Source organism: Leucopleurus acutus (assembly GCF_964270905.1).
Source record: "Leucopleurus acutus genome assembly, chromosome: 5".
In the NCBI taxonomy this organism is placed as follows: domain Eukaryota; kingdom Metazoa; phylum Chordata; class Mammalia; order Artiodactyla; family Delphinidae; genus Leucopleurus; species Leucopleurus acutus.
Genome location: NC_139147.1, coordinates 115,352,898 through 115,567,672, shown reverse-complemented (window position 1 = coordinate 115,567,672; position 214,775 = coordinate 115,352,898). Strand labels below are relative to the sequence as shown.

At 39.9% G+C, this 214,775-nt stretch overlaps 3 protein-coding genes and 1 long non-coding RNA gene across 6 annotated transcripts; 2 read left to right on the top strand and 2 right to left on the bottom strand.

The window, feature by feature from the left end:
- The first annotated feature begins 12,862 nt into the window (after positions 1-12,862).
- HPS3 (HPS3 biogenesis of lysosomal organelles complex 2 subunit 1) lies at positions 12,863-58,670 on the top strand. 2 transcript variants are annotated; one of them, XM_082839202.1, is made up of 17 exons: positions 12,863-13,170; positions 26,822-27,313; positions 27,863-28,034; positions 28,138-28,223; positions 31,567-31,759; positions 36,525-36,606; positions 39,150-39,304; positions 40,742-40,850; positions 43,445-43,626; positions 44,657-44,837; positions 45,772-46,005; positions 46,923-47,108; positions 47,450-47,638; positions 48,919-49,026; positions 52,957-53,163; positions 53,871-53,961; positions 57,188-58,670. In XM_082839202.1, exons 1-17 carry the CDS (start codon positions 12,954-12,956, stop codon positions 57,313-57,315), a joined length of 3,012 nt encoding a protein of 1,003 aa, XP_082695328.1. In that variant the 5' UTR covers positions 12,863-12,953; the 3' UTR covers positions 57,316-58,670. The 2 variants fall into 2 exon arrangements, with proteins under 2 accessions (XP_082695328.1, XP_082695329.1); XM_082839203.1 differs by having other exon boundaries at positions 57,157-58,670.
- A 244-nt stretch (positions 58,671-58,914) lies between these two features.
- Positions 58,915-114,842, bottom strand: CP (ceruloplasmin). Of its 2 annotated transcripts, none has more exons than XM_082839195.1 (19): positions 114,651-114,842; positions 106,347-106,594; positions 104,106-104,318; positions 103,568-103,741; positions 101,786-102,040; positions 100,331-100,502; positions 95,739-95,878; positions 94,458-94,595; positions 93,208-93,422; positions 77,107-77,257; positions 74,771-74,983; positions 73,733-73,940; positions 72,085-72,224; positions 70,866-70,994; positions 67,780-67,886; positions 66,095-66,311; positions 65,537-65,676; positions 63,848-64,010; positions 58,915-59,066 (listed from the first exon to the last, which is right to left on the bottom strand). In XM_082839195.1, the coding sequence occupies exons 1-19, from the start codon at positions 114,794-114,796 to the stop codon at positions 59,041-59,043; spliced, it is 3,195 nt and encodes a 1,064-aa protein (XP_082695321.1). In that variant the 5' UTR covers positions 114,797-114,842; the 3' UTR covers positions 58,915-59,040. The 2 variants fall into 2 exon arrangements, with proteins under 2 accessions (XP_082695321.1, XP_082695322.1); XM_082839196.1 differs by having other exon boundaries at positions 59,001-61,296.
- An 8,777-nt stretch (positions 114,843-123,619) lies between these two features.
- LOC309961716 lies at positions 123,620-146,542 on the top strand. Its single transcript, XR_014326203.1, has 4 exons — positions 123,620-123,761; positions 141,330-141,449; positions 142,047-142,096; positions 146,488-146,542. It is a non-coding gene; the product is annotated as an uncharacterized lncRNA (long non-coding RNA).
- Positions 146,543-163,324: 16,782 nt separating this feature from the next.
- On the bottom strand, positions 163,325-180,065 carry TM4SF18 (transmembrane 4 L six family member 18; the record flags this gene model as incomplete). The annotated part of the gene is made up of 5 exons (XM_082839282.1): positions 163,325-163,452; positions 167,536-167,786; positions 171,492-171,634; positions 177,105-177,194; positions 179,889-180,065. The coding sequence occupies 5 exons, from the start codon at positions 180,063-180,065 to the stop codon at positions 163,325-163,327; spliced, it is 789 nt and encodes a 262-aa protein (XP_082695408.1).
- Between the last annotated feature and the right edge of the window lie 34,710 nt (positions 180,066-214,775).

Genomic DNA, 214,775 nt, shown 5'->3' with positions numbered 1-214,775 from the left:
CATAGGTACCTCCAAGCTTGTTCAGGCCTCCAAGATTGTTCCGGCCTCCAGGCTTCTGAAATTCCTATTCCCTTTGTGTGGACCCCTAGACCTTTCCATGCTGGGCTCTTCCTCACGTTTCAGGTCTCAGCTCAAAAGCCACCTCCTGAGAAAGGCCTTCCTTGACTAAATGAATACTTGACTAAAATACTCATTGCTCACTTACCCTCTCTCTCAGGGGTTAGCAAACTTGTTCCGTAAAAGGCTAGTGAATAAATATGTTCAGCTTTGTCTACACAACTCTGCTGCAGTAACAGAAAAGCAACCATGGACAGTACTTAAATGAATGGGAGTGGCTGTGTCCCAATAAAACTTTATTTACAAAACAGACAGCAGGCCATAGTTTGCTTGCCCTTACTCTATCACATTATCCTGCTATATCATCTTCATAGAACTTACAACTAACTGGAATTACCCTGTTCGTTTTCTTGATTACTTCCTGTCTCTTTTCCCTAGATAAGCTCCACCAAAAAAAGGACCTTATGTTGTTCACAGTTTATATCCTGCAGTACCTAGAAGATAGTCTAGGTGCTCAGTAATTTTGTTGATTGAATCCATGAAGTAAATTAACTTTCCCTGCACTTGATATAATTAATGAAATCACTTAAAAACCAGATTCGATTCTACATAAAAGATGCTTCCTCTTATAGATGCTTACATTAATACAATTGAAAGAAGATAATTGGTAACCCCTGAAAACTTCTCAGAAACTTATCGAAAACTTTTTCTTAGATATCTCAGACAATTTATCCAAATCACTCCTGCTTCCAATCAGATCTTTTTCTCTACATTTATACAAAATACACCTATATTTTTACTTTTAAAGAAAATAGTCATACAAATCTGACAACCTTGACAAAAGTTGTATGTCTAGAGGACAGCAAGGGAGGTCTCCTTCACCAGAGAACCTGAGATAACTCATCCCATAACCAATTAGTCTCTCAATTCATATTCTTCTTTCCTTGTCCTCCTTCGCCATTCCTTAGGCTTTGGCACTTAGAATTTGTACATTTCTTGCCTAGGCCAACCACAGTCAGCTTTCTGCTCATTCTGTAGTTTTTATGGAGGTGCTACTGATGCTTTTAAATTTCTTGGGGGCATTTTTAGTCCTCCTCAAAGTGTTCCTCAAAGCGGTCCATGTAACATGGAAATTTTGAATAGAAGATCCCTGCGTAATTAGCGGTTAGTGTTCAGACTTAAAAGTTTCACATTATCTTTTGGGTAGAAGAAGTTGTGAGGTAGTTTTTGGAATTTAGATCTAAAATTCACTCCACTTGTCTTCCAAATGAAAATCTATACAACTCTTAAAATAGGCATTGAATGTTACTGTATTTTTATCTCCTGAAGCTGGAGGTAGTAAAACCTGAGAATACATGCTATAAGAAATAAGGGTTACACTTAGCCTATTCAGAAAATATTAAGTCAGAGGCATAATGGATGGTTAAAGTATGATTCTTCTAGGATTTGTCAAAATTAGAGAGGTCTCTTCTCTCCAGGCGAGAACATATCTTAATTTCCCCCTCAGGCCTCTCTATTTTATTGCATTAGCTAAGACAGCACTAAATACTGTTTGTATTCAATTTTTCATTTAGTAATTTGAAAAATATTTCTTGGTCACCTCCTATGTGACAGAGCCTTCTACCAGACACTGGAGGTGTTAAGTAGCTGACAATCTAGTTTATGTGTGGAGGTCATTATACTGTCACACTGATTCAATTCCCATCTGCTTGTCACAGGAAAATAGACTGGGCTGCCCTATTGATCAGTCATTGGGAAGAACAGTTTAGAAGAATAAACGTCCTGGGGCCATAAGGGCCTCCCAAGTGTTAGCTATATGAGAGGTTCTGCTGAATGACAACCCCCTCTCCCTCCATTGCCCAATGCAGCCTCTATCTGTCCTTTCCCTGACACCGCCGATACTTGTAAGGAAGCAGCTTGGACCCCAGGGTAGGTCTGAGAAACAAACAGTAACAAAGGCCGCCTCTATTTGGGAAGATTTCTCCAGGTGTGGAAATCTCTCAGGAACTTAAAAACCTCATACAATCCCCAGAGAAAAACCATCCCTCTACCACCATCTCCTCCAAGCCAAAAGGCTAAGATTTGCCCTGCTATAGGCCCCCTTCAGTTACCTCACATCTGGGAACCAGTCCAGAGGGAGATGGAGACGTAGGGCTTCTTCTGAAATGGAAGTCCCCCGCTCTCTGCTCAACTTGAGGTGTCCTCTGTACTCTTCTCTACTTCTCATGGGAATAAAACCATTAGCCTAGTTTTCACTTCTCTGTCCCTGTGGGTAAACTAGGTCCCTTCTATCTTCCTCCTGCCAAGGACCTGTGTTACAAGCCCTGTGGAGCCTCTGCTCAGCTTGGCCAACAAGAATCTGCCTAACAGGGAAGGCCCTTACCTGCCCTGGCTCAGCCTGGCACTGTCTGTGGCCCCAGCCTGCCTCTGGGAGAGCATGAGAAGAAAACAACTTTTTGGTTTCCCTGTCATTTCCCAGTTTGTCCCCCACCTCCACCCCAAATATGTATGCTGACAGTTCTGTGGTTAGAAGGAAGCTGTTTGTTAACTTCTTCACCATAACCTCCATCTGGTTAAATCAACACAAATAAATATTGATCTCCCGCATCCCCACCTCACCACCATACTTGCATTTCCAAATCTTGTAAGATGTGTTATCTCAACCCTTCTTTCCACTTCTCCTTAAGCTGTCATACTGGGTTGCTCTCTTCTAAGGAGGCATCTCTTATCTCCAGGTGCCATCATCCATGGACAGACACACTAGAAATCCTTTAGTATTTAAGACTCATGTTTAAAGTGTCACATCCTCCTTACAAAGTCACTCCCTAAGCAGTTGCCTTTTGGAAGCTAAACCAAGAGAGGTTAAATGACTTGTTCAAGACACACGGTGAGGGACCTCCCTGGTGGTCCAGTGGTTAAGAATCCACCTCCCAATTCAGGGAACGTGGGTTCAATCCATTTGGGGAACTAAGATCCCACATGCCTCAGGGCAACTAAGCCTGTGAGCTGCAGCTACTGAGTCTGTGTTCTCTGGAGCCTGTGTGCCGCAACTACTGAGCCTGCGTGCCACAACTACTGAGCCTACGTGCTCTGGAGCCTGCACCACAACTAGAGAGAAGCCCGTGTGCTGCAGCAAAAGATCCCACGGGCCGCAACAAAGATCCTGAGTGCCGCAACTGAGACCCGATGCAGCCAAATAAATTTTTAAAAAAAAAGAGAGAGAGAGAAGCACATGAGGCTGAAGCCAAGTTTCTAAAAAAAAACAGAAAAAACAAAAAACAGCACATGGTGAAAAGGAACAGACCCTGCTGTGTGTGAGGGGAGGGGTGAGGAGCTTAGATCCCAGAAAGGGACATAAGTTTGATTTTTTGTGTCCTCCCTGTTTAACACAACATGTGCATTTGTGTAAATGTTATGTCTGTTTATCAGGAAGATTGTGAGTCCACAGGCACATGTTGTACACATGGCTAGGAATCTCCTTTAAGTTTACGTTTACAATGAGATTACTTATAAATAAGGACATCTTTGTATAAGAATGTTCGGGTACACGTGTGTGAATTTCCCTATCATGAAACTGGCACCTTGAAACCCCACGACGGCCCAAAGGAATCCATCATCCCCCATACATCAATAACCATTCTTTTTCTAGCCCATCTCCTACATATATCTCATTGCCATCATATCATCTATCTATCTCCACTGCTCCTACTCTAGCCCAGACCATTATCATCTCTTCCCACGAATTCCTGACTCCAACTTCAACCCCTCCAATTGGCTTCACAGTGGTGCCCAGTTTTTCTAATATCCGATTCAGAGCAGGTAAGGTCTCTGCCTACAGCTCTAATGTCTCCACACTGCCCTGGGGATAATAGTCACGTTGCTCAATTCCGCTTTAGGTGGTCCTTCTCCCCCGCCCCCCTCCCCTTACCTTCATCTCTCTCCCTACAAAATGGTGACGTTGTGTTGATCACTTCCGCTCTGTTCTTTGGCCCTGTGGGCGATTCCTCCACCAGGGACCTTGGCCCTGGCTGTAACGGAGCAGGACCCTATGGGGCCTTCCCGGGACAGGCCTTCCCCCGTATCCTCTGCTGTGGCTCCTCTCTGAAAGGCCTAGATAATAGCATTTGATGCACATTTCCAGAGTGGTTTTGCAGATGTGAAACCCCACCACCGCCACCGAATGGAACAACTACCGGATGACCAACAGCACAGATCCCCAGGCCTCCCGGAGCCTAAGGACTGATAATGTTAACCCCTGTGACACCACCCTGCTGCCTCACCATCAGCCAATCAGAGAACTGTGCACAAGCTGATCACGTGCCCTGCGACCACCCACCCCTCTCCTGGCCTTTAAAACGCTTTGCCGAAATCCTTTGGGGAGGCTTTTCGGGGCCTGGGCCACCTCTCCTCCTTGCCTGGCCTTGCAATAAACCTTTCTCTGCTCCACACTACGACGTTTCAATTTGTTTGGCCTCACTGTGCGTGGGGCACACGAACTTGTGTTAACATGGCCACATGCCTTGCCGAGTTCTTGCCTATCGGGCCTTCAGGTTTCAGGTAGAACCTCAAACGCTCAAGGAAACCTTCCCCACCCACATGCTTCTGCCCAACGCAGCAATTAAAACGCGTGCTCTTTGACTTACATGGTTTGGTCAGTTTGCCTGTTAGCTCTTTCCAGATTGCGAGCTTTGGAAGGGCTAAATCCTATCCTGTAGGAAAGTCAGATACAGCCACCGTTAAGAGGCAGAGGGAGGAGCAAAAGCTGCGCATGCCCACCGGCTTGCCTTCAGGCTGCACCAGTCCAAGCCTCAGGGGATGACCTCACTGCCTACCGCCCGCGAGATCAAGCACCGGGCTCCAAAGTGCAGTGACTCGCAGGAGTTGGGCAGGCTATCCAGAGCCCGAAAACTACTATTCCCAGAATCCTCTGGGAGTGCAACTGCTTCATCCGGAGCTGTATTTTCCAGACTTCCCCGCAGGGTTTCGCTCAGAGTTGAAAGTTCGTTAGGTCATGGTGTATTAGAAGGTCCGGGAAGTGGAGATGGGAGAGGGAGTACAAGAGGTGGGGATTGCCACAGCTGCTCCTGAAGCTGCCTAGTGCCTGGCGGAGGCATGGGTAGAAGACCTGGGGGTTTTCTCCAACTCACGCTGGCCTGAAAGGTTTTATTGGTTCCCAAGGGTCCCAGTGCCCTGGGTATCATGCCTTGGTGGCCACTGGGCATCTGTTGCAGAAGGAGAGGTAGAAGCAGTGGCGCGGCTGGCTGTTCTCAGTCTCCAAGGAAGCTACCTGAATGGGGCCCCAGATTCCCCTTCTCCCTTGCTCCTGCTCCTCAGTCACAAATTCCACTCCATTTCTGCTTCAGGGACTCAACTCTGCCAATGTGGGTACAAGGATCCACCCTACCCCCACCCTCCAGTCCCTAAATCTTCAACCTCTACTGATATACTAGCTTCTTCCTTCAGACGCTACGACCCCATACTTTGCCCTTGTACTCACCTCAGCATCACTCCATATTACCTCATAGTGAGAATGTCATACCTCTAGGGTCTCATTAGAGCTGGGGCTCTAATGAGAGATTAGATTAGCCAGGCGTTTTCAGAAGCCTACCTGGAGAGGACAGTTCTGTACTTGGGCCTCAGTTTCCCCACCTGATATGAAGCCTCTTGGATTCAAGACAGAGAGAATGGGGTGTGTTGAGATGGATGGTCTAGGCAATATCTTATGTTGAGCCTTATTCTCTCCATTTGTAAAATGGTTAACCTTAACCAGAAGGCTTGCCAACAGTGCAACCTTTGTCTTCTACCCCACAGGAGAAATCAAAACTGTAGGGCATAGAGGAGAGAGATCATCACTCCTCTCCAGGCACTTCTGGCTCAGATCAGTTATGTGACTGTGTTTGGCATTTGCAGGAATCAAGGTCATGCTTAGGAACTAGAAATAGAACTTGGAAACTATTGATGCACACTGGTGGTGCTCATACTGGGAAGTTGTGAAGATGAGACCACTCTGAGGGAGAATGCCGTTGAGAGGAAGGGGAAGTTGGCGGACCAGTCAAGTTTCAGTTCCACAGCTATCAATGATTCTTGTGTGATCTTGGTCAACTTACTCTCTATTTCCCTTTCTGGATAATATGTGTATGTGGCAGAGGGGCATGGAGTAGTGGAGAGTGGTCATTGACACCTTTTCCCTGTGTTAACAGCATTCCCACAGGGACAAAATGAGATTTTTATTTTAGGTTCTCATCACACCACCAGAGGTCACTATTGACCATTTGTCTGAAAAGCAGTTAACGCAGTTCACAACTTGAAGACAGCCCTGGTACTTTCAATAGTTTAATACACATTACTTAGAAAAATGAAACAATGTCCCAGGTAAAGGCTTTGATTTATACAGCACCCTAAACACAAAAGGAAAAGGAGTCTGTTAAGACAGTGGTTCCCAAACTTTGTTGCAAACGGAATCTTTAAAAGATACTGATGCCTGTGCAAAGATGCTCAACATCACTAATTGGAGAAAGGCAAATCAAAACTACAGTGAGGTACCACTTAATACCGGTCAGAATGGCCATCAACAAAAAGTCCACAAATCATAAATGCTGGAGAAGGTGTGGAAAAACGGAAACCCTCCTACACTGTTGGTAGGAACGTAAACTGGTGCAGCCACTATGGAGAACAATATGGAGGTTCCTTAAAAATCTAAAAATAGATGTACCATATGATCCAGCAATCCCACTACTGGGCATATGTCTGGAAAAGACGAAAACTCTAGTTCAAAAGATACATGCACCCCAATCTTCATAGCAGCACTATTTACAATAGCCAAGACATGGAAGCAACCTAAATGTCCATCAACAGATGCATGGATAAAGAAGATGTGGTATATACACACACACACACACACACACACACACACTATAATGAAATATTACCCAGCCATAAAAAGGAATGAAATAATGCCATTTGCAGCAACATGGATGGACCTGGAGATTATCACACTAAGTGAAGTAAATCAGACAGAGAGAGACAAATATCATATGATATCACTTATATGTGGAATCTAAAATATGATACAAATGAACTTATTTACAAAACAGAAATAGACTCACAGATATAGAAAACAAATTTATGGTTACCAAAGAAGAAAAGGGGGAGGGATAAATTTGGAATTTGGGGTTAACAGAGACACACTACTATAAATAAAATAAACAACAAGGACGTATTGTAGCACAGGGTTAATCAATGAATTGGGCATGGTGTGCTTTTGAGAGAAACTCTCCATTTCTGTAGAAGTCATCAAACTGACCTAAGCACTAAAAGTAGTAAGATTTACTTGAGCAAGAGTATAAGATCTTTGTGTCACCTTATTGTCCAAGTGCCGGTCTCTGAATGCCCTACCTTTGCACATTCCGGGGTCTAAGTGCCAGACCATCAGTGGAGATGAGGGATACCCAGTGAGTCCCTGGCAATCTTCCAAGATCTCCACAGGTGGAACCCGCTTCTGCTTGAGGCCTCTAAAATTCCTATTGATAACAAGGTTTCTATTAAGATATTATGTCTCTAGTTTCAGTTGTGATTATTGCTCTTGCTTTCAGCAAACCCATAAAGAAGAAAAGCGGGTGTATATGGCCTCCAGGCTGGCATCTGCTGAGATGTTTGTCTTCTCTGTTGATTTTCCATAGTCAGTCTTCTGCCTGTGACTGCAAGGCTTTTTTCACGTTGTTCCCTTCCTTACTTCCTTCCCCTCCAGTCTAGGACTGTGGGAAACCAAAGGGGCTGAGTATGGCCCTCCCACCTCCCCACTATCCTTGGCTGCCCTGGGGTACACAGGGAGGCATGAGGCTGCTCAGACCCCATTGTCTGTCTATCCTCAGCTCAGTACTGCTTCTGCAGGGCATTTGGCATCTCTGCCTGCCAGCTCTTTATTTTGCTTTTGTTGTTTGTTTTCTGGTCCTCACCTCTTGGATTCTTTAGAGTTTTTTTATTTCATCCTCCCCTGGGCCCCTCTTGTGTGATGGTGGGGAGGCTGGGTTTGGGCAGAGCCAGGACCCCTTTCAGGGACACATACCTGCTTTTAACTCCTTTGCTTCCCTCAAACTCTCCCTCTCTCACCTCAATTTAGCACACTTTGAACAGTCAATGGTTTGGGAGGCAACTGGTCCCACCTGATGGCATAATTTCCCAAATCTTTTTGTCCTATAAACCCATCTAAACTTTTAAAACTTAAAAGACATGAATTAGATTCTCTGGTTCTGATCTGTCATCCTTTCCCTGAGGGTGGTGAGTATATAATTTCCTGGTTCCCACTGCCTAAATTGGGGGAAAGAGTCTTGGTCACAGAAATATCGTAGAAATAGCAGTTAAGATACCAACATATAAAAGAATAAAGGAATGTGTGAGCCACCTGCCACGTGCTGAGCACAGTGCTAAATGCTTTAAATGAATTATCTCATTTAATCCTCTCAACAACTCTTTATGGTAGAAAATGAGGAAACTGAGGCAGTGAGAAATTAAATATCTATGAGACCATAGGGTCCCATTCAACTGGGTCCAAGCTCATTCATTCACCAAATACTTATCAAGGACCTACTGTATGTCAGGCAATATTCTAGGTGTTGGGAATATAGCTGTGAAGAAGATAAAGTCTCTACTCCCAATTTGCTTCTTTTCTAGTGGAGGAGAAAGACAAAAAGCAAACATGTATGTATAATACATATTATATATATATGTATAATATGATGCTAGATAGTGATAAAAGGTAAATAAGAATGAGAAAAGTAAGATAGGGTGAGGTGATAATACCAGAAATTTGGGGTGGAGGGTAATGTTACATGGACTGTCAGGGAAGTGATGTTAGGAAGGACCTAAAAAGAAGCAAAGCAGTAAGTCATGGGAAGACTTGGGAATAAGTTCTAGGCACAGTGAACAGTAAGTGCTAAGATCCTGAGGTGAGAATGAGCGGGGGATGTTCAGGGAACAGAGAGAGGGCGTCTGTGTGCAGGGTGCAGTGAAAGAAAGTGGTAGGAAATGGGGTTGAAGAGAGATAATGAGGTTGGACCGATAATGTAGGGTCTTTCAGGCCGAGCTAAGAAATTTTAGTTTTAATCTGAATATCATGGGAAACCATTAAAATGCTTTGAGTATGAAGGTGATACTCTCTCTTTTTTAAAAAAATTGAAGTATAGTTGATGTACTATAAGTTACAGGTTTACAGTATAGTGATTCACAATTTTTAAAAGTTATACTCCATTTATAGTTATTATAAAATATTGGCTATATTCCCCCTGCTGTGCAGTATATCCTTGTAGCTTATTTTATACCTAATAGTTTGTACCTCTTAATACCCTACCCCTATATTGCCCCATCATTCTTATTTTAAATGTTTGAAGCAATATTTATGAAGTACCTACTATGTAATTGAGGTTCATACAATGATCTTTACTTTGCCTCTAAGGAGCAGTATGATTTCAGGTAAGTCTCTTAGCCATTATATGTCTTGTGGTCTTTAAAAGAATTCCACATATTCAAAATATACAATCTGATAAGTTATGACATATGTACACACCCATAAACCCATTACCAAAATCGAGATAATGAGCATATCCATCATTTCCAAAAGTTTACTTGTGCTTCTTTGTAATCTCTCCCTCACATCCCTGCACCCCACACAGACCCAGGCAACCACTGCTGTCTGTTACTATAGATTAGCTTGTATCTTCTGGAATTTCATATAAATAATTATTTATATAAATAATAGTAAGTGCTATTTTTGTCTGGCTTCTTTCACTCAGCATAATTATTCTGAGATCTATCCATGTTGCTGTATTTATCAAGAGTTCATTCCTTTTCATTGCTGAGTAGTATTTTCATTGTATGGATAAAACAAAATTTGTTTATCCATTTACCTGTTCATGGATATTTGGTTTTTTTCCCAGTTTTTGACTGTTACACATAAGGTTGCTATAAAAATGTGTATGCAAGTCTTTTAAAGGGTACACACCTTCAGTTCTCTTGGGTAATCATCTAGGAGTAGAATGGTTGGATCATATGGTAGGTTTATGTGTAACTTTTTAAGAGACTGTCAAACTGTTTCAAAAGTTGTTGTGCCATTTGACATTCACATTGTTGCTCTGTATCTTCACCAAAACTTGTTATGATGGGTCTTTTAAATTTTAATCATTATAATAAATGGTCTCCAATGGTGGTTTTGACTTGCATTTTTCTAATGACTAATGACATTGAACACATACTGGAATTCTAATACCCAGTGTGATGGTGTCAAAAGGTGGAGCCTTGGGAGGTGATTAGGTCATGAGGGTGGAGCCCTCATGAATGAGATTAGTGTGTTTTTGTTTGTTTGTTTTGTTTTTTGCCACAGGCTTGTGGGATTTTAGTTCCCCAACCAGGGATTGAACACAGGCCCTTGGCAATGAGAGTGCAGAGTCCTAACCACTGGACCACCAGAGAATTCCTGAGATTAGTGCTTTTATAAAAGAGATCCCACAGAGTCCCTAGCCCTTTCCAGCAAGTGAGTACAGAGCAAGAAGTAAGCAGTGTGCAAACCTGAAGAGGACCCGCACCCAGCTATTCTATGCACCTTGATCTCAGACTTTCCAGCCTCCAGACTGTGAGAAATTTCTGTTGTTGTAAGCTGCCCAATTGGTGGTATTTTCTTATTGCAGCCCAAGTGGATTAAGACAGTGGCCATCTGCAAGCTAAGGAGAGAGACCTTAGGAGAAACCAGAACTGTAGACACCTTGATCTTGGACTTCAAGCCTCCAGAACTGTGAAAAAAATTTTTGTTTTTTAAGCCATCTATTCTGTGGTATTCTGTTATGACTGCCCTAGCAGACTAACATAGCCTCCGGTAAGGAAATGATGACATGCCCACTGCTGCCCCTGCATTTGTAACAGGAATAGACAGCTCCTGTTTACAGCTATGGACAAACACGGAAACCAGGCACATTCCCCACCTTCCCTTGGCTGGCATGTCTAGTCCGTAAGAATCTTAGATGAGCCAGGTGCAGGTGTAAGGGAGAAGTGGCCATCTCTAGAAGGGATTGGAGTTCCAGGCTTTGAGCAAATCTCACTTCTTCCTCCAAAACAGACATTTTTAATGTAGGTGAAATTAAAATAAAATTGTAATTTTAGTCTTGGAATTTTAATTTAGTACTGAAATTGTCATTTTCAGGCTTGAAGCAGAAAATTAATCAAAAGAGGGTCATAAGGCAGGTATTTGTGGAGACGGGGGTATTCATGAGTGTTGTATCTAAAAGAATGAGTTGTGGGCTGTGTTAGGCTAGCTGTTTTCTATAGGAGCCTTCTATGAGTTTTCGGCCCCAGCTGGGGCTGACCAGAGCAACTTCCTTGTCCACTTCTTGGCCTCACTGAGTTTGGTGAACTGTAGTCTCCCAGAGAGTCCCTATTGGTTGGCTGAAGGAGAGGATATTACTTAGGGCAACTTTATTCATCTAGAGCAGCGGTCCCCAACCTTTTTGGCACCAAGGACTGGTTTCGTGGAAGACAATTTTTCTACGGACCGGGTTAGGGGGGAATGGTTCAGGCAGTAATGGGAGCACTGCGGGGCGGCAGATGAAGCTTCGCTGGCTTGCCCGCCACTCACCTCCCGCTGTGCGGCCCGGTTCCTAACAGGTTGGGGACCAGTACCGGTCTGCAGCCTGGGGGGTGGGGACCCCTGATCTAGAGGGTTTAGGAAATGGAGGTAGAGTTTAATTGACTTCAATCCAATCGCATCTAATCTGTAAATTCTTAGAAGAGCTCATGAGGGCGACGAAAGGAAATTTTGCTTTTTCTTTTCAGTTCTCTTCCTGTGTGCCAAAAGACAGCATCCCTCAATCCATACTGTACTTACATTTTTTTCTGGATGAATTGGAAAGAGTAGCTCCAATACCCGCTTCATCTAAATCTGCTTTTTTTTTTAAAATTGGAATTTGCAACCAGGAGCTCCACACTGAGATGTCAGGAATAGGTACAGAATACAGATTAGAGGATAGTTTTAGGAGCACTGGAGTGAGAACCAGTGGATTTCACCCCTAGCGCATCTATCCTCTGGGGCTCGGACTAATCTTCTCAAATATTTGGAGTTCATTAGATGACATTCACAATTCTTCAGCAAATTTTTTTTTGCCAAGCATGTTCTAGGCGTTGCTCTTTCCAACTAAACAATTCTGAAATTTTCAGTACTTTTGAGCAACTCTTCAGTGTGTTTAGCCTGGAGTTGAGCTGTGTGCACTCCACTTCAGTTTTTTTTTTTTTAATTTTTAATATTTATTGGTGTATTGGGTCTTAGTTGTGGCATGCATGCGGGAGCTAGTTCCCGACCAGGGATGGAACCCGGGCCCCCTGCATTGGGAGTATGGAGTCTTACCCACTGGACCACCAGGGAAGTCCCTCCACTTCGGTTTTTGCAGTCCTGTTCTCCAGAAGCTCACAGGCTGAAGCAAGTATAAAACGGTACAAGAAACTGATGATCAAGTGTTTAAATATACTCAAGGGTCTAAGCATCTCGCCTGGTCCAAATCAGTAACGTGAAAAGACGAAGGGAAGGACACAGTGACCCCTGTGCCCACCAACTCCTGGGCGCGGAGGCGTGGTCAGCCCTGAGTGGCCTGGTCCAAGGCCAAAGAACTAAGGGCCTGCGGGGCGCGGCGACGGCCGGGGCGGGCGCGACCTTTCCTCCGGCTCCACCCTCGCCCGGTAGCGGCCTCTTTAAGAATCCGAGCCGCTAGCGGGCCTGCTGGCACTCACGTGACTCCGCTCAGCTCACTTGCTCGCGGAAGTGGTCCAGCCTCCGCGTCCCGCGAGGCGGTCTCCGGGTGCCCCGCGGGGCGGGCTGGCCGGAGCGGGCACCGCCGGGCGACCCGCAGCAGGTTGCTGAGATGGTGCAGTTGTACAACCTGCACCCGTTCGGGTCGCAGGAGGTGGTGCCCTGCAAGTTGGAGCCTGAACGCTTCTGCGGCGGGGGACGCGATGCGCTGTTCGTGGCGGCCGGTTGCAAGGTGGAGGCGTTCGCAGTCGCCGGCCAGGGGCTGTGCCAGCCAAGGTGTGCCTTTTCCACGCTGGGCAGGGTGCTGCGCCTGGCCTACAGTGAGGCCGGTGAGTAGCGGTGGGGTCAGGGGGCTCCTGGGCCCCGGATTGGGGCCTCCTTCCTAGAGGACCGAGCGACGCCTATAGCTCTGGATGGGGAAGTACTTTGTGCTTGCCGGACGGTCTTGCCAGGTCTGGCGGCTGATGGAAGTTGTGCGCTGTGCGGCTGTCCTGGCAACCACAGATTAGAGCCCGCCTTTGGTGGGCGGGGGACGCTGATTGTTCCTGCTTTTCTGGCGTCCTCGCCGGGAAGTACCTTGGTTGGGTGGCTGGATTCCACTCAACCCAGACACTTCAAACCAAATAAACTTCTTTTCGTATAGAAAACAAGTACACACAAAAGTAGGGAGAATAGTATCCTGAACCCCCAGTTACTCCCATCTTCAACAGTTATTCCAACTTATGGCCAGTCCTTTGTCTACTTCTTGTCGATTTTTGAAAGCTCACATTACATGCTGATTTTTAAATCTGTATACATAGAGCTCAGGTCTTAGACCCCTTTTTCCCCAAACAGGGTAACAGCATCCACTACTCTTTTTCCACCAGAAACGTGAAGCAGTGCCAAGGGGGTACTGTGTGGGTGTATCCCTATTTTAGAAAAATCCAACATTTAAAACTAGGTACTTAAGATGACAGAAAAATTCACCATAGGATTCTTTTAACTGTCTGATAATACACTTAAAATTTGAATCCTGCTTTTCAAGAGGGGTGTAAAGGTGTAAATTGCAGTATTTAGGGTGGAAAAGGCTTTGGCTGAGGTACTTTACTAATAAAGTGGAGAGCACGAACCCGGAGGATTGGAGATCTCTGCCTAATCGCTACTCTGTCTGCAACTGATTAGATGTGAGTTTATGGAAACTTTTGGGTCTCAGTGTCTGTTTAAAAAAAAAAAGAAGTAATTTGAATGCTAGGTCAGTGATTTCCAGACATTGGAATTTTGTGGATCAGCAAAGAATTGTGGGGCTACCATACACAGTATCTGTCAAGTAAAGATATATATTTAATATATATTTATATATTTAAAAAACTGAAAAGCCCTACTGTTTACCGTCATCGTTATTTATACTGATAATAGGAGAAACACTTAGCTCCAAACATGGGATGTCTTTCTTTATGGGCAACTTACTATACTGTTATTATTTTTTCTTTTTGATTAGTGAAGATGTAATAGGGGCCTGCAGGCCCACAGACCAGTTTGAAAACCACTTATTAGATCTGTAAGTTCTCTTTCAGCAGAAGATTCTGATTTTGGTATGTTTTATGATATTACTCTCCTAATCATTTCACAATATTAGTAGTTTTCCCCATCCCACCTCCTTTTTAGACCCAGGAGTTCTCACCTTCAAGAGCTCTGCTGAGTGGCAAACTCACCAGTTTCAACATTAGTATGTGTGTGTCTGCTGGTGAGGGAGAGACAGACATGCAGACACTGTTTACATGACTTGTACCATTTGTCTTCCAAATGGACATTTAATCTAGAATTGGAAGTGGCAGGCGTTATGTAAACCTCTAGCTTTCTTGCCTGTCAGTAGTGGTGATTCTGGGGAATCCTCTGATGCCACTACTTGTGTATAAAACACCCAATTCCTGAACCATGACCTTAGAGAAACTGTGTTTCCTGGGGTGTGTGGCCCAGCATCGGGTGAGTCTGGTGTTTAGTCAGGGTTGAGAATCACTGACCTACAGCCTTACTGGCTGCTGTAGGCGGTGAGTAGTATGGTACTGAAGCCTTGAAAAACAAAGATATTTTTGTAATTCAGTTGGCTGTCTTAAGAAACTTCAGGAGTCCTGTGGTATGGCATTAGCATGAGTCAGATAGCTCAAGGGTAACTTTCAGCTGGAAGGCAATGCCTGGGTACAGCTTCTATCAATCCACAGGTAGTGGACTCCTAGCTATGCTGATATCCAGATAACTCGTCTTACACTTTCCAGCTTTTTCTTTTTTGTCTCTGTCCTTCCACTCACAGTGACATGGACATGGGGATTCCTGCTCTGAGCCCAGGGTCTCCTCCACCCCCCCACCCTGTCAAAGTGAATCTTAGATCAGGGATTTATATTTACTGTAAATGCTTTGCAGGTCTCTTATCCAAACAGAAAACATTTTCAAGTTTTTGTGTTGTTTTTCCATTTCTAATGAGCAGGATGCCAGTCTCCTTTCATAAAGTTTGGGGGTATTAGAATGTAGGTCAAAATTTTGAAGGATGGGCCCTAAATATCATCATCAGTAATGGAAATTTAATATAGGTTTTGTGTGTGAAGGGAGGAAGAGGAGATGTGAGAACTCGCTCTCGAGGGAGAAAGACCTGGTGGCCAGGGTTGAGTGCTGTGTGGGGAGCTCTGGTGCTGGACACTTGCTTATGGGGTGTCTGGAGGTGGTGAGGCAGAGAGGACAAGACCTTGTGACCCTCATTGCCTGTCCTTTAGCACAAGTACATTAAAGAGCCCTAGAATGTCTATTATCTCCCCCCAAGCCCTACCCTCCCTCAACTTTTTTAAAATCATAAAACATATTTTCATACACTGTATGTTATTTCTACCTTCTGATATCCATTTTGTCATAGGAGTGCAGCCTTTTCCTTAATCTGGTATTAGTGTTAACCAGGTTTATGATCTTGTGCATAAAAGGAAAAGTTTACTTATTTTTTAAAAAAATCAATGACTCTCAGCTTAAGGATCAATATAAGGATGATTTTTTAATTTACTTGATGAAGACAGGCTGTTGTAAAATAAGTAAAATAAGACCCTGGGCACATAATACCTTAAAAAGTTTAATTCCTTTCTCTTATAAAGGGCTATAACCTCCACAGAATCCTCTAGACTTATATCTCCTTTGGAACATTTTGAGAGGCAGCGTGGAATGAACATTGGCTTTTGAGCTAACCAGATCAAGGTTTAAACCCCAATGCCATCCATTTGTTGTCTGTGTTGCCTTAGGCAGGTTACTCAGCTTATCTGAGTCTCAGATTCCTGATCTATAAAATGGAGAAGGATATAATGTCTTGAAGAGTTGTGAGGATTAACTGAGAGAACTCTAAAGCTCTGTTCAAAAGGCTTACCAGGTAGACACAGCAAGTTCTAGTTCATCATTTGTAAGACAAGTTATTAATTTGAAAACATATTAATACAAGACAGCATAGGCACTATCTATAGTTTGCAAATTATATATAAAACAGTTGATATATAGACTTTACCAATGAAATAAGCATATATTTATAGACACACGATAAAAAGCTTTTATTATAACTAAACAAATATTCTTAGTTTTAAAATTCATTTAGTAACTTGACTATGACACCAAAGCACTGACAAAAGAAAAAAATAGAAAAATTGGATGTCATCAAAATTAAAAAGTTTTGTGCATCAAAGGACACTGTCAACAGATTGAAAAGGCAATCCACAGAATGGGAGAAAATATTTGCAAAGCATATACCCGATAAGGGATTAATATTCGGAATATATAAAGAACTCCTATGACTCAACAACAGAACAACCCAATTCAAAAGTGGGCCAAGGATTTGAATAGACATTTTTCCAAGTGGCCAGCCAGCACATGAAAAGATGCTCAGCATCACTAATCATCATGGAAATGCAAATCAAAACCACAGTGAGATACCACTTCATACCCATTAGGTTGGCCATTATCAAAACAAATAGAAAATAACAAGTGTTGATGAGAATGTGGAGAAATTGGAACCCTTGTACATTGGTGGTAGGAGTGGAAAGTGATAGAGCTGCTGTAGAAAACAGTATGATGTTTCCTCAAAAAATTTATAGAATTACCATATGATCCAGCAATTTCACTTCTGGGTATGTACACAGAATAACTGAAAGCAGGGACTTGTGCAGATATTTGTACACCAGTGTTCATAGCATTTTTCACTAGAGCCAAGAGGTGGAAGCAGCCCAAATGTTCATTGACAGGTAAGTAAAATGTACGATATCCATACAGCCTTAAAAATGGATGAAACTCAGACACAAGCTACACCACAAATGAACCCTGAAGACATTTTGCTAAGTGAAACAAGCCTGACACAAGAAGACATATTGTGTTATTCAATTTATGAATTCACAGAGACAGAGTAGAATGCTGTTGTCAGTGTCTGTGTACTCGAGGCACTACTTCTGATTTATTGCAGTGTTCAGTCCTAGTTTTCCGCTTTATTCTTTTTTTTTTAACATCTTTATTGGATTATAATTGCTTTACAATGCTGTGTTAGTTTCTGCTGTATAACAAAGTGGATCAGCTATATGCATACATATAACCCTCTTGCATCTCCCTCCCACCCTCCCTATCCCACCCCGCTAGGTGGTCACAAAGCACCGAGCTGATCTCCCTGTGCTATGCAGCTGCTTCCCACTAGCTATCTATTTTACATTTGGTAGTGTATATATGTCCATGCCACTCTCTCACTTCGTCCCAGCTTACCCTTCCCCCTCCCCATGTCCTCAAGTCCATTCTCTACCTCTGCGCCTTTATTCCTGTCCTGCCCCTAGGTTCATCAGAACCATTTTTTAAATATTCCATATATATGTGTTAGCAAATGGCATTTGTTTTTCTCTTTCTGACTTACTTCACTCTATATGACAGACTCTAGATCCATCCACCTCACTACAAATAACTCAATTTTGTTTCTTTTTATGGCTGAATAATATTCCATTGTATATATGTGCCACATCTTCTTTATCCATTCATCTGTTGATGGACACTTAGGTTGCTTCCATGTCCTGGCTATTGTATATAGTGCTGCAGTGAACACTGTGGTACGTGACTTTTTTTCTTTTTTGCGGTACGTGGGCCTCTCACTGTGTGGCCTCTCCCGTTGCGGAGCACGGGCTCCGGACGCGCAGGCTCCGCGGCCATGGCTCACGGCCCCAGCCGCCCCGCGGCATGTGGGATCTTCCCGGACCGGGGCACGAACCCGTGTCCCCTGCATCGGCAGGTGGACTCTCAACCACTGCGCCACCAGGGAAGCCCCTGTGACTCTTTTTGAGTTATGGTTTTCTCAGGGTATATGCCCAGTAGTGGGATTGCTGGTTGTATGGTAGTTCTATTTTTAGTTTTTTAAGGACCCTCCATACTGTTTTCCATAGTGGCTGAATCAATTTACTTTCCCACCAACAGTGCAAGAGGGTTCCCTTTACTCCACACCCTCTCCAGCATTTATTGTTTGTAGATTTCTTGGTGATGGCCATTCTAACTGGTGTGCGGTGATACCTCATTGTAGTTTTGTTTTTTATATAAATTTATTTATTTATGTTTGGCAGCAGTGGGTCTTCCTTGCTGTGCGTGGACTTTTTCTAGTTGCTGCGAGCAGGGGCTACTCTACTTTACGGTGGCTTCTCTTGTTGTGGCGCACAGGCTCTAGGCATGCGGGCTCAGTAGTTGTGGCTCACCGGCTCCAGAGCGTAGGTTCAGTAGTTGTGGCTCACGGGCTTAGCTGCTCTGCGGCATGTAGGATCTTCCTGGGCCAGGGATTGAACCCATGTACCCTGCATTGGCAGGCAGATTCTTAACCACTGCACCACCAGGGAAGTCCCCCCTCATTGTAGTTTTGATTTGCATTTCTCTAATGATTAGTGATGTTAAGCATCCTTTCATGTGTTTGTTGGCAATCTGTATATCTTCTTTGGAGAAATGTCTATTTAGGTCTTCTGCCCATTTTTGGATTGGGTTGTTTGTTTTTTTGATATTGAGCTGCATGAGCTGCTTGTATATTTTGGAGATTAATCCTTTGTCAGTTGCTTCCTTTGCAAAGATTTTCTCCCATTCTGAGGGTTGTCTTTTCATCTTATTTATGGTTTCCTTTGTTGTGCAAAAGCTTTTAAGTTTCATTAGGTCCCATTTGTTTATTTTTGTTTTTATTTCCATTTCTCTAGGAGGTGGGTCAAAAAAGGATGTTGCTGTGATTTATGTCATAGAGTGTTCTGCCTATGTTTTCCTCTAAGAGTTTGATAGTGTCTGGCCTTACATTTAGGTCTCTAATCCATTTTGAGTTTATTTTTATATATGGTGTTAGGGAGTGTTCTAATTTCATGCTTTTCCATGTAGGTGTCCAGTTTTCCCAGCACCACTTATTGAAGAGGCTGTCTTTTCTCCATCGTATACTCTTGCCTCCTTTATCAAAGATAAGGTGACCTTATGTGCATGGGTTTATCTCTGAGCTTTCTACCCTGTTTCATTGATCTATATTTCTGTTTTTGTGCCAGTACCATATTGTCTTGATTACTGTAGCTTTGTAGTATAGTCTGAAGTCAGGGAGCCTGATTGCTCCAGCTCCACTTTTCTTTCTTTAGATTGCTTTGGCTATTGGGGGTTTTTTGTGTTTCCATACAAATTGTGAAATTTTTTGCCTAGTTCTGTGAAAAATTCCATTGGTAGTTTGATAGGGATTGCACTGAATCTGTAGATTGATTGGGTAGTATAGTCATTTTCACAATGTTGATTCTTCCAGTCCAAGAACACAGTATATCTCTCCATCTGTTTGTATCATCTTTAATTTCCTTCATCAGTGTCTTATAGTTTTCTCCATACAGGTGTTTTGTCTCCTTAGGTAGGTTTATTCCTAGGTATTTTATTCTTTTTGTTGCAGTGGTACATGGGAGTGTTTCCTTAATTTGTCTTTCAAATTTTTCATCATTAGTGTATCAGAATGCAAGAGATTTCTGTGCATTAATTTTTTATCCTGCTACTCTACCAAATTCATTGATTAGCTCTAGCAGTTTTCTGGTAGCATCTTTAGGATTCTCTGTGTATAGTATCACGTCACCTGCAAATAGTGACACTTTTACTTCTTCTTTTCTGATTTGTATTCCTTTTTCTTCTTGGATTGCTGTGGCTAAAACTTCCAACACTATGTTGAATCATAGTGGTAAGAGTGGGCAACCTTGTCTTCTTCCTGATCTTAGAAGAAATGGTTTCAGTTTTTCACCGTTGAGAATTATGTTGGATCATCATTTGTCATAAATGTCCTTTAGTATTTTGAGGTAGGTTCCCTCTGTGCCCCCTTTCTGAAGAGTTTTTGTCATAAATGGGTGCTGAATTTTGTCTAAAGCTTTTTCTGCATCTATTGAGATTATCATGTGGTTTTTATCTTTCAATTTGTTATTATGGTATATCACATTGATTGATTTGTGTATATTGAAGAATCTCTTGCATTCCTGGGATAAACCCCACTTGATCATGGTGTATGATCCTTTTAATGTGCTGTTGGATTCTGTTTCCTAGTATTTTGTTGAGGATTTTTGCATCTATGTTCATCAGTGATATTGGGTAGTTTTATTTTTTTGTGACATCTCTGTCTGGTTTTCGTATCAGGATGATGGTGGCCTCATAAAATGAGTTTGGGAGTGTTCTTCCCTCTGCTATATTTTGGAGGAGTTTGAGAAGGATAGGTGTTAGCTCTTCTCTAAATGTTTGATAGAATTCACCTGTGAAGCCATCTGGTCATGGGCTTTTGTGTGTTGGAAGATTTTTAATCACAGTTTCAATTTCAGTGCTTGTGATTGGTCCATTTATATTTTCTATTTCTTCCTGGTTCAGTCTCAGAAGGTTGTACTTTTCCAAGAATTTGTCCATTTCTTCCAGGTTGCCCATTTTATTGGTATATAGTTGCTTGTTGTCAACTGTCATGATCCTTTGTATTTCTGCAGTGTCAGTTGTTACTTCTCCATTTTCATTTGTAATTTTGTTGATTTGAGTCTTCTCCCTTTTTTTTTTGATGAGTCTGGCTAATGGTTTATCAATTTTGTTTATCTTCTCAAAGAACCAACTTTTAGTTTTATTGATCTTTGCTATTGTTGTCTTCATTTCTTTTTCATTTATTTCTGATCTGATCTTTATGATTTCTTTCCTTCTGCTACCTTTGGGGTTTTTTTGTTCTTCTTTCTCTAATTGCTTTAGGTGTAAGGTTAGGTTGTTGATTTGAGATTTTTCTTGTTTCTTGAGGTAGGATTGTATTGCTATAAACTTCCCTCTTAGAACCGCTTTTGCTGCCTCCCATTGGTTTTGGGTCATCGTGTTTTCATTGTTATTTGTTTCTCAGTATTTTTTGATTTCCTCTTTGATTTATTCAGTGATCTCTTGGTTATTTAGTAGCGTATTGTTCAGCCTCCATGTATTTGTATTTTTTACAGATTTTTTCCTGTAATTGATATCTAGTCTCTTAGCGTTGTGGTCGGAAAAGATACTTGTATGATTTCAATTTTCTTAAATTTACCAAGGCTTCATTTGTGACCCACGATATGGTCTATACTGGAGAATTTTCCATGAATCCTTGAGAAGAAAGTGTATTCTGTTGCTTTTGGATGGATGTTCTATAAATATCAGTTAAGTCCATCTTTTTTAATGTATCACTTAAAGCTTCTGTTTCCTTATTTATTTTCATTTTGGATGATCTGTCCATTGGTGAAAGTGGGGTGTTAAAGTCCCGTACAATTATTGTGTTACTGTTGATTTCCCCTCTTATGGCTGTTAACATTTGCCTTATGTATTGAGGTGCTCCTATTGTGGGTGCATAAATATTTACCATTGTTATATCTTCTTCTTGGATTGATCCCTTGATCATTATGTAGTGTCCTTCTTTGTCTCTTGTAATTTATTACAAGACTTTATTTTAAAGTCTGTTTTGTCTGATATGAGAATTGCTACTTCAGCCTTCTTCTGATTTCCATTTGCATGGAATATCTTTTTCCATCCCCTCACTTTCAGTCTGTATGTGTCCCTAGGTCTGAAGTGGGTCTCTTGCAGACAGCATATATATGGGTCTTGTTTTTGTATCCATTCAGCCGTCTATGTCTTTTGGTTGGAGCATTTAATCCATTTGCATTTAAGGTAATTATCGATATGTTTGTTCCTATTACCACTTTCTTAATTATTTTGGGTTTGTTTTTGTAGGTCTTTTCCTTCTCTTGTGTTTCCTGCCTAGAGAAGTTCCTTTAGCATTTGTTGTGAAGCTGGTTTGGTGGCACTGAATTCTCTTAGCTTTTGCTTGTCTGTAGAGGTTTTAATTTCCCCATGGAATCTGAATGAGATCCTTGCTGGGTAGAGTAATCTTGGTTGTAGGTTTTTTCCTTTCATCACTTTAAGTATATCCTGCCATTCCCTCTGGCTTGCAGAGTTTCTGCTGAAAGATCAGCTGTTAACCTTATGGGGATTCCCTTGTATGTTATTTGTTGTTTTTCCCTTGCTACTTTTAATATTTTTTCTTTGTATTTAATTTTTGATACTTTGATTAATATGTGTCTCGGCATGTTTCTCTTTGGGTTTATCCTGTATGGGGCTCTCTGTGCTTCCTGGACTTGATTGACTATTTCCTTTCCCATGTTAGGGAAGTTTTCAACTATAAGCTCTTCAAATATTTTCTCAGTCCCTTACTTTTTCTCTTCCTCTTCTGGGACCCCTGTAATTGAATGTTGCTGTGTTTAATGTTGTCCTAGAGGTCTCTGAGACTGTCCTCAATTCTTTTCATTATTTTTTCTTTATTCTGCTCCCTGTCAGTTATTTCCACTATTTTATCTTCCAGCTCACTTATCCATTCTTCTGCCTCAGTTATTCTGCTATTGATTCCTTTTAGAGCATTTTTAATTTTAGTTATTGTGTTGTTCATCACTGTTTATTTGCTCATTAGTTCTTCTAGATCCTTGTTAAATGTTTCTTCTGTTTTCTCCATTCTGCTTTTGAGATTTTGGATATCTTTACTATCACTACTGTGAATTCTTTTTCAGGTAGGTTGCCTATTTCATCTTCATTTATTTGGTCTTACAGGTTTTTGCCTTGCTCTTTCGCCTGTAACATATTTTTTTGTCATTTCATTTTTTTTTTTTTGGATGGGTGGGGCTGTATTCCTGTCTTACTGGTAGTTTGGCCTGAGGCGTCCAGCACTGGAGTTTGCAGGGAGTTGGACAGAGCCAGGTCTTAGTGCTGAGATTAGGACCTCTGGGAGGCCTCACTCTGGTTGATATTCCCTGGGGTCTGAGGTTTTCTTTTAGCCCAGCTTTTCAGACTCAGAGCTCCCACCACAGGAGCTTGGGCCCAACCTCAGGTCTGGGAACCAAATCCCACAAGCTTTGTGTTGTGGCAAAAAAAAAAAAAAAGGAAAAGAAAAGAAAAAAAAAGATCAGTACAATATCAAAGAATAAAAAAGAAAATTAGAAAGATAAAAAATAGATTAGGAAAAATAAAAATATAATTGATACAACTGCAACAAGGTAAAATAAAACTGCAACAGAGAAAAGGAAAAAAAGGGGGGGAACAAGCCAAAAGGAGAGATCAATAACAAAGTATAAAGAATAAAATAAAGTTAGAAAAATAAAAGATTTATTAGGAAAAATAAAAATATAAATGAATCAACAATAATGAATCAGCAAGGTAAAACAGAACCCCAATGTAAAAGAGTAAAGAAGAAAAAAAAAGTCTTGGCTGTGGGGGCAGAGTTTAGGCAGGGGTGGAATTTAGGCAAGGGTGGGGTTTAGGGTGGGGTGGGACCTAGGCCAGTGGGGGGGTGACATTTTAGCATGGGGCGGTGCCTAGGCTCAGGACCCGTCGCTGGTGGTTCCTCCTGTACGCTTAGGTGTCCGTGATCCCCCACCGGTACCTGGTAGGTGCCTTGGTCATGCAGAGATGCAAATTCCTCGTCCTCCTAGTCCGCCATCTTGACTCCACCCCCTCACTTTTATTTATTTTTTATTTATTTATTTTTGCGGTACGCTGGCCTGTCACTGTTGTGGCCTCTCCTGTTGTGGAGCACAGGCTCCGGACGCACAGGCTCAGCGGCCATGGCTCATAGGCCCAGTCGCTCCGCGGCCTGTGGGATCTTCCCAGGCCGGGGCACGAACCCGTGTCCCCTGCATCGGCAGGCGGACTCTCAACCACTGCGCCACCAGGGAAGCCCCTCGCTTTTATTATTAATGCACTTAGTTTTGCTTTCAATTTTATGTACCTTAGTTCTGAGTTAGATCTGCAGATGTGTACAAATAGTTCATATTTATGTATTGCACATAATCATGCTGTTCAGCATTGGTGCTATACTGTATTATGTAAGTAATAAAAACCGTGTACAGAGGGTAGGAATGGGGAGTTATTGTTTAATGGATTCAGAGTTTTGGGGAAGATGAAAAAGTTTTGGAGATGGTGGTAATGGCTGTATAACAGCGTGAATGTACTTAATGTCATCGAGTTGTACACTTAAAAATGGTGAAAATGGTAAGTTTTACTTATATTTTACCACAATAAAAATTTTTGTTTAATGTATTTACTGAGGGAATTCAAGGAAGATGGAGGCCACAAGGCATCTTTTGCCCCCAACTCCATAAGACTGCTTCTCTGGAACAGAGTGAGCAAATGTATGGGGCCTGCAGGGTATATTTAGACATTCCACCAAGATCTCTGGGGAGAGAACAGGTACAGGCTCCACCTCTGTGGCATCAAAGGAACCAGCACAGGAGGTTTGCTTCTGTTGAAGACTGGTTCATTCTGGAGGAGGAGGGGCTTGGCCAGCCCACTTGGTGTCTGCAGAAAGGGGCTGCCCCCGCTTGCTTGCTGCATCTGTATATGGGAAGTTCGTGTGCTAACAGCAGCATTTCAGTTTCAATTCATTGGAAAAGGGCTTGTTTACCTAATAATGTTTAGCATATAGTAAGTTCTCTTTTCAGAATAACACTGACTTATACCCTCTGACCCACAAAGTTCTAAAGATTAAAAATTTAAATGAGGACTTCCCTGGTGGCGCAGGGTTAAGAATCTGCCCTCCAAAGCAGGGGACACGGGTTCGATCCCTGGTCCAGGAAGATCCCACATGATGTGGAGCAACCAAGCCCATGCGCCACAGCTACTGAGCCTGCGCTCTAGAGCCTGTGAGCCACAACTACTGAGCCTGCGTGCCACAACTACTGAAGCTTTCACGCCTAGAGCCTGTGCTCCGCAACAAGAGAAGCTACCGCAGTGAGAAGCCCGTGCACCGCCACGAAGAGTAGCCCCCGCTCGCTGCACCTAGAGAAAGCACTCACGCAGCAACGAAGACCCAATGCAGCCAAAAAAAAAAAAAAAAATTAAATTAAAAAAACCACTAAAATAGAATATGTAAGTGTGTGTTTATGTAATTGGAGAACATAAGAGACTGTTTAAGCAAGTTAGCAAACACAGAAGCCAAGAAGGAAAAGATACATAGCTGGTTACATATTGTAAAAGATGCCATACAAAGTCAAACCATAGCACAGTCAAAAGTCAAACTATAGACTACCAAAAATGATTTGCTCTTCATGGCCAATGAAGGATTAATTACCACTTTTACCCAGAGAGCTGCTCTTCCTCGATAAGAAAAATCAACCTAATAAAATAGTAGATAACTTGCAGAAGGGAAATTATACATGGCTGAATAAACATAGGATAAGATGGCCAGCTTTATAAGTGGTCTGGAAAATATAAATTATAATAACCATTAGAGTCCATGTTTCCCCCATCACATGGAGTCAGTTCTAGTGAAGATGTGGGAAAATAGTGCTGTTTAAACAGCGCTCGTGACAACATGAATCTCTATTACATAATTGTGATTATAATCTGGCAATATGTGTTAAAAATGCACCTGCCCTTTGACCTGATAGTCTTACTTTTGAGAATCTATGCCGTTGAAACTTACCCCTGCCCCTAAATAAATATAGAGGTATAGGCCTATTTCTTACAGTATAAAGTATAGTAGCAAAAAAACCCTGGAAATACTTGAATGTAGTATCTCAGTAGGGGAATTGTTGAATAAATTATGGCACATATACATACAGGATATTTTGCAGATGTTGAAAAGGATGTTAGATATCCATGTTTCTAACCTGGAGGGAAAGATATTTGGTAATCTTTTGGTAATACATTGGTAATTTTTTAAAGTTGCAGATTGTTAAATATATTTAGTGTGATTCCATTTTGGTAAAAACACAGAAATGACAAACTACCACTCTATGATCTAGGTTTATATGAAAGAAAGGTTTAGAAGGACACGGGTTTAGGCTGTGTGTGTTAACATTGTCTCCTCGTGGATCGGACTGCCGGGGAGAGATCATACTACTTTTCATTTTGCACCTCTTTATCACTTTGACTTCTCACAACAAAGTGTGATTCCAAAATTACTTTGTAATTTAAAATAATCCAAGAAAATCAACAATTAAGGGAAAATTAACTTGGATTGAAATTTTATTTAATATGTATGGCTTTATCCTGTTTCTCAGAGTTGACATAAAGATATGACTTTTGTGGGAAGGGGAAGGGTTGTAGTATAAGTTCTGCTAACCTCTTCAGAGTTCCTGAATTTACACCTGATTTTAACATCACACTAATACCAAACTCTTTATGTCAGGAGAACTTCGTTAGAGCTGTAGATTCAGAGCTGCAGTAACACTTAGAGCTCTCATAGGAATAAATCGTAGAATTTCTCTGTAAGCTTCATGAATAATTAATGGGTTATCTTAAGACATTAAAATGGGGGGAAATTGTATTTCAGAATCTAAATGTCTATTAGTTAAAAATACACCTAAGATCCTGTTACTTAGAGTTTCGTTCTAGTCAATCTTTAATTCAAACATTCACATTAGATTCAGTTATAGTTCCTTCTCATGGTGCAAGGTAAGTGGTGGTTTCTAATTACAAATTCTAAGTATAATCTTATTTCTTTCTCAGGAGACTATTTGGTAGCAATTGAAGCGAAAAACAAAGCTACATTTCTGCGCGCTTATGTGAACTGGAGAAGTAAAAGGACTGAAAACTCCCGAGTGTGTATCCGAATGGTCGGACACGACGTGGAGGCACCCTTCAGTGAAACCTTCAGAGACCAGATGTCTATTGTGGAAATGCCGCTTTCTGAGGCCCCCCTGTGCATTTCCTGTTGCCCTGTGAAAGGAGACCTTCTTGTTGGCTGCACAAATAAGTTAGTTTTATTTAGTTTGAAGTATCAGATCATTAATGAAGAATTCTCAATATTGGACTTTGAGCGCTCTTTAATTATCCATATAGATAATATCACCCCTGTTGAAATTTCTTTTTGTATTGGATATGTCGCTGTCATGTCAGACTTAGAGGTTTTAATCCTAAAACTGGAGTCAGACCCCAAAAATGGAGAGCGTGTTAACCGCCATCCACATAAGACCAACAATCCAGTGAAACTGTCAGAAGGTAAATAATGAATTTAGCTTACTTTCTTGTGTTGGGTGCAGAGAAAACCCTTATTTCTGGCAATCTCTGAAAGGCTCTAGTATGTATATTGCAAGCCACATTATTTATGATGTAGTTGTTCCTAATACATGGGATCTGGATTTATCATCTGGCTGCCCATATCTTATTCTGTAGCATGTAAATGTATTTCAACATATATTTGTTATGAGAAATAATGAAACAGCTGCTGCTGGATGAGGAGTTCTGGACCCAGTCCTCATGTTTACTAGCTGAATGACCTCGGGTTAGGAATACCATCTCTGAGTTTCAGTTTCCTCGTGTGTAAAATGGGGGTGATGATAATAGCCCATTGTACTTCATCAGTTGTGAGGGATAAATGAGCAAGTGCTGAGACTTTTCAAAATCATAGTGCTTTATAAATACGTGAGATGTGTGTGCATAAGTTATTCCTATGTCTGTTTAATTGGTGGGGGGATATTGTGCAATCTAATTTGCGTTGGAGGGGTACTTGGAGTTATTAAATAATTTTCTTCAATTTTATTTTTGAAGACATCAGTAATGAGACTTTGCAGCTTGAGTCAGATGATTTTGTTATCTGCCAAAAGCCCATGGAACTTCTTGGTGAAAAAAGCAAACAGTGTGGAATAGCTGTTACACTGGAGTCAACAGGATTAGCTGATGAAAAAATAAAATATTTACACGTTCAGCACCTGCTCTATAGGTACTAGAAAGCTTTTTATTCACCAGCGTTTAATATATATTTACCTACTTAAAGTACATGGAAATTAGATCTCTCCCCCCTCTCTCTCTCTTTAAACTCACAGACGTTTTGCTCCTGATATTTCATCCTGTGTCTTGTCGGATGACATCAAGTTGCATTCACTTCAGCTGCTGCCCATTTACCAAACTGGTAAGTATGACAGTGCTGCAGTGCAATGAGGTGAAAAAGCCCTCGGACGGGAGGGGAGACCGGTGTGGGAAATAGATTAGGTTCCTCTACTGAGGCTCCCTGTGGCCTTGGGCAGATTCCTTAGCAAATAACAGTAAGTGCTAGAAAGGGAAGTCGTGACTGCTAGGAGAAGCCATGGAGAGGATGTGACTGACAGAACCCATTTCCCTGTTTGAAAGGGTCTCTAGGTCCCAAAAGGGAAATGGAAGCCCTGTTATAGCTAAGGTTCATCTGGGTCCAGCTGGGTCATTTGCCAGAGCTGCTTATGATGGCCTTGTGAGCCAGGTGGGAGAATGTGGACTGAATGAATGGAAATCCATTTAGAGAGGTGGTTTTCAACCTTACTGCACATTGGCCTTACTTGGACGCTTTTCAAGATACTGTTGCCCACTCTTTACGTGTTGGAGATTCTGACTTAATTGATCAGCTATGCAGCCTGGGCATCAGTATTTTTTAAAACCTCCCCAGCAATATGATGGGCAACCGAGATTAAGAATCACTGTTAAGTTTTGTACTTAGTCCTGGCCCGCTTAATATCTTTAGGAGTTGCCTAGGGAAAGATAGGAATATTTTGCTGATTAAATGGGTTTATAACCTTCCTTATTTTTTTCTTTCTTTTAGCAAACATTTACTGAGTACCTACTATGTCGGGTATTGTGCTGAATACTAGGGAACCAATAATGAGCAAAAGTAGGCGGAGTACTTGTACTCAGGGAGCCTGTTGTCTCGTGGGGGGGAGGCAGACATGAATGGAATGATCACAAGAAAGAGTACACAATTACACTCTGACCTGAGCACTCTGTGAGAGAGGAACCCTGTCTCGAGAGTGTATAACAAAAGATCCTGACCTCCTCCTGGGGTCAGGGAAGGCTTCCTGAGAAAGAGGATCTGCAGAGTGAATAGGGGCCGATTTGGGGATAGGGTTGGTACAGAGGAAGCAGTGAAAGCCTTGTGGCCGAGGGAGAATCTTTGCTTGCGGAACTGAGAGAAGCAAGGGAGAGGGAGGTGTAACACGAGGCAGGAGACCAGAGGGCACACAGCCACCTTAGAGGGTTAGCTCTTTATCCAGGGTTTTCCCCCAGCACCTGGAACAAAAGCCCAAATCCTTTTCATGGCCTCCGTGACCCTGACTCGGAGCTCTTCTTGTCCCTCACCCTCTTACAATTCTCCATCCATGTGACTTTTCTTTCTTCCTCAGATACACCGAGCACACTCTTATCTAAGACCTGTTATTTACTCTTCCAGTGCTCAGAAGGAACCTCCCTCAGAGCTTGCGTTACTTGGTGTCTTCCAGTTCTTCAATTCACAGCTCACGTATCACCTTGCCACAGAGAACTTCTCTGACTTCTCTATTTAAACTGTTCCCTCTCCACATACTGCAGAGTTTGTTTATTCTCCACCCCACTCCCCCTCACTAGAATGAATGCAGTTACTTTGTCTTGTGCACTGTGGTATACCCAGAACCTGGAACAGTGGCACGTAGTAGGTGTCTGAGGTGTCTGATGGATGTTTACTTAGTGGACAAATGAGGGGATGGGTAGTACATGTATGAGCTGGGCCCTGCTGGATGAGTAAAATTTTTAGAAGTTGGACATTTTGGTAAGGTATTACATAAAGGGAACCAACACAGGCAAGGTGTAAAACCATCATGTGTGTTTGGAGACCAGCAAGCAGCTCTGTCTAACTAGAGCACAGATGTGTGTAGGAAAGAAGAGGAAGTAGAAACTGGATCAGTTGCTTTGGGCCAGTTGTGGAAGTGCCATAATTGAACTTTCTTCTGTTATTGATGGTGTCCTTGAAGGGTATCAATCAGAGCTATATGTTTTTTTAAAAACATTTTGATTATAAAAAATTTCAAGCACACAGATGTAGAGAAAATAGTACAGTGACCCCTGTGTACCCATCACACAACTTCAACAGTGTTGCCTCATAACCACCCCCCACCCCATGCCAGATTATTTTTATGCAAATCCAAGAGTGTATACCTTTTCATCTCTAAATATTTCAGCATGTGTTTCTAAAAGAAAAGGATTCTTTTATTTAAACAAACCCCAAATGTAATTTCACATTTTTTAAAGATGGCTTGATATCATCAAATACCCGTCAGTTGTTCAAATTTCCCTGATTGTCTAAAACAATTTTTTCTGCAATTGTTTGAATCAGATTTCAAGTAAGGTTCATATGTTGCAATTGGTTCTGATGTCTTCTATGTCTCTTTTAATATGTAGGCTCTACCTTCCCCTCGCTTTCTTTTTTCTTTGCAATTTAGTTAGCAAGAAACTGCACTATTACTGCAGAATTTCCCACAATCTGGATTTTGCTGATTGACTCCCCACGGTGTCATTTAACATGTTCCTGTATCCCCTGTATTTCCCTCTGATCTAAAACTGCATTGTTCAGTACGGTAGCCATTAGTCACATGTTGCAACTGAGCACTTTGAAATGTGACTAGTCTAAATTAAGACATGCTGTAAATGTAAAATTAACACTAGGTCTTAAAGACTTAGTACAACAAAAAATGTAAAATATTTCAATTTTTTATTGATTGCTTATTAGAATGATAATATTTTGGATGTGTTGGATTAATGCAATATATTTTTAAAATTTGGCCTGCTTTTTATTTTTTAAAAAGTGATTACTAGAAAACTTCAAATTACATATGTAACTCACATTATAGTTCTATTGACGGCGCTGTTCTAGACAGGCTTGATCAGGTGATGGTGATGATCATGATTTTTTTTTTGGTAACACAAGTAGTGTTGAGTTCTCTTGGAAGGTACATAGTATTAGGTTGGCTCTTTTTGTTAACAACCATTGGTTAATCAATGGTTGACAACCATTGATGGTGATCACCTAGATCTGTTAATTTATTAGGGGTTTCAAATGGTGATATTATATCACTCCTTTTTCTTTCTTTTTTTTTTTTTTTTTTTTTTTTTGCAGTACGCGGGCCTCTCACTGTTGTGGCCTCTCCCGTTGCGGAGCAGGAGCACAGGCTCCGGACGCGCAGGCCCAGCGGCCGTGGCTCACGGGCCCAGCCGCTCCGCGGCATGTGGGATCCTCCCGGACCGGGGCACGAACCCGTGTCCCCTGCATCGGCAGACGGACTCTCAACCACTGCGCCACCATGGAAGCCCTCCTTTTTCTTTTTTTACTGGCATTCTTATATAAAGAGCAACTTCCCCTAAGCAACTCTTTGGTTCTCCATTTATAGACTTTTTTGCATAGAAAAGTCAAAATATTGGTTCCCTTTATTTACTGGTTTCATGGTTGGTTTGTTTTTTTGTTTGTTTTCTTCATGCAGGGTCTCTTACTTCTGAGAGAAAACATTCATCTCAGGAGAAAGAGTTGCTGAGCCTCTTTTGTTTTTTCTCATTACCTCATGTGGGCTATCTGTACATGGTTGTCAAATCTGTTGAATTAATGTCAGTCTACCAGTATCCTGAGAAGTCTCAGCAGGCGGTGCTCACACCACAGTTTTTGCATGTCATCACGAGGTATGTTCCAGTCACTTGCTGGCTTCTGAGTCACTTATTTCTCTGTAAATTCTTGAGGTGCTTTCTAAATCCTTAAATGAGAATTATGTGCACCGTTGTATGGCACTGTACATCAATGATATACATCTGTGGGGTTTTTGTTCTTTTTTTTTTAATGGCCCATACCTGCCTTTTCAATGTCAGAGATGTAGATTCCGGTTTTGCCTTTGTTTTATTTTCTTAGCCTGGATGGGGATCTTTCTAAGGAAGTATAAAGTTCTTCATGAGGGAAGATTTTCATAGGGAATTCTAATGAAAGGTCAGTGGGGCCAGTCAGGGCATCTCTTTAGACTTCGTTTTAGATTTCCTAATTTTTTTTCACTGCTGTCCTATCTTTTCCGTATGAGTTGAGTTAATTGATAATGGTGTAGGACTGTCAAGAGGCCAGAAAGACTGCCTGATTCTACCCTCTGAATAGTGTAGATGGGGAAAGGATCCAGAGGTTGGGGGTGGTCACGGTCATGTGGCTAACTGGTGGTGGATGTCTTCTGAGTTGCCTTACCCTAGTAATCTGGCATGTAAACTGGGCTCCTGAGCAGGGCTTTAATGTCATTTCCTTTTATCTCAGCAGTAAGTGATGCTTATGGTTTTATTTCCTGTTTTTTCAGTTTAGATTATAGTCAAGGCACTGCATTAAGCCCTCTGGCCAACCACCTGTGAATAAGGCACACCATCTGCTTTCTGAAGCAACAACATAAGAGAGGGCCAGAGACCAGGGACGCAAACACTAGGAGATTAGTGAAAAATGTCTTAAGACTTCGTGAAAGGGGCGTAGGCTGTGGGAGGAGGGAAATTACTTCTGGCTGAGTCACACGGGTAAGGTTTTTGCGTTTGAAGTGAAGCCCGGAAGCTAGTTAGAATTTGACACATAGAGATTGGAAGAGAAAGACATTCTAAGATAGAGGGAAAGCTATAAACAAAGCTATGTCCAGGTTTGCAGGAGTGTCCAATAATTAATTGCATAGGACAGTCATTTTTGTTTTGTTTTGTTTTCAACTGAGTGGTAATATCAGAATCTCCAGCAGGTGCTGGAGTGTATTTCACACAGCACAGGATGCACCTGGAGATTCTGACACCCACTCCTAGCGGGGGTACTCCCCTGTCTTCTCACTCCCTGGTGTAGGGAGAAATGCTATTGTGTGTTCCTTAAACGAACAGTGTGGAGGTAGCTAGTCTTTTTAATTTCCAAAGTGTTGTGTAGTTATGTCCTTTAAATGTAAAGGAGCTGAAACATAGAGAAATGGGGAAAACAGTGCTTGAGAGAGAGCTCAGGGCTTTGGAAATTAAGGAATATTTTGAGATTTTGACCAAAGAAAGGGATGTGAATAGAGCATTGCTTTAGGAAAATGAGTGGTGGCCACTGTGGAGGATGGTTTGAACATAGATAATGAGCTATTGGGATGGTTCAGTAAAGATAATGAGGGGTTGCATTTGGGCAGGGCAGTAGCAGTGAGAAGAGAAGCAAGCATGGATGGGAGAGAATTACAAGACTTGATGTCTAGTGGGATACTGGGAATGGAGAAGACATGAGAAAACCCATCAGTTTTGAGCCTGCTTTTATGAAAGAATGGAGGCTGCTGTGGCATGGGGTGAAAGAAAAGTTTGGTTTAGACATTGGAGTTTGAGGTGCTTAGGGAATACCAAGAGGAAATGTTGATAGGTTTTTGGACACATAGGACTGAAGATTAGGGAAAAGAGGAAAGGTTAGATATTTTTATTACCAACAAAAAAGAGCTCATTATCAAAGTAGTGATCATGACCCCAAGAATGTGTAGACAGAGAAAAGTAGTTGGAGAACTAAACTGGTGAAAGTCATGTTTAGAAAGCGAGGGGAAAAAGAGAAGGGTCTGTAAAAATGCCAAAGAATCCAGAAAACTATAGCTTCTCAGAAACCAAGGACAAATTAGAGGGAGAAAGAAGGAAGAAAATATTTATTTCTGCCCCCAAATATTTATACAACAGACTATCTTTTATCCATCTGATTGTATAAATGTACAGGACACTGAGAATTTAGTGAGTGGACCCTCTAAATGCCCCTCCACCCAAAGTATGTCATGAACTAGTTTGGAATGTAGAGTCCCAAAAACATAGTATAGTGAGGGCTTGAAGAGACTTAAAATCTGTGGGTTTTGCCTGCCTCCAGGTGGGAAATTATTGAAGCTTTTCTTAATATTAGCACCAAAAGATACTCTTGACATCATTAACCTGACTATGGAAGCATTAGACATTAGGATAGCAGTTGTTATATGTAAATTCAGATTCTTAATAAAGATTCCCCACCCCTATATTTAAAATCCTATATTGTTGAACTAATTTTTACATATTTTGTATTTTCCCCAATAGATAGTATTTTAGAAATATCTTGATCCATAAGTTTGTCTTGAAAAGTTTCTTGAATAGTGATATGTTTATATACCCTCAAAAAAAAGCAATAAAATATTTTTTAAAAGACTCTAAGAACAGGGCTTCCCTGGTGGCGCAGTGGTTGAGCGTCTGCCTGCCAATGCAGGGGACACGGGTTCGTGCCCCGGTCCGGGAAGATCCCACATGCTGTGGAGCGGCTGGGCCCGTGAGCCACAACTACCGAGCCTGCGCGTCTGGAGCTTGTGCTCCGCAACAAGAGAGGCCGCGGCAGTGAGAGGCCCGCGCACCGCGATGAAGAGTGGCCCCCGCTCGCCGCAACTAGAGAAAGCCCACGCACAGAAAAGAAGACCCAGCACAGCCAAAAATAAATAAATAAATGAAATTTAAAAAAAAAAAAAAAAAAGACTCTAAGAACAATGTAAAATCATGTAATAAAATGTTATCCTTGTAGACATACATGAATCGGAAGGCCTCCCATAATCTGCCTTCTCAGAGTCAACCTTATCAACACTTGGTCTATATTCATCCAACTTTTTTTTTTAAAAGAATACATAAACAACTATGGTTTGATTTTTACAGAAGTGGATCGTATGATGTCCACTTTTGAGCAACTTGCTGCTATGCTTAGCAGCGTATCCTGGACGTCTTTCCAGGCCAGCACACTTCAGTTCACTTTGTTCTTCTCTTATACTGCTGCTTAGTATTCCAGCGACCGCTAATAGCTGGATTAACGTTGCTGGAGGTGAGTTGGAGGATGCAGCCTTTTTCTCTCTAGAACCTAAAGGTCATCTTTGTGGTCATAGCAACTCTGACCTGTCATCCTGGCCCCACTGCAGGTACTTCTTTTGGTTCCCAGTATCTCAAAGTCCCTTCTGTTTAGTTTCCTTCGTGAGGGCACCCTCTACCCCAGATTTCTAAGCGGCGGTGCTACCGTCCCAGCTATTGTCATGACTCCAGAGGTCACATCCTAGAGCTCTCTGGACATGGACACAGTTGACAGTGGGCTGAGACCAAAGTGGAAGCCCCAGCAAACAGATGGAGAGTCCTGACTGATGCCTCTACATCGTGCCAAGTCTCGCAGCTGTGAAAATGTCAGAATGATTCTCCTGTTAAAGAAGTATTTCTTCTATTTTAAGGTTATTGTTAGATTTGCTTTAGTCCTTCATTTCTTTATTTCAATAGAGTTCATTTTTACTTCTCTCACTTTCTTATTTTTTTAAAAATTTTATTTATTTATTTATTTTGGCTATGCTGGGTCTTTGTTGCTGCGCACGGGCTTTCTCTAGTTGTGGCGAGCAGGGGCTACTCTTCGTTGCAGTGCACTGGCTTCTGATTGCCGTGGCTTCTCTTGCTGCGGAGCACAGGCTCTAGGCGCACGGGCTTCAGTAGTTGTGGCTCGTAGGCTCAGTAGTTGTGGTGCACGGGCTTAGTTGCATGTGGGATCTTCCCGGACCAGGGCTTGAACCCGTGTCCCCTGCATTGGCAGGCTGATTCTTAACCACTGCGCCACCCGGGAAGCCCTCTGATTTGTTTTTAAAAATCATTCCTGGGAACCCACGACAAGATGGGTTTTGTATCAATTTCTAAGTTAAACATTGATGGTTTTCAATGTCAGTGTTGGAGGGTTGCCTTGTAAGTCTCCAAGCACTTACTGTGGGGTCTCCAGGTTGCTTTGCTGTGCAGACATAGCCTGGGGTTGTGGAAAGAGCTAGAGGAGTGTGAAGAGTGAGGAGACCTGGGGTCTAATTTAACTCCATTCTCCAGAGAGGACTTGGACCAATCATGTACCTTGCAGGCCCTAATCTTTAAAAACAAGCTGCTGGACTAGGTAATTCTGAAGGTTCCTTCAGACAGTCTCTGATTTTCTCTACCGTTGGATTGGGTTTGCATCATCTAAGTGTGTTGCGCAGCATAATCCAGGCTCCATTTCATCCCGAGATAATAACCAGTAAACTTGGGTTCTAACCTTGGCTTTAATAGTCACCTCTCTGTACTTTGGGCAGATCCCAGGGGCATCATTTTGTCTATAAGATGAGGGTATTGACCCAGATCCATGGTTCTTAACTAGGAGTGTATGTCACACAAGGAGCTTTGTAGAAATATACGTGTCTTGATTCAGCCCCTAGAGATTATGATTTGGGTAGGAGTGAGGTGGGGACCAGTCATGTATTTTAAAAAACACTCCATAGGGTTTCTGAGGTACTCTCCTTGTTAAGAAGTAGCCTAACTTGTCAGCATTGACAAATACTTGGGTCTTCCCCGACCCCTGCCATTGCTCTGTGCTCCTGTGAAATCCTCCCAACGGTGGGCACGTTGGTTCCTGGCCTCCAGTTTGTTCAGTGGCATCTCTCCTCTTCCTCAGTAACAACCTGCAGTGTTACACAGTGCGGTGCAGTGCGGCGGCCGCTCGGGAGGAGGACCCGTATGTGGACACCACCCTGAAGGTTAGAGCTGGCTTATGACGGTGCAACCTAACGATCACCGTATGAGTGCTTGCAAACTTGCTCTTCGTGTCTAAGCCTGGCAAACATTAAAGTCTTGTCTTTTTCAATTAGGATGTTGGAATGTAAAACGATAAGCATTTTGTGATTCGTGGTGTAGACGGTAATTTTTAAGATTACTTTGAAAGCATTTTACTCAGAATTTAGATAGAATGCATAGTTTTAAAAATTTGGTAAAGAATATATATATAGTGTAACTTCAGAGAGAGCACTTCACAGCTATGGTGTACTACAATTTTATTCATTTAATAGAAGTATTGGTGGCAATTGTATAGAGCTGTGAACAAAACAGTACAGAAATCAGTATATTCAAGAGCACAAAAGTGAATACAGCGCATTCAGATGATTTATTTATACTGTTATCAGATATGCCTTCAATTCTTTAATCGTTTTACAAAGTCTTCAACAACTTTCCTGTAGTTCTGTAGTTTTGATCTAGTGTAAATGGATATTCTAGATCAATAACCTCATTTTTAGTGAGTAGTAATACGCTTAGTCTCTGAAAAGCTCTTGACCGCCAAATAAACAGAGGCAGTGTTATGATGAAATTCTCTGTTTTCTGACCTTGAATTTTCTGTTCTCAGAAATACGCTGATCATTTGCATCATACTCCTCATGTGCAGTTTTACCCCCGGAGCATAAGCTATTTGAATGGGTGTTTGTTGTGCATATCCGTGCTGTAGGGAACCCCCAAGTTATGATGGCCTCTATTTCACATGTTAATGTCCATCTGGCACCTGGAACGCCTTTTTCTGGAAAAATGAATGTTCAGTGATGATGGTTGTGTAGTACCATTATCACTGTCACCCAAATTGTGAAATGCACTGGCGTTTTCTGGAAATCGTGTCTGAGTTCTTTTTTGCTATGGGCTGCCTATCACTTTCTGCTGCTGACCAGGCTTACTGCCTACCCTCAGCCTCTTGAGAAATAAGAATCATAGCTTTCCCATGCCTTTCTGTCTGTGTTTAAGATATACACATAGCCTTTTCAGGAGTTTTTTTTTTTTTTTTTTTTTTTTGCGGTATGCGGGCCTCTCACTGTTGTGGCCTCTCCCGTTGCGGAGCACAGGCTCCGGACGCGCAGGCTCAGCGGCCATGGCTCACGGGCCCAGCCGCTCCGCGGCATGTGGGATCTTCCCAGACCGGGGCACGAACCCGTGTCCCCTGCATCGGCAGGCGGACTCTCAGCCACTGCGCCACCAGGGAAGCCCCTTGTTTTTTGTTTTAAGCCTCAGAGAGACATAGGCTTGTGTAAGTAGTGATGGTGGAGTGAGGGGTACATAACAGATTGAGGTAGGATCAATCTGCATTTGGAAATAAATCTCAGTTCTAGGCCTTCTCAGAGTCTCATAAAACCAGAGGGAAGGAACACAGAAGAAAGGAAGGTAGAAAAGAGGAGAGATGGGCAGCTGGTGGGGAATGCTGCCCCTGAGGCCAGTCCTCCTGAAGGTGGCAGAGGGAAGGACGGTGATCCCGGCTCCCCCTTCCCTGCGATTCCACCATTCTGAAATCCTAGATGCCCCTGAATGAGCACACCATCATTTTGCTCCCTTGCTGACTCAGGCTTTGGGAGCTGCGGTGTCTGAGAAAGGTTTCACAACCTCAGAGTCGGGACCAAAGTACACGCGATCTTCATTTCCCTTTCCTCTCAGATTCTGGCTCAGCATCGCCAAGGCCAACTTAACTATTCTTAGGAATGTCAAAATAGATGGAGGTTTTCCCCCATGTGCTTTGTACAAAAGGGACAATGAAGATGACCTCAGAATCAAAACAGCATTAATGGAGGAGAGGGGGAGGCCTGGCAGCATCATTTTGTGAGTCGCAGAAAGAGCTCTTCCATTATATTCCGTATCCATTCTACTTGAGTGAATGGTCCCTTATAAGGACAGGAGGCTGGCTCCTGGTCCAGGATTTCCTCCAGTTTGCCTGACACACCCCAGCCTGTTGGCTGTTCCGGGCAGTGTTCACATCTACAGAGCTAACAGAAGCCATCGGAACATGAGAGTGTTTCTTTCGTACACATGCAACCACTAAGAAACCATTTTATGTACTCTACCTGAAGTACAATGTCCTTTTATAGTGTCTTGTTTTGTCTAAAGAGGCCACTTGAACGTACCCTGAGCCAGCCCACTGTTAGTGGGGAATTTCCTGGGTGCCAGGTAATCAGCCCAGGGCTGGGCTCCTGGAGGGTCTCTGTAAGGCAGAGAGTTCCTGCAGCTTTGAGGGGCCTCAGGTGTAACCCACTCTCTGCATTCCTTAAATCAAAGTCAACAGATACTAAGTAGCCCTTTGGCAGACACATGGATGAGATAGTTGGTTAAATAGTTTAGATAGGATAACCTCTTACTCTGATAAGAATAGGAATTTGAATTATATGGGGGGAGAGTGAGGGGGAAGGAGACATTGTATCAAATACATTGATTTTTGAAGATTAAAATTCATGCACTTTATTCCTTAGCTAAATTTCCGATTTTTTTTCCTTATTAGGCTTGCCCACCTGTCAGTATGGATGTCTGTGCTTTAAGAATACAGCTTTTCATAGGCTTGAAAGCCATCTGTCACTTTGAAAACCACATTATACTTCTGACCAAGGCAGACCCTGAAACAATTCCAGAGAGAAGAGAGTCACCCAAGAGGCTTCTGTAAGCATCCCCTCACCCCCAGACATTCCTGCGAAAGTTTCTGCAATGAATTGTTACTGCTATATTTTGCATACATCTTTGTTGATATTTTTTTAAATGAAAGCTTTGAATGATCAGATAGCTTTTCTAGGTGTTCTTTTTCCAGAGTAAGAAAAGAAGTTTCTGATGATCTCTATGATATCCTTTATAATTGACCTTGAACTTTTAGAAGAAGATGAAGTATAAAATTAGTTCAGTAAATATCTGTGGTGTTTTAGATAAGAAGTTAAAGGGCATGCCTTTTTTGTGTAATTAACAAGTAAGACAGAGCCTCTTATGCTGATCCAAGTGACAAGGCTCTTTATTATTTTTCTTCTTCGGCCTTTAAGTGGCTACATTTTTATCCAAAGATTATTTTCTGGTATTTCAATGAAAAAGAAAGTAACAATGCATTTCTTACCTTAAAGCACATTCATGATGTATAGATTATGTGTTAATCTACCTTAGAGTAAAAGTGCATTATTATTCTAATCTCAGGTTGACACTTCGGTTTTTTGCTTTCACATTGTTTGGAATAGAATGCTTAATTCCAGAGAGGTTAATGCTTCTATTCGATGTTTTCTATACTGTGAACTTAGTGATAGGGAATGCAATCTAATTTGAACAGTCCTCTATGGAAAATTAAGTAGGAAAGAAATCTGTTTGCAGGGGAGGAACACAGATTGTATTTCAAGTCTAACATTGTTTTCCATTTTCAACATAAGTTTAAGCTTTTCTGAATTATTTGTGCCTGGCTTTGTTCCACCGGCAGGAATAACCAGGTTCCCTTGGGTAACTGCACACTTAGAGTGTGCACAAAGTGGTCTGAGACTGACTGATCCTAAAAGCTTTCTGGCGAGAGGAAAAATAGCTTGTAATCTCACACATTTGACATCTTAAAAGTATTATATATTTTTACATGATTTTTTAAAGAATTCTGATTTATTTGAAAATTCATTTGGTCTAGGGTCTGCATTTTTAAAAGATTGCATACTACAGAAAATGCATCATGTAGTGAAAGCAAGAGATAAGGTAGTGCCTCCAGCAGATGTTCAGTTCTGTCTTTTGCATTTTCCCAGCAGCCCTTGGCCTCATGAAGGCCATACCCAAGCCTTTCTTCCTTTTGAGGACTCTTGCCTGTTCTGTGAACTTAGTGCCTATTTAACAATACCTGTGGAATGAATTGCAAGTGCTTGGTTTATGAGTCCGCGAGAGTGCAGTATGTTAAGTGCTGTTTGGCCTACGCAGCATTGTGCACTAATGTTCTCTAAAAATCGACTGTGTAGTTAATCGACAAAGAAAATACTAAATGAAAATGATATCATAATTACAATATTTTAGGTATCTAATATTTACCATTTAAAATTCCCGTTTATTAATAATATGTCTTATAATTCTTGTCCTTTGTTTTGCTTTTAGTTCTAGAAAAGGTACCAGTGTTAATCTCAAAACACCTCCTGTAGCTGAGGCTGGGTGGAATTTGTATATTGTGAATACGATCTCACCAGTGCAACTGTACAAAGAAATGGTATTCCTTTCAGACTTCTAATTCTTACTGGTAGAACTTTTTAGAGTCTAATTGATGACTAGAAATTGATTCTAATTATCGTACATGCAGAATGCCACAGCCAGCCAGCTTCCAGGCTCCGTCTGACAGTGCAGTGTATTATCTTCACCTTCTTGTTTTCACAGCTCCTGGTATTTGAGGAGCCAGGAGAAATTCCCTTCACTAAAATAAGATTCCCTTGTTCATACCCACTCTCCTATGAGAATTGATTAGCCAGTCTAAACATAAGTAGCCTTTGACCTTTATTTTGAACCCTAGCAAAGAGAACCATGAAATGGAGCCGAAAGAAATCTTAGATCATATGTCCCTGTCTCACACTTCTTTGAAATATTAGCAGATAGTCCCAGGGCACTGCAGCACTTGTAGCATTGTCCCATAGGCATCCTTCTTCCTCTTCTAAGAGTGACAACTGCCTACTCATCCCTGACAATTTTTATCAACTCTTTATTTTGAAATAATTTCAAACCTACAGAAAAGTTGCAAGAATAAGAATAGTACAAGTAAAACCTGTGTATTCCCCACACAGATTTGCCCATAGCCAACATTATACTCCCTTTGTTTCTCCCTCTCTTTTCTTCTTTTTTGCACTCTTGTACAAATGCGCAAGCACGCATGTCTATTTTCTCCTGATCCATTGGAAGGTATATTGCATACGTCATAGCCTAAGGCTCCTAAATATTTCAGTGCATGTTTCCTAAGAATTGAGATATTTGCTTATATAACCACAGGACACACACACACATGCTTCAGAAAATTTAACAATGACACAATACTTTAGTCTATGGTTCATATTCCAGTTTTGTCAATTGACTCAATAATGGCCTAGTAGAAGCCCCCAGCACCTCCTGCCCCAGGTCCAGGATCCATCAAGTAATGTATTTAACTGTCACGTCTCTTTAGCTCCTTTAATCCAGAATATGTTCACAGCCTTTCTTTGTTTTATTTAAAAAAATTTTTTTTGTTTTTTTTTGCTGAAGTATAGTTGACGTACAATATTATAAGTTACAGGTATAAACATAGTGATTCACAGTTTTGAAAGGTTATAATCCATTTGTAGTTATTATAAAATATTGGCTATATTCCCTGTGTTGTACAATATATCCTCGTAGCTTATTTATTTTATACGTAGTAGTTTGTACCTCTTAATCTCCCTCTCTTATCTTCACTGGTAACCACTAGTTTGTTCTCTGTATCTGTGAGTCTGTGTCTTTTTTGTTTTATTCACTAGCTTGTTGTATTTTTAGATTCCACTCTTCGTTTTATAACAGTTTTGAAAAATATTTCTCCCCCTGCCACCTTTTAAAAATTTATTTTTTCATTCCATTTCATTTCTCATTTCATATCATTTCTCATGATTAGATTCAGGTTGTATATTCGTCTTCTTGGCCAGAACATTGTGTAGGTGACGTATCTTTCTCAGAGTATCACACTGGGAGGTGCAGAATATTCATTTGCCCTTCACTAGTAATGGTAATTTTGGTCATCGGGTGAAGGTTTTGCCTGATTTGGCCCTGGCATTTTAATGCTGATAATTTTATCAGCTTTGTTCTGTGTTTTCAGTCTTGCTTAATTGAAAGTCTTAGACGTCATCTAGGTGATTTGCCTACTGGAGTCTAAAAATACTGATTGACTCAGATTAGCTAGTGATAATCTTTTTTTAAATTTTATTTATTTTTAGCCACGTTGGGTCTTCATTGCTGTGCGCGGGCCTTCTCTAGTTGTGGTGAGCAGGGGCTATTCTTCGTTGTGGTGCACAGACTTCTCATTGCAGTGGCTTCTCTTGTCATGGAGCACGAGCTCTAGGCGCTTGGGCTTCTGTAATTGCGGTACGCGGGCTCAGTAGTTGCAGCACACGGGCCCTAGAGTGCGCAGGCTTCAGTAGTTGCGGCACATGGGCTCAGTAGTTGTTGCTCGCAGGCTGTAGAGCACAGGCTCAGTAGCTGTGGCCCACGGTCTTAGTTGCTCCAAGGCACTTGGGATCTTCCCAGACCAGGGATCGAACCCACGTCCTCTGCCTTGGCAGGCAGATTCTTAACCACTGCACCACCAGGGAAGTCCTAGCTAGTGATAATTTTTATAAGCCCACTGTAAGTTACAGAAATAGATCTAGCAGAACCTAAATTCACAGATTGAAACTAAGATAAAGGAAGCATACTCAATCTGAATTTGAGAAAGATTTAAATCATAGAACTTAAAAATAAAGTTAAGGTTTTCAGATATGTTCATTAGCCTTATCAAATTGTGATCAAATTATTGCTAAGTTAACAGCATTATTAGCATTACAGTATTAATTGTACCTTCTCTAATGATTAGCACGGTTTAACAAGAGAATAGTTACAATCATGTGTGTGTTAAACTGGCTCATAGATCGTGGGGGAAAAGAAAACCACTTTAGCTAGGCCTTATCAGAATGACAAATAACCACTTTTTATTTTTTAGGATTTAATGTGTTCAGATATTGACTTTAGTAACCAACTGGGTAGATATTCTTAAGAACTGGGAAACTTTGGGGAGATGTCTAAATCAACATTAGCTGCTTGCCTTTTTTGTGTTAGGTAGACTACAGTAACACCTACAAGACTGCAAAAACGCAGAGCTGCATCCACCTTCTCAGCGAGGCTCACCTGTTAGTGAGAGCTGCCCTGATGGATGCCAGTCAGCTGGAACCTGGAGAAAAAGCCGAGCTTTTAGAAGCATTTAAAGAAAGCTGTGGGCACCTTGGAGACTGCTACAGCAGGTTGGTGATGCTACTTGGAAACTTGTCAGAGAAGCCATCCTGAGCTTCAGGTGTGCTTACTAACTTTTCCACCTCTGGCAGTTACCTGACAAATGGGAGGACGCATGAGGGGAGGTGGTTTAGTTATTCATTTATGCCACAGCATTTGTTTAGCACATCCTGTGGGTCAGGTACTGGGCTAAGCTTAGAGAGATGAGCACGACCTGTTGCCTGCCTTCAAGGCCTTACAGTTTATTGGATGAGCAGTTCATGAGTCTCCCATCAGTTAACTTAGGAATTTGAAGTTTCTTTTCAGACCTTTGGGCGGGGGTGGGGCATGACCAGTGAACATCCCTGAGACAACCATATTACTATGAGCTTTATTTAAGGGAGAGATACAAGTTGGACACTCTGTGATTTTAATCTTAGTAGTCAGTGCTTTTATGATGTCAGAAAAGGACACTAGGATCAATAGTGATTTCTCTTTTTGAGAATGATCTTTTTTTTTATGTTAATAGATTTAATGGTAACCATTACTCAATATTTAAGCTTTTTGAGGAAACTTAAAAAAAAATTTTAATGGAGTTATACACGTAGAAGAGTACACAAGTAATAAGTGTACAAGTCACAATAATTTTCACAAAATGAACAAATCCTGTAGCCATTGTCCAGATGAGAATGATCTTTATAATATTTTTCATATATAATTGTTTCCAAGGCTTACTTGACCCATGGGAGTCATTATAAATTGATAAAAGACTTTTCCTACTTATAAACACCATTATTTTAGAGCCACATTATGAATATTAAAATTCACTTAATGAATTGTTTTTGTTTTTCTTATGAGCAAGCGAAAAGAAGCTACATTAATTAGAATGACTTTGCAGAACAAAACTCAGGAGTTTGTTCCAACTCCTAATGGCCGTAGAAAAGTATTTTGAGATTTATGTCTTCCGGAAATCATGTCTGTTTTATTATTAAATGTGTTAGACATCCAAACTTAAACATGACAAATCTGAAGTTTTTTTTTTTTTTACTTCCTTCCCTTTAGGCTTGACACCCAGTATTCCCACCTCGCCTTGCCATACTATAAGATGTCTGGTTTGTCTATGGCTGAAGTTTTGGCCCGAGTGGACTGGGCATTAGAGGATGGAACGCAGAAATACGAGAGGGGATTAATCTTTTACATTAATCATTCACTTTATGAAAACCTGGATGAAGAATTAAGTGAAGTGAATACAGTTTTCTATTTAGTTATATCTAATATTTTTAATTTTTCATTTTAGCAATTTATTTTATGTAATTCTGTTGAGAAATCAAGTTCCAAGTATTTTTCATTGGTATTATAGTCTTTTTTTCCTAAAAAAGGTAACTAGTGTGCCCTTTTCTTCATTAATAATACTCAGAATTACAGCTTGGAAGAGAACTTATAATCATCTTCTCATACTTTCTCATTACATAGACAGGGGGGTGTGGTCCACTGTGGTTGAGTGACCTGCCCAATTTGACAGTGGCATGTCTTTAGAAGAATGACATAGAACCTGGGCTTTGCCTGCCTTCTTCTCATCTGCAGCCCTTTTCACAACCCTAGTTGCCCCACTCTCCAGGTGTCCAAAGTTTCCCTTGTGAAATCCTGGCCCAGCAACCTTCAGACATTATCAAGGATCATTTTTAGCTCCTCATGTATTTTTAAAGAGTTGAATGCCAGTATGCAAAGTTGGGTATTGTGATACCAAGTGTTTTAAGGTTTTAAGAGAAATGAAATTTTCTCTTGTAAATATTAAGTATATTTTGTACATTAAATATAAGTAAATTTTGTATTAAACAGTAATTTTCTATAATGGACTTCTGAGTATAATTTAATCCAATATTTGTTTTCTTCTTCTGAACTCTTGTTAAAATTAGAAATGCTGGCCACAACTTGGTATACACTTTCCCTGCTTTTTCTTCATTATAACTCAGCAAAGAGATCACTTTAGGTCATCTCAGCTCTCCCACGCTATCACCATCAAACTCTCTTTTTAAATCGAAGCATAGTACTGTAATTTTATCTTAATTGGAATGTTTGTATCTTGGCTTTTTATCTTTTTTTTTTTTTTTTTTGGCTGATTTTGTTGCTTTCTATCAGCTGACTGACCTTTTATTTCTTGTTTACGCTCACCAAAGGAATTGGCAGCAAAAGTGGTTCAGATGTTTTATGTCGCTGAGCCGAAGCAACTGCCCCATATTCTCTGTAGTCCTTCTATGAAGAATATTGATCCTTTAACTGCCATAAGCTATTTAAGGAAGCTGGATACTTCTGGATTTTCATCAGTCTTAGTGACATTGACCAAGGCAGCAATGGCTTTGAAAATGAGAGATCTTGACATGCACAGAAATGAAATGAAAAGCCATTCAGAGGTACGGTGCCCTGCCTGGAATTAACAGCAAGCTAAAATAGGACTCAGTGGTCCTGAGGTGTTTAGTTTTTTTCTGGCTTCTGTGTAGCTCATTTTTTTCTTAGTTGTAAAGGAAGACAGATTTAGTATTAAAAAGGAAGTGGCCCAAAGTGGGAGTGCTTGGGCTTTGGATTTGTCCAATGAAAAAGAAAAATGAAAGATAAATGGCAGCAATGGGTATCCAAAGACTTTTCAACTTAGTGTCAGGTATGTTCAGAACACAGTGCTTGGCAGTGAAGAGTATACAGGCTCTGCCCTGAGCTGACAGTCTGACCTGGCACGAGGGGGTGGTGTGGTTTGTCCCTGAAAACAGAACAGTGATGTATATTCAAGTACAGCAAGTAGGTTATTAACCTTGAGTCTTAGGAGTGCAGTAGTTGCAGAAATAGCCTGCATTTGGGAAGATCACAAATGACTGTGTGGGAGATTAGGCATTTGAATGGTGTATCAAAGAAAAGGTAGCTTCCCGTTGGAAAAGAGGCCATTTAGGGACATAAGCCAAAAAAGTTAATCAGTAGAGAAAGAAATTAAGAAGTGACATTAATTGAGCACTTATTATGTCTCAGGTTAGCACTAAGATGTCCTCTACTTTGAAGAGTAGAATTCTAGAAAGATGAATTTTCTTTTCATAATTTTGAAAAATCCTATATAGACCTCAATTTAAAGCTGTCTACAAAATAGGACATCTTGATGCTTAATTAAGTAATAACTTCTACAAAGACAGTTACCAATGATGTCCTTAGAACTTGTCTTTGTAAAGAAAAAATGAAGATTACAATAAATTATTAATGGCTTATCATTGATTCTTGAATTCACTAGCGTGTATTTCCAAGATGAATGCAATGTTTATTCTGTTCCTAAATTTTTTTTTATCTGAAGATGAAGTTGGTATGTGGCTTCATTCTGGAACCTCGGCTATTGATTCAACAGAGGAAAGGACAGATTGTTCCAACTGAATTTGCAGTTCACTTGAAGGAGACTCAGCCTGGATTGCTTGTGGCTTCAGTCCTTGGCTTACAGAAGAACAACAAAATTGGAATTGAAGAAGCAGATTCCTTCTTTAAGGTTTGTCACTTTGAAAATGCAATTGTTCTGGATGGCCTGATGAAGTTGGTGGGGGGGACGGGGAGCAGAATAAGAGAAGTGATTTTTCATTTGTTTATTGAAAAATGAGACTTACACATAACCACTTATAAAAGTACAGATTAAAAAATGTATCTAGAAAAATTCTGTTCATGCAACCTGGAGTCTGTTAAAATGTCTAAATTCGCTTTTGCCACGGCACTAATGCTAGAGATAAATTATTGAATACATGGCCCACATGATGGAGTGCTATTCAGACCAGCTGTAACTTGATCAGTACTATATTTATCTGAGCTATGGGGGCTTGTTTCACTGTTCTCAAGGTGCTCTGTGGTAAAGATGAAGATACGATTCCTCAGCTCTTAGTAGACTTTTGGGAAGCTCAGCTGGTAGCGTGTCTCCCAGATGTGGTACTTCAGGAACTCTTTTTCAAGCTCACATCACAGTACATCTGGAGATTATCTAAGAGGCAGCCACCTGACACCACACCATTGAGAACATCAGAGGATCTGGTAAGATAATGGAATAGTACAGTGAATTAAACTTTATGTACATTACACATTATGATAATGACCCTTATTTTTTGGTTTGTTTGTTTTTGGGGTTTTTTGTGTGTGTTTTATGTTTTTGTTAAATTTTTATTTCTTTTTATATTAATTTTTGTTGACCCTTCTTATTTTTAACAGCATAAAATCAGTCGTAATTCATATTACTGGATATCTTTTTTTTTTTTTTTTTTTTTTTTGCGATACGTGGGCCTCTCACTGTTGTGGCCTCTCCCGTTGTGGAGCACAGGCTCCGGACGCGCAGGCTCAGCGGCCGTGGCTCACGGGCCCAGCCGCTCCGCGGCATGTGGGATCTTCCCGGACCAGGGCACGAACCCGTGTCCCCTGCATCGGCAGGCAGACTCTCAACCACTGCGCCACCAGGGAAGCCCTACTGGATATCTTTTTAAAGCAAGAGTTAAAAATACATTTAAAATTTGTCTGTGAGTGAAGTTGCCCACATTTTAAACACTTTTGTATCCTAAAGAGTGCCTTCTACTGTTCCTATATTACTCACCTACAGTGGTACTTCAGTAGCCAAAGTGTGGGAGAAAGGGCTTTTCCCCAAATCCATCTGTGCTCCCTTAGGCGACAGTCATGAAGTGGAACATGAGAGAAGAGACATCTGCAGACCTCCCTGCTGGGAGAGGAACTGCAGAAGGCTTGTGGGAGAGAGACTTCCTTACCAGACTTCCATTTCCTGTCAGCTGCACAGACAAGAGCTGTTCCGCAGTCTGCAGCAGCCCTAACAACTCTACTCTTATCTTTCCTGTTCCTCCCGACCCCTGGCAGCCCCTTTGTCCCTCACAGTGACAGAGTGGCTAATGTGGGTTTGCTTGAATAAGGGAGTCTTTATGGGAATTGTCTTGAGAACTTATGGAAGAGATTTTGCCTCCCAAGGAAAGTAGTAGAAATAAAAATTATTTTCAGTATTACTGTTAACTTTTTTTGAGTGTAATTAGCTTAAAGGAAGTATTGCCCTTTTTGTGAGAAAGTGCCTCTTTGCAGTTTTTTGAAAGTTAAAATATTAGGAAATATTTAGTGAGGATTTATTCAGTGAGAAGCAGCAAAACTAAAACCTTTTCCAGGGGAATGCATTCTAAGACTTTCTTCCCATTACCAGGAAAATGTATACCAAATTTTGGGACACGGCAGAATGTTAGGGATTGCTTGTTGTTTGTGGGATGGATGAAGAAAGTCTTGTTTTGTTGTATTTTTGTTTATGATAAATTTCTTTTACATTTTAGATAAACACCCGTAGTCATTATGGCTTAATCAGTCCGTGGGTTAATGTCTTAATATCCTCTGAATCCTTGGCTGATAAAAATTATATGGAAGACCTTTCAAAATTACAGGTAAATAAAAATGCCTCCTTTTCTCATGAATATGCATATTACCATATAGTATAGGACTTAAATTTGGTAAGACCCTGGGTGTCCAGTTAATTTAGAGTGTATCATTCTGGGGACAGAATCTATAGTTAGGCATACTCAAGAGCTGTGGAGGGAATTCCTGCCTCTGCCTGAAACTGCTGACGGGAAGTCTGGTCTTGTTGCCAGTCGGTGAGTGAGCTTCCGAGTCCTGTGACTCTTGCCTCATTCTCAGGACGTGCCTGAAAACACGTTGTGAAATGAAAGTATGGCAAGTGTCTCGCGGTGTTTTCATTGACGAGATTCACTTTTATTTTAGTGTTCACTCACGCAGTTTAGGCCTCTAGCCCAAACCGAGCACTACTATCTGTCTTATAGGAGATAGGTCAAAGTAGCTAGCTTCTCTGGCTCCTGAAAGGATTTTTTTAAAAGTAAGAAACATGATCAAGAGAATGTAGACCATCCTGCAAGAATTCTGAATGTGAATGTTTTTGACTGAGAATGAGAAATAAAGTCCACATTTGACTTGGTGGATTGGGCTGGGCTCAATGTGGATGTGATTTTGTTTAATGTAATCAGTGGCCCAAGGACTGAGTATAATCCTCACATCTGTTGTGTTTGGTCTTCCCAGTGTAGCTGCCAACATATGAAAATTGAGATTTCAAATTCAGAATTTTGAGTTTCAAGTTTCTCTTTGAGAAACTCAGCAGAACTTGCATTCAGCAGTAACCCTGGGCCCTCACTGCCTGAGACCTGAAGGTCGGAGCCACCTACTGGCTCCCCTCCTTGGGCAGTGCTCGTGCTGTCCTGTCTGCCACAGTTCCACCTCCATGTCTCCCTGGTCCAGATTCAGTGTCTGGCATCCATTTTCCTTATACTCAGCCGCCTTCGTGTGTTTTCATCATCTGGTTTTCATCGTCTGGTTTGACCTTGTTAAGCTTTTGAGTGTGCAACCCCTGATTTACTCTGGGAACTTAGTGGAAGTGTGGTTATTGCTTATAGAAACCAAAATGTCAAATTGGGGATGGGGTGTCAGGATGCGAAGCTCAAGAGACCATATTGCTTAGTCTTAGCCTCTAGACAGCCTGTGATGTCACCAGGAATAGAGTTACTTACATTTTTTTTTAAATTGCCAAAGGCGGTTCTTGTTGGTTCTTATCTCTAGTACCCTTATGCTACAGAGGCTGCCGAGCACTTAGTCTCAGATTTGTTCATTCCACAAATATTCCTCAATCATGTACTGTAAATGTGATTGATGTACAGCATTGGACGAGGCAGGCAAGACCTTGCCCTCCTATAATTTATGTACTAATTACATATTTAAAATGCTAATTGTAATAAGTGCTTTAAAATATCCCCTGATAAATCTTCAAAGCATATTTATAATCTCTGCTTGAAAAAGTGTAATTCAGTGATCTTTAGAATCCATTTTAAGGTATTTAAAAAGGGTATCTTGGGACTTCCCTGGTGTCACAGTGGTTAAGAATCTGCCTGCCAATGCAGGGGACACAGGTTCGATCCCGGGTCCGGGAACACCCCACATGCCACAGAGCAACTAAGCCCATGCGCCACAACTACTGAAGCCCACGTGCCTAGAGCCCGTGCTCCACAACAAGAGAAGCCACCGCAATGAGAAGCCCACGCACTGCAACAAAGAGTAGCCCCCTCTCGCCGCAACTAGAGAAAGCCCGTGTGCAGCAACGAAGACCCAAGGCAGCCAAAAATAAATAATAATAAAATAAATAAATTTATAAAAAATAAATAATAAGGGTATCTTCTTTCTGGGAATCCTTGCCATTAAAGGATAGAAAGTTGAGTCAGTCTAAACTTTTCTAAATCCTTTTCCTAATTATAACTCTTTCTAAATTATCTGGGGTCAATTAGTCTTAGTCATTAAGAAAAAACTAACCATCAAGAAACAAAAAGATCTCACCTGCTCTTACCTAGAGGAATGGGGGGTCGGTTCAGAATCACTTGGAGAGCTTTTTCAAAATTGTATGTCTTCCCTCTACCCACCAGCTCACCACCACCACACAGATTTGAGATAAATCTTTGTCCCTTGTTCTTAATCACTGTAATAGTATATTTGTGCAAGAATTAAAAACAATCTATAAATCATCTGTGTGTCAAAAAGCCACTATTCAGAATGACACAGTAACTAGTAAGTGCCCTGCCTTTTACCAGAATTGTCCTGGTCCCCTCCCCCCGCCTCCTTGCCATCCACCCCTTTTAGAGCCACAGGTGTGACTGTGTAGAGAATTCTGTGGGTTCCAGCCCCGCAGAGCCAGCTGAGCATGAGGGGTGTAGATCAGAAAAGGGAATAAATAGTGCCTGTGTTGGGGGTGGAGAGTCCATTTCCAATATTGAAAAAAAAAAAAGAAAGAAAGGAACACACTGCTAAGAAGCACACAACACTAAGAGTATTTTAAGGAGTAGTAGTAACCTGTGGGCTGTTTTTTATCCAGTGATATATGTGTTGTCTGGTGCTTCTTATTTTGAGGGTTTTTGTTTGTTTTGGTCGCCCTGTGTGGCTCTGGTATCTTAGTCCCCCGACCACAGATTGAACCCGCGCCCTCAGCAGTGAAAGTGCGGAGTCCTAACCACTGGACCGCCAAGAAATTCCCTGGTGTTTCTTATTTTTAAACTTCTTGATGATATGGATATAACTACTTAAAAGTTCATGGGTAACCCATTTTGTACCAAGCTTTGACTCATTTCACTTTCACCACCTTATTTCATATTTGCTATCTTATTGTCAGGAAATTTTTCAGATGAAGGTGAATATTAAACTTGCAGGAAGGAAAGGGACCAACCTTACTCTCCTAGCCATTGCTTGGTAGATATTTGGAATAAAATCACGATGCAGACTGTAAATGGATAGTTCATGTTCCATGTCCTCCTGTGAGTCTGAGAAGACGCTGCAGTAAAAAGGATACAAGAAGAAGAAAATCAGGATATGAGCATTTCATTTTTTATCCAGAAGAAAGGGAAAGCAGAGATTATTTTGGTGGCGGAATCAAAAGTAGTATTTATAGTTTAAATGTTTAAAAGTAAAATATTGTCAAGTTCTGACTACTGAAATAATAGCTGCTCTGTGTCATTCAGGTTGTAGCAAACGGTATTGATACAAATTATTAGGTTCTTAACGATTGCTGTAGTTTCCTTAAATGTGAAATTTTATTTTTGGTTCTTCGTGTAGTGCATGCCTATTATTAGAAACCTTGGAAAATACAGGGAAGTGTGAAAAAGAAAGTTGGCTTTGTCCTCCCATTCCAGTGAACTGGTCTCTGTTTCAAATTTCGATGCTCTTCCAAAGGCATTTCTAGATGTGCATGTACCTATGTAGATTTTATACAACTGACCATGCTCTGAATATAATTTTGTACTGAGATTTTTTACTAATTTTATCATGAGCATTTTGTCCTTTGAAAACAATTTTGATAGCTATAAAATATACCATCATTTGAATATATCATAATTTATTGACTCATCCCTTCTTATTTAATGCTTAGATTTCTTCTGGTTTTTCAGTATTATAAATATTCTTGAGGTGAACATCATTGGACATAAATCTTGACCACCCTGTTGATTCTATCCTAAGGATAGAATCTTAAAGCATTCGCATTAGTTTAAACTTACAGTCTATTCAGAGCAAACACAACCATGTTATTTTAAAAAATCATAGCTTTGTATTAAACAGATCTTTTTTTCTTTAAACTAGAGGTGGTTTCAAGATTATTTAATACTTTGGTCTAATTAGACTTACTAAGTAAATATATGCGTGTGCTCTAAAATTACATTCTGTTTTTTTTTTTTGGTGAGTGAGATTTATTCTTTTTAAAAACTGTATTCTGTATGTTGTGCTTTAGTGTTTTGGGTGCCTCATTCCATAACATTTCACTTTTCTGTTCATAGTCTCTCATATGTGGTCCTTCATTTGACATAGCTTCCATTATTCCATTCTTGGAGCCACTCTCAGAAGACACTGTTGCTGGCCTCAGCATCCATGTTCTGTGTCGTACGCGTTTGGAAGAGTATGAACGGTGCATAGACAGGCTGTTAGAGAGATGCCCGGAGGCAGTCATCCCATATGCTAATCATGAACTGAAAGAAGAGAATCGGGTATGCTTTTCAGATTACGGTTTTAGGCTTTACCAGTGATAATCAAATGTTAATCTTGTTGCCTTATCTGCAACGTGGGGACAGATTATGCCAGTCCAACCTCACAGGGCTGTGTGGCTTAAAAGAGCATATATGTTACATGTTTTTGTTTTTTTTTTTTGCGGTACGCGGGCCTCTCACTGCTGTGGCCTCTCCCGTCACGGAGCACAGGCTCTGGACGCGCAGGCTCAGCAGCCATATGTTACATGTTTTGAGTACCATTAGAGGCTGTTAAAATTTATGGTGCTTGTATGTTATCTTCACTAAAGGTCTCTTGTTTGGCGATGAAGTAGGCTATTACCTGAAGATTTGGAAAACACAAAAAATGATGGGAAAATTCTTTGTGGACTCTCTGGTCTTTAGAAATTAGAAGAGTTTTTGACTTTAGAACTTTCTTGCTACCTAAGAGATGAAAACAAGACACGTCTATGTTTCTTCTTGAAAATAGCGATGTACATATGTACAGTGTATATATTATTAGATTTTCAAGTTACAGATCTGACTTTTATGCTCTAGCTTAAGCAGAAGACTGTTCTAACAAAGTCTGTTCCTTAACCAAGATGATGTATTTTTGCCCTGGGCTTCCCTGCACAATCTTTTTCTTCTTGTTGGAAATCTGAGTGTAAAATGCATCAAACTTAAAAAGTATTCATTTTTCCCTAAGATAGACTTTGTGGTGGAAAAAACTGCTGCCTGAACTTTGTCAGAGAATAAAATGTGGTGGAGAGAAATATCAACTTTACTTATCATCACTAAAAGGTAAAATAATCTTTTTTGCTTGATTATAAATTGAGTTGAGGGTACTCATTTCCATAACTGGCTGAAGCCTTGCTGTCTCTCGTTTTTCATGTGATTCTCAAGTGTGGGGAAGAGGGTCTTCGCAGAATCAACTGGAGAGCTTATTTTTAACATTCATGTGCTCCCGCCACCACATTTGATATTCATTTATCTCTTTTAGCTCTAGAGCTGATGCTTTTAAGTTAATCTTTCCAGACACTTAACAAAGTATCACAGTCAGAGAAACTCACAGCCTCAGTATTTTAAAAATTGGAATAGCCGTTAAAGTCCGTTTTATATTAATGGTCTGGGTGCTTAATTTACTTCATGTAGGAAATTAAAATTATTTTCGTTATTAATCATAATTGTAAGCAAGTACTGAGGAATGATAAATTTCTCAAAGATTTAGAAGTGTAGTGTGTCTAAATTATGCAGTATTTTACAGCGTAGGTAGTTATTGTTTGAATTTTTATATAATTCATAGTCATTTATAAATCTTGATAGCTATATGGTTATCAGTTTCACTACTCTTGTGTGTTAATATCACCAGTTAATGGTTGGCCTGATGACAAAGGTATGGTTATATTGATACCAGTGTGCATAAAATATTAGAAGTTGACAGTGTTGGAATTGTATTTTCCAGCTGAGGGAATTGACTTTCAAAGTGTTAGGCAAAGCCAAGTGGCCATTGGATGGTGTTTTTCTGGAAATTCCCATTAAGTTGTATGTTTTTGATTGGGAAGACAGGGAGGGGCCTTTGTACTATTTGTCCTACCCACCTTTCTGAGTGATTTTTTGGTTGTCAGAAGGTGGAAGCTTCAGGTGTTTGATTGCCCAGCCCCATCTGCACCAAATTTATCACATAAATTTGAACTGATTATTCTTGTTGGTCGATCACTTTCCAGTACAGATAGCCCACATCTTCACACCCCGGTAACATCATTATCTTAGTCAAACGACTCTTTCTTCATCCTTTTCTGATCCACACCCACAAACTCATAACTACCCCATAATCTTTCCTCCAAATGTTCCATTTTTCTGTGTCTTTAATATGTGTGTATTCACACACATGTGCCATGTATGTATGTGTGTGGCTTATGGGAACTAAATGCTGTGTGGGATTTACCTTTATTGTAATACCTCCAGAGCTGGTATAGTGTTTTATTCATTTTTCATGATGCACTTTCCTTGCCAGCAACGTGCTTCTCCATATGGAGTATTCTATAACTATTGATTGATTTGAAGGGAAGACACCTGAATAACCTCAGGTCTGTTTTCATGGGGAGTCTCTCTGTTGGCAGCTGTGGTATACCAAGAAGGGACCAGGATTGGAATTAGGAGAATTGGAAATGAGTTCCAAGTCTGCTGCTTACTGAGTATCCTGAAGCAAGCCAGTTTTTTTAATTGCCTGGGACCAATGGGAGGTTCAGGACTGACTCTAGAGTAAAATGTTAGGCAAAAATTGCAAGATGGTGAGGTTGGAGATGGAGGTCAGGGACTTACATAATATGCTTAGGAGCTTGGATTTCTTACTCTCTAATGCAGCATTCCTCAGCCTTGTCACTGCTGACATCTTGGACCAGATAATTTGTGTGTAGGTGTCCCCTGTGCATTTTAGGGTGTTACCAGCATCCCTGGCCTCTACTCACTAAATACCAGCAGCACTTGCCCAGTTAAAACAGAAGTGTCTCCAGCCATCACCAAATGTCCCCTGGGGGACAGAACTGTACTCGTTGAGAACTGTTGCACTAATGCAGAGCCATTGAAACTGGGCTTAGTGGTTGACTTCTTGGTTTCAAGGCAGTACTTATGACTGTTTTTGTGACAGTGAGCTGTGCTTATTAATAAAAATTCTAGTACTATAGTAAATTACAAAGTTTAAAAAGTCATTTTAAACTTCACCAGCCAGAAATAACTATTTTTAACATTTGACACGTATTTTCTAGACACACTGCAGGATTTAAAGTACTCTATGCATTTAAGATATTGACCTTGTTCTTGGAGTTGTAACCTGTATTAGCCTTTCACTAGTTGGAGGAAGAGGAGAATAGAGCAGTGGCAAGATTTTTGTTGGCTCTATACCTGCTTTACACTGGCCCCCACCTCAGTTTTTTTGTATCTAGGATACTACTTACAGGTTCCACGTTTAGGCAAAATAAACTCGTTTGATAGGAAAACATTGGTAATTCATGGGTTTTACAAATTAGTTAGCAGTTATTGTTTATTAAAGTTCTATTTTGTGTCAGATGTGCATCATTGTATTTTAAATTGATTCACAAAGGACTCTGGAAGCTAGCAGATGGTATCACTACATTATAAATGAGGAAACCAAGACCCAGGAGGTTGACTTTCTTAAAGTCACCCAGAGCATAAGTAGAAGCGTGTGATCCCTGCCCGAGTCTGTACGATTCCAGAGCTAGGGAGCTTTCTCATACGTCACCCTATTCATTAACTTGTTAGCAACAAAAGCATGTCATTCCATGGTGTAAGGGATGGTTTAGGTTGCTGGATATTGGACAGATGACTTTGGATGGATGCACGCACACCTGAGCCAGAGATTTTATATTCCGGTTACTCTGCAAATAGAATAAGTGGTGGGCATGCAAGAATCACACACGGAATGGACTGAAGAAGGTTTGGGAACATTGTTCTTAAATGTCACCCCCTTCACTTCCCAGCAGAGGGCAGCATGCATGCATCGAGAAACAACAGAATCATAAAATTACATAGTTACCTTTACAAAAATGTTTACTAAATTCCTTAATATTTAAAATATTCATTAGAACACATTATTTTGCAGTTTGAGAAAAAAAGTGAATGGTCTCGAAAACATATTTGTGCTTATTAATAACATAAAATCTTATAATAGAGAGGAACTGATTTAGGAAAATGTCATCCAACAATTATTTCCTGTCCTAGCAAACAGTCTTTATAAATCAGCTGCAATATAGTCCTAACATTAAAAACAGTGTTCAGTTGATTGTATTTTCCTACAAACGATTCTAGAAAGAATAAATAAGAAGTTGTTAGAACCATAAAGCAGTCTGTGGATTTAAAAGACTGGTTTTCTGGGGTTTTTTTCCTCTCTCTCTCTCTCGTAGTTATAACATTTTGTCACCTGAATTAGCTTCTAATTGGTTGAGTGATAAGAGAATAGGATGAAAGACAGAATTTCAGTTCTAACTCAGATATTCTTTCCTACAAACAGAAACACTGTCAGTTGTTGCTGTGGAACTACAACTAAGGGATTTCTTAAATATCCTCCCAGAAGATGGCACTGCAGCATTTTTCTTGCCATATCTTCTTTACTGCAGTCGAAAGAAATCATTGACTTAAAGGTATCATTTGAAATATACCACATATGAGACTGAATTTTTCAAAACTGAATGCCAGATAAAAAATATATATATATAAAGGATTTTTATATTGAACATGTACATATATTGCAAATGCTTTCAGGCTGCTTACCCCAGTGATAGTACTAGTTTCATAATTTATGAGCTGAGTCCATTTAATTGTCCAGAATGTAAAAAAGCTACAAGATATAGGAGTTTCCTCAAAGAAGGCATATATTTTTAAAGGTAGAGACTGACTTCTATTCCAAGGAACATCAATTTACTGTTGTTGGAGACATGACAATCTTTTTCATCCCGGGAACACAAACAATTTGTAAGTATGCTCGAAAGAATGTCATTCCAAGTGGTCCACAATTTAACCTTCTTGATTTTTCCAGATTTTTCTACTGGGTCCCTTTTAAAAACAGTTATTTTCTTTGAGAAAGATGTTAATGTTTTCCCACAGTAAAAGATTTCAAACTTTATTTTCTTGTTACTTTTAAAATACATGCTAAGTTTCTCTCTGAATCAAATGAAATAGAAGTTTACAAAGCTGACTTTCTTCTTGTCTGGCTATTAACGTGATTTGTTGAGTGCATGTTTTTCAGCCAAAGCCTTGTTTCCATTTTTTGTTGATGTGGACTCTTGCTCTTTTAGCCAGAGTGTATGTGAAAATAAAGAAATATAAAGAACTGTGTCTTTTTTTTTTTAGCCTCTTATTAAATAATTTTGAGTCCCAGTTCAGTTCCTTGACAGTGTGCTTTGACTTTAGTTAAGGCTGGGCAAGAATGTTACTCACCTGATGTTTCCACAACGATATTTTGAAAACTTTTCTCCTGATGGCAACGTTCGTCTTTGCCAGGATTTAATTTATAGATTGTTTCTCAACTCTGCCTTTCTCCAGTTCCATATTAACTTCCTTTTGATCATCATTTCGAGGGTTCACAAAACTCAGACTGGCAACATTTTATTTTATTTTAAAAATTTGTTTTATTTTATTTAAACATTTTTTTAATTTAAAATTAACGAAAAAATTTTACCAGTTTTATTTAGGTATAATTGACATCTTCAAAGGGTACCCTATTGGTTTTCTATTGCTGCTGTAACAAATTATCACAGGCTTAATGGCTTAAAATAACACAAAATTAATTATCTTACAGTTCTGTAGATTAGAAGTTCAATATTGGCCTCACCGTTTTGAGATTTTATTACTCATATTTTATTTTATCTGTTTAGTTTTTTATTTTACTTCCTCTACACCTGTGCCCCTATTCCACTGGTCCATTAGGACTGATGTCAGCAGTATGTTAGAGGGATTGATGGGAAGCCGAAGTTTGGAAACATTTCATTGGATCTTATTTGTTTGTTTGTTTGTTTATTTTTTTTATTTATTATTGAAATCATTGAATCTTAATAGTGATCCTTTGAGGACTGTCCAGGACAACATCTGCTCATAGACTTTTTTCTTTTAATACAGTTTTGTAAAGCCCTAATGGTGGTGATAATGTGTATTAGAGTCAGTCATGTGTCATAATACAGTCTATTGATCTTTTCATATGAAACAGTGTAACACAGTTATCCCCATAAATGCACAAAAGTATATGTTTTCAGTCTTTTTTTTAACGATTATAGCCATTCCAAGTAAGCCTTCTATTCAACACTTTCACATAACATTGTTATGAATCATTGTTTTTTCTTTTTTTTTTTTTTTTCATTTATCACCAATTTATTTCTTATATCCAGACTTGGTCTCTATAGAAAAAGAAATTTTAAGACCATTATTAAAAATAGTATATATCATATGGTTAAAAAAAATGGCACATGGTGCTTTAAATATATTCTAGTTTTTTAAAAGTTATTTTCTTTATTCTTGATTCATTTATATTTTTCTGCTCTTTATATATTTAAAACACATCTCTCACTCTAGTACTGCTTTATTTAAAGACAAATTAACTTTCCTCCCTGCAAGATATTTATTTATTATCAAGGGAAAATTAGTCATTTTATAGTGGAGAAACCTGGCAGACACCACCATAAGCCCAAATGCTCAAAATGAACACAACCAGTAAGGGAACAAATCAACATCTTGTGTCTCTTGACGTGTATGCTGAGAAAACCACAATATCCCTTCTGTGAGAATCTTGCCAAAAAATGCATAATCCGAATCTGATCATAAGGAAACGTTAGACAAACCCAAATTGAATTCACATTCTACAAAGTGACTGCCCTGTATTCTTTAAAAATGTCAAAGTTGGGAAAGACAAAGACCAAGGAACTGCTCCAGACTAAGGAGACAAGAAGACATGTCAGCTGAACTCAGTGCATGAGTTGGATTTTCTTTTTCTCTGAAGAACATGATTAGAATAATTGGTGAAATATGGAAGGAGTCTGTAGTATTGGATTGTTTTTAATTTCCTGATTTTGATAGGTGTACTTTGTTTATGTATAAGAATATTCTTGTTCTTAGGAAATAGGAGTATATGTATTTACAATTTCTGTAGTCTGTGTGTGTATAAAGAGATACGGAGATAGGAGAAAGGACGAGAAAGTACATGATGCTGTGCAAAATGTTAACATTTGGGGAACCTGGGTAAAGGGTATACAGGAATTTTTTTGGTACTGCTCTAGCAACTTTTCTATAAGTCTGACGTTGTGTCCAAAAAAGTTTTTAAAATTCCTTTTTATTGAGTTAATATGTGGTTAGATATTTACCAAGCAGGGTATTGGATTGGATTTGTGCACCTACTAGAAGTACAGAATATACACTCCCTGCCTATAAGGACCTTAGCGCTAAGTAAGCTTTTCCCCTCAGACAGCTCCAAGAGGTTATCTAAGTGTCATGGAAGTGTCAGTCTAAAAAAAGTACCTTTTATATTTGTCAGAGGAGGTCTTTATTATGCTTCCTCTGGTAGAAATAAGGCATTACATTAAGCATGACAGGATATCCACAATTCTTTTCTAGTGATTTTTTTCTTTGTGGAGAAAATTGTCTCCCTGTGCAAAATATTGAAAGATTTCACTATAACTTGATTTCTCCCTTGTCTCTGTCACGGTAGGCTGAAATTCTTCTAAGATTTAGAGTTAAGGTAAACTTGGCCAAAGCTTTATCAAACTTTGATTTAAAGATAATTCAGACTGATAAATGTGGCTCCCCATTTTTCTGTGAATAGTTCAAACTATCTTTTTTGTTCATTACTGCTTCTTTCAGTTCCACGCAATACCTTTTCTCTTAGTAAAAGTCAAATTTCCCTTTAATCTTTTTTTCCAACATGTGTTTTGCCTTCGCATTGCTAATCGTTCTACAGTTTTTAGTAGGGCTTTTAAAACAGTCTCCCCTTTCTTAACCAAGGAAACAGTCATCTCCCTTATCCCCTCCCAGGCTTATCCTACAGGAGGAATTCTTTCATGGTCTTTGTGTGTAGGCTTAGCCTGTAGCAGCATCCTCTACATGTCAGGCATTTGCACACATGAATTTCCAGAACGCCTGCCTTGGTATTCCTTCACTTTTGATTATCAGTCTGAGCAGGACCATCCTTTTGTGTGGTTTACATGTGTGCTAATGTTCTTTAAGCTCTACTTAAGGTTTTCTTTCTCACGTTTGACTCTTTACCTTGTTCAGCAGTTACTGGCATTAGACCCAGTGGTTTATATATTTGTCTGAGCCTTTGGTGTTCTGGTGCTCTCAGTACCACACTTTGTAATAAAGAGTTTTAGTGGAAATAGTTTTTCATGTTATGAGGTCTTTGCGTAAGACCCAGGAACAGAAATTAAAACTTTTCGTTTGCACTGACAAGTAATCTTTCAGTGATTTTTAGGTTTTGAAATATATTTACTTCTGTATTTTCTTCCATTTATATGTTCTCTTTTATGCCAGTGTGAGGAGGAAACACGAGTTGTTTTCTCTACATCATTTCCCCTCATTGGATTTGCCATTGCCAATTCCAACAGTTCTGAACTCAGAAGACTCAGGAAACACCAAAGCCTGCAACCAAAAAGCAGGAATTTTACTTTTTTTTTTAACCTCAGTTTTTAAAATTGAAGTATAGTTAATTTACAATGTTGTGTTAGTTTCAGGTGTACAGCAAAGTGATTCAAATATGTATATATTCTTTTTCAGATTCTTTTCCATTATAGGTTATTACAGGATACAGAGTATAGTGCCCTCTGCTATACAGTAGGTCCCTGTTGTTTACCTATTTTATATATAGTAGTGTGTATATGTTAATCCCAAACTACTAATTTATCTCCTGCCCCTGTCCCCCCACACAGTATTTCCTTTGGTAACCATAAGTTTGTTTTCTATGTCTGTGAGTCTATTTCTGTTTTGTAAGTAAGTTCATTTGTATCATTTTTTTATATTCCACATATAAGTGATATCATAAGGTATTTGTCTTTGTCTGACTTGCTTCACTTAATATGATAATCTGTAGGTCCATCCATGTTGCTGCAAATTGCATTATTTTGTTTTTTTATGGCTGAGTAATATTCCATTGTGTGTATGTGTATGTATATATATGTATATATATGTATGTATATATATGTATGTATATATACATACACATATATGTATATATACATGTATATATGTATATATACATACATATATATGTATGTATATGTATGTATATATACATATATGTATGTATATATGTATGTATATGTATGTATATATATGTATATATATATATACACACACACACACACACACACACACACACACACACACACACCATATCTTCTTTATCCATTCATTTGTCGATGGACATTTAGGTTGCTTCTGTTTCTTGGCTATTGTATTGATAAATAGTGCTACTTTGAACATTGGGGTGCATGTATCTTTTCAAGTTAGAGTTTTCTCCAGATATATACCCAGGGGTGGGATTGTAGGATTATATGGTAACTGTATTTTCAATTTTTTTAAGGAACCTCTGTACTGCACCAATTTACATTCCCATCAACAATGTAGGATGGTACCTTTTTATCCACACCATCTCCAGCATTTTTTATTTGTAGACTTTTTTTCTTTTTTTTTTGCGGTACGCGGGCCTCTCAACTGCTGTGGCCTCTCCTGCTGCGGAGCACAGGTTCCAGACACGCAGGCCCAGCAGCCATGGCCCACGGGCCCAGCCACTACGCGGCATGTGGGATCCTCCCAGACTGGGGCACGAACCCGTGTCCCCTGCATCGGCAGGCGGACTCCCAACCACTGCGCCACCAGGGAAGCCCTATTTGTAGACTTTTTAACAATGGCCATTCTGACTGATGTGAGGAGTTACCTCATTATAGTTTTGATTTGCATGACTCTAATTATTAGTGATACTGAGCATCTTTTCATGTGTCCATTGGCCATCCGTATGTCTTTGGAGAAATGTCTATTTAGGTCTTTTGCCCATTTTTTGATTGGGTTTTTTTTTTTTGATATTAAGCTGTATGAGCTGTTTGTATATTTTGGAAATTAATCCTTGTTGGTAGCAGGAATTTTACTCTTTATATAATGCATTTCTTTAGTTTTTAGTGTTTATCCATAAAAGGGCTGCTTGTTTTCCTGTGTTTTTATTGTGTGTGTGTATATGCATGTGCCTGCATAGGAGGGAGTGTTCTTGCTGGGGTGGGCGAAGCAGCAAGATTTTAGAATCTAAAAATAGATTCTGTTTTTTTTTTCCTGGATCTTTGCTATGGTCTAAATGTTTGTGTGCCCCCAAAATTCATATTGAAAGCCTAATGCCCAAGGTGATAGTGTTAGGTGGTGGGGCCTTTGGGAAGTGATTGGGTCATGAGGGTGGAGCCCTGGTGAATGGGATTAGTGCCCTTATAAAAGAGGCCCCTGGAGAAGTAGCTTGTCCCTTCTGCCATGTGAAGGTATAATAAGTCTGCAACCTGGAAAAGGACCCTAACCCAACCATGTTGGCACCCTGACCTCAGGCTAACAACCTCCAGAACTAGGAAAATAAATTTCTGTTACTTATAAGCTACCCAGTATGGTATTTTGTTACAGCAGCCCAAATGGCCTAAGACAATCACTGACAAAACAATAATCAGTAATTCCTCCCCTCCCCCAGAAGCACAGAAAGACACTGTTCTACCTGATTGACTCTTTGAAATTATATTAGTTATATGGGTTTTTTTTTTGTGGGGGGGGGATGCTTTTTCCTGTACCAGGTACTTCCTAGAATAAAAGTTAATGTTTTCTATTAAGAAAGAAATTATATTTTAAATGTCTTTTGTTAAGTCACAACTACTCTCTTACACATGTCAGTTTTAGGAATATTAATTACACTGCATCAAATTGGTGTCAATTTGTATTAGTGTAGAGACTACTGGTGCTGTTATCAGTACCAGCTGTCAGAAGATAAGCAGTATCCCACACCACTTAGCAGTAAAAAAAATTCCTATTTGGAGGTAGAGAAGGAAGAATCAGGGCAGCAAATTCAAAAAAGCTTCAGTTGGGGGGAAGTATTGATATATAGGCAAAGTAGTACATCTTAATTATATTTGTGATATATACCTTCTAGAATTACTAAGTGGCTATTCACCTTCATTTGGTAGAACGGTGTAAGTAGTTTCCATTCCAGCATGAATGTGGTCAGTCACATGGCAGTGGAGTAACCAGATTCCAGGTGTTTTTGGAGACATTTCTAAGGTTTGGTATGTCCCAGGGAAAATGTCAAAGACATCAGAACTATAAATGCCCCTGTGCTTAATTAGAAAAATATAATGTTTGTTATATGTGAGAGTTCATTTCATTGGCCAGCTCAGGGATATTAGAAAATGGATAAATCCGTTAAAAAAGAAAGAGAGAGACCCTGCACATTGCTATGTCTAATACAAACAATGAGGTAGTGGTCTTTGCTAAACCCTTTGCACTGTGGGCTTTTAAATGGGTGTGAAGGAAAGATACGATGAAAGTGAATTCATCAGTCAGGAACATCTGACTCTGGTTTGCCTTTTTTTTTTTTTTTTTTTTTTTTTTTTTGCGGTATGGGGGCCTCTCATTGTTGTGGCCTCTCCTGCTGCGGAGCACAGGCTCCGGACGCGCAGGCTCAGCAGCCATGGCTCACGGGCCCAGCCGCTCCGCGGCCTGTGGGATCCTCCCGGACCGGGGCACGAGCCCGTGTCCCCTGCATCGGCAGGCCGACTCTCAACCACTGCGCCACCAGGGAAGGCCTGGTTTGCCTTTTTATCAGAGCACTTGAGTTACACAAAGGAATTTAGCTGTGGCCTCATTTCAGTCTTAAATCTCACTCTTGCCGAACCTACCCTAGATGAGCTTGTCTGTTAAACTTTAAGGTTGGTAGGTAATGAAGGGAGCAGGAAAGGAGGCCAATGGAGAAGCCCAAACCAGGGGCAGTTCAGGTAGAGTCTTGACAGAGTATTTGGGTGGTATTTCGGCAGGGATGGAATTGAAAGTCTGCTAATAAGTCAAACAAAAAGCGAGAATAAAATGGTTCTGCAGTGTGCTTTGTGGTAGCTTCTGAATTTTCTGTGTTAACGTGAAGGTAAGACAAAAGCATTTCCAAAAGGGTTATTGATTCCTGCTGAAATCAGCACTGGGTGAGAAGTCAAAGTAGGATTGAGATCTAGGGACCAGTCAGTTGCTTGACACCAATCTTGTGCCGATCTTGTTCACTTCAGGCTATTTGAGATCCAGAACTTAGAAGAGGCAAAGGTTATAATAAAGTCTTGTCTCTACTCTCTAATCCATCATTACGTGAACATTCCTACCCTCTCTGCTGACAATTCTGTTCAAAGGCCTTGCCCAGGAAAATGTGAGCAGAACTCCAAGAAAATCCAGTAAAAACGAAATCTAAGGGAGAGCCCAAGGTGTAAAAAGGTTCGTAATGGTGACTGAAATTGCTGTGTGTCACACTCTGAAAATAATTTAGTTGTCTCTCTCTTTTTTTTTTATTGGAGTATAATTACTTTACAATGTTGTGTTAGTTTCTGCTGTACAACGAAGTCAATCAGCTATATGTATACCTGTATCCCCTCCCTCTTGGACCTCCTTCCCATCCCCCACCCCCATCCCACCCATCTAGGTCATCACAGAGCACCGAGCTGAGCTCCCTGTGCTATATATATTTGACATAAATGCAGTACCATGTGTAAAATATTGTCTCTTAAAACCTTAAACTTTTCATAAGTCTCTCTGAGGAAATATTTTCTTCATTTGCTTTAAAACATTTTCAAATAGAGCAGGAATAATGACCATGGTTGGCCCTTACCTGGTATTGGAAGCTGTGGCCATGGAAATGTACCGAGTGCAAGTCTATTTCATTGCCCATTCCCATCAGATACCAGTTGACTTCATCTCCCACATGCATTGTGAGGCCTTGTAAGTTCCCAAACATTCTTCCATTAATAGCTGGGGAAGACACATGAGTTTTTATTACCTTCCAGGATATTTTAAACCAACAGCTATTTCACAGAAAATAGGTTTATTAGGTTAATATATGGGATCTTTTTGAGGTAATAGAACTTATTTCACTACAGATAGGGGAAATGGGTACTTTAAGGTCAATAATATCACACTGCTTTTATAGTCACTTAGCACCAAAAGACTTATTCCTAATTTTGCATTTAAAAGGGATTGAGACTTTGGAACTGGGAGAAAAGTTAATGGATGATTCCAAATATAGTCCCCTTTTTGCTTTGAACAGAATTCTACCTCACATGTGAAGTGTGGCAGAAGTGGTTTATTATAAAATGAAACAAATGAATAGTTTCCAGAGTATTTGAAAGAAGAAAAGGGAAAAAATAGGTTTTAGAATAATGTATCATACCATGCATTTTATTGCTTTCTATGAATTCATCATTGGCTTTGTCTACTTTCTCAGGGTGATCAGAGTATGTTTTGATGTTGTCATCTAAGTACCAAGATTCATTCTCATCAAAAACAAGAAACAGAAGGGAAAATTCCAGTTTCTTTATGGGATTGAATACTTGCAAGTAATGTTTCCGACAAACAATCAGTGGACCAATTAATCCACTAAAGAGATCCTGAAAACAAGCAAAAACTTAGTCATCCTTTTGATATAGGTCGGGCTTTCAGAGAACTGGGACCTTATCCCCCATGACCTCAGGAACTTTGGAGGGACTGATTTAGGTAGTAGACTTTGCCCAATGTGGTTCTGTCAAGTCAGTAACTTTCCACTTGGAGGAGTTAAATTGGAACAATGTCGAATTTGTGTGGGTGATGCTCAAGTAACAGAAATGTGTTGCAGAGGCCAAATATTGGCTCAGCTAATGAGCAGCAGTTGAAAAGAGCCCCAAGTGAACAGTGCTGGTTTGCTTATGGAATCATAAGCCAGGGACTATGCCAGTCACTAAAAATCCAGAGATGAATCAAACAAAGACCCTACCTCCTACTAGGGACAATAGATGAATGGAAGAAATGAACCACTTGCTGCAATGGAGGTACAAAAAGTGCCAGTGAACACAGGGAACACCACAGTGGACTTAAATCTACAAGAACTTTGGTTTGACTGGGCATCAGTAATGGCAGATTAGATCTTGAATGACCTTTGAGCTGTATTATGTTCTGGAATTTTAGATTTTGTCTTGTGGGTCATAAGTAGTCCTTGAAATATTGAACATGGAATGGCAGTATATGCATTTTAGACCAGTGATCCTGGTGGTAGAGTGAAGGAAGGTTTGGATGGGGAAGAGACTGGAGACTAGGAGGCCACTGCAGTAGTTGAGGCAAATTACTAGCACCTGATCTGTGGAGATAGAAGGAATGGACTGAGCTCTGTATAGGTGGGTGAATTGCCTGGGTGAGCCAGGGGTAAGAATTAGATACTCTATATCCAGGGTTCTAGCTTGAACAAATGACTAGGTTTGGTACTTGTGCTATTTATCACAACTGGGAATACAGGAGGAGGTGGAGGGAGATCTCAGTTTCCATTGTAGACTTGCTGAGTTTCTGTGCCTGTGGGACATGCTGGTAGAAGTGTTCAATAGGCAGGTATATAGACAGGTCTGGAACTCAGGAGAGAGATTTGGACTAGAGGTTTAATTCTACAAAAGAGTCTTGGTACATGTTCTGATTTATAGTTGTTGAGTGCTTTTTTGGCTTTGAAGTATTTAATCAAACAGCAGCTGTAGCTGTGCTGTGATTTACTGCTGAGATCAGCATTTTTATTATGTGATAATAGAGCTCTGAAATCATGTACCTCAGTTCTTTAGTATGTATTTTCATATCAAAAGGGAAATAGAATACCATTATTAATACTTAATCCTGTGGTACCCATAATCAGCAGTTACAGAGTTGATACATTTATAACTATATTCTTAAACAAACCCAAAAAAACCAAAAAACAAAAAACCCAAAGTGAATTTCAGAGCAGCTTACTTTCCTATAATTTTAACATAAAATTGGACCACAGGAAAACTCTTAACCTCATCTTCCTTCAACTGTGTGTCTATTTTGGGAATTTGCACAAAACACAAATGATTTAGAGTTTACCTTAACCCGATCCACAGTTGAATAGTAAGCCCATGGAATACAAGGAGAATCTTCTATTCCAGCTCCAGATCTTTCTGGGATTTTCCATATGTAAGTGCGAGTTTCACCTAAATTAATCAAGTGTTAATGTATCTGGTTATATTTGGTATGTATTTGATGTATGTATGTCAAATTGTTATCAAAGCCTTGATAACCAAAGACCCAGAAACTGGAAATGTCAAAGTAATTAGTTTTAAAAAGCAGCAGTACTCAAAGTTGTTTTCAAGAATTTAGTTTTACTAAAAGGAAACATAATAACCTCCATTATTTCAGAGATGATGAGAGTCAGGAGCACACAAGATATTTGCTCTAAGTTATAAAGCTAATAAATAGCAAAAGTACAACTTAGGTCACAGGGATCCCAGTGCTCAGGCCTGTGACCATCCATTACTATTTGTTGCTTCTCAGAAAACAGGCAGAAGTTTCATTATCTTCAATGATGAAAGGAATATTAAAAAGGAAAATTGTTACACCTCTGACCTAAAGGATAATGAAGCCAACAATTAAAAAATAATTTTCTCTAAGTAAATTTTGTCTGAATTTGGAAAAAAAAAGAATTTAGTTTTAAGACCAACTGTAAGACACACTTTTATATATTCTTTTTCAGTTATAAATTAACTAGCCATGAAACACAGGCCACGCTACAAAGCCAGGAGGTGGCAATTCAGTATCACAATTTGAAGAAACTTCACAATAGATCTTTCCTTAGACTTAGTTTGAAGTCTGCTTCTCTAATACACTTTTTTCTTTTCAACTCTTAAGCGATTTTCCCCCAGTGCTAGCTGCTTCCCTGCTGCCTTCTTTGTGTCTGTGTTTCTGGACTATCCTGTGTAATTCCTACAGCTTCACCACTGCCTGCCTGTTTTCCTTTTTCACCATTATCCTCAGTGATTTCACAGTTCCTGGCAAGGAACCATTAGACCGCTTGATCTCATGGGTCACTGACCTGTCAGTGACCTCTCTTGTCTGCTCCATTCTGTCATACCATACACTGTTCTGTCACAACTCTGTCACAAACAGGACACGGCCACACCCTGGACCTTCACACTTGCAAGTAGCTCCACCCTCCTATCTTTCTAAGGTCTTTACCTTCTTCCACTTGCCCTGGGCTTCTCTCCAGCCTGATCTTTGCTGCCAGTCACCTCACGGCATCCTGTACAACTACTCACAAGACCTTGACTTTCAGCCGTGGCCACTCACTGTCTATTTATGCAGACCTCACCATTATATATTCCTGCTGTCGGAGTTTAATTAGCTAGAATTTGACAAATTCCTTTACGAGGGAATCAAGCAGGACTTGAGGGACGGTCTCGGGATATGGTAGACTTTTTCCTTTTTCCTCAAGTCCTCCATCTTACCCGCCCCTGTGTCCTCACCCTTTTTCTAAACAGAATGTTTCACTGAAAATTTGAAGAGTAGATTCATCACCTGAACATTTTGTCTCTTCATCTAAACTCCTATTGTCTCTTCTCCATTCCCCGCCCCAACCTGCTCTGCCATCAGTGTTTGATGCCCAAGCCCTGGGCTTGTCCTTGCCTCTTGCCCTAACAACCAACCTTTCAGCAGGTCCTTTTAGTACCACCTTTAAAATGGAACCAGAATGCAGTTCACCACTTCAGCTGCTTCTACCCTGGTACAAGTCTTACTAATTCTTCACCCAGATTATTGCGATAGTCCCGTAACTGAGCCTTGATTTCTGCCCTTGTCTCCTACAGTCACTTTTTCACACACCAACCCCCGGGCTGCGGGCCGGTACCTGTCCACGGCCTGTTAGGAACTGGGCCGCACAGCAGGAGGTGGGCAGCGGGCAAGCAAGTGAAGCTTCATCTGCCGCCCCCCATCGCTCCCCACTGCTCACATTACCCCCTGAACAGTCCCCCTCCACCGCCCCACTGTCTTCCACGAAACCGGTCCCCGGTGCCAAAAAGGCTGGGGACTGCCGCTTTCAAAAGTGTTCATCGGATCATCACTGTCCAGCTCAAACTCTCACATGGGATTTCAGAATGAAATGTAAGGTCGTAACCATGGCCTCTGATGTCCCCCTCCCTCCTACCGCATCCGGCTCCCTGACCTGCCTAGATCTCATCTCCTCACATTCTGCCCCTGTTTGCTCTGCTCTGGCCTTTGGCCATTCCTCAGACACACCAAGTCCACTTCCATCTCAGGACCTAGAATGCTCTCCCTCTACAACTCCCTGAGGCTCATTACTACTCATCATTTAGGTGTCTTCACCAGTGGCACCTCCTCAAAGAAGCCCTCCTGACCAACCCCCTACCTAAAATAACACCCTTTTACTTACTTTCTCTCATCTGCCTTAATCTTCTTCATAGCACTTTCTACAATTTGCTATTATATCTATATTTATTTACCGTTTATCTTGGAAGAATGTGAGGGTAATGAAGCCAGGGCCTTTTATTTCTATTCCCTTATACTGACAAGACCAACTCTCTAGAGTAATTTATTTTTTCTCACTTGATATACTTTGAGAACTGCTAAATTACTGAGAAATGGTCCTTTCCTAGAAGCCAACTTTCCAACAAATAGAAGAAAAATATAGCTTTTATTAAAGAAAATACACATTTATGTATTTAATCTATTGCACTTATTACTCTGTATTAATTAAAGAGACATTTACTGAGTTCCTAGTCCATGCCAGATATTGGGCTAGATTCGAGGGATTTGAAATTCTAAGTGGCAGCATCTGCCCTTAGGACCCTGTCTTTGGATACAGGCATGGAAACTTTCAGCCACATGATAGATGCTGTCTGGGATGTGTTCTAGCTGAGCCTGGGGAGATCATCTCTGCTGACTCAACCTTGAGTATGTGAGGGTGTTCAGTACCATCAGATTTTGTTCTTTACAGTTCTGTGGATTTTTTTGTTGTTGTTGTTATGTGCATGTAGGCATATATCACACAGCCACATCTCTGTGCGCCCCCTCAACCACCTGCTTCTTCACTCTCTCTAGACGCACTCATGTGGATAACAGGTGTTTGTGGAAAGGCTGTAACGTCTATTAAAATGTACCCCTCCCCACACTGTGAATACCTGGTGCGGTTGGAGTCACTGTAGAACTCTCCGTTTTCACCCCATGGGCGTGTATTGAGTAGGACCTTGTGGCCATGTTTTTAAAGATAATATTAACTTTGTCTCCAACATCTGCATGAAGTTGTGGACCTGGCAAGAGTGAAAAGGAAGACTGGCTTATATAGCTATCAGATTGGAAGCTCTAACTCAGTAATAAAAGCAAAGATCAGGTAACTTTTTTTATCGTTAAGGATGTTGTCTTTGTCGTGTCCCCCCTGCCGCCTCGCTTCATGCTGTAGTACTCTTGGATCGATACCCGGTCCCAGAGGATTCAGGATAAAAACACTAGTTATGGCTGTCTCTAAAGATGGAGACTATGGGTGCATCTCTCATCAAGAGTCCTAGGGGAGGTTTTGGCCTGAAAGTTCTAGACCTTCCTGTGAATTAAGGACAGTACTGCCTTTGAAAGGATGGGTGGGGCTACCCCACCCGTTCCTACCCTCTAGCCAATTTTAGCTTGTCTCCTGCCTGAGAGAATTTCTGTGACCCAAAAACAATGCCACTCTCCCTTGGGTGTCTTACTCACTCCAGGAACGGAGGATAAGAAAGCCCCAGGGAATTCTGTTAGTGTAGGAACACAGTGGGCTTGGGAATGGCTTCCCCTTCACTTGATGATTTTAAAGAAAATTCCCAAGACCAGTGTTGGTGGAGTTCTTAGACATTCTGTCTTAAAGTGATTCCTGAAAAATTGAAGTCAACTTTTCCCCAGCCTTGTGCACCATAAAACTTTTCCCTTTTCCTTATTTCCTTGTTTATATGTATACTTCTTAAAGTTGATCATTTACATCTTAATTTTAAAAGTAAATAGCTATGATTTCTTTTGGGGGGGGAGTAGTAGAATAACAGGGAGAACTTGGTTAAGAATTTCAGTAGAAAGTAATTTCTAGCAATTTCATCAAAAATAAAGGCATCAATTTGATAAACACCAAATATATATAATTGCATTAGTACATGGGATATTATACATTGTTTCTGATAGAAGTAAGTAAGATTTTCTTATGCCATATTTTTAGAAAATATAGGCTTCTCATTTTATTAAATAGATTTTGTTTTTCATTTTTATTTGAATAATGTTAATAAGTGAACCAAGAAAATGAAGCCCATAGACACGGACTGACTCTCACCGCATGGATTACCACATCACCAACCCACACCCGATGAACTGGAGCTAGGGCAGTACCTAGAATTCCCAGGTGTTCTTCTTCAGGTTTTCTCTCCCCGGGAACTTGGAATGTGCTGTCAGTGAATCGCCGATACACAACTTTCTTGTACTTTGAGCCTATGTAAAATTCTTCCTTATCTAAAAATGCATTTGAAAGACTTAAAACACACACACACACACACACACACACACACACACACACGACTAAGGTTAGTATTTGTCTTAAGGAAAGTGGAAGTTGAGTTTTAAATTTTGAATAAAAATATATTTTAATTTAATTATGCTAGTTTTTAATATCACTGTCCCATTTGAGCAAGAAAGAATAAGACTTTATCAATAGACAGGTGTTGTAGAAATTGTACCTAGCTAGGAGTGGAGTCATCGGAGTCCTGGCCCTGACTCTGTCACTAGCTAAAATGGTGTCTAGCTAGTCATTGCCTGTCAGAGCCTTAGTTTCTTCATCACTAAAATGAGGTATTCAAGGGGATTCCCTGGCAGTCCAGTGGTTAGGACGCTGCACTTTCACTGTGAGGGCCCAGGTTCAATCCCTGGTCGGGGAACTAAGATCCTGCAAACCACGCAGCGTGGCCAAAAAAAAAAAAAAAAAAAATGAGGTATTCGATGAGGTCGTCTCTAAGTTTTCTATATGGCTCTAAAATGTTATGAGTCCAGATTTCATCAATGAAGTGTTCTCTGCTTACTGCAGTATTTCTGGTCTATAGGAACAGAAATGGCCTTTTTATCCAGCCATTCCCTGATGTAAAGCTTTCATTGACTCCTAACGGCTCTGCATACTTTTAACAGTTCTATCCCAATCATTGAAATAAACTTTTACTCCCTTACAGCACAAATCACACTCACCATGGCCGTCAAACTGACCAGCTAACCACCTGCCTTGCTGTAGGTTACCAGTCATGTTGTGCACTCCAGATCTGAACACAAGCCCACCCTGATCTCTCAAATCATATCCCCAAAGGGTTAGTGCATAATGGGAGATGGGAGAGGGGAGAGTGCTTGGCAAAGTATAAAAGAGCTACACCTGGAAGTGTCAGGTGATGCTGCACTAAATGTATTGTTTCTGAAGCTCCAATAACCATCCTTTACTTATATTTGTTCACTGACCTCACTTTTACATTTCCACAGCGTACATGTTATTGGTGGTTTTTGAAGCATATTATCCTGTAAGTTCTTAGAGAGCAGAGACCATATCTGCTCTAGTGCCCTCAAGAATTTAAAATATTCTTCCATATATAATAAATAGTTTTAAGAATGTGAAATAACTGATTACTAGACCCATAATGAAATATCTGGACTAAAGATAAGCAACAAATAGTTGGTAAAGAAAATTATTTTAGCTCTGAATGTAGGCATTAATTTTGGTTTTAGTTTGAAAATCTGACAAGGGCACATGAGTATGAGAAGAGAGTCTAATAGAAAAGAAAGTAAGATGAGTAACTGCAAAGAATCAAATGAGATCAATGAAAATTTTCCTGTGAGAAAATTGAGAGAAGCAGAAATGAATGAGGAGGGTCCCTAGGAAGCATTTTGTTGTTGTTTTTGTTGTTATTGTTTAATGCAACTGTTCGTTGGTTTTTAATTTAGCATAATTCTTACTACTCTGAAAGAGAAAGCTAAAAAAATTGGGAATCGGAATCTGGAGAATTACTTTAGTTCTTGTAAATGATGCAGCTCCTTTTCCCATTTCCTACTTGGGGAATAATCCCATTCCACCTCTACCGCTGCGATGTAGTAGGTCCTTTCTCCCAGGTAGTGGTATGAATTCTCAGATGGCTGCCTGCACTGGTTCACAGTGTATTTTTGTTTCATGCCACCTGTGTAGTGGTCAGTTGTGAGGCACTCAACATCAAAAGTCCCTGGAATGGTAAATAAAAAGGCATTTCACCTCCTCCGAGTATTTTTACCCACCTTTCCCTATCAGTCATCAGCCCCTTTCCCTTCCCTATTTTTCTTCATAGTACTTATAACCACTTGATATACGCATTAATATACTTGCTTGTTGTCTGTCTCCCTGCATTAGAATTTCATCTCCATGAAAGCAGATACTTGATATATCTCTTTTGCTCACTGTTGTATTTACATTTGCCTAATAAAGGAAAGGTGACACTGAACATGTCCTGCGTTTTAGTGGCATCTTATGAACCAAATAAAGCCTGAGGCAAGTTAGCATATTTTCATGTTTTGGTTAAAATTCTTTTTTGTTTTAGTGTGTTTTACTCATTCAGAGACAGTTCTGTCAGTGTCTCTGAATTTGCATGGTTAGAGTTCTAATATAGCCTATTCAATTGTAGACAACTAATAAGCCAACACTACATCTAGGGGACAGAGACATGACAAAAAGTTTAGATGCAAAGCCTTTGTGGGAGTCATTCCCTTTCTAGTCTGATTTGCCAGCTATCTTTAAAGGCCCATAATTGAAAAGGAGACCATCTTGAGGATTTGACTAGATTGAAATGGGAGAAACCTCAGTACACTTTTGTTACTCCCCTCCCTCCCCCCAACAAACAGGAAATGGACCTCTCTGGGATATACTTAGCTGACAATAGCCCAGACATATCTTCCAAGGGAAGGAAGAGTAGTTGGGAGGCTTGGGGAAGGGATGAGCTTATCCTCCAACACTGAATTTTAAACTGAAACCACACAAATCGATCCAACAGAAACTTGTCTTGACTTTAAAGGAATATACCTTCCGTGTCAGGCTGCATGAAGAGCCTCAGACTTGTTTGAGGGAAGAGGTTTGCTGTGTCTCTCCTTTCTCCTCTTGACAGATAAGTGTTTCCTGAAAAGTATATCCCGTGTACATCAACCTCATTTCCAGCACTGAATAAATACCACACAACTGAATCTCCTTGGCACATGTTGAGACCAGGCTGATTCCCGTACATGAATCCATTCATGGCTGTAAAGGTTGGGAAATGATATTTTGAAAGTGGTTTAATCTTACGTCCTACTTCATGACAACCTCCCAGACTTTCCAGAGCCAACTGGGTTTATTTAATTTTTAAAAGACCCATTCAGGCCTGCCCACCCCTTTATGTCTCAGGAGTGTCTCTGCAACTCCTTGCTGTACCCAGCACTTCCAGGCAGGCCTGGGCTGAAAGGCGTAGAGCTGAATGCAGGGTTCTTGAAGTTCTGGGCCCTGGGAATCTCACTGTTCCTCCCAGCGAGTCACTTCTCAGTTCTCTCAAGGGCCGTATTTGTGAGCACCAAAATGGGTGGATAATAACAGCTCTTCCAGGGCACTGTAGGCTGGGAATGTGTTTGTTGCTCTAGATGGAAAATTCTCTGATTCATCTTGAATAACAGGGAAGAGTATATGCAGGAAGTTTCCTCTCACCGCTCTTTTTTTATTTTATAACTCTACCATCCAGTTTGATAGATCCTTTTATTTATTTATTTATTTTTGGTTGCGTTGGGTCTTCGTTGCTGCGCATGGGCTTTAGTTGCAACGAGCGGGGGCTACTCTTTGTTGCAGTGCGCGGACTTCTCATTGCAGTGGCTTCTCTTGTTGTGGACCATGGGCTGTAGGCGTGCAGGCTTCAGCAGTTGTGGCACGCGGGCTCAGTAGTTGTGGCTCACGGGCTCTAGAGCACAGGCTCAGTAGTTGTGGCACACGGGCTTAGCTGCTCTGTGGCATGTGGGATTCTCCCGGACCAGGCCTCGAACCCATGTCCCCTGCATTGGCAGTCAGATTCTTAACCACTGCACCACCAGGGAAGTCCCTCACTGCTATTTTTAATAGATAATATTCTTGACTCCTCCAAAATCAAAAGAAGTATTTTAAAGATTGTGGGTGGTGTAACTATTATCAATCCAATTTAAAAAACAACATCAGTTTGTAATACAAATTTACTTTTTTTCCTTCTAGTTATAGTGATTTTCATATGTTGTCCATTAGTGGCATGGACATTATGATCAATCAGCTTGCTATCTCTAAACTCTAACTGTATTTTATTTTATTTTTTTTAAATTTTATTTCTTAACAGCTTTATTGAAATACAATTCACATACCATATAAGTCAACCATTTGTTTATTTATTTTTGGCAACGCCCTCGGCATGTGAGATCTTAGTTCCCCTGCCAGGGATTGAACCTGTGCCCTCTGCAGTGGAAGCATGGAGTCTTAACCACTGGACCGCCAGGGAAGTCCCTCTAACTGTATTTTAGAATTACACTAGAAGTTAATCTGATGCTGTTTCAATTAAATAAAAGTCTCTGGAAGTTGTCCTGAGGATTTAAAAAATAGTTTTAATAGTTTGTTAAAATTCCTAGGGGATTCTTACATGTAGTCAAGGATGAGAATCATTGAAGTTCTTGACAGCAGAGATCATAAAAGGAGCCTGTCATTATTAAGCCATAGATGAGAAAAGCATCTAATCCAATTGCTCTCAAATTTAAGCATATATCTGAACAACCTGGAGGATATGTTAAACAGATTTCTAGCCCCACACCCAAAGTTTCTGATTCAGTAGGTCAGGGATGGAGCCCAAGAACTTGTATTCCTAACAAGTACCTGGGTGATGCTGAGGTGGCTGACCCAGGGACCACATTTTAAGGACCATGCATCTAATTGGCATATATTATATGTTTTATTATTTTGAATTAAGTGAAACGAAGATTCAATTGACTTACATGTTAAATAATCAACAGTATTACCCTTAGAGCACTATGGTATTTAATCATTTATTGAAAATTAATCAATGGACAAAGCTACTAGTATTTTGGTTTAATTAAAAGCATTACAGGGCTTCCCTGGTGGCGCAGTGGTTGAGAGTCCGCCTGCCGATGCAGGGGACACGGGTTCGTGCCCCAGTCTGGGAAGATCCCACATGCCGCGGAGCAGCAGGGCCTGTGAGCCATGGCTGCTGAGCCTGCGTGTCCAGAGCCTGTGCTCCACAACAGGAGGGGCCACAACAGTAAGAGGCCCGCATACAGCAAAAAAAAAAAAAAAAAAAAAAAAAAAAAAGCATTACATGTGCAGCACTGAAATAACTTGATATTGGTGGATGATACAGTACTTACAGTGCATCTTATTAGATTCCTGAAAGTCTTCATTTTCCTTATCCACCTGATCAGGTGCTGTTGTAAACATTCTAATATTATCATCCAGGAGTAAACTCTCATTCTCATCAAACACGGTAGGAAACAAATAGAACTCCTTGTCTACATCCTTCTGTAAATCAAAACAAGAACAGTGAGGTGAAGACAGAATAAGTAAAGCAGAAAGACTTCCATATATACAATACTATTTATGCACAAACATGCTAAAGGAAGGACAAGAACTGAAGTTTCCATTCCTGTTTGAAAATGGAGCTCACAATATACTCCTGTTGACCACCAGAATTTTGATTGGTATCTGCGTAGTAGATTTTTGGCTCAACACAATAATCTAAGCCTCTCTCTGCACTTAAAAGTTCTGACTCTCCTCTCCCTACCTTTCTGCCAGCTATGCCAGTTTCACTTGAACCCACCCCCAAATTGTTAAAATGGGGCATTTAATTGTTAAAATGGGGCAGGGGTTTTGTGCTTGTGCTAGAAATTAGGGAAGGTGCTATTCACAGTCATGAAAGCTCGAAGAATTCCTGTAAAGCAGAGCACGTGGAAGCAGAAACATCTTAAGTGCAGAAATAGCCTGCAAGTGAATTGGAACAAGAATTCACACACAGATTGGTTCAAGATGGCGGAGTAGAAGGACGTGCTCTCACTCCCTCTTGCGAGAGCACCAGAATCACAACTAACTGCTGAACAATCATCAACAGGAAGACACTGGAACTCACCAAAAAAGATACCCCACAACCAAAGGTAAAGGAGAAGCCACAGTGAGACGGTAGGAGAGGCGTGATCACAATAAAATCAAATCCCGTAACTGGTGGGTGGGTGACTCACAAACTGGAGAACACTTATGCCACAGAAGTCCACACACTGCAGTGAAGGTTCTGAGCCCCACGTCAGGCTTCCGAACCTGGGGGTCTGGCAAAGGGAGGAGGAATGCCTAAAATCAGACTTTGAATGCTAGTGGGATTTGATTACAGGACTTCGACAGGACTGGGGGAAACAAAGACTCCACTCTTGAAGGGCACACACAAAGTAGTGTGCGCATCGGGACCCAGGGGAAGGAGCAGTGTCCCCATAGGAGACAGAACCAGACATACCTGCTAGTGCTGGAGGGTCTCCTGCAGAGGCGTGTGGTGGCTGTGTCTCACCGTGAGGACAAGGACACTGGCAGCAAAAGTTCTGGGAAGTACTCCTTGGCGTGAGCCCTCCCAGAGTCTGCCATTAACCCTACCAAAGAGCCCAGGTAGACTCCAGTGTTGGGTTGCCTCAGGCCTAACAATTAACAGGGAGGGAACCCAGCCCACCCATCAGCAGTCAAGTGGATTAAAGTTTTACAGAACTCTGCCCACCAGAGCAACACCCAGCTCTATCCACCACCAGTCCCTCCCATCAGGAAACTTGCTCAAGCCTCTTAGATAGCCTCATCCACCAGAGGGCAGACAGCAGAAGCAAGAAGAACTATAATCCTACAGCCTGTGGAACAAAAACCACACTCACAGAAAGATAGACAAGATGAAAAGGCAGAGGGCTATGTATCAGATGAAGAAACAAGAAAAAACAACTAAATGAAGTGGAGATAGGCAACCTTCCAGAAAAAGAATTCAGAATAATGATAGTGAAGATGATCCAGGACCTCAGAAAAATAATGGAGGCAAAGATTGAGAAGGTGCAAGAAATGTTTAACTAAGACCTAGAAGAATTAAAGAACAAACAAACAGATATGAACAATACAATAACTGAAATGAAACTACACTGGAAGTAATCAATAGAAGAATAACTGAGGCGGAAGAACGGATAAATGACCTAGAAGACAGAATGGTGGAATTCACTGCTGCTGAACAGAATAAAGAAAAAAGAATTAAAAGAAATGAAGACACCTAAGAGACCTCTGGGACAACATTAAACGCAACAATATTCGCATTATAGGGGTCCCAGAAGGAGAAGAGAGAGAGAAAGGACCAGAGAAAATATTTGAAGAGAGTATAGTCAAAAACTTCCCTAACATGGGAAAGGAAATAGTCACCCAAGTCCAGGAAGCGCAGAGAGTCCTATACAGGATAAACCTGTATTTATATTATTATAAATATATATGCAACCAACATAGGATCACCTCAATACATAGGCAACTGCTAACAGCTATAAAAAAGGAAATTGACAGTAGCACACTAATAGTGGGAGACTTTAACACCTCACTTACACCAATGACAGATCATCCAGACAGAAAATTAATAAGGAAACACAAGCTTTAAATGACACAATAGACCAGATAGATTTAATTGATATTTATAGGACATCCATCCGAAAACAGCAGATTACACTTTCTTCTCAAGTGCGCGTGGAACATTCTCCAGGATAGATCACATCTTGGGTCACAAACCAAGACTCAGTAAATTTAAGAAAACTGAAATCATATCAAGCATCTTTTCTGACCACAACGCTATGAGATTAGAAACCAATTACAGGGAAAAAAACATAAGAAACACAAACACATGGAGGCTAAACAATACGTTACCAAATAACCAAGAGATCACTGAAGAAATCAAAGAGGAAATCAAAAAAATACCTAGAGACAAAGGACAATGAAAACACAAAGACCCAAAACCTATGGGATGCAGCAAAAGAAGTTCTAAGAGGGAAGTTTATAGCAATCCAAGCCTACCTCAAGAAACAAGAAAAATCTCAAATAAACGATCTAATCTACACCTAAAGGAACTAGAGAAGGAAGAACAAACAAAACCCAAAGTTAGCAGAAGGAAAGAAATTACAAAGATCAGAGCAGAAATAAATGAAATAGAAACAAAGAAAACAAAAGCAAAGATCAATAAAACTAAAAGCTAGTTCTTTGAGAAGATAAACACAATTGATAAACCATTAGCCAGACTCATCAAGGCAAAAAGGGAGAAGACTCAAATCAATAGAATTACAAATGAAAAAGGAGAAGTAACAGCTGACACTGCAGAAATACAAAGGATCATGAGAGATTACTACAAGTAACTCTATGCCAATAAAATGGACAACCTGGAAGAAATGGACAAATTCTTAGAAAAGCACAACCTTCCTAGACTGAACCAGGAAGAAATGCAAAATATAAACAGACCAATCACAAGTGCTGAAATTGAGACTGCAATTAAAAATCTTCCATCAAACAAAAGCCCAGGACCACATGGCTTCACAGGAGAATTCTATCAAACATTTAGGGAAGAGCTAACACCTATCCTTCTCAAACTCTTCCAAAATATAGCAGAGGGAGGAACACTCCCAAACTCATTCTATGAGGCCACCATCACCCTGATACCAAAACCAGACAAAGATGTCACAAAGAAAAAAACTACAGGCCAAAATCACTGAGGAACATAGATGCAAAACTCCTCAACAAAATACTAGCAAACGGAATCCAACAACACATTAAAAGGATCATACACCATGATCAAGTGACATTTATCTCAGGGATGCAAGGATTCTTCAAAATACGAAAATCAATCAGTGTGATACACCATATTAACAAATTGAAGAATAAAAACCATATGATCATCTCAATAGATGCAGAAAAAGCTTTTGACAAAATTCAACACCCATTTATGATAAAAACTCTCCAGAAAGTGGGCATAGAGGGAACCTGTCTCAACATAATAAAGGCCATATATGACAAACCCACAGCAAACATTGTTCTCAATGGCAAAAAACTGAAAGCATTTCCTCTAAGGTTAGGAACAAGACAAGGATGTCCACTCTAACCACTATTATTCAACTCAGTTTTGGAAGTCCTAGCCACAGCAATCAGAGAAGAAAAAGAAATAAAAGGAATACAAATTGGAAAAGAAGAAGTAAAACTGTCACTGTTTGCAGATGATACGATACTATACATAGAGAATCCTAAAGATGCCACCAGAAAACTACTAGAGCTAATCAATGAATTTGGTAAAGTTGCAGGATGCAAAATTAATGCACAGATATCTCTTGCATTCCTATACACTAATGATGAAAAATCTGAAAGAGAAATTAAGGAAACACTCACATTTACCACTGCAACAAAAAGAATAAAATATCTATGAATAAACCTACCTAGGGAGACAAAAGACCTGTATGCAGAAAACTATAAGACACTGCTGAGTGAAATTAAAGATGATACAAACAGACGGAGAGATATACCATGTTCTTGGATTGGAAGAATCAATATTGTGAAAATGACTATACTACCTAAAGCAATCTACAGATTCAGTGCAATCCCTATCAAATTACCAATGGCATTTTTTACAGAACTAGAACAAAAAATCTTAAAATTTGTATGGAGACACAAAAGACCCCAAATAGCCAAAGCACTCTTGAAGGATAAAAACGGAGCTGGAGGAATCAGACTCCCTGACTTCAGACTATACTACAGTAATCTACAGTAGTATAGCAGATATACAATAGCCAGTAAAGCTACAGTAATCAAGACAATATGGTACTGGCACAAAAACAGAAATATAGGTCAATGGAACAGGATAGAAAGCCCAGAGATAAACCCACGCACCTATGGTCAACTAATCTGTGGCAAAGGAGGATATACAATGGAGAAAAGGATATACAGTGGAGAAAAGACAGTCTCTTCAATAAGTCGTGCTGGGAAAACTGGACAGCTACATGTAAAAGAATGAAATTAGAACACTACCTAACACCATACACAGAAATAAACTCAAAATGGATTAGAGACCTAAATGTAAGACCGGACACTATAAAACTCTTAGAGGAAAAACACACTTTGACATAAATCACAGCAAGATCTTTTTTGATCCACCTCCTAGAGTAATGGAAATAAAAACAAAAATAAATAAATGGGTCCTAAGGAAGCTTAAAAGCTTTTGCAAAGCAAACTACAAACAAGATGAAAAGACAACCCTCAAAATGGGAGAAAATATTTGCAAACAAATCAATGGACAAAGGATTAACCTCCCAAATATATAAACATCTCCTGCAGTTCAATATTAAAAAAATAAACAATCCAATCAAAAAATGGGCAGACCTAAATAGACATTTCTCCAAAGAAGACATACAGATGACCAAGAAGCACATGAAAAGCTGCTCAACATCACTAATTATTAGAGAAATGCAAATCAAAACTACAATGAGGTATCACCTCACACCAGTTAGAATAGGCATCATCAGAAAATCTGCAAACAACAGATGCTGCAGAGGGTGTGGAGAAAAGGGAACCCTCTTGCACTGTTGGTGGGAATGTAAATTGATACAGCCACTATGGAGAACTGTATGGATGTTACATAAAAAACTAAAAATAGAATTACCATATGACCCAGCAATCCTACTACTGGGCATATACCCAGAGAAAACCATAATTCTAAAAGACACATGCACCCCAATGTTCATTGCAGCACTATTTACAATAGACGGGTCATGGAAGCAACCTAAATGGCCATCAACAGACGAGTGGATAAAGAAGATGTGGTACATATATACAATGGAATATTACTCAGCCATAAAAAGGAACGAATTTGGGTCATTTGTAGAGACCTGGATGAATCTAGAGACTGTCATACAGAGTGAAGTAAGTCAGAAAAAGAAAAACAAATATCGTATATTATTGCATATATGTGGAACCTAGAAAAATGGTACACATGAACTGGTTTGCAGGGCAGAAATTGAGACACAGATGTAGAGCACAAACGTATGCACACCAAGGGAGGAAAGCCACAGAGGGGTCGGGGTGGTGATGAGATGAATTGGGAGATTGGGATTGACATATATACACTAATATGTTTAAACTGGATAAGTAATAAGAACACTTTGTATAAAAAGATAAAATTCAAAAATTACAAAAAAAGAAAAAGAATTCACTCTATCTCCAGCCATCTGGACATTCTCACTTCCCCTTCCCCTATCCTTGGTGAAAAATAAGGAAGCAGAAACACTATCTGGTCTATGGAATGATTCAGTAGTTGACACGAAGGCAATTGGTCTAAAGAATCAAAGCATATGAATCCCTGAGGAAAACTTATTCTCTTAAAGAAGAGAAAACTTGAGAGATTATTGCATATCTTTTTCCTGAGATCATTTTTTTGGATGAAAAACATGCTTATCAAATTTTAAAAATCCAACTAACCTGAAGGTTATATCCTGCAGACAACTGAATCATTGATGCAGATGGTCTTAAGAAAGCTCCCATAAGTCAGAAGAAAAGATTCAAAGATGAAAAATATATACCTAGTAATGATTTTACAGAGAAGTTATAAAAGGGTAAGACATAATAATAATAAATAATGGTGGAAATATTCACCACTATAAAGGGAAAAGACTAGAGTATTCAGATTCAAAAACCTCACTGAAAACAAGACAAAATTAGTAATATAGAACTATACCTAAAAATGTACTGGTAAAAATTTTGGATTTCAGAGAGACAAATTTCTACAATAATCCATTTTAAAAGTTACCATGAACATTGGACTCCTCTAGTACAATAAATGTCAGAGGAAGTTAGAGTAGCAATTACATTTTTTGGGGAAAAGATTATGATTGAAAAATTCTATACAGGCAAAGCACAACAAAGTGACATTTTCAGATGTGTCAGGATTCCAGCAGGGAACTTCTATAATCACTTACATACTGACCTGCAGAGAAAACTTCAGTGAAAATTTTACAGGTCACATTTCCTAATTATAATGCAACAAAACTGAAAATTACTCATAAAAGGACTAAAAGTAAAAAAAAAAAATCATATTTTGTCCAAATAACTCAGATCAAAGAAGAAACAAAATTGAATTTCTAAGAATTTAGTAAGTAATGTCCATGAGAACACTACAAGTCATAATGTATGGAATATAATTAAACATATAAACTGAGAGTCTGAAATGTTTATTTTAAGCAAAGCCAAATAAATATTGTAAATATCTGAAAAGTTTAGAAAAATAAAAAGAAATGAGTTAATAAAAGCAAAAGAAATTTACAAAAATGTAAAGGTATTAAAATTCTTCCCGATTTATTTAATGCAGATAGTACAACTATGATATATCACTAAAAAAGCACACAGAATCTAAACTAATATTACTTATAGCTTAGATGAGAAATTCTAAATAAAACACCATCAAATTCAACACAGAAATATATTTTAAAAAAACACATGCTCAAAGTAATATTTTTTTCCCCAGAACTGCAAGGATGGTTCAATAGGAAATTCTTAATGTACTTGGTCACACTTATTGGTCAAAGGAGAAAAGATAGGTAATAATTCAAGGAAATCTAAAAATAAATTTTTATAAAATTTGACATTCTGGCAGTAGCTGTTCCTTTTGTGTTTCCCTCAGAGTTTTGCAAGGCTGCCTCTTTAAAATTTAGATCTCACCTCAAATAATACTTCCACATTATCTAAACTTTAATTTCTATTCACTATCACATTACCTGTTTTGTTTTTTTAAAACACATATCACTTTCTGAGGTTATTTTTATTTTTTCTGTTTGCTTATCTCCTCACCTTTCCATGCCATCACTCCCTTTGCCCCTTCCTTTCTGCTACACCACACATTAGAATATAAACTCTATTAGAGCAGGTCTTATTTACCAATGAATTCTGTGCCTAGCACAGTACTTTTTTTTATTTTTGGTTTTTCTTTTTTTTTGAGCAGCTCAAGTGATTTTAAACAGAAAACACAGTGCCAGTAAACCAGAATTATAATAAAAAGTAACAACTAATAGCCAATGTCATATTTAGTGGTGAAATAATAGAGATATTTTCATTAATCTCAGACACTAAACAAGGTACTCTTTAACTTACTCTGAATATTTTATCCAATCTGAAGCCACATGGCTAATACATGAAAAAACCAGGATGAGGACTTTTTTTTTTTTTTTCCTGGCTGCACCTTGCAGCATGTGGGATCTTAGCTCTCCGACCAGGGATCAAACCTGCACTCCCTGTATTGGAAGGGCAGAGTCTTAACCACTGGACTGCCAGGAAGGTCCTCAGGATGAGGACTTTTAATAGTTCCTGTAGACCTTCCTGTGTTGTGACTCTCATTTGACAAATGAAGAAAACAAAATATGTAGAGAAAAAACCTCACATTTTATATCTCAACTCACTGAGTCTCAGCTCCTCTTCTGTAAAAATGGGGATAACAATACTTAGCCTCTTGGGTTGCTGTGAAGGTTAAATGAAGTAAAATGTGCAAAAGTGCCTAAACGGAGTTCAATAAACATTAGTCTCCTTTTATTCCTTTCCAAGGTAAGCACAAGATAAAATAATGGAATTTAAAGGTAGAAAACCAGGGACTTCCCTGGTGGTCCAGTGGTTAAGAATACGCCTTCCAATGCAGGGGACACGGGTTTGATCCCTGGTCGGAGAACTAAGATCCCACATGCGGTGGGGCAACTAAGCCCGTGCCACAACTACTGAGCCTGTGCTCTCTGGAGCCCGTGCACCACAACCAGAGAAGCTCACGCACCACAATGAAGAGCCCATGCACCACGACAAAAGATCCCACATGCCGCAACAAAGATCCCACGTGCCACAACTAAGACCCAATGCAGCCAAATAAATAATAGATAAAATTTTTAAAAATGGTTGTAAAAATCTTTTAAAAAAAGGTAGAAAACCATTTTTTTTCAGTAACATATTTAAAAATTTTAAATGATGGCATTACCATTTATAATAGACAAATACAAATAAAATATCTAGGCATACACTTAAAAAAATCCAAAACCTATATAAAGGGAACTATAAAATACTCCTGAAAAACACAAAAGTAGACTTGAACAAGTGGAAAGACATATGTTCTTGTGCAGGGTTACTCAACTTCATAATAATGGCTGTTTTTCCTAATTTAATTTGTATATTTGAGACAATCCCAATAAAACACTCTCAGGATTTTTTTTTTTCTGGAGCCAAGTAAGTTTTTACAAGGTTCATTAGAAAGAATAAGTAAGCAAAAATGGCCATTAAAATGATGAAAAAAGTGCCTTGAGGTATGGCTACAAGTCATTTAAACACATTATAGAGGCTCTGTAATTATAATAGTATGGTATTGGTGCATGAATAGATAGAGAACAATGGAATAGAATAGAAAATCAAGAAATGGACTCAATTGTGTATGAAAATTTAGTATCTGATAAAGGGGAGCATTTAAATCAATGGGCTAAAGTGTGACTTTTTTAAAAAAAATTTATCTATTTATTTAGGCTGCGTCAAGGCTTAGTTGTGGCAAGCAGGACCTTCATTGCCACGTGTAGGACCTTTGTTGTGACCAGCGGGCTCTTAGTTGCAGTGTGTGGGATCTTTAGTTGTGGCATATATGTGGGATCTAGTTCCCTGACCAGGGATCAAGCCCAGGCCCCTGCATTGGGAGTGTGGGGTCTTAGCCAATAGACCACCAGAGAAGTCCCCTAAAGTGTGACTTTTTAATAAATGGTGTTGAGATAACTGGATAGCCATTTAGAAAAAGATAAATTTGATCTATTCCTTAACTGTACACCAGCATAAATTCTAAGTGGAACAGAGACTTAAAAGTGAAAAATGAAACCTTACAAGTACTTGAAGGCAGAATGGGTGAATTCCTTTATAACCTGAGAGTTGTGAAAACTTTCTTAACTATGACTTGGAATCCATTAACAATAAAGGAAAAGATGATAGAAATAAAAATTTCACATGGTAAACAACAACATCCATAAGCAAAGTATAAAGGCAAATGATAAACTAAGATAAAAAATATTTACAGCTAATATCTCAAACAAAGACTTTCTATAACTAATATATAGAAAGCTTCTAAATCAGTGAAGAAAAATAACCTTATAGAAAAATGGGATAAGGTTATGAACAATTCATGGAAAAGAAGTGAATATAGTTCTTAATGATTTGAAAAAATGTTCAACAACTAATAATAAGAGAAACACAAATTAAAATTACAGAGGTACTGTTTATGTCTTTTCAGACTGGTAAAAATCCCCAAATTTGGCAATACACTTATGAACTGTGGAAAACAGATAATCTAATCTCATACTTGGTGGGAGTATAAAATGGTACAATTCCTATGGAAGGGAATTTGGCAATATCTAGCAAAAGAGTACATGTGTTTATCCTTTGCCCCACCAGAACCAGATTTATCTCAAAGACATGTTGTCAAAATACAAAGAGACATATGAACAAGGCTACCTGTTACAAATGTATTTGTAAGAGCAAAGACTGGAAAGAGCTGAAACACCTGCCAAATAGTGGACCGATTGTATAAACTGAGGCATGTCTACACCAGGGAGTAATATCCACTGTAAAAAAGAATGAGGAATATTTCCATATATTACAGTATAAAGACTTACAGATTATATTGTTAAGTGAAAAAAGAAAGTTAGAATATGAACACATACACACACACGTTTGTTTTTTAAATAAAATAAAATAAAAGAATTCTTTTATTCTTTAAATAAAAGTATAAGAGTTAGAGAAGAAATCAATGACACTGAAAACAGTAAATCAATAGAAAAAAATCAGTGAAACTAAACGCTGATTATTTGAAAAGATCAATAAAATCAATCAGTCTTTAGTCAGGCTAACTAAGAAAAAATGAAAGAGAACACGAATTACTAATATCAGAAATGAAATATGGGATATCACTACAGATCCTATGGACATTAAAAGAATAATAAAGGAATACTATGAACAAATCTATGCCCATAAATTTGACAACCTACATGAAATGGATCAATTCCTTGAAAGACACAATTTGCTAAAACACACAAGAAGAAATAGACACTCTGAATAGGCCTGTATCTACTAAAGAAATTGAACCAATAGCTAGTAACCTTCCAGAACAGCCCAGAAGTGTTCATTGGTGAATTCTACCAAACATTTAAGGAAGAAATTATACTAACTCTCTTTAAATCCATCAGAGGACAAAAACAGAGAGAATACTTCTTATCTCATTCTAGCAGGCCAACATTACTCTAATACCAAGACCAGACAAAGACATTACAAAAAAACTAGAGATGAATAACTCTAATAAATATAGATGTAAAATACCTTAAAAAATTAGCAAATAGAACTGAAAATGTATAAAAAGAACTATACCATGACCAAGTGGGATTTATCACAGGTACTCAAGCTTGGCTTAACATTCAAAAATCAGTTAATGTGATCCATCACATCAATAGGCTAAAGAAGGAAAGTCATGTGGTCATATCAATAGATACAGAAAAAGCATTTGACAAAATCCAACACCCATTCATGATCAAAACAAACAAACAAACCTCTTAGTAAAATAAGAATGGGGGAACTCCTCAACTTGATAAAGAATATCTACCAAAAAGCTACTGCTAAGATAATATTTAATGGTGAGAAACTAGAAGCTTTCCCACTAAAATCAGGTACAAAACAAGGATGTCCCCTCTCATCACTCCTTTTCTATATCATACTGGAAGTTTTAGCTAGTGCAATATGACAAGAAAAGGAAATAAAACGTATGCAGATTGGGAAGAAAGAAAGTAACTGTCTTTGTTCACAGATCACATGATCATCTATGTAGAAAATCCAAAAGGACTGACAAGGTAACTCCTGTAACTAATAAGCAATTATAGTAAGGTTACAGGATGCAAGGTTAATATACAAAAGTCAATCAGTCTCATATATACTAGCAATGAAAAGTGGAATTTGAAATTAAAAACAATACCATTTACATTAGCATCCTCCTAATGAAATACTTAGTTATAAATCTAAAAGAATATGTACAAGATCTTATATGAGGAAAACTAAAAACTCTGCTGAATGAAATTAAAGAACTAAATAAATGTTCATGGATAGGAAGACTCAATACTGCCAAGTTTCAGTTCTTTCCAACTTGATCTATAGATTCAATGCAATCTGAATCAAAATCCTAGCAAATTATTTGTGGATGTCTACAGACTGATTCTAAAGTTTACCTGGAGAAGCAAAAGGCCCCAAATAGCCAACATAATATTGAAGAAAAATGAAGTTGGAGGACTGACACTCCCCAACTTCAAACCTTACTATAACACTCCAGTAATCAAGACAGTGTGGTATTTGTGAAAGAATAGATCAAAAGAATAGAGAACTAAGAAACAGCCACATAAATTTAGTTAACTGATCTCTGACAAAGGAGCTAAGATAGTCTTTTCAATAAATGGTACTATAACAGATGGATATCCACATGCAAAAAAATGAATCTAGACACAGACCTTACACTCTTCACAAAAATTAACTCAAAACGGCTCATAAACCTAACTGTAAAGTGCAAAACTGTAAAACTCCTAGAAGATAACATAGGAGAAAGTCTAGATGACTTTGGATATGGCAATAGCTTTTTAGACACAACACCAAGGGCACAATCTATGAAAGAAAGAATTGATAAACTGGATTTTATTAAATTTTATGCTCTGAAGAAAATATTGTCAAGAGAATGAGAAGACAAGCCACAGACTGGGAGAAAAATATTCACAAAGGATACACCTGATAAAAGACTGTTTATCAAAACATAAAAAGAACCCTTAAAACTCAACATTAAGAAAACAACCCAATTAACAAATGGGCAAAAGACCTTAACAGACAAATGTACAGATGACAAACAAGCATTTGAAAAGATGCTCTATGTCACATGTCATTGAAACACCAATGAGATACCACTACACACTTATTAGAATGGCCAAAATCTGGAACATGACAACACCAAATTCTGGCAAAAATGTGGAGCAATGGGAACTCTAACATTCATTTCTGGTGGGAATGCAAAATGGTACAGCCACTTTGGAAGAGTTTGGCAGGGTTTTTTTTTTTTTTTAAACTAAACATACTCTTACCATATAATCCAGCAATTGGGTTCTTTGGTATTTCCCCAAAGGAAATGAAAACTTATGTCTACACAAAAACTCTCCTATGGATGTTTATTCATAAAGCAGCTTTATTCATAATTGCCGAAACTTGGCAGTAATCAAGATGTTCTTCAGTAGGTGAATGGATAAACTGTAGTACGTCCAGACAATGGAGTATTATTCATCGTTAAAAAGAAATAAGCTGGGCTTCCCTGGTGGCACAGTGGTTGAGAGTCCGCCTGCCGATGCAGGGGACGCGGGTTCGTGCCCCGGTCTGGGAAGATCCCACATGCCGCGGAGCGGCTAGGCCCGTGAGCCATGCCGCTGAGCTTGCGCGTCTGGAGCCTGTGCTCCACAACGGGAGAGGCCACAACAGTGAGAGGCCCGCATACCGCAAAAAAAAAAAAGAAAAGAAAAGAAAAGAAATAAGGTACTGAGCCATGAAAAGACTTGGAGGAAACATAAATGCATATTATTAAGTGAAAGAAGCCAATCTGAAAAGGCTATACATTGTATGATTCCAACTATATGACAATCTGGAAAAGGCAAAACTCTGGAGAGAGTGAAAAGACCGGGCTTGCTAGGAGTTGGGGGTTGGAAGGATGGGATAAATAGATGGAGCACAGAGGACTTTTAGGGCAGTGAAAATACTCTGTGTGATACTGTAATGATGGATACATGGATCTACTCTGTTGGGGATGTTGATATTGGGGGAGGGCGTGTGTGGAGGAATAAGAGGTATACGGGAAATCTCTGAACTTTACCCTCCATTTTGCTGTAAACATTAAAGTGCTCTAAAAAATAAAGTTAATAAAAATAATAGTGAAAAATAAATAAAAGAATAAAGTTTTAAAAAGTTATCTATAGTGAGGGGATAGGTGAAAGGGAAGAAAGGATAGACGCTAGATTTCTTTGAATCTGCTTCTTTCTGTAGATACGATGTTGGAGTCAGGCAAATGTTTTACGTAATTATAAAATAATGTTACAGTTTAAAAAGAAATCCCTAAAAAATAAATACATTAAAATAAATAAATAAACCTGTGTATTTTGTGGGTGGCAAAACTCCACAGGGAGGAACTATTCCAAGTGACTTTAAATCTGTAATTTGACTGAACATCCTTAGTGGGATCCACTCTAAAGACAAAAAGGGCTGCAAAACTGTTTTCAGTAATTATATTGTTGGCTGTAGTGTTGTAATTCTAATCCTGAGACTGTTGTGTCTATATTGTGGGATGAAATGAGTGCATATTTATGCTGGTATTATTGAGAACTCAGCTTTTTCAGTGCAGTTGAAGGGAGATACAGATATAAGATCAATGAGGTTAAGTAAACAAACAAACAAACAAAATCCATAGACCTGAATTTGAATAGAAAGTATCAGTATGAACCCATGATGAATTTTATTAAAAAACGTTTCTTTCAATTCTGCTCACTGAAAAGGCTTAGGAACAATGATTAATACAATAGCACTGAGCACCCCTAATGCCCTGACTGTAGTTTTAAAAATAATTTCTTACTGAAAAGAACCAGGACTTTTTGGGAGAAATGACTGATTTTAGGTCTGACTCAGAAAATGTACAATATGAACCTGAAATAGCTTTTTATACTAGAAGTCAAAGAAGCTTCAAAGACTACTAAGTTCATGTAAAAATGAAGTCAACCTGAGCAAGTCCCCCAGTGGCAAAAAATAGGACATTTTGAGCATCAATAAGTATAATAGTAATGAATTGAAGCATAGTAAATATGCTTAAATCCATGAGTTTACAATAGTACTTAAAAATAAACTATTAAGGGCTTCCCTGGTGGCGCAGTGGTTGAGAGTCCGCCTGCCGATGCAGGGGACACGGGTTCGTGCCCCGGTCCGGGAAGATCCCACATGCCGTGGAGCGGCTGGGCCCGTGAGCCATGGCCGCTGAGCCTGCGCGTCCGGAGCCTGTGCTCCGCAACGGGAGAGGCCACAACAGTGAGAGGCCCGCGTACCGCAAAATAAATAAAATAAAATAAACTATTAAAAACCTTTGATGTATGCTAGGAGAGAACTAGTAATTCTAAAACTTGTAAATAAAGGGAAAGAATCAAGCATTTGTCATTCCTTTCTTGTATAACATGTACCTCAGGGCAACCAAATAGTCCATTAAGAGACATTTCTGTTTATACAAGTATAGTAGCTAATAAACACAGAAGGAATGATGGAATCCAAATATTACTATTGTTCAACACCTGATTAGTTTATGAATCTAGGAAATGTTTATCAGTAGCTGACAACATCCCCGACTGAGAGACAAGTATACATTATATACTCCTTGATCGAGGTACCCAGTACCACACATGAAGTAGTACTGCAAAAAATAAAAAAAATCTAACCTGAATCTGATCAAGCTTGTAGATCTAGCCACTGATTTACAGGAAATAGAGTAAAAGAGAAAGAAACATGTTAAATGACACCACAGGAATGCAATCAGTAAAATCTAGACATGAGAACTTCTACAGGGTAAAAGACTTTTGCAACAGAAAAACACAAGAAAATATCTTGAGAAAAATATCAACTGATTGTAATGTGTGTAATTATTTGAGTGCCTATCCACACAACAAACTTGAAACAATTAAAGGACAAATGTTCAGTTAAAATGTGAACATTGATTGGAAATTTGATGATATTAAGGAATTATGATGATGCTTTAAGATGTGATAACTGTATTGAATGCATTTTAAAAAGAATCTTTCTCTTTTAAAGATTTATATTAAAATATTTATTTTAGAGCTAAAAACAATGGTGGGATTAGGGATTTCTATTTATAGATCAAAGGGTCATTTTCCCATTTCATTTTTTTTAACTTTATTTTATATTGGAGTATAGCCAATTAACAATGTTGTGATAGTTTCAGGTACACAGCAAAGGTACTCAGCCATACATATACATGTATTCATTCTCCCCTGAACTCCCCTCCCATCCAGGCTGCCACATAAAAAATATTTTAAGCAATATTTCCTTAGTGAATGTTGAGTGACTTATTATCATTAATAGGTGATTTTTTTAAATGTGTGTGTTGAAGTCTAATGGTATCATAATAGACTTTGGATTCCAAGGAAAATCTTGTTTCCAACTCACGTTAGTCAGAGAATCTCTGCACAATATAGATATAAGCCTAAGTAAAAATTATAATAAACATTAGGCGTGGAACCCTCACTGCCTCAAACCCCAGAATTTTCCTTATAATAATGATAATTCAAAGGGATTGGAAAATCATTTTCATTTTCCCTCATTGGACTTACCAGTCTCCCATTTGCAAGTAAACTTCCATTCCTACATATTTTCATTGGCCCAATAAGCCCAGTAAATATATCTTTGGTGGGATCCACAGCAGAATAATACATCTTAGCTAGACAGACAGGATCTTTGTAAGTGGGTCCTACTTCTTTGGGGACAGTCCATTCATAGGTGAATGTTCCTCCGGGTACCACATGGGAGGCTGAAGAAGGAGGCGCACCTGTAAGAAAGGTCACACTGGAGAGGTAAAGTATGCTTTTTAATGTCATCATTTGAGCCATGGAGTAGACTGCGTTTAGTCTAGGATAACCCACTTCTGTGCTCCTTTTATGAATTAGAGTGGAATCCTACCAGTGTCAGGTCACAAATGGGAATAATTTTCTCCAGGAAGTCTCCGCTAAACCTCTGTCTGAGATTGGTGCCTGCTATAGTCTGAATGTTTATGTTTCCCCAAAATTCACATATTGGAATCTTAAGGTGCAATATGATGGTGTTCGAAGTGGTGTTTAGGAGGTAATCTGGTCATGAGAGTGGAGCCCTTCTGAGTGGGATTAGTGCCCAGACAAAAGAGATCCCACAGAGTTCCCTAGCCCCTTCCTCCACATGAGGATACAAGAAGTCTGAGACCCAGAATAGGGTCTTCATTTGTCAGCCTTGACATAAAAAAATACCTAAATACTTTCATGTAATGGAATATTTTGTATCACTGAAATGATATTTATAAAATGTTTATAGTGCTAAGAAAGCGAACTCTGGGTATAAAATTATAGTGATAAGTATATTTATAGTCTATGATCTCAAACACATGTAATTATTATTTACACAGATCAAAGAGTGGAGGACATACAAAAATATAATAGCGGTTGTCTATAGAACTATGGATAATATTTTTGGCTACACCTTTTCATATTTTTTAAATATTCTAAAATGTACATCTAATCTTATAATTGCAAGAATATTTTTCAAATTTAGCAATCACCCAAATAGAACTCTGGAAATGTATAACTGATGCAATCCAAATCAGTTCCTAGCAGCATTGTCAATAATCATCCAATTAAGGTAGGACAGAATTCCACAAACATACTGGAAATGGTAGGAAGAGATTTACTCGCCTCCTGGCATGATACTGAGAACGGTATATGAGAAGTTTCCTCAGAAGTTCCTGCCTTTGGTTTTTGCAGGACAATTTCCCTGGGGATGACCAGCACAGTAGGTTATTAAACATTATTGTTTGGTTACAGAGTGTTGTACTCACTTCTGCTTGAATTGTAGTACGTGCCCTCGTTGCTTTTATCGACTCTCACCCCAATCGGTTCAATACTGAGGGGATATGTTCCTTTGTTATGGAAGGTGACTCTGATGGTGTCTCCCACCTCTGCCGAAATGACAGGACCTAGGGACAAAGAGAGAATTATTATCCTCCCTGATATATAGCATACAGAATGCATAAGACAGTTGTTTTCTTTGCCTTGTCCTCTGGCAAGAACCACTGGAAGCAACATGCTTATTGTTGCAAATGGAAAGCTTGGTTTTTAAAAAGTCCATTATCAATTTGACATGAGGAGGCCAGAAAAAGATGAGAGGGGCTTTCTAAGTTAACTTCAGGTAATGAAATTTGTTACCATTTTTATCCAAGTTAGTTCGCAAGCTTCATACGTCTATAAAATACTGTTCAGAGTATCTACACTCTCCTCACCCTGTTTTTCTGTGGACCAGATGTGTGTTATTTGTCCAAAGAGTCAGGAGAATGCCATAAACCTTGACCAACCAAAGGGGGTAAGTTAAATTGTCTTGGCTGTGAAAAGTAACACCACTGTTGTGGATTTCCCATCACCAAAATCAATATTATTACTAAATATAGAACAAAAACAGAAATACAGTACAAAAATATTTTATGTAATATATAAAATGATACTTACTGAGAACTTCTTATGTGCTCTTCTGAGTCTTTATGTGAATTAACTCATTTAATCCTTACAACAGCTTTATGAAGTAGGGACTATTGTTATTATTGTTCCCATTTTCCAGAAAGGGAACAGGCACAGAAAGTTCAGTACTTTCAAAGGTAACACAGCTAATAGGTGAAGAGTGAGGACAGTCTGAATCCACTCACTTGCTATTCTGCCCAAGTGCCTGAGCAAAACAGGTCTCTGGGCTCTGCCCAGAGAGGCTCTAAAAACAAACCCAACCTGTCTCATTAGTAGCTGAATTTTATTTCTAAGGGAATGTACATTTGGCTAAAAGCGGAAACTAATAGCTTTACCGGCTATTTAAACAAAGTCACACAAACCCCTTACCTCTATTGAAGAAACAAAAAAAGTAATCATTTGAAGTCAGCCTGGCTTTTGATGATGAAGACTTACTATGGGTAATTTACATTTGGAAAAGCTGCTGCATTTTATTGATGATTCCTCTTCCATATCCATAGTTTATACGTAGAAATCATGCCGCAGGTTCTGAAGCTTCTGTTCTTCCTGAGGTTGATTGTAGCTCAGGGGAAGAGTACATTAGTCATGTGTATTCTGCACAGACTCACCCAGGATGCCAAGATGTTCCTCTTCAGGGCCTCTCTCCTTTCGGTCTGTAAAGGAGGCATCTGTGTACTCACGATAAACCAGCTTTTTATATGAGCCTCCGATTCTTGTAGAACCATGTTCAAAAAATACCTCTGAATCACTGTCAAAAGAAAAAAGGTTTAATTCTGGAGTTGAAAGCAGAACAGAGCCAGGTTGTCACATAGGATACTAACTGAAGAGAAAAATTCTGACCTGTGCTTAGAAATTATCCATTATTTACCAAATACTCCTCAGAGGAGCAGATAGTACTAGGCACCTTATAGAAGGATGTTCAGTTAAGGGGTGGAGACTCATGGCATAGAGATTTTATTTTTTCAAGCAAAGTGAAAAAAATTTCAAGAGGGTCCATGTCAACCCCTGAGAGTTAATAAATTGTCCTGCAATAGAATCTTTTTAATAAAGTATGAAATGTCTAAAAATACAGTAACTATTGTTTGTTGCATATTAGCCTTCAGAAGGTTTCATTTATTGTCTGAAACTCACATGACAATGTAACAAAGTTGGTATTATCCTCCCCAGTTTACAGTAATCTGCATTTCTGTCAATAGTCTTCCTTAATTGCTTCAGGATTGTCATTACCTCCTTTTTGAACTCGGTGTCTATTAGACTGAAGAGGTCTGTTTCATTGTTTGTTCCTTCAGGGGAATTCTCTTGGTCTTTTAACTGGGAGTGGTTCCTCTGCTGCTTCATTTGCTTATATTGCTCTTACTCTGTGAGTTTAGGAGAAACAGTTATCTACCGTAGTCTTGGAAGGTTATTTATATGCGGGAGCATCCCTGCGTAGCTTGTGTGGTTTTACTATTTTCTGGCGTGAGGGCCACTTTTAGTTGGGATGCCTTCTACCTCTTTCCTCAGCACGTGCTGGCCCTTATCCCCTGCATAGAGGGCGTGCAGACGTGGTGACCAGCGTGCCCTCCCGGGCCCTGTGATGACGGAGGCAGCGATTGGCTCCCGATTCTCTCAGCGGCGGAGGTCCAGCCCGCCCCCACCCCTGGTGCTCGTGTAGGCAGCGTCCTGTTGCCTGAGAGCGCATGCTGGGGGCCGGGGGGGCCGGGGGGGGGGGGGAGACGCTCCTTTGGCAGTCCTGCCCCTCCCCTCGCGCAACCCCCAACAATGGCACCCTGCCTTCAGGCTGTCTTCGCGCAGCCAACCCCAGTCCTCTCCCCAGGTCTAACCTCCAAAGCCTGAGCTAAAGCCACCAGTCCCCACCCACACCGGTGGACGAGTGTCCCAGGCTGGGGAGCTCAGGGTGGAGGTACCAACCATCCCTGCAGGTTTCTCTCCATTTTACCTTCCGCAAACTGGTTGCTGCGCTCTCCTCCGAGGCTTCGAAGCTCCCCCTCTGTCCTGGCTGATCTCCCCGCCAGTCAGGGGACTTGCCAGGTTGTAGGAACCTTTCTTCTTCCACAGCTCCCTCCCAGGGGCACAGGTCCTGTCCCAAGTCCTTTCTCTCTCTCTCTTTTTTTCTTTTTTCTTTTGTCCTACCCAGGTACGTGGAGATTTTCTTGCCCTTAAAGAAGGCTGAGGTCTTCTGCCGGCGTTCAGTAGATGTTCTATGAGAATCGTTCCACATGTAGATGTATTTTTTATGTATTTCTGGGAGGAGGTGAGCTCCACGTACTACTCCTCTGCCATCGGCTCCCCATTCTCCCCATTTTATAAATGAAAAAATGAAATCTCAGAAAGGCATTTGACTTGCCAAAGCCACCCCATTCATCTCTTCTCCCATTTGACAAATGTATGGAACATCTGCTCTTTACCAGGAACCCTGTTATATGCTGATGATATGCCCATAAGCAAGCTGGACCCGTCCCTGTCCACATGGACTTTACATCTGTCCCAGAAGACAGACTACAAATCAATCAATATAATAACATGTAAGGCTTCCCTGGTGGCGCAGTGGTTGAGAGTCCGCCTGCCGATGCAGGGGACACGGGTTCGTGCCCCGGTCCAGGAAGATCCCACATGCCGCGGAGCGGCTGGACCCGTGAGCCATGGCCGCTGGGCCTGCGCATCCGGAGCCTGTGCTCCGCAACGGGAGAGGCCACAACAGTGAGGGGCCCGTGTACAGCAAAAAAAAAAAAAAAAAAAAAAAAAAAAAAAAAAATATATATATATATATATATATATATATAAAATAACATGTAATAAGCACAGAGTGTTATGAAACATTTTTCCTGGGGTTGGGGAAAGTGATGGGAGAGGCCCCAAAGGCTTTCCAGAGGAAGAGTTTCTTTAAAATTATCTAGAGGTGAAGTAGAGTTATAATGATGGAATATGTGTGTGGAGAGAATGGGGCGGGTATTTGCAAAGAGGAAACAGCCTGTGGGAAGGCTCAGAGAAGACAGCAAGCATGACATCTCTTATAAACTAGGGCAGGAGCATAGCAGGCAGGGTAGGGAGACGGGTCAGCAACCTGCTTTTAAAATCTCAGTGAGAGGTAGTGATGACTTCAGAGGTATTAGCAAAGAGGTTGGAGAGAAGCAAACAACTTTCCGAGATATTTAGGATATAATGAGGCAGCATTTGATGAGGAGAGAAGGAGGGATTAGTGAAGGAGGGAGGCAATCAAGGGTGGTGCTCAGGCTTTGGGCTTGAGCGATGGATGGATGGCGACACCATTCATGCAGAGAGGGAAACTTAGATTTGTGGGGAAGACAATGGATTCAGACTTGGACATATAGATTTGGAGGAGCCTCATCCAAGTGGAGTGTCCACTAAGCAGTTCATAATGCAAATCTGCAATTTATAAGAGCCTTCCGGGCTGGAGATACAGTTTTGGGAGTCATTGCAACTGAATGTCAGTGTGGCGGGGACTTAAATCTCTGCTTCAGTAGTCACAGGCTTGGGTAGAGTCAGGCCCAGCAATTGACCTGTTGTTTGCCGTTGAGTGAATCACTTAACCTTTCCAAGTAGATGCGTGGCAAACAAGGCTTCTCTAAAGAGGTGATGTTTGGGCAGAGACTTGGAGCAGGGGTGTGGCATAATCTCACTGACATTTCTGAAAGATTGCTTTGGCTGTTTTATGAGGAATGTACAGTAGGAAAGGAAGACTGAGGCAGGAAAAACAGCTGGGGGGCCGTGGAAGTCATCAGACATGTACCAAAGGTAGCTTGTATGCATCAAAGGACACTGTCAAGAGAATGAAAAGAAAACCTACAGAATAAGGGGAAATACTTGCAAAGCAGATCTATCTGATAAGGGATTAATATCCAGCATATAAAAAGAACTCATAACTTAACAACAACAAAAAATCCCAAATAACCCAATTAAGAAATGGGCAAAGAACTTAAACAGATATTTCTCCAAGATTGCCAACAAGAACATGAAAAGATGCTCAGAATCACTAAGTATCAGGAAAATGCAAATCAGAACCACAATTAGATACCTCTTTGCACCTGTTAAGATGGCTATTTTTTTAAAAAATGGAAAATAAAAGTTGGCAATTAGAAGAGAAATTAGAACCCTTGTACATTGCTGGTGGGAATGTAAAATGGTGAAGCTGCTGTGGAAAACCATATGGTGGTTCCTCAAAAAATTAAAAATAGAATTATCATATGATCAAGCAATTCTACTCCTAGATGTATACCCAAAAGAACTGAAAGCAGAGACCTAAACATATACTTGTACTCCAGTGTTCATAGTGGCATTATCCACAACAGCTGAAAGGTAGAAGCAACCCAGATGTCCATCAACAGATAGATGGACAAATAAAACATGGTATATGAATACAGTGGAATATTATTCAGCCTTAAAGAGGAATGAAATTCTGATACATGCTACAACATGGATGAACCTTGAAAACATTATACTAAATAAAATAAGCCAAACATAAAAGGACAAATATTACATGATTCTACTTGCATAAGGTGCCTAGAATAGGCAAATTCATAGAGACAGAAAGTAGAATAGAAGTTACCAGGGGATGGGGAGTTTTTGTTTAGTGGACACAGCATTTCTGCTTGGAACGATGAAAAAGTTCTGGGAATGGACAGTGCTGGTGATTATACAACCTTGTGAATGTACTTAATGCTGCGGATTTTACAATGCTATGTTTTCAGAAATGGAAAGCAAATGAAGTGATCTAATTGTATTCAATGTTTTCTGAGAGTTTTGTTGAGCATTTGAAAACTTTTTTTTTTTTTTTTTTTTTTCCGGTACGCGGGCCTCTCACTGTTGTGGCCTCTCCCGTTGCGGAGCACAGGCTCCGGACGCGCAGGCTCAGCGGCCATGGCTCACGGGCTCAGCCGCTCCGCGGCATGTGGGATCTTCCCGGACCGGGACACGAACCCGCGTCCCCTGCATTGGCAGGCGGACTCTCAACCACTGCGCCACCAGGGAAGCCCTGAAAACTTTTAAATCTATTCTTTTTCATGGACTCAGAAGTCCTATTTCTCAAACTTGGACTCACTACCAAACCTTAATAAATATTTAGCAGTCTAGTTACTCAATTTCAGGTACCAATTAAAATTTTAATCACTGAATCAGCCTTTTATGATTTTTGGGGGGGGGAAAGGCATATTTTGAAATAATATCTTTTTTTCTGAATTACCTTCCAGGTGCTGTTAAGTTTTCTTTGGTGAAGGTGTCTATGCCGGAGGGTGCATAGTTCCAGATGATTTCCTCAGCAGCGATGTAGTAGTGTCTAACATGTTTTCCATGGATATCGTTCTCAGATGAAGGCTTCTTACAGTCTTGTACCCAGAAAAAGGCCTGCAAACCAGCTAAAAACCGCACAGGAGGAGACACTGGTTAATGAAGCCAATGTTTGTCTCTCTTATTGCCTTGTAAATGCTGCTGGTGAAATGACAGATGGAAACTGAAGAAATAGATAGCTAGAAACAATACTATAAACTAGAGTAATCAGTTGTATATAAATCACTCATGGAAAATTCAAGCAGTGAAAAACAATTCTCTAGGTGGCACAGAGAAGTGATACTACTAGTGTTTTCAAAAATGTGGAACCAGTTTCTGTGGGGTTTCACTTGGGAAGTCTTTCGATGAGAAAGAAAAAAAAAGACACATTAATAGATAAGTGATGTGGGGAGAAATGAACTTTCACCATTTAACTTCACTTTTTTGGGGGGGCCACGCCACGTGGCTTGTGGAATCTTAGTTCCTGGAGCAGGAATTGAATCTGCGCCCTTGGCCATGAAAATGCAGAGTCCTAACCACCAGACCGCCAGGGAATATCCTCGCTGTTTTATTTTATCAGTGAGTCAGCATTGAAATAAATAATGCTGTAATGAGAAAACATAGATAAGTGATGAAGAGATGCTCTGCCCTATTTCAGGGGATATGGTGGGGTGGAGGGGGAGGAATAGAATGAGCACGTTATTAGTATTGTGCTCTTAGATAAAATGGCTATGCACCTGCTGTGCTGAGCCTTCTGCCGCCATGATCACATTTGATGAATAAGATCGTGTTTGAAAGTCAAAGTAACATACCCAGAGACCCAGGTTAAACCTAATTTCTTCAGAAGACCAATATTGCAAACTAATATTTTTCAAGAACTGGGGGTATTTTATTACCTTATATTAAAGAGATGGAGGAGAGATTTAGCATGTTAAGCTAAGGAATAGCTGGACTCAAAGGACAAAGTTGGTTATATTTAATAGAACAAGTCAAGAAAAACACAACAAGCTACTTTTCAGCACAATATACAAATCTTCTGGTGTTTAAAATATTGTGTATTTTACAAATCTGGGAAGCTGTATGCAGTATTATACTTTTAGGTAGGACTATACATCAGGGCCAATTTTTTCTTTTCCAAAAATTAACATATTTTCAATTTTGATTACTTTATAAATGCTCCAGTCTTTTTAAAAAATTACATTATGATGCATACTGTCAGAGGAATAAAATTAAGTTACCAGTTCAAAGCTCAGATCATTCCAAAGTTATTTAGCTTTTACATTCTGATTTCCAATCATCACCCCATTAATAGTGTAACTGAGACATGACTCTTCTCTCAATTGACAGCTAATTTCAGGTAAAGATGCCTTACCTTTCAGATGGTTTAGATTCTGACAGCTAAGCATCCATTCTCCAGGGTTCTGGGCCACCATAAAAGCATCAAAGAGGGTAGCAGGAAAGAGATTGATTGTATCAACACGGTAGTTCTTATTAGTCAACGTTTGCCCATGGAAGAAAGCTGCATGCACATCAACTTCATTACCCATACCAAAAAGATACCATTTTACTCTGTCCTCAGCACACATGGAGAGTCCTGGGAGACTTCCAAAAGCATATCCATTCACAGCTGTAAGTCAAGAGCAGAGACTGTGACTAACAGACATTGGTGACTGGGATATTGATAGTTACCTCTAAATAAAATCAGTTTGGGATTGAAAATACCTGGCACACATGCTGCTGTTCTTCCCTCCTGTACCCACATCAGACATTGTTAATCAATCACAGTACTCTTTCATTTTGGACCTGAATTCAGCCTCAAGATTTTTGTCAACACAATATTAGCACATGAACACAACACTGAAGATGAAATCTATTTGCTCTCTTTGTTATAAACTCTACACCTTGGTATGTTCATGTGTATATTTGTAAATACAAATGTGTACATATATACATACGTATATATAAATGTGCACACATACAGTAAATAGAAAAAACACTGAAGTTTATTTAGGAATCAATCATGTATCATGTTGGTGGTGGTGGTACGGATGATGTCAGTGTTTTTTGTTATTGTTTATCAGAACTTTTCCAATTTTCTACAGTGAATGTGGATTGCTTTTGTAATAAGAACACAGGGGAAGCTTTTTGTTTTAAAGAGTAAAAGACAAAATTGGAAGAAATGTGAAAGAGGAAAGAAGAAATGCAGGGAAAGGACAGTAGGAACAAGTGACCAGAGCCACAAAGACCTAAGAGGTCAAAAGCAGGATAGCCTGGTTCTTCAAAGAAACTAAGGGCCACTGCTCAAACTGAGAGGTCCTAGAGTTAAGATAGAAATCAGTTCTGGGAAGTATTGCGAGGTAACCAGATGCAACAGGGATACCAAACCAGACTTAGCCAGACTAGAAGTTTGAGTCTCTAACGCCTATTTGGGTTAGCACATAACAGAGGCTGGATTAAACTATGGAAAGAGGATCTTTCAGCCAGAAATAAGCAAAAGTTGGAAATAAAAATCCATACTTCGTTAATTAATTTTTCTTCTTTGATAGTACAGTTACTTTTGTTTCCTCAGTTTCTGAGTAAGGGTTATTTTTAAGAAGCTAAACATTCTAAGTGATGGACTATCTTACTAACCCCATTATTTTGTGTCTGAGAATCAAGGAGAAGCCCAGGCAGTAAAGAAAACATTTTTAGAAGAAATAAAGTGAACTAAAATATAGGAAAAAATGATGCAAGGTTCGGGGGGGCAGGGGTGGTGAAGAACAATATGTATGTAAAAGAAATACCTTTTAGAACTAGTGGTTTGAACTATTTTCTTAATTATAGTGCAATACTTTACAATATAATTTAACAATTTTAGACTGCCTCAAATAATTTTTAAAATGAGTTGGGAGAATAAAAAGTATACAAATATAACATGCATATACATTTAACCATAATTGATAATGGTTTGGAAACAATTTGATGTATCCAGCTTTACCTGCTCAGAGTTTTGATTGGACCTGTTTAGCTGAATAGCAGGTTGCACATCCAATATGCTTTGTTACCAAGGGCATAGATTAGAAACATGCTACTTATTCATGTGAGGGAATAAGAGTAGCAGAATTATTGGACCGAGAAAAATAAGATAAAGTTAACAGATCTTATGTAATCTTACAATACATTCTGTTACTCTCCTGGAAGTCTTCATTGTCTTTGTCAACCTCCTCTGGTTCAGAGCAGTAGGTCTTAATGTTGTCTTCTAGGTACCAGCTGAGATTTTCATCCACAACAGAAAACATCACCACAAATTCTTTGTCAATATTTTTTTCTTCTTCTTTATCCAGAGAATCTGAAGTGAAAATTACTATTTCAGTAGAACTTAATTTTTAGCATGAATTTTAGCATGTGATTTATAGTTTAAAAATTTTTTTTGTATTTATTTTCCCAATAAACCAGAAATCTAAACCAGTCACTTCGGTTTTATAGACTTGGAAACATTTAGGGAATTTACGTTCAGTAACCTGAATGTTGTTCCACGTATCCATTTTTCTCCGTACCCTTCCCTGCTCTTCCGTTCCTTTTTTTCTAGACTCACTGCCTCTCTACCTTACCTACTCAATCATAACACATAAGACTTAAAGTATATTTAAAAAACAAACCTCCCTCTCTACTGTCTTTGGTCATTTATTGTGAATAATAATGAGAAAATGTACCTTTTTTACAGTGTATTAAAGGCCCAATGAGTCCTGCGGCGATATCTCTTGGAGCATCAATGTGGGAATGGTAAATCCTGGTCACGCAATTGCTGTCTTCCTCACCAGGACCTTGTTCCGGGTTGGCATGCAATATGTACATACACTGTTCACCTGGCCGCACTTTGTCGTCTGCTTTTTGAAAATCTGTGGTGTTGTCAGGGTAGATGGCCCCTAGGAAATGACATGCAATGAAATTACAAATTGAATGTGTTTGAGCTTGAATGAGAAAATAGATGGTCTATTAATTCATTCAGCAAACACTTATTCAACAGCTAGTGTGTATCCCCTTGGGAACACAGTGGTGTTCTATTTGAGCACAGAAGAATAAAAGGCAAATGGCTACAGGGTGTGGAAGTTTCACAGAAAATGTTATCATTTTTTATACTTGACTGAGCCTTCAAGGAGCAGTAATAGATATGTCAGCAGCATAATGACTGTGGTTTGCAATTTAAAGAACCACGTTTGCCCTGAGGTTATGGTATGGAAGTAAGAGCAAAATGGCTGCTTTCTCCTATCACTTGAAGCTTCTTGTATGATATCAGATTTTTGCCTGTGAAGTAACCATGGGATTGTTTAATTTTGTAAATTTCCAAACATACGCAAAAGCTGAGAGAATAATATAATCAACTTCCATGTGCCCAACAACCCAGCTTTAACAATGATCAACTCAAGGCCAATCTTGTTTCATCTATACCCTCACCCACTCTTAACAGTGAATTAGTCATCATCAGTGAATTATTCTAAAGCAAATCCCTGACATCATATCATTTCATTCATAAATAATTATGTATCTCTAAAAGAACTCTTTTTTTTTTTTTTTTTTTTTTTTTTTTTGCGGTACACGGGCCTCTCACTGCTGTGGCCCCTCCCGTTGCGGAGCACAGGCTCCGGACCCGCAGGCTCAGCGGCCATGGCTCACGGGCCCAGCCACTCCTCAGCCTGTGGGATCTTCCCGGACCGGGGCACGAACCCGTGTCCCCTGCATCGGCAGGCTGACTCCCAACCACTGCGCCACCAGGGAAGCCCTAAAAGAACTCTTTTTTCTTCTAACATATCCACAATGCAATGATCATACCTTAAAAATGATTAAAACCATAATATATCATGAAATTGTAAAAAATAAATAAGATGGCAGTCAGCTTTTATGCTATGAATGTAATTGTTTGGTTTAGAAAAACAAATTTAAAAATATAGAAGATCAAAACATTCACCCTGTAAAGCAATACCTCTTTTAAATAGAAAACCAATAATTAATTAAAACTAATTTTATCCTAATTTCCAAACTTGATCCTTATAATTTCAATGAACACGGTCTCGGCATTTTTGCCTATGATAATAGCTGACATTTATTGAGCTATTATTGTGTACTCTCATTGTCCCTATTTTATAGATGAGAAAACTGTAGCACAGAGAATTTAAGTTAACTTGTCCAAGGTCATTCAGTCAATAAAAGGCAATGCTGCACTCAAACATCAGTCTATTAAGTTTGAAGCTCTTGTTCTTAATCACAACAAAACACCTTCTCCCTTCATCATCATCATGTACTAAGAATGAGGTCACAAGCACCAAATCTAATATTCGTTCTTCCTGTACCATCTTTAAGGATTCCAAGTCCTACATTCAAATGACCTTTTGGTTAACTGTGTCTCAGATGTGACTCTGGGACCATCCAGCCACCTGCACTACTTGGCTACTGTATGAGACTACTCATGCTGCCTTAGCTGGGACAGAGTTTATCCAAAGTTAGGATGGAAGGTGACAATGGCTACAGTACGTTCACATGTAGGAACTTCAGAGATAAGATCATCCTCATCTTGGGGATTTCTTGTTTCTTTCCTGTTTCCTCCTTCTGGATTTTCGTCTTTTCCAGGCTTTAATGCACACTGCCCATTTCTCTTATTTTGACCATGTGTCTGGAAAGGGGTTGGGCACTGGGAAGGAAGTCCCAGCTCTCACTGACTCTCACTACATGAGTCCACACAGAAATTCTATCACATTCACACTTCACACAAAACAAGTATAACCCAGAGAAACACAGCATTATTAGGATGAACCAAAATACTTATTCATAAAATAGTTTAGAGCTAAACAACATAGTACAGGTCTTATCCAGGAGGAAAGTCCATAATCTCAGAAATTAAAAAGTGTTCCTACTGAAAAGGAAGAAGAAATTCCAGCTAGCATATGAGCTGAACTTACCCTCATGTTCCTTATAGTAAGTCATTCCATGTGCGTGAAAAGTATAAGGCCTAGAGGCAAAGTTTTTTAAATGTACATAAACTCTATCTCCAGTTTCAGCTTTGATAATAGGGCCTAAAAACCCCAGCCAGACAGGTTTCTCTATAATTGTCCCAAAGGTTTCATCTGTGTACTGAAGATACACGGCCTTCTTGTAGACTTTTCCAATTCTATTGGAGCCATTTTGAAGATAGATATTGGAATGTTCCCTGCAAAGGAAAAGAAGACAACTCTATTAGAAGCCATCACTGCTGGGGATAACATTATGATGAAAGAGAAATGAATGACCATATCATATTAAATGTTTGCCAGTTGTTGTAGGGATGCCTCCAAAAAATGAAGAGGAGCGCTGGCATTTAGCCCTGTTATTTTAATTATGTGAGGTGTCACACATAAGCTATATGGCAGACCACCACGTGTGGATGCGTCATAAAAATGTAATGCATCTTACCAGAGTATTTCCTGTAAGGTTTTCATGGTAAAACACAGAGGCATTGTGGGATAGAACACAAAATTAAAGTGAAATATTAAAATAAAGCAGTTAACGAAGGCATTTCTCACTTATGGCATACCTCTTTCAGCCACTGGAAAAATCTGAGTTTATAAGCATTCATTCTGGATATGTGAGATGTGAAAGTGAGTGCATATTTTTTTCTAAAGTAAAACTAATAATGCTAAAGTAATTCCAACTTTCTAATTTCTTTTAGCAAAACTAAATCAAAGTTGGAATTGATTCATCAATGTGTGTGGGTCTTAAAATTATCTTTGCATTTGAATTACCCCTGTGATTTTTTAATCCCTTGCTAGCAAAAGTGCTTGAACGTTGAATGTTTATATTCAGGTTAGTGGCTGATTAATAGTTGCTTAAAACTTTCCTAAAAATATCAGCAAATTGAATAGTAGCCAGGAAAAAAAAGAAAAGAAGAAAAGAAAAGACAGCAAGTTTGATATTCAAACTTTTGAACTGATTCTTAAGTTATTGTCCTTAATGCAAGCCCAGAGAGTTCAGTGGGATCTATTTGTGGGCAATGCCATCTAGCCATTCAGGGGAACCCACTTAAAACCTGGGCTTTGGCAAGCCCTTCCACAACCGAGGTCTCCTCCACTAGAATAAAAACTGCTAACCCCAGCTGATGGTCTGGGGGTCTGTGTTTGTTCATGTGTGTGTGCGCGCGCCTGCGTTTTGCCTACTTTGATCTCGGTGACCTTTGACACCTTACCATTTTCCATTCAACCCATATGAGGCCAGATAACGTGACTGAGGAGAAATAAACTTTGTCTTGTTTCCTCAGCGAGAAGCTCATCAGAAAGAGTGAGGGGTACTTTTCCATTCTCTCTTCAAGATGAGGGCAGGGCTTGTCTGGGAGCTCTGGACTTTCTCTGTTGCAAGGTCCAAATTTAAAGATCTGTTTTTTAAAAAATCTAGGGCTCAGGCCTAATGTTTCTTAAGTTTTCATGTGCACAGGGATCTACTGAGGACCTTGATAAAATAGAAGTTCCTAGGCCCCAGCCCCACTGATTCTGCTTCTGTGCTGTTGGTGTGAGGGTCAGGCATCTGCATTTGCTAACAAATACCCCTGTGTGTTCTGATGCCGCTCTGCGTTCATGGGCAACCTGAGTAGGGGAGGCTGCAAGGGGAAGGGGAAGAAAGCGGCCCAGTCCCACAGGCAGTGGGATTCCTGGAGGACATGAGACAGAAAGGTGGCAGGTTCTGTTTCCAGGCCATACCCTGGTCGTGGTCAAACGTCAGCTGGCATGGCCGCATGGGGGCACCTGATTGAGCCTGAGTGCTGGGACCAGTGAGCAGGGCCGCTTGGCAGTGGTCCTGGTGGCTGCATTTGGGCATTGGGAACAGGCTTTGGAGATAGTAGAGCCCCCGTGTTCTGAACTGGCCAGGGGGTTTCAACAATGAGCATCTCATAGTTGTCACACTAGGGAGCCCAATTTTTTAAAACCTGGATTGTTTAAACCCCAGGATTCTCAACTTGTTCACTGAAAGATGAATGAGATGGGGTTCCCTTCCCCTATCATGGTGGGAGAAGGGCCAAGCTGGAAGTTAGAAAAATAAAGAAGTGACTTTTTTTGTACCCAGGATGGCAAATCCATGCTTAAGCCTTTATTTCTGATATTTGTTTTCATTTTCTAATTGTTTGTTGCAGTTTCCATTTTGTTAGAACAAAACAGAAAAAAAAAATTAAGAAAGGCTCTGAGAGACTTCGAGGACATCAAAATACATGGGAAAACATTCTTCCCTGGAAACAGCAGCATTAGTACGGACAGGAGTATTCTTAATAAATAGATGTTTTACCAACAGCAAAATTCTGAGGCACTGAAGGCCGCTGAGATTAAAGGCAGATTCATCCAGTCCACACTGCTGAGAGGAGGTCAGGAAGAGGGCAGTTCAGTCAGGCACGCAGAGGCAGCTGCAAAGCTTACGGTGCAAGGATGGAATTACTCTTGGGTCACACCAGAGGAACCTGGACAACTCAGTCTCACACAGGTCCGTCTAAGCCTCGAGGTAAATTTTCTCCAGTGTCTGTACACACTTTTATTGCTAGGGGATTGGTCCCAATGATATTTAAATAGAGATTCTAGTCTGTGTTCTACCATGCTCTGTTGATCCATATCTTAAATAAAGCCAGAGTTTTAAAATAGCCCTCAAATTCTTAAGACTTCATTTATAGTGTGTATTTATATTTCCTAAATGTGCCTCTAAAGCATTAAGAAATATGTCACATCCCTTTTCAATAAACTGTAGCAGACTTTGTCAAAATGCTTTCATTATATTGAAATTCTCCTGTATTAATCACTTCCTGAAATAGGAGGAGCATTGTCTAAGTTTTGGGATTCCGTTTTTTTGTATACAAAGATTTTGGGGGGAGGGGTGTAAAAATTACTTAAAAAAATAATTGATCTGAAATTATAATCTATCCAGTATTTTTAACATTTGGAATTCCTTTTATACACATAGCAATATGCAAAATGTGTTTCCCATCTTGTCTTTTTTTCTGAAACAAAATTAAATCTTAACCAAATTGGGAAATACTTCACATCATGTGATAGCTTGGGGGAGGCCTGTTTGCTTATGCTCTGTCTCCAAAGAAACATCAAACTGTCATTAGGGAATGTCTATTTAACTTTAAGAGCACGGCTTTGGGATCAAAGCCTCAGTTACTGGAAGCTTGCAGGAAGTTTGCCAATCAGATATCCAGTCAATAAAAAACCTATTATGGTTGTTCTTTGACCCAAACAAGTAATTCACATTAATCATAGTTCTTTCTGCTGGCAACTGTAACATGTTCTCTTCTATTCATTACAATAGATATGTCTCCCTCTCAGTAAACACATCCTTCCTTTTTAGCGCCCCCAATTCCTATAATCCTATAGCAATTCCTCTAATTTCTGGTAGATTCAGACCCAGAAGTGAGTTTTTAATGGTAGAGGAATTAAAACATTTTTTACACTGCCTTAGTAAGATAATAATAATGCTACTCCCATCCATAAATTCAGAGTGCACTCAAGGGGGCCTTGGTTTATGTTTAGCCATGGTTACTAACATGTGGGTAATACACGTGAAAAGTTTCTGGAGTCTTAGCTTCATTCATTGAGACACAGTATATTAGTTTTCTCTTGCTGTGTAACAAATGATCATAAAGCAGCTTAAAACAGCACCTATTTATTATTTCACAGTTCCTTGGATCAGAAGTCTGGCATGGCATGACTGGGTTCTCTGCTCAGGTTATCACAGCTGGCATCAAGCTGTTGGCTGGGCTGAGTACTTGTCTGGAGGATCTGTGGAGAAGTCTACTGCCAATCTCACTCAGGTTATTGGCAGAATTCAGTTCATTATGGTTGTAGGACTGAAATTCCTGCTTCCTTGCTAACTACCAGATGAGGACCTCTCCCAGTTCTTTAAGACCACCCATATTCCTTCCCAGTGGCTTCTTCCATCTTCAAGTCAGCAACAGTTTGTTGAATCCCCCTCAAACCTCTTTGAATCTCTCTGACTTCCTTTTCTTCTACTAGAGAATTCTCTGCTTTGGACTAGACCCACCTAGATCGTGTCCTTAGTTTAAAGTCAACTGTATCACTGAATATAACATAAATCGTGGGAGTGATATCTCATCATATTCACGGGTTCTGGAGTTTTAGGGTAAGATATCTTTGCGGGTCATTAAAAAAATTCTGCCTACTACACACAGGAATCACAAGGAAAACAGTCAAAAATTAACTGGCAGGCAAAGACTTAACCTGGGTATGCATAGCACAAACTCAAGTGAATTATAGGTTCTCACTGGCCTGGCTTCATTAACACAGCATGAAAATGGTACCTAGGTGTCAGCCCTCTTTTGGATATGTTCTTGGGGAAAATAGCAGCTGTGATAATAAATTGTAGAGCCTGAAATGTATAAAATGGTGTAGTTACTTCATTAGTTCCTGCACACAGGCTGTCCTATATGAAGTGTTTATACCACACTAGATTTTGCTTACTATTTTTTATTTGGCAACCTTGGAATATGAGTCATTGTAAGCGACTTTTCCAGATAACTTTAGCTCATAATTATACCTCTTTAAGAATTATTTTAAATTTTAAGACCATTTTTGAAGGGGTAAAATGAATGCCTTCGGTGCAAGTTTTTTCTTTAAAAATGTTTTGTTTGCTTCCTTGTTTTCTTAAACAGGGTGTACTGGGAAAAAAAATCAACTTCTTTTCTGATAATGATAGTAAACATTAACATTTATTGAATATTTATGGTATCCTGATCACTCAATATTATAATTATAATCCTTATGATTATACCATAGTGTGGAATGTTCTTGGTTTGTTCTCTATTTCTTTGGGTAAAATTTGAGCTATCATTTCTTCTGGTCATTGGGTCTGCTTATGATGACATCTTCACTATAATATTTCTGATTTATTTCTCAAACCTACAGTGGGCTGGAAAACTAGGTAACAATGTTTGTAAGAACTGTATGTTAATTAAGTCACCAAGCCTGAGTGAGAGCCTATGAAGTTAGTGTAAAAGGGTTTTGTGAAGGCTCTTCTTGTGTTTAAGGATTTTTTTCACTTATTTCTAGCATCCTATATGTCACCAGGAAAAAAAGTAACCTGAAGATAAGAGGAGTATTGCTACTTATTGCTACTATGTAGCCAACAGTCAATACATATTTAATTAGTGTCTACCATGGGCCCTGAACAAAGTATTGCATTTGCTAATTGTTTTCATATGTATGTCTTTTATTCTCATTTAAGTACAAATAACTTAGGAGCAGGAACTATATTTTCTAGATCTTTACTTATTGATTTGTTGAAATGACAGATAAGGCACAGACCTAAGTAAGCGGCAGTGCTGAGCATAAGGAAATTGCTTTCTACCTCACCCCATTAGAAATAAATATTACTGATATGACAAAAAAAAGTAAACTCTATTTTCCTAGTTAAAAGACATCCATACATTTTCTCTTTTATATCTGCCAGTGTTTTCAGTTCCACTATCCCACATATAACTCCATAAACTGACTTTTCTTATTTTGTTGTATCTTCTGATTTATTTCATTTATTTATCTGTGGTGTGAATCTGTCCATACTAGGAGCAAGGGAAAATTTTTACAACACAGCCTATAATTTTGTCTAGCTTCCTATATACTTTTATTCATTCACTTTCATTTACTCAAAATTATATTTATTTAGTGTGTCCTATGTTCTAGGTACTAGTGATCACTGGTGCATGAAACAGATGGAGTTTCTGCCATCTCAATACATACTTTCGTCTTCATTGTTCCAGACCTTCAAGGTCAACATCAGCTTAAACCTAATTCTCTGCCTAACAACTATCTTGCACTCTTTCAACCTGTTTCTCAGCCTATTTATCTCTACTCCTTTTTAGCCTTCACACAACGAGTGTCAGTAATCATGCCTGGTGATATCACATCAGTCTTTGCCATATTTATGTCCTACCCCCCACCAATTCATATGTTGAAATCCTAATCCCTAATGTGATTGTATTAGGAGGTGAGGTCTTTGGATGTGCTTAGGTCATGAGGGAGGAGCGCTCATGAACAGGGTAGATGCCTTATAAAAGAGGCTCCAAAGAGATCCTTAGTCCCTTCCACCAAGTGAGGACACAGTAAAAAGGCTATGAACTCGGAAGAGAGATGACCATGTTGGCACCTTGGACTTCTCAATCTCTTGAACTGTGAGAAATTAATTTCTGTTGTTGATTAGCTACCCAGTCTGGTGTATTTTGTTATAGAAGGCTGAATGGATTAAGTAGCTGGACATTCTGCAAATCTGAGACAAAGAGGAAGCAAAAAGTTGCTACCTAAACTCATCTATACAAAAAGGTTAGCATAGTACTGGCAAAATTGCTAAAGGCCTATTCAATATTTGCTGTTCAGATGTATTAAAAATTTCACAGACAGAGTGAGCATTGTCATCTAGAGTTTGCACAACTCTAGGCTGTTGCTGAAGCAAAAGAAGGTGATCAAGCCAATGCTGTATAACCTCTCCAGCACACACAGGACATTAGAGTATTTAATCTTTTTTTTTTGATTGTGCTGTGCAGCATGTGGGATCTTAGTTCCCCAACCAGGGATTGAACCCACGCCCCCTGCATTGGAAGAGGGAGGGCTTCCAATCTTAACCACTGGACTGCCAGGAAAATCCTTAGAGTATTTAAAAATAAAGGAATTCTCTCCCCTCCCTGCAAAAAAATTCTTAACAAAGCCTTTTTCTCTTCTAAATTTCTAGAATTAGAGAAGACTTTACTAAAGTGTGCCTGGGGCAATGTCTTGCACTTAGTTGATGCCCAGTAAAACTGATTTTATTTGATTTTTGACCATGAATAATGGCAGAAGGATGGTGGGTGAGGGCGTGGAGTAGGACAGTACTTTTTTTCCCCTAATATGTCTGACCTTTTAAAAAATGTGTCTAGTTTCCCTATTAAAAAATGCATAATTTATATTATGTTCAGCTAGGGAAAATGCTGAATGCATACAAAATAATGGTCCTTATGAAGCCATAAAAATATGTCATGTCCCTAAGAAGAGAACAGTAGCTCAAAACCAGGCTTAAAAAAATAATTGTAAGATATACTAGTTTTATTTACAATTAGTTATCTTTAGGTCAGAAACTTTCCTCACTGCATATTACTGAATTAATAACTTAACAATTAGGTATTATTATCAGCTTTGAAAAATTTCAAACGTACATAAAATTAATGAGAATAGTGTATACCCATCAACAGAGTCAATGTCATGAAATTTGGCATACTTTATAGCCAATTTTTAAAGATACAATCTCAGCAGTTAATGGTCATTGGTTTCATTTGTCACCATTAACATACATTTTTAAGTATCACTATTAAGATACATTTATCATCTTTAAAATATATTTTCACCACCAAAATACATCTTTAAATGTTGTGAATATGGTTTTGAATAACAAATTTCAATTTGGTGTTAAATGTTTAACTAACATTATTAAAAGTGATGACCTCTGTATAGATAAACTTCTATCACAAAAAACTTCAAGGAAAACTATACCCCTGGTTTTTCATGTGGTGGATGTTTCTGGAAATAAGGGACCTTTCAACTGAAACAAGAAAACCTTTCATTTACATAGAGCTTTTTGAGGAGGCATTATAATAACTATCTCACATTTTTTTGCACATGTATTATGTGCCAAGGACTGTACGAAGAGCTCTACGTGCACCCACTCTTTAAACAACCCCCTGAAGTATTCTCATTGTCTCCATTTTACAGGTTAGGATGCTGAGTCTGAGAAAGATGAATGTAATTAACAGTCCAGAGTCACCCAACGAGTATTAGGCAAAGTCATATTAAAATTGTATTTGATTTCTATAAATGATTCTTTGAAGGATTAAAAAACCTTTTATTTTTACCACTACTAATCAGTAAACGGTATAGGAAATATAAAATTTTATACAGTCATTCTTTAGATGAAAGAACTTCTGCATAAACAGACAGAAAGACTGAACCCTGATGGGAGATGTGATAAGAACCAGAGGGGGTAATAAGAAGCCCACACAGTTCCTCATACCAAGTGGAAAGGAGTAAGGCAGCCTCTCAAAAAACAAACAAAATCCCAGGAATTAGAGATTTATTAAAGTGTCTAATGTTTCAAGTCCATATTTTGCAGTTTTTGTATATACAAATTAAAGAAATATTTCATCTTATTGGCTTTATTTTTTAAATCAATAATTTATAAATTTGGTCTATAATCAAGAAAAAATAGTGACTTACGTGTCAACTGAAATAAGTTTCTTTTCCCCATGGTCAGAGGCATAGTCCCAAGTTGTTTCAATAATTCCAATGTAATAATGTTTATCTTTCGCCCAGGCTGAGGTACTACATAAAATTAGAAAAATACAGAGCAAGGAAGTCTTCATTTTCTTTTCCTCTTGGAGCCTGAGAAGCAACGGAATGAAATCAGAAGCCGGCAACTTTATAAATAAGCCTTTCTCCCTTTATTTGCTTGATTGACAGAATTTTTTGTTGCACAAGACGAAATTATTTCGTTAAAGCAAATAACATTTTCCACTTCAGTTCAGTTCTCGTAAACCCAGGGAAAACTTAGTTGTCCATTGCCAGGATTCTCTGATTGCAAATAAAAAGTCAACAGTTATTGTTGGAGGCGCTGGAGTGTTTATAACTGTGCTTCTACCATTCATTGTGTAAATTCCAGGAGGGCAAAGTTCATGTCTAAATGCTCCTTTTGTTCTTCCAAAAATATGCTACAATACAATGCCCTCTTTCCTTTCGAAAAGCCTAACAATACCTAGTTACAACTTTAAGCTACAAAACATGATATTTAGCATGCCAGATTTAAGTACCCTCAAATAAGAATTTATTTTGAAGGCTTTATTTATTTTGTAAGCTCTGAACACATCATCATAGAAAGTTTATCAGATTATTGTGTATTGCTATATGCAAATAACTAGCAGAGAATAACAGGGGTTGATGATTCTGTTTTAATTATCAAAAAAATCAGACAAATAAACCTGTCTTCAAAGGCAAAAGTTGATTTTAGTAAAGAGAAAGAGCTCTAGTTCATTAACCTGGGGTTTCTCTCTTTGATGTGGACATGAATTTGGGAGTAAAAGACTTTTTATTTTTTAGTTGAAGAAAATCCTGATGATAACAGTGCACATTTTGTGCTGATGTAATCTTTTTCTCTAGAATACCTCAATGCATTCTGTAAATATTTGCCAAAAGGTGTTTATAGAAATGGATTGGTATAGGCGAAGGCACCACAATGTTTGAATAATTCATTCATTTAATAAGTATTACTGAATGAGCCCTCTGTGTGCCAAACACTGTTTTAAGCACTGTGGGGATACAGCAGTGAATAAAACGGACATGAATCCCTACCCTCGTCAACTTACGTTCTACTGGGGAGAGAACAACTACATACAAATGAAGAGTGAAATATTTATTATTAGCAACTAGTGCTACAGAGAAACATAAATCAGAGAAGGAGACTGAATGCTAAGGAAAACAGCAGGATGAAGATCAAAATCTGATGACACCATGTGACCCCAGGCAAGATACATACTTGACCGCAGCCTCAGTTTCCTCATCTTTAAAATCTCAGCCTCTGAGGGCTATTGTTCAAATTAATTGAAATGACCAGCTAACAATAATCTTAACTAATTATCTTGATGCAGAAAATTGAGTCACAATGCCCAGGATGTCCCAAGACCTCCTTCTTGAGGCACCTTAAACAATTGTGCCCTCATGCCCACTGAGTGGACCTGAGTGGGACTAAAATCTTGCCCAGACTCCACTGGCCAAACCCTGTGTCTTGCAAGATGCTGTTCCTTTTAAAAATTGGTGCCCAGAAAGGTTCCTTTTTTCCAAATAGTCCCCACAGAGAGAACATCTTTTAGTAGTTTATTCTTGTAGAGGGGGCACTTTTTTTTTTGAGGGGGCACTTTTTAATTGGCATGAAGCCCCTGTATGAGCCAGTGTATGGCTGATGGTGTAAATGATGCCATCTTGGGACTGCACAGTTCCTGTTCTTCCACTGACCTTACCCAGGGCTGTACTATGCGGGAAATCACTTATCTATCATCGAGGGCTTTGTAGCTAATAGATATTTTTTAATGATCTTTAGATCCAGGTGGCCCCTATGCCCTGAAGACCTTCACTGATATGTTGCCAGTGCCCGTGAGACTAGTTACCCATTCATAAATCTTGACATAGAAATGTGCCTCCTGTTTCCAAGCAACTACCCTCATACCCTAGGTTAACTATAAAATTGTCCCAATGGTCCCTGGGTGGTGTGGAGAGCAGCTGCAAATGCTTCTGGATCCTTGTCTGCCAATCCTACCCTGTGAGGAATTTACTCTATAATAAATGAATCCATTGATTATATGGAGCTGCCTGTCTCGATTTCTGGTGTCAAGATACCTTCTCAGTTCGTGGGCACTTTCCATCCCCTCCATCCTCCAACAATTGGTGAGCCAGCCAGGAGACAGAAAATGACACAGGAATGGGTAAAGGGGTCATGCTGGGGGAAAGCCTGCTGTGGTGGGGGAAATCCCAGGCTGGCCAGCCTCTTCCATGTGGGGTGACCTGGCTAGGTTTGTGGGATACTTTGGGCCACTGTGTGAGTACAGGATGCCCAGAAAATGCCAAAGCGCTTCCTAGATATATTGACTGAAGCAGCAGGAAAGTGAAAGTGGAAAAAAAAGAGTGAGCAAGCTATCTCAGCTGTTGCATGGCCTTCATTATATGCTCTAAGGATTAGCACAGAAAAGGAATTACAGCTCAGCGGGAAACTAGAGAAGACTAAAGAGATTTTGTTGTTAGACAGGGCTGTCCAGAGGGCATGTTCTGCCACTTCTGACCTCATGTCAAAGAAAATATAACAGGAAGAGCATATTGTAGTGACGGCATGTAAGATAGCTAAAATACAGGGTGATAGGCTGCCCCACTCAAAGGTGAGGACTGTTATTTCACAGCAGAACTGGGACTCCAAGAGGTGTGATCCTTGGGATAATGACTTGTCAGAAGATGAAGACATAATTATAGAGGAGGAAAAGGAAGCACAACCTCTGATCCAAACTAAAATTCAGGCCACTAGGGAACCAGGAGATAATTGAGAGGAGATCCCTACAGGCCCCAAAACCACAGTGCCAGAATATTCCTCCGCTGAGTTAATAGAATTAACCAGCAGGTTTAACCAGAAGAGTAGGGAAGGAATAGCAGCCTGGATGCCCCATTTATGGAATACTGGGGGAGATGGCATCATGTTAAATGGGTCAGAAATTGTCTAAAATGGCCTTAGTTATACTGCAGCCTGGCCTCTGGCAACGTTTCTATGTGGCCGAGGGCGCCTAGCCAACTTGAGTGAGATGTGCCGTCCCCACCACTAGGATGACATCTATAGAAGAGTTACAAGAAATAGCAGGAGAATTAGGAATGAAGCATGCGATCAATGTCCCTAATTTCTGAGGACCTGATAAAGAGTTATTTACAGCAGGTATGAAGGATCATATCCAGAAGACTACTCCAGGAGCTTGGTTAGTGACCTTGGTTAGGGACCTTAGTTTCAGTTTTGGCCCCAATTGTTAATCAACCCATTTAGATGACTGTGGCCATGAGAGCTGATTTAAGTGAGACTGAAAAGATCTGACACAGGGGAAATAGATGGGTAGATAACACCAAAGAGAAAAAACAAAAAACACAAATAGTGAGGAAATTAAAGGGACCCAACTAGAATTTCCCACAGCAATTATGGCAAGAACTTATATTAGCCAGGACCCCTAAAGAGAATAAATATAAACAACCTAATTCGGTCCTTTTAACCTTATAGAAAGCATTACCCAAAGAAAACCAGTTTACTCCCCTGACAGCAAGAGGAAGGGGCACAAGCCCACACTCTACCACTGTGGATAGATGAAGATCAGGGGTAGATACCCCCAGTTCTAGGGATCAGGGTTGCTCCTTGGTATAGTCATAAGGGGTGACCAGAGACCCAATGTTGAACTATTTATTGGTCCTGCACCAATAAAATGACTTCTCTGGATTTAGTAGATACTGGTGCCCAGTGCACCCTGATCTGTGGGAATCCATCCAAGTTCCAAGGGGAAATATGACCCATTGATGGATATGGAGGCCAAATGGTGCAGGTGAAACATGTGAGCTTGAATGTACAAATTGAAAGATTAACTCTCTGTGTTTATCTGGTTTATATTTCACCCATACCTGGATATATTTTGGATGTGGATGTCCTACAGGACCTGGACCTCACAACCACCACCAGTAAGTACTGCTTAAGAATCTGCGATCAAGGGCTTCCCTGGTGGTGCAGTGCTTGAGAGTCTGCCTGCTGATGCAGGGGACATGGGTTCGTGCCCCGGTCCGGGAAGATCCCACATGCCACGGAGCGGCTGGGCCCGTGAGCCATGGCCGCTGAGACTGTGCATCCGGAGCCTGTGCTCTGCAACGGGAGAGGCCACAACAGTGAGAGGTCCGTGTACCCAAAAAAAAAAAAAAAAAAAAAAAAAAAATAGAATCTGCGATCAAGCCTGTAATTGTGGGTCATGCTAAATGAGACCCTGTAAAGTTTCCCATCCTTGGGAGAATGGTGGCAATAAAACAATATCGTCTACCAGGGGGACAGGAAGGAATAAAGGCTACCATCATGGGATTAGAGAAAGTAGGGGTTATAAGACCAGCACAAAGCCTGTTCTATAGCCCTATGTTGCTGGTGAAAAAAACCAAACAGCACCTGGCTTATGACAGTAGACTATAGAGAATTATACAAGGTAACACCCTGTATCTATGCAGCAGTTCCAAACATAGCCCAACTCTTGGATACAATCTCCTTTTCTCTCAAGACAAACCACAGAGTCTTATATTTATCTAATGCATTTTTCAGCATACCCTTAGTTAAGGGGTACCAGGACCAGTTAGCCTTCACGTGGGAAGGGAGGCAATGGATTTTTACTGTCTTACCCCAAGGTATATGTCCTGCTATATATATATATATGTCATAGAGTGTTCTGCCTATGTTTTCCTCTAAGAGTTTTAGAGTGTCTGACCTTACACTTAGGTCTTTAATCCACTTTGAGTTTATTTTTGTGTATGGTGTTAGGGAGGGTTCTAATTTCATTCTTTTACATGTAGCTGTCCAGTTTTCCCAGCATCACTTATTGAAGAGACTGTCTTTTCTCCATTGTATATCTTTGCCTCATAGATTAGATGACCATAGGTGCATGGATTTATCTCTGGGCTTTCTATCCTGTTCCATTGATCTATATTTCTAGTTTTGTGCCAGTACCATATTGTCTTGATTACTGTAGCTTTGTAGTATAGTCTGAAGTCAGGGAGTCTGATTCCTCCAGCTCCGTTTTTTTCCATCAAGACTGCTTTGGCTATTTGGGGTCTTTTTTGTCTCCATACAAATTTTAAGTTTTTTTGTGCCAGTTCTATAAAAAATGCCATTGGTAATTTGATAGGGATTGCATTGATTCTGTAGATTGCTTTGAGTAGTATAGTCATTTTCACACTGTTGATTCTTCCAATCCAAGAACATGGTATATCTCTACATCTGTTGGTGTCATCTTTGATTTCTTTCATCAGTGTCATAGTTTTCTGAGCACAATTCTTTTACCTCCTTAGCTAGGTTTATGCCTAGGTATTTTATTCTTTTTGTTGCAATGGTGAATGGGATTGTTTCCTTAATTAACTTTCTGATCTTTCATTGTTAGTGTATGGGAATGCAACAGATTTCTGTGCATTAATTTTGTATCCTGCAACTTTACCAAATTCATTGATTAGCTCTAGTAGTTTACTGGTGGCATCTTTAGGATTCTCTATGTATAGTAACATGTCATCTGCAAACAGTGACAGTTTTACTTCTTTTCCAATTTGTATTACTTTTATTTCTTTTTCTTCTCTGATTGCTGTGGCTAGGACTTCCAAAACTATGTTGAATAATAGTGGCAAGAGTGGACATCCTTGTCTTGTTCCTAACCTTAGAGGAAATGCTTTTAGTTTTCACCATTGAGAATGATGTTTGCTGTGGGTTTGTCATATATGGGCTTTATTATGTTGAGGTATGCCCACTTTCTGGAGAGTTTCTATCATAAATGGGTGTCATAAATGGGTGTTGAATATTGTCAAAAGATTTTTCTGCATCTATTAAGATGATCATATGGTTTTTCTTCTTCAGTTTGTTAATATGGTGTATCACATTGATTGGTTTGCATGTATTGAAGAATCCTTGCATCCCTGGGAAAAATCCCACTTGATCATGGTGTGTGATCCTTTTAATGTGTTGTTGGATTCTGTGTGCTAGTATTTTGTTGAGGACTTTTGCATCTATGTTCATCAGTGATATTGACCTGTAGTTTTCTTTCTTTGTGACATCTTTGTCTGGTTTTGGGGTCACGGTGATGGTGGCCTCATAGTATGAGTTTGGGAGCATTCCTTCCTCTGCAATTTTTTGGAAGAGTTTGAGAAGGATGGGTGTTAGCTCTTCTCTAAATGTTTGATAGAATTAATCTGTGAAGGCATCTGGTCCTGAACTTTTGTTTGTTGAAAAATTTTTAATCACAGTTTCAATTTCATTACTTGTGATTGGCCTGTTCATATTTTCTATTTCTTCTTGGTTCAGTCTTGGAAGGTTATACCTTCCTAAGAATTTGTCCATTTCTTCCAGGTTGTCCATTTTATTCACCCAAAGTTGCTTGTAGTAGTCTCTATGATGCTTTGTATTTCTGCGGTGTCTGTTGTAACTTGCCCTTTCTCATTTCTAATTTTATTGATTTGAGTCCTCTCCCTCTTTTTCTTGATGAGTCTGGCTAAAGGTTTATCAATTTTGTTTATCTTCTCAAAGAACAAGCTTTTAGTTTTATTGATCTGTGCTATTGCTTTCTCTGTTTCTATTTCATTTATTTCTGCTCTGATCTTTATGATTTCTTTCCTTCTACTAACTTTGGGTTTTGTTTTTTTTCTTTCTATAGTTCCTTTAGGTGTAGGTTAGATTGTTTATTTGAGATTTTTCTTGTTTCTTGAGGTAGGCTTGTATAGCTATTAACTTCCCTCTTAGAACGTGTTTGCTGCATCCAATAGGTTTTGGATCTTGTGTTTTCATTGTCATTTGTCTCTATGTATTTTTTTATTTCCTCTTTGATTTCTTCAGTGATCTCTTGGTTATTTAGTAAGATATTGTTTAGCTTCCATGTGTTTGTGTTTTTTACATATTTTCCCCTGTAATTGATTTCTAATCTCATAGCACTGTGGTCAGAAAAGATGCTTGATATGATTTCAATTTTCTTAAATTTACCAAGGCTTGATTTGTGGCCCAAGATGTGATCTATCCTGGAGAATGTTCCGTGCACACTTGAGAAGGAATTGTAATCTGCTGTTTTGGGATGGATGCCCTATAAATATTGATTAAATCTATCTGGTCTATTGTGTCATTTAAGGTTTGTGTTTCCATATTAATTTCCTGACTGGATGATTTGTCCATTGGTGTAAGAGAGGTGTTAAAGTCCCCCACTATTATTATGTTACTGTCAATTTCCTCTTTTATAGCCATTAGCATTTGCCTTATGTGCTGAGGTGCTCCTATGTTGGGTGCATATAAATTTATAATTGTTATATTTTCTTCTTGGATTAATCTCTTGATCATTATGTTGTGTCCTTCCTCGTCTCTTGTAACATTCTTTATTTCAAAGTCTATTTTATCTCATATGAGAATTGTTACTCCAGCTTTCTTTTGATTTCCATTTGCATGGAATATCTTTTTCCATCCCCTCACTTTCAGTCTGTATGTATCCCCAGTTCTGAAGTGGGTCTCTTGTAGACAGCATATATATGGGTCTTGTTTTTGTATCCATTCAGCAAGCCTGTGTCTTTTGGTTGGAGCATTTAATCCATTCACATTTAAGGTGATTATCTCTATGTATGTTCTGATTACAATTTTCTTAATTGTTTTGGGTTTGTTTTTGTAGGTCCTCTTCTTGTCTTGTGTTTCCCACTTAGAGAAGTTCCTTTAGCATTTGTTGTAGAGCTGGTTTGGTGGTGCTGAATATTCTTGGTTTTTGCTTGTCTGTAAAGCTTTTGATTTCTCTATTGAATCTGAATGAGATCCTTGCCGGGCAGAGTAGTCTTTGTTGTAGGTTCTTGCCTTTCAACACTTTAAATATATCATGTCACTCCCTTCTGGTTTGTAGAATTTCTGCTGAGAAATCAGTTGTTAACCTTATGGGAGTTCCCTTGTATGTTTTTTTTGTCATTTTTCCCTTGTTGCTTTTAATAATTTTCTTTGTCTTTAATTTTTTTCCAATTTGATTACTATGTTTCTCAGCATTTTTCTCCTTGGGTTTATCCTGCCTGGGATTCTCTGAATTTCCTGGACTTGAGTGGCTATTTCCTTTCCCATGATAGCAATGTTTTTAACTAAAATCTCTTCAAATATTTTCTTGGGTCCTTTCTCTCTCTCTCTTCTCCTTCTTGGACCCCTATAATGTGAATGTTGGTGTATTTAATGTTGTCCCAGAGGTCTCTTAGGCTGTCTTCATTTCTTTTCTTTCTTTTTTCTTTATTCTGGTCCACAGCAGTGAATTCCACCATTCTGTCTTCCAGGTCACTTATCCGTTCTTCTGCCTCAGTTATTTTGCTATTGATTCCTTCTAGTGTATTTTTCATTTTAGTTATTTTTCATCTCTGTTTGTTTGTTCTTTAATTATTCTAGGTGTTTGTTGTTTAATTCTTCTAGGTCTTTGTTAAACATTTCTTGTATCTTCTCAGTCTTTGCTTCCATTCTTTTTTCGAGGTCCTGGATCATCTTCGCTACCATTATTCTGAGTTCTTTTTCATAGGTTTCTGGAAGGTGGCCTATCCCCTCTTCATTTAATTTTTTTTCTGGGGTTTTATCTTGTTCCTTCATCTGGCACATAGTCCTCTGCCTTTTCATCTTGTCTATCTTTCTGTGAATGTGGTTTTTGTTCCACAGGCTGCAGGATTGTAGCTCTTGGTTCTGCTGTCTGCCCTCTGGTGGATGAGGCTATCTAAGAGGCTTGTGCAAGCTTCCTGATGGAAGGGACTTGTGGTGTGTAGAGCTGGGTGTTGATGTGGTCTTGTGGGTTACTGAGCCCAGTAAAACTTTAATCTGCTTGTCTGCTAATGGGTGGGGCTTAGTTCCTTCCCTGTTGGTTGTTTGGCTTGAGGCAACCCAGCACTGAAGCCTACAGGCTCTTTCCTGGGGCTAATGGCAGACTCTGGGAGGGCTCACGCCAAGGAGTACTTCCCAAAACTTCTGCTACCAGTGTCCTGGTCCCCTTAGTGAGACACAGCCAACCCCCACCTCTGCAGGAGACTCTCCAACACTTGCAGGTAGGTCTGGTTCAGTCTTCTATGGGGTAAATGCTCCTTCCCCCTGGGTCCTGATTGCGCACTGCTTTGTGTGTGCCCTCCAAGAGTGGAGTCTCTGTTTCCCCCTGTCCTGTCAACGTCCTGCAATCAAATCCCACTAGCTTTCAAAGTCTGATTCTCTGGGAATTCCTCCTCCCATTATTGGACCCCCAGGTTGGAAAGCCTGATGGCGGGGCTCAGATTCTTCACTCCAATGGGTGGACTTCTGTGATATAATTGTTCTCCAGTTTGTGAGTCTCCCACCTGAAGACAGCAGTTATGGGATTTGATTTTATTGTGATTACACCCTCCTGACATCTCATTGTGGCTTCTCCTTTGTCTTTGATGTGGGGTATCTTTTTTGGTGAGTTCCAGTGTCTTCCTGACAATGATTGTTCAGTAGTTAATTGTGATTCTGGTGCTCTTGCAAGAGGGAGTGAGCGCACAGCCTTCTACTCTGCCATCTTAAGCCAGTCCTATCCTATACTGAAAAGAGAATGCAGTCATTTTGGCAAGTGTATTTTCTTTAATCGGAGTGAAGCTAAAGCAATGACTTTCAAACTTTGGTGTCTGTCAGAGTTTATCAGGCAGGGGTCTAGACATCTGCATTTTTCTCAAAGCTGTCGGGAGGGACAACTGGCCCCAAGGCTATGCAATGGAAAGTTGTGAGGGCTGCTGTGGCTTTGGACCTCAGCAGACCTCAGACTGGGGCCCCATGTTCTGTGCCAGAAACCTGCACAGCTTAACCTGGGGCTTCTGGAAGGCTACCAAAACTTGTACCTTCATTGGACAGGAATGCTGTACATATATGTCTGCATAGGAATCCAACGTAACTAATTTACTGTCCTGTGTGAAAACAGTCAGTAATCAAATGGTTTCCTTTGCTGATGCTTCTACCTCTGACTTACTTCTCTCCTAGGTAAATGGGGAAGCGTAGTTCTTAGTATTCTTTTATGTTTAGTGGGAATCCTTTGTTCTTGCTGCTGCTCATCTTGTTGCTATGGGTTTGGAGTGCAAGCCACCCTGGATGTCTGGCCCTAGGGTCTACAGGGAAGAATGATGGATAAGATTGTGGAGCCATCAAGTTGTTGGGGGTGGAGTGTACGGCTGTTGTCATAACTGATGCCATCTTGGGCTCATCCAGTTCCTCCTGTCCTTCCACTGACCCTATGCAGGACTGTAGTACATGGGAAATCGCTTCTCTTTCAACAAGGGCTTGGTAGTAAATAGATATTGGTTAATGACCGTTAGGTCCAGGTGGCCCCTGTGCTCTGTTAGCCTCCAGTAATGAAGACCTTCACTGACATATTCCTGGCAAACCATGAAACTAGTTACTAATTCATAAATCTTGACTTAGGAATGTGCTTCCTGTTTCCAAGCATCTACCCCCATACCATAGGTTAACTATAAAATTGTCCCAACGGCCCCTCGGCGTTGCAGAGAGCAGCTGCTGCGAATGCCTCTGGATTCTTGTCCACCTAATCCTATTCAGCAAGTAAATTATCCTGTAATAAATGGACCCATTGATTATATGGAGCTGTCTGCCTCCTTTTTTGGTCTCAAGGTAACTTCTGAGTCACGTGGACACTTTTCATTCCCTCTGTCATCCAACAGCCAGCAAGTTTCCAGGCATTTTCTTTTATGTTTTTTTAAATTTATTTATTTTATTTATTTTTATTTTTGGCTGTGTTGGGTCTTCGTTGCTGCGCACGGGCTTTCTCTAGCTGCAGCGAGCAGGGGCTACTCTTCGTTGTGGTGCACAGGCTTCTCATCTCAGTGGCTTCTCTTGTTGCGGAGCATGGGTTCTAGGTGTGCGGGCTTTAGTAGTTGTGGCACACAGGCTCTAGAGCGCAGGCTCAGTAGTTGTGGCGCACGGGCTTAGTTGCTCCCCAGCATGTGGCATCTTCCCAGACCAAGGCTCAAACCCCTGTCCCCTGCATTGGCAGGCAGATTCTTAACCCCTGCACCACCAGGGATCCCTCCAGGCATTTTCTTCTTACTCATTTTCTACTCCATGTTCAAACTCAGCCCTGTGGGATGGAAGGACAGTGACCAGAGCACAGCAACAATCCCCGAAGTCACATTTTCCGGAAAATTCTAACCCCCACACACAAATGCTCAGATAGTTACTGAGCTGATGGCTCCAGAATATATACTTATAACACTCATATTTGTGGTGAAATGAAATGGATAAACAGTAACATCCCTGACCAGTGCAAGTAAACATTTTATGGTGTAATACAGGAAGAGTCATGAAGTCATATTTCTGTCCTGTTTTGAGACAGTTGACCTTCCCATGAAAAGGCACGTAGCTGCTCTGTGGCAGGAAGTGGGGAGAGGGCTGTGAGCCTCAGGACTCTGTCAATAAGAGGGACACGTCACTGAAGGTTAATAAGCAGCTAGTCGCGGACAGAGTGAACACTAAGAACCTCCTTACAGTGATTCCAGAGTTGATACTTAAAAGTGAACTTAGAATAATGCTGCATTTGAGAATTTCTGCCCTCAGCATAGACTGGGGTGAGACAAGAGGGTGGAGCCAGCCACCGGGAGAGGCTCAGCTTACTTAAAGTATTTTGGGAAAGAGAAGAGAGGAATCTAGACCAGACCAAACACCTTCCTCTTAGCTGTGTCTGTCAGAAGGTTTTCACCTCAGAACCCCAGGGTATAACTTTGTAGCTTGTTATACATAATTACTATATGCCCGAGTTAACTGTTTAGTAACCCAAGTAAAGTTACATGTCACAAGTTTTTTTGGTTACTTTTTTTTTTTTTTCGGCTGCACCACACAGCTTTTGGGATCTCAGTTCCCTGACCAGGGATTGAACCCGGGCTCTCGGCAGTGACAGCGTGGAGTTCTAACCACTGGACGGCCAGGGAAGTCCCACATATCACAAGTTTTAACCATTTTCCACAGTTTCTTTTCTTGTCGGCTTAAAGATTTCTGGACTGGGTGGGTCGTCTCTGCATTTAGCAATCGAGATTCTAAATGACTGGTAATGAATAAAAACAAGGAAGCAGTCTTCTTTACAGAATATGCTCCAGCTTTATTTCTCTCTGGCAATATGCAGTCTCTCATTACCTCCAATATTCCTGCTTATACTCTCTAATTTGTTTCTTGTTGACCCATGAGAACTGGCTCTAAACCTCTACTCCATGACATCAGAAAGGAACCACCCAGAACAGTGCTTCACTTTCTGACAGCAGGAGACATTGACTATAAAGGAGCAGGTCATTCTGGCCGTGACCAGTCAGACCACCACGGAGCTATCTTTTTCACAGGAAGTTGTGTAACTCTGGAATTTCATCAGTGATTGTGGTCACGTACAGAACTTTGATAATGAGTCCCTGACCTGACCCAGTGCAGTGCGAGTTGGCTGAGCCTTTTCTCCACTATTGATCAGTTCAGGACTGTGCTGGGAATGATCGCGCAGGTAGGTCTTTGATCGCTCCATGCCCTTTGGCTGCCCATTAGTGGGTCAAGGTCCTGCTCATCACCTTCTGTCAGGTAAAGGAGTCAAAGGCAGAGGAAGAGAGAAAGCCAAAACTCTAATCTAGCAAAAGCCTTGATGGTATTGATGTCTACAGTGGTATTGAAAGGGGATTTTTTTTTAATGGCATAAGGATTTCAATTACTCCTTCATTCCTGTTCTTTCGCTTCCCTTGAATGATGTAGAAATCAAAGCATATGAGTTATTAACAATGAAAAAGAACCACAATACTAAAATTAGTTTTGCAAAAGATTAAAGAATAGCATTCACAAGGTTTCATTACAAGAACATCACTTGGTGACTTTCTCGAAATGTCTTCCTCCCTTGTCTTTCCAGACTGATTCCCTCTTGCTTCTATTCCATGCCGGACTAATATACTCAGTGCAGAACTCAGCACTTTGATTTGTGCCCTGGTCTTAATTTATAAAAGGTGACTGAGTGATGACACGAAGAGGCCAACACCACTGAAAGAAAAGTTCATTGTGACTCACAGTTAGTTCCCCTAGAAATGAGAGGCAGACGTGTCGCACGGCCACACGAAGAGGCACCAAAATTGTTCAGAAGCAGGAACCAGGGGAAAGCATAGGAGGCCACAGCATTCATTGCGGTTTCTATGAAAAAGGCAAGGCAGGGCACAAGGGACGGTTTAGGATTGGCTACTTTGAACAACTCCAGCAGGCTCTAGAGGCATAGGGACTGTATTTGTCTGGTACTTGTCTCAGGTGGATTTAGGGCAAGGGAAGCATTGGCTTGGTGTATGAAATCTAGATAAAGGAGGCTGTTGGCAATATGGACTTGGGATTGGCAGGTTTGTGTATAAAAGTCTGGTTCACCAACAAGTCGTTTATAATCTCTAGGAATTAACTAGCTCTGGGAGTGGCAGTCCCTCCCCAGCTAGTACGGTCCCCCAAAGATGTCAAAGCACCATCAAATATTGAAAATTAAAAACATAATGAATACATGTTTCATTTCAGAATTAACTATTTATGTGACTCTCTCCACAGACTGGGCCTCCTTGGGACAAATAACTATGCCTTGTTTTCTATTGAATCCTAAGCACTTAGCATAGTGCTTGACACATAGCTTAAGAAATATAGAAAGAACAAATGAATGTTAACTATAATAATAGTCATTCATAATTATTAGATGGTTACTGTATGCCAGCACTGTGTAAAAGCCTTATAAATTTTATCTCCTTTAATTCTCACAGCAACCAATTAGATAGATGCATTAGGTTTTTATTGCTGCTGTCACAAATGGCCACAGACTTAGTGGCTTAAAACAACATAAGTTTATTATCTTACAGTCCTGTATGCCAGAAATCTGACATGTGTGTCACTGGGCTAAAATCAAGGTGTCAGTGGGACTGTTTCTTTTAGGAAGTTCTAGGGGAGAAGCTATTTGCTGCCTTTTCCAGTTTCTAGAGGCTGCCCACAATCCTTGGTTAATGGCCCCCTCCCATCTTCAAAGCCAACAATGGCAGGTTGAGTCTTTCTTACATTGCATCACTCTGACCTCTTTTGCCTCCTCTTCTACTATTAAGGACCCACCATGATAATCTTGGAAAATCTCCTCATCTCAAGGTTAGTTGATTAGCTAGCTTTAATTCCATCTGCAACCTTAATTCACCATTGCCATCTAAGATAATATACTCACAGGTTCCAGGGATTAGGCTGTGGACATCTTTCTGGGGGCTATTATTTTACCTACAAGATATCACTATTAAAAAAACCACAAGGGCTTCCCTGGTGGCACAGTGGTTGAGAGTCCGCCTGCCAATGCAGGGGACACGGGTTCGTGCCCCGGTCCGGGAAGATCCCACATGCCGCGGAGTGGCTGGGCCCGTGAGCCATGGCCGCTGAGCCTGCGCGTCCGGAGCCTGTGCTCTGCAATGGGAGAGGCCACAGCAGTGAGAGGCCCGCGTACAGGAAAAAAAAAAAAAAAAAAATTACTGAGTCAAAATATTAGAATCATTCTGTCAAAAAAGGATAAAAATGACTTCATGAACGGTCTAAGTAACTAAGGAACTGATGAAAATCTCAGTAACAAAGACACTATTTTCATACTGAAGTTGCTAATAAAATTTATTGGAGAAAGGGGAGATGGGAATGAGAGGAAATAAAATGTCACTTGAATGTGAAAATAAAATTATTAGAATCGTGATTTAGTTTCTTTCCAGAGCTGTGGAAACAGTATATAGTTCCACCAAAGTATGTGCATGGCACTCTCTCACCTCACTGTTACTGATACTATCACTGGAAAAAACACAAAACTTTGCCAAATTGATGGCTTCCTCATTCAAGAAGTATCTTACTGTTGTTTAAATGCAATTTTAAGTGATTTGATTATGAGTAAGTTTAGATATCTTTATAGGTTCAATAGTCATTTGTACTTCATCTTCTATGAATTATCTGTTCAAATCCTCGTGCATATATTGTAGGAATCTAGAAATTACATTTAATTCTAAAGTATCTTTTATCAGATCAGATATAGTTACCTAAATTTGGTAAAGAAAATAAAGCTAGATTATCTTGGTCCTGTCAAAACAGTAGTCTGAATGAATGAGTGGTGTGTCACATCATGTAAATGTCCAGTGGATCAGATATCCTTATATAAACACTGAGTTTATTTAAATATCATCACTTCTAATTAATTTGGCGTACCTTTTCACTCGATTACAGTGTAAGTGCTTCCCATTCCAGCCCCAACGTGAACACTGATAAGACAAAGAAATGACCAGATTCCAACATCTCTTGGATACATTTTTACAGTTTGATAGATCCCAGGAGGAAGGTCGTAAACATCAGTGGTACTCTCCCGAATCCTCAACAAAAAGACGAAACACAAATAGCTTATAAGAGGTATCAGTCATTTACACACCTTACTGTTTGCGGTAACTCCTCATTTCTATGTACTTCATCAGATGACGATTAGAATGCATTAGGTATCACTGCACCTCTCCTCTGAATACAACTGAGAGTTTGGAGAAGGAAGTCCCAGAACTTTTTAGTGACAGGCCACAGGGAAAACATCTCGCTCTAACAGGATGCCTGTGTCCGTATCGGTGTTAGGTACCTTGTCAGCGTCTCACACAGAATGCTCTAGATTTCAGAGAACATCGGTTTCACAAATCCCAAAGGTTTTAACTGAAATATTTCTAACTAGGGATGTTGGTGATATGAAGATGATCATTTCTCTAGACGTAGCTATCAGGAAAACTCATGGTTACAGGAAGAAGTGGAGCTACCTCTGCATTCTGGGGTTGGGCCTGAGGGCTGAGGGCTTTAGTGGCCAATTTCTATCTCATCTGTGGGCTACTCTGATTTTGATAAATGAAGCCCAGGGCCTGGCTAGGTTAGATTAGAAAGAGAGTAAGAGGGAGATGAATTTCTCTGTATAATAATATGGGAGGTATTTGGAGGATGGGGGATGTGTTGGAGAGTGCAGCTCAAGATGGGGTTCAGAATAATGTGAGGAGAGGAGAGAAGCCAAGAGAATGTGGAGAGGAAGAATACAGAGAAAGAAGTCTTGAGGGTGAGAATAAAAAGCAGGAGAGCCAGAGGTTCTCAGCCAGGCATAGCGGAGGGATAATTAAAGACAAGGGCATTTAATGTCAAATGGTAACAACAAATGGTGATGCTTTCACTGTGTAATAATAATAATAAAAACCCTCTTATTTACCCCCCAAATTTCACTTGAAGTCTATGACCCACAATGGCCTTGATTTTGCACTTGGTTAGGTGAGTCCTAAGAAATGGGGGTGTGTTCCAATTTGGAGCTGCACAGAGACATGAGGAGATACCAGCCACAGGAGGTGAGAAGCCAGAAAACTGAGCAGAAACAGGAAATGAGAGTTGGAGATGGCTAGAAGAAACTTAGGCTCTCAAGACTCCCTGGAGATATTAGAAGGAAGGGGGAAGGCTGAGCCTTCTCCCACTTGAGTCATTGCTATTTAGGGAAATTAATTTTGCATCTAAAGTGACAATGATATGCATGACAAATATTTCTAAGATGTCAGAAAATTTGGAGAACAATATGAAACAATTTTAACTAAGAACTGACAATGTCCAAGGTGTTAGTAAATGTACCATATGTACCTGGAGCCCTGGCACCGAAGGAAACCACAGCCTTAGGGAATAGGAAGTGACTGGCTGGCTTGTCCCAAGACCCAGTTAGTAACCCCAGGGGGCTGCTCTGCTGTCCCTAGATGTTCCAGGGAATACAGACCAGCAGCTGCATCATTGCTGGAGTACTTAAGTTTAACCTCAAGGGGAGGGGAAGACTATTTGAGTCCATCTGTGATGGGTTTGGAATGAGTGGCTAGAGTTGACAGCTGATGGTACCAGGTTCCATGGTACAAGTAAGATAAATCTTTTTTTTTTAAATAAATTTAATTATTTATTTATTTGTCTGTGTTGGGTCTTCGTTGCAGTGTGCAGGCTTCTCGTTGCGGTGGCTTCTCTTGTTGCGGAGAGCAGGTTCTAGGCATTCGGGTTTCAGTAGTTGTGGCACGTGGGCTCAGTAGCTGTGCCTCGTGGGCTCTAGAGCACAGGCTCAGTAGTTGTGGTACACAGGCTTAGTTGCTCCGCGGCATGTGGGATCTTCCCGGACCAGGGTTTGAACCTGTGTCCCCTGCATTAGCAGGCAGATTCTTAACCACTGCGCCACCAGGGAAGTCCCAAATAGGATCATTCTTAAGGGAAGCAACTTTCTGAAGAGGCTAAGAGTGAGGGGCTCTGGAGTCAGAGCCAGAGGTTCAAATCCTACGTTTAACACTTCCTGCTTGTTGGAAAGTTCTTTACCTTGTTAATCCTCCATTTCTCTATAAAATGGTGATAAAATAGTACCTCTTTCATAGGAAAGTTGTGTGGGTTCAATGAGAAAGCCATGCAAAATACTAAGCATAGCATCTGGCACATAAGGACTTAATAAAGGTTAGCTATAATCATCATTATAGAAATGTTACCATAAAGTCCACTTAATTTGACGCCTTATAATATTATCATTTATGTAGATGTAGCCCCTGAAAGATAACTCTGGTTTCTTTTCATCTCCACACAACACTTGGCGTGGTTCTAGGAATATCGTAGGCTTTTTTTTTTTTTTTTTTTTTTGCGGTACGTGGGCCTCTCACTGTTGTGGCCTCTCCCGTTGCGGAGCACAAGCTCTGGATGCGCAGGCCCAGTGGCCATGGCCCACGGGCCCAGCCACTCCGCGGCATGTGGGACCCTCCCGGACCAGGGCACGAACCCGTGTCCCCTGCATCGGCAGGTGGACTCTCAACCACCGTGCCACCAGGGAAGCCATAACTTTAGGTTTTGTTTGTAAATTGGAACAACCATTATGGAAAACAGTATGGAGGTTCCTCAAAAAGCTAAAAATAGAACTACCATATGATCCAGCAATTCCACTCATGGATATATATCCAAAGAAAGTGAAAATACTAATTTGAAAATATACATGGACCCTAAAGTTCATAGCAACATTATTTATAATAGCCAAGATAAGGAAGCAACCTAAATGTCCTTCAACAGATGAATAGATAAAGAAGATGTTATACACACACACACACACACACACACACACACACACACACACACACAATGGAATACTACTCGCTATAACAAAGAATGAAATTTTGCCATTTGCAACCACATGGATGGACCTGGAGGGTATTATGTTTAGTAAAATAGACAGAGAAAGACAAATACTATAATATCACTTATATGTGAAATCTAAAAAATAAAACAAACTAGTAAATATAACAAAAAAGAAACAAACTCATGGATATAGAGAACAAAATAGTGGTTACCAGTGAGGAGAGAGAAGTGGGGAGGGGCAAAATAAGAGCAGGGGATTAAGAGGTACAAACTACTATGTATAAAATAGATAAGCTATAATGATATATTGTATTGCACAGTACAGGGAATAAAGCCAGTATTTTATAACAACTATAAATGGAGTATAATCTATAAAAATTTTGAGTCACCATGTTGTGACTGAAACTAATATAATATTGTAAAATTAACTCAAAAATTTTGAGTCACTATGTTGTGACCTGAAACTAATATAATATTGTAAATCAACTGTACTTCAATTAAAAAAAAATATGGCATGGCATATAGTAGGTATTCCACAAAACCAACAAACAAAAAAAAACAGGAAAAAAAAGAGCAAACATTAGCCTCACAGTCCTGCATGAAATCTTTGGGACTTTTCTTTCTCCCAAAGCAGTTACCTGGCTGTGTTGGAGCAACAGTGGAATAGTTTGTTTTCACCCCATGAGCATGAATAGAATACGGCCTTGAGGCATTGTTTTTCAAGACAGCATAGAGTTTCTCGCCAGGGCTAAGAAATATTATGGGACCTAGGAAATAGAAAAAGGAAAATGTGTGGATAGTTGTTATTTATTTTAAATGATGAGTCATCTGTCCCCTTAAGTATATACACAGTGACTTATTCTTTTCCTTAACATGCAGCCAAATGAAACGAAAACACATTTAACAAATGGACCATTGCTGGTTTATGACACATGGTTTTTGCCTTTAAGTCATCTAGAATTTTATAAGCTCCAGCTCTAGAGAACTTACTTCGATGAGCATCAGTTAATGCCTATGAAAACACTCAATTTAGAAGTGGAACACTTTATTTTCTTTCTTGACCAACCTCATCAGTTAAGCCTTTTATTCTTTTCCCCTTTAAGCCTAGTGGAGGATTGGGAGAAGCTGCAAGGCATCTTTATTGACCCAGAGCAATTATCTCTCTCACAAAGTAAAGACCGTTCATTTTACTCTCTCTCCCTTTCAACCCAAGCCAAGAACTGGAGGTATATAATTTGTTATAAAACTTCTTTCTATCTGGAGGCAGGTTGAATCTGTGGCTCTAAAAATTCTGAAACAGAGATGAACTAAGCAGAAAGAACTCTCCTCAAACTTGTGCTATAATTACTAAAATCAGAGCCTTGAAGAGACTTTGTGGACATTAGATGCTAGTGAAGTAAAGCGACTCTTTGCCTCCCATGGCAATTCTACCTTCTCAAACACTATGCTTGTTTTTCCTTTGCTAAAAAGGGTGGTTTTTTTGTATAAATAATAAAGGAATCTAGAGGGTCCTATTTGGTTATTTATCTTAGTACATTTGGCCAGAATCCTAGAGAAAACAAATATGATGCTGTGACTAAAGATAAGAGCCCACTCAAAAGCACTGGGAACTGGATAGAATAGATCTCCCTCCAGGGGTTGCAAAGCCCAAAAGGTTGATGAGGAGCCAAGAAAAGTAAAAGTTTCTCCCCGTCAGCACGAACATCCATCTTCTCAGGGCTACAGTCAGTGATGAGAGATAAAATCTCTAAAACTGTAAACTGGCGAATATTCTTTTGATGGTACAGAATATGTATAAATGGCGTTTATAACCCCACAAGCTATGAAATAATTTTACCAAGGAGTCCGAGGTGATTTGCTTTTGCCTTCTGTGTTTGGAAGGAAGCATCTGTGTATTCAAAGTAAATTAGTTTTTTGTAAATTCCTCCAGTTCTGTTTGGGCCTTGTTCAAAATAGAGCCGGGATTCACTGTACAGAGAAAGTAGATACACAAAGAACATTTAAATTTACAGTGATCATGGGAAAAGAAAGCAAGAACCTACATGCATCTGTTTTAAAGTACTTGTAATTTATTTATAAAAACAATGCATATTCATTGTAGAAAATTTGGAAAATAAAGAAAAATATGACAAAGAAAGTTAAAATCTTCATAATCCCACCATCTCTATATAATCACTGTCAACATTTTCCATGGATATTTTTTCAGTCTTTTGTCTATACATGTGTATACAAGTGTCTGTCTGTATACTACCTACTAGTTTATCTACACATCTTCTTTTGGAATAAAATTTTAAAACCACTTGTCTGATTTTTTTTTAAGGCAGGTAGTAACCAACATTGCTTTTAAAACAACTATGCTGAGATGCTATAGTATTGAGATGAGAGATGTCATTCTTGACTTTTTTTTTTTTGCTGTAGGCGGGCCTCTCACTTTTGGGGCCTCTCCTGTTGAGGAGCACAGGCTCCGGACGCGCAGGCCCAGCAGCCATGGCTCACGGGCCCAGCCGCTCCGCGGCATGTGGGATCTTCCTGGACCGGGGCACGAACCCGTGTCCCCTGCATCGGCAGGCGGACTCTCAACCACTGCGCCACCAGGGAAGCCCTCATTCTTGACTTTTTAATTCTATTATAATAACACAAAATGGAGTCCCCTGAGAAAAAGTGTTCCCTAGTAAGAAGTGATGGCTTGCAATGCTGAGACATCACCAAATTTTATAGTCAAGAGAATCATGCAAGCCAAAAGAATCTATTAATTCATACTTATTTTAGTCAATATAAAATGAGAGTTGAATCTAATTTTTGCTCAACGCCCAGATAGCCTTTTCACAATTAATACAAAATTTCCACTACATAGATTGAATTTACTGATGAGCTTAAAATGTAAGAAGAGAAAATATTCGCCTGATATAACATTCTTAGTTTTCTTAAATTTTCTGCGAGTAAATTAGAAAAAAAGTACTATGGGAAACATTATTTTTTGGTGGTTATAGAACTTGATATTTTCTGACATAAAACTTTCATTCAATAGACCAAAAGAATGAAAACTCCTGTAATCTTCAAACTGGTAAATATATTTAGCAGATGGGCCATCAGAAAAACTTTTTGTGCGCTTTTAAATGCCAATGTCACAGTAATGTATTTTAGTCTTAGTTTTTGGTTATTAAAGTTGGTAATATATCCTTAGGTGTTATTGAGTAAAAAATAATTATATAAAATTATTTAAGGATGTCCTAAGAAATTATTAATTATATCCTCAGGTCTTAGCAGGAAAGTACCAATTACACATGAGGAATATTTTTGAATTTTTGTAAAATTGCTCTTGCTATTGTACAAAAATTATTTTATAATTATGAGATATTTAACAACACAGCTGATAACACCATCCACTGTGCTGTTAAATATCTCATAATTATAAAATAAATCCCTTTTAAAATTTAGCTCTAAGAAAAAGATAAGCCGTATGTTTTTCTTGGCAGTAGCTTCCAAGGCTTTTAGAGAAAAACTTTGTGTAGCAATGATCCTTAGGCTGAATATTTTCCAATAATTGTTATAATTATTTTCCTACCTTTATGTTATTGGTATCTTTTTATTATAGATACCTAAATCTTTTCAGGAGTAGTTAGGTTATGAAAAAGTCCAATTATCTTTATTTAACTATAAATATTTTAATTGCTGAATCATTACCTTCCAGCTGCTGCTAAATTATTTCCAGTGAAGAGATCTGTACCAGATGGAGCAGAGTTCCAAAAAATTTCTTCAGCAGCAATATAATAACGTAAACCTTGTGTCCCAATAACATCTGTCGAAGGATTTTGGCAACTCCTTACATTGAAGAAGGTCTGCATACCCTCTGAAAAACGGTAAACCCAAGTAGAGAATGTTATGAAAATATTAAAACATTTTTCTTAGTCCATATGTATTTTAAAAATTGTAGCCAACCACATTGCAACTTCCCCTTCCTTTGAGAAATTTGAGGTATTTTCTTTATGGAATCTGTGTAAAAACCTGAAATGTATGAAGCAAGTATAAAACTCAGGAGGCCAAGATGAATGTTAGAGGGACACATATTAGTGGAGAACAATAACAAGCATTGGAACAGCTCCTACATGACTACGGCACCTGCCTACCAAGAGGAATTCGAGAGTCTGTTTAGCCAAAAGTATTTTCCCTTATGGGTCTGAAATTGTTACTATTAATTACTAATGAGTTAGTTGGTTTATTAGATTAACTAGTTGGCAGGCAGGAAGAAAATCAAGGCAGGTACATTTCCATGAGGGCATCAGTCCTGTGTTTTGATTTTAGAGTGACATTGGTGGGAGAGTAAATTAACACAGACTTTTTGGAAGGCAATTAGGTAGCATTTGTTAAAATTAAAAACGCTTCCATTAAAAAATTTCACTTCTTCATAGTTAAGCAAGACACATATTTGCACATACATAAAAAGATAGACATAAAAAGGGGTTAGCTAGTGAACCAAGAAGGTGAAAGCTGTTTAAATATCTATCAGTAGGCAAATGGTTAAATAAATTAGGCTATGCCTCAAATATGGAAAACTATACAACTGTTTAAAAGAGTAAGTTAGAGGTATAGGGAATATCATGGAAAAGATTTCAAGACATATGGATGAGTGAAGAAAGCAAGCAGCAGAATAAAGAAAAACCTATTATATAAAAATAATTGCCTATTTTTTTAAGTTATATAATTAAATAAAACTTATATGCAGGGTGATCTACTTATGTAGAACAAAAGACAAACCAATAGCTGTGCATTTTTTATTTCTACATGTTCATATATATTGTATGAAAATGCATGGTAAACAGGTTTACAGGTATTCACGCAAACTTGCTTACAGGTATTATTCTCTGGAGAGGGAACTGGGATGGTAGTGGGGTAGGGTTAGACTAACGGTCTATTCTTAAACCATTTCTCTAAAGGTGAACACAAAATCTGATTCTTCTTTTTCTTTTTTTGATAATTTTGGTAGTGTAAACCCTCCCCCTTGGCCAATTTGAAGCTACCACAAGTTTATCAGCTGGCTTTTTTAATTCTCAACTCTCTGGAGGTCCTATGAGGTGGCTCCCAGATACCATATTAGACTTTCACTCTTTCTGTCTGCTGCCGCCACCAAATTCTCCCTCCCTCCTTCGCTGCCCCCTGCCCCGGCTCCTTCCTCTTTCTTTTCTTCCTTTCTTTCCAACAAGTCTATTCATGTATTCTTGTAATTCCTAAAAACAAAACAAAACAAAAAACCAAAACCAAACAAACAAACAAAAACACCCAAAACTGTAGGTCACAGGAAGAGAAGAAACACAGGGGAAGGCTATGGGGTCCATCAGCCAAACAACTTTCAGAAGCTTTCGCAACTGAGCCTAGGCTGACCCTATATTTTTCTGCAGAGTTGAGGAGGAAAGACCTGATTTAAAGGCAAGATCTGTAAACGAGGTAAATAGGAGGAGTGGGGCTGAGTGTACCTTTTAACCTTTAAAATGTATGTTAAAACAATATTCCTTTCTAAGTGAGAACCTTTTTATCATTAAACTCTGTCGAGTTATTATAGCTGTGTGTGGGTCTCCTTTTTCTCACAACTCTGGGAAGGACACAGCACATAGGAAATCCCAATAAATACTTGTTGTTTAGTTGTTTAAGTAATTAATTGAAGTATGATGCTAACCAACGTATGGGACTTAGAAAAAAGAAAGGTTTTTCTCAGAGAAGTAAACCCCATTTTTTTTTTTTTTTTTTTTTTTTTGCGGTACGCGGGCCTCTCACTGCCGTGGTCTCTCCCGTTGCGGAGCACCGGCTCCGGACGTGCAGGCTCAGTGGCCGTGGCTCACGGGCCCAGCCGCTCCGCGGCATGTGGGATCCTCCCGGCCGGGGCACGAACCCGTGTCCCCTGCATCGGCAGGCAGACTCTCAACCACTGCGCCACCAGGGAAGCCCAGTAAACCCCATTTTTGTACAAAAAAAAAAAAAAGAAAAAAATTCTTCAGTTCTAGTAACAATCATGTTTACTGATTGAGAAATAAAACAAAACATTTACATGATTATATGTAGACTTTAGTCATATTTAAGAATAGAGAAGATCAGTAACTTCATAACAGGCCTTCCTATCATTAAATGTGAAGTGTGATTGAACAGGGAAATAAACTAAAATAAGTAGGTTTACTGGGTACTGGATTAGAATTACTTGGTCCTACATAATTCCTGGCTCTCATAGGGTTTTGGGTAAGTGTTTTAACCTCTTGGAACTTGTTTTCTCAATTTAAAAAAAAGGTGTGGGCTTCCCTGGTGGTTGTTTAAAGATACAGATCTCTGGGCTTCCCTGGTGGCGCAGTGGTTGAGAGTCCGCCTGCCGATGCAGGGGACACGGGTTCGTGCCCCAGTCCAGGAAGATCCCACATGCCACAGAGCGGCTGGGCCCCTGAGCCACGGCCACTGAGCCTGCACGTCCGGAGCCTGTGCTCCGCAGCGGGAGAGGCCACGGCAGTGAGAGGCCCGCGTACCGCAAAAAAAATAAAATAAATAAAAAAAAAATAATTTTAGAAAGGTGTAATAATACATGCTCTGTCTGACACTCAGGGTTTTCTTGTAAGGTTTACCAGCTAATGAATATAAACTTCTTTTTTATAAAAACAACAACAAAAATAATCCCTATATACCTAAAAGTGTTTATTACCATAAAGTTAAAGGTGTCAGAGACGTGGGTTCTAGTCCTAACTGTGTCACTGACTTTCCAAAAGGCCATCTTATAACCTCCCCGATGGCAGTTTCCCCCATTTGAAAGATGATGCATTTGTAATGGGTCGTAACCCTGGGAGTCCCCTGACCCTGTATTATGTAAAAGGAATAAATCCCTACCATGTATCTGACAGCCCAGCATCCACTCTCCAGCACCCTTGGCCACCAAGAAGGCATCTTGCATTGAGGCAGGGAAGACAGTAACGGTGTCTTTTCTGTGATTCCGAGAGATCAGAGTTTGTCCATGGGTAAAGATGGAGTGTGTGTCCAACACACCTCCCATGCCAATAAAATACTACTTGACCCTGTCCTCTGCACACATGGTGAAATTGGGCAGATTCCCATACATGTATCCATTTATTGCTGAAAACAGATGTAAATTAACCTATCAAGCATGTTAGATCAAGGCCACATGGTATACATTCTATGCATTTTCTCATCACATAAGCCTGGCAGTATCATCACTGTTCTCATGCATAATCTACGACAGGACTTGATTTGTTTTCCCAAAAAAGAGGCCATAAGCATTGTTTCTGATTAAAGCTGAGGCGCACACAAATTTAGAGGCAAGAGGAGGAAAAGTAAGCTAAAAAGTGGGAAACAGTGAAAAGGGGAAAAGAATAGAAAGAAGCTAAGTCCATGGAAGAAGAAAACAAGGATAAAGGTGACTGAGATAACAGGAGCATCTTTTCTGAAAGGTTCTACATAGAAACATATTTCCATAAGATATCTGGTCAGTTATGTCTTTGTTCTTCTATAATATTTTATTACCTTAAAATTACATCTTTGCTCTGCTGTCACCACCTAATTTTGATCAATATCAGATGTTAGAAACAAATGTATCTGTTTAACTTTACTTGCTATGAGACTTTGGAAACCGAGAGAATTTACTAGATGACTTGCCTATCAACCAGCATACCCGGCGTAAAAAACGGGGAAATAAAAACTCATTTAAACCAACTCAAACATAGGGAAATAGAATCATAGAAGTTAGAATTATAGGATATAATGAATGAGAAAGTTCTTTATAATCTTACAGCACATGAGATTGCTCTCCCAGAAGCTAGAAACTCTAGTATTAACTTGGCCAGATTCAGTATATATATTAATATTGTCATTCATATACCAGCTACGGTTTTCCAGTTATAGAAAACATCAGAACGTAAGACTCGTGGATATTTTTTTCCATGTCTCTATCCAGGGTTCCTGAAACAAAACAGCAAAACAGCAAAACTTCCTCTTTGCAGAAATTCTTTTTGCTATGAAATAAACTGGTGATTCTAACTGATTCCACTCAAAATGTAAAAGGAAAATCTTGCACCTCCACAGACAGAAACCTAAGGAACTGAGCATGCAAGGAACAGGCAGACAGCCTCTCATCTCCCTGTTTCCTCCCATGCTGTGGGTTCAACACTCCTCTGTAGAAGGGTGACAGAGTTTTGTGTGAAGGTGGCTAAGGTGACGATTACTGGGTTTGACTACCATCTAGTGTCCATCCTGCACTCCTGGACTTGAATGGAGGCATCGGACTCAAGATTGCCATCTAGAGCTCAGAGTTCCAGTGGCAACGTTACTTTCTTGACTGGAGAATCAAGGTCAAGCCAGGCAAAGAGAGGTCATTTGATAGCAAAATTCCACTGGAAGAGTGAGGGAGACCCCACGTATCCCGGTTGGCTCTATTGCTACAATGAGATTTTTACCATGTAACCTCTTTTACAAGCCAGAATTGGTCCAAGAAGTCCTGAAGCCACATCTTTTAGAGTTTCTACATGGGAGTGGTACATCCGTGTCATGCAGTTACTGTCATTGGGACAAGGTCCCTGAGTTTCTTCTGCAAACCACCAGTAAGTATACCCTGCCCCTGGTTCTAGCCGGTCATCTTCCTTTTGTGGGCCTGTAGTGTTATCAGGTTAGAGAGCGCCTAGAAAACAACCTGCAGTGTTGTCACAGTAACCACCGGATGACACTGTTTTGCATGTGACCCACGCTTTCTCCATTAAGTCACGAATGGATGTTAATTTGTATTTTTAGAATAAAGTGTGCATCTCCGCCTTCCTTTCTCCCGCCTCCTGTCTCCCTAGATCCCCCTTACTTGGTTTCTACCTGAATGCCCAGCTTGGCCAGTTTCCAGACTGAATTGGAATGAGTCAGGCAGCATATTAACAGACTAGCATCACCTTTATTGATAGATTCCACAAATATTTACTGTGCACCTACTATGTGTTAGATCTTGGATACAGAGGGCTAGGATCCTGAGTTGCCCTCCGTATGTTCTATGCTGCAAATCAGACTTCGGGACCCAGGGCCTCAAGAGCCTCCATGTCATCCACAAGCTGCCCACAGGCATCGGGAAGGGGCCTTCTGCATAGCTGATATTATACTGAGCTACTACCTCAGTCTGAAGCTGGCGTCTTGCTCTCTTTTTTTCCTTCCTCTCCTAGAATCTGGCTTCAGATCTCCACCTCCGGAAGCTGGAATCTGATAATCATAGGTAACATTCCTTCGTTCAACAGAAGACTTTGAAGCGTGACCAACCTATCATTTATCATCTTTTGAGACGACCTTGCTCCAGGTTGAACACAAAACCCTATTTGGTAGCTTTCTCTTCCCTTCCTTTTTCCAACACCATCAGGCAGCTGTGAGTGTGAATGTTTAGGGGAGAAGATACTTACTGTCTGGAAAATAGTGACTTCACCTGACAGTGGTGTTTTCCAAGAAGCTAATCCTCATTCGCTAGGAAATGGAAATGAGATGAAGGCAGAACAATATTTCTGCCAACCTAACATTTAGCTCATGAGTGTCTCCCATCCATCCCTCCAATTATTTATTTATTTACATACGAGAAAAGTGTGTTTTCTTTTCCAGAAATTGCACTGGGTGCAGGGGGGAGGGTCCACTCATTTCAAAGGAGAAATTACAGAACAATCTGGGATATAAAAATTAAAGACATCTGAAGTAAAAGTCTACATTCACCCCAAACTACTCCTAGTTCACGATTACCTTGCTTTTCCTGAGGTTTTGGTCTCATGCTCTTCACAAGCAAAAGCTCAGGAATCTAAGGAAAAGGGACCCACTTACCTTCGTTTCCTTTAGTGCAGTTGATTCCGTGAGGATGGAAACTATAGTTTCTTGAAGCAAAATTTTTCACATGTACACAAATGACGTCCCCAGTCTCTGCTTTCATGATTGGACCTAAAAATCCCAACCAGGATGGTTTTTCAATGATCGTTTGAAATGTATCATCCGCATACTCAAAATACAAAGCCTTTTTATAAACAGGCCCTAGCCTATCTTGGCTTTGTTTTAGATGTGTTTGGGACTGAAACCCTCTGTAAACAAACAAACAAACAAGAACTTGAACAATGTTTGACTTGAAAGAAAACAGTGTTAAATCTACTGAAACTAGAAGTAAGAAGCGTTACAGCCTAATTTTATAGAGCAAACCCAGACACTGGTGAAAATCTAGAAGGAGTCAAAAACAGGGTAGTAGGCAAGGAGAAGTTTGGAAGTTCTGGCGAAGAGATCAAATGCAAATGTAGCAAGTAATATACATGGTATTTCGGTTTAAATGACTTACCAAATTCTTTGTACTGAACCACGAAAGGTTTCTAACCCTACCCTGAGGTTATTTTAGCTCTCAAGCATCAGATCAATTCCTACAAGTTAAGATTGTTTACACATTTCAATGATTCGTGGATTTGTTGGTAGAACTGGGGGCAATTCGGCACACAAGCAGAGTAAATCAGAACCCGACTCATAACCTCTAGATTCCCTCGTCCCAATGATCTGAACAGAGAAATCAAGAAGAGAGCTGCAATTTTACAGTCTCTGCCATAGACTCCATATGGGAAGGAAAAGCGTTGTTTTACATCTTAAGCACCACTCAAACAAAATCGATGATAAATACAGAATTAGAGATAATCCCTGAAGTATGCATCATGAGGGCAAGAGTGGCAATAATCCCAGGAAGGAGCAATTTCTGGTTTATATTAATAGCTGTCTTCCATGTCATGCTTATACTAAAAATTCAAAGGAAGCGGTTCTAGTAGCAAATGTGCCCTGAAACGGTCAATCATGGAAAATTCTTTAGCAGCATTTTATCAGTGAATGATAATTATCAACGTTTGCTTCTGATAGCAGCTTTTTCACTGTGAAGGTATTACTTACTGATCTTCTGAAATAGGCATTACATTGAGCATACATTTACCAGTAGGAGCATCATTCCAAGTAGTTTCTCTAATGCCTATGTAGTAGTGCCTCTCTATTGTCCAACCTGGAGAACTAATAAAAACCAGAAAGGTCAGAGGTAAAAGGATCTTCATTTTCAAACCTTGCTCCTGGATAGGCTAACTGAGTGATGTTTGTCTTCCTTTATTTGTGTTTGTTTACATAGATCAGGGTTGCAAAAGAGCTCATCAAACACTTCATCTACATATATGTCATTTCCATTCCAAATGCACTTAGTTTTCATTAGTCAGGCCAGGTGAAATGTTGCACAACACATAGAGAATACTGGTTCTTGACACGGTGTACGATGCCAATTAAGACCTTGTTGAATTACCGGGTAGACGGGCTACCCAGATCATTCATCAACCCCTAACAATTCTTATCTATTTCTGGATTATAGGAATCACCTCTAGTCTAGTCTAGTCTACAGACAGCCCCCGCTTTCTCAATTCATTATGTTACCGAATCAGGTTTATTTGCCCAATGGGCACCAAGTCAAACGCTGAGACACCAAGGTTTGCGTCAAAGAAAAGGTTTTTTCGTGAAGCAGTCAAGCAAGAAGAGAGAAGAACAAGTTTTAAATCTGCCTCCTCAAAGGCGAGGGGCTTGGGATATTTAAGGGATAAAGAAACAGGGTGGTCTGAGACTTGGGGGAAGGTGATTGGAGGTAGGAAAAAGGTGAAGTAACTGTCGTTCTGCGCAGGTAAAAATGAGCTTCGTGTTTCTTCATGGGACACATGTTCAGAAAATTGTGGCATTAGTATGTTCTGAGGGTGGAGTTTTTGGCCCTCTGATGTCAAAAGGTCACCTATCAGACACTTGAGCAGGCCCAGGTGAGGGTGGTCTCAACAGGTTTGAACTGGATGAGAGGTGACTCCTTGTTCCTGAAAAACAACTTGGGCACACACCTTAAGACTCATATGCCAGAGGTACTATTTATGGGGGATGGTGAAGTGAGTCTTGTGGTACCTTGTCTAAGCTACGTAAAGCTTGGTGGGTATGCAATTTTGCAAGAACAAAGTGAAGACAGATTACAATTTTCTAATACCTAGACAAGCTACTTATTGTCTAATGGATCTAACTAATAGCTCTCCTCAGTTTCAAGCAGCTGTATCAAAGCTGGCAATGAACCACACACTAGTTTGCATTGTTTAAATTTTTATGTGGTATTTTCTCTACCCCGAATAGATTATAACTCCAATAGATTAGGGACCACTTCTTTTTGTTCTGTATATCTCCCAGAGATGTCGAGAAATAAATGTTAAATTTTAGGGAGACAAATAAATAGAGTGCCTTGGCCAGGATTACAAAAGTGAGGAAAAGAGTAGGAGTCTTCATTTGCCATCGATCTGTGGATCGTCATCTATTGGGATATCTATTACTATGAGGTGTTGTTTGAGACTTGACAATTTGAAAGCCACAGTGGTTTCAACAGTCAGAGTGCTGCTCTGATTTAGGTCTAGAAACCCACACTTAGAAATACTAAGGCAGCAAATACGGCATGTATTGTTCTGCAGCTTGGTTTTTATTCCTGAACTACAAGTCTTAGAGACCTTTATATATCACTACCTAGATGTCTACATCTTTCATTTTAATTGCGGCATATTTTTTTCTATCATGAGTGTACTTCATTTATTTTTTAAAACACAAAATGTCAAAGTATATTTTTTTCTGGGCGTTCATACAGATAAATATGCATACTTAAGGACATAAACTAAATACAGTTCTGAGAGGAAGAGAGAGGATTATTATATTTAAAATGTTTTTTATAAGGAGAGCACATTTCCATTTACTTGATTTAAAAAATCAACAAAATATTTACAATTTTTCTTTTTTGCATTAAAAAAAATGAGGCTATAAATATTTTCCTTATAAGCAACAGTTGCTAAATTCTACACAGGTCAAAACATGCAGGCTGGGGCTTCCCTGGTGGCGCAGTGGTTGAGAGTCCGCCTGCCGATGCAGGGGACACGGGTTCGTGCCCCAGTCCGGGAAGATGCCACATGCCGCGGAGCGGCTAGGCCCGTGAGCCATGGCTGCTGAGCCTGCGTGTCTGGAGCCTGTGCTCCGCAATGGGAGAGGCCACACAGTGAGAGGCCCGCGTATTGCAAAAACAAACAAACAAACAAAAAAAAACATGCAGGCTGTCATATCACAACGTTTTTCACATTTGTGGATCCTTCGGAGGGTTGTAAGAGGAAGCTGGGGAAGCCGCCCACTGCTTTGGCAGATTTTTATGTCACCAGCAGATGTTGGAAGAAATTCAGAAAAGCTAGGCCTAGAGGGACGATGGTGGGTGGAGCAATCACCCACAAGAGAGCCATGAGGAAGGGATTCACATCTCACCCTTTGGGAAGCAGTTGAAAGGAGTGGGGAGAAGATGCATGTCAGGCATGATGCGTTTCACGAGAGAGGGGTTAGGGATGGGCTCTCTGACCTAAGTGAGGAGATCCAATCGGGCTGGAATTGTTGGACGCTACAGTCTCCCACATTTTGCTCTGTGTATGTAAAAACCTTATAACCTTCCCTGTCACTGTGACTTAGACCAGCTGCTGTAGAAGGATTCACCCATCAGGCAGGGGGACAGGATGCCTTAAATGGGTTTTCAGATGTCCCTTTATCGAAATTCTATAACTTCCTTCCTCTTTCTTTTAGGAACATTAATTTTACTTTGGAATGTAGACAATAGAAGAGCCATTCAGCTAGGATATTTTTCCCTCAGTAAGTACCCCAATAAGTTCAAAGAAGTCTAATGTATTCACTTCAAACAGATCTACCTCCAATTCTCACTCTGCCATTTACTAGGTGTGTGATTTGACACGAGTTGCATAATCATTCTAAACTCCAGTCCCTTCCTACCTGTAACATGAAGGTAATAATAATGAAACCTCAGGGCTCCTGTGAGGACCTCTTCCAGCCTGATACAATGTAGGCATTCAAAGTTAGCATCCTCCCCTGAGACAATGAAAATGGTGTTAGTAAATGCTCATTGTTCTTTTCTTTTCTTCTGAACAAATGACTAGGACTGGCTTCTGTTTGGGGGGAAGTGAGGGGGGCACTTTATCTTAGGTAATGTTGTATTTTATGGCTCATCCATAGGTAAATTATGTTTGCAGTCCTGTCCTTCCCTTCCTGCATCGCCCTCAGTAGATCAGTCTTTTGGTACAGCAGCATTTGAAGTTGGTCACCATTATTTGACTATATTCTTGGTTGGTAGCCCAAGAACATAAGGCAACTGATTTAGATACGCTTCGCTGAATTGGGTCCCAAGGTATGAGCTCAAATACCTTGGAGGGAAATTTGAATGCTTTCCTGGTTTTTCCATTCCATAACTGAAAATAAGTTTAAGGAATAAATTGAGCACATAAAAATATGCATAAGGACCGAATGATAATAGAACTTTCTTTGTAAAAAGCTTTACAATATATAAAATACCTTACAAAACAAAAATATTACCCAAAGTCATCTTCAAAACACTCTCCCCTAGCTCCCACCCCTCATACTTGTTTAACAGATGAGGTATCTACAACTCAGAAGGTCAGGTAAGTTGCTGTAGGATGTAAACTTCCCAGTTATGAAGCCAGGAGTCAAATATAAATCATTGGATTCCAACTCAAATGTCTCTTTCATGTGATCTTACTAATTGGTTCCCATAATTGAAGAGTGTATACTTCTATATTATCAACAAATGTTAAGTTTTACTCAGAATGTATAATTCGAACCATATCTTCCAATAAGGCAAACCAATGCAATATAAATGGTGTGGGGACAAGATGGGGAGTTCAAAGACAAGGGGAAGATGCCAGCAATTTTTACACCCATTGCTATTATTTCTGTTACTTCTACCAAACCACCACTTGTTGAAATGGCCATCAGACTTTCCTTAGCCGCTTTCTAAACACTAGGTCTAATTGTGTCAGCCAATCTCGAAAGGGAAGTTTATTCAGCTCTTTTTCTAGAGGAAGAAACTGGAACTAGAGGGTTTTAAACAACTTGCTAAAACAAGTAGGTATTATTGCTAGAATTTAAACACAGGCCTTAAAGGCTGGTGGATGCTCTTACTACTAAATGCTCTGCCTTGTAATCTAGGCTACTCTGTGGAAAACTATTTAACCTCTTTGAACTCCTCTGGGTTAGAGGAGGTTAAATAAGTAGAGCAACTAGTAGCTGGGACAGATGAGTGCAGATAAAGCCCTCTGTCCTTTTCAGGTTAAGACTATATAAGTTACAAGCTTTCACAGTATGGGCTGGACTCCATGAAGGACCAGATGCCCACAAAACAAGGCATAGAAGGGCATAGAGGGAAGATATTGAGGACCGATGAGAAAGAGAAAAGCAACCCCTGACATCCAGAGCTGGCCTGGCACTCAAAGGTAGCCCTGGTGTTCTCCTGTTGGACATAAACAATTTCTAGAACACCAATATCAGACAACACCACTGTGACCAGGATAGATCAAGACAAAAACAAGACCACTCCATAATAATGTCTGAACACACATGAGGAACATGAACATTGTCCAAACCTTTAGAATAACCAAACATTCCCGTATCCTGGCCATAACTGATGGCTGCTTCTTTACCTATTACACCTTTAGCTTTAACCCTCCTACCTTACAGAAAAGATTTATGAAGACATCCAATCATACAATTACCCCTACTTCCTCACTGCATTCAATCCAGAGCAAAGCCCTACTTCCTTATGCACCCCCATAAATCACCTAACGTTAGTCCTAATCCTATAACAAGTCCTTTCTAGCACACTTTTTCTGAGATACTCCAGGTTCTCCATGGTGTGGGTTCTCTCACCTTGCAACGAGGAATAAACACAACTTATTCAACTACAGATGCATTGACACTCATTTTCCCTAGAAAAAGAAACCTATTTCATGGCTTAAAATACTAACGACGTGACAAAAATTCAGAAATTTGTGTCTCCAGACTGGACCTCTCTGCTTAACTCGAGACTCCAGTACATATGGTTATGTCTTCCACATCTTCATTTCATTGCTAATACAGTATTTCTCAAACATCTATGTGCAGATGAATCTCCAGAAAGATCTTTGGATCTTTTAAAATGCAAGTTCTGATTTTGTAGTTCTGGGTGGGGCCTGAAAGTCTGCATTTCTGCACTGGCTCTCTGATAATGACAATGCTGCAGGTGCATAACCATGCCTGGAGTAGCAAGAATCCAACAGACACCTCAAAATCAACATGCCCAAATAACTCCTAAGAATTCTAGCTTTAACTCCAACTTGTAAAGAGCTTGGAAGCCATTACTGCCATTCTTATAACAAGAAACACTGGACAAGCCAGAATTCAACAACTTGTTTTGAACCATCAGAGAATGGAATTTGTAGGGCAAACTGCTATCCTCACATCTGGAGAGTCAGGTGAATCTAGAAGACATCTGCTTACCGGGAGCAGAAGCCCCTGGAGTGTAATGTTAGGTACACTTGAAAGTTAATTTTAATGAACTGCTGGAGGCTGAGTATGGACTAGCATGAGAGTGAGAAACTCCAGGAGGCCATAGCCTCAGGGCCAGGCTGGGGGGGTGGGGGATGGGCCATACTTTCATAGGTTTTATCTCCAGGAAACCCCACGAGGTTCTCAAGGTAAAGATCTGAGAAAGATCCCCACATGGCTCTGGAAGGGGAAGGAGAAAAATAAAACCAGTGAAATAGGTCCAGAGACTTCTCCATAGCAAAGGCTTATTCTCCAGAGGGAAGACTTGATCAGAGGCTTTTCCCAGAGGCATAAGAGAAGGGTATGTCTCTCATTCCAGCCCTCTATAGCCTTCCTGTTCATCTAAGGGAGAGAAAGGTGCTATACCAGAAGAAACACCTGTGAAGGTCACAGGAGAGAAACAGAGGCTGACTGAGATTTAGGGACTTCCCTAGCAGTCCAGTGGTTAAAACTCCACGCTCCCAGTGCAGGGGGTGCTGGTTCAATCCCTGGTTGGTGAACTAAGATCCCACATGCTGTGTGGCACAGCCAAGAAATTAAAAAAAAAAAAGAAAAAGACTATTGGAAGATTATAGAATGTTCTTCCTCTTTCATACCTTACCACTGTGCTCCAGTATAAAAAAAGCAGATTACAATTGAAAGAGCCACAAGACATGGTGTGTCCCTAAGAAGACATACTTAAGGTGGCCCAAAGTCAAGAGGGGAGACCAAAAAAAGAAAAAAAGGAGGCACTAGAAAAGTTTGAAGCCTCTGGCACCTAGAGCTACAGCAAACATTAAAAAACATTAAACCAAGCTCAGCTCCTAGCTGGATTATCATAAATCCTTATACAAAAGGCTTATTTACCTCAGTATCCGTAACCCAATACCACATCTTCCTCTTTAAACAAAAAATGACAAGGCATGACAAAAAGCAAGAAAAAAGTCTGAAGGGACAGAGCAGACTCAAATATGACAAAAATGTTGGAATTGTCAGACAGGGAATTTAAGATAACTATGATAAATATGTTAAAGGCTATAATGAAAAACATAAATGACATGCAAAAACAGATAAGTAATGTAAGTAGAGAAATAAAAATTCTAAGGAAGAATCAAAGGAAAATGCTAGAAATCAAAAACATTGTAACAGAAATGAAGAATGCTTTTGATGCTTTATTAGACTGGACACAGCCAAGGAGAGAATCAGTGAACTTAAAGATTAGTCAATAGAGACTTCCAAAACTGAAATGCAAAGAGGAAAAAAGACTGAAAACAAACAAAGAAACAAACAAAAAACACATTATGTTGTACACCTGGAATTAATATAGTGTTATATGTCAATTGTACCTCAATAAGACACACACACACAGACACACAAACAAAACAGAATATCCAAGAATTGTAGGAAAGTTTCAAAAGATGTAACATAGAGGAAATTGGAATGCCAGAAGGAGAAGAAAGAAATGGAGTAAAATAGATGTTTGAAGTCATAATGGTCAAGAACTTTCCACAATTAATGACAGACACAAACTACAGATCCAAGAGGAAGCTCAGAGAATACCAAAGACCAGAATAAATACCAAAGGAAAAAAAATACCAACACCAAAAATCCTATACCTAAACATATACTCAAACTGCAGAAAACCAAAGATAAAGAGAAAATCTTGGAAGAAGCCAGAAAGGGGAAATATCTTACCTATAGAGAAACAAGGGTAAGAATTATGAAAACGAACTGATCTTGCTCATTCCCCCAAAAGCCATTCCAGTCATTTCCTTCACCTCAGTTAGTGACACCTTCAGTATTCCAACATCCCAGGCCAAAAATCTAGGATTCATTCATAGCTTCTTTCTTTCTCACATTTCACATCCTGTCTGTCACCTGTGCAAAATATATTTAAAATGTAGCCACTTCTCACCACCTCTACTGATATACTTCCCTGGTATATTCCCACCATTATGCCCCTCTGGGGTGCTCTAAAGTCTCCTAAATAGTTTCCCTACTTCAACTGTTGCCTTCCCTCAGTCTATTCTTAATATAGCAGCCTGAGTGATACTCTTTTTTGTTAGGAGAACAAAGAAAATTTCATTTGACCCAAACTGAGGGTTATAACCCAGAAAGCAGAACCATGAGTGATCATTTAAAAATATAAATCCCATCAGGTCACTCCTCCACTCAAAGTCTTGCAATGGCTCCTTATTTCTTGCAGAGTAAAATCCATAGTCCTTTCTATGGCTCTCAAAGCTTCTTAAGGATCTCAGCTCCCATTACCTCTTTTCTCTCACCTCTCCTTTCCTCTCCTTTGCTTACTCTGCTCCAGCCAGGCTTACCTCCTTGTTGCTCCTTGAACATACCAGCCACTCTTAACATAAGGCCCTTGAGCTATCTTCCCTCTGCCTGATTGCTCTTCCCTCAGATATCCTGATGGCTCCCTTATTTGCCTCCCTCCAGTCTTAAATGTCACACTCCAAGGGAGGTCTATCTTGACCACCAGATTTAATATCGCCACCTGCTCCACCTCTCCTCTCCTCAGTACTTGGATCCCCCTACTTTTTTTAAATTTAATTTTTAAAATTAATTAATTTCTGGCTGTGTTGTGTCTTCATTGCTGCACATGGGCTTTCTCTAGTTGCAGCGAGTGGGGGTTACTCTTCATTGCGGTGCATGGGCTTCTCATTGCAGTGGCTTCTCTTGTTGTGGAGCATAAGCTCTAGGTGCACGGGCTTCAGTAATTGTGGCACACAGGCTCAGTAGTTGTGGCTCGTGGGCTCTAGAGTGCAGGCTCAGTCACTGTGGCACATGGGCTTAGTTGCTCCACGGCATGTGGGATCTTCCCGGACCAGGGCTCTAACTCGTGTCCCCTGCATTGGCAGGCAGATTCTTAACCACTGCACCACCAGGGAAGCATCCCCCCTCCTTTTTTTTTTGTCAATAGTACATATCATCTTCTAATTTACTGTAAAACTTTCCCCTTTACCAGGTTTATAGGTTATTGCCTGTCTGTCCTTACTAAAATGAAAGCACCATAAGGGAAAGGATTTTGTTGGTTTTGTTTGTTGATGTATCTACAGCACCTAGAACAGTGTTTGGAACAAAGCATGTGCCTAATAAATGTTTATTGGATGAATGTGTTGTAGTATACCCTGAAACTGGCTTTGTGGCCTAGGAAAACAACAGCAGCAACAATAATGATAATAACAATTTGGGAGGTGCTTTCTTTGTGTTAAGCACTTTATGAGTTTAATGCAGTTAATCTTGACAACCTCAAGAGTGAGGCAATTAAAACAGAAGGAAGGGAAGACTCAGTCCAGGTCACATAGCTGGCTGGAGACAGAGCCAGGATTTGAACACCAAGGCATTTCTGGCTCCAAAGCCCCTGTTCTTAACCCACGTGCTGTGTTGGGAAAGCAGATTATTCTCTCTGCACCTCAGGCATTTTCCTCTTTATTATGAGATTTTGGGCTGGATTACTTTTTTTTTTTAATTTTAGAATTTTATTTATTTATTTTTATACAGCAGGTTCTTATTAGTTATCCATTTTATACGTATTAGTGTACATATGTCAATCCCAATCTCCCAATTCATCCCACCATCACCACCCCACCCTGCCACTTTGCCCCCTTGGTGTCCATATGTTTGTTCTCTATATCTGTGTCTCATTTCTGCCCTGCAAACCGGTTCATCTGTACCATTTTTCTAGGTTCCACATACATACATTAACATACAATATTTGTTTCTCTCTTTCTGGCTTACTTCACTCTGCATGACAGTCTCTAGATGAATCCATGTCTCTACAAATGACCCAATTTCGTTCCTTTTTATGGCTGAGTAATATTCCATTGTATATATGTGTACCACATCTTCTTTATCCATTCATCTGTCGATGGGCATTTAGATTGCTTCCATGTCCTGGCTATTGTAAATGGTGCTGCAATGAACATTGGGGTGCATGTGTCTTTTTGAATTATGGTTTTCTCTGGGTATACACCCAGTAGTGGGATTGATGTGTCATATGGTAATTCTATTTTTAGTTTTTTAAGGAACTTCCATACTGTTCTCCATAGTGGTTGTATCAATTCACATTCCCACCAACAGTGCAAGAGGGTTCCCTTTTCTCCACACCCTCTCCAGCATTTGTTGTTTTGGGCTGGATTACTTTTAAGGATTCTTTTGCATCCACAAAATTGTCACTCTGCTTCACTATTTTACTAACTTTGCTGATGGTTTTCAGATTAAGTTATCAGTCAATGACTTGGTGGAACCAGGACCCAGTGGCTCTGTGGACATCATTTTGCAGATCCTTCCTAATGTTCCTACTTCCTATTTTCAAATACAAATATGCACAACTCAGCATGAGAAATCTTTTTTTTCCCCTCACAATACAGTGCTGACTAGTCCTGCCTATCCAGGTTCCCTGTACCTTTAAGGATGAGCAAACAGTGATTTTGCAAATCAATGTACTTCAAAGAAAACAGAACAATTTTAAACCACTAGATTAATCTAAACTAGCAGAGCCTTAACTCCTGCTGTTAGAAGTGGATCAGGACTCTTGTGGGAGGGGAACTGGGGGAGTTTGATACAGCTCAGAGGTACTCAACTGCCCAGAAATACTGAGATATAAAACAGCAAGATCAATAAAGAAAACTGTACTGGAAAAAAAGTTTTTTGTCTTCTTTATTTACCAACTGTGAGCCATTTCTACTTCACTATGTATGTGAATGACACTCATATATAAGAAGTCATAGCTTCATTCATGTATTCAACATTCAGCAAATAGTTATGGAGAATTTCTACATGCCTTGCCTTTTCCAGTTGCTCAGGGAGTAATGGCATTATAAAATCGGGCAGTATAATGACTGAAGAGGTCCTGTGGGTGACGGTACAGCCACAAGTAAAATATGGCCAGACAAGAACATAAACATCATTTCTTATGTGAGCCCTCAAATATATTGCCCAGTTTGTTTACTTATTGCATTACTAAAAAACCAACCCATCTTCAATGGATGACTATTCACCATCTCGAAAGACAGTAAAAGGAATTATTGCCACAGAATTTCAGGGCGATTCCAGAGGATAAGACCACAGAACTGTTTGTAACCTTGACCCTATCATGAAAATGTCTGTGGAAGCTCCCATGGTGATGGCTTTGAAAATATCAACACTCACTTGGATATGCACATTTGGATGTGTATCTTATTAAAACAAAGTCACATTCATAATTCTTCAGCATGTTATCAGTTAAAAAATGGGTTGATTGCAAAAATTAGTTTTTAATTCATTATTTGGACCCCAGGATGACTTTTCTCCCACTGAAACAATGTTCCAAGCAGTGGGTGGATTCTACCTCTGCCCTCCAAATGCCACTGTAACCCCAAATGTAGATAAATAACCAAGATAATTGTTACCAAAAATTAACCGCTTAAAGTGAATTCATTTGGAACTGGAAACAAAATATTTTACTAGGATTTTATTGTTAGAAATGCAAACCAATTAATAAGCTTATTTTATCTTATATTAGTTTAAACCCTACTTTTTTTTTTTTTTTTCCGGTACACGGGCCTCTCACTGTTGTGGCCTCTTCCGTTGCGGAGCACAGGCTCCAGACGCACAGGCTCAGCGGCCATGGCGCATGGGCCCAGTCGCTCCGCAGCATGTGGAGTCTCCCCAGACCGGGGCACGAACTCGCGTCCACTGCATCGGCAGGCGGACTCTCAACCACTGAGCCACCAGGGAAGCCCTAAACCCTACGTTTTTGATTTGTGAAAATGACAGTTCCACATGGTTCAATCTAATATTTAACAGAATTTTAATTTGTCTTGTAAGGCCGCACCAAATCTTAGAATCAACTAAAAATAAATCAAGATGTTGTATAGATCCAAATGCTGTCATTTTTATTGACAAAATTTTAAGAGAGCACAATATGGAGTCCTTCATTTCACTTTTGGTTTTTGCAGCACTTTCACAAGTAGGGTTATTTTGCCTGAATATTAGAGGGCATCCTAAGGGAATCTCTTAATCTATAATAGTCAAATCATTCTTTAGATATCATAACCTGTTATCATACTTTTTGACTTTTTCTTTAAATGTCTCCTATCATAATTCTGCCAGATCCTTATTTGTCAGAACCTTGTGTGTGATTTGGGTAGTTCCCCATTACTTTTAGTGACTTTCAAATCCTGCATTATTTACATTTGAATGGCATTCTATTTATAGCATGGAGTAACAGATATACTGACACAATGGATTCGGAAAGATATTTGTGTCATATGGGAAGAAATGTTTAAATAGAAGATGATATCATAAAAGGTCACTTTAAACAATCACTGGGTTCATACTTACAATTAAAATGGTAGAAGACAATGTGGGCTCTTTTATTAAAACGTTTAATTAGAGAAAAAGAAATAATGATTCTGAAAGAGCCCTTTCAAGGACTTTATATACAAGCTGGGTATCTGACTTCAGGGGTTAACAGAATCAATTCTTTCTTATAAATGATTCATTTGAAAAACATGGATTTATTCTCCTTGGAATTCATCTTTCAAGATACTTAAAACATATAAACCATAACAATAGCTGTTCTGGCACTTTTAACAGTCACATTTTCAAGCCCTTTGATACACATGTATTCTATTCACTTTTGTGTTTTACAGACTCTTTGTTTGCCCCCCTCCCACTTTTTAGTTTGAAATTTCAAACTACAGAAAAGTTGAAGGAATAATTAATGCAATGAACACGTGTATTCCCTTTACCTGGATTCATCAATAGTTAACCTTTTGCTACATTTGCTTTATCTCTTTCTATAAATTTATTTTTTCTCTGAATCCTTTAAAAGTAATTTATCACTCCTAATACTTCAGCATGCATCTCCTAAGAACAAGGAATTCTCATATATCACCACAATATCATTATCACACCCAATTTAACATTGATACCAAAAACTTGACTAATATACTGTCCATAATCAAATTTCCCCAACTATTTCAATAATGTCCCTTATAGCTTCTTTTTTCTTCCTTTTCCTGACCCAGGAGCCAATCAAGGAACATATTTGCAATTGGTTGTCAGGCCTCTTAAGTCTTCAGTATTCTAGAACAATTTCTTGACTTTTTTTGGCCCTTTATTATATTTACATTTTTGAAGATCACTAGGTAGCTGTTTTGCGGAATGTTCCATAATCTGGATTTGTCCGATTGTTTCCTCATTATTGGATTCAGGCTAACCATTTCTTGTTTTTTTTTAAAACCATTTTTTTTAAAACAATTTTTTTCAACTTAAAATTAATAACTTAAAATTATTTAAACATAATTTATTTTTAAACTTTTTTGGCAAGAACATAGTGTAATATCATGTACTTACCGTTGTGTCAGTGTGCACTGTTATTGGTAATGTTACACACCTTAGTTTGGGCTCTCCTAAAAGTAGACCCTGAGGTAAGAATTTGGGTACAAGTAGTTTATTTGAGATGTGACCCCAGGAAGCACAATGAGAGAGTAAGGAAGTGAGACAGGGAAGGGAGGAAAAGCCAGTAAGTGAGTGAGTTAACGCTCTAGGCAACTGGGGCTCATTCCGGCTGTGGATTTTTGAGAGACTGAACAATACATCCCCTCAGAATTATCCTAATGAAAGGCAAGGAAGTTATGGAATTTATCTACCAACTCTCACTGGTTGAAGGTCATTATGGGGTGTTAACCCCCAAGTACTTCTGGCCTGCCCTGTGCGCTGTGCAAGTGTGCTCCTTCACCTGGAGAACACCTTCCGGTAGAGAGATGCAGAAAGTCATCTGCCTGCCTGGAACTGTCTGCAGAAGCCTTACTGGGTGAACCGAGGGGACATGCAGGAGGGACTGACGTGTCTGCTCTACTCAATTTGGTCACTTGAAGAAGGTGTTGCCTGCCAGATCTCTCCATTAGAAAGGTACCTTTCCCCTTTTTAATTAGTAATTTCAAAGGTGATGCTTTGAGATTGAATACATATCTTATTCCCCAAACATACTTTCACTAGATGAGTTTAGTATTATTTACTCATCATTCATTAAAATAAGGGATCAAACCCTATTTCTGATCACTGAACTCCAAAAACCTATAAGTAGTGACAGTTAACCTCATCTGGGCCCCTGGACTCTTTTAGTCTGTCTCAGTCCTTCCCCCTGGCTATCTTCTTAGACATCCAGTCCAAAAGAACTCATCCTTAGGGTTTTTTATGGTATTGCAGAAGCTGACCCAAGACACCAGGAACTGCCTCTAGGATTCTTGCAAATGTTTCCTGTCAATCTCTCTGCCCTTACTCTTAGGGCTGGGTCTATCTGCCTCTGCTAGAGTAGGTGAAGAGGAAGCCCAGAGCTCAGAAGCAGAGCAGAAACTTGCTCTGTCATATCCAAGAACACCAAAAGGAACCTCATTTTCCAGTTCAGAGAGGCTGATGAAAGACCCCTCGATGACAGGCAGCATCTGTACTTCTAGAGATTCCTACCACGGTAGACCTGATGGATTCCCTAGGGCTGCAGGGTCAGCCAGTGTACCTCACCCTGTTCCCTGAGGCAGAGAATCCCACATCTTGCTCATTTCCCAGGTTTATTTCTAGGGCCTTTCTTCTGGTCTGTCAGTAATAACTTTAGGATCCTTGAGGCCTCATGCCCTGATGCCAAGAGAGCTCAGTGGTACACAATCAGCAGGGTTCTGTGTTCTTCATCTACAAAGGAACCTCAGCTCCCAGCCTAACAGAGCTCCAACTTCCATTCAGTGCCTTCTGCTGTATCCCTACATTAGATGCAGTGGTTCTACAAGTAGAGAACCAGAGTCTCGTTGAAGATAAAAGGGTGGAGGGGGAGTCCAGAAGTTGCTTGCCCCCAAGATGATCTACAGATAAAAATAAGTTTCTCTAAACATCTTTAGCATTGCTCAGATATATTAACCTTAGTGCCTAGAGTGACAAGTTATGAACTTTACCACCACCAGAGCTCAAACATCCGAAGCCACACGGAGGGAACTGCAGGACCAGATCTGGGTTACACAGAAGCTGGCTGACAAATTTTGGAGAATGAGATAAAGACCTCAATATTAATGTGAGTCTCTGGGTTGCTGTGCTTGGGGGTTTTCTTGAGCTAGAATTTCCCAAGACTTTCAATAAAACATTTTGTGTGAAATCCACGACTGATTGTTGAAGATCCAGGAACCAACTGCTAGGGTGACACTAGAATCTACCTTGGTGAACACAGCTCATCCCCTGGAAAGTAAATTGTTTTATTCTGTATCATTTAAAGATTTTACCTGGGTATCTATCTCTTAAAAATATGCTGGGTTTTTTTTAAAATTTTTTAAAGATTTTTTTTGATGTGTACCATTTTTAAAGTCTTTATTGAATTTGTTACAATATTATTTTTGTTTTATGTTTTGGGTTTGTGGCCGCAAGGCATGTGGGATCTTCGCTCCCCAACCAGGGATCGAACCTGTACCCCCTGCATTAGAAGAGGAAGTCTTAACCACTGGACCATCAGGGAAGTCCCTGTTGTTTATTTATTTTTTATTTTTTTAAGATATTTTTTTGATGTGGACCATTTTTTAAATCTTTATTGAATTTGTTACAGTATTGCTTCTGTTTTATGTTTTGGTTTTTTGGCCACAAGCCTTGTGGGATCTTAGCTCCCTGACCAGGGATTGAACCCACACCCCCTGCGTTGGAAGGCGAAGTCTTAACCACTGGACTGCCAAGTCCCCCCTGTTGTTTATTTTTGAAGAAAAAATAATAGTGAGCATAAACCAGTTTGTATTCAGAGAGGCGACTGTGCCACTCTTGGATGAACGTTCCTGGGAGAAGATAAGCTGAAAGTCTCCGGGTCACAGTCTGGCTCCATGGCCCCCCTCCAGCTCTCAGGAGTGAAGTGAGTGCCCTTAGGAGATCCACACAGTGGAGAACAGAAAGGAGGGCAGGAACAGCTTCAGCACATGGTTAAACCAAACCAAACACAGATAAACTTCGCAGCCAGGCTTGCTGTCCTGACATTCAAAGGATAGTACGTTGGCAGCAGGGCCCTTGCTGAAGACTGCCTTGGGCATTTCTGTCTGTCAAGTCACACTGCTCCAGTGAGCTGGTTGCTCTACACCTGGCAAACAGGAGTTGCTCTGGAACAGTCTTCCCTTCTTTCCGTGGATTCCGTTAACCTCTCTCCTGTGTTCTACATTCTGTTTTCTGAATTCTATTTCCTCCTCTTCTTGAAGGAAGGAGAATTCTTTCATTGGTGGAGTGCATTTTCCAGAAGCTTCTTGGAAGGGGGATTTTTCTGAGAACTGACTCATGAGAAAGTATCATGTATCATAGAAATAATTTCCTTCAGAATTTAAAAGGCATTGCTCCATAGTCTTTGTCCAATATAGCTGTTCGGAAGCTTAAAGCCAATATACGATTCCCTATACTTTATATGTGACCTGTTCTTTCTTCTCTGGAAGCACATAGACGACCTTCTTTCAGCTGGAGGTTTTTAAACATCATTTGGTATAACCTTTCCATCCGGATTCTCATGCTCTCCAGTTTCATGAAATTTTCTTGAATTATAATGATTTCTGTCCTCCATTTTCTCTGTTATAGAAATTCCTGTTATTTAGTATTGGATTCCTCAGACTGACAGGTTCTTTATTTTTCTCAGTTTTAACACCATTAAAAAAATATATCTTACTCTCTCTGCTCTAGTGTCTGAGTGACACCTTGACTTCATTTTCCAAATCTTCTACTGACTTTTTTGTTTATGCTATCTTTTTAATTCCCAAGAGTTCTCCTTTTGTTCTATGAATGTTCCTTTTTATTATTTTTATTTATTTTTTTTTTTTTGCGTTACGGGGGCCTCTCACTCTTGTGGCCTCTCCCGTTGCGGAGCACAGGCTCCGGACGCGCAGGCTCCGCGGCCATGGCTCACGGGCCCAGCCGCCCCGCGGCATGTGGGATCTTCCCGGACCGGGGCACGAACCCGTGTCCCCTGCATCGGCAGGCGGACTCTCAACCACTGCGCCACCAGGGAAGCCCTGAATGTTCCTTTTTAAATAGCATTCTCTTCTTTTTTCATGAACACAGAATCTTCTCTTATCTTTCTGAGGAATGAATTATATATATATATATATATATTTAAGCTTTCTTTTCTCCAAGTTGGTTTCCTCCAAATTGGTCTTTATTTAAATTTGTTTTGGTCTCTAACTTCCCTGTAGGAGACTTTCATCAGGCATCTGGGGATCCCTGTCTCTCTGGTGATGGCAATGAATGGAAGAAGGAGCTGATTGGAATTGAATGTGTGTGTGTGTGTGTGTGTGTGTGTGTGTGTGTGTAGGGCTTGTTGGCTCTGAACTTCACTGCTGCATGAGCCATTTATTGAGGAATTTAAATATCATTGAGGAATTTCAAATTATTTATAATAGTTTCCTATTGCTACTGTGACAAATAACCACAAACTTAGAGACATAAAACACAAATTTCCCGTCTTAGAGTTTTGGAGAGCAGAAGTCCGAAATCAGTGGTGCTGGACTAAAATCAAGATTTCAGCAGTCCCGGATTCCTTCAGGGAGCTCTAGATAAGAATCCGTGTCCTTGACTCTTCCAGCTTCTACAGGCTGCCTGCATTCCTTGATTGATCCCCTCCCTCCATCCTCAAAGCCACCACTGTAGCAGCTCCTCTTCTCTCCGATTTCCATTTCTGTTCTTACATCTTCTCTCTGAATCTGATACTCTTGCCTCCCTTGTGACTACACTGGACGTATCTGCATAATCCAGGATAATCTCCCCATTTTAATATTCTTAATTTAATCACATCTGCAAAGTCCATTTCGAGGTAACATATTCACAGGCGTAAGGATTAGGACATGGGCCTTCGGGGAGGGGTATAATTCAGCCTACCACAGTAAGAATCTACATTTTTCCTCTTGCACTGGTCAGACTCCTTAGAAAGAGGCTCCAAGTTGGAAAGTAAAATTCTGGCTGCTAGCATGCTGAGAGCTGAGTGGGTTAAGAGGGCTTGGAGGTGGGAGTGCCTTAGCATTCATCGTTCAGGATATACCAGTCACTTAAAATCTCTTTGGTTCTGGTGTAGTAGACCTATCTTTGGTGAATCTGGGTCTCTCCAATTCAGAGACCCTCTATTTTACCTTTTCCAGAGAATAAACTTTCAGATGTCTGCCCCTTCCCGGTGGCGTGGAGAGGAGAGGGGATACAGGGATGCACCCAATCCCTCTCATTTTAGAGGTCTTCCTTTACTCCCAGTTCCAGAGGAATCTGGTGTTATCCATTTGGGAGTCTTTTGAAGATTTAAGGTGTAAATCAGGTTTTCTCAGTTTCCTCCAGTGATAACTTGGGATTTTCATGTTTCTTGAGTTGTTTTTGTCAGTTACGTATCATCAATATGTTTTGTAGCTTCAAAACTTTATTGCTGTCGTCTCCTCCCCTAATTTCCCCATATTTGTTAGTTTATGTCTTTAAAAAACCAAAACACTTTATGGTAGATTTAATGTGATTTTAGGCAGGAATGAAATTGGAAGTGTGTGTGTGTGCACGTGTGCGTACTTGCATGCATGTGTGTGTTTTCATATTAACCCAGAAAAATCATTTAATTTGTATTGCTTGTGTTCCTTGGGTCAGGCATGGATTGGCTCTTACTTGAGTGGCCATGTTTGCGAATCCTCCACACCTGCCCCATTACGCACCCTCAAGCTTGACTCCTTGCCTTGGTTTTCTGCAAGTACTGGAATCTTATCCCTAATTCCCATTTTCATCTCACAAAGCAGGAAGCCAAACTGGCAGGAATCTTTCTGAATATACGTAGTGTTTTTCATAATAGTAAACTTGAATTGCCTCTATTCCTTGTAGCTTTTCAGTGGGATGGAAGTGTATTGGCCAGAGGCAGGGGTTTTAGGAACCTGAGTATGATGGCGATTATGTTCACAGTCTCGGAGCGTGTGATCAAAGGAAGTGCTGGTTTCTCCTTCACTCTCTCTAGCCTAGCAACCTCTTACCTTTGCCTGTTTTCTCTCCCCAGATTCCTGAGCCTGTGCTGTCCCTGTGAGCCTGTGACTTTCTTCCACCCTCTTTCCCTTCTGATGTATTTGTGGCATTTCCAAGTCCAGCCATTTCAAATCTGCCCCAGCTGCACTTGGATTCAGATTTAAGTCACCATGGTTCTAAGAGCTTTATATGTACTAACTCACTTAATCTCCACAGCAACTCTATTATTATTCCTGTTTTACAGATTCAGAAGCTGAGGCACAGAGAGGTTAAGTAAACTTGACCAGGGTCAACCAGCTAATCAGTCAGAGCCCAGATGTGAATCTGAGAAATCTGACTGCAGAGTACATTTTAAACCACTATGTTTAGGCCACTTATATATCTTATCCATGCCAAACACTGCTTTATATATATAAAATATATAAACACATATAAATGTATATTATATGTTATGTAAACATATGTATATAATAGATAGATATTATAAGTTAGTGTACATAAATATAATCATTTAATCCTCATGAAACCCTAGATCAAGCAAACAACCAAAAAGAAAAGATACTGAACATATGAACAACAAAATTAACAGCTTGAAGTAATGGACACATGTAGACTCCTACACCCAATATTTGAAGAAAACATAATTTGTAAGTACATAGAACACTTATAAATATTGGCCATGAAACAAGTCTTAAAAATGTTCATAGTATCCGAATCATATATAACATATTCTGTGATCAAAATACATATAAAGTGGAAATCTATAAAAATTTTTAAAAACTCATATATTTGGGAATTTTAAAGCACATTCATAGCTTGAAAAATAAATCATAAAGAAAAGTAGAAAATATTCATAACTGGATAACAAGTTAAATACAACATTTCAAAACTTGTGAGATGCAGCCAAAGCAGTACTTAAAGAAAAATGCATAGACTAGTCCCCACCTTGTCTGTGGTTTCACCTTCTGTGATTTCAACTGAGGTCTGAAAATATTAAATGGAAAATATTAAGTGGAAAATTCAAGATTCAATTAAATAAGTTTTAAATTGCATGCCTTCTGAGCAATGTGATGAAATCTTATGCTGCCCTGCTCTGTCCTGCCTGGGGTCCCCAGCCATTGACATCGTCCACTCCTGACATCCAATCATCATCAATATCGTCATGGCCCAATAATCCATGAGAACCGGAAGCAGATGACCCTTCTTCTGACATAAGGTCAGAAGGTCAATAGTAGCCTAACTCTACATCACAATCCCTTCATCATTCATCTCATTGCATCATGACATTTTATTATCTCATGTTATCATAAGCAGCAGCAGAAGAAGGGTGTGTACAGAACAATAAGATATTTTGAGAAAGAGATCATATTCACAAACTTTTATTGCAATATATTGTTATAATTGTTCTATTTTATTATTAAGTATGGTTGTTATTCTCTTACTGTGCCTAATTTGTAAATTAAACTTTTTCATAGGTTTATAGGTATAGGAAAAAAATAGTATGTATAGGGTTCAGTACTACTGGTGGTTTCAGGCATTCGATGGGAGCCTTGGACCGTATCTCCAGCAGGTAAAAGGGAACCACTATAGTCGTAAATGCTTATTTTAAGAAAAGAAGAAAGGTTAAAAATTAATAAGCTAGGCTTTCAATTTAAGAAGTCACAGGGCGAGAGAGAGTCATGGACATATACACACTAACAAACGTAAGGTAGATAGCTAGTGGGAAGCAGCCGCATGGCACAGGGATATCGGCTCGGTGCTTTGTGACCGCCTGGAGGGGTGGGATAGGGAGGGTGGGAGGGAGGGATTTGCAAGAGGGAAGAGATATGGGAACATATGTATATGTATAACTGATTCACTTTGTTATAAAGCAGAAACTAACAACAAAAAAAAAGAAGTCAGGAAAAGTACAATGAGAAAGAAGCAAGGAAAATAAGAGAGAGATAATAAATATAGGAGCATAAATGAACAAAATGGAAATCATTCTTAATTAGGATTAGTTGACAATATTCAATATGAGACTTAAAAAATGGAAAGAGTATCTTCTAAAAAAGGTAAGGAAAAGGGCTATCACACACATAGCTTCATGTCCAGTTCTTTCCTATTTTAAGGTCCTTAAATGGATTTTACAGAAAGTATTAGAGGATACTTGCTTTTTAAATGACATTTTTTTCCTAATTTTTCAAGTAATGCAAGGAAAATTCGAAAATATAGAACAATGTAAAGACAAGAAATATAACTCATAGTCTCATCATTTGGTGATAATTATTAACATTTAGGTATTTTCCAGTCATTTTTCTACGTATCTGAACGTTTATACACGTCTACATGTAATTGTATGCTTATTTTAAAATTTGGGTTCACACTGCGCACAAAGATTTATATACAGTTTTTACTTAAAATTGCATCATCAGCATATACTCTTTAAATATAAAATTTGGATGGCTGTGTTGATATTTGATTTACTGATAGATATACTGTACTGAATTTGACTGTGCCCCTGTTGTTAGACATTGTTTCCAGTTCTGTGGTAGAGTCATTCAGCTGACATCTGTTCATGGTCCACTCAATGTATGGTACCATAATGAATCTAAACACAATGGAGACAGTCTTAGTGACAAACTGGTGGGGTTGACCTGCCAGAAGTTCATTTACAAGAGGACTGAGGAGCATTTCGGAGAAAGAGGATGCTGCATATGACAAGCTTGTGGGCTTGATAGAGTAATCAGATACTCTCTGGCTGGCTTTCTTCCTCATCCTTTGTTTTCCTGGCAGCAATGTCTGCGTGGCTTCATTTTTGGTTTCATAATTCAAATTTTCAAGCAAGAATAACCACCAATCTCATTTGGACAGTGTTTCACTTTAGGCTAAATCATTGGCCACTAGAGTGACAATAGGCTGCCCATGGCTTGGGTGCCGGTCCCAGTTCTGTCAGCTAACTTCAGGTCATGGGGGTCATGTGGTACCCAACATGGCTTGCTTTCAAGATGCTCACTTCAGCAAAGGCTGTGGACAGGGCAGCTATCTTAAAGAAGGCTATAGGTTGAGCAGACATCAAGGAGAGAGGCATTCTCCAGACTACTGGCTACCACTGCCAGGCAGGCGTTGGTAGAGCAATGTTGACAATGTCCATGGAGGAGGGCAATGGGGAAGTGGTGGAAGTGTTAAGGCCCAATGGGTCCATGATGGAGACAGGTACTCAGCAGAGCAGCCATGAGGAACAGAAGAGCCTGGCATGAATGTCCAACATTGAGTGTCTCCTATGTCTGCTTTGGGCTAGGCCCTACGGATAATGGAAAAATATAAAACATGACAGCTGTCCTCCAGAAGGTCATGCCAAGTATAAGTAGAAAGTTCATAAATGTTTTACTTTAAAAAAAATTTTTAAATAAATATTTAGCGGTAACTCTCCATGAAACAGGTATCAACTGGTCAGTGGTCACTTTCTATAACCCACTGAGCATGTCCTCAACTGCTCATTCATTTCAAGTCTACTTCTTGTAGCTCATCATACTCACCACCAGGAGTAAAAAAATAATGTCAGCACAGGGAGATCAGCTTGGTGGTTTGTGGCCACCTAGAGGAGTGGGATAGGGAGGGTGGGAGGGAGGGATTTGCAAGAGGGAAGAGATATGGGAACATATGTATATGTATAACTGATTCACTTTGTTCTAGAGCAGAAACTAACACACCATTGTAAAGCAATTATACTCCAATAAAGATGTTAAAAAATAAATAAATAATGCCAAGAGCTCAATTAGATTATATAAATTTGTGTACAACATTTTGTGGCTTATCTATCTCACTGCTTTCCCCACTGAACATTGATTGAAGTGTTATTCTGTGATGTTTACAGATAGTCAATGTTGGAAAACATTTGGAAAAAGTGTATTCCTTTAAAAGTTGGAAAAATAGCAAACCTTTTAATAGTAAAAATATGTTTTTTTAAAAAAAGTATTTTAATAGTAAAACATAATAAAGAAAACTTGGAAAATATAGACAAGTAGGAAGGGTCACCTAGGACCCAAATCAACCACAGCTGACATTTTTGTGTAAATCCATCTAGATTTAGTTTTTATCCTGTATTTTGGTTATTTCGTTTTGTTTTGTTTGTTTTGGATAGTTACCCTTATACTGTAAACATCAATTTGTAATCTGCTTTTTCACATAGTACTACTCATAATCTTTAAATCACCATTTTACATAATATTACAACTGACGTACCATGCTTTATTTAATCCTTCCCCTAAAGTTAGACTTTCTGGGTATTTCTAATTTTCCAGAATATTAAATAATTTTCAAATATATGTAGTTGCATAAAGTTTTATCTCGTATTCTTATTTATTTTCATAGGATAGGTTATAGAAATTGGATTTATTTGATCAAAGGGTCTGAACATTTCTGAAGATCCTGACACATATAGCTTTAGAAAAAAATTCTAAATGGAAGGCACTTCCGGTGAGGACAATAAATACCAACTGGAGAAAAAAGCCATCATCTGAATATGGCCCTCAAGTCCAAACAATAGACACAAGGTAGATGACCATATCTTGATAAAGAAAAACATTCTTGTTCTTATTCAAATGATTCCAGGCTATAAAAAAAAAAGAAAGAAAGAAAGAAAGAAAAACAAAGTAAGTAAACTTGATTCATAATCCATAATCCAAGTAGCAACTTAAACTTATAGTTTATATGCAAAACATGATAGAATAGGAAAATATCTATTTGAAACTACTAGGAAAGGTATTATACATTATATGTTGTTAAACAAGATACAAGATGTCTCATTCGTGATTTCTCTTTACTCTGGACTTGATGGATAGGTTGAGCAGTTTCCACCACAATTAACTTAACGTTAATATTTTAGCAGATGAAGCAGAAGTAGTTTCAATAGGATAAAGACATATTTCTCTTCTTCAAAACCACTCACTAATGACTCAATATAAAAAAGGATTATTTGAATGTAGCAGCATTCAAAAGAGAAATTATATCACTGGGATTATGTTGTGAGCCTTCGACTATTTTATGAACAGGGACATTCTCAATAAATGGTAAGATTTCTTGGAGCTTTGAGTTATTTCTACATAGAAACATTGCTCATTTAAAACACCTGTGGTGTTTTCACCATACAACATGGAATGTGATTTTATAGTTATTCCATCGATTCAATCCATTTAGATAAGCCAACAGACACATTGGAATATTAGAAAAATTGAGGTATTAGAGGTTGAGTAAACATGAGGGCAGTAGGAATAGAAAGAAAATGATGGAATTCTAAAATCCTTCCACCAAGATCCATTGAGTCCTGGCCAGTGGGGGTAAAATGGAGGAGGTACAGGTGCCAGTGGGGTTCTGTTACCTGGATGATGACTGAATAGGTTCCACACAGTATCTTGGACAACTGAATGACTACTCTGATGAGGCAGACAATCACTTGAAGACCACTGAGAGCTATGAGAATAGAAAATAAGATGATGTTCCACTCCACTACATGTGCTGGTTCCAGGCACTGAATCCATACGCTAGAATCTGTAAGGAAACTGAGAGAGAGGAAGGAAATGGTCAACATGATGCATGGCCACGCCTAAAGACTTGGTCCAAGGAAGAAGGCTACAAGTTTTCATATGTTTGGGAAATTAAGCTACTGATATATGATTAAAAAACAATATTATTAAATGTGAATGAATATATAAAATTATTCAGATACACAATTGAACACAGTATGCACAGCACAGGGCTATGCTTATTAGGAACATGGTACCTGCTTATGACAATTCTAATTCACTTAGGAGGCAAGATGCATACTGAAGAGTTCAACAGCAGTGAAAGGCCTCACATGTCAATACCAAGAGAGGTAGAGATTGCCCATTTCCTAGGAGTCCAGAGTTAGCCTAGGCCATCAGGGACAGGGCTGAGCTAGCACTGGATATAAAGTCACACAGGTGGTACAAGAGCAAAGAGAAATGATGCTCTTATTCTTAGACTCTGTCCCAAAGCCTTTTAGAACAATGGTTCTCAAATTTGAGCACACATCAAGATTATCTGGAAAGCTTGTGAAAATGCAGATTGCTGGGTCCCAGCCTAGAGTTTCAGATTCAGAAGGTCTGGATGGGGTGGAGACTTTGGGTTTCTATGTTCCCAGGTGATGTTGATGCTGCTGGTCTGGGGTCCACTGTGTGTTCTGCAGCTCTTAAAAAGATTGAGATTATGAGGTGGAAAAGCAAAAGACTGAATGGTTTAATCAGTCTAGCTTAGCACAGGATTTTGAGAATTAAACCACCTCCACGTTTAAGATAGTCTTAAAACCATGCTGAATTATCCTGTCTTTTGCCCACTTCCGGGTCAGCTATGGCCATTAGCATTTCTCCAAGAGTGACACTCTCTTTGTTGAACTAAATCGAAATTAAAAACTGGTCTCCTCAAAAAAAAAAAATATATCCCCCCCACAAAAACCATCAAGCCCAGTTACAGGGCAGAGCTGTTTGTAAATATCTTGTTGATAGCAAGATGTCTTTTTTCAAAACAGCAATTCAAGCAACCTTGGTGCCAGCCAAGTTGTCCTTAACTCTCTCTTTCCTCCCTTTCTTTATTTCTTATTCTCTATGCTCTGGGACATTCAGAGGCACTCTGAGAATTTCTTGGTATTGTTAATGGACCTTAGGTCTCAAGGGGTAAACAGCACTGAATATGGAGTCAGAACTCCTGCATCTGTAGGATCTGGGGCCAGGGATTTTACCTCTTTGATCTGGACAATGGGTATAAAATATCTAACCCTAGGGTTATTGTGAATATTTGATGAGATGTATGTAAAAATGCTTTGGAACCTATAAAGCACAATACAGATGTAATTTCCTGTTATCATTTCCTTAGACCCACTTCCTACACCCTCTTACTCCTAACTCAGTCTCTGACACCAGGGAAGCTAATCCCTTCAAGATCCTTACTCTAGACTGTTCCCAGTATATACTCTGCACAGATCATCCAACACTTTAAAGCAAGATGCCTTGCAGGATTTCTCTTTTTCTCCTAGGATACGGTCCTATTTATTCTTCTTGTATCAACGGAATGAGTCATAAATGCACTATCAGGGTCTGGAAGGAATAGAGAAATTTGCCCTGATACTCATTCTCTCCACAATTTCTATACACCGTTCTAACAAAACATGTACTTCGTTATGTTATAATTCTGTCTATAGCTGTATCTGTATATCTAGTTCCTCACTACACAGTGTACTGTGAGAACTCTGTTGTGACTTATGCATCTCTAAATGGCCATGTCTAAGGCCTAAGGCAGTGCCTGGGGCATTGCAAAGATCAACAAATGCTCCTTAAATGAAACTGATGCAGGATCCTTGCTGGTCACCATGCCAGTGGCTGAACTTAATGGCTGAACTTGCTGTCAACTTGGCAGATGGAAGACCATCATGTGGTATAGAAGGTTATGCAAAGTAATGATTTTAATAATAAAATCTGGCATGTCGAGAATTTATTAAATCTAAGCTGTGCTTTACTTCTGTTTAATTTTCAGTTCTGTGAGGTAGGAATGATTATTATCTCCAGTGTACAGAGGCTCAGAGATATCCAGATATTTGTCTAAGGCCATACAGTTTGTAAGTAGGAGACGGGAGACTTCAACCCAGATCTACAAGCACTGAAGCTCTGTGCTCTAAGGGCGATGTTCATTCTAAGGCTTCCATCTCAGCAGAATGTTCTGTCAAATCTGTGTGAGTTTCTAGAGGGAAGTGAACCTGTGTAATTTATCTTTGATTGGCTAGCACCTAATCCAAGGCAGGGACATAGTGGGCGCTTAATAAATATTTGTTGAATAAATGTACATATGAAGAGGTGATTTGGGCAATTTTCAGCTGATTTGTTCAACATTAACAGCTGTTCCACTTTGCATTCACCAAGCCTTGGAAACTTCTTTAGGGGCCCAGAAACTTAGCTTCCCTACATGGCCTCCAATTTTTCACCTCTAAACACTTTTATAGAGCTGGAATCAGGTGAATACAAATATCTAGGGCGACTTTAAAGGAGGAATGAAGAGACATGTGGGCAGCCTGAGATTCCTGCATTGAAATTGGAGGCTTACTTGTTTTGGGGGTGGGGAAAAGTTCAGGGGCTGGTGGCATAAAGAATGACTCTTTGTACCCAGTGGGACTTTCTACATTAGGGTCCCCTTTCCTGAGCCCTTTCAATCCCAAAGGAGTGTCTCCTCCAAGTGTTCAGAAAGACCTGAAGTAATTTTCTAGGTTCTCCTGACCTGAGGGAGAGCTCTGCTCACAGCATGGGGTACCTCGTGGACACTTTAGAATAAAGGCAGCTATGGGCACAGAAGCAGTTGTGCTGTGCAGGCTGAGGTGAGCAGGTAAAGCTCCAAATGGATGTGGGCTTTGAACAATAGAGCCAGCCATGGGGATTTGAGAAGAAAGTGTAACTTCCCCAGGGAATGGTACCGACACTCCCTCATTTTATTCCATTGGAATTGTCTGTGCAGTACAAGACAGGGAGAGATTGAGTAGATCTTCTTGTATCTCTGTCTGGGCCCTGCTCCCTCCCGAGCTGGTAGGGCCATGAGCCAGCACAATGCCAGTGTGAGGCATTCTGTGATCCAGGACTGGGTCCCTCAACGCTTGACTGAACTACCAGCCTTCGGAGCAAGGCTACCCCTAGGACTCTTGTTCAGTACATGCCCCATAAGCTCTTGGCTCCTTCCACAAACTCCTGCACCTACTCATGTCCCTGGATCTCACTTGGCTGCCCACCTTGCCTGGTTCTACCTCCGTGTGGCCCCTAATAGTATAGCTCCGGATAGCACCATCCAACGGCACTGTGATTCTCTCCCAGCCAAGCCCTTTCACATCTGTAACAGACTCCATGTCCAGCCTGGCCACAAAACAAGATTGACTTCCCAGAGCCACCCAAGCCCCAAGCTCCAGCAATTACCAGACCCCAATAACGACGAAGCCCTGTTCTGCAGTACGGCAGAAACACGCCTTTCATCCAGAAATGTCCACGACAGCCTTAAAATAGTGAATGCATGTGACATTAAAAGACTGGAGGAAAAAAGATCTAAACAGAGTTCAGTGTAGGAACAAATTGGTCTGGACATTAGCAGACTATTAGGAACATTTTGGACTAAGGTAGACACAGAACCGCTAAGTGATCATGGAAAATGAGTATGGGTATGCAGCCAGGTGTTTCTGACTTTCAGACCTCCTCCCAAATCAGGGAATTATTCCTTACCGTCCTGCAGTGCCTTCAAAGGCGTACTCCCAGCCATCAAGGGTGCGGCAGTAAGGGCCCTGAAGAAGGCCCAAAGCAGATATGACCAGGCAGTATCCAGAGAAAGCAATTCCAAGGGCAGAAAAGATCATCGACAGCAGTGTCTAAATTAAACATAGAAGGAGGTTAGTGCCATAGAATGAGACAAGGGGATATTGTGAATAAGGGATCAGATAGGTAACTTCCCCTAGTCATCCAAGCCTACTGCAGCCTGTGTAATAACAAATGTCCACAGAAAAAAGGGAAACATTTAATCCAAACCCACTTGATCTTAAAAATAGGTTTTTAAATGATTTTTTTCTTTGGCATTCCATAGAGAAAATTAGTTAATTTACTAAATTTCTCCCCTTTTTTTCTGGAGCTTTGATATCGAAATAATGATCAACTCATACATAAATGCAATGAAAGGATGTGATCAATCAATCTATACTTCTTTATTGAAGACGTTATTTTCTAGGTAGGGTGGGTTCTCTAAGAATCAAAAGCTATGATCCTTGTTTTTCTCTTATGAAGATGATATTTGAATATGTTCGCACACAGGAATATGTGGGGAAATATCATGCGTTAGCCTAGATGGTCATGTTTATACTCAAGTGAGCATGGGATTGAAGGGGAGGTGGGTATTTTCATTTGAGTAGAAAGAATGAGCAATGTTCACTGATAGATCCATACAAGCTAAGTTGTGAGACTAAGTCGATTGATCTGATCTAAAAGGGATTCCTACAGATGAGTAGAGGGGAGAAGCTTGGCATGGTGCTAAAACTGAGGAAGCAGGGCTGATAAGACACAATCCAGCCCTTATATCACTTATAACGTGAGTGTAACTTGGGAGATCCAGGCAGAAGGTGGCCTTGGATGCCGGATCAAGGAGACTGGACTTCATCCTTCAGAGTAAGTGGATTTTTCTCCCACAGCCTTTGATTAAAATTTTTTTTCAAATCTACAAAAAAGTTGAAAGTATAGTACCTCTTTCTTAGACTCAACTTTTGTGACGATTTTACCATTTTTGCGTGCTCTCTCTCCCTCTCTCTCAGTATGTATATGTACATCGACAAACACATATATTTATTTACACTTTTGTCGCTTAACCATTTGAAAGTAGGTTGCAGACATTGGGATATCTCACCCCTAAACGCACCAGCACTTACGTCCCAAGAATAAAGATATTCTATTATTCTGCAATTGTTTTTCTTTTTTTGTACAGGATCCAATGAAGGTTTAGGCACAAGGTTACATCTCTTTGGTTTCCTTTAATCTACACTAGTCTTGCTGCCTTTTTTCTTTCAGGATATTAAATTGTTTTTAAAGAATCCCAGCCAGTGGTCTTGTAGAAAGTCCCACATTCAGGGCTTTTCTGATTGTTTCCTCACAATTGGACTTGGATTAAACACTTTGGCAAGAACATGTGATTGGCGTGGGTACATTATGGGCCTCTCACTGCTACTGATGATGCTAAATTTGATCTCTTGGTTAAAGTGGTGTCCTTCAGATCTATAAATGTCCATTTTCTACTTTGCTATTAGGAAGGCATTTGTGAGGTAATACTTTGAAACTGTGTCATATCTTGTTCCCTAAAGACATGTCAACAGGTGGATTTAGCATCTACTGATGACCCTCATGTTCACTGATCACCGATTATCACAATAAGCGGTTGTAATGTACTGCTTTTCTAATTTTTCATTTCTCCTGCATTTGTAAGTTATCATTTTTCTGTACAGAAGACCTTCTATTTCCCGTTTCTCTCCTCTGCCCCTCTCTTTCTGTAATATTGTGGACACATGGATTTTCTAATTCATTATGTTATAACTCATAATTGTTATTATTCCTTTCCATGCTCAAATGGTTCATATATGACCAGTGGGAACACCCCTTCAAGTCAATTCCTGTACCCTTCAATATACCCCTATCATTCTTTGAACACTTCCTTGCTTCCTGGCACAAGATGTCCCAAGATCAGTTTGAATTTATGTTGCCTTAGACCTGGAATAGCTCTTTTTCTAACAAGCCATGGAATTAATTTTTGAGCAAGAAAGTGACATGAACAAATAAATGATTTTGGAAAATTACTCCGGCAGTGGTGGCACACCAGCCAGAAGTGAGAGAGCCCCCAGATAAGAATTCCATGTGGAGAAAACGTCAAGTTGTGGCAACAAAGACACGCACTGGACAAAAAGACATTGAGGAGGAAATGAGTAGCTGGAGATGGGCTGTAAAAAATTCCAGAGTTTGGGACTTGAGTGAAAAGGAGACAGAAACAGGGATGCCAAGAAAAGCAGTATTGCTTGGGAGAAAATTTAATTTAGTTTAAAAAATGTCGATTTCGAGTGAGAGTAGGATGGCCAAACAGAAACATGCAGTGGCCAGTTGATAAATTCAAAAGCTGAGACCAGAAAAAGAACAAAAAACCTGCAAGTTTTGGAACAAAGTTTATATCAAATTATATTTCTTTGCTTGGAGTTATTTTATAAATGTAACATCAATACATGATCATTATGGAAAATCAGAAAAAAAGTATTTTAAAAACACAAAGAAGGAAAGAACAATTATGCTTTTTTCCTATTTGATACTAGTAATCTCATTGGCAACTTTACATATGATGGAAAGCTCTTTCAAGTTATGTTTCTCATATTGATTATTAATAGAGTTTTGCCTTGTCATGGGATGAGATAAATAGTTTTTTTTTTACAGTAGATTTCTGTTAGTTATACTTTGTAAAAAATATTTACCTATTCGCTAATGTCATCTTTGAAAAAGGAAGAAGGACGTTTTCAAAAGATTGAGCTCCTTATTTACCAAATGGCCTTAAGCAGTTTGCTGGAAAGATCAGTGAAGAATTTCTCCATTTGGTGAATTTACAACCATAGCATAATATATATATATGTATGTATACATGTATAAATTACAATCTAATGAGTGGATACAATTGCACAATCGAAGTAAGCCTCAAAGTGGGAATAAGAATCTCTCTGAGTCACAGTGTCATTGTCCGTAAAACGTAGATGATGTAGATGGTTACAGCGCCTACATAATAGGGCTGTTTCAAAAATTAAAGGATACAATGCATATAAAAATTATTTGAAAAGTGAAAAGCATAATCAAAATATTATCTATTATTTCAAGTGCCCTTATTTGGCCAGTATTTGTTTTCCAGTGCCCACAGAATGTTGGCAGAAGATGCGACACCACAGAGGAATGGGGTTCAGGTCGTGCTGCTCCAAAACATGGCATCTTGGCATATTAATCTCTTAAGCCGAAGGAGTTTGTGGAAATGGCAGAAGCAGGAAGTTCACTCTAACCTCCCCGACCTTCTCACCCTTCTTCCCTGAAACAGGTCATAAAACGCCCAGGTGAAAGATACCCTCCCTGCACCTGGAGGAAGGAAGACATTCTTATTACCAGAGACTAAAATTTGGGGCCAAAAACTCTGTATAAATAAATGTTGTTTAACTAAACCTTATTTTCCTAGTTACTTCTTCACCTTTTTCTATCCCTAACCCAAATCTCTCTGTCTTGTTAATTCTTCACAAAGTTATTATTTCTTTATCTAAAAAGTTTAGATGCTTCCTGCTCTAGTCACATCTTCAGGGTCTTCATTCTCTTGTGAAATCACACATGTATATGTAAAAATTCAATAAAATTTGTTTGCTTTTCTCATGTTAACCTGTCATCAGATTAATTTTCAGACCCAACCAGGGACCCAAAGAGGGTTGAGGAAACTCTTTTTCTCCTCTGCAAAATGAATCTTAGATGACCTAAATTTCCATTCCAGAGCTTCAGAAGTTACAAACTGGTGCAGACTCAAATTTGGCCTGCAAGATGTGTTTTATTTAGTTTAAATGAGAATTAATTGCCAACATTTTATAGTTGTGAAGTTTTACTTAAAACTCCATATTTCTACTTCCTATTGAAAATTGAGAATTATTGCCCAATATTGTAGTGGTAGCAATTGGCTGGACCTGAGTAGCAGCTCCCTCTCTTCCTTAAATAGAAAATTTGCTCTAATGTCTACATATTTCACTGCCATCAGGTATTTGGCATCTGGGGGCATATCAGTTAGGACCCCTATCCTAGAGCATACTTTGAAAGAACCAAGCAGAAAATCCAGGGAATCCTCTCTCCCTTCCTCCTGCTCTTTCCACTGAGATGCCAGTCATCTCATCCAATGTTGACTATGACAGTGTCCAGACTCTACGTTATTTCTAGCATCCATTTGTGCTGGAGATGCTAATCATGAGTTAAGGCAAATTGAACACATGGATTTTTATTAGATACTTAAGGGTACAAACATTTCTTTTCTAGAAATTCCCTGAGTACATAGGTTAAAATTTACCTGAATACATTGCTTCACCTAGACCATTTTGAAAGCTTTTCTGTAGTATAATACCAACAGTTACTGGGAGATGTTTGATTCAATTGGTTAAGAAAGTAGACTCTCTCTCACACACACACACACACACACACACACACACACACACACAGAGGGAGAGTATTTTGGTCTTCTAATTCTTCCCCACTAGGGGCACAATGGTGAATTAAACAACGAATTTAATCTTCCAAAAGCAACAGTCAACTAAAGTAAGCCATACCATCTTGGCCACATATTTAAATGCAATTGCACCTCGGACCAACTAAGTCAGAGTCTCTGGGGGTGGGATTCTAAGGCCAAGCTCCAAGATCATTGCAATGTGCAGACAACACGTGGAACCACTGCCGCAAAGAATGCCTCCCAGACCTCTGGCAAAGCTCCTCCTAGTTAATGAATCATATTCTCTTTGAGTCACAGGTGACTCATCTATAAAGCAGGAGTAGCAATGATATAATTCATTGGGTAAATGTGAACAAACTATGAAGTGCTATGCAAATATGAATAAATGATGATGACAGGAGGAGGGGGAGGTGGATGATGGTGGAAATACAGGAACCCAGTGCCTATGTGTTGAGCATAGGCTTAGAAAATGTGGTTGTATTGTTCTCTCTTCACTCTATTTTAATTATCTTTAAAGTTCTAGCTTTAAAAATGTACATCATATATACCCAACTCTGAGATAAATCTAATGCTGTGTGAAAGAAGCCAGATACAGAAGACCAATACTATATGATTCTATTTATATAAAATACAAACTAATCTATAATGACAAAAAGAGATCAACGATTATCTCTTGGGGGTGATGAAAATGTTCCATATCTTGACTATGATGCTAGTTTCATGGGTAGAGTTAACTGTCAAAACTCATGGAATTTTATACTTTTAATGGATGGCATCTATTATATGTAAATTAGTCTTCAATAAAGTTGATAAGGGAAAAAATAGACTCACAGAAACCCAGTTAGGAAAAGGTAATCTTATTTTCTAATTTCACGTATCTTTAAATATTGAATTGCTAGAAGAATATCAGTAGAACAAAAGTGGAGGAAAACGGTAGACAAAATAGATAATATTTGGAGGAAACTCTTGGGCTCTGAACTGAAAGGATGATGGAGAGGGTACAATAGTGTCAATATTTTCACGTCCCCAAGTGAGAGGAAAGAAAGCCAGAGCACACTCAACCATCCTCAAAACACTATTGTTCTTACCATGTATTTTTTGCTGCAGTTTTCACTCTGGCAACATTTATAGTTGTTATCATTCTCCAGTACAAGAAGAATTGCTGCTACTATAAGCATCTATAGTAGGGAAGAGAAAAGATATCAGAAATGGAATACTAGTTTGCATTCATGCTCAGAATCAGAGCACAGTGCTTCAGAGCATAGACTCTGGGATCAGGTAGCTCTGGGTTCAAATCCCGGTTCTGCCACTTAATAACTGTATGCACTCCAGAGTCCTTTCCTACAAAATGGTGCTGAGAACTCATCTCTTTGGGTTGTTATGAGCTATTGTACGTAAAATTTTGAATAGTGTGCTTGATTCATAACGTGATTGATAAATGTTAGCTGTTATCATAGTTATCAGTTATCAAGAGCTAATGATTAAGGAGGGGCAAATGGTATGGACATGAGAATACCACCCTCTGCAGCAAGCGTACACTTCTCACTGACTCAGTTGTGGAGGACAAAGGAAAAGCATTCACCAGACTTTGCCATTTGCCAGCCTCTTTCTTTTTACTGCCCTCTGGGAATCCAGGTGAAAGGTATGGTTACTCTGAAACTAAATCTCTTAATCCAAAGTAAAGTAAATTCAATGTCCCCGAGTATTCAGATCATCTTAGATTCAGATTTTCCAGTGGGTTTTGTCTGTATGAAGCCAACAAACTGGGAGAATTCAGTGTATTCTACTTCCCTTTCTTGGTATCTTAGAGAAAGGGCTCAAGTTCCGGAAAGAACATGGATTTCTTTACTATTGGGTTGGCCAAAAACTTCGTTCAGGTACAGAAAAACCCGAACTCTCTTTTTGGTCAACCCAAGATTATAGTCCTTGGTTTGGGCAGGTATGGACTGTGAATTGCTTCTGGCAAATTCTCCGCCTATCCTTTCCTTCTGCTGTTCAGTACTGAATCTTGTAGTTGAGTTCATTGTTATTTTACTCCTTGTAGTGAATATTTCCAGTTTCCAAATTCCTTCAGCCATCATTTATTTATCTATCCATTTAATTATTTATCTATATTCCTCTCCTTTCTCCAAAAAGGATTTGATCTTGAAAGAATATTTTTCAAGAATTCCTAGACAGTGACAACTAGAGAATAGGTTCTTTTTACAGTTTTAAATTTTACATGGAATATAAGCAAACAGTCCTACATTCTCCTCCTTTCAACACCATTAATTAACACAATTTTAAAGAGATTCTGGTTTATCTTTAGTAATGTCTTGCAAATCTTCCACTTATTACGATTATATATTGAGAGAAACAATGACAAGATAAGCCACAATAAACCAGGTGCAGTAACCAGCCTCATTACAATATTGTTAGAAATAATTAGACCTAGATCCTAGAGTCCTGTGCCAAAGGAGAAACACAGGCATAGCCCGTGTTTAAAGAGAAACTTCTCTCCCTTTTTGTTGTAAAATATAGCTGTAATACAGAGGGCTCAAGAATAATGGAGGAAAATTACCCAAAATACCACTACTCTCACATGTTTTTAAGTACGTACTCCGACATGTGTATATTTTACATAATTTCAATCATAATGTATTCACAATTTTGTTATATCTTTTTTCACTTAATATAAAATAACATGTGTTTTCCATGTTGCTACATGTTCATAACTACAATTTTCATCCTTTATAAAGTGAATGGACCATAATCTATTTTGCCATGCCTATGCTAGGATGCTTCTAGTTTTTTGCTATTATAAATAATGCTGCCACAAACATCTATGTATAAATTTCTTTCCTTATTCTGGATTATTTCCTCAGAATGTATGCTCAGGTTTAGGATTACCAAGTCAAAAGACATAAGCATTTTCATGGATCTTAATATATCACATGAAAAATGTCTCCCAAAGGCTTGCATTTATTTATAGTACCACCACCAACAGTCATTATGTACCTAGCACATAGCACCTTCAGCAGCACTGTGTATTCATATTTCAAAGTTTATTAATTTAACGTGCAAAATGACAAATAAATGAAACTGCTTTCCAACATATTTATTCAAATGTTATAATAATTAAACACCCACAAAGATGTAGAGATAGATTATAATGGATTTTCTTTTTTTTTTTTTTTTGCATTCTTGTTGGTATAGAAAGCTTACCGTGCACAGTGTATTTTTTTTTTTTTAGAAATGATATGATCAGGAAAAACTTCTTTTCCTCTGAGTTGCCAACATGATTTACTATCAGTTTGTTTTTAAAGAGCACAAAGTCATCAGAAAAACATCCATGGATTCTTACTGTGGCTACTTTGATTTAGTTTTCATCAACACCCACCCAAAGACATTGAGTAACTTGCTTTAAAGTCTCATGACACAAATGACAGAGCTTAGACTGGAACTCAAGTTTGTCTGAATCTTCAAATCTCTGCTTTTCCCACTGTCTTAATACCACTCCAAGCTAGAGAAATCCTGAGTACAGACAGAAAATCCTTTCTAGGAAAGAGCAATGCCACTGGAGATTAAATAGCGTTAGTGGACACACAGCTTTCATGAGGATATAATATTTCTATAGGCCAGTGTCCCACCAACTTTCATTAGGACTAATTTCCTGCATTGCTGGAGCTACATAAATAAGCAGCTGACTGAAAACAAAGCTACCCTCCAAGTCCTCATGGACTACCTGCCTTTTCACCCCCCTCCATCTTCCAAACCCAAACCAAGGATTAGAAGAATGATTTTTCCATGATTCATCATTTTCACTAGGAACAAGTTCATGCTTAGTAAAAACTCCCCCGTCTGCAATCCCAAGTCTCCAAAGTCACACTTACCATAATACCTGAGAAACAGATTCCTTCAAAATACCAGACGTAGTTGGTGAGTTTATTGCTGGAGGCATAGGAAGCTTGCCCATTGGGGAAATACAATAATATGTTTACAATTATACTCCAGAGTGCAAGAGGAATCAGCAGACTACTCAGGCAGCTTCCACATTTCCAAGACCCCATGTTACCCTGCTCAGAACCTGCAGGAGATTTCAAGAGTGTAGAATTACATCAAGCCTGTTTTTCTTCCTTACCTGTCTCCCCCCGCCCCCTCCCCGAGATTACCTACCACTTTCTGGGTCAGAGCCCTTCAGTTCATATTCATGAGGAGCCCAGGACTCGGACAGAACTGCAGCCTGCAATCTGTCGGTGTGGAAATAGTGGTTTACTGTTTGGAGAACAATAGACAAAGATCAACGGCTGAAAAGCTGAGCTGGTCTTCATCCTGTGCCAAAGGAATGTGGTGTTTTTACTGCTTTTTAAAATAAGTCATTTTCCTCTGGATTAGAGCACTCAAGACTGAATCCTGGGCATGTTTGCAGAAGGAAGTTGGAGGGGGGCGGTTGGAATGGAGTCTGGCAAATTTCACCCCACAGTGGACAGGGGGGTTAAAGAGAAAACTACCAAGGGATCTTATATTGGCACCGGATGTGCGTTTTGCTCAAATATTCTGACTTTATGTATCTGTCTTTTATTCAGTGTTCTTTATTGTGTGCTCACTACTCACCAAGCACTGTTTAAACTGCAGGGGGCATAAAACGGACAAAGAAAGGGAAAGACTGGTGAGTTAGGAAAACAAGACATCACAGTTGGTGAGTTTATTGTTATAAGACGGGTACTGCTTTCCTCTAAAGAGTTCACATCTATTATCTCTACCTCGCAATAAAATAATAACAGGAATAAATTCATATCTCTTACTGCCTAGGAAAAAGAGGTAAAAGAATTTGGGTAATTTGATTAAGACTTTATGAGTAATAAGTTTGAAGTGAATTTAGGAATCCTCCGTTCCAAATTATTATTATTTTTTAAACATCTTTATTGGAGTATAATTGCTTTACAATGGTGTGTTAGTTTCTGCTTTATAACAAAGTGAATCAGCTATACGTATACATATATCCCCATATCTCTTCCCTCTTGCGTCTCCCTCTCTCCCACCCTCCCTATCCCACCCCGCTAGGCGGTCACAAAGCACCGAGCTGATCTCCCTGTGCTATGCGGCTGCTTCCCACTAGCTATCTATTTTACGTTTGGTAGTGTATATAAGTCCATGCCACTCTCTCACTTCGTCCCAGCTTACCCTTCCCCCTCCCCGTGTCCTCAAGTCCATTCTCTACTCCCTTCCAAGTTATTGCCCTAAATTTAAAGAGCTACAGATCCCTGTAGTTCTGATGACATAAGGAGAAGATTATGGGAAGGAATCTTGGCACTAATATGTTAAAGATAATGTAGACAGTGGTGTAAAGAATTCAAGGGTTGGAAAGCAACTATACTCCAATAAAAATTAATTTAAAAAAAAAGAATTCAAGGGTTGGGAATTCCCCAGCGTTCCAGTGGTTAGGACTCTGTGATTTCACTGCCGAGGGCCCGGGTTCAGTCCCTGGTTGGGAACTAAGATCCCACAAGCTGCGTGCCACAGCCAAAAATGAAACAAAACAAAACAAAAGGATTCAAGGGTTGCCTGACCTCATTGTCACTTTCTGCTGGTAACCTCAGAACCCTGCTTAACTTAACTTTCTCAAGTCTCAACTTCCTAAGTTGTGAAATGGGGATTAAAAAACAGTACCTTCCCCACAAAGATAATGTGTGGGTTAACAGGATTATGTGTGCAAAACACAGTATCAGGTGATAGAGAAGGAGCAGGCAGTAAATGGGAGCCGTCATTAATAATAAAAAAGCAGTTATAGGAACATGATGGTCAAAATGGTACAGAGATCAGAAGTAAAGTCTGTGTATTTATTCCTCTCAATACCCAAAGAATTTTGTATCATGAACCCTGAAAATCTTAACCCTAGAAGTATTTTTTTTAATAAATTTATTTGTTTATTTATTTAGACTGTGTTGGGTCTTCGTTTCTGTGCGAGGGCTTTCTCTAATTGCGGCAAGCGGGGGCCACTCTTCATTGCGGTGCGCGGGCCTCTCACTGTCGCGGCCTCTCTTGTTGCGGAGCACAGGCTCCAGACGCGCAGGCTCAGTAGTTGTGGCTCACGGGCCTAGTTGCTCCGCGGCATGTGGGATCTTCCCAGACCAGGGCTCGAACCCGTGTCCCCTGCATTGGCAGGCAGATTCTCAACCACTGAGCCACCAGGGAAGCCCCAGAAGTATTTATATTTAATTTGTATTATCCTCCAGAAAGTATTAACACTCCATAACATAACTGCTTTTAATTCAAGAGAATAAAAATTTATTTTTACATGAATACTTTTAAATTGTATTATATTTTTTAAAAAATGGAGCTACCTGGAGCCACACTGGGATTCAAATAAAACAAACTAGAAACTAGTAGTCAAACTATGGTGGGTTCCAAAGAGGTTTCGTGGCACCCCCTAATGGATGTGATTTTTTTTTCTTCCTCTAGTGTTTTTAGCAAAGTGCATCAACAAAGTCTGGTCACTAGATTCCGTACCCCCACCCCCCAGGGACATAGAAGCAACCTAAAATCACATTTGCTAGAGCTTTGGGGATGATGGGGAGAGCAACAACGTCTTTAGTTGAATATTTATTGAGTACCCGCTATGTGTCAGGCACTGTTCTAAGGGTTGGGGAGAGAGATCAGTGAACAAGAAAGTCCAAAATCCTTGCCCTCGTGCAGCTTACATTCCACCATAATGGAGACTAACAATAAAAAATATGTCTAAGTAACACATATAACTTATCAGGTAGTGGTAAGTGTGGCTAAAATAAGTCAAGGAAGGACAAGCAAGAGTGCCAGAGAATGGGGCTGGGGATGTCATTTCTGATGGGGTGGTCAGGGAAGATCTTGCTGAGAAGGTGACATGAGCAAAGAGCTGAAGGAAGCAGAGGGTGTGAGTCCTGTAGGGAACTTGGGGCAAAGCACTGTAGGCAGAGAAAATAGCAAGTGTGCAAAAGCACTGAGGTAGAATGAACCCCAGGGAGGAGACTACTGTCACTGCAGCCAAGAGAGGGAGGGGAAGAGCAGTAATATCTGAGATTAGTTTTGAGTAGAAAAATGACTTGACACGTTAAAAGGCTCACTCTGGCTGCAGTGTTGTGATTAGGCTGTGACGGGTATGGGTGAAAGAAAGGAGATGAAGCCATTTCACCAATCCAGGCTTCCCATGGGAGATAGTGGCTCAGACCATGACAGTAGTAGCAGAGATGGTGAGAAAAGGCTGGATTCTGTCTATAGTTTGAAGATAGAGCCAACAGTATGTGGTGACAGCTTGAATGGAAGAGAAAGAGAGGAGTCAAAGATGGCCACGTGGTTTGGGGCCTGGGCAACGGGAAGAATGAAGTTGTCATTTACTGAAATGAGCAAAACAGCAGGTTGAGCAGGGTTGGAAGGGGAAGATGAGGTGGTCAGTTTCAGACATACCAAGTTCTGAGACACTTATTAGTAATCCAAGAGGAGTTGCCAGTTAGGCTGTTGGATACACAAATATGAAGTTCAGGGAAGAGGTCTGGGATGGAGTATGTGAGAGTTGTCAGTGTATACATGGTATTTAAAGACATGAAACACTATGCACGAATGAGTGTAGTTAGGAAAGAGACCCAAGGACTAGGTCCTGGGAAGTCCAGTGAATTGAGTTTGGGGACAAGAGGGAGAGTCAGCAAAGGAGACTGAGAAGTGGCCAGTGAGTTAGAAGAACGAAGAGCTTATCCTGGAAGTCGAGTTCCTAGTTGAGAAAGAAGTGATCAATTAGAGTTAAGGCTGCCTATAGAGCGAGTAATGTGGGAGGACTGAGAAATGGCTATTGGACTTAGTCATGTGGAGGTCATCAATGAGCTTGATAGGAGGACCTTTAGTGGTGGGACAGACATGAGTCCAACTGGAATGTGTTCATGAGAGAATGAGAAAAGAGGAATTGGAAACAGAGAGAAGAGGTAACACTTTTGGAGAGTTTAGCTGGAGGGAAAGTGGGAGTCCAGGGAAAAAGTTTAAAGGAAAAAATTATAGCACATTCCTATATTGATGGGAATATTCTTGTTGAGGGTTGGGGAGGGGAGGGGAGTGGAAGAGAGAAACTGGGGAGAATTGCTAGAGCTGTGTTCTTGAGTAAATGGGAAGCAGTGGGAGTGTGTGCACAGATGGAGGAGCTGGCCTGAGCTAGCAGCCTGGGCAGCTCTGTCTTAGGAACAGAAGGAAGACAGAGCATAAGGAATTGGAGGTGTGGGAACTTCTGATTGCTTCTGCTTTCTCAGTAAAACCAGAAGCAGGTTTATCAGCTGAGAATGAAGACGGAGAGAGGATGTTACAGGTTTGGAGGGAGAGGAGAAGGTGTGAAACAGTTGCCTAGGAAAGCAGGATGGTGAAAGGTCTAGAGAGATGTGGCAGATGCTGGCAGGCACTGAGGGTCCTCTTGAGGTCATGAATTTATAGTGAGACTAGGCAGCATGGTCAAGTGCTTTTCCCAGTGCAGTTCAACTGAAGAGGTGTGGGCAGAGAGTAGTAAGAAAGCTGGAATCAACCAGGATTGGAAGTTTGCCAGGCAAGTATCATAAAGAGAGGGAAGGGGACAAAGGAATCAAGAATATATATAAGAGAGTGATTATAGTGATGGACTGTGGAAGGAAGAAGGAGGGAAGTAAGGGCAAAAGAATATGAGGGACAGTAAAAAAGGGGTTGGATTTGTAGAGTGTGTGTCCCAGTATGGTTGAAGAATTACTGGTTTTGAGTAGCAGAGAGATAAAGAGCTGGAAAGATGCAGATGTAAGCTATTGCATATGGAATGGTTAGGCTACAAGGTCCTACTGTATAGCACAGAGAACGATATTCAGCATCCTGTGATAAACCATAATGGAAAAGAATATAAAAAAAGAATATATATATACATATATATATAAAAAACTGAATCACTTTGCTATACAGCACAAATTAACACAACATTGTAAATCAACTACACTTCAATTAAAAAATGGAAACAAAAGAGATCTGGAAAGATAGAAGGCAGTGATTGGGAAGAAGGGATGCTGGAATTAGAGATTAAGATGTTTCAGTACTTGGTGGAGACAGTCTAGAGGTATATTTTGGGCTGAATTTTGCTCCCTTGAAATTCCTATGTTGATGCCACATAACCTCAGAATGTGACTATATTTGGCAAGAGGGCCTTAGTTAGAACAAGGCTGGTAGAGTGGGCCCTAATCCAGTCTGACTGATGTTCTTGTAAGAAGAAGAAATTTGAACACACAGAGAGATACCAGACGTGCCTGTGCACAGAGACATAGGAGTTCACAGCAAGAGGACAGCCATCTGCAAGCCAAGGAGAGAATTCTCAGGAGAAACCAACCTGCCAACATCTTGATCTTGGACTTCTAGCTTCCATCGATGTGAGAAAACACATTTCTGTTGATTAAGTCACCTATTCTGTGGTATTTTGTCATGGCATCCCTAGCAGACTAGTAGGTGTGACCATGGGAGTGAGTGGCCTAAGTAGGGTGGAAAGCAGGAGGATTGGAAGAAAGCAACTGAGAGGACTGGATATTGGAATGGTTCCTTGCAATGAATATTAAAATCAACTATTATAACAATGGTAGTTTGGGAGAGAATGACTGCATTTGGAGAGCCAGCTGCAAAACTCTTCAAGGAACCAAAGGAAGTAACCCTGAGGGGGAATGAACTGAGGGTGGGAAATGATCACAGTATCATCCAGCATTGAAATTTACAGTCTCTCCAGTCAATATTGAACCACCCCTCTCCCATCAACTTTTAAGCAAAGATGTTAAAAAAAACTGAAACTGTTTAATTTGGCTTTAAATATTTCTCACCTTGAGACATCAGTCACAGAGATTCTAACAGGCAATGAAATAAGGTAAAAAGGAAGGGGGAGAAAGAATAATCCTGAAGAGGGTAACTGGCTACCAAGAAACCCAGAAAGAACAGTGTTTGACCGACTTATTTGCAAGGTTCTAAGAGGGTTTAGTTGAGACTTCATAAGTTTTTATTGCCAATATTTTGTACTTTGGAGAGGAGTGATTAGGAATACCTTTTGTTAATGGGACTTCCTTGGTGGCACAGTGGTTAAGAATCCGCCTGCCAGTGCAGGGGACACGGGTTCGAGCTCTGGTCCGGGAAGATCCCACATGCTGAGGAGAAACTAAGCCCGTGCGCCACAGCTACTGAGCCTGCGCTCTAGCGCCCATGAGACACAGCTACTGAGCCCGCGTGCCAGAACTACTGAAGCCCACACACCTAGAGCCCGTGCTCCGCAACAAGAGAAGCCACCGCAATGAGAGGCCCGCACACCGCAATGAAGAGTAACCCCTATTCGCTGCAACTAGAGAAAGCCCGTGCACAGCAACGAAGACCCAACATAGCCATAAATAAATAAATAAGATACAAAAAAAAAAGAATACCTTTGTTAAAATTTATGGAGAGTAGAATCCTTGAGCAGTTCCCACCTATCAGTGCTGTGGCTTCTAGGAATTTTCAGTGTCAGTGAGGTGAGCTCCCAATCAGGGCCCCCTTCAAAATAATCATGATAAATTGACCATCTCTTGAGTATCTTTGTGCTAGGCACGGTGCTAGAAGCTTTCACATACATTAAAAACAAACAAAAAATAAATTTTCACCATGACTCTAAACTGAAGGCATTAACTCCATTTTGCATGTAAAACAATGGATCTAAGAAAACTTTTAAACTTCCAGGAACTAGAAGTTAAGCCCAAGATTTAAAACATATTCTTTGAACTCTTCCACCATGTTCACCCTGGCCTGACACACGTCTAGGCGTTAACCCCCTCTTCTTCACTGCAAATAGGTTTCAAGTTTAGATATTTGGATTCTTTGGTAGTGGCTGCCTACATTGCTATTTTGAAGACACACTGGTTTCAGTGGGAGAAACATACAGGCCAGATAAATGACTGATGTCTGCTGTGGAGACGGGGTCAGGGAAGGGAAACATGCATGACTAGTATATCCCAGTCTTGGTCAAGCCCCAAAAGATGTCTCTAATGATGCTTTCATGTCACAGATAGTTATGAAGATTTGGAGGGGGGTGGTGCAGGACCAAACACCATTTGGAAGACTGTTCAGCAAGGGTGACAGAAGTGAATGAAGAGGATATGACTGGCTGAAAAACTTGATAAAATTGTGAAAAGGGGACATAAGCAATTTCCTTATCTTTGGTTATCCCATTAATCAGAGCAACTAATGAAGTCTCCCTGGACAATTTTAAAAATTACTTAATTTCTCTCCTAAGAAAACTCTTTCTTAACCTGCCTCCTGGAAAAAAAAAAAAAAAAAAGATGTGTACTCATAAAAAAAAAAAAACCTTCCTGAAGCCATTTGTCTCCAGTGAACTCCCGATTTTCTTGTCAAGGAATTCTTCCTAAATCAGGATTTTCGTGCTGGTCCTCCAGGAACCGGGAAGAGTCACTGGGCTGCCGTGCTTATTGGCTGCTTTTGGCCTTGGCTTCCTGTTCTCAACAGCGGAGCTGAGGAAATCCGCAGGATGCCTGCTACCAAGGGACAAGGTGACTCAAGAGGAAACACTCCACCTAAAATAGTCCTTGTGTACAGTCTCAGAGTCAGTCTGGAATCAGAATTAATATATCATCCCGGAATTGATTCCATAGGTGGTTGGAAGTGGAGAAGAAGGAGGTAACTGAAAGAAGTTTATCAAAGAAAAAGATTTGCCGCAAAGATAAAAGCTGAACTGCAGAAAAGGCTAATATTCAGAAAGAGAGTTCATCCTGGGAGTTCAGAGGGGATGCACTGTGATTTCCCCCGTTCACCGTGGGCACAAAGCTCTGATCCCGGTCCAACCCAGGGACCCACTGGGAGTGGATGTTTCCTTCAAAACACAGTAGGAAAGCAGCAGTAGAATAGCTACGTAAACAAAAATGGACCATTGGGATGCAGTCTCCTTCGTTTTTGTGTTTATAATTCTTTCTCTAGAATTATCTGGCCCAGAATGTCTATAGCGCGGCTAGATTCTAGATTTGTTTCCAGCTAACGGTAAACATCTAGCATATTGCCTCCTGAGAGACGGGAAGTCATATACGATTCATACCCAAAGTTCCCTGAGCAATATTCTGCATTTGGAATGACCTCTCAGACTCTTGTCGTACCTGCCCTTTACCCTCTTCTCCCTGACTCCCAGCCCTCTAGAGTCCATTTATTCATTCCAGCTCTTCACAGTGAAGAGAAACCATATTCCACCATTTATTCTTTAAATAGGTATTGAGCAATTACTACGTAGTGGGGAGACTACTGAGGCGAAGAACACCCGTCCTTGCCCTCAAGATGCTCTGCGCAGAGTCTGATAGGGGAAACACAAAAGTTCAAGAGCTTTGGAATACAAAATATTGAATCTCCAATAGATATAAGCATAGGCTTCTGGGAAGTACAAAAAGTCCCAGGAACTTTGAATGGAGCTGGGGTTTCACAGGAGATTCCTAGGAAGGGCAGGGACAGAACTGAGTCATCTAGCTTAACAGAAGCATGTAGCTGAGCAAACTGAGACTCAGTCAAAGATAAATATACACTGGGGGATAAATGCAGTGTATAAAGCTCGATTGGATCTTGGTCTGGAAGACAACATGATGAAATACATTTTGGGGACAGTTGGAAAAATACCCATATAGATAATGTTAGACTATATTAGAAGTTGTTTTATTCTGGGTGTAGAAGTGGTGTAGTTATGTGGCAGGTTGTTCTCATTTTTAGGAGATAGATACACCTGAGATGGATTTAGCAAGTGGTTTAGCAGCAATATGAAATTTGAAATAGCTTTGCAGAAGAAGAAGGGGGCGGAGGAGGTGAAGGATGGATATATGGTAGATAAATGAAGCAAATGTAACAAAATGTTAACAATTGTTGAACTGAATTTGGATGTTCATTGCACTAGTTTTTCAACTTTCCTGAATTTTTGAAAATGTTCATAAAACATAGTTGAAGAAAAAAAGAAGTTCCCTGGTAGATAGTTGCATAAATGCCAACACTACCCAAAACTCAGAGGGTGCTTTCATCTTGGGAATACAAAGTAGAAAATAAATGCTCTGCCCAAACAAGTGCCTTAGGCTGCACAGAAGCACTGAGGCGGGACAGAGAGTGGTCCACTCTGCAACTCAGAGCAAGTAGAGCTCGGCTGTGTCCAGCTGCCCGAGTGGGACACAATGGATGGATGTTGTTGGGAGGGTGCGTGAGAAGGAGCTCAGAGCTCGAAGAGTCTGAGCTGTATGTCAGGCCAGAGAGTCTGGATCTTATCCTGAGGAAGTCAAAGCCACTTAAGAATGGAGGGCATTTTAGAGTCTTGTTCTGGTTTCAGTTTGAAGGATGGATCAGAGTTTGGAAGGCATGGAACGAAGAGGTCATTCCAGAGACTACTGCAGTAATTCCATCAGAATTAAAGAAGGCCAAAGGCAGAGCAACAGAAATTCTCATTTGTTGCTGGTGGGAATGCAAAATGGTACAGCCACTTTGGAAAACAGTTTGGCAGTGTCTTACAAAATTAAGTATACACATACCGTACAACCCAACGATCTCGCTCTGAGATATTTACCCAAGAAAAGTGAAAACATGTATAGGAATGTTTAGAGCAGCTTTTTCATAATCACGAAAACCTGGAAGCCTCAACTGGTAAATGGATAACTAAATTTTACCTTCATGAATGAATACTATGCAATAAAAATGGAGTGAAGTACTGATACTACAACATCATGGATGAATCTCAAAAGCATTATGTTAGGTGAAAGAGGCCAGACTACATACTGTATGACTCTGAGAAAGACAAAGCTATTGGTATAGAAATAAGATAGAAAATAAAGTGGTTACCAGGGGCTGGGGTGGGGGTAGGAGTTGACTATAAAGAGGCACGTAGAACTTTCTGGGGTGATGGAAATACTTTATATAGTATTTTTATTGTGGTGGAGTTGACACAGTCATATACGTTTATCAAAATTGTATACCTATAAAGTGTGAACTTCATTATATAGAAATTATATCTCAATATGCCTCACTTTCAAAAAAGGAAAAGAAAAAGAATAATATGACCTGAGGACTGACTGGATAGAGAATAGGAGAAAGAAGAGCAAAATATGTTTCAATGGTCTAGAAAACAGACGTATTAATAAAAGAAGTGGTACCTGATACAGTCAGTTAACTGCTGCAAGAATGAAATGCTGAATAAAGTTATATTGAGGAGTATTTCAGAATATATTAAAACATTTTCAGCCATTTTTATATTACTTTAGCGGCCAATTTGGCACAAGTGTGAGGAAAATGTTACTAACTTTTAAAAGCATGTAATGGATTCTCAAGAAGAAATTTATGCTCTGGGAACACATAAAGTTTCTGTGTGTGTATATATGCATGCCCATGCCTGTCTCAAAGCATCTGATGATACTCTTCCTTGGAATATGTTTTTCACGGATTTTACATGTTCTTTAAACAATTAAAATGTATACAAAATGCTTTCTTAGTTCTAATTAATGAAAATTACTAAATATGAATTTTTTTAAAGAAAAATGCCTATAATACAGTGGCAGAAGTGGACATAGAAATAGTTTGGAGAGAATTTAAGAAGGTAGAGTTTTTCCAGGAAGTGATTTTTCAGATAAGGTATGTTTGCACATAGGGATACGGACCTATCAAGTAAGAATACTACTATATTATTTGTGAAGAAAAAGACTGGAAATAATCTCACTCCCTATTAATAGGAAATTGGTTAAATAAATTATGGCATAATTTATGCCATATAATGGCAGTCTATAATAATGGAATACTATACAACTGTTAAAAATGAGATAAATCTATATGCAATGATGGCTGAGTTAGACAAACACTGTATATAATATTGCTATTTATATAACAAAAAGGTATGATCTATCTATCTGTCTATCTATCTTTACACACACATTATATAGGCATAGAATGTCTCTACTACAAGGAACTGTTTTATCTGTCAGGATCCATTCAGGAGACAGAAATTACACAATACTTTGAATAGTGAAGGTTTAATATGGAAAATGATTCATAATTTACTAAATGGGAATAAGAGAATTCTGAATAATACCCTAGGGCTTCCGACCCTGAGAACACTTATCTGGTTTGAAAAGCAGTGGAGTTTACCTTAGGGCTGTGAGAAACCAAGAGTCCACTCTTGAAAACTGTGCTCACAGCACGGAGGCAGCAGACAGAAAACTGCCTGGTGATCAGGCGTGGCTTGCCAGGATCACCCCAGCAATATTTTTTTTTTCTGGATCTGTCACATCAGGCAAGGGAAACAAAAGAAAAAATAAGCAAATGGGACTTTATTAAATTTAAAAGCTTTTGCAGAGTGAAGGAAACTACCAACAAAATAAAAAGACAACCTACCAAATGGGAGAAGATATTTGCAAATGTTATGTCTGATAAGGGGTTAATATCCAAAATATATAAACAGCTCATACAACTCAAAAAAACCGAATAACCCAATTAAAAAATGGGCAGAAGACCTGAGTAGACATTTTTGTAAAGAAGACGTACAGATGGCCAATAGGCACATGAAAGGATGCTCAACATCACTAATTATCAGAGAAATGCAAATAAAATCCACAATGAGATATCACCTCACACCTGACGTAATGGCTATCATCACAAAGACCACAAAACAACAAATGCTGGAGAGGGTGTGGAGAAAAGAGAACCCTTGTTCACTGTTGGTGGGAATGTAAAGTGGTACAGCTACTATGGAGAATAGTATAGAAGTTCCTCAAAAAATTAAAAACAGAGCTACCATTTGATCCAGGAATTCCATTCCTGGGTATATATCCAAAGAAAATGAAAACACTAATTTGAAAAGATGTATGTACCCCAGTGTTCATAGCAGTATTATATACAACAGCCAAGCTATGGAAGCAGCCTAAGTGTTCATCAACAGATGAATAAACATATATATATGTGTATGTATATATATATATATAAAATATTAATGAAATATTACTGTCATAAAAAAGAATGCAATTTTGATCTTTGCAGCAATGTGGATGGAACTGGAGTGTATTATGTCTAGGGAAGTAAGTCAGAGAAAGACAGATATTTTATATTTCACTTACACGTGGCATCTAAAAAAATAAAACAAATGAATGAATATAGCAAATAATAAACAGACTCATAGGTATAGAGAACAAACTAGTGGTTACCAGTGTCGGGGGTCAAGATAGGGAGAAGGGATTAAGAGGTACAAACTCCTATGTATAAAATAAATAAGATACAAGGATGAAAGTACAGCACAGGGAATATAACCAATATTTCATAATAACTTTAAATGGAGTATAATCTATAAAAATATGGAGTCAACTATGTTGTACACCTGAAACTAATATAACATTGTAAATCAACTATATACTCCAATAAAAAATAATGATAATAATAAAAAAGAATACACTAGGTCTGAGAAAGGGTACCCAGTAAAGGAATGAACCTGGAAGAGTGAGATCCTCAAGGTTGGACACAGAGGGGGCAGCCCCTCTGATGGTGTAGTATTTTGCTGGGTTGCCTCAGGTCGGAGCTGGTCCACGGTTGACAAACTATAAGTCACAGGGCAGGCTGACAAGCTGAAAATTCCTCTCCTGGGGAAACTGTAGGCTGAGGCTGCTGGGAAAGAAATCACTAGCTGGGGGGTGCTGATGAAACTCAACGGGAAACTGCCTCATGGGAAGAACTGTGGAACTTGTGGGAAGCTGGCTGGGCCATGACTGGACTCACTGGAAAGCTGCCAGGAAGCTGCTTCACAGGCTTGTCGCTGAGCTGACCCTGGGGAACCGGCGGGGGCACCCACGGAACTTGCTGGGGTGAGATCCATCGTTGGGTCTCCCACACACCAGCGCAGCACCACAGGAGTAAGAAGAACGCAAACCCCACCAGATCCAGGAAGAGAAGCCCATTTTTCCTCCAGAGTCCTTTCAGCGTCCCCTACTGGCCAACTTTAACATCATGTCAGCCGGAAAATGAAAGATGTGTGATTATCACAAGCAGAGAAATGAAGGGGGGATTTGGGTCTAAAAGGCAATAAATTCATAAATGCCACGGCTGGTAACAATTGTATCTGGGGAGAAAAACTGGTTGATCAGGCTCAGATGTGAGAGAAATTTACTTTTCATTGCACATCTTTCTCCTGTTTGATTTGCGGGAGGGGCATCACAAATTTTCTTTAATGCATTATGCTGAATTTCATACCGTAAAATAAGAATGCTGTTGATGATGGTAGTATGCCAGTCATTATTTCAAATGCTTTTACTGTATTAAATCACCTAATCTTTCCCCGAAGCAGTTACTCTTATTAGACCTAATTTTTATACTGGAAGAAACTGAGGCAAAAAAGAGATTAAATAATTTGCCCAAGATTAGCTGGCAAGCGATTGAACTGTGATTGATAATCTCGCTGCAGAATCTGTGCTCTTAATGACTAAGTCCCACGTCTGTCAGTGTTTACTTTGGCATAAAACATAATGAACGAGTTACGAGTCCCTTATACTACTCATCAGATATTCCCCTACCTCCCATCTCTGACTCCCCTTAGGGGTGGGGTGGGTCACGTGATTAATGAGTTGTGTGTGTTCATTTCGTTATTTGTGAGAGAGCCCCAGTAACTCGCATTCTCCTTTTGCACAGACCCTCTGTGTTAACTGTAATGGTTAGAGAGCATGAGCAAGAAATAAACTTTTGATTTTCTAAGCCCTTGATACTTTGATGCTGCTTCTCACTGAAGCAAAATCTAGCTTATTTTTACTGATATAACTAATGTGTTTCTGATTAGAGTTAAATAGCAAAATGTGTTTTATAAAATTCCAAATAAGATATATTACTTATCCTAAACATTTTTATCTTGAAATATTTTGAACTTAGAAAAACTGAAAAAATTAGATTTATACAAAGGTCACTGTTCATCCTTCAACTAGATTCACAGTTGCTTATGGTTTGCTCCCTTTGCTTTATGTTTATCACTGTACTTCTTTTTTTTTTTTCTCTCTCTCAATCATTTAAAAGAAAGTTGCGGACATCATGAAGCTTCATTGGAAAAACTTCCACAGGCATCTTCTAAGACCAAAAACATTCTACGTGACTGCACTGAAAATCTTAGTTCCTAACAGCATTAGCATACTTACTTTTTTGCTTTATTCTACAATATATAAAAAACAACTTTAGAATTACAATTCTGATATTACTACCAAACATAAATCTATGAAGTAGAGTTTAAATATTTTGCAATCCTTCTTTTCTTTAGAATATAAGGCCCTCAAGGATGTGTAATTGGGGTACTGTGTTTAGTACAGAGCAGAGTAATTCAAGTAACTTTGAACACAGTCCGCTGTAAATCCTTAGTGAGACATGTTCTGGGGTCAAAAGGGACTGCAAAAAAATAATCTTGATAATAATTTGGTACAGAGATTCATTTGCTTCTTTTTATAGTCAATTTTAGGGTTTGCTTTTTAAAATCTTTTTATTACATTTTTTTAATGAACAACTTTTACTTGGTTCCAAAGTCAGAGCAATATAAAAAAGTATACTCAAAGAAGTGTTACTCTCATCCTTCCTCCACGCTGACCTCTCCAGCTTCATAAACAGATATTTTCCTTAGTCTCTGTTTTATCCTTCCTGTGTTCCTTTCTTTCTTTCTTTTTGAAAAAACAAGCAAATATATATACATATTCTTATGTTCCCTTAGTTTTTACATGGTAATATACCATATGCACCTCATTTTCTTTTCGCTTAACAATACATCCTGGAAATCACTCCATATCAGTTTCTAGAAATCTTTCAAATTTTTTTGTTATGACTGCATAAGGCTCCATCATGTAGCTGTACCACAGTTTGATTTATTAGTGGCTGTTTGGATTGTTTTCAGTATCTTACTATTACAGACAATATTGTAATGAAGAACATTGTACATGCATTCTTTCATATTTGTCGAGGTTTAATATCAAGATAGTTTCCTAGAAGGGGTTTTTTGGGGTAAATACATAATTATTATTGTTAGATATTGCCCAATTCCCTTCACCAGGGGTTTTACCATTTTGCATTATCACTCGCATTGTCTGACAGTGCTTGTTTCCCCACAGCCTTGCTGGCAGAGTGCATTGTCAAATTTTTGAATTATTGTCAATCTGGCAGGTGAGAAATAATATCTCTGTATAGTTTTAATTTGCATTTATCTTATGATGAGTAAATTTTTATATGTTTGAGTCATCTATGATACACCTGAAACTAACTCAATATTTTAAAACAACTATACTTCAATTTAAGAGTTTTCTCTGTGCTCCACGTCAGCAGCTGGGTTCGTGCAGAACTAATTTGACTGTTCAAAGATGGGCGACATTACTTCAGACTACTCATCTTGCTGATGTCATTGGGAGAATTGGAACCAAGATGGCGAGGTGGAAGGACGTGCTCTCACTCCCTCTTGCGAGAACACCAGAATCAGAACTAACTGCAGGACAATCATCAACAGGAAGACACTGGAACTCACCAAAAAAGATACCCCACATCCAAAGACAAAGGAGAAGCTGCAATGAAATGGTAGGAGGGGCGCAATCACAGTAAAATCAAATCCCGTAACTGCTGGGTGGGTGACTCACAGACTGCAGAACACTTATACCACAGAAGTCCACCCACTGGAGTGAAGGTTCTGAGCCCCACGTCAGGCTTCCCAACCTGGGGTTGTGGCAACGGGAGGAAGAATTGCTAGAGAATCAGACGTTGAAGGCTACTGGGATTTGGTTGCAGGACTTCAACAGAACTGGGGGAAACAGAGACTCCACTCTTGGAGGGCACACACAAAGTAGTGTGCGCATTGGGACCCAGGGGAAGGAGCAGTGACCCCAGGGAAGACTGAACCAGACCTACCTGCTAGTGTTGGAGGGTCGCCTGCAGAGGGGTGAGGTGGCCATGGCTCACCGATGGGACAAGGGCACTGGCAGTAGAAGTTCTGGGATGTACTCCTTGGCATGAGCCCTCCCAGAGTCTCTCATTAGCCCCACCAAAGAGCCCAGGTGGGCTCCAGTGTTGGGTTGCCTCAGGCCAAACAACCAACAGGGAGGGAACCCAGCTCCACCCATCAGCAGTCAAGTGGATTAAAGTTTTACTGAGCTCTGCCCACCAGAGCAACAGTCAGCTCTACCCACCACCAGTCCCTCCCATCAGGAGACTTGCACAAGCCTCTTAGATAGCCTCATCCACCAGAGGGCAGACAGCAGAAGCAAGAAGAACTACAATCCTGCAGCCTGTGGAACAAAAACCACATTCACAGAAAGATAGACAAGATGGAAAGGCAGAGGGCTATGTACCAGATGAAGGAACAAGATAAAACCCCAGAAAAACAACTAAATGAAGTGGAGATAGGCAACTTTCCAGGAAAAGAATTCAGAATAATGATAGTGAAGATGATCCAGGACCTCGGAAAAAGAATGGAGGCAAAGATCGAGAAGATGCAAGAAATATTTAACAAAGACTTAGAAGAATTAAAGAACAAACAAACAGAGATAAACAATACAATAACTGAAATGAAACTACACTGGAAGGAATCAATAACAGAATAACTGAGGCAGAAGAACGGATAAGTGACCTGAAAGACAGAATGGTGGAATTCATAGCTGCAAAACAGAATAAAGAAAAAAGAATGGAAAGAAATGAAGACAGCCTAAGAGACCTCTGGGACAACATTAAGCACAACAACATTCGCATTATAGGGGTCCCAGAAGGAGAAGAGAGAGAGAAAGGACCCGAGAAAATATTTGAAGAGATTATAGTCGAAAGCTTCCCTAACATGGGAAAGGAAATAGCCACCCAAGTCCAGGAAGCACAGAGAGTCCCATACAGGATAAACCTAAGGAGAAACACGCCGAGACACATAGTAATCAAATTGGCAAAAAGTAAAGACAAAGAAAAATTATTGAAAGCAGCAAGGGAAAAATGACAAATAACATACAAGGGAACTCCCATAAGGTTAACAGCTGATTTCTCAGCAGAAACTCTGCAAGCCAGAAGGGAGTGGCATGATATACTTAAAGTGAGGAAAGGAAAGAACCTACAACCAAGATTACTCTACCCAGCAAGGATCTCATTCAGATTCGATGGAGAAATCAAAAGCTTTACAGACAGGCAAAAGCTAAGAGAATTCAGCACCACCAAACCAGCTCTACAACAAATGCTAAAGGAACTTCTCTAAGTGGGAAACACAAGAGAAGAAAAGGACTTACAAAAACAAACCCAAAATAATTAAGAAATGGTAATAGGAACATACATGTCGATAATTACCTTAAATGTGAAGGGATTAAATGCTCCAACCAAAAGACACAGGCTTGCTGAATGGATACAAAAAGAAGACCCATATATATGCTGTCTGCAACAGACCCACTTCAGACCTAGGGACACATTCAGACTGAAAGTGAGGGGATGGAAAAAGATATTCCACGGGGATGGAAAAATATATTCCATGCAAATGGAAAACAAAAGAAAGCTGGAGTAGCAATACTCATATCAGATAAAATAGACTTTAAAAAAAGAATGCTACAAGAGACAAGGAAGGACACTACATAATGATCAAGGGATCAATCCAGAAAGAAGATATAACAATTATAAATATATATGCACCCAACACAGGAGCACCTCAATACATAAGGCAACTGCTAACAGCTCTAAAAGAGGAAATCGACAGTAACACAATAATAGTGGGGGACTTCAACACCTCACTTACACCAATGGACAGATCATCCAAAATGAAAATAAATAAGGAAACAGAAGCTTTAAATGACACAATAGACCAGATAGATTTAACTGATATTTATAGGACATTCCATCCAAAAACAGCAGATTACACTACCTTCTCAAGTGTGCATGGAACATTCTCCAGGATAGATCACATCTTGGGTCACAAATCAAGCCTCAGTAAATTTAAGAAAATTGAAATCATATCAAGCATCTTTTCTGACCACAACACTATGAGATTAGAAATTAATTACAGGGGAAAAAACGTAAAAAACAGAAATACATGGAGGCTAAACAATACATTACTAAATAACCAAGAGATCACTGAAGAAATCAAAGAGGAAATCAAAAATACCTAGAGACAAATGACAATGAAAACACGATGATCCAAAACCTATGGGATGCAGCAAACACGTTCTAAGAGGGAAGTTAATAGCTATACAAGCCTACCTCAAGAAGCAAGAAAAATCTCAAATAAATGATCTAATCTTACACCTAAAGGAACTAGAGAAGGAAGAACAAACAAAACCCAAAGTTAGCAGAAGGAAAGAAATCATAAAGATCAGAGCAGAAATAAATGAAATAGAAACAAAGAAAACAGTAGCAAAGATCAATACAATTAAAAGATGGTTCTTTGAGAAGACAGACAAAATTGATAAACCATTAGCCAGACTCATCAAGAAAAAGAGAGAGAGGACTCAGATCAATAAAATTAGAAATGAAAAAGGAGAAGATACAACAGACATCACAGAAATTCAAAGCATCCTAAGAGACTAGTACGAGTTTCTGAGGCAGAATCTGTTCCATGCTGATCTCCCAGCTTTGGTGGTTGCTGCCAATCGTTGGCAATCCTTGGTTTGAGCTGCATCACTCTAATCTCTGCTTCTGTCATCACATGGCCTTCATCTCTCTGTGTGTCTTCACACGGACTTCTTATAAGAATACTAATCATTGGACTAGGGCCTATCCTAATCCATCTAACTAACCATCTTAACTAATTACATCTGCAAAGACCCTATTTCCAAATAAGGTCACATTCTGAGGTTCTAGGTAAACATGAATTTGGGGTGGTAGGGGGGACACTATTCAATCCACCTAAGCTGGGAGAAAACCAAGGAGTAGACGCAACATGGAAATCAAGAGGAGACAATTTCAAGGTTCAGTAGGTCCAGTGCCTTGGAAAGGTCAAGTGAAACGTGCCCAGAGGAGCATCCCTTGCTGGCCATCCTCTTGCCTTCCACTATCCAACCACCCAAACTGCCTTCCAGTTGCCCCAAACTGCAGAGTGTGTCCTGCCCCCAGGTCCTGTCCTTGCTGTTCCTACTGCCTGGAACTCTGTCCTCACCTGTCCTGGCTCATGGGCACCATCCCATCCTTCAGGTCTCATCTTAGAGCCCACTGTGCAGGCTTCCCATCCGTCTTAGACAAATGTTATATATCCAGTACCTTTCCCTGTGCTTGGCACATAGTTGATTCTTAATAAATATTTTTTGAATGAATGAATGTATTAAGTAAATGACATTGTACAAAGCACATTATTCAATAAGTTGCTTGTTTGCTGTTGTCATCATTTGCTATTTTTTTCTTCTTAACACTAAATCAAACAGCTTACCTCCTGGTACTGATTTACATAATGAAGCTCTGCTCTAACCTCCCTTGGAGTGTGGACTCTCAAATTGGATATTTCATTGTTCATTTCTCACCACTAAGCTGTCAGTTAAAGTTAAGTTAACTCATAGAGTCTGCCTATACTGATGCATCTTAAAGTAAATTACAGATGATATGATAGTGGGTTAAAAAGTATATTTTATTTAGCACTTATAGGATGCTTACAATGTTCCAGCTGTTTTAAGCATTTTATCAATATTAACTCATTTAATTCTCATAAAAATTAAATGAGTTTTAGGTACTTTTATTATCTCTATTTGATGGAAGAGGAAACTGAGGCACAGAGAGGTTAAATTACTTGCCCAAAGTCACACAGCAGGTAAGAATTAAAACGGGATTCAAACAAGGTAATGTGATTCTAGAAGGAGTCTGTGCTCTAGCCTGCCTCTCAATATACCTTTGACCTTTCCTTAGATGGGCAGCTGCCTTTTTCATATAACCTTTTTCCTGCAGCGTGAGATGGAGATGAGCCTGCACGTTTCCCCTATGGTCCCTAACAACAAACTGCACCTCTGCATCCAGCTGTTCAGCACAACACACGTAACCCCATAAGAACACACAATAACACGCAAACGCTAGACAGTCCCAGTCAGACTTAGGAAAGTGTTAAAGTAACCAGACTGGGCCCAAGATGGAGTTTGCTTCCATGTCAGCAAACCAAAACTTTAGCTAAGTTTCTATGCTGGGCTCTCCCAGAAAAGGAAGGTCTACATCAACCAATCACTGCTCACCTGCTCGGCACGAGGTACCTGGCCCTGCTCTGAGGCTTCCCTTTGCTCTCTGTAAGGAAATAGCCTTGCAATAATCAATCTGCTTTTGCCCAGTGTAACCTCCTTGTTCCTGCTCACATTGGTCTATAAAACCCCCTTGAACTGTACAACTAATTGGAGCTCTTTTCTATCTGCTAGATAGGATACTGCCAGATTCATGAATCGCTGAAAAAAACCAATAAGATCTTTAAACTGTAGTCAGTTACATGTTGTTCTTTAACAAAAGAAATGTTTTCTAAAGTCACCATAAACTGGAAGGAAATAATTCTGCTAAAAAAACCCCTAAAAACCCAAAACCAAAACAAAACAAAAAACCCACTCGATTTACATAACAAATTAGACCCCTTAATTTGAATACTGGTTACTTTTCATCCTCAGTAAAATTGCATGGACCCTTGTGCTTTATAATTGCATAACAGAAACTCATTACAGTAATTATTTTTCTGCACAAAAAGGAGTCATTTTACCAGGCAGGCCCACTCCCTAGACAGTGTTTTGCAAAAGGTTTATCATGATAAGTTACTGATTAGGATAGAAAATAGAGTGCACTGCAGTATTGCTTTTGTGAAATCCTGCATATAGAATTGCTTTGTAAAATGGTCTCAATGATCACAACTTTGCTACAGTGTGGTGGAAAACTTAGCTCAGGACAGCAGAAGCCATAATTTACAATTTTTTTACAGTCTCATAAAATGCAATGTCTAATCTCTACTGGCTATTTGATTTCATTCCTATAGTATTTTATGATTTACAAAGTATTTTCTCGACATCATCTCAGTGACCTAAGAACAGCTCTGTGGGGTTTGCAGAAGAACATTTTCATCTCGTAAACACACAGATAACCAAGCCAAGATGGCACAGGCATACTGACTTGCCCATACTCTCTTGGCTGGGCTATGGCAGAGCTGCCCCTGGAATCCGTCTTTCTAACTACAGCTGTTCCACGCATCCCAGAGCTGCTGGCTGAGGAACGTGCCCTGGTACCAAAAGGACTCACAAAAGCCTCATGGGGATAGAACTATTTGGTACTTCAGTCAATTTTTAGTGCCCGTTTTTTAGCACCCTCTCCCACTGCTTGTTTCCAAGACAACTCCTAGCTCAGAATGTGGATATAGAAGGAGAAAGACATCAGCAACTTCCCTGGTTGCCTGTGACCCAAGGACAGATCTGCTCACTCTTCACATTCAGTTAGACCAGCAGGTCCCAACCCTGGCTGCACATCCGTTCATGACTGAAAATCCTGAAGCCCGAGGCACACTCCAGATCAACTCTATCAGACTCTGTGGGGTTGAAGTCTGAGCATCAGTAGGTTAAAAAAACCCAGGTGAGTCTAATATGCAGACAAGGTTGAGATCCAAAGAGTTAGAGAAATATGATGAATCTAATCTGGTCTAAAACCACAGCTCTTGATTAAATGGATCAACTCTTGATTTGAACATAACGAAAATACATCGAAGATCGGATTGGTCTACAAATTTTTGACTCACTATCATTATTACAGTAAAGCTCAATTTATAGAGCAGTTTTACTCGTCATTACACTTTGCCAGTATTCTCTGATGAAAACCTCCCTGGAGGTGGGTCTTCTCTCCAATTCACAGGAAGCTGAGGCACTTGGGACTCAGTGACATGCCCGAGAGCACACAGCTGCTAAGGGGTGGAACTGAGATTCAAATCCAGCACTTGACACACCTAACTTCAGAGCAACACTGCCTCCCGTGCAAATGACTGATTTCAAGAGCTAGTTCTATGTTTGGTTGTTGGCATCTGTCTATCTATGCCTCTCAATATCAGCGGTGGCAACTGACACTGGCTCGGATCTTCCTCCTCTCTGCCCTTCCTGTGCTTGCTTCCTGCCACGCAGGCTCCTTGATGGAGAGGCTATGTTTTGCTCTGTACCAATCTACCTTCCAAGCCCCCAAACATGGTGGGACTTCCATGCTCAGCCCCACCTGACACATGGTGGGGCTCACACGCTCCCTATTGTTTGAATGTATGACATTCCAAGCCACATGGTCTATACCCATTTGACTAGTTTACACAGTCATATTCCTAATAAATCTATAAATGCTTTGAGAAATCGATACTGTGGTGTTCAGCTAGAAATCAAATGAAACATTTCTTAACTAGAAGCCTGTAGTGAGTAGCATGAATAACTTTCCCAGGAGATTCTTAAAACGTTAAACAGTTCCATAGAAAAATGTAGACACTTGCACTAAAGTTACCTTAGAGGAAAATGTAATGACCCCAGAGGGGTCCCGTTTGAAAGTCAAATACTGGGTCCTTCCACTCTTCCCTCTTCGCCCTTTTCAGAAAACAAGTTGGCACACCTTGCAGTGAAAGAGGAAACGAAACAAAGCTTGTGTTCAGTGGCGTGGAGTGCGATGCTCAGGGCTCCAGCAAAACCTGCAAAAGTCAAACTGACATGGTTATAGATTTTCAGAAATGTAAGTAAAGTCTATTTATAAACTTTGTTTTAGAATGTATGTAACCAGTATGAATTGCTCCAACAACTCAAAGTATCAATACTGAAAAAAATCGCTGTAGCCCCACCTGGCCTAGAACAAGAGCGTCAGTGTCTCCCTTTTGAAGTGCACACTCTCTCCAGTCGTTCAAGTTTGGACACAGGTTCGCCAGGCATCCTCAACCCCAGGGGCAAGGCCATTGGTCCAATGCTGTCTTTACTTCTCTCGACCACATGGTGTCACTGTTGAAGACCAGTTGGTTCACCTTAAAATGCTTTCTGTGAGGAGCCCTCAGGATGCCAGTCCCTGAAGGAGCCACAGGGGCTCTTCACGGAGGACAGTGCCCTCCCTCAGCACTCCGCTTTGCCAGGGCCCCCAACGTGGCTGCCCTTTCAGCTAAGCTCTTTTAGTTTCTGTATACCCAGAGCTGGTTTCTGAAGCTCTGAATCAGAAAGGACTCCACTGTTCACAGAACTCCCTCCCATCCTTTCTCTCTAGTGATGGCCAAGGGGCAAGGTGCCCCCCAACTTCCCAAACATAAAGGGTCTCTTTTTTTTTTTTTTTTTTTTGCGGTACGCGAGCCTCTCACTGTTGTGGCCTCTCCCGTTGCGGAGCACAGGCTCCGGACGCGCAGGCTCAGCGGCCATGGCTCACGGGCCCAGCCGCTCCGCGGCATGTGGGATCCTCCCGGACCGGGGCACGAACCCGTGTCCCCCGCATCGGCAGGCGGACTCTCAACCACTGCGCCACCAGGGAAACCCCTAAAGGGTCTCTTTATATTGCCTTTCCCTAGGCAGTCTAGGCTACTCACCCTTTACTTACGTGTCTGGTGTGGCTTAAATGATATGTATCCTCTTAAAGGAAAACTCCCCCCGGGAGTCCACAAAGCTATTTTCCATCCTGGTCCATAAGGGAAAGTAGCTTGTACTTTTCTCACTAAAGAAATGAAGAGATACAAGAGAAGATTATTCTCCTTTTACAGGGTTAAGATAAAATAACACAAAATATATTTCCATTCTATCGTTTTTACTTTTCAGTGAAGTTATAGATTTATAATACAATAACTTTGTGATAGTAAGTGTATCCAACTCCTTGAAGGTGTTTTTTCCTTCTGTTTCTCCCCAGCCCCAGCCCTGTCCTTGCTTTTTACCATATTCTGCTTAACTATGGTCTGGTCTAACACCGTGTTTATTGAGAAGGGAGTGAACTTGCTCAAGTCAGGGGCAAACCTGGGACTCAAGGTCCTGACTTCTAGTCCAGTGCTCTTTCTGCCACACAGCTCTGCATCTCTGCCTCTGGAGAATACTCCCAGGCTGGGATGGTCAAGGATTTTCCTAGAGGCTGGATGAGAGATGGAAATGAGTCAAGGCAGATGGTCAAGGCAGACCCCTCAGCCTCTGTTCTAGTTTTCTGCATCCTTCCACTGAACACACATGTCTTTTTCCAGGGACCAATGAGTTCCAACTGCAGCTGACCTTTGGAGAAGCCTCACCCTGCTGTCTACTTTCTATATGTCTCTCTCTATCCCAGGCACATAGTACCACCATGTGGGGTTTCCATCAAAACTTCTAGCAAACATGTATGATGGTCTTAGCCACCTGGAATTCCTCTTCTCTCTGCTTGGGGAACTACCCTCTAGCATTCCATGGGATTCTGGTGGGTTTGGGTAGTCCCAACCACCCCTTGTGTAAACACATGACCCACGCCCAGTATCAAGGCTGAAAAGAACAACCAGCCTCATCTGAGGTCTTAAGAATTATAATTCAGAAGGCACAGATTCAAATAAAACTGAAAGAATGTTCTAGGGAAGAGAAAAAGTCAAGGGCTTATAAAGGCAAAAACCACAAGGTGGTTAAAGTTGCCGAGAGAGGATTGTGATCAACTCTGATGCAAGTCAGGACATATTTGTCCTTAAGGAATCACAACTAATTTTAGGGTAGGGGTTCGATAAGTAGATAGGCCATCATGAGTTATTTTAGAGTAAGTGTCTGATAAGTATCTGGAGTAGGACAGTGCATTGTCAAAAGGTCAAATTCCATACAGGTTGAGACATGCACGAGTCATAATTTTTCAATGGCTTCCTGGCTCCATGTTAGAGAGTTCTCTTGGCAATATTGACTCCATTTCTATTTTCCTTCCACACCAGACAGTCAAAATACCCTAACTCCAGGGCCACAGCAAGTTGGTCTTTTAACCCAAGCAAGGCAATATGGCCCTTCCCTGGGATTTTATTTATGGACACTAGGAGAGATGAGTCTTTCCTCTGGGATCACTAAGCTGGGATGATAAATCATTTAATTGAGGGATTATTTGACACTATGCATTTCTGCCCACACACTGTCATCTGTAATAAATGAGGTCAACGCACCAGGTGATGCAGAGATAGGAGATGGAAGAAAGGAAGAGAACAAAATGTATAGACAGCCTTGGGGGAGGCCCAGAGTCCCTTGAACTGATTGTCATGCCAGTCGAGTCTCTATTACATTTAACATATTTCCCCTTTCAGATTTTTTCCTCTGTGTGGTATAATAAGAAATATATTGGGTCTTTGTCCCTGATTTCTGGGCTCCTAAAACGCTTGGAATTTCCTGAGTGATAGGAATGTTTTTGTTATTCATAATGAACCCCTTTTGGTCACACCTGAGCTTGTGCTGATGCAGTGACTTAGGGTGAGGCCCCTAGAGAGCGTCGGGATAGAGCTGGTCACCAGAAAGATGAAGAAATTCAAAGGTTAGAAGATTTAGCCCCACCCACTGACCTCCAGGAAGTAGGAGGAAGGCTGGACATTAAGCTTTATAAAAACTCTTGAACAACAAGATTTGATGAGCATCTCGGTTGGTGAGCACATCAAGGTACTGGAAGGGTGGTCCAGCCAGAGACAGAGTGGAAGCTGTGCCCATCCCCTGGACCTTGCCCTAAGCACTTCTCCCATCTGGCTGTTCCTGAGTTATATCTTAAGAGTAAACTAGCAAACATTAAGTAAATTCTTTCCCCGAGTTCTGTGAGTCATTCTAGCAAATTATCATGCCTAAGAAGGGGATGGTGAGAACCTGCAACTTATAGCCATTTGGTCAGAAGTATGAGTGGCCAGGATTTGCAACTGGTATCTCAAGTAGGGGCAGTCTTGGGGAATTGAACCCTTAAATCTGTAGAATCTGACACTAACTCCAGGGACTTAGTATCAGAATTGAATTTAATTGTTTGACACCTGATTAGTGTCTAAAGAATTGGAAAACTGTTGGTGTTAGAAAATACCCCATATTTTGTCAAATATACGTATAATAAGTTTCCTTTGTTTGAGACTCTAATTTTATGAAGAGAGCTGCATAGCTATTCTGTGCTGGGAACAGAGGTGTGAGCGTGTCAAATCCCTAGCCACCATATTTCCACTGTGTCTTCCTGAAACCCATGCATGGGTGCTCCCACACTCCTTCAAATGGGTAACAGCCCCATCCCAGAAGCCATCCCAGAAGTCCTCTGTGTGCCCCTTCCTGCACAGCCCACATCTCCTTCCCTCTTCCCTGAAAATAACCATCATCCTGACTTTAGAGTAATCATTTTTTCACTTTTCTTTACAGCTTTATCACCCAAGTGCATCTCCAAATAGTAAAATTTATTTTTGCCTTTGTGTGTGTTTGGGGGTCGGGGTTGGGTATTGGAGAAAGATTATGTCTTATACCAAGGAAGAGTGTTTTACAGTGGGCAATGGCCCTCAAGCTTTTCAGGGCAGTGGTTCTCAAGCTTGAATAAGCATCAGAATCACCTAGAGTGTTCATTAAAACACAGGTGGTTCACTGGGCTCCACTCCCATGTGGGCTGATTTACTACTTCTGGAGTGAGGACTGAGAATTTGCATTTCAAACACCAGTTCCCAAGTGATGCTAATGATGCTGGGTGAGGACCACACTTTGAGAATCATACACTCAGGATATGCGGGGTTCTATCCAGGGATGCCATAAATTCATCTTATCATAAGCAGGCTTCTATTTCCAATAATTCTGTGAAAATCTGGATTCGACGGCTCCAGAATTTTATAACGCACCTGTTTATTCTTTCCGCTATGCTGAATGATGATGATTTGCTTAACCGGTCCCCTTGTGCCCAGCCAGAAGAGCCTAGGTCTGAGATCCTGTGAGCTCTTGCTGTATGTAGAGCTCCCATCTGGTGCCAAACCACTGCTCTACAAAGGCCAGAAGAACTAGGGTGGCCAAGTTCTCTTGAGTGACTAGCCTCTAGAGTTTGGATGCATTTCTTTCAAGAGAGATTACTGAAATCCTAAGATTCTCCATTTTGCTCACAGAAGCCAGAAAGAAAGATTCTCATTTCCAGCCACACCAAATAGTCAAACACAAATTGTCCTTTGCAACATCCTTTCACCTTCATTCCATTTGCCACTCCAGCAATACCGCTGAATAAACTGAAACTATGAGTTTGATGGTGGTACAAACATAAGTGCAGACTCAATCTCTTCTAGCAAAATTCATGAGGTAAAAAGGAAAGCGCTATAGAAGGGGGAACATCTAACATTTTTTTCCTACTTTCTTTTCATCACTCCATGTGTTGGGTGTTGTGGTAGCCAGTCTCCAAGATGGCTCCAATGATCCCTGCCACCTATGTTGTCCCCTCCTATCTTATACCAGGGTTGGCCTGTGTGATCAATAGAATACATCAGAAGAGATGGCATGTAACTTCCGAGATTAGGTATAAAAGCCTGCAGCTTCCATCCTCCATCCTGGGCACGCTCTCTCTCTCTCTCTTTCTCTCTCTCTCATGACTCATTCTAGGAGGAACCAGCTGCCTTGTGGCAAGCAGCTCCGTGGAAAGGGCCGCATTGCCAGGGACTGAAGCTTCCTACTGAGAGTCACATGAGTGACCTCGAAAGTGGATTCTCCTCCCCCCAGTCAAGCCTCGGATGACAGCAGACCCCGATGACACTGTAACTACAGCCTCTTGAGCCATCCTTAGCTAGAACCTGAGCTAACCTGCTCCTGGATTCCTGGCCCCGTGAGGGAAAGAAAATGTTTATGGCTTTAAGCTGCTAAGTTTAGGGGTAATCTGCTATGCAACAGTTAATAATAAATACAGGTGCTTTTCCAATGATACCCCACTTAAGCCTCTAACAACCCGGAGGGATTGTTATTGTCATATTTCACTGAATCCAAGATGCCATTGAGGACTTCCCTGGTGGTGCAGTGGTTAAGAATCCGCCTGCCAAGGCAGGGGACACGGGTTCGAGCCCTGGCCTGGGAAAGTCCCACATGCCGTGGAGCAACAAAGCCCATGCATCACTACTGAGCCTGCGCTCTAGAGTCTGTGAGTCACAGCTACTGAGCCTGCGTGCCACAACTACTGAAGCCTGTGCGCCTAGAACCGACGCTCCACAACAAGAGAAGCCACCGCAAGGAGAAGTCCGTACACTGCAACGAAGAGTAGCCCCTGCTCGCTGCAACTAGAGAAAGTCCGTGCGCAGCAACAAAGACCCAACGCAGCCAATAAATAAATAAATAAACGTTCCTTTAAAAAAAAAAAGAAAAAGATGCCATTGATTTCAAGATGCCCCATTTATTCAATGAACCATTAAGAAAGGAAAGAAATGCTGTTAGACTATGACATGCCTTCACTTGTAACATGTGCTCCAATTTCAGGTATATGTAACAAAAATGTGCATCTTAGAATTGATAATGTTATCTGCTTTTTTTTTAAATTTATATTTTACCTACTTTCAGATTTATTTACTTATTTATTTTTACATCTCACATATTATCTGCTTTTTAAGGCAGGAATTTCTTCTCATGCACTGGGGAAATGAAAGCTTTCTCTTCATCCCCATTATTTAGCTTTCTGTGGAGTAGTTACTTAGTATACACCCGTTAAGAGGTTTTGTTTTTACTAAAAAGGTCAACATGACCTCTAGGGCAAAGCTGGACTCAGCACAGATCTTGTTCTTAATTATAGATCTACATGGGAAAATTCTAAAAGACATAAGTTCTCCTAATTCTCATGTTAGGTTCCTTTCTCAGGTTCCTTTCTGGATTCTTAATCAACGCTGTCCTGTACCTTTCCTCTTTGTGATGTGCAAATGTACTGCATATGTGGCCCTTTAACACCAGCCGGAGGCAGCTCCCAGCTCCTTGGAAGAGCTGACGTGAGGGTCCACGCCAGCATTCTCGCTTACTTTATCTGAGCCAGACATTATCACTCCCACTGGACGTATGAGGGAAGACACATTAAGAAACTTGCTTAAGGTAACAAAACTAGAAAGCGACAAAGGCTGGGGTTCTAGGAAGCTGTTCTTACTGCTACGTCTCCCACATCACTAGGCCTTCTCCAAAGAGCAGTGGTGTGGCCTCTCTCCTGACCTTAAATGATATTCACAGCAAAGCACAAAAGGCTGCTAATTCCTGTGAGAGTTTTCAGTGGTCTCTGAATACGTCTTTTACATGAATAGCATGCTGTCTTTCATCTTGGGAACACAGAGTGTTTTGTAAATGTTATCTCATTAGTCTTCACAGCACCAGACCTTTTCAAACAAATGAGTTAATGTTTGCAGAAAAGTCCTTGAGATTTGAAGACTATAGGCACAGCATGAAGGTACAACATTGTTCTAAAGCCTGAAAAGCTGTCGTGGAGTCACAGCTCTGGAGACCTCTTCTATGAAAATGTCAGACTTTCCAAGGGATGGAGAGAGAGGCAGAATTGGAGGAGATAGAGGCAGAATTGGGGGAGGCAGAGCCAACAAAGCCATCTGTGGTTTGGAGAGGGAGTAGATCTATCGAGCAGAGCTGCCAAAGGGGATTCCGTTGGCAGCTCTGATCAGTTATTAGCGATTGCCTGATAAGCTGAGTATAGAAGGATCCTAAGGCCATGTCTGGGCTCATTGGGAATGATTCGTGATGTCTGCCATGGGGACAGGACTGGAGCGTTTAAAGCATATGTTCCAGGCAGTTGCCCTTCTTGCTACAGATCAACCTGGGCTGCATATTAGAATCCGCTGAAGGGCTTTTTAAAAAAATACTGGTACCCAGGCCTCATCCTAGACCAAATGAATCAATTTCAGGGAGTGAGGCCTGGATATCTATATATTGATATTTTTTAAGTGCCAAGTGATTCTAATTGACATCCAGGTCTGAGATCCACTGAAGTGAGATTATCACTTTCTAGGGCAGTAGTTCTCAGCCTTGACAGTACATTGGGATTACATGGATTGTATTAAAAATTTATTGATGTCTCGATTGCAAGCCTGAATGTCCTGATTCAATTGATCTGGGGGGTGGTCTAGACACTGGGAATTTCAAAAGCACAGCAATTTTTTTTTATAGACAATTTTTTTAGAGCAGTTTTAGGTTTAATTTTAGCAAAATTGAACAGAAAGTACAGAGAGTTTGACTCACATATACCCTCTGCCCCCATGCAGATACAGCCTCCTCCATTATCAACATCCTCCACCAGAGTGGTACATTTGTTACAACTGATGAACCTACAAGACACATCATAATCATCCAAAGTGCATTGTTTACATTAGGATTCACCCTTGGTGTTACACATTCTATACCTGAGCACCATTCTTCCATCTGAGACATCTCCACAAACCGTCAAACTCTGATGTTCTCTCCTGCATAGGGAGCCCTGAGGATGTGGACATGAATATTTCTCTCATTATACAAGATGAGACTCACCATTGCCTCTAGGGTGACACTTCCCTGGGCCAAAGAAACACCCAGTAGTTCACAGTTTACCTGACTCAAAGGACTCCCTGACCCTCTGGCCATGGACGCTGAAGACTGATTCACCGAGCTTGCCTTTGCAGAAACTGGTTACTAATATTTCATTTCATTTCTGTCTCTTTCCAGCCTCCAGCTTTGCCTGTGATACAACCATGGCATGTCCTTTCCCCTAGTACCTCTGCACCCATGCACAAGGGGAAGTATTGGCAAATGCAGATGGAAGTTGTTTTTCAACCTTTGCAGGGCTTTGTAGGTTTCATATACCACTGCCCATTTACATACAAGCCCACCTCGTGATAAACACATTTGGACTCAGAAATGGAGTTGGTGGGAGAACTGGCTTGACCCTAAATTATGGAGGGATGAAATATCTTATGATTGGGTTATTTATATCTCTGAAATTCTCCTGTCTCTCCTACTCAGAGAGGTCTCCCACTTGGAGACTAAGACAGCTACAATTTTTTCTCCAAAATTGTGACATTGGAAGTTAGGACTCCCCCAAAACCTAGGGAGCTGGATTGCTTAAAGCGTACATAATATTTTCCTATAGAATTGGAGCAAGATGTACAAAGGTGGTACCCTGCACACCTATTCAAGAGCAGAAGAAATGAACAGAGTACATATCAGAGATCCTGTCCATTGAACGGGCAGCAGCTAATTATACTGAAATTTTTCTTTTCATCCTAAGCTCCCCGTTGTCATTGAAGGATTCCTCTGACCTCTAACCTCTATGGTTCTTTCATGAGTTTATCATGTTTCCAGCTCTGTGCTTTCCTTTTCACCTGCTGTTCACTTTCTTTCCAAAGCGGCAACCCTAGGGTCTGATAGTTAAATAATTTGGGAAGTTTTGAGTTAACCAGGCTTTTACAACAAGAATTCTTAGAGCTTAGGAAATGCGTGTGATGAATCTTCAGGAAGATTTGTATTGAGAACACTCTTTTCCAGGCTGTTTTTTCTTTTTTTTTTCCTAGACTTTTTCAAGGTCATAGGGTATCTGTTTAGTTTAGAAGATGCTGATGAAGTTTCAGATACAGACTGCTATCTCTTCCTCTGTTTTGAGTTGAATTGTGTTCCCTCAAAAAAGACACACTGAAGTTGTAACACCCAGCACCTCAGAATGTGACTCTATTTGGAAATGTGGTCTTTATAGAAGCAATCAAGTTAAAACGAGGTCATTAGGGTGAGCCCTAATGCAATACTACTGGTGTCCTTGTAAAAAAGGGGAATCTGGACACAGAGATAGACATATACAGAAGAAAGACGATGTGAAGAGGCACGGGGAAAAGATGACCTTCTACAAGCCAAGAAATTCCTGAGGCTACCAGAAGCTAAGAGAGGCCTGGAACAGAACCTTCAGAGGGAGTGTGGTCTTGCTGACACCTTGATATCAGACTTCTGGCCTCCAGAAATGTGAGACAATAAATTTCTGTTGTTCTAAGCTATCCAGTTGTGCTATGTTATTATGGTGGCCCTAATACATCCCCTAATATCCATTCTTCTAGTTAGATGGTAGGCAAATTGGGTTCATTTTTTCTCTCTCTACTTCTTCTTTTTAAAACATTTGAAAATTTTTATAATAAGCTTAAAAATAACAAAAATATTCATTTTTCTCCTCTTCCACTGTCATAGAATATCAACTTTTAGCTAGGCAAATGGGCAACTAGGCTAGAGGTCAGCAAACTCTTTCTGTAAAGGGCCAGATAGGGACCTATCTTAGGCCTTGTGGGTCACGTGTTCACTGTCACAACTACTCAATTCTGCCATTGTAGCAGGAAAGCAACCATAGACAATATGTAAACAAATAAGCATGGCTGTGTCCCCATGACTCTATTTACAAAAACAGGCAGCAGACCAGATTTGGCCCATGAGCCATAGTTTGATGACCCCTGATCATTGAGCATCTATTGCATGCTAGGCTCTGATTTAGGAGCTGGGGATACAATAGTAAGCAATATAGTCAAGAACTCTGTCTGCTGGAACTTGGAACGCTCCAAGCTGTGTCTTCAGCACCTTGTGCAGTGCAGGCACACAATGTGCAATCCAGAAATATCGAACCAGTAAGTGATTGACAGTCCCCTGGCAGGAAGAGATGAACCAAGCTTCGGTGTCGCTGGGCCAAGGGGAAACTCTGGGCCCCCTGAGATGCTAACTAAAGCCCAATGAAAGAATCTCCATTGACAGTTTGATTCCTTAACAAGGCAAAAACAAACCAGCCTACATCAATAAGTTCTTATATGCACCAAAAAAAAAAACATGTACAAGAATGATCATAGCGACATATTTCCTGGAAACAACCCAAATATCTGCTAATAGAATTATGGGTAAATCAACTGTAGTATATTCAAACAATGGAGCACCATACAGCAAAGGAAACGAACAAACTACTGCTACATGAGGTGACACAGATGAATCTCAAAAATATTGCAAACTGAAACCATCTGCTCCCCACCCTGAGCTTGGATACTGAGGTCTGACACCATAAACCACTCCAGGGCTTACTGTTTATTAGGATTTTATTATTCCATAATCTTTGTTAGCATAGCTTTACTATTCCAGGACACTCTTGCCCAGGCAAACAACTTTATTGTTCATTATAGGAACTTCCTGAAAGACCTATCATCTAGTCAATAGAAAACATCAACCGTTTCCATCTCAAGAGTCTTTGAACCTCTCACCTCAAAATTCTTGCCTTACTCTTCCCAACAATCCTAAAAGATATCATAATTCTTGTTAATCCTATTCAAGCCTTCCCATCAAAAGGCTCACCTTAAACCAGAATTAAAATCTCAAATTCAACTTTTCCTTCCCCCTCCAACACACCACCAAAGGTCTTTCAAGGTGGTGTTCTCCCTGACGGCAGTAGGCAATACACTCAGCTTTGTCTTATGAACAGATTGTCCTGGTGATTTGCCAGGAGCCAGCATTCAACAGCATAATGTGTAGTGAGAAAAACCAGACACCAAAAAAACATGCTTTATGCTTCAATTTATATTGAGTTCAAGAATAGGCAAAAATAATCTATGCTGATGGAAATCAGAACTGTAGCTACTCGAGAGGTACGTATTGCCTGGGAGATGACATGAGAGAGTTTTCTGGATGCTGGAGATGTCCTGTATCTTGATCTAGATGGTGGTTACATGAGTATAAACATATATAAAAGTTCGTTGAGAAGTACATTTTTTGCGCATTTTACTGCATGTTAAAAAAGGAGGATTTAATAAAAGATTAAAAATTTTTTGTTAAAGTTCAAAATTTAATAGGTGTCAGAGATTATGGGGAGAGCTGACTGTAGTTTTTAAATTATTGTTTTAGTCAAGGGGTCGCCTTAAATGACGTGGAGTCAGGTATTGTGAGAGATCCCAACATGGCGACCTCGGTTTTGCTTTCAAACCCTTCTAGGCATCATGTACACCTGAGACAGGAGAGGTCACTGCCATTGGCCTTGAACCCTGCACATGAATCGGTGATATTTGTACACATGTAACAAAGGAGGTTGTGGTGAGAATTAGCAATTGGAACACACAGTCTTCCACGTACAGGATGCAACTTGTGAATATAGACATCTTGAAACAGCCCTTCTTAGGGACTTACAGTGTTACTCCTATAAAAACCTAATGTGTGGGATATTGCATAAGGGGACTCACCACCCCTTCCTCTATTGTAAGGATGAGGCTGCATCAGTTAAGATTACATCCAGAATTGTGTTGACAAAACTGGGGGTAGAGACAGTGTAGATGGGTTCTGCTCTCATTATTTGTGGGATTCACCCATGTTGTCTTGTTTGCAGTAGTCTGTTCCTTTTAATTGCTATATAGTAGGAAAATGTGTGTACATATGTGGTGAGTGTGTGTGTGTGTGTGTGTGTGTGTGTGTGTGAGAGAGAGAGAGAGAGAGAGAGGGGGAGGGAATCTGTTTGATCTGTTCCAAGAATTAACATGAAATCCAGCTCCAGAAAGGCCTAGCAGACTTCTATAACTGCAGTAATCAAAATAAGTATCTAAATTGACAAAGATATACACACACACAGAAATATTTCATGTGAAAAGGGAAGGAGGAACAATTTGTACTACTTTTGGGTAGGTGACTCAGTTCCTCTACTTGTTCAAACACGTTGGATCATTTTCACAAACCAGGCTGAGCCAAGTCCTATAAACCCACGCTGTTGTTAACCCTCCTCTCATCTCAGAAAAGTAAAATGAGGAAAATTCGGGCTGTGCTACAAAATGTCCCGATAAAAGGCCAATGCTTAAAGTAGAAGTATTTCATTACTTTCATTTTTAAAATGAAAAAACAGATACGTATTTGATATTTATAAAACATCTCATTTAGTAGCTAGACGACGCAGATACCATGTACTTATGTTTCCCAAACACAGAGTGGGAATTATGGTTTTCCCCATAATAT

Excerpts from the sequence above, each read along its gene's own strand:
- HPS3 (XM_082839203.1), top strand. The coding sequence starts at position 12,954 with ATGGTGCAGTTGTACAACCTGCACCCGTTCGGGTCGCAGGAGGTGGTG. Across the intron at positions 39,305-40,741 it reads GAGTCACCCAAGAGGCTTCT|TTCTAGAAAAGGTACCAGTG; the intron begins GTAAGCATCCCC and ends TTTTGCTTTTAG. Across the intron at positions 49,027-52,956 it reads AAGACCTTTCAAAATTACAG|TCTCTCATATGTGGTCCTTC; the intron begins GTAAATAAAAAT and ends TTCTGTTCATAG.
- CP (XM_082839195.1), bottom strand. The coding sequence starts at position 114,796 with ATGAAGACTTCCTTGCTCTGTATTTTTCTAATTTTATGTAGTACCTCA. Across the intron at positions 95,879-100,330 it reads AACTTAACAGCACCTGGAAG|TGATTCAGAGGTATTTTTTG; the intron begins GTAATTCAGAAA and ends TTCTTTTGACAG. Across the intron at positions 70,995-72,084 it reads AGAACACCTGGGAATTCTAG|GTCCACAACTTCATGCAGAT; the intron begins GTACTGCCCTAG and ends CACTCTTGCCAG.